This window comes from Schistocerca nitens, chromosome 9, assembly GCF_023898315.1.
Source record: "Schistocerca nitens isolate TAMUIC-IGC-003100 chromosome 9, iqSchNite1.1, whole genome shotgun sequence".
Taxonomy (NCBI): Eukaryota; Metazoa; Arthropoda; class Insecta; order Orthoptera; family Acrididae; genus Schistocerca; species Schistocerca nitens.
The window spans coordinates 6,341,383-6,629,740 of NC_064622.1; the positions used below are offsets into that span (position 1 = coordinate 6,341,383).

General features: G+C 41.8%; 2 protein-coding genes and 1 pseudogene across 6 annotated transcripts; 1 reads left to right on the top strand and 2 right to left on the bottom strand.

Moving 5' to 3' along the window:
* Positions 1-12,840: 12,840 nt before the first annotated feature.
* On the bottom strand, positions 12,841-40,153 carry LOC126202949 (ADP-ribosylation factor-like protein 6-interacting protein 4). Its single transcript, XM_049937056.1, has 2 exons — positions 39,334-40,153; positions 12,841-13,286 (listed from the first exon to the last, which is right to left on the bottom strand). Exons 1-2 carry the CDS (start codon positions 39,849-39,851, stop codon positions 13,154-13,156), a joined length of 651 nt encoding a protein of 216 aa, XP_049793013.1. The 5' UTR covers positions 39,852-40,153; the 3' UTR covers positions 12,841-13,153.
* Positions 40,154-40,181: 28 nt separating this feature from the next.
* Positions 40,182-179,528, top strand: LOC126202948 (fructose-bisphosphate aldolase). Of its 5 annotated transcripts, none has more exons than XM_049937050.1 (9): positions 40,182-40,325; positions 134,467-134,668; positions 155,738-155,933; positions 161,911-162,101; positions 166,629-166,857; positions 167,707-167,828; positions 171,241-171,318; positions 173,949-174,067; positions 178,820-179,528. In XM_049937050.1, exons 2-8 carry the CDS (start codon positions 134,486-134,488, stop codon positions 174,042-174,044), a joined length of 1,095 nt encoding a protein of 364 aa, XP_049793007.1. In that variant the 5' UTR covers positions 40,182-40,325; positions 134,467-134,485; the 3' UTR covers positions 174,045-174,067; positions 178,820-179,528. The 5 variants fall into 5 exon arrangements, with proteins under 5 accessions (XP_049793007.1, XP_049793012.1, XP_049793008.1 ...); XM_049937051.1 differs by lacking the exon at positions 40,182-40,325 and adding an exon at positions 95,099-95,250; XM_049937054.1 differs by lacking the exon at positions 40,182-40,325 and adding an exon at positions 123,482-123,505.
* LOC126204834 (5S ribosomal RNA) lies at positions 53,449-53,565 on the bottom strand (annotated as a pseudogene).
* Positions 179,529-288,358: the final 108,830 nt, after the last annotated feature.

The following is a 288,358-nucleotide window of genomic DNA, read 5'->3' on the forward strand; positions in this document are numbered from 1 at the left end:
AGAACCTTAGGCCTCCTACAAAACCTTTCACCTGACTCCATCAACCTCCTGACCCCACCGACACCCCGCACCCCTACCTTCTTCCTAAAATTCACAAACCCAATCATCCCGGCCGCCCCATTGTAGCTGGTTACCAAGCCCCCACAGATCGTATCTCTGCATACGTAGATCAACACCTTCAACCCATTACATGCAGTCTCCCATCCTTTATCAAAGACACCAACCACTTACTCGAACGCCTGGAATCCTTACCCAATCTGTTACCCCCGGAAAACATCCTTGTAACCATTGATGCCACTTCCTTATACACAAATATTCCGCACATCCAGGGCCTTGCTGCGATGGCATTGATGCCGCTTCCTTATACACAAATATTCCGCACATCCAGGGCCTTGCTGCGATGGAGCACTTCCTTTCACGCCGATCACCTGCCACCCTACCTAAAACCTCTTTCCTCATTACCTTAGCCAGCTTCATCCTGACCCACAACTTCTTCACTTTCGAAGGCCAGACATACCAACAATTAAAGGGAACAGCCATGGGTATCAGGATGGCCCCCTCGTACGCCAACCTATTCATGGGTCGCTTAGAGGAAGCCTTCTTGGTTACCCAGGCCTGCCAACCCAAAGTTTGGTACAGATTTATTGACGACATCTTCATGATCTGGACTTGCAGTGAAGAAGAACTGCAGAATTTCCTCTCCAACCTCAACTCCTTTGGTTCCATCAGATTCACCTGGTCCTACTCCAAATCCCATGCCACTTTCCTTGACGCTGACCTCCATCTGTCCAATGGCCAGCTTCACACGTCCGTCCACATCAAACCCACCAACAAGCAACAGTACCTCCATTATGACAGCTGCCACCCATTCCACATCAAACGGTCCCTTCCCTACAGCCTAGGTCTTCGTGGCAAACGAATCTGCTCCAGTTCGGAATCCCTGAACCATTACACCAACAAGCTGAAAACAGCTTTCGCATGCCGCAACTACCCTCCCGACCTGGTACAGAAGCAAATAACCAGAGCCACTTCCTCATCCCCTCAAATCCAGAACCTCCCACAGAAGAACCACAAAAGTGCCCCACTTGTAACAGGATACTTTCCGGGACTGGATCAGACTCTGAATGTGGCTCTCCAGCAGGGATACGACTTCCTCAAATCCTGCCCTGAAATGAGATCCATCCTTCATGAAATCCTCCCCACTCCACCAAGAGTGTCTTTCCGCCGTCCACCTATCCTTCGTAACATCTTAGTTCATCCCTATGAAATCGCCAAACCACCTTCCCTACCCTCTGGCTCCTACCCTTGTAACCGCCCCCGGTGTAAAACCTGTCCCATGCACCCTCCCACCACCACCTACTCCAGTCCTGTAACCCGGAAGGTGTACACGATCTAAGGCAGAGCCACGTGTGAAAGCACCCACGTGATTTACCAACTGACCTGCCTACACTGTAAAGTTTTCTATGTGGGAATGACCAGCAACAAACTGTCCATTCGCACGAATGGACACAGGCAGACAGTGTTTGTTGGTAATGAGGATCATCCTGTGGCTAAACATGCCTTGGTGCACGGCCAGCACATCTTGGCACAGTGTTACACCGTCCGGGTTATCTGGATACTTCCCACTAACACCAACCTGTCAGAACTCCGGAGATGGGAACTTGCCCTTCAGTATATCCTCTCTTCTCGTTATCCGCCAGGCCTCAACCCCCGCTAATTTCAAGTTGCCGCCGCTCATGCCTCACCTGTCTTTCAACAACATCTTTGCCTCTGTACTTCTGCCTCGACTGACATCTCTGCCGAATCTCTTTGACTTTACAAATGTCTGCTTGTGTCCGTATATGTGTGGATGGATATGTGTGTGTGTGCGCGAGTGTATACCCGTCCTTTTTTCCCCCTAAGGTAAGTCTTTCCGCTCCCAGGATTGGAATGACTCCTTACCCTCTCCCTTAAAAGCCACATCCTTTCGCCCTCTTTCCTTACGAAGCAACCGTGGGTTGCGAAAGCCAGAATTTTGTGTGTATGTTTGTGTGTCTATCGACCTGCCAGCGCTTTCGTTTGGTAAGTCACATCATCTTTGTTTTTATATATATGACTACCACCAAATTATCAAGAGGGTGAATAGGCATAGGCAGAGGGTGTATACTGGCAACACGCAATATCCTGTTACAGATCATGCTCCACAACATGACAATTGTGACCTCTGTGCGTGTTTCCCCACACACGCTATCTGGATGCTTCCCCAACACCAGATTCTCAGAACTCTGCAGGTGGGAACTAGTGCTACTTGTCCATGGTTCTCACCACCCACATGGCCTTAATTTACGCTAATTTCTCCTGTCTCAGCATTTTTTCACAGTAACAACTCTTTTCTTCACTCTGTTTTAGTTTTGTACATCTTTCATTGTCTTACCCGTATATTTTTCACGAGCCCCCCCCCCCCCCCTGCCCCACCACCTCTGTTGTGTACAATGCACTAGGCTTTTCACTCTTATTAACTCATGCATGATGTTTAAGCAGTAATCTCTGTCTTGCATATTACCCTGTCTTCCACCTTTAAGTTCTCAGGTTTTCAAATCTCGTCTGATGCAGTCCCCAACAATCAGTCTTTCCTTCTCATCCCGTGCAGCAAGTCTGCCCTGACCCGTGGTTCTATGTGACTTTCCCGAAATCTACTCCTTTTCCTAGATCTCTCCAGTTCTTTACCATCACCCCTTTTCCATCCCTTTCAACCCTTCTGCATGAAGAACGAGCCACTGGCTCTGAAAGCTTGCCTAATTACAACCTTCTTTTATGTGTACTTGTTGAGTAGATTTTTTATCTATCCAATTAAATTATTTTGTCAAGTATATTAGTAGGTTGACTGCAACTACTAGATCAAATTCATTAGTTTATTGCATAACAGAAGTAAACCAGTGAGAACAAACTGTGCTGTAACACTCTTGTGTTTCAGAAGAACCATTTTCCTCCTTTCATTTAGGACTGTTGAAGGTCTTCAGACTGTTCTTCTCATTACAGAAATTTGCTTTGGAAATGATCCATACTTAACACTTCAAACTGAATAACAATGGATTGTTTTTAAAAGAAAAAACAAAAATCAAAGTACATTTTGAAATAACGCATTCTACTGGATTCTCTATGAAAAAACTATTAGGTACAAGGGAACTCTTTTTTTTTCTATGGTACTTTAATTGAATTTGCATTTACTACTGTCAGTTTGAAATAAAACTGATTCTTTAACAAATTCAACTGTCAAAGTGCAACATTGTGCTTACCTTAAGCACCTGATAGGAAGCTACCTTCTGACCATGAGACCATTTGGCACAATTTGTGTGTTTCACTGGCCTGCAGAAGAGCAGCAGAATGCTTGGAAAAGACATGAGTGGTGAATCAACCATGCTAAGATTAGTAGTACAGAAAATGTGCACTGTAAAATAAAAACAATGTATAGTGTGTGAATAATAAATAAAATATTTATGTTCAAGGTAATTCATGCACATATTTATTTCTGCAAGTTTTTTCCCCGTTGTAACAGACAAAAGGTGTGTGTAACTAGTACAAAAAGCTGAGCAACTGGAACTGTTATAATTCTGGTTCTACGGATAACTTCAAGTATTCTAGAATAAAGAGGCTGCAAAAATGTTGCATCAAACTGGAAAAACAAAAAATGGAACATCCAAGACGAAATATGGCAATATTACGAAAGGGATAGTTGTTACCATATAGCAGAGGTACCGAGTCGCAATGGACATTTCCACTACATTGTGAGTAGCAACTATCTTTTTTGTAGTACCAGACAAATGAAAATAGGGACTGCAGCTGACGGTCACCATATCAACAACTTCAATAGAAATAAGTATTTCTTTTTCTTTTTCAACTGAAAGACCAAATAAAACTATATCACTCATCCAATGAACTGAATTACCATGTATCATACTAAACTAAAGAAAAGAGCATTACTGCTTCTATTTTAAATCCGCAGATGGGAATTTGTTGCTCCCATAGTGCATTTGAATATTATGCAACTATTAGATTACTTTTGTATTTAAACAACTAACATCACTCAGGGATTACACTTATGCCTGGCCTGTTTTGACTGGTTGATGGCTGCCTACAAAGCAATCACTGATTGCAGGACAAGTGATCAGCATGTCACCACTCCTTCCATTCGTTATTGTCAGTATATGAATCCTGGCAAAGCCACTTAAGCAATTCCACTTCTGAATTTTGTTATTTAAACTTTTGAATAACTTATATTATATGATTCCATTTGTAAAGTACATTTAGAATGGGAATAAATATGAGATATTTGTGCAATTATTTATTAAGACATTAAAAAGACTACAATCTAACAAATTAACAGTACACTAATGTGATAGGGTCATTCCATGTCAAGTCACCCAGGCCTTGACACCAACCATGTCAGATTTTGATGAAACTTGGTACAATTACTTCTTTTATCATCCTGAAAGCACTTGTAAAATTTTTTTGCTCTATCTCTTATAGTTTTTTTTTATAAATTTTTGAAGTTTTTAGATTTGGCGTTGTTTCAGCAGTCGGAAATTGTAACTTAACGTGTTCTCACAACTAAAAAAATTTGTATATTAAAGAATACTCAAGATATCAGTATGAAATTTTGGAATAAGTTTGTGTATTATATCTAAATGTTAAAAAAAATTACCATAAAGATATATTAAAATCTTCCAAATGAAAAAAATTTACAAGTTTTTTATTTTTTTTTAGCTAACGGATGTTTAGTTTTACAAAAACTGCAATATCTAGAGTCTCAGATCTGATAGAAAGCTCAAATTTGTTTTAAAATACTCTTAATTGTATAGGCTATTAGATAAAAGAAAAATTATGTTGGCTTTTTAACCTGTTTAATAGTTATCTAATTTTTAAAATAATATTAATTATATTTTAAAAACAATAAATACCAAGTGACTTAGACACCGAAAATAAGTTTTTGTCTTCTTGGAGTAGCAATGTACACTTGGATTTTGTTTTGTTACTCCTGTGTTTTGAAGTAAAAAATTATTACAGTGTTAAATAGTGCTTGGATAGTATTTTATTAAGTTTATTCGAACTCTCAGTAAGTACTGTTACTTAGTTTACAGAGATTCTTTTCCAATATCCTATAGAAGTAACCAGAACAGTAATCAGACCAAAAGTGAAATCAGTATGTCAGATATTCAAACCTGTAGTGTAGGGTTATTTAAAAAATCTGACTGTTTCCAAACAACCTACACACCTTCAAAAAAGTTACAACCGGTATCAGAATTGAGTGAGGAAGAAAAAGATTTGATCCACTTACGATCTGGAATTAATCTGTGTGAATTTAAGAATATATGTTCACACCACAGCTACTACTTTTTAAATGTTTTTGAAAAGTATCAAACAACATGTGTAGACCCACTAAAAAAAAACAGAAAAAGCCCATCAAAAAATCGTTGAGAAGTGTAGGCTTGGATCTTTCTAAACAATTACTGACAAAAAATATTAGCATAAAACCCGGACAAAAGCTTTGCTTAACATACCGTAACTTTTGTGAGGAAAAATTAAGAGTTGAAGTCAAGGAAAGTGAAACAGATGATGAAGTCATGGTTGAATTAGAATCATTGGAATCCAGAAATGAATCCCTCGTACAAACAAACATTGCTCTTGATTATTTAGGTTTAACACTGATAAAGCTTCATGGCTTGTCAGAACAAAGTAAAGGGTCTTATTTTAAAAAGAAGGTTAGCAGTATTGAAAAGACTGCAAAAAAGGCGGTTTCGAAAGCATTAAAATATGATGCACCAAGTTCTGATGATGACGAAGAAGATAAAAGTGTGGTTGAGAAAGCAAAGGATTTTGATGTAATGATTTCTCTTATGAAAGAGAAGATTTCATCTGTTGGGAGGTCTAGAAAAATCCAGATTCTGACCTTGGCTCCAGATTCTTGGAGTCGAAATAAAGTGATGAAAGAATTTAATGTAAGTGAGTACATGGTGCGACAAGCTAGAAAGCTAAAATCTGAAAAGGGTATTTTGGAAACTCCTGGTCCAAAAAAAGGTAAAACTCTTTCTGAAAATACAGTAAGACTTGTAACAGATTTTTATGAAAAGGATGAAAGTTCCAGAGTGCTACCTGGAACGAAAGACAAAGTAAGTGTTCAAGAAAATGTGTACATGCAAAAAAGACTCATTTTGTGTAACTTGAGAGAACTCTATTATTTTTTCAAATAGGAGAATCCCAAGGTAGAAGTAGGATTTTCAAAATTTTGTTTCTTGAGACCTAAATGGTGTATCCTTGCTGGTGCTGCAGGCACACACACTGTATGTGTATGCAGTATCCACCAGAATGTTAAATTATTACTGGATGCTGTGAAAATTTAAGAATCTTATATTAAAGACCTAATTAAGATGCTTGTGTGCAACACAGAAAACCAAAACTGCATGCTACATCATTGCAACAGCTGTCCTGCAAATACTGCACTAACAGAGTGCTTAACTGAAAAACTAAGTGAATATTATGATTTAGAAGAAGAAATTGTAATCAGTCAGTGGGTTAACACAGACAGGGCAGAAATGAACAAACAGTCTATCAGTGTTGAAGACTACATTTCTTTATTGGTTAGGTCATTGGAAAAGCTCACCCCGAACTCGTTTATAGCAAAATCCCAATCAGCAGCCTTTAAAAGATTGAAAGAAGACCCACCACACAAAACAGCAATTATTGTGATGGATTTCAGTGAAAATCATTCCTTTGTTATACAAAATGAGATCCAAAGTTACCACTGGTATAGAGGTGGTTGTACTCTACACCCAGTTGGAGTTTTTCTAAGAAATGAGGAAAACAATGTTTTTGTTTCCAACAACTGTTTTATTAGTGATGACGAAGAACATGACACTGGTTTTGTTAACTTTGTACAAAAAGAAATTACAAAGTCGCTGTCATTACATCATACTGACATTGACTCAGTTCACTACTTTACAGATGGTTGTGCTGGGCAGTACAAAAATAGAAACAGTTTTAAAAATTTGACTGAACACTTGAGAGACTAATTTGAAGGCCCAACACTCTTTTTTTGCAACAAGTCATGGGAAGTCAATTTGTGATGGCCTAGGAGGAACTATTAAAAGAATTTTAAGGAAAGCCAGTCTACAGCTTTCAGACAAAGAACAAATAATGACAGCAATCGATGTGTATAAGTTTTGTGAAAAAAATATTGAAAACATTCATTTTCACTTTATTGACAAAAAAGAAGCTGATTTGCTACGGTTAAAACTAGAAAAACGTTTTTCAGCAACCTGAACCATTCCTGGAACAAGAAGTTTTCATAACTTCAAACCACTTCCAACAAACAACCATGAAATTAGAAGGACTACAGATAGTGTAAAACCCTCCTTAGTCTTTTCTTTCCATTCTTCTTCTGATTGGGTTCGTGTTGAACCATCCATAAATAGCTATGTGGCTGCAAATTATGATGGTAACTGGTACTTTGGACTGGTAAAAACAATATTCAATGATGAAGAAGATGCAGAAATTCTATTTCTACATCCTTCAGGACTTGCTGCATCATTTTATTGGCCTGAAAGAGAAGATTCCTGCATAGTGCCTTTGGAGCACATAGTCTGTGTAGTAGAAGCACCTCAATCACGCGGCACTGGGAGAATGTATTACTTCAAAAAAGACTGTATCAAAAGAACTGAAAGCTCCTGGATGAAGTGGAAAAACAGTTTGAATCAGCATTAATGTTTATTAAAAAGACAAAATTACTCAAAAAATTCAATGTTTCAAGCAATCAGTTGGGTTATACATAAGTGTCGTAAGTATCTTTGTACATAATTCTAATGTAATCTGTTGTTGTTGTTGTGGTCTTCAGTCCTGAGACTGGTTTGATGCAGCTCTCCATGTTACTCTATCCTGTGCAAGCTTCTTCATCTCCCAGTACCTACTGCAACCTACATCCTTCTGAATCTGCTTAGTGTATTGATCTCTTGGTCTCCCTCTACGATTTTTACCCTCCACGCTGCCCTCCAATGCTAAATTTGTGATCCCTTGATGCCTCAAAACATGTCCTACCAACCGATCCCTTCTTCTAGTCAAGTTGTGCCACAAACTTCTCTTCTCCCCAATCCTATTCAATACCTCCTCATTAGTTACGTGATCTACCCACCTTATCTTCAGCATTCTTCTGTAGCACCACATTTCGAAAGCTTCTATTCTCTTCTTGTCCAAACTGGTTATCGTCCATGTTTCACTTCCATACATGGCTACACTCCATACAAATATTTTTAGAAACGACTTCCTGACACTTAAATCAATACTCGATGTTAACAAATTTCTCTTCTTCAGAAACGATTTCCTTGCCATTGCCAGTCTACATTTTATATCCTCTCTACTTCGACCATCATCAGTTATTTTACTCCCTAAATAGCAAAACTCCTTTACTACTTTAAGTGTCTCATTTCCTAATCTAATCCCCTCAGCATCACCCGATTTAATTTGACTACATTCCATTATCCTCGTTTTGCTTTTGTTGATATTCATCTTATATCCTCCTTTCAAGACACTGTCCATTCCGTTCAACTGCTCTTCCAAGTCCTTTGCTGTCTCTGACAGAATTACAATGTCATCGGCGAACCTCAAAGTTTTTACTTCTTCTCCATGAATTTTAATACCTACTCCGAATTTTTCTTTTGTTTCCTTTACTGCTTGCTCAATATACAGATTGAATAACATCGGGGAGAGGCTACAACCCTGTCTCACTCCTTTCCCAACCACTGCTTCCCTTTCATGCCCCTCGACTCTTATAACTGCCATCTGGTTTCTGTACAAATTGTAAATAGCCTTTCGCTCCCTGTATTTTACCCCTGCCACCTTCAGAATTTGAAAGAGAGTATTCCAGTTAACGTTGTCAAAAGCTTTCTCTAAGTCTACAAATGCTAGAAATGTAGGTTTGCCTTTTCTTAATCTTTCTTCTAAGATAAGTCGTAAGGTTAGTATTGCCTCCCGTGTTCCAACATTTCTACGGAATCCAAACTGATCTTCCCCGAGGTCCGCTTCTACCAGTTTTTCCATTCGTCTGTAAAGAATTCGCGTTAGTATTTTGCAGCTGTGACTTATTAAACTGATAGTTCGGTAATTTTCACATCTGTCAACACCTGCCTTCTTTGGGATTGGAATTATTATATTCTTCTTGAAGTCTGTGGGTATTTCGCCTGTCTCATACATCTTGCTCACCAGATGGTAGAGTTTTGTCAGGACTGGCTCTCCCAAGGCCATCAGTAGTTCTAATGGAATGTTGTCTACTCCCGGGGCCTTGTTTCGACACAGGTCTTTCAGTGCTCTGTCAAACTCTTCACGCAGTATCTTATCTCCCATTTCATCTTCATCTACATCCTCTTCCATTTCCATAATATTGTCCTCAAGTACATCACCCTTGTATAAACCCTCTATATACTCCTTCCACCTTTCTGCCTTCCCTTCTTTGCTTAGAACTGGGTTGCCATCTGAGCTCTTGATATTCGTACAAGTGGTTTTTCTTTTTCTCCAAAGGTCTCTTTAATTTTCCTGTAGGCAGTATCTATCTTACCCCTAGTGAGACAAGCCTCTACATCCTTACATTTGTCCTCTAGCCATCCCTGGTTAGCCATTTTGCACTTTCTGTCGATCTCATTTTTGAGACGTTTGTATTCCCTTTTGCCTGCTTCATTTACTGCATTTTTGTATTTTCTCCTTTCATCAATTAAATTCAATATTTCTTCTGTTACCCAGATGGTTCTATGGTTGTTATGACTTTAATTTTGTATTGAATGTCTCTTATTTCTATTAGCCCTCGTCTTTTTACCTACTTGATCCTCTGCTGCCTTCACTACTTCATCCCTCAGAGCTACCCATTCTTCTTCTACTGTATTTCTTTCCCCCATTCCTGTCAATTGTTCCCTTATGCTCTCCCTGAAACTCTCTACAACCTCTGGTTCTTTCAGTTTATCCAGGTCCCATCTCCTTAAATTCCCACCTTTTTGCAGTTTCTTCAGTTTCAATCTGCAGTTCATAACCAATAGATTGTGGTCAGAATCCACATCTGCCCCTGGAAATGTCTTACAATTTAAAACCTGGTTCCTAAATCTCTGTCTTACCATTATATAATCTATCTGATACCTTTTAGTATCTCCAGGATTCTTCCAGGTATACAACCTTCTTTTATGATTCTTGAACCAAGTGTTAGCTATGATTAAGTTATGCTCTGTGCAAAACTCTACCAGCCGGCGTCCTCTTTCATTTCTCTCCCCCAATCCATATTCACCTACTACGTTTCCTTCTCTCCCTTTTCCTACTGACGAATTCCAGTCACCCATGACTATTAAATTTTCGTCTCCCTTCACTACCTGAATAATTTCTTTTATCTCGTCATACATTTCATCAATTTCTTCATCATCTGCAGAGCTAGTTGGCATATAAACTTGTACTACTGCAGTAGGCATGGGCTTTGTGTCTATCTTGGCCACAATAATGCGTTCACTATGCTGTTTGTAGTAGCTAACCCACACTCCTATTTTTTTATTCAATATTAAACCTACTCCTGCATTACCTCTATTTGATTTTGTATTTATAACCCTGTAATCACCTGACCAAAAGTCTTGTTCCTCCTGCCACCGAACTTCACTAATTCCCACTATATCTAACTTTAACCTATCCATTTCCCTTTTTAAATTTTCTAACCTACCTGCCCGATTAAGGGATCTGACATTCCACGCTCCGATCCGTAGATTGCCAGTTTTCTTTCTCCTGATAACGACGTCCTCTTGAGTAGTCCCCGCCCGGAGATCCGAATGGGGGACTATTTTACCTCCGGAATATTTTACCCAAGAGGACGCCATCATCATTTAATCATACAGTAAAGCTGCATGTCCTAGGGAAAAATTACGGCTGTAGTTTCCCCTTGCTTTCAGCCGTTCGCAGTACCAGCACAGCAAGGCCGTTTTGGTTAGTGTTACAAGGCCAGATCAGTCAATCATCCAGACTGTTGCCCCTGCAACTACTGAAAAGGCTGCTGCCCCTCTTCAGGAACCACATGTTTGTCTGGCCTCTCAACAGATACCCCTCCGTTGTGGTTGCACCTACGGTACGGCCATCTGTATCGCTGAGGCACGCAAGCCTCCCCACCAACGGCAAGGTCCATGGTTCATGGACAGATGAGAAAATGACAAAGAAAGATAAGAAATATTATAACGCAACTACAAAAACAAAATACCCACCCACCATCCCCACACCAAAACCACCCTATACACATTCTTTAAGTACTTATTTATCTACTGTGCACACAGGGCACCCAGAGTGCATCCCAGAGTGCCCCAGAGAGCTACAACACTAAGAAGAATCGCTTCTCGGCTTTTGGCAAGATCAATGTGTAGTATTATTTATTTATGTAATCTACTATAATTAATAAACATGTTAAAAAGCCATCATTATTTTTGTTTTATCAAATAGCCTATATTTTTAAGAGTAAATTAAAACAAATTTGAGCATTCTATCAGGTCTGAGACTCTAGATATTGCAATTCTTATAAAACAAAACATCCGTTTAAAAAAAAATACATATATTTTTTTTTCATAGAAAATATTAATATATTTTAATAGCATCATTTTTATCTTCAAATATGTATAATAAATAAACTTGCTGCAAGAATTCATGATGTTATCTAAAAGAGTTTTTAAGATAAGCAAATTTAAAGTTTTGAATACAAATTAAATTGACCATTTCCAAAGGTTCAGAAAACGCAAAACATAAAAACTTTAAAAATTTATAAAAAAAACTGTAAGAGATACAGCAAAAAAAAATTGCAGGTGTTGTCAGGATGGTATTAGAACCATTTGAGCCAAATTTCATGAAAATCTCAGTAGGTGGGTGTAAAATTTATTTTTTATTGGGCGATTTGATATGGAATGACCTGACATGGTTTTATCAGTCGCTACAAGGCTTTAAGTAAGATAGTAAGTAGTCTTAAAAACCCCATATGTCTTTCCTCCAACAAGGCTCTTAGTTCTGCTTCATCCACTACTTGTATGTAACTATTTTATCCTTTCCTTTCATTTCTTCTGCCTTTACCTTTCATTTCCAAAATTGAAACTTCTGGTCCTGAAATCTGGCAGCTTAGTACTTTTTCCCATATGTATTCCTATCGGCACTTTCCCAGACTTCCAGTTTTAATAACTAATCAGATGGTACTTTTATTTTTTATACCACTAATTATCACCCTTGTTCTCCTCCTTTCCTGCAAGAACACAAATCTGCAAGTGAAGGACATTAAATCAAAATGAAGTGACACCCACACTACACAAAAGCAATGTTGACTGATGGTCAGTTGTATAATCTCAATACATAGACAATCTGATTTGCTTTCTATAATCATGACAGGTTTTAACAATATCATGAGAAGGAAAGTTGCCACTCACCATATAGCAGAGGTATTGAGGCAACGCAAAAATATTTTCACACTTAAAAGCTTTCAGCCAATGGCCTTGTCAACAATATAAACACGCTAGTGCGCGCGCGCGCGCGCGCACACAAACACACACACACACACACACACACACACACACACACGCAACTCACACACAAACGCAACTCACACACACGACTGCAGTCTCAAGCAACTAAAACCACACAACTTTTGTTCTCATACTTTTGTTACATTCCGTCCTGGATGTTCCATTGCTTGATTTTTGCATGACAGGTTTTATTTTAGATGCAAAGGAAAAGAAAGAACAGGATGTAGCTTCTAAACAATTGTAACTTTCCAAAACAATGAAGACTAATTTATTCAACTCTAAAACATATACATACGTTCTCACACTCATTTACTTGTTAAGTATTGTGAATAAAACTCAGTCTTTACACATTATCATATTTTTGTACTTGAACAGAATCCCACAAAGTTACTTTATGGAATAGTAGGTATGAGCTTTTTTTTTTTAAAAAAAAATGAATAATCTGTAACCAAATTATTCTCAAATGTAATATGTGTGTAAATGCTACTGATTTTCAAAATGGAGATGAAATTACAATAAGTGTGAATGAAAAGAAGTACTACACAAGTTACTTCTTAATGATTATAACATGTGATATGTACAATGAAATAGCTATCCAACAGTACAATATATTACTATTTAGGCTGCAGTGTAGCAAGTTTAGCTTGGAAGAAAGCTCCATCACCCACTGTTGCCTGTCGATTAATTTCACGATGGCGTTCCTTGCTCACAATCTCCTCCAAGACCTCACCATCTCCTTTTATCAGCCTGTAACATATGAGATAAATAAAATAATGCACCTGCCTTTACTCAAATTACTACAGCAGAAACAATAAAAAGTAAACAATAACATATTGTAATGAAAGGATGATCTCTCCTTACAAATTAATTCACGTTACTATGGACGGGCTATCTTCTATTTCTACATCTATATCTACATCTACATCCTTAACTCCGCAAGCCACCTGACGGTGTGTGGTGGAGGGTACCCCTGAGTACCTCTATTGGTTCTCCCTTCTATTCCAGTCTCGTATTGTTCGTGGAAAGAAGGATTGTCGGTATGCTTCTGTGTGGGCTCTAATCTCTCTGATTTTATCCTCATGGTCTCTTGTCGAAACTTTAACAAAAGCCCGTACCGAGCTACTGAGCATCTCTCTTGCAGTGTCTTCCACTGGCGTTTATCTATCATCTCCGTAACGCTTTCGCGATTATTAAATGATCCTGTAATGAAGCGCGCTTCTCTCTGTTGGATCTTCTCTATCTCTTCTATCAACCCTATCTGGTACGGATCCTACACTGCTGAGCAGTATTCAAGCAGTGGGCGAACAAGCGTACTGTAACCTACTTCCTTTGTTTTCGGATTGCATTTCCTTAGGATTCTTCCAATGAATCTCAGTCTGGCATCAGCTTTACCGACCATCAACTTTATATGGTCATTCCATTTTAAATCACTCCTAATGCGTACTCCCACATAATTTATGGAATTAACTGCTTCCAGTTGCTGACCTGCTATTTTGTAGCTAAATGATAAGGGATCTATCTTTCTATGTATTCGCAGCACATTACACTTGTCTACATTGAGATTCAATTGCCATTCCCTACACCATGCGTCAATTTGCTGCAGATCCTCCTGCATTTCAGTACAATTTTCCATTGTTACAACATCAATTTCATGATTATGATGCACTGTTTTCCTCTGCCTCTGAAATTAGCACTGCCTCCAAGAATTATATAATCAGATGGACATCTACATCTGTTCTATGGCCAAATATAATTATAAAGAAGACATTTGAGCTGTACAAGAAGAAGAAGAAGAAGAAGAAGAATGGGGAGGAGGAGAAGATCAATAAGTATAATTAAAGGCAATAAAAATGCTTGTAATTTTGATGCTGTTTATAACAAGTTCACAATTTAAACAAAAGCCATTATTTGCTTAACCTATCTGTGCTCATTAGGGCAGTCGGATAAGGCAGGTGGGTGGTGATGTTTAGGAGACAAAGAAGTGGAAGTACAACAGCCTGCAGTCTGGAACACTGTCCACTGCTGGCTGAAGTGGTCACTATCTGAAGTGTATGTAGCTTACACACAGGCATTGGGAAACTATCTACAGGTATCATTTTGTGTCTTATGAAGTAGCTGGACCTGTCCAACAAGAAATATACTTGAACAACCCTCTCAACTGACTCAGTCAGTCGGTAGTTGATGGTCGCAGACACATCACCACTCTTACAGTATTCTATGGAAGCCACTTCATAGATATTTACCAGTGGTGGAATTGTGTACACGGTGGTTCATTTTATTTCATAAGTGAACGGCCAAAGTCTCGCAGAATATCAGTTGCAAGGATGGACATACAAAAACATTTGGAATGAATTGTAACATTGACTTCACTGAAGACTCCAGGATCCAATAGCATTACCTTATTCGGTTTGAGCTCTCGAGGAAGAACGAGCTGCCATCCCTCCACAGACATTCGTACACCTAATTGAAAGTGTCTCCTGCAAAGTTCCAGACATCGTAAAGACGCACTCCATATTAATGTCAACTAATAGGTACGTGGGTACTTTTGACCAGATAGCATGCTCTCCGTTTTCGAGTTAATTATATTAGTTATTATCAAAAGTAGATTTCTTGTAAAGTTCACCGTAATTCTTTTCAATAAACTCACTCTGATTGCATCTCTGTTCTTCATTTATTAGTGATAGCTACATGCATTCCTATCAGAAGCCGTGCTTAACGGTTTACTGCACAACAGTGCTGCTGCCTGCAGAGGGCATCATGAGAAGAGCTGCACCACAGACAGGCAGGAGGTCTAAACACTTACTCGGGAGAATAATTCAGGACACCTTGCCTCCACCAGTGACATGCTTTAGCCTGATGTATCCGTGCAGTCCCAAGGTTCCTGCTCACATATGGATAATCAACTGAGGTGGTGCCAACACAGGACAAGTTAGCCAAAAAGCTCAATTCTGGTTGTTTCATACATAGAAATCTCTCCACTGTGTTCACCTTGACGGGACTGTCAGCATTCTTTCACTCAATACCGTGCTATCACATAATCTTCTGGGACACTCCATCTACGGTGAAAAACAAATTCTACAGAAGTATAAAGTAAGAATATTGTCCGAGGTGATAGCCGAACATCTTGGACGAGCCTCTTCAGGAACCTTGGGATGAGCAAACTTACTAATTTGAGAGAAGAACTGAAAGATAGTTGTTCTTAGAACATAACCCCTGCAAACACATACTTCAGTGGGAAAAAAATATTTGCCTTTTTCTCCAATGCAAACAAAACACTAAGTCAAATGACAGTTTAAAGACTGGGGACTCAGTTCCAAATGAGCCACGGTGTTGCAAATTCTTGGGTGATGGTGCTGATAGCAACACAACATGAAATCTGCTTAAAAATAAGTAGAATCATATTCTTAATGGAAAAAAAAAATGTAAATTCCAAAGCACTACAGACTATGTAGTGTGGATTGTTCAGGTCAAACAGATCTACTGATGCCAGAAGTCGACTCCTTCCCATAAGATAATGACAATGTGGCGTGCAACATCGTATTTGAACAAACAGAACAAGAACACAACAATGACAATATTTCTTTTGCATATTTGTTAGTTTTAGGTTTGCAGGTTGTGCTGACAGACTGATCTGTAGTGAAGCCTGAGGTCAAGGTTAGATTGGAAGGCATCAGTTTGGTTGTGAGTTGGCGAAGCAGTATCAAACACTGTAGTTATTCCACTCGATTTACTCGGATCTATCATATTGTATTCCAACATCGGGATTTGGTGTAAAGGAACATATTCAAAGATTGGTGAAACTGCCGAAGGAAGCGGTTAGGTGTACAACAAATCTGTTAACAAGACAATCCTGTACAAATTCATTAAAAGAACTAAATATGTTAATTGTTCCTACACTATTTATATACTTAAACAATCAAGCATGGAAAAACAAATGGCATTGCTTTGTCGTACAGTGACACACATAATTATACTACAAGGTGTAGGAATGACTATCACTTACAAAGAACACAGCTTCATCTAACTGGCAAGATTCCACAACAAATTCCCAGTCGGCATTAAAAAACTAAGAGAGGACATCACTATTCAGAACTAAATTGTTATTTAGAATTAGTGTGTCCATACCACATTAAAGACAATACAGAAGCTACACATTAAACCTTTACAATAAAACTGTAAACTAAACTCTAAGTAAACAGCTACTCATTGCAAGTTTTCGTTTCTGTGTTAGAACAGTTTTCTCATTCTGCTTCAAGCAACTATTGAGACCAATATATCCTGAAGAGGATAGAAAGGAAGATCAAGATAAGTGCTCAGAATGTAGAAGAAAAAAATAGTAATGAATGCAAAGCTGCGTTTGCTGGTGCAGTGTAGGATACCCAAGAGTGTTCTATACCAATGATGTTATATTAAGCCCCAAGATGATACATAAACATGGTTTAAAAATGGCAACCAATAATATAACATGTTATCATAGTGCAAAAATATAAACATAAAATACAGAATCATACAAAATTCTAATACTATTGAAGGACAACCACAGCAAATTGAGGGTTTTGAGTGGGAACCATCTAAAATTTAAAATAACAACCACAAAATCTCTATAATAGTAAAATATACAAAGATGAAACAACCACAGAAACACAATACAATATTAGTTTCCAAAATGCACGAAAACACAAAATAAATGCAAACTAACTGTAACTGTTATCGAAAACATCACCTGATATATATAGTTCAAATTAAAAGACGGATACCAATACAGAAACCCAAAACCGGATACCAACAGAAAAAGCTGAAAAGAAATACCAATACATACAATGAAAAATTGCAAGAACGAAATCCAGTATTGGAAACATCAGTTGAGTTATCTAGGTCAACTTAAAACATTGATATCCATACAGAAAGCCAAAAACCGAAAGCATCAGAAAGAGTCAAAAGGTGACACCAATACACACAGAAACAAATCATGAAAAGTAACAAAAGATGCTATTGAAAACACCAGTTAAGTTGTATTGTTCAACTTAAAATGCCAATACCAATACAGAGAGCTAAAAATCACTGTGACTAATGAAACAGCATCAAAAACATCAGTTGACTTACATATCTCAACTGAAAAGTCTGGAAGGAAGGAATATTAGAGTTCAGCATCCTGTCAACAGTGAAGCCATTAGAGATGGCACACAAGCTCAGATTATGAAGGGATGGGGAAGGAAACTGGCCATGTTCTTTTCAAAGGAGCCATTTTGGCATCCACCTGGAGCAATTTAGGGAAATCATAGAAAACCTAATACTGGATGGCCGGATGCGAATTTGAACCACTGCCCTCCAAAACGCGAGTCCAGTGTGGTAATCACTGCGCCGCCTCACTCAGTTGGAAAGGCTGCTAACAATGCTGAGAACCAAAATTTATGAAAGTAATTATACTTGATATCACTTTGATAATAATTTACAGTGCTGGTTTCAGAACATTTTTCCCCTAACAAGTGATGTATCATTTGCCCCCACCTCCCCCTCCAGTTGCGTCTCACAGGCAGCATAAATTGCCTTTCCTTGAACTCTTGGCAAAACTTTAAAAATAAATAATTCTAATGATCATGACAGAGGGCTGTTTCTTATTTTAAAGTAAGTACTCTATACACATTCCTCTGTAACAGAGATCAATTTCTAAATCTTATTCCAATACTAAATATTAAGAGAGGATACAGTTCACATTTACACTTAAAGTAATTTTTGACATTTTTACAGCTTTTGTGAAAAAAAGTTGTTATTACAGGATGAACACAGCTAACAGCAAAAACTGACACTGCTAAAGTATATGGCAGCAGAAGCAAAAATGTTCCAGCAAACATGAGTCCATAGACTATCTGTCAGTAAAATTATTGTGAATGTACGGTAACAAGCAACCATTGACCTCAGTATGAAATATTGTCCTAGTTAGTACAAATGTATTTTAAATGTAAACTTTTTGGCCCGCATCTCGTGGTCGTGCGGTAGCGTTCTCGCTTCCCACACCCGGGTTCCCGGGTTCGATTCCCGGCGGGGTCAGGGATTTTCTCTGCCTCGTGATGGCTGGGTGTTGTGTGCTGTCCTTAGGTTAGTTAGGTTTAAGTAGTTCTAAGTTCTAGGGGACTTATGACCACAGCAGTTGAGTCCCATAGTGCTCAGAGCCATTTGAACCATTTTTTTGTAAACTTTTTGATTAAGTCATAACATAACTGGGCTCAAATTTCATCCATGGCCTACATTACCTAGCGCATCATTGGAGAATGTGGTACATGCATGTTGGAGGACAGGCACAATTTGCTGCTGATGCAAGACGACAACTAAGGCATCAATATGTTCCAAGATGGATAGATCTCTGAGGTCACCTGACATCACTCCTCCAGATTTTTCTGTCTGGGAGTCATCCTAGAAGTGGCATGTACATAACCTCTCATTGATACAGATGAAGAACTGGAACAGTGAATTCTGTAGTCTTGTCAAAATTTATGAGGTGATCACTCACAGCAGACTTGAATGCAGGGTTGTGTCCAAATGCCAGAATATCACATGGAACACCTTTGTTAACAGATGAAAGTGTATAGCAAATTGTAATGTGCTTAAATTTCATTGTTTTTATTGTTAAGGTATACTCCAGTTGAAATTCGAGGTCAGTTACGTAATGGCTTAATTGAAATGTTTACATATCAAACACTTTTGCACCAACTTGGACAATATTTGATACTGAAGTCACTGGAGGCTCGTAACCACAAATTGGCAATTATCTAGCAAATGTCTCATTTGCGGAACTATTTTTAATGGGACATTTTTGTTTCTACAAGTGTTATACTTTCAGCCATGAGAGTTTTTGCTACTAATTACATTCCATACTGTATAAAAATTTTTTACTTGAGCACCAGAGTCCCAGTTTGGAACCCCACGCACCAGTTTGTGTCACTTGGCCCTTAAACCAGTGCTGATAATGTAATATACTATATAAACAAAACAAAGAAATGAACCAACGGACTGAAAAAATTACCAATATCGTAACTTTCAATTACAAAATTTATAAATCATAACTGTATTTATAAATCATTACTGTATGATTAAATGATGATGGCGTCCTCTTGGGTAAAATATTCCGGAGGTAAAATAGTCCCCCATACGGATCTCCGGGCGGGGACTACTCAAGAGGACGTCGTTATCAGGAGAAAGAAAACTGGCGTTCTACGGATCGGAGCGTGGAATGTCAGATCCCTTAATCGGGCAGGTAGGTTAGAAAATTTAAAAAGGGAAATGGATAGGTTAGAGTTAGATATAGTGGGAATTAGTGAAGTTCGGTGGCAGGAGGAACAAGACTTTTGGTCAGGTGATTACAGGCTTATAAATACAAAATCAAATAGGGGTAATGCAGGAGTAGGTTTAATAATGAATAAAAAAAATAGGAGTGCGGGTTAGCTACTACAAACAGCATAGTGAATGCATAATTGTGGCCAAGATAGACACAAAGCCCATGCCTACTACAGTAGTACAAGTTTATATGCCAACTAGTCTGCAGATGTGTTAGAAATTGATGAAATGTATGACGAGATAAAAGAAATTATTCAGGTAGTGAAGGGAGACGAAAATTTAATAGTCATGGGTGACTGGAATTCGACAGTAGGAAAAGGGAGAGAAGGAAACACAGTAGGTGAATATGGATTGGGGGGAAGAAATGAAAGAGGAAGCCGCCTTGTAGAATTTTGCACAGAGCATAACTTAATCATAGCTAATACTTGGTTCAAGAATCATAAAAGAAGGTAGTATACCTGGAAGAATCCTGGAGATACTAAAAGGTATCAGATAGATTATATAATGGTAAGACAGAGATTTAGGAACCAGGTTTTAAATTGTAAGACATTTCCAGGGGCAGATGTGGATTCTGACCACAATCTATTGCTTATGAACTGCAGATTGAAACTGAAGAAACTGCAAAAAGGTGGGAATTTAAGGAGATGGGACCTGGATAAACTGAAAGAACCAGAGGTTGTAGAGAGTTTCAGGGAGAGCATAAGGGAACAATTGACAGGAATGGGGGAAAGAAATACAGTAGAAGAAGAATGGGTAGCTCTGAGGGATGAAGTAGTGAAGGCAGCAGAGGATCAAGTAGATAAAAAGACTAGGGCTAATAGAAATCCTTGGGTAACAGAAGAAATATTGAATTTAATTGATGTAAGGAGAAAATATAAAAATGCAGTAAATGAAGCAGGCAAAAAGGAATACAAACGTCTCAAAAATGAGATCGACAGGAAGTGCGAAATGGCTAAGCAGGGATGGCTAGAGGACAAATGTAAGGATGTAGAGGCTTGTCTCACTACGGGTAAGATAGATACTGCCTACAGGAAAATTAAAGAGACCTTTGGAGAAAAAGAAAAACCACTTGTATGAATATCAAGAGCTCAGATGGCAACCCAGTTCTAAGCAAAGAAGGGAAGCAGAAAGGTGGAAGGAGTATATAGAGGATTTAGACGAGGGCGAAGTACTTGAGGACAATATTATGGAAATGGAAGAGGATGTAGCTGAAGACGAAATGGGAGATAAGATACTGCGTGAAGAGTTTGACAGAGCACTGAAAGACCTGAGTCGAAATAAGGCCTCAGGAGTAGACAATATTCCATTAGAACTAATGATGGCCTTGGGAGAGCCAGTCATGACAAAACTCTACCATCTGGTGAGCAAGATGTATGAGACAGGCGAAATACCCTCAGACTTCAAGAAGAATATAATAATTCCAATCCCAAAGAAAGCAGGTGTTGACAGATGTGAGAATTACCAAACTATCAGTTTAATAAGTCACAGCTGCAAAATACTAACGCGAATTCTTTACAGACGAATGGAAAAACTGGTAGAAGCGGACCTCGGGGAAGATCAGTTTGGATTCCGTAGAAATGTTGGAACACGTGAGGCAATACTGACACTACGACTTATCTTGGAAGAAAGATTAAGAAAAGGCAAACCTATGTTTCTAGCATTTGTAGACTTAGAGAAAGCTTTTGACAATGTTGACTGGAATACTCTCTTTCAAATTCTGAAGGTGGCAGGGGTAAAATACAGGGAGCGAAAGGCTATTTACAATTTGTACAAAAACCAGATGGCAGTTATAAGAGTCGAGGGGCATGAAAGGGAAGCAGTGGTTGGGAAAGGAGTGAGACAGGGTTGTAGCCTCTCCCCGATGTTATTCAATCTGTATATTGAGCAAGCAGTAAAGGAAACAAAAGAAAAATTCGGAGTAGGTATTAAAATTCATGGAGAAGAAGTAAAAACTTTGAGGTTCACCGATGACATTGTAATTCTGTCAGAGACAGCAAAGGACTTGGAAGAGCAGTTGAACGGAATGGACAGTGTCTTGAAAGGAGGATATAAGATGAACATCAACAAAAGCCGAACGAGGATAATGGAATGTAGTCAAATTAAATCGGGTGATGCTGAGGGAATTGGATTAGGAAATGAGACACTTAAAGTAGTAAAGGAGTTTTGCTATTTAGGGAGTAAAATAACTGATGATGGTCGAAGTAGAGAGGATATAAAATGTAGACTGGCAATGGCAAGGAAATCGTTTCTGAAGAAGAGAAATTTGTTAACATCGAGTATAGATTTAAATGTCACGAAGTCGTTTCTGAAAGTATTTGTATGGAGTGTAGCCATGTATGGAAGTGAAACATGGACGATAACTAGTGTGGACAAGAAGAGAATAGAAGCTTTCGAAATGTGGTGCTACAGAAGAATGCTGAAGATAAGGTGGGTAGATCACGTAACTAATGAGGAGGTATTGAATAGGATTGGGGAGAAGAGAAGTTTGTGGCACAACTTGACTAGAAGAAGGGATCGGTTGGTAGGACATGTTTTGAGGCATCAAGGGATCACAAATTTAGCATTGGAGGGCAGCGTGGAGGGTAAAAATCGTAGAGGGAGACCAAGAGATGGATACACTAAGCAGATTCAGAAGGATGTAGGTTGCAGTAGGTACTGGGAGATGAAGAAGCTTGCACAGGATAGAGTAGCATGGAGAGCTGCATCAAACCAGTCTCAGGACTGAAGACCACAACAACAACAACAACAACAACAATAAATCATAACTTACACATTAATAACTACTTTAACTAAACAAAATATCTAACTTTCAGACACAGATTTTTCCATGAAAGAGAGACTGAAACTCATGACCAAACCAAATGGTAATGACAAACACTCAAACATATTAAAATTACACAATTTAACAATAAATTTAAAAAACTGAAATATTAAAAAACGAACCAAAATAAAAACATCAATGGCATCCATGAAACAAATCCAACAGAAAACTCCCCCTCCCCACCCCAAAAAAATAAAAAAATACACACACTCTTCCATTGAACTTACAACCCACATCCTACACATTTTCCCTCTTATTTTCATAATCCTCTGGAAAATACAGACACCCTGAGAAACACACTTCTGCCAGCAATATTCATCAAGGAGCCCACAGTATGAATAGCTGCTTTTGTCCCTCCCTGGAACAGATTTTACGGCTCTTCAACATCACTCAGTTGTATTTGTACAGGCCCCAATCTCATAGTCTTAAAATTCCAAGTTGTAGTTCACGACAAGGTGGTTGTAACCCTTCCTGTTAACCCTGTATAAGAACCAATTCCACCTGAAACATATTCTTCCATAAGAGAAACCAAAACACTATTAATACAATTTTCAACAACCAGAAAGAGAAGCCACATCCGAAATAAAAGCACCCAAGCCCAAAGACCCACAATGTCATCATGCCCCCTCCTTCACCTCTACTTATCATAACTTGGCTCATCAATTTCCACTACCATACCATGCTGCCCTACAACAAGTTCTCTATACTTAATAAATCCACCACATACCTCCCTAAAAAAGAAAACCAATCTATTACATGTCATTTACAAACACCACTTTCATGCAGGGCATGTCTTACAGAAGACTCACAACAAAAATAATAAGTTAACATCACTAGAAGAAAGAGAGTGATCCTCGCTCTCTTAAACCAATGACCACAGCTAATTGACTGACACAAATAATCTCGACAACACTTCCACATGTAGCTGCCTGATGACTGCTGGGACAAAACCTTTGTCAAGCTGATATTAACACCACATGTATGATATCCACAACACTCTGATTAAGTCTAAATTTTGTAATATTTTAATAGTTGACTCCTGATCTTCCTTTTCCCACCACAACATACAACTACTAAATATTAATTTTGGATTCGCTTTGCAAAAATTGTACTGCAGGATCAGATACCAATAAAACAAAATAATTAAACAAGGGACATAAATAGAACTCTATCTCTGAAACGGATTAGCACAGAGTGTAAACATTTTATTTTTGAAAGGAACATTTTTTTGCACATAATTCAATGTTCGTGTAAATTATAATCTCAGTTTTTGCTCGTTACTAGGACAACCAAAGAATCTATTAATGCTTTCTTTGACCTCCTGTGTGGATACATTATTTAGTCATCAACAATTATACTATTCAGCCATGAACAGTTACAAAAATGAAGCATTTTTTTAAAACAAATAAATGTACAAATCACTTAAAAATAAGAATATTTCTTACTAATAACAAAAAAAGGAAAAATCTTATTGATTTCTGAATATGGAAGTAATAATTAAATTTTGCTTTACAAATGCTTACTAACAGATCTGTACAGTCACAACTCTTTCAGATTCAAACAATAATGTCCATTCCAAACAATTAATAGCAATCTGATACCATTCAAGAAAATTTTATTAATGGCTAACATGATTATTGCACCATCTCCATATATTTAAAATTACTAACTAAAACAAATCATATCAGGTATCTAAGAACTGTCTTATCATTTTCTAGTAAAAGATCAGTAATGATTTAGAAGCTTCAGGTTGTTTACGAACGTCATCATCTAGCACAATGGCTCAAAGACGCCATGTGGCATCAAATGCTCAAGTTTGCCGGCAGTGTATTGGTGTTAATTCATTTCAAAATATATATTTAAATAAAAATATATAATTATATGAAACTGCTGTTTAATTTTTCTGCAGTATAGCTTACAAATATAGCTTTTTGTGTGTTTTGCTTTTTCCTGTGTGAATGTCTTTTCGATGCTAGTAATTAGTATTTCTCTGTGTAAAAAACAGGTTTTTGTTGTGTTTTAACGTAAGGAAATTTCTGGTTGAGAATAATGAATACAGGAGATGATTCGCCGAAAGGCAGAAGCGTTATGTCATCGACAGGTACACAAACGGAAGGTACAGAGCTCTGCTTTGCTAGCTATCGAAATGAAATTCCTTTCTCAAGCTTGAAGAACACACACACACACACACACACACACACACACACACACACACACACACACACACACATGCACACGCCTGTCCCCCTACATTGTGCTCAGTTGGCTGCCAGCTCCTTCCTGGCCCAGTGTGAGTTTGTCGGAGTGAGGTGGGAGTGCAGGGTGGGGTGGGGTGGAGTGAGGGACAGAGAGAGGCGGGAGGCAGTGAGGGGGGTGGGGAGCATCTCGTGGGAGAGTGAGGAGCCATTTGTGGGCTCGGTAGAGGGAGCAGGTGGTAGATGGCTGGGCACGCGATTTCACAGACTGGGGCATGAGATGGCAGCACACAACTAGCTGACAGGTATTGGCGGGGGAGGTACTGGGACAGGGGAAACTGTGTGTGTGTGTGTGTGTGTGTGTGTGTGTGTGTGTGTGTACACTCCTCCTCCCACCACCACCACCACCACCACCACCAGCAGCTCTTCTGAGCTGTACAGATGGCAGCTATTCTTACAGCACATCCTTCACTCCCGTAATCTTCCTGGCCTAAACCTACGGTAACTTGCTGTCACCCCTACCCAATATCGCATGCCCAGCCATCTGCCACCTGCCCCCTCTACCTGCACCCTTTGCTAGCCCACAGGTGGCTCCTCACTCTCACACGAGCTGCTAGGTGCTTCCCTCCAAACCCCACTCTGCCTCCTGCAACTCTCCATCCCGCATCCCACCCCACCCTGCACCACCACCTCACCTCAGTACACTGACTGTGGGCCAGGAAAGAGCTGGCAGTCAACTGACCACAATGTAGTGACACAGGTGAGTGTGTGTGAATATGTGTGTTTGTGTGTGTGTGTGTGTGTGTGTGTGTGTGTGTTTTCTCCTACATGCTTGAGAAAGGAATTTCATTCCAAAAGTTAGCAAAGCTCTGTACCTTTCATTTGTGCCCCTGTCGACACAGTACTTCTGCCTTTCAGTGAGTCATCTCCTTTATTCCCACATATTTTGCTCTGGTGTTGTCTTTACAGTTAATGTACAAAATGGTTCAAATGGCTCCGAGCACTATGGGACTTAACATCTGAGGCCATCAGTCCCCTAGAACTTAGAACTACTTAAACCTAACTAACCTAAGGACATCACACACACCCATGCCCGAGGTAGGATTCAAACCTGCGACCGTAGCGGTCGTGCGTTTCCAGACTGAAGCGCCTAGAACCGCTCGGCCACAGTTAATGTACACACAAATTTCACATATGTTTAAAGCTGTATGAATATGATGTGTCTAATGTCATTGTAAAATGTGATCCACGCACAAATCACCTACTACTAGTACTACTACTACTACTACAACAACTACAACCACCACCACCACCACTACCGCCATTACTACTCACATGCCAATAATTTGTCTCTCTAACAGTATTTGTGATTGATAAATGAAGTAATTAAGAATGAATGGTGCAATTCACGATCACAACACTTGAACTAGAAAAAATTTCCTTATGAATTAAGCATTCCTCTTTGGGTTCACACGAGTTTCTCTATATTATGGTGCAACATCGATGCCCCTGGGAGTCAGGCAGGAAACTGACAATCTACATACATACACAAACAAATTAAAATAATTCCTTATTAGCTACTCCTACAATTTTTCTGAATATTTGGATTCAGAAAAGTGAATTCGAGGAGAGCCTACATTTTTATTAGATAGATCTTGACTTTACCAGTAGGTCTATAAGACAGCTGATAGTGGTTGTGAAAGTTACATAAATGCTTTGTTTAGTATGTTGTCTATCAGACAAAAAGAAGTGGTTATTAAGGTGTGCTGATTTTAATGTATATTTCTTGAAGGAATCTGACAGAAACAGTGATCTAGTGCTACTGTTAGCCACTTACAATTTAGTATCAGTCATAAATTCCCCTACCTGAGTTGCTCAAGATAACAGTAATCTTACAGATGATGTAGACATACAACAACAGGAAGATGAAACACATGCCTATCCTGTGGTAAATAGATTGTAAGCACTTGATACACAGTTAGCCACATTACGTAACTTACAAGCTCAAAGTATAGTTTAGAAAAACTCAACGAAAACAATGAGGCTGGTTACTGACAAATTTAGTAAATATTTTAAGGAAAGCTTAAAAATGACCATTTTTGAAAGTAGTTTGCCTAAGAAGATAATTAAATATAATAATGAGAAGTCATTAAAGGAACTTTCGATCACTACATGTACCAGAAGCTCTTCACAATGAAAATGGGACATGTATAGCATTGCCAGAACAAGTAATGTTCCAGAAAGGCTTTGTTGTTATTAAAAGTACTGTGACACATTAAGAAAAGTTTTTAAAAATATCATGAGTGTGCACATCTTATCTGAAACTGACAGCTAAGACAATACAATAAAATCAATATCGACTATAGTTAATAGAAAGGCAAGAAAGAAGCCATAGAAGATGACATTATTTATATTAAACAGAACAGGAGCGTTGTAAATGACAGTTCAAGTGTAGCAGATTATGTTTAAAAGTGAGGAAACTGGTGCAAATACTTCAGAAAAGAAAGCAAAACATTACACTGAAGAAGCAACAGAGAGGTTAATTATTTAGTGAAATAAAAATTAATCTAAGATTCTCATCTGAAATATAAGGAAGGTCACCATGGTTCTAAACAGTGAAAGTGCTCATGAAGTGGATTGCATCTTCCATTAAGACACTAAAAATTGTGACACTATAATTTGTGTAACACTCTTATTCACTCACATAATGCATCAGTAATTCATGGTGTTTCCTCCACCAGACTGAACTATGGCACCATATGACCTATTTGTAAAGAGGGTGACTCCACAGGTGTCAATTACTACCACTGAGTGCCACTCCTTACATCATTTTCTAAATTTTTTGAGATGATAATGTACTCCAGGGTTGTAACAAACATGTGTAATAATGGGTTGATTATTTTGCCAATCAAGTTTGGGTTTTTACAGGGCCAGTGGCATTACAGAAACATCCAATTCCACCCGTTTACACTGACCCATGACGTTGTGGAGTCTCTGGCACAGAGTGTCCTATCTTTGAGTCTTATTTCTTTGGACTGCTTTGCTCTAGCTTCTTCTCGGCACGTAACTTGTTCTTCTGCCATGTTTGTTCATTTTGTCTCGGTGATTAGTAAATGTATATTTGATACTTAGTGTGTGTTATTAGCAACTAACCATACGTGATAACCACAGTGGTGATCCCGACACTGGCGTTGTTTCATCGCAAGTTATTTTGTGCTCGTTTTCATCATTTGCGAACTTCATGTGCCAGCCCACATTGTTTCCGCCACAATGGATCTACCAGTGTCTTTCAGTGCGAGTGTCACGCACCCTATTAACTGTGCTTGCGCTAATGCAAGTTTGGTTAAAAGTGAACAATTATTTATGCCTGGCCAAGCCGGCGGCCACCTAACCATAACTGGCTCAACATGGCCACCATCTAGCATGGCAGCACAACAACAGCCACAACACGGGCACTGCACGCCGCATGACAACATTGTGGACGATCTTCCAGTTGAAGACATTGCGGTTTATCCTTCATCGACGCCATTTCCTTCGGGATAGTTTGAAGTGCCGACGAAATTCCAGAACTGTGAATCGAACATTTCTATGCACGAGGTTGCACATTCTTATATGTCTGGTGTCGCAGCACGCCACGTCCCGCACCCCCCACCCTCGCACATCATCGCGGAGACACCGGTCGCCCCCCCCCCCCCCCACACCGGTTTCCGTGACTGTTGCACCGTGACCACCTTCCACCCATTTTCGTAATGGCGCCAGCCGTTCTGCCTGCACTGGTTTCTGGGTCAGCCCCCCCCCCCCCCCCATGGCTGCGCCGTAGCCCCTTCCACCTGTTGTTGCAACGGCACCAGCCATTCCACCCACGCTGTGTTCTTCGTCGGGCCTGCAGTTTGGACACACCGTGCCGACTTTTACACCCCCCCCCCCCACCACCACCATGTGCTGCATGCAGCCAACCCCCCAAGCAGACCTCGGGCGACGAACTGTTCACCACTACTGTACTTCCGGTGTTGGAGGCATCCTGCTCTGCTCGTATGGATCTCCATCTGCTGGTACTGCCTCAACATGTGTTGCAGCAGGTTTCCCAAACTGCCGGTTTTGCAAAAATATAACCCTAAGACTTGGTTCGCCTTAGTGGATCACATTCTGGACATCCACGGTATTTCGGATGACAATACCCGTTTTGTCTGCCAGGTGAGTCACCTCCAAGCTCATCCGGACCTCATCAGTGACTTGCTTCTCTCACCGCCCGCCTCGCACAAGTATTCGACGGCAATAGCACTGCTCATCGAGTGTCTTTCTCGCCCTCCAGCAGAGGGTATCCACCACATTATTCACGACGAGCATCTTGACGACTGCACTCCTTCACAGCTTTGGCTGCGCCTAAGTGCATTAATCAACGATCAAGCATAACCTAACACTGCGCTTTGGACATTGTGGATGGTCAAAATGCCTTTGTATCTGCAACTTCATCTACTGCCTCATGTCGCTGACCCACCTGAGGTTCATTTAAGCATGGCAGATCGGGCTTACACTATCATTTTGTCACTGACACCCCTGTCATGGACGACATCTCGATCACCCTCAGTTGGCACACCTGCAACTTCGGTTACGCACCCTGCTGGCAGAGGCCAGTGTGCTCGCCTCGGCTGCCAGTCAGGTGATGCCATCTAGCGGCCTATGGGAGGTACTGCCTGTGCCCTCCTGAAAGCCGATGACCTCGCAAGAGCAGCTGCCAGATTGGCTACCAGCCCTGACACACTCAGCTGCGGCCCCCTTCCGCTCCACACCGCCCCACCATTGGCCTACCTGCTGTGCTGGTTCCGTGCTACTTACGGGGATGCTGCCCGCAACTGCCACGCGCCTTGGGCCTACCCAAATGATTTCAGCAGGCACGTTTAGGCGCCACGCCCCGCAACATTCCTTCACGGTGCCTACCCTCTCACTTCAGCAATGCGACGCCTCTGTGCCACAGACTTGTCATTGGGCAATCGCTTTCTCCTTGATACTGGCACCGACGTTAGGATTATCCTGGCCAAGCACGTTGGCGACACACTTTCACCAACTACCTTCACCTTGATTGCCACCAATCATTCTCCTATTGCAGTCCATGGCTCAATCAAGATGTCACTTCGCCTATCACTGGTCCACACCTTCCTTTGGACCTTCCACATTGCCGATGGATGAACCTGTGATCGGGCTGGATTTTCTACATCATTACGACTTTTCACCAGACCTGAAAGCCGCTGTGCTCTGTCTCTGGCTCTACTGTGTCTGGTTCTACTGTTTTGTGATCACACGAGTTCAGCATGACTTCGCTCTCCGCCTCCTTGGCTAGACTTTCCACATGTGCATCCCTACTCGAGCGCATTACTGTACGGCTCTCTGACCTGTCGGACATGCGCTTACAAATCGACGAAGACCACATCCAGAACACCGCCTTAGCCACCCACATTGCCCCTACCTCCACTGAGTTGTCACATGTACGGTGTACAATACGTCGTCTATATGCAGAACCACAATGAGGCGACCCAACACATGCCTCTACTATGTCTTCTCGCCAACCTGCTCCTGTGTCGAACATTCCACCGTCCACTGTTGTTCTCCCATCACCGCAGATGAGTCTCCAAGACGCACCCACATGCCCCTCCTGATTCTTCGCACCACGTGGCTCCTGTACCACACTTTCCATTGTCGACTACAGCTGACGCCCCACCTACACCACCTCGGCTCATCAAGGCCACTGAACTGACGTTGCCTGTGGATCCCTTCTTGACCCCTCTTGCTGACCCCGCTTCGCGAGTATCGGCCATCAGTAATGGCACTTGTCATAGGATTCGCACCACCAACGGCCCACCTGTACATTATACGGCCAGGCACCTTAACGCTTCCAAACTTTTCTGTGCCAAGGAGATCATTCAGGTTCCGTTGGCTTCAGGTGTCCTCCGCCCCTCCGATAGCAACTGGTCTTCACTCATTCACCCTGTTCCTAAAAAGGACAGCACCTTACGCATCTGCGGGACTACAGGTCCCCTAACGCTCGCACCATTATCGATAACTACCCCATTCCTCATGTACAGGATTTCACGCAATTACTATACGACTGAAATATTTTTAGATTGTTCCAAGGCATACCATCAGATCCCTATGCATCCACCAGATATTCATAAGATTGCCATCATCACACCCTTCGGACTATCTGAATAATGTTACATGCCTTATGGATTGAAAAATGCTGTGCAGACATAGCAGCAGTTATTGATTCCATTTTGCTCCCTCTGCCACTTGCTTATGCTTGCTTAAACTGCCACTTGCTTATGCTTGCTTAAATGATACGCTAATCTTTTCCTCCTCCACTGAGGAACATCAAGTTCACCTCGATGCGGTTCATTCGACCCTTGCTGCCAATGGAATAGTGATCAACCATGATAAATCTCAACTGTGTTCCACATCAGTGACCTTCCTAGGCCATACTGTCTCTGCCGGCGGCCTCTGACTGGCGAGCTCCCGTGTCGAAAGCGTACTTGATCTCCCTCTCCCTGAGGATTATGCTCAGCTCCATTGTTTTCTGGGTAAGGATAATTTTTATCGCCGCCATATTCCTCAGGCTGCCTCCGTCCAAATGGCCCTCACCGACACCCTCTCCGGCAACAACACCGCTGGGAAATGGAAGTTGGAGTGGACCAAACCCACACTCGATGCATTTGGTAACATTAAAACTGCCCTCGCCGAGGCTGCCACACTCGCCCACCCTGATCCTGAGGCCCGTGTCTCGATCACTACCGATGCCAGTGACTCAGCTGTGGGTGCTGTTTCACAACAGCACACCTCCGACTCCAACCAACCTTTTCCAAGAAACTGACTAACAGCCAGTGTAAATGGTCGGCTTTAGTCTGTGAGCTCTTCACAATGTACGAGGCGACTACACATTTCCGTAGCAACCTCGAGGAACCTTTAACGATCTACACAGATCATAAGCCACTTGTGGACGCTATTCATAGTCCTGCTAAGGACCTTCTGCTGAGGAGTTTCTGCCATATGACCTACATCTATCAGCACTCTTCCGATGCGTGCTATATCTATGGAATGGTGGTCTACCTTTCCCACATCTGCGCGCTAACCACACCACTGAATCTGAAAGAGCTCGTCCGACTTCAGGCCGAAGACGATGATATACAGCGAATACTATCAGACAAAAAGGAATACAAACGTCTCAAAAATGAGATCGACAGGAAGTGCAAAATGGTTAAACAGGGATGGCTAGAGGACAAATGTAAGGATGTAGTGGCTTGTCTCACTAGGGGTAAGATAAGATACTGCCTACAGGAAAATTAAAGAGACCTTTGGAGAGAAGAGAACCACTTGTATGAATATCAAGAGCTCAGATGGCAACCCAGTTCTAAGCAAAGAAGGGAAGGCAGAAAGGTGGAAGGAGTATATAGAGGGTTTATACAAGGGCGATGTACTTGAGGACAATATTATGGAAATGGAAGAGGATGTAGATGAAGACGAAATGGGAGATAAGATACTGCGTGAAGAGTTTGACAGAGCACTGAAAGACCTGAGTCGAAACAAGGCCCCAGGAGTAGACAACATTCCATTGGAACTACTGACGGCCTTGGGAGAGCCAGTCCTGACAAAACTCTACCATCTGGTGAGCAAGATGTATGAGACAGGTGAAATACGCTCAGACTTCAAGAAGAATATAATAATTCCAATCCCAAAGAAAGCAGGTGTTGACAGATGTGAGAATTACCGAACAATCAGTTTAATAAGCCACAGCTGCAAAATACTAACACGAATTCTTTACAGACGAATGGAAAAACTGGTAGAAGCGGACCTCGGGGAAGATCAGTTTGGATTCCGTAGAAATGTTGAACACGTGAGGCAATACTGACACTATGACTTATCTTGGAAGAAAGATTAAGAAAAGGCAAACCTACGTTTCTAGCATTTGTAGACTTAGAGAAAGCTTTTGACAATGTTGACTGGAATACTCTCTTTCAAATTCTGAAGGTGGCAGGGGTAAAATACAGGGAGCGAAAGGCTATTTACAATTTGTACAGAAACCAGATGGCAGTTATAAGAGTCGAGGGGCATGAAAGGGAAGCAGTGGTTGGGAAAGGAGTGAGACAGGGTTGTAGCCTCTCCCCGATGTTATTCAATCTGTATATTGAGCAAGCAGTAAAGGTAACAAAAGAAAAATTCGGAGTAGGTATTAAAATTCATGGAGAAGAAGTAAAAACTTTGAGGTTCACCGATGACATTGTAATTCTGTCAGAGACAGCAAAGGACTTGGAAGAGCAGTTGAACAGAATGGACAGTGTCTTGAAAGGAGGATATAAGATGAACATCAACAAAAGCAAAACGAGGATAATGGAATGTAGTCGAATTAAGTCTGGTGATGCTGAGGGAATTGGATTAGGAAGTGAGACACTTAAAGTAGTAAAGGAGTTTTGCTATTGAGGGAGTAAAATAACTGATGATGGTCGAAGTAGAGAGAGGATATAAAATGTAGACTGGCAATGGCAAGGAAATCGTTTCTGAAGAAGAGGAAGTTGTTAAAATCGAGTATAGATTTAAGTGTCAGGAAGTCGTTTCTGAAAGTATTTGTATGGAGTGTAGCCATGTATGGAAGTGAAACATGGACGATAACTAGTTTGGACAAGAAGAGAATAGAAGGTTTCGAAATGTGGTGCTACAGAAGAATGCTGAAGATAAGGTGGGTAGATCACGTAACTAATGAGGAGGTATTGAATAGGATTGGGGAAAAGAGAAGTTTGTGGCACAACTTGACTAGAAGAAGGGATCAGTTGGTAGGACATGTTTTGAGGCATCAAGGGATCACAAATTTAGCATTGGAGGGCATCGTGGAGGGTAAAAATCGTAGAGGGAGACCAAGAGATGAATACACTAAGCAGATTCAGAAGGATGTAGGTTGCAGTAAGTACTGGGAGATGAAGAAGCTTGCACAGGATAGAGTAGCATGGAGAGCTGCATCAAACCATTCTCAGAAGTGAAGACCACAACCAACCAGTATCAGACAATGAGTCATCGCTCTCTGTCCAGCCCCATAGGCTACACGGGTTGATGATCCCTGTCCTTCGTGACACCTCTACGGGTACATCCCGCCCCCTGGTCCCTACCGCCCTTCGTCACGGGGTCTTTACTGCCTTGCACAGCTTGGCCCACCCTGGAACACAAGCCATGACACGGCTGGTTATGGAGTGCTTTGTCTGACCTGGCGTGAAGCACAACTGCTGCATTGGGCCCATGTGTGCGTTCCGTGCCAGTGCAGCAAGGTTGGCAGGCATGTTCAACCTATACTGGGCAAGTTTAACATTCTAAAGGGGTGTCTTCGGCACGTCCATATCAATGTCGTTGGTCCCCTGTCCCCTTCCGAGGGTTACAGATACATCTTACCGATCATCGACCGTGTGACCTGCTGGGTCGAGGCAGTCCCTCTTACTGACATCACGGCCGAGACCATCACACGTTCTTTCGCCTCGGCACGGGTTGCTTGTTTTGGCTGCCCCCTGTCTCTCACGACTGACCAGGGATGCCAGTTTGAGTCTGTCCTCCCTGCACGGCTCTGCAGCGTAGCCAAATTTCACACCACTGCTTACCACTAGCAGGCAAACGGCCTGGTCGAATGGTGGCACCGCACACTCAAGGCCAAGCTTATGTGTCACAGTGGTCTATGGTCTGAGGCCCTCCCATGGGTCCTGCTTGGTATTCGCTCAGCCCATAGAGAAGACTTGAAGGCCATGCTCGCTGAGATTCTATATGGCGAATTCCTCTTCCTTCTGGCTGAGTTCGTTGAGGATATATCGTCAGCCGCTACCGTGGATCATCCCGCTCTGGTTGAAAGGGTTCGTACACACGTCGCACGCCTCCACATTCCTCTTCCACGCCCTCACTCCACCCCGCCTGTGTTCATTCACAAGGACCTTGCTTCGTGCGACTTTGTGATGCTGCGGGATGACACTGTGTGAGCAGCCTTGCAGCCGCCTTATTCAGCCCTCACCACGTGCTACGTTACGGTATGATCACGTTCGTCATCCACCCACACGGATGACCACAGACTGTGCCTGTTAATCAACTGAAACCGGTGCGGTCACTCACCGACCTGCCTCCCGATGCTGCCGACCTGCCTTCGGCCGAGGTCTCTCTGCCTGCGCAGCCGTTGGAGCCACGGGACCCTTGCACCGCTGATTCCGATGCGCCTACTTCTCATGCCAGCTGGCACAAACATTATGAATTCGTGCGATGAAGCTTCCCTCCGCCGTCCCCCGCACTACCGGGGGGAGCACTGTGGCATCCCTTCTGCGGAGCACTCTTATTTCTTTGGACTGCTTTGTCTTAGCTTCTTCTCGGCGTGTAATTTGTTCTTCTGCCATGTTTGTTCATTTTGTCTCAGTGATTAATAAATGCATATTCGATACTTAGTGTGTGTTATTACCGACCAACCATACGTAATAACCACATCATTAATATGGCGGAAACAGCTACTTCGGGTGTATACAAAATGACGACAATAATGTCACTACACACACACACACACACACACACACACACACACACACACACACACACACGCCAACGAACACAAACAAAAATAAAAATTACACAATAACGTTTCACTCCAAAGATAAAATGAAACTAATGGGACAACTGTGGAAAATTGGGGATTTAGGGTACGGATAAACTAAATATACAACAATAAAAGAGCACTGCACCATCCCAAAACAAGTAATATTTTTAAAAAAATTCACTTACAGCATTCCGCTGAAAAACACACACACACACACACACACACACAGCACATGCCAAAAATGCCACATATATGTGTCCCTGGCCCGAGCTGCTGGAACTCTCGTCAACCATATGCTGTCGCCACAAATGGGACACCTAACACATTCAGTAATAAGACCGAACATCTGCAGAAACTGTATGACAGACATCATATTATCACCCATCTCACTTGTAATGATACACCTCACGAACATTACTGTCATGTCCATACTTAACATAAAAGCAATTAAGAAAATTGGAATGACATCTTTCAACACAACAAACACCAAACTAATCAGATGTAACAAAAATTCCAAATAGGCCCACATAATAAAAAAAATCTTAATAGCACACTGAAAACACTTCCACAACACACATTACAACACCAAGTACCTAAACTCAAAACCACATTAGGACAATGACAACTAAAACTCATATTAACCCAATACCACATGTTAAACTCAGCATGCCCACATACACCACCAGAGGGCACCATCAAATACAACAACATGACATCTACAACCACAATCAATTCAAAAACTCCATGCCGTAATGACGTCACACACTATAACACCATATTTCACGGGTCAAAGCAGACAGGTGTAATTCGACGCTTTCGTTGATGTGGGCCACCTACTGAGTGAGCTATTTATACATTTGCTGGATACTTAATGAAATCTTTAAATGATAAAATATAATCAGTTGGAATTTTCTGTGACTTATTGAAAGCATTTGATTGTGTCTGTCACAATATTAGAGAAGTTAAGTTTTTATGGAACACACAGTTCAGCAGATGCCTGGTTTAGTTCTCACTTAAGAATCAGAATACAGAAGTCTCCTTAGACCGCTCACGTAATACAAAATGGAATTCCACATAAACTGCATGTGGAGAAATTACAAAGAGAATATCACAGTGCTCAATCTTTGGCCCCCTACTCTTCTTGCTGTATGTTAATGCTATGTCATTTTACTTGAATCAGGAGGGGGAATTAGTCTTGTCTCCAGATACTAAAAGCATTGTGAAGTCTTGCAAGGAAACATCAACAGAGAATATAGTAAATGATGTTTCTTTATTATCCTACTTTCTATTAGGCCTATCCACAAGAAATAATTAGCAGCATAGAAAGTTCTAAGTTATTATGTCTTAGGTATGCATACTGATGACAACTTAAAAGTGGAAAAACCAATTAGCACACTTTTTAAAATGTTTAGGCTCGGTTCTCTTGTCATAAGAATTATTGCCAACTTTGGGGATACAGAAGTCTGTAAGTTGCACAGTCTCAGTCATTGTTGTCTTATGGGATAATTTTCTAGGGCAATCTCAGATTTTTACAGATGATTCATTTGCCTATAATGAAGTACTGTCTGAAAGAAGCTGCATAAATACTTGGTCAGATCTGGATAAGATTTCAATGTGATGCAAAGATTAGCAACTTGCTTTCAATATACAGAAACATAAAACTGTGCACTTCACAAAACGAAAAAATGTAGTACGCTATGACTATAATAGCAATGAGTCACCACTGCAAGAAACATAAAACTGTGCACTTCACAAAACGAAAAAATGTAGTACGCTATTACTATAATAGCAATGAGTCACCATTGGAATCAACCAACTCATGCTAATACTTGTGTGTAACACTTCATAGGGATATGAAATGGAATGGTCACATACGCTTATTCATGGGTAATGCAGGTTGTGGACTTCAGTTTATACAGGTTTATACAGGTGAAATGTAACCTGTCTACAAAGGAAATTACTTACAAAACACTTGTGTGACCCATTCTAGAATATTGCTCAAGTGTGTGGGCATTTACTAAATAGGACTAACGTGGAGCATTGAATGTGGGCCTATACAGAGAAGGGCAGCAGAAATGGTCACAGATTTGTTTGACCTTTGGGAGAAAGTCACATAGATGCTGAAAATCTGAACTGGCACACTCTCATAAGCAGACATAAACTATAACGAGAAAGCTCACTTACAAAGTTTCAAGAACTGGTTTTAAATGATGAATCTACAAAAATAAAACAACCCCTTATGTATCGATCACACAGAGTTTGTGAGGACAACATTAGATTGGTTACAGCATACATGGCTCAGGCATGTAAACAATCATTCTTCCTGCATTCCATACATCAATGGAACACGTAGATACCCTAATAACTGGTACATTGGAATGTACCCTCTGCCATGCACTTCCTGATGGTTTGCAGAGTACGGATGTGATGTGCTTTCAAATGTAAACGGAAGATGTTTCTTCTTAACAACTTCTTCTACACCATAGATGAATCCTTGAACATGAAATAATTTGAAGTAGTCAGCATATTTTTTTTCCCCCAATCGTTTTATATACACATCTGTGTATGTGTGTGTGTGTGTGTGTGTGTGTGACAGAGAGAGAGAGAGAGAGAGAGAGAGAGAGAGAGAGAGAGAGAGAGAGAGAGAGAGAAATAACACAGTCCAGGAGACCAACAGTACTAGCTTTTTCCAAAGCTTAGCTGCTTTTCTCCTTATATACATATATATGAAGTAATTGCTCTACCTTGCAGAAGTAGCCAGGAGTGGTTACTTCTGCCTGTTAACATATAACTTGACAAGTCCCATGTCCGAGAAGGCTATCTATCATGATGCAGTTTACTAAATATGATATGTGAATGACCAATGTCAAAGTTAGGTTGGAGTTGAAAATTTTGTTCTAAATTGGTGAAGCCAATAAACTTTAACATGGAATAAAGGTTGTGCAAACAGATTTCATCTGCAATATAATCTGAGGCTGTTGTTCATTTCATATTAAATGCTCTTTTTTTGTAAATAATTAAAAATGAAAGATAAATTCAGAAAAGCTGTACTACACAACTGGCAAATCTCTTGATGTGTAATTCTGTTCATATTATGTTACATATAAGGTAAATAAGAATATGTAAAATGCAATGGGGCCATGAAATCTTACCCGGTTTGGTTAAAACAAAGGTAAGTAGTAAATATAATGTGCTCTGCATAGTTTGCGCACATATCAACAATTTTTTCTGCCAATTTTATGCCATCACTGAAAAAAAAGAATAGTCTAAAGTATGTCTACCCACATCAGACACCAATCTGGATATGCCAAGGACCACAAAAGGTTTGTTGAACACACAAGTACTTCAGTGCACTAGTATAATGACACAATAATTATGTATCGCTACAAGGGAAAGGGCAACCAAAATGGTCAGCCACCAAACTGAGAGACAACTCATTTCTGATTCCTGAAAACGAGATAATTTTGAAGGAGACTAATGGATGCATACGAACATTTAATTTCCAGGCCAATGCTATTTAAATGGAACAAAAGATACATGTAGAAATCTTGAAAACGAGATAATTTTGAAGGAGACTAATGGATGCATACGAACATTTAATTTCCAGGCCAATGCTATTTAAACGGAACAAAAGATACATGTAGAAATCTTTAGTGAAAGAAGCACACCTCTGGAAGGTTTACTTTCAACAGTGTGTACCGACTGAACTTTTTTGGGGCGGCTAAAATCAGATGTATAATCCAGGTATAACTGATTGCATAGAGCCTCAAGAAATGCTAGGGTTTCTGCTACAAGCCTCGATTGTATCACTGGTATGTTACAATGTTGATTTCTAATTAATAAACAACTTGCCTGTATCTGCCAGTTTCTTCATCAAATACTCGTCGCACAATACTCTGCTTCTTTTCCCACTCTTCTTTCGTCATTGGTGCCATAGATCTGCAAGTGGTCTGTGAAATCGTGTCAACAGACGGCGAGGTTTTGACTGCATCCTCTGGCAGAACTGGTCCAATGATTTCTTCGTCCTTGCTTTGCCTCTTCTTCCTTTTCTTTTCCTTCTTTCTTTTCCTCTTCTCCTTCTCTCTCTTCACTTTCTTCTTCTTTTCTCTTTTGTTTTTCTTCTTTTTCCGTTTTTTTCTCTTCTCCTTCGTAGAAGATGAACTTGTGCTTAGTGATGAATCACTATCTGGTGATACAGATTCCGATGATGATTCACGTTTCTTCTTTTTATGTTTTTCGGTCTTATGTTTCTTTCGTTTCGGTGAACCATTCTCTGAGCTAGACGACCTTTTCTTTTTCTGAAATAATTCAGTAACTTCATTTGGCGCCTGTGCTTCAGATTTAGTGTTGGAATTTTCTTCAGCATTCATAATATTGTCGGGAAACTGTAAAATCAGGTTTCACTCGTTTTACTTACGAAAGTGATTAATTGTTTATTTACAAACATTCTGAACAGCACTGCCTCACGATAACTCATAAAATAGTACTATATCGTATGGTCCGTGCACTAAACGTAAAACTAATTTGGCTCTGCAGCGAAACAGGTCCAGGAAACATCGTAGGAGAAACAGGAAGTACAATGTGACGCCTTTAACATCAATTATAATATGACTTTAGTTTAGTGCATGTAAAATTACTAGCGTGTTATTCGTATTCCACTTGACAACAAACATATCTAGAAATCCACCGGCAACACATGTGCTGCCATCTACCAGAGACTTGGCATATTACAGAAAGTAAATAGTTCCTGCCTCTGCCAAAAGGGCGTCCGATTCGTCCTCTTTGCCCTTGCCGTGCTCACAGCAGCTTCAACCAGGGTACCTCGCTGAGAAACTTTACGTTCGGTAAGTAATACGAGTTTGTAACTGTATGCCATTTCTATTATGTTGTATCTTGTGAATCACTAGAGGCATATTTACATGTTTTTGTTTCATGTATGGAAAATCGTTACGATTACATGTTTCCTAAGTATTTCAGTGAGCATCAACACTTGGCACAAATGAGGCAACATAATGGTATATTAGCATACTGTTATGCTTTTCCTGCGATGTCAATTTGAAATTTAACAGACAACTGAAATACAATTACAATAAGGTATTCAGTTTACACGAGATAAGTAAATGTGGCCTACAGTGACGAAGAGTAGAATTTTCGCTAAAGTTTTAGTTTGATTTAAACCTGCAGGAAAACTTTTTAATTGAAGGCTGTTGCAAAATTTTCACCTAAAGCTGTCGTTGTCTAGAATATGTTGTATCTTTGGCCTTTCTGTCAATACCTTGTAGGGGGGCGTGGCTGAAATTTTGTCTTCTTTTTTTTCTTTTTAGCAATGTGTTTAGGCCATTGTTGATTTCCTTTATTCAAAATCGTTGAGTGATCAAATGTGAAAGCAGTACTCTAAATCTTTCGTCACATATTATATAAAATTTGAAGTAAGGATTAATTTTCACTTTCTAGGCTCACATTCCCAGGTATGTTTCCATTGATTTCGATTTTTCGAGTAAAGCATCTGTGAATATGAATGTATCAGTGCAAGTCGCCAGTCGGAAAGTGGAATCGGGTATTAAACACTTGTATCAGCTTTATCGTAATTTAGTGCTACAGAAGTTGGCGTCTTTAGTTCTAGGCAGTAGCGGTTTGTACATTGTAATAACTTTCCAGTTATTTTGCAACTAAAATTACTCCAGGCCTTTTGGATGGCGAATGCCTTCAAAGTATTATGCTTTGGAGTGTGCGCTGGTATGAAACTTCCTGGCCGATTAAAACTATGTGGCGGCCCGAGACTCGAACTCGCTCACGAGTCTCGGTCCGGCACAGTTTTAATCTGCCAGAACTGAAAATATTGTGCTTCTTCAGCAGCCTTGAATAACATTGTGAAGAGTGCTATGGTTACAATGTTTCAGTATTTCCTTTCCTCCACAAACTTCATGCCCATATTTCAGGATTTTTTGTTCGTTTATGTAGCGATTTCGACATTACCGATATTTCAGACATTCTCCATTGTTGACCATCACTGAAGGAGAGAGACATACACGATAAACGTACATTGATAATGTTTTACCAGGAAAACTTGTGAACATTTAATTGCGAAGGAAATGCCATTCTGAGTGTACTGGTTTATATATCTTACTAGTTATATCGTGCATTACGGGGGGGAGGGGGGGGGTCCGGAATTTTAGTGTGGTCTTTGAGCATCGCTGTTACCCGAATATTTATATTTAAAGATTTAGGTGTTGAATAACAAAATACTACTCGTACTTTTTGCTCAATAATCGGCAGTACTAATTTCTCTACCATTAAAAGAGATAGGCCCAATTCTTATTTTTTAATGTTTTGGCCTGTAACTGAAGTGACAAAAGACGCTTAGCAACGAATTTTCGCGTAAATAAGGAATAACTTCGCAATAGCTTTTACTTACCTACATTGTCGCAACGACGGCTTTCGCTTCTTGTAACGGCGGTGTGATAACACGTTGGCAGGACTGTTGGGACAGAACTACTTTAGATGATTGGATTCTTGAGCGACGAATTATTTTGCACCAGACTACCATACCATAATACTTTTAGGGTTCAACTAAGGTGCGAAAAATTAATTGGAGCTATGTCGTCACTTTTCATCAACAGGAAACAATTTTACTGCGTCGAGTATGAAATTGTGATTTTACAAATAAGTTTTATTTGGAATAAGATCCTTCCACATTTAAACGCCGCCCTCTCGTCCTTACGGCGATGAATGTATGTGGGTAATTCATAAGTTGTAAATTTGTCTCCTTGTATTGACATTTGGCACATATTGCCGGCAACATGGTTAGAATACGAAGCGAAGTGGCTCAGTGGGTAAGAACTGGGCTTGTACTCGGAGAAGCAGCATGGTTCTTCTCTAGCAACCTTAATTGAACTACCACGCCGTTGCCTCAGATCACTTTAGCCAAAAGCAGGAAACATTTCGTAATGAACCCGAGACTCCAAACCAGAAAATTCACTGTCAAGGGCCGTGAACTGTTTTGGTTTGTGATTTGGGCAGTCACGCTTTTTGACACAGCCAACGCTTGTTCGCAATGGAAACCACTGTCATTTCGGAGGGGTCTTCCGGCGTGTTTGCGGAGAAGTCATTGATTTCCAGCGACGTTGATAACAAATTTTTACACAAAAGTGGTATCATCCCGGTTAAACACTTGCGAACATATACTTCAAATACCTATAATTCGTTTCATCGAATATCCTTGTAATCTCAACTATACGTGGTCACTATACTTTCTTTTTCTTTCAGAAATATGTTTTCTTAAGAGGACGATAACTTTCTATGATGCCAAAGGACGCGGCCAGTTGGGTGTCTCAAGAGCTTGTGCTCATGTCAGAAATAAAATTACCGAGCGAGAATCCAACCCAACCTGGTCATCTTGGTTAGATTTTCCGCGGTTTCTGTTAATTGTTAAGGTGAATGTTAGGATGGTTCCTTGAAATGGAGACGGCTGATTTTGTGTCCCATCATTGCCCTAGGCATGATATGCTCTATCTCTAATTACCTCGTTGTCGACGGGACATCAAACCCATATTTCCTTTTCCGTCCTTGTAATGACCTTGACTTTGATGGAGCGCGGTACTGTCGTGCCTCCTTTAATAGTTAAAGTATGTCCAGCGTTTCTCCACGTAACAGAGAAAGAGGGGGGAAGGTGGTGTCTTAATCAAGTCGTGTGGTATCGGTGTTTTGTAGGCAGTGAAAAGTACATACACTGCGGTAAAAAGTTGGTATTTGAGATTGATTCCGTGTGCGCCTTGTAGTCATATGTTCGATAGCAACGTAACTGGCCATTTTCATTGATTTTCGTAGATTGTTCTGAAGCGTTGACGTAGCGTTCATCTACAATCATCTTCACATTGTCACGTGTGTACTTTGATGTGTGGATGCCATGACTTATGTTTTTGTTGCCGTGGGTGCGTACCGCGTTTGAAATTGCGACTGAATCAAAAATTTCGTGACAGGCAGGACGCTGAAGCTGTATCGGGTAATGTGCCCCAGGGGATTCTAATAGTACTGCTACTCTCCATGTTTTACAGTAATGATTTAGCGATTTGTATTAATTGCAATATTAAGCATTTTCTCAGGTGATGCAGCTATCTCTAAGGAAATCATATCTGGTAAAAATTACGGTAATTTCCTAAAGTGAGTGCCTATCGAAGTCGCGGGGTCCAAACGATTTATATCGAACGTGTGATCGTAAATGGATCATGCATCTCCGGTGGCGGGCGTTATGAGTATGTTTACTGTTGTCGCTACAGCAACGACATAAGAAGAGCGTTACAAAAATACTTGTATTTGCAAAGGAGACGACTTAACTTACACTTAAACTGCGTGTTCGGTTTCATCCAGTTAACGAAGTGTATTTGCCACATACAGGTCAAACAATCTAATGTTACACGGTTTATTTGTAGAATACTGGGGAAGTGCAATCAGTCTACCAAGGTGACTGCAAAAAAATCACTTTTGCGACCCATCCTAGAATATGGCTCATGTGTGTAGGACACGTACCAAATAGAACTAACAGGGGATATTGAACGAGAATGGTCATAGGTTTGTGTACTTGGTGGGAGGGTGTCACAGAAATACTGATGGAACAGAACTGAAAAACTCGTGAAGATAGACGTAAAATATCCCGAGGAAGTCTATTAACAAAGTTTCAGGAATTGGCTGTAAGTGATTTCTCTAGGAATACACTACAACCCCATACACAGGGATCATGAGAATAAGGTTAGAATAATTACTGCGCGTACAGATGTATTCTATCATTCTTCCCGCGCTCCATATGTGAATGGAATAGGAAGAAACCCTAATAACTGGCATAATGGGACGCACCCTCTGCCATTCGCCTCACGGTGGTTTGCAGAGTATAGATTTAGGCGTAGATGTAGAGCCGTTTTAGCTGTAACTGTCGAGATCTTTCACAGCTAATGCCGCGTTTAATACAACAGAGAAGTGAAGATAACAGAGGACAAACTAAGTTATCTTTTTCAATTCTAGTGACATACAGTTTAAAAAAAAAAAGTGGTGAAGCTGGAGAAATTTTTTCGCACACACATGAAGCGAAAGCATTTTATGCCTGGATACGATTTTTATCTGCTACCACACTGATATACAGGGTGATCAGAAACAGTCTGAAAAGCTTGTAAGGGTGTTGCAGGTTAGAGTGTACGGGGAAATAATTGTGAAGAAAAAATTCCATACGTTGCGCCTTTACCGATTTGTCATTGAAAACTGTTGTAGGGAAGGGAAATGGTCGCACCTGTAAAGGAGACCTCGTATAGGACGCCGGTGCGACCTATTGTTGGGTACTGCTCGAGTCTTTGGAATCCGCACCAGGTCGGATTGATGGAAGACATCGAAGCTCAATTCAGAGGAGGGGCGCTAGATTTGTTAGCGGTAGGTTCGAACAACATACAAGTGTTGCGGAGATGCTTCGGGAACTGAAATGGGAATTTCCTTTTCGGGAAATACTATCAAGATGATTTAGAGAACCGGCTTTTGAAGCTGACTGCCAATGATTCTGCCCCCGCCAGCATACATCGCGCGTAAGGACCACGAAGGTAAGACAGGAGAAATTAGGGCTCATGCGGAGGTGCACAGAAATCCTTTTTCCCTCGCACTATTTGCGAGTGAACAGGAGGGGAAATGAGAATTAGTGCTTCAAGTACCCTTCGCCACACACACCTTACGGTGGCTTGCGGAGTATCTGTGTAGATGTAGAAGTTAGCCAATTAGGGCAGCATTCGTGTACAAGGGAAACTAACGGATCTAAAACTGTATCTGGGGGACTTCTCAAAGAATAACATTTTAGTTCCACGGACAACTCATTACCTTCGGTTTATGTACTACTTCACCTGTACACAATATGCGTTAGTTTTCAGAAGTAACATTACAATAACGGTACCAGAAATGCTATTGAAAGAATGGCGTGGCCGGTGATAATCCAGATGTACAGTCGTAGTTTCTTTACAGCCTTAATCGTGAAAAAGCTTGGTTAAATAACGTTATTTACATATTCCGTGGACCATATTTGCGATCCCTCGCAATGATGAAAAACTTGTCAGCTAGTTTAACACTGATTTTAGTTTGTGTTTGAAGTTTCGATTACCTATTAAATTCTTCGCTCGCTGTGTAAGCCGTCAAAGGTTTTTATGCCTGGACATTTAACTCTTTTCTCTCACACTAAGACTGCGTGGCGAATTGGTAAGTTATTTCTCTTCATATTATAATTGTAAATGGAACGGTTGTTTCCTAACTGCAGTAGCTATCCGAAGTGAAGTGGCTGGCACATGATGAGTAGTTTGGAGAGGTGCCTCAAACCAGTGTTCGGACTGAAGACGACACAGCATGTAAGTGCGAAATCCTGACCTTGATTTTAACAGAGAAAAGACATGCATATACAAGGGATTTACTTTTATAGTAGTTCTTTAATAATTGGGTGCATAGTTTCTACGTGCTTTTGTTCTCCTCCCCGTCCTTTGTTAAAGAGTTTTAGAAAAGTCGTTCTTAGTGCTGGAAAGAGAACCTACCATAAATACCATTATCACATAGTGTTTTATTTATGAAAATTGCAGTTACCGAGCTATTGGCACAATGTAAGTAGACAGATATCCATTGCCAGAGTTGAGCTAATGTATCGTTATCTTGAGTAACAGAGAATTAGAGCAATCTGGAGTCAACGAATTGCTGCAAGCCACAACCACCCAGTCGGGTGAAAGGCACGTCTGACACGTATTGATCGGAGCGGGGGCGACATGACTGGTGCTGGTGAATTACTAGCCTGTGTGTTCAAGGGCATACACTCGCAGACCACACACCCCATAGTGCCCAAGATTTTGTTGGCAGGACCTGCCGCCCAGCTGTCTCACCACCTACTCGTGAAGTTTCCACCCGTAGGCAGCTCTACCACTGTCGCAGAATAGGCGGATACGTGAAAGCGGTGCTCGGAGTGGGGGCAATGCTGCAACGACCGACGCATGCGCAGAAAGATACAGAGTACACGTGAGCTCTGTGGAATAGTACACAAGTTGTATATTCTAATTCCCTGCTACCCCAGCGCCATGTCAGTCCTTACAAAGCGCTCATAGTTCCAATTGGATGTCACCACAAATAGTTTACAATAGAAATTAAAGTACACATCTAGTCGGTAAAAGTATCTGAAAGGACACCATTTCGTACTTTCGCGTAATATTTGCGATCCTGCTCTTTCCTGACGCAGTCTTTCGCTGTATGTTGTTTCTCTAACTTTACTTACCAGTGTCGTTGTCTGAGCTTCGAAGCACGCTTTTCCTCCCCACATGCGCTTGACTCTTTCGACAGCGCAACGAAAGCATGTGTTTTATGTTGGAAATTGAAACGCGTCAGAGTGTATAGCTTCCTGTCTTTGCTCAGTCTATCTTACATTAATCAACATTCATACGTGACGAGTATGTTTATAGTAAACGTATACTCCACAATGTCGTGTTTTATATTTCCGTCTGTAAAGTCTGCCGACAATAACGAAACACACTTTAGTCAAAGATGATCAGAAGCTTATTCCGGTAGACAAGGTCAGAAAATTATCCCGATAAACTATCAGAGGTGATGATTTAATAGCCCACAAATTAAACAAATTAAAATCAGCACGTATTACGTTCGCGTACATATTCGTATAATCTATTTTGTAGCTAAAATAGTGAATGGCGTGAACAGTTCAACCATTTCCCTGTGCTGTTCTCTTAGCTCTTTTTTGGTTAGTTTTCCCCTCTTTTACTTTCTTGATTGGCTGTCTTGCCTCCTCATTGATTTTAATGCATGTGAGAGTGCCTGTGCGATAGTCCTTGTGTGGTCGTTTCGTGTGCAAGTGTGTCGACAGTTTTCGTTCTTGTCCACATTCGTTTGTTTTCATCGATGTCAGGGCGCTGATAACCTCGCCGTTGGGCACCCATAAGTTCCCAAACCACACACACTTACACACTTAAGGCGCAAATGCCGATGAAGCCTCGGTTTTCAAGTGGATAAGAGTTACTGAAGTACTTAACCTCTGCAGAAATAGTGAGCATTCTGAATTGTCCAAGCTGTAAACAAATGTCGCAGAGAAATCCTATGTGGATTTCAAGAAAACTGAGGCAACGTGAAGCCGCTATGCCGCGCATGCCTTCACTGTATGACATTGCGTTGGCATAGCTTTATGTCTGCTCTTGCACGCTAGGAAAGAAGCACCACATTTATGTACCTTCAGGTAATTTTAACGTACTGCAAAAGTCCGTTAACTCGCATTTATGCAATGAAACTCAGAATGCCGGGATCGGAACCTGGTGGGGGAAGAAATTTTATTTACCAGTCTTATCTGGCAAGGAGAGATGCTGGCATAGAGTTCTTGAACACCAGACTATTCATCAGTACCGTCGGTTAAATGCCTAGATTCGGTGCAACGTGTGGTGCAACGACATGTGACACAGTCGGTGGTGATTTCGTCAGATGGAATGGGACCTTAAACTTGGAAGACCCATTAACTGGACTTTCAATGTCACTGGCATCAGCAACACTAACATGACACTAAATTCTATACACATTCACCACAGGTACCTGCATCAAACAGTTACACACGCACTTATGTGCGAGACATTATAATCACTGCCTACCGCGAGATTGGCTGCTGTTCAAATGTGTGTGAATTCCTATGGGATCAAACTGCTAATGTCATCGGACCCTAGACTTACGCCCTACCTAGTTGAACGGTGGAACCACGAGTAGGCTACAAGGTGATTGACGTCCCTGCCTCGTCGCAGAGTGTTGAGGTCGGAGGAGCGCCGTCGTGTAAAGCGGGATAGGCGGCGATCCGTGGCAGATCTGACGAGAGTACAATTCTGGTGCAGGTGCGAGTGTTTCGGAACACACCATTCAGCGCGCGTTGGTGGACGTGCGGCTCCGCGGCAGGTGTATTCCTACGTTGACTCAACGGCAACATCAAGTACCATTGCAGTGGCCACGGGATCATCAACAGCTGTTCGTCTATAGAACCACGAGCGCTGGCCATGGCGGGGACAGTATTGTGCGAGGGGGCATTCGCCTGCACTTTGATGGGACCTGTAGTAGTAATCGAAGGGCTGTGACGACTGCGTGAATATTGTTGTGAACCAAATGCAACCCTTCACAGTTTATATCTTCCCCCGAAGACGATGGCACATTTCAGCATGATAACTGCCCTTGTCAGGGCCAGAATCGTACTGCAATGGTCTGAGGAGCGTGCTGGTGAACTCAACGTTGATGCCTTGGCCACCAAGTTCGCCTGATGTGAACCTGATGGAACACATGTAGCACATAATACGAAAATGCAGTGAAGAATGCCACATGGCATTTAAATATTTTATGACTTGCTTCTAGATATCGATTTGCATATCCAAGTCCCTTAGTTCTGACGGAGCCAACCTACACTGAAGAGCCAAAGAAACTGGCCTAATATCGTGTAGGCCCCCCACGAGCACGCAGAAGTTCCGCAATAGGACGTGACACGGACTCTATTAATGTCTGAAGTAGTGCTGGAGGGAACTGACACCATGAATCTTTCCACAAATCCGTAAGAGCACGAGGGGTTGGGGATCTCTTCTGAACGTTGCAAGGCATCCCAGATATGCTCAATAATGTTCATGTTTGGGGAGTTTGGTGACCAGCGGAAGTATTTAACTCAGACTGTTCCTGGAGCCACTGTATAGCAATTCTGGACGTGTGGCGTGTCGCATTGTCCTGCTGGAATTGCCCAAGTCTGTCGGAATGCACAATTGACATGAATGGATGTGAGTCGTATCTAGGCGTACCAGGGGTCCCATATTACTCTAACTGCACACGCCACCTTGAACAGTCCCCTGCTAACATGCAGGGTCCATGCATTCATGAGGTTGTCTCCATATCTGTACATTTCTATCTGCTCGATACAATTTGAAACGAGACTCGTCCAACAGGGAAACATGTTTCCTCAACAGTCCAGTGTCGGTGTTGGGCCCAGGCGAGGCGTAAAGCTTTGTGTCGTGTAGTCATCAAGAGTACATGAGTGGGCCTTCAGCGCTGAAAGTCTGTAACGATGATGTTTCGTTGAATCGTTCCAACGCTGACACTTTTTGATGGCTCACCATTTAAAGCTGCAGCAATTTGCGGAAGGGTTTCATTTCTGTCACGTTGAATGATTCTCTTCAGTCGTCGTTGGACCCGTTCTTGTACGATCTTTTTCGGGCCGCAGCGATGTCGGAGATTTGATGTTTTACCGGATTCCTGATATTCACGATATACTCGTGAAATAGTCGTTCGTGAAAATCCCCACTTAATCGCTTCATCGGGGATGCTGTGTCCCATCGCTCGTGCACCGACTATAGCATCACATTCAAACTCACTTAAATCTTGATAACCTGTAATTGTAGCAGCAGTAACCGATCTAACAACTGCGCCATACACTTGTCTTATAAAGGCGTTGCCGATTGCAGCGCCGTTCTCTGCCTGTTTACATATCTCTGCATCTGAATACGCGTCCGTATACCAGTTTCTTTGGCGCTTCGATGTATTTCATTTAGTTTACTTCATGCGAACAACAGCACACCAGGAGTTTTGGAGTCAGGTGTTCAAAAGTCTTCAAAGAATATCTTTTGGTGCATATGCTTTATACGTTATTTCTACACACATCAAAAAAAGTTTTGCATCACCTCGGTTCCGAGAGTTCGGAAACCTGTACAGAAAATTGGATTAGAGATCATTACAAACATCATTTACGCTCTTTTTATTGCTCATGAATACCACACATTGCATGTTGTACCACCATACATCGAGACCTTCAGAGGTGGTGGTCCAGATTGCTGTACACACCGGTACCGCTAATACCCAGTAGCACGTCCTCTTGCATTGATGCATGCCTGTATTCGTCGTGGCATGCTATCCACAAGTTCATCAAGGCACTGTTGGTCCAGATTGTCCCACTCCTCAGCGGCGATTCGGCGTAGATCCCTCAGAGTGGTTGGTGGGTCACGTCGTCCATAAACAGCCCTTTTCAACCTATCCCATGGTTTATGTCTGCAGAACATGCTGGCCACTATTGTCAAGAAACGTCGTTATCCTGAAGGAAGTCATTCACAAGATGTGCAGGATGGCGGCGCAAATTGTCGTCCATGAAGACGAATGCCTCGGCAATATGCTGCCGGTATGGTTGCACTATCGGTCTGAAGATGGCATTCACGTATCGTACAGCCGTTACAGCGCCTTCCATGACCACCAGTGGCGTACGTCGGCCCCACATAATGCCACCCCAGAACAACAGGGAGCTTCCACCTTGCTGCACTCGCTGGACAGTGTGTCTAAGGCCTTCAGCCTGACCTGGTTGCCTCCAAACACGTCTCCGACGAATGTCTGGTTGAAGGCATGCGTGACACTCATCGGTGGAGGGAACGTGATGCCAATTCTGGACTGTCCATTCGGCATGTTGTTGGGCCCATCTGTACCGAGCTGCTTGGTGTCGTGCTTGCAAAGATGGATCGCCATGGACGTTGGGAATGAAGTAGCGCCTCATGCAGCCTATTGCGCACAGTTTGACTCATAACACGACGTCCTGAGGCTGCACGAAAAGCATTATTCAACATGGTGGCGTTGCTGTCAGGGTTCCCACGAGCCGTAATCCGTAGGTGGCGGTCATCCACAGCAGTAGTAGCGCTTCGGCGGCCTGAGCGAGACATGCCATCGGCAGTTCCTGTCTCTCTGTATCTCCTCCACGTCCGAACAACATCGCCTTGGTTCACTCAGAGACATCTGGACACTTCCCTCGTTGAGAGCCCTTCCTGGCACGAAGTAACAATGCGGACGCGGTAGAACCGCGGTATTGGCCGTCTAGGCATGGTTGAACTACAGACAACACGGGGCATATACCTCCTTCCTGGTGGAATGACTGGAACCGATCGGCTGTCAGACCCCCTCCGTCTAATAGGCGCTGCTCGTGCATGGTTGTTTACATCTTTGGGCGGGTTTAGTGACATCTCTGAACAGTCAAAGGGACTGTGTCTGTGATACAATATCCACAGTCAACGTCTATCTTCAGGAGTTCTGCGAACCAGGATGATGCAAAACTGTTTTTGGTGTGTGTGGTTTCCAAAATAGCTTACAAGCAATGTTCGTGTTTTTTGGAAATAATTATCTTCATGCTCGTTAAAAATACAAAATAAAGCGTTTTATCTGACATCGTCTTTATATTCATGCAATAATATCAGTATTATTTCCTTTGACATGGTATTCTACGTCTCTGTAATTAGCCGGACTTCGACCATTCTAAATATACTCCTACATCTGCAGGCCGGCCGAAGTGGCCGTGCGGTTAAAGGCGCTGCAGTCTGGAACCGCAAGACCGCTACGGTCGCAGGTTCGAATCCTGCCTCGGGCATGGATGTTTGTGATGTCCTTAGGTTAGTTAGGTTTAACTAGTTCTAAGTTCTAGGGGACTAATAACCTCAGCAGTTGAGTCCCATAGTGCTCAGAGCCATTTGAACCATTTTTTTTTTTGAACCTACATCTGCAGATCACCCTCTTTTAACCTATGGCGTTACTCGTTCTGCTAGGGTTGCCCAGAAAGTAATACACCGCAATTTTTTTCTTAGACGAAAACAATGCTGCGTATGCGAAACGTTACGTATGGATTATCTGAAGTCTCCTGAGTGAGCGCGCCAAGTTTCCATCACGTCCGACAGATAGCGTAGCTGCAGGACAGTTTCAAAATGGCATCTGTCGGTGGTATACTTTACAAGCAACGTACCGTCATTGAATTTCTCACTGCAGAGAAAACAAAAACGCTCGTGAAAAGTCTGTGGAGCATCTGCTGTCGACAGAAGTACAGTTAGTCGCTGGGCACGTAGGGTGAGGTCATCAGTAGGCGGTTCGGCTGACTTCCACGATTTGCAGCAGTCGGGGAGACCATACTCAGCTGTCACACCTGACATGTTGCAGCGAGCTGATATCATTCGCGAGGGCAGACGCATTACGACTCGGCAGTTGGCAATGCATCTGTCAGTCAGCAAAGAAGTCTGGATACAATTATCAGCACTCTTGGCTATTCAAAAGTGTGTCTAACGGTGGATCACAAATCGTACAGAAAAACAGTGTCTTGATTTGTTGCAAAAGTTTTAAAGCTGAGGGGAGGCCGCCTTGTCCCGGATTACGACAGGTGATGAAACCTGGCTCCACCATTTTGAGCCCGAAACAAAACGACAGTCGATGGAATGGCGCCATTCCCACTCCCCACAGAAGAAAAAATTCAAAGCGACTGCTTCCGCCGGTAAGTTCATGATCACCGTGTTCTGGGACTGTGAAGGTGTGTCATTGATGTGATGCCAAGAGGCGGCATCATTAATTCAGAAGCTCCGCCACCAGAATAAGGATTGGTACCGACAGGGCATACACGCCCCTGTCTCACGCTGGAGGAAAGCCATAGAACGGGATGGATATTATGTGGAAAAACAGGGGGTGTAGATGAAACACCATTCTTTCGTGTGTGTAATTCTCATTATGTTCAACAAAGAATTGTTGAACAACAAAACTGCGGTGCACTACTTTTGAGCAACCCTCGTATTCTTGTCCAGTTTCTCATTAGATTATAATCGCATCTTTGCATCAACCTAAAATAAATAAATAAATAAATAAAGCTGTAAAAACGGGTTCTCGTTTTGTCAGCTGGAAGACTAGCCCCTTTGTCCTAGCATTCAAAGTCTCTGTTGCGAACACTTTTGCAGTTTTAATAGCACTCAAGCACTCCGTCTTCAGGCCACAAGTGGCCCATCGGGACCATCCGACCGCCGTGTCATCCTCATTGAGGATGCGGATAGGAGGGGCGTGTGGTCAGCACACCGCTCTCCCGGTCGGTATGATGGTTTTTTTTGACCGGAGCCGCTACTAATCGGTCGAGTAGCTCCTCAATTGGCATCACGAGGCTGAGTGCACCCCGAAAAATGGCAACAGCGCATGGCGGCTGGATGGTCACCCATCCAAGTGCCGGCCACGCCCGACAGCGCTTAACTTCGGTGATCTCACGGGAACCGGTGTATTCACAGCGGCAAGGCCGTTGCCCGCAGTTTTAATAGCAAACATTAAATACAGTCCCGTAACTCAGCTACGGCGCTTTCATCCTATTACAGATGAATGTGACCGGGGATTTTGAGATACTAAACTACTTCGTTTTCGCTTCGTATTCTAACCCTTTCTGTTCGATCACCTCACCTAATCGTTTGAATTCGTTGACAAGTGCAATCTTGACGCAGTAATGATCTACTGTTCCCATGATTGAAGTAAGTTGTGTATTTTGTTTCTTTGGAGTAATGCGTCGATGTTATTGCTCAAGAGAAACTAGACAGTTAACGTATACTCTTCTGCGATTTGGATGAAGCCTTCGTTTTCAGATGAGTTTTTCCACAACACAATACTGGAAAGAGGCCGAGAAAGCTCTGTCCTGACACTAGTTTTGATCAGGAATAATTTCTACATCTTGTTTATGAATTTCATCTTCTGCATTGTGACTGTGTGTGTATGTTACATCGTACTATCGGTCTTTTTATCCATTCCGTGTTCCTTCGGAATATTAAATAAGAATTTTCTGAGAGTCGAGTCGTACTCCTTTCTTAAAACAAATGGGTAGTCGTTACACACATACGATTCGACTTACTTGTCCTGGACAAGAAAGAACCCCGAATCTACATTACGTTACTCGTATACAATGTTTCTCCTGGAGAGGGGCCTCTGGAACGTGGAAAGAAGGCAGAGATATGTATTTCATGTAACTATAATGCAGTGAAATGACGTTACGGAATATTGTATTGCAGTGCTAATAGTAATTATACCAGGTGATTATAATTAAACTTTCCCTATTTATCAATTTATAACACGGAAACTAATTACTGTACAAGTACCAAACTTGGTAGCATTACTGTCCAGAGTATGGGGTGCATGATTTCCAATGTCCAGTTCAAACTATGGCCAGCAGGTGCCATGATCAGTCATCATGATTCATAGTCTCACACACCTGACCAGTTGCAGTGCACTTTTGACGTGTCAACATGAGCTTGGACAAAAGGAGAAGGGCATTATTGGTGAAGCTCTATTATCAAAACAACAGTAACGCTGCAGCTGCACTTCGAGAATATAGCCGGCTGAAAGAATTAAGGAATCCATCTGCTGTGCGGAGCATGAAGAAGTTCGAATCAACTGGGGAACTGGGCGTCGTTCCCTGAAGAGGCCGACGACGGGTTGCACTCAGGTGGTTGATGAAATCGCTGTTGCTATGGCAGACAACGCTGCGTACAATTCTCGATCGTCAGGTAGTGCATGTGCTGTGTCACGGCAGTTGAACATCCCATGTAAAACTAAACTTCGCCCGAACTGGCTACGAAGACCCAACGGTACCAACCGGCCGCCGTGTCATTCTCAGCCCACAGGCGTCATCGGATGCGGATATGGAGGGGCATGTGGTCAGCACACCGCTTTCCCAGCCGTATGTCAGTTTACGAGACCAGAGTCACTACTACTCAGTGAAGTAGCTCCTCAGTTTGCCTCACAAGGGCTGAGTGCAGCCTGCTTGCCAACAGCGCTCGGCAGACCCGATGGTTACCCATCCAAGTCCGAGCACAGCCCGACAGTGCTTATCTTCGATGATCTGACGGGAACTGGTGTTATCGCTGCAGCAAGACCGTTGGATAAATGGTATCTGCACAAGATCCAAATTGTGCAGCAGCTTGCACCGAGGACACTCGACGACATGTTGAATTCACTCTCCACTTCCCGCAAGGATTAAAGTTGACGAGTGCTGGCCCTGGACCATCCTATGGACAGATGAAGCTCATTTTTCTCTGATGGTTGAGATGAACACACAGAATCGCCCCTGTGTGGGGATCTTCACCTCCAGTCACTGTATGGTGAACGTATCACAGTATTGTGTGACTTCACGTTTACATTCATCATTGTCTTTTTTAGCAAGCTGGCGCCCAGGGACAAAAGACGTGCATTGTGACTGGCCAGCTTTACTGCGAAATGCTTCGCCAGCATATCATACCTGCCCTACAGGAGACACACACATTGAACTCGAACAGTTTTCATGGAAGACGGGGCCTCAGTGTACATTGCTCGTGAAGTTCAGCTGGGGATACCTGAAGGACAGGGTTTACCAGGGGAACATTCGCACATGTGCTGATCTGAAGCGTAGGATATCAAAAGTGGTAGCCATCGTAACTACGGACATACTGAAGACCACAACTGCAACCTGCACTTTCAGACTTGACACCGATGGGCGCCATATTTGAGACGCTTTTGTAGGAGTTATACTCAGGGTTGCCACAAGTTCTGGAAATCAGGGAATATAAAACATGTCGGGGAAATATCAGGGAACTTTAAAAAAAGGAAAAATCTCGTTTCTGTCTCAGTAGATGAAATGATTTGTTTACTGAGATGTCATCCATCGTCGCTGGCTGGGCACGGCTGAGTATGAGAGCTGCTTCCCTACTCCCTCATTCTCACTGCTTCTTCCCTTTCTACCATTCCCTTCAGCTTGCGGTCCGTGCTGCCACCATGTCTTGCAGCTGCCAACCAGAGGCAGGGAGGCATGAGGTGTGGTTTGTTTGGATCTGATTCTCAGAGAGAGTTGACACCTTCGGAGACAGCTGCCATGTGTGCACGAGTTGTGTCTGAATGATTGTGTGACTGTGTGTGTGCGCTCTCGTTTTCTGACAAAGGCTATGGCCAAAAATTTATTTTCCAGAGCGTGATTGTCTTTTCTATGTGCCTGGCTGCAGCTCAGTTGCTACCTATCCTCATTAGTATAGATTTTCAGAGTATTCACGCAAGTTGCATGGATTGATCACCGTGGTCTCATTTCGTCAACACGGTGTCTGTGACACGTAAACAGCTAACTACACCAGCGGGCTTCCATGATGGGCCAAAACTGCAGGCCATTTCTGTGCGTATATCTAACGGATCGGGCCTGCCAATTTGAAACCCATCATTTCCCGCTAATGTGCGGATCTAGTCTCGCCGATCTGCCTGCACACCAGGTCTGTTTGTGTGTGGCGTAATGCGGCGGATGTTCGTGGTTTATCCGTGGACTCGGGACTGCGGCGCTCCTTGGCAGGCCAGAAACCACTGGCAATGGATTTCAGGAATATTAAAAATTATGGATGATAAGAGGAAGGACATTGTGGCAGTCACTGGCAGTTTGTACACTATGTGCTCACGTATTTCGTGGAAAAAAACCACACAATACATGTAAAATAATAGACATAACCGACAATAAAAAACATACTAGAATCAACACTTTATTGGCAGTCACGTATAGTGTTGTTTTACACAACTCTTCCCTGCCTTATACACTTCTTTCAAGAGGCCTACTTTTTTCTGATGTTATTTCTGAAATCAGTAAAGATATTTCAAATCTGTCTTGCGACTCCAATAAAATATTTATTTTCGTCAGCAAATAGATTTCGTTTTATTGAAATAAAATGACATAAGTGGTCTTAATAATCATTATATATATATATATATATATATATATATATATATATATATATATATATATATATATACCGTTTGGCTTGCTTTCTCCATCTAAAATCAGTTCATTGCAAAAGATGTTGATGTTACTACTCAAGAGTTTTGCACACGTGTAGAAATACAGAAGTCCTTACTTTTTTTGTCAACTTATGTCTTTACTTACCCTTGAGATCTCAAAATTTGTCCCTCCAGGAGGCCAACAGCTCTTTTGTGGGTACGTGTGTGGTGTGCACGGGTCTCTGAGCTATTGCAGCATTTGTTCTTTTCCCTGTTGCTTTCCTTTCCCCTTCCTCTTCCTTTCCCATTGCTCCTCCCTTTCCTTCTCTTGCCGTTCTTCTTTAGACCGGCCTGGCTATCCTCATGAGACAGGCAGTCGGGCCAACCATTCACGATCCGACAACCCAACTGACCGACAGACAACGGACCCACCGACAAGATAACTTCCACTTCACCCGACCAGGGAACAACGTAGAAGATATTGACGCCCACGACAAGTCATACGTGGAGCTGTAAAACTACACATCGTGCTGGACAGCAACAACACGATGAGGAAACTACACTGCCTGAAATTTACGTCAACGGCTAGTGCAGGTAACCGGAACGTTAACAGCCACAAGGCAGAAGATTTCGCTGGTGCACTCCAATTCAAATAACCAAATACAGTGAAACTCCACCGGAGGGTGGTTAGAATTTTCCAACTTGAGAAAACCACGTTGTCGCTCGCGGGGATATCCCAACAGCCGACAACGAACTCCAAACGACACAATGTGGTCTTGACTTGCTGGTAGATTAAATCAAAACTCAACTTTCTTATCCAGGGTCGGTGAGCCACGGACCTCGTAGCAATGGGAACAGTCCCACACACTTCGACCGCGTAGAGACCGCCAGCGGCCCCGGCCAAACTAGTCCCGCCGAGAATTCCTCGCTGCTCCACACCAACCGACCGACTGGTCGCACACAGCCCAGCCGGAAACTATAAGCGTCAGGTCAAAGATAGTCCGAGGTGCGAATATCGATACACACTGCTGCTGCCACCCGTGGAAGGAGAGGATAACAGCATAATCGCAATAGTGCAGGAGACTGAACACAGAATCGCATAGCATGAGCCAGCCACTGCTCACCTTTCCACGGTTTCTGGTCTGTACCAGGACCGACAGGGAGACTGTTGCTACCAACAAACCCCTTTTCTTTGCGGAACATGCTGAGGACAAGTTTGGTGAAGCTGAGTCATTAAGCAAGGTGAGATACGGCTCTCTCCTTATAAAGACAACTTCTTGCAGTCTGCCAGCCTCCCCCTGGGCCTGCGGCCATTTAGGAGACACCCCATGGCTATCGCTCCTCACAAGTGACTCACTATGACACAGGATGTAATTTTCCATAGGAAGCTTCTCTTCGAGTTCGGTGGTGAACTTATGGCTAATCTGGAATGACATGGTGTTCATTTCGTCCGACGTGTCTAAAATGGCTCTAAGGACCATCGCGGAGACTCTGGCGCTTTCATCGTGGCTTTTAAGGGGGATAGCCTGCCTGAGAAGGTCAAGGTAATGGTGTACAGATGTGACATACATTCCACCTCCCATGCGTTACTACCATTGCCTCAAGTTTGGCCATATGTTCTCAAGATGCAATGCCTTTCCCATCTGTGATGACTGGTGGCTACAATTCTCCCTATTAATTCACGACAGGAAACTTGCAACCTTGGGTCGGAGGAGAGACCCACGCTCCAGAGGCCCCAAATCCGCTCGTTGGGGTTAGGACATCTTGCAAGCAAAAAAGAATTTTGTACATTAAGCAAAGTATTAGCCCATATATTTAATGCCTCTATGTACCAGGGTGTTTTCCCAGAGGGCATGAAACTTGCCATAGTGAAGCCTCTCCACAAAAAGGGAGAGACAACGCAAGTCTCAAACTATCGTCCAATCTCCCTCCTGTCCACTTTCGCTAAAGTCCTTGAGAAACTACTGCACTCCAGAATTGTAAGGCACCTAGAAAACTTTGGCATCATAAGTGATAGACAGTTCGGTTTCCGGAAAAGTATGTCCACAACTGAGGCCATATTTTCTTTCACAAATGATATACTGGAATCCCTAAATAATAAAATGAAGGCAGTTGGAATATTTTGTGATCTGTCCAAAGCCTTCGACTGTGTGGACCACAAAATACTCCTCAACGAAGCACACCACTATTGGATCACTGGGGCACTGGGAAGCTGGCTAAAATCCTACCTCCAAAACAGGAAGCAGAAGGTAATTCTCAATGGGAGCAATAAAGAGGGAGAGGTAGTAGAGTCAGACTGGAGCACTGTACCCCAGGGATCCGTCCTTGGTCCGTTGCTGTTTCTGATATATGTAAATGACCTACCTTGTTCATGCAATACATGCAAGTTCACCATGTTTGCTGACGACACCAGCATTTTGATTAGTAACAAACAGCTCACTGATATAGAGGTTGATGCCAACAAATTACTTACAGTACTATTAACCTGGTTCCAAGTGAACTCGCTTACAGTAAACCTGAGCAAAACTAATTATATCCATTTCAACCTTGACCACAAACTCCCCCAGGAGATTACTGTTTTAAATAATAATCAGATAGAAAGGGTACACTGCACCAAATTCTTAGGCCTCCACATAGACAGTAGGCTGGGACCACCATGTCCTCGAGACTGTAAAAAGGCTGTCCTCAGCAATTTTTGCCATTAGGACAATCTCACAATTTGGAGACATAAAATGTCACGAAGTCCACATACTTTGCATACTTCCACTCCATTATGTGTTATGGCATCATCTTCTGGGGCAATTCACCCTCATCTAAAAAAATCTTCCTCGTGCAGAAAAAAGTAGTCCGTATAATGTGCAGAGTACCCCCGATAACCTCCTGCCGAACGCTCTTTAAAAAACTTGGAATACTTTCCACAACCTGCCAGTATATTTTTTCCCTAATGAGTTTCTTGGTTGACAATCCTGCCCACTATGAAACCAATGAAAGCTTCCATTATCACAATACAAGAAAGAAGGCTGACCTCCACTTTGAACTAAAAAGTTTAACTCGGGTACAGAAAGGAGTGCATTACTCCAGTGTCAAAATATTTAACTTATTACCGAGCTATATAAAAAGTCTACATAGTAACATTGCATCATTCAAAAACAATCTAAAGACATATTTAATCGAGGAAACATTTTACTCACTTGATGAATACTTCAACAGAGAAAAGTAGTCTTTGTATGTATTTACATTTACTGTTGTTTGTTTATGTTCCTTTTGTTCCTATTTGTAACCATATACGTACTGTGACAAATAGGCTTTTGCAATGTGGTAAACTTTGCATAATGTATTATTCCTACGACTTTATTTTAGTTCATTATTATTTTTGCAAGTCTTATGTAATTTACGTCTAGTTCTGCTCTTGTAAACTAATTGATACCATGGTCTGGGAACATATATGACTCAAGTCGTTCTACATCCTAGCGTCATACGCATAACAGGATCTGTGGAATTTGTAGATAAATAAATAAAAATTTTGTCCGCTCGTGACATCACTGCGTTCTGTTGCCATACTGATAACGCCTCCTTCCTCCCTCTGAGGGAGAAGAAGAAGCAGTGCAAGTCAAAGGACGAGGCTTTCCTGACTTCGCCGCCTACGCCTCATCCTGAATCAGACCCAATTTTTATGGATGCTACCATATCCGCATTAGTGACAAACACCGACCAAGTGACTGACCTCCCCTTGGCTTCTTTACGTCTCACCTGGACTCTCACCACACGGTAATCCAGTGGAATTGCAAGGGTTATTATCGCCACCCCCTCGAAATACGCCATATTTCCTCCTACTCTTTGTTCTGTCTTGCTTTTCAAGAAACTCACTTACGTGATGACCACCCCCTAACGTTTTGCGATATTGGGCATTCTGTTGGAACCGTGCCGGCCCCAGGATATCGTCTGGAGGGGTCTGCAGTTTGGTTCACATCGGTTTCATTAATGACTGGATCCCCCTACATACCAACCTGGAAGCGATAGTGGTTAGAGTGCAGACAACTCTGACAGCCACCGTTTGCAATGTCTACCTTCCTCCAGGTAGGTAATTTCCTTATGTTGAACTTCTACCTTAATACTGCAACTCCCGCCCCCATATCTCCTCCTTGGGGACGTCAATGCACACCACCCCATGAGGGCCACTTCGTCGGGTATGGGTCTTCTACTTGACCAACTTACTGCAGACTTTGATTTGTGCCTCCTCAATGACGGTTCCCCTACCCACTTTAGTGCCACTCATTACACCTTTACTGCTATCGACCTCACAATATCCTCCCCTGCTCTCGTGGCTTGCCTACATAATTGCATTGATGTGGTCGTGCAGGGCATCTCTGCCACTATCCTTCATGCTGCTGGCACTACTGTCCCCCTATTCACAGGTACCGTAGTGGACCGAGGACATAGCAGTCGCTGTCCAGGGCCGGCGACGGGCGCTGCAGCGACTTAAACACCATCCCTCACAGATCAACTTCCTCACTCCGTGCTAAGGCTCGTTACCTTATTAAGAATAGTAAAAAGGGAATGCTGGGAGCGCTTTGTTGCCTTCCTGGGGATGTATGGCTCTTCATTGCAGGTTTGGTCTAAGCTGTGTACTCTTCTGGGCCACCAGCGACGGTCAACTGTCCAGGGACTTATCTTCCAAGGCGCTCTGTTTACTGATCCATTGGTCCTTGCAGAACACCTCGTGACACACTTTGCGATAGCATCGGCGTCCTCTTCCTATCCTGCCATCTTTCCCCAGCAGAAACACAGAGCGGAACAGACCCCTCCCCCCTCCCCTTTTGTTTCAACCCTCACCAAGCTGAACCCTATAATGAACCCTTCACTGAATGGAAATTCTTGCAGCTCTTGCCTCTTCACGTGACAAGGCCCCAGGACCAGATTCCATCCACACCCAGATCATCCAACACTTGGACACTACACAGGGTCTTCAACCACATTTGGCTCACAGGTGCCTTCCCTTCACAATGGCGAGACAGTATAGTTATCCCCGTCCTTAACCGTGGGAAGAACACAATGTCTCTCGACAGCTACTGCCTAATTAGCCTGACGAATGTACTTTGTAAACTGCTTCCGATTTTGTTGGGTACTCGAATCTCAGGGCCTTTTGTCCCCATATCAGCGTGGCTTTCGGGAAGGACGATCTGCAACTCACCATTTACTCGGATTGGAAACTACAACCTGACAGGCTTTTATTAATTGTCGGCATCTTGTCACGATTAAGTGTCACAGTCTTCCTCATAGCCATCAATGGGCTTGTTAGCTCTGTTGGCCCTCGGGTGACCCCGGCGTTGTATGACGATTATTTTTGCAACTGGTGCAGCTCCCATTCATCAGCGTCTGCTAAGTGCGGGTCCAAGGCGCGATGCGACGGACCTCTGTGTGGGCTGTATCCCATGGCTTCCAGTTTTCTCCCTCCAAAATGCGGATTTTGCATTTTTGTCGTCAATTCATGGTACACTCTGATCCAGAATTTTATTTAGGCGACCAGCTCCTAGATGTTGTAGCACAGTCCCATTTCTTGGGACTCTTTTTTTTTTTTACGAAAATCTGATATGACTGGTCCATATTCGCCACCTGAAAAGGACATGCATGCAGAAGCTTAGTGCTCACCGCCTCCTGGACCAAGCATCTTGGGGTGCAGACCATCCTTCTCTTCTTCATCTTCACCATTCTGTGGTCCTGTCCAGACTAGATTATTTAAGTCAGGTTTATGGCTCAGCAGCTCCTTCCACTCTGAAAATACTTGATCCTGTTCACAATTGGGGGTGTGTGTGTCTGGCTATTGGTGCCCTTCGCACTAGTCTCATTGACAGTCCCCTCACAGAAGCGGGGATGTCCCCTCCACAAATACAATGAAGCCAAATCCTGGTTTCTTACACAATCGCCATTTGCAGATTCCCTGACCATCCTTTGTACTCTGTCCTCTTTGCAAGCGAGGGACGTCTCCCTCCTGATCACCGCCCATGGGTGGGATTGCAGGTTGGAATGTGGCTCATTTCCTCCTGTCAGGATCTCCATCTCCGTTCATTGAAATGCGCCCCATGTATTTCCTCTCCCCCCCCCCCACCCCTTCCCCTTGGATGGTGCCTAGACCACGGATTAGGATCGACCTATTCAAGGGTCCCAAGGTCTCTGTCGCCCCTACAGTCTGCCAGCAGCTTGTACATTACATCCTTGCAGAGTTCCAGGGCGCTGTCATCTTCTTCACTGATGATTGTGGGACGATAGCTAAAGCGGTATACTCTTTCACGTCTGCTACTGGCTTAGAACACCAATCATTGCCGGAATCTTGTAGTGTGTTCACAGCAGAGCCACTAGCCGTTATCAGGGCCCTCCGTTTTGTTGTTGAGGCGTCGGTCTACAGTGTTTTAATGTGTATCGTCTCATTAAGCAGCCTGCTACTCTCGTCTTCCTTTGGTCTCTGCTATCCATGGCCGGCCGCGGTGGCCGAGCGGCTCTAGGCGCTACAGTCTGGAATCGCGCGACCGCTACGGTCGCAGGTTCGAATCCTGCCTCGGGCATGGATGTGTGTGATGTCCTTAGGTTAGTTAGGTTTAAGTAGTTCTAAGTTTCTAGGGGACTGATGACCTAAGATGTTAAGTCCCATAGTGCTCAGAGCCATTTTTTTGCTATCCATGACCTTCTCTCCTCGTTTGGCTGTGCCGCCTGCTCCGTTCTCTCTCTCTGGGTCCCACGTCATCTGGTTGTCAGGGAATGAATTGGCTGACTGTTTGGCTAGATAAGCTGATTCTCACCCTCCATTCCCTTTCATGACGCCATCTGTGGATATGTAGATCTATGTCAAATCTCTCTTTGCCCAAAAGTGGAAGGACACCGGGTGCGCAACTGCTCTTAGTAATGAACTCCACACTATCAAGGAGACTTCTACACTTTGGTGTTCTTCCTTCCGCTTTGGTCATACCAGGCTCACCCATTGTTTCCTCCTTTGTAACGAACCAACCCCGTGGAGCCAGACTGCGGTATCCCACATATTGGTCGAATGTTCCCTTCTTTTGGCCCTTCGTCTTAAGTATAGTCTTTCTTAATTTTGATATTAGTAGACAATTCACGAATGGTATAACTGGTCCTCAGTTTCCTCCATAAAAGTGGTTATTTCCAGATATAAGGTTTTGCTTCACTCCTGGAGCCCAGGCAATGTGGTTGTGGTTGGGGCCTCTCCAAGTTTTCTCAGTCTGGGACCCCGTCACCACACCCCCGTGGAAAGACCACTCTTTTTTCCAGTTTTTAGATTTTTGTCTAACCTTTTATGCCTTTTACTGTGTGTGTTTTAGCTTCCTTGTTTTATAGTTTGACTCCCCTGACTGGATCCCTCTTTTCTCTGTAACTTTGGAATCATAGGACTGATGATCTCGCCGTTTGGTCCCATAAACCCTCTCAATTAATCAATCAATCAGTCTCAAAATTTGTCAGGGAAGAATGCTAAAACTTGTCTGGAAATCAGGGAAGTATCAGGTAATTTCAGTTGGGAAAACTTGTAGCACCCTGATGGTATCGGTGTCGCCATCGGGCCTACAGCATTATCGCAACTCCGCGGGCTACCTCGGCGCGCCTCACCGCCGATTCACATTCCCATCGCGCACCACCTGTTCGCAGTGCCGTCAATTTAGCCACTGTTCGCTACTCTGAGGTTCCCGTAGGAGGTCGGACTTGCACCGAAGAAGGCGCATCCGTTGCCCAGCTAGGCTTGTCAATTATATGTCCGAAGAACAGACAACATGTATTCGTATAATTTAGTATCAGTTTGAAGAAAGCCAGAACACAATAAAGCATAATGACTAGTAGCTGGTGCACCCATAGCTATCTGTCATGAAATCTCTCCACTGCGAAACTAACCAAAGCCCCGCTCCCCCAGCCTGGTAGATCGCTGATGCTGAACACGTGTGTGTCAATATATGTATGATTCCTTTCTGTAGTGAAACTAATATTAAACTCTCGTAAATTCTTTGCAGAGATTATTTTTAGTCCAATTATTCATGGCTTTCCTTTTTTTTTTTTTTTAAGAAAAAGGATACTGGTAACGACAAAGGAGTTAAGTAATATGTGTATTATGAAATTGTTGTCAAAATATCAAATTTTTATTGAAGACGCCTTTGCAAGTTGTTCTAAAACACGATTTATAAGCCTTGTACGCTTCTGTATTCCGAAAATACTGTTTCTATAAGTCGAGGTTCCCCAAAACAATTCCATACTTCATCAGTGATCGGAAAGATCCAGAATTAACCAGTTTTTTTCATTTTTAAATCACTTACAGCAGAAACCACGTGTATTGCGAATATAGTTGAAATCACGGGTTGAAGTAAAGCACAGCAATAATTCCAAGGTGTGAATTTTACAATTAAGATCGTGATCCGTCTGTATTACCGAAACATTAACAATTACCTACTTCTTGTGTTTGTTCGCTGGAATAGACTGTTTTTATAGCTTTAGGAATCCTATGACAAGTGCTAAATTGTATATACTGAACCTTCTCAAAATTTGTAACGATAATCAGCTTGCTTTTTTACCATTTGTTAATGTTTGTAAATTTTTCATTAACTGCCTTTTAAGTAAGAGAACTGGTACTATATCGTATATAAATATTTGTAAACTACCTGAAAAAGGAGCAAAATTTACAACTTCTTACATTGTAAGTGCAAGATCATTTTCACACAACCATCCATACTCAGAAGCCACAGTGAAGTACAAGGCTAAGGCTATTTTTATTGTAGTAGCACATGTAGGGTATAAGTGTCAGAAACAACATGCGTCTATCTATCAGAGTGAATTTTATTTTGGTGTGTTCGTTGGAGTTGAAATACAGGTTCAACGTCATTATACCTTGTAGCGGCAAGCGTATTGTACCTGAAGACTAGAAACAAAGGCGCTTGGGTAAATTTATCGAATGAATGCTAAAATAAATGACGGAGGTAAAAATTGCAGCAGAATAATACACTCGGTTGTTCAGCCGTCTTCCCTTATAGAGTGTTAAGTTCGTCTCCCGGAACAACTGCTGATGTATAGGGAATTGTGAAGGCACTGGAGCAGGTGACACGCCGTGGCAGTAGAAAGCTTCTCTTCTGCTCTGACTCTGTGCCCTGTAATCTACACACCAAACGTACGCAGTAGGAAAAAAAAATTAGTATTTAACGACCCGTCGACAGCGTGGTCATTAGAGACGGAGCACAAGCTCGGATTAAAGAAAAACGGGAAAGGAAATCGACCGCCCCCTTTCAAAGCAACTGTCCTAACGTTTCCCTTAAGCAGTTGAGGGAAATCACGGTGTTCTAACGAACGCAACCTCGCTCGGTCCAAAAATGTTTTATCCTACTGGGTATCGGGACATATTGGGATATGGGGAAACGATGCAGACGATAAAGAAGCCGAAGAATCTTGTAGAGGATGCGCTGTGACTCGGTGTGCGCTCCCCTTGTACTTGATCAAATCATTGTCGGATAGAAAGATCGTGCATCTTTGGAAATATGAGTAATTGGTGGTGGTGAGCAATAAATCGCCCAACCAGGCGCAGCGTATCTCATGTCAGCCACACTGGTGGACGTTAGCCTTATCAGGTTAAGAATAGGACACTGTCCAATGATATTCAGTTTCCTTCGCCGTTAGGTAATCCACAAACATATGAAGCTTGTGGGATACCGTTTTAGGTGCAGTCTATTTTGAGAAACGTGTTTCGTATGCTGACATAGGAGCAACACTTTACTCGACTGAACATCTGTCCACCATCCCAGCTGACAACGGCAGAAGGGTTCTTGCCGAAAATTTTGCGGAGAGGAAGTTAATGAGCACAAAGTGAAGGGCTTGCTCTTTGTTTTTGTTCAAATAGCCAACCACTGATATAACACACAGTGTGTCAGGAAGGCGTTTTTCCAAACGATTGGTGGATTTTTTATACATACGATCCACTATTTGCGTCGACATATGAATCGAACTGAAGAAATCGGTTACTACGTGTTCCTAGGGAAACGTCGCAGCACTTTCTCTTGTGAGGGCAAACGTCATTCACACAACGAGATTGTGCATATTGATATACAGTAAGGGCGCTCATGATCGTGCTGATGAGCGTCTTCAACCCAACATCGTCACCATCAGAAACAAGGGATTCACATGTTTCTCCGACAAAGAATCAATAGTGAGAGTCGTTTTCAGACGGCGCAAATAATTATACCCGCAGAAGACGCCGGGAAGACCTCGTGCCCGCGCCTCGTCCATCACCCTTCAAGTGGGAGGGAACGGGGTAGGGGCAGAACACTTCGGCAGGCAACCATAGGAACGCGAAGAATTTTTTGAACTCTCCCTCTGTTTTACGCTCCTCCCTAGCCCTATCGGAGTTGTACAATCTGAAGCTAACTATAGCGCCCTTCCGAGACTGCAGAGCCGCTCCTTGACCCGCGTCGCTCCCCCACCACCACACACGAAAGAGCACTGTCCGTGACGCGATTACATAAATCATCGCGTCGGAATGAGGTCCAGTAATGCCTGGCGGCTACGATCGCGTGTCGCTGTTGCTGGTGGGCCGACGACCTTCCTGTGACCTTGCCAATGCTTTCACGGCGTCGTACGCTTTCTGGCATTTCACCGCCAGCAGCTTTTTGTGACGTCATTAACAACAGAATCTCTGGACAGATTGTATCTGTGGAAAAATGAAAAATTCCATGGCGTGAGGACTAGGATTTCTATTACTGTTCCTGCACGGTTTTGGTATGTGATAATGTACTATGTAATGGTTCCGCAAAAATTTCTGCCATAAGCCACTGTACCGAATTGCTTTATCAGTAAAATAATTTCAAATTCCCACGCATATTTCACGCGCGTCTTCTCGTTTCCTATATGTACGGGAGTATTGAAAACTCAGCGATGACAGCTTTTATGCTCGTCAAGACGTCGCGTAAAACTACTCCATTCCTTGTAAAACAGAGCTTTATTCGTGACGAACACCAATCGCTGGATTCGATGACGAGCGAGTCTATGTTAAACGATTTCCTGAGCGCAATCGGGGTCTCCCGGTCACTACTGCCATACGATCATTTTATTTCAGTCGTTTCCTGAAGCGTACATGTCCATTTTACTGGCGCGTATTCACGACTGTTCGTGTTTGGGAGTATCTTCGTATGTCCGCTGTAGACGCGTATCTTTAATGGATTAAGGCAAAGCCATCGTTGCATAGTTTCAAACGCTGTTCCGCAACACATCACGAATTTACGAATTTACCAGCAGACTACCAGCCGTTTGCCGTGTTACTAATTTATCCTGATATTGTATTATGTTGTGAAACTCAATTCGCACTTTTTTCACATGAGGTATGAAAACCTTAGTCAGGCTGTCAGGTAGGTGAAGTATTTCTCAATTTCCGAAAAGCATTTGAATCAGTACCACTTCTGCTATTATTATCAAAAGTACGATCGTATGGGCTATCATGTGAAATTTGTGACTCGATTGAGGATTTTTTGGTAGGAGGACGCAGCAAGTTATCTTGGATACAGAGACATCGACAGTTGTAGAAGTAACGTCGGATGTGCCCCAGGAAGTGTGTTGGGATCCTTGCTGTTCGTGTTCTATATATTAATGACCTTGCGTACAATATTGATAGTAAGTAGAGAATTTACGCAGATGATGCGGTTGTCTGTGATGAAGTACTGTGAAAGAAGCTGCACGCATTCAGTTGGATCTTCATAAGATTTCAAAGTGGTGCAAAGATTGATAGCTTGCTTTAAATTGGTGGTTCCCAACCAGGTGGTAAATACCCCTTCATGGGGTAAATTGAAATTTTCTAAGGAATAAAAAACAAACGATTCAATTACGTTTCAGTCACGAAACTAAATTATTTTCGAAGACCATTACTACGATCACAATTTTGTAAGATTCTGATACTGATTATGTAAGTTATCAATAGCTACATTTTCTTAATTAGTAGCATTAACGCGGTGGAGGTTACAGGTTCCTCAGATAGTCCATCCATTACACACACACACATGTTGTGCTTTGCCCCGTACATCGTTGATGATAAAAGTGAGACATATACTTAACAGATGCTAAATATCTCAAGAAAATGTATTTTCCAAATTGTAGATAGTACCTGCAGTAGTCCAGAAATTGCTTCATTTCTCTGTTCGAAACAGATAGATGAATTGACGACACAGCATAACGACATAAGGGCTACTATAGTGCAATACAAAGTGTTGTGGCCGGCCGCGGTGGTCTCGCGGTTCTAGGCGCGCAGTCCGGAAGCGTGCGACTGCTACGGTCGCAGGTTCGAATCCTGCCTCGGGCATGGATGTGTGTGATGTCCTTAGGTTAGTTAGGTTTCAGTAGTTCTAAGTTCTAGGGGACTGATGACCACAGCAGTTGAGTCCCATAGTGCTCAGAGCCATTTGAAACAAAGTGTTGTGCACATGGGGCTTTCTAGGTCAGAGAACCCCTCCCTTGGGAGCACAGATGATTTGCCTGTTAAATCAGCCACAGCGACCTCAGAGATCTTGGTACTCGCAGTCTCAAGGTTATAACGCACAGATATTATTAGGAACAGAAAGTTGGCTGAAGCCAGACGTCAGTGACAACGAAATCCTAAGTTCAGAATGGAATGTTTATCGTAAGGATAGGTTAGCCGCCAATAGTGGCGGCGTGTTTATTGCAGTAAAAAACTCAATAAAATCTAGCGAAATTATCACAAATTCCGGCTGTGAATTAATCTGGGCGAAATTGATTATCAAAGAACGGTCAAAAATGGTGATGGGATGCTTCTATAGACCATCTGGGTCAGGATCTGTAGTTGTAGAGCGCCTCACACAGAACTTGCAGAATATCCTTAGTAATTTTCCTGATCATGCCGTTGATAATAGCGGATGATTTCAACTTGCCGGGTATTGATTGGGAGTGTTATGCTCTCAAAACCGGTGCCAGAGACAGGGAATCGTGTGGTATGTTCTGGATGTCTTGTCCGAAAATTACCTTCAATAGATAGTTAGAGAACCAACTCGTGAGGCTAACGGCTTAGACCTCCTGGCAACAAAGAGACCTGAACTTATCGAATCAGTTAGCGATGAGGAAGGTCTCAGTGATCATAAAGCTGTGTCAGCATCTATGATGACGGGTCCTATATTTGCTCAGCAAGGGTGACAGGATACAAATTTCAGAATATCTCAGCAGTCAGCATCAAATATTCGGAGATTAGGACGAAGATGTGGAGAACAAATTGAAAAAATTCAAAGACATCATTCAATATATCCTAGATAATTATGTTCCGAGCAAGGTTTTAAGGGATGGGAAAGAGCCACAGTGGTTTAATAGCCGTGTTAGAAAAGCGCTACGTAAAGAGCGCTTCATCTCAAATTCAAGAGAAGTAAAAACCTAACTGACAAACTAAAGTTCAACGAAGCGAAAATAAGCGTAAGGAGAGCAATGAGAGAAGCGTTCAATGATTTTGAATGTAAGATGTTGTCAAACGACCTGAGTAAAAACCCTAAGAGATTTTGGTCATACGTATAATCAGTGAGTGAGTCAAAATCATCTACTCATTCTTTCAGCGACCACACCGGCACCGAAACGGAAGATAACAGAGAGAAGGCCGAAATACTGAATTTGGGCTTCCGAAGTTGTTTCACCGCGGAAGATCGTAACATTGTCCCTCCTTTGAATCGTCTTTCGAAATCGAAATGGCAGATATTGAGATAACCGATCGCGGAATCGAAAAGCAGCTACAATCGCTTAGTAGTGGAAAGGCTTCAGGACCGGATGAGCTACCTATCAGATTCTATAAAGATTATGCGAAAGAACTTGCTCCCTTTCTAGGTCGCTTGAGCAACGAAATGTACCTAACGACTGGAAAAAAGCGCAGGTCATTCCCGTTTTTAAGAAAGGCCGTAATGCAGATCCACACAATAATAGACCTATATCGTTGACGTCAATATGTTGTAGAATTATAGAATATGTTTTATGCTCAAGAATTATGATTTAGGATTTCGTTGTCATTGACGTCTGGTTTCAGCCAGCTTTCTGGTCGGTTGGAAGCCTTTCTTTTTTAATCATGGGGTATGCGACAGTGTTCAGTAATATATCTTGTGCAGGATGTTCATTCTTAAAGCTAGCGAGGTATTTCTTGTTGAACAACTTAACAGACGTTAAGTGATTTAGTAAAAGAATATCTATCCATTATATCAACACATTTCCTCAACATCTACCATGAGTTTCTTTGAAGGATTCTCACAGTACAGTACTTTGAATTTCTTAATTATAAAATAACAGTTCTGAACGTTAAACAGGCTTATTTCTCGAGACTGCACTTCGTTGCAGTTTATTTCAAAATAAGACATAATCTTATGAAAAAGCTGTAACGAAAACTTGAAATTATCAACATTCATGTATTTTAATATTCCTGTTGCTTCTTCAGTGGTTTGATATGCATTTGATATTCATTGAATTTCGGTTATTTAAAGGTTGCAAATTTTCATTAACTCTGTATGTAAAGTTCCACCTTGTAAAAATATGGACGCGGAATGCTGGCTTCCATATGATTTTTAAGAATGGACTCATTTCAATAGCCAGAATGGTTGGTGAAAAATATTTTTGCATTTCGTATAATACTTACTAATTTGAGGTACATAATAGTGAACGAAATGTGCATTGCGTAAACTGCTTTGCTTTTTGCTTAAACTCTTGATTTCTTTGCCATTCACGATATTTGCGTCAGTTTTTGTCCATTTCTATGAATGATCATGTATTATTATTCTAAAATACGTTTTGATATGCCGTCTGCCGTTTGATTTTCTCGGATAATGAATCCTCAAAAACGCTCAAATATTTCCCCGCTCGATATGGCACGTACTGTAAGGCAAGAACCGTGTAATTTTGTTCTGAATCATCTGTTGTCATCAGCCGTGAGAGCTAAGAAGGAAACCTTTCTAATTTCCGTCCACATCTCCTTCGTACCAGGCAGTCAAATATCTCATTCTTAACCGTCTTAGGAACACTTTCGAATACTGCGCTGGTTTCTAAGAGATTCTTCAAATCTGAGTATAATTTAGAGACAAAAATCACAAATTCTCTTAACACCCCTGGATTTACTGAATCTTCATTTTCATCATGTCAACGTAAGGGAGTTTCAAATTTTCTACGGAACAGACAAAGCCAGGACCTGTTTTGGATAAAATTTCACTTTTCTTTTTAACCTTTATGTTATACTTATTGATTGAAAGTCTCTATGCCCCAGTAATTTTGCCCTTGATACCAACGGTTCCTTAAAAAATGGACAATGAAACTGCAAGGTGCTTCTTTGACTTCTCACACTTTTCAGTTTTTTTCTTTCATATTCTTTGTATTTCTAAAACTACCTTTTGTCTGCTTTGCATCACCTCCAAACAGCAAACACGGAAAGCAAAACAACGCATTTTTTACTTCACCTGCCGCAAAGCCAACTTTTCCGTTCGTACGCTTCAGAATTAATGCTACGAAAATATTTGTTGTTGTTGTTGTGTATGCCTTGTTGAGATATTAGAATATCAGGTGTTGAACATTCTCTCTTCTTAACTGTAACTTTTTCGTGCAGAGACAGCTGTTAAAAGTTTTCTGTAAAATAAAAGAGCCGAAGGTAACGAATCAAATGACTAGCAGGATAATAGTCTAATTCTACTCTTTAGATCATTCAAGAAAATGGTACACGTTTGAGAACGACACACTCGAAGTATTAAGAAATCCTTCCACCAGCACACTAGGGTCGACACTGCGAAAGCAACGGTGCTCCCTCTCCCTTGCAGCCTCTGGTCCAGCTTCCGCTGTGCGCATTCGTACAACAGTCGAACATCATGGCACTGAAACTGTGGAAATAGGGGATTCTGCAGTTCCACAGTCTCAGCACCGTGACCCGCCACTGGTCAACGTAGTTTTGCGAGATGTTAACTGGTATTTATATCAAGCGTGGGTGAAATTGCTCCAGGTGTTCCAGAGTTAGACTTACATGCCACCAATCCTCACCCTCCCCTCCCTCCCCCACCCCATAAATAAGGGCACCAGGGATCTCTTGCACTCACGGTATTTCTGTACTGGTACTAAAACTTACATGGTCAAATTTTGGCTAGTAGGAATAATCTCGCCTTGTTCCGTGTGTTCACTGAATGTATGTTGTATTTCTCGAGCGTTTGAGGAAACCGCAGCCTGGCTGGCTTTAACGATTGTCTCAGTAGCCAGCGGATTCGACAACAGAATGATTCACAGTCTCTGATGACCTCGATATCGACGGGACGTTAAATAAAATCTTTCTTCCTTCAACCAGAATGATTCACTTCTCAAAGGCTAACACTGAACGTGCCGGCTGTGTTTGCTCTGTACTTCAGATCTGCAGTAGCCCTACTCTTGAGTGAATTATAGCGTGCGAAATCTGGTATGACCTTTCACTAAAATGTTATCTGAAGAACGTGAGATCCCAAGGAGTGCGAAAGCAGTAACAGACGCCACGTCACAGGTCTCTCCCCATAATCAGCATTGTACGTCTGTGCTCGGAAAATCTTTGTAATTTGCTTAGAAGAGGCACTATTGGAGAACAGATCTTTTTGAGTGTTACGTTCTCTTCAGTACAGTCAAAAGGTAAAGGTAGAAGAAAAATGCTTTTACGCGTTCGAACCTACTATGACTACCGTTATTCTTACCACGAAACAATTCGTTAATAGATTTTAGGGGCCGCTGATCATTCTAAAACTAGTTCTTTAGATTATTGCACAATAATTGTCTTCCTTTGCTCTCGTAAGTACTCATTAAATATGTTGCGAATCAAAAGTAACACATCCTCCACCTTTCAATAAATTATCCACTAACATTGCTTTCCGTCTAAGAAACTTTTGAGATCCTCGTTAATGCAGCTTCATTGGGATAATAATCTGTGGGTCTTAAGCGAAAGTAACGTCGTCGACCATGTTTGTAAACAATTTATTTTATAAGCCACCTGCACTGTTTACTACAATGGCGTGATGTTTCCCTGCTGCTTCCTTTACTCTTTATCTCAGTTCAAGTGATTGTATTACTTCATACCTTCGTGCAAAATGATAGGGAATGATCTTCGTTTATGTACGAAATCCAGAAATTGACTCCCCTATTGCCCTCTCTGTACGCCCTTTCCTTCACTGTTCGTCAAGGTGCGATTCTAAAATGTGTGTGGGGCGGCGGATACTCGGTAGACAAACTACATGGGTGTAAAATTTCAGCACACACCTTCACACTCTCCTGTACCCAGAAATCTGTCTCACAAACAAGCGCGTACGCTTGAGAGAGAGAGAGAGAGAGAGAGAGAGAGAGAGAGAGAGAAGAAGAAGAAGAAGAGCACCCTCCCACTTTGGCGCAAACACACGCCACTTCATACGCCTCTGCCCCCCCCCCCCCTTTTTTTCCCCACCTCCCCAACGCTCGCACACCATCGTCATTTTCCTCATTTTTACGGTTCCGTACCTCAGTCGGCTAAAACTGAACCCTTGCAGGATCACTTTGTTGTCTGTCTGTGAAGACCCCTTTTTCTCAGGAACGGCTAGACTTATCAAACTGAAATTTTTGTCACATGCTAAGGTGTGCAGTCGCTTGGCGCTGTAAGAAAATGTAAGCTTCTATGTGGTGTGTGAGAAAAGTAATGACAGTGACAACACTGCCAGCGATTTGGCAACGCTGTTTTGTTCTACTTCTGTAGCCCCGTGTGTTCATCCCTTTCATACGCTCAGTCCGAGTTTCAGCTCCGTGCAGCCATCACGCGATTTTTGAGAGCGACATCAGCGAAGTTGTGTTTGTGTTGTGTGTTATGAAAATGGAACGGCGGTATTTAGAGCAACGTTATACCATGAATTTTTTTGCTAAACTTGGGGAATTCGCTAGTGTGATTTTCGAAACATGCATTTCGTTATCAAGAGCATGAATCATTTTTGGAAGACCGAGAACACGTTGAAGAACCTCGTTCAGGGAGACGTTTCAACTTCAAAAACCGATGAAAACGTCGAAAGGGTGCGTGCTCTTGTGAGATTAGACTGACGTTTAACAATACAAACCATGCCTTTTACAAAGATGTCCTTGAAAGGCTCAGGAAAAGGTGAGTCGACTGAGACCAGATGTTGCAGTCAAGTGGATTCTGCATCATGACAACACTCCATATCAGACGGTCATCACGAAATTTTTGACCTGAAAAGGCAATCATATTCTTCTCCACCTGCCCATTCACCTGATCTGGCTCCCTGTGACTTTTTTCTTTTCCCGAAACTGAAAAATGTCTTAAAAGGACGGTATTTTGGAACTCTGGAGAACATTAAAATTCATGTGACCGACATGTTAAAGGCGCTACCAGTTAAAGCTTTCCAGCGCTGCTAACAAGACGAAACAGCTACTCCGCTGGTGTATAGCTGCCGAAGGGAACTGCTTTGAAGAGGACAGTATTGTTGTTCGAAATATATATATAATTTCTAAAGATAAAAATTCCGTCTCTACTTTCCTCGCACACCTCGTAAGTCAACGCAATCAAAAGATACGGTCATTTATCTCTCATTTTGTTACTCGAAAACTCATCAGAACCTATAGGGTACGTCCCTTTTACATAGAATCATTTGCAAGAAGCAAGTTTCCAAAGTACAAGTAAAGGGAAAAATCCAAAAATTGTTAATTTGCAATTATATCACACGAAAAAAAAAATATTTTTTGTCACGTGTCGTCCGACAGTCTGTCTGTCTGTTAAGACCACTTTTTCTCAGGAACGGGTAGACATATCAAGTCGGGGAAAAAAGTTCCTACGTCAGTGCACGTGTTTTGATATTCGCAGACTCACTCATCAGAATCAGTCGATATCGACGACAGGCAAAAATCACGGAGATTCTCGATTACCGTTATAAATGAACACTCTATATACATAATTGAGTCTGTACGGAATCCAGAGAGCACGAGTCCCGCTCGAACTTGGCCAATTTTTAAGGTATAGTCCACAAATATTGTCAGTGATCGTGGTAAAATGTATCGTTCCATTAATGGCGAATTCTAGTTGCCGCTAGCTGTTAGACCCTTATGACCTGATCTGTGTATCACTCACGAACCCGAGGTCTTCCCGAAGGCTTCTGCGTTCTCTCTGTAGTCGGTTACGCAACTCACCATCTAGCAGAAGGATTTCGCCAGTCGGTGCTGTTTTTGTAGTCAGTGTAACACGACTTATCACTGCTGACTTCTCTGAAGTTTACGTCATCAGATCAGTGACGCTGTCGCTGAGCTATCGTCTGCAAGGCGATAAGATGTACTCGAGCGTTAGACTTGTGTCGAGACTTAACGTGTCTACAGTATTCTTTGCTCTTGTAATCTCACAAGTTGGTGTGAGAGGAACAAGTTTTGAACGAACTCAAACTAAGACGTATTTTAGCCTTTCCATACTTCCTACATACGTTAGAATGCACATTCGGCCTACCAATACTCACAACATTCGTTTTCTAACTGACGATAAATTGTTAAACGCACCGCGTGTACCGGACATTTTCTCGCCTAAGGCATTTTACTTAACCTTTATATAGAGTAAGTTAGAAGTGAGGCAACAAGTAACTTCTTTAAGCAACTTTCTCTAAGCATAATTCAGTTTTTTATCATTAGTTTCTACTTAATAATCGATCAGATCGTTATTATTACTGCTGTTGTAAATAAAGTCAGAAGGTTCATTGCTGCCGTTATTACGATACAAAGTAGTTACAAGCCATCAGTTTTAACTATATCTTTTAAAATGTTCTTCCTAATTACCATTTTGCAAAAATATTGACCTTTTACACATCGTCTAAAACCGCAGTCTCAGCCATCCTGGTGCCTTTATTCTGTCTGGGAATTCTTCCACCACAATCTTGCTGAATCTTTCTTATTCCGATATCATTACATCACCTTTTCACTTATTCCTTTTAACTTTTATTTTTGCAACGTCAGGTTCTCTAAATACGTCACGTAGTTTCTTCTCGAAGTCACCATTCTCCACTGACTCTCCACAAAAGCTTACGTAATGTGTTCCTTCCAGATGTTCAGAGGGCTGTCTCGTTGCAGTCTTGGTTTAACATGCATATGGTAGAACTGGTTGTACAAGTGACTTGTCGATGTATATTTTTGCTTTACCAAAGGTATTTTTGCTCTTCAAGAAATTTGACAGGGAAAACCTAAGAATCAAGTCGTCCTACAGTCTTCTCAATAGCGTTTTTATTTCACCAATACACATTTCGAAACAGCTTCGTCATCAGGGCTTTGGTAGGCTATCGAAAGGCATTCATTGTAATACCTTTTGAGTTTCCAATTCTAATTTTAACATTTTCCTTTATTTGCTTTACTGAATAAGTTTTCCAGATTTTAGATTCATTTTCTAGTTCAAATCTTTTCGTCTGAATTTCCAAGTTGTTGTTATATTTAAGGGTACAGGTGAGCACATAATATTTTATTTTATTACTATTTAATTGTAAATCAGTTCATCTGAAGACTTCAGTTAACTGCTGTGTGTGAATTGTAATTTTCCTTTAATTGTATCCTAAAGGAACTACATCGTCAGGATAAGCCTATATAGGATTGTTCGTCTTTAAATTTATTCCCTCGGATGTTTAATGTGTCACATCACTCGTTCTGGTACCAGGATGGAGAGAACTGGTGAAAACTTCTTTAACCCCTGGGTGCATAGTAACCGCATATGTAATGAGCTTTTTAATACACACCGCGAAACCGGTAAATTCTGTACATATTTCGGTTACATTTATAACTTTTTGCGTGATTCAGAAAATAATTTCTATTAACGATCGTAAAGGTTTTTTGAAGTCACCATCAGAAAGTATAGTTCTTGATATTTTTTCTTACACATTATTAGAATGTCTCTCTCGTCGGTAGCTTGCCTGTGCATTATAGAATATATTCTTCGGTATACGCCTTGATTTTTGATAATAGCGTATTATGTAAAACTTTATATACTGTAATCCTCAATGAGATACTCGTATTTAGTAGATATGGTGGACTCGCCTTTTTGTTTATAATTTAGAGTTTTTTTGCTTGTTGTTGAATACTTCCTCCTGATTACATATTCTTGAATATTAAAATCTGAAATATAAACCGTACATTTTGAATTAATGTAATAATACTGCGCTAACAAACAGTGAAAGGCACTTTTAACCCAGAAATGAGCCACATCCACTCTAAACAGTTGCATGCGTTTGAGGACATCCTAAACATTGAAGGCTGGAGTACATGTCCTAGCTGTCTATGCTTTGTCGATGGTCGTTCTCTATTTTATTCTTCTCTCTACTCTAAAGGGGACTGACGCTCCATATTAGTGACATGAATTCTGGTAGGCGTCAATGAAACATATGCAAATGTACCTTCCAAAAATTGTGATGGAGAAACTTATGACTGTTAAATGAAACAAGAGTCATAATGACTTTGATTTATCACAATAAACTGAATATTAAACAATTGTAACCTGAGGCAGCAATAACTAGATAAAACCATAGACAAACAATTTAACGGAAGCCTGTGGCAAGTTCAGTATCCTTGGTATATCTGACATAGTGGTCTGGGGGGGGGGGGGGGTTCAAATGGCTCTGAGCACTATGGTATTCAACATCTGAGGTCATAAGTCCCCTAGAACTTAGAACTACTTAAACCTAACTAACCTAAGGACATCACATACATCCATGCCCGAGGCAGGTTTAGAACCTGCGACCGTAGCAGTCACGCGGTTCCGGACTGAAAGGCCTAGAACCGCACGGCCACCGAGGCCGGCAGGGGGGGGGGGGGATGCTTTCACAAGAAAATTACTTACAGTAATAGAATGCCTAGTGATTGTCGTAAGATTAATGGAAGTTACTCATACTACAGAAAGGAAAAGTCACACCTGTGGGCAAAGTTGAAAGCAAACCGTTCATTACTAACAAAAAGCAAGACTTTAGAGTGAAGCTTGAAATCTGGCTACGTAGAATAACTAATTTCCCTGCACCTCGTTGCAACTGTGGCACGATCTCACCACAGTATTGTAGTTGGTGGTTCATGTGGTTGTAGAACCAATCACTGGTGGAACCAGCGACCATTGTCAGTGTCTATGTCCAGATCAGCCCGAACTGCTTCTACATCACCAATGTTTGGCTCAGCAGGCTCTCCGGCAGCTTCCTACGTTGAAGTCTGATAACAGAGGCTCCGGACCTTGATCTTAATCTCAGAGCTCTTAATTTCCCATCACAATATCCAGTTGAATGTGAAGTAAGAGGAAGCCTTGCATTGCCGCATTTTCCGTCTCTCACAGTATTCGGTTGACGTGGGTTCAAATCTTTAGATCGCCGACCGATTACTCATCACAAAAACTCGTCTCCTTGCCATCTTCAACTGCATCTGGGGTGATGGAGAATTCCCGCCACATTGACGAGAAAGTAGTCTCCGGTACATGGCGGTTTTCCTCTAGATTGCTCCACTACTGACAACTCGGTATACCTGGAGTCTGCCATCCGAACGGCCTTTTCCCGCCCCCAGCACCTTAGGGTTCAAATGGCTCTGAGCGCTATGGGACTTAACTTCCGAGGTCATCAGTCCCCTAGAACTTAGAACTACTTAAACCTAACTAACCTAAGGACATCACACACATCCATGCCCGAGGCAGGATTCTAACCTGCGACCGTAGCGGTTCCAGACTGAAGCGCCTAGAACCGCTCGGCCACCAGCGGCCGGCTTCTACTTAATAAGTTTTCATAGTCCTTAGTGTATGCATTTTGGGGCCCACGTTTGCTAGACTTTCCTGCTTCGAATGACCGTTACTTTCATATCCGTCTGCCTGTTCACAAATACATCGTGTCCTGATTGTTTTTTGAGTAAACAACGCAACTACTTTCGACGCAGTCCCATTTTAGGTCAGTCCACTTTCTCCAACTATCTTCCAATAAGATGTTCAGTCCGTAAGTGCTGTTCTGGAAGGTTTGTAAAATAAACATTGCTGTAACATGGCAGTGAATAAGAAAATTATTCGTAGATTAATAGGCATTTTCAGGATTATAGTAGGATCACAGTGAAGGATTTGACAGACCACCGGGATGAAGTGACGGAATTGTTGTTCCGGAATTGACATTTGATAATGACGACACTTTTACGCCAATTTTCAGACACTTCGCGAACAGCTTAACGTGCAGTGATTGTCATCACAGATGTAACATTTATACTGCTTGGGAATACCTAAAATTGGTTCCACGTTGTGAAAACTGTGTCATTGATGGAGCATTTATGTAGGAAAGCAGTGGAAGGTCGTATTTCCATGAGTTGTAAATCCATAAACGTCATATACAGGGTGGTCAAAAAGAGTCTGAAAAGTTTGCCAATGTGTTACATGGTAGGTTGTGCTGAAAAATGTTAAGAAAAAAATTAGGTACATTGCACCGTTTCCGAGTTAATTAGCATCGAAGTTAGCGTGTCAGGCCGTTGCGTGCGCAAATTCAAGCGGCCCGCCAGGTACATTGTCAACTGTTCTCACACCGCAGGTGTTAGCGCACGAGAGTGCTTAGCCTCTGGCTCGGGTTGGATCCTTACTACCGCCCCATGCCCAATTTTTGTATCGCGCTCTTGTTTGGGTTTAGCAAACCAAACGAAGTACACGGTTGGCACATCTTCTCCGTCGGGTCCGCAGCTCGTAATCGTGCGGTAGCGTTCTCGCTTCCCGCGCCCGGGTTCCGGTGTTCGACTGCCGGCGGGGTCAGGGATTTTCTCTGCCTCGTGATGACTGGGTGTTGTGTAATGTCCTTAGGTTAGTTAGGTTTAAGTAGTTCTAAGTTCTAGGGAACTGATGACCATAGATGTTAAGTCCCATAGTGCTCAGAGCCATTTGAACCATTTTTCTCCGTCGGGCCACTTGGATTTGCACGCACAACGGCCCGATTGGCTAACTTAAATGCTTACTAACTCGGAAAAGGCGCAACATATCGACTCTTTCTGTTGCCAATTATTGTGCAGTACTACCTATCCTTCAACACCATTATAAGCTTTTCAGACTATTTCTGACTACAGTGTACAAAATGCAACGTTGGGGAGTGTACTTTTGCGTCAACGAACTGACTCAAAGAAATCTCGGAAAACGCAAATAATTACTGCGCTTTCGTTTAAGAATCCGCACCTCCCTACTGTTAATCCAGAATACAGCAAACAGCAATCGCTATTTAGGTGCATAGGTGGCGCAAGGAGATTTGTTAGTAGTCCTGCCAGAAACCCCGAATAAAATAACACTTCGTTGTCTCGCCTTGCAGTTCAGTTCTGGGACGGTTTATTTTTGATACCTTGTATTCAGATTTCATCTCTTGAATCACTTGACCACGTAGTTGTTTCATTCACTGGGTGGTACGTTTGTTCTTACGCAAATGAAATATTTATCAGGAGAGCGTGTGAAGATAGCACTTACTAGATAACTTTTCCGCGATTAGAGTTTATCAGGGCGTGTTTATTTACGGGTTTATTTGCTGTTTTTTTTGTTTTTTTTGTGAAGTACAGCTACCTGCCATGTTAAGGGCTACTTTGATTGTAAATGAAAGCGATACATTTGCATGTTGTCTCGACCTTGGCGGATGGAAAGCTTTACCCTCGCGTGACCCCTCTATTGCTGGCACGGCTCGCCATGTATTTAGAGGTCCCAGCTATTTTGGTGTTTAGCGGGTTATGCTGCGCCCCCAGCCGCCGATTAAGGCAGCGCGACCGTGAAATACGAGATATTCCTCCGTCGCTAAACATCCGTATGTCTTTTCCCGGAATCAATTATCCATTTCGGCGATATCCAAAGTTTACCGTGCATTTTCCACACTTTGTGTCCTGTTTGACATGTAAGTCGTATTATCTTGCTTAGTACATGCGGAAGGAAGGACATCACGTCGATGTCTTGATCATTATGGACGTAGCAAAGCTCCGAGTTGGGCTGAATAAGGAAAGAAATCGACCGTGTCTTTTCAAAGGGCCGGCGAGTGTGGCCGAGCGGTTCTAGGTGCTACAGTCTGGAACCGCGCGACCGCTACGGTCGCAGGTTCGAATCCTGCCTCGGGCATGGTTGTGTGTGATGTCCTTAGGTTAGTTAGGTTTAAGTAGTTCTAAGTTCTAGGGGACTGATGACCACAGATGTTAAGTCCCATAGTGCTCAGAGCCATTTGAACCAATCTTTTCAAAGGAACCATCGCGGCAAAACAATTTTGGGGAACCACAGACGATTTTGAACTGCCTTCCTACCGAATTGGAGTGCAGTACTTAACCTTGGTGCCACCTTGCTATGTTTCGTACAGATGTAGCATAGTGTTAGGATCGCCGACACGCGGTGAACAGTGTTCATCTCTGACGACCCTGGTTAGCAGACGAGACCAAAGAGATCCAGAGAAAAAACTGCGCACTCTGTAAAGGCAGTGTTACAAATCACTTGAGTTTTATTGTAAAACGAAGACGAAGTAACATGCTACTTTTCAACCTAGCCGAAAAAATCTGAGGATAGCTTCCCAACAGCGGAAACCAGTAATCACCAGTATTACATCGTAAATGTGATTGTAATATAAAGTAAACTCTTATGACTTTCGTACTAGATAACGTGGAGAGAAAAGCTCTGAATATTTATTTTTTTTTAGTTATCTAGGAATTACTACAGTCCCCATTTCAAGAAAATTGTCGATATTTGGACACTCACAAAGACATGCAACTGTTTGTTTGATCCCATTTACTCAGTAAAGAGAGAGCTGATAAATATCTGTTAATCTGACAATCCAGTCTAGTATCGGTAATTCAGCTGAGGTGCTTTTTTTTCCCGACGACTGTCAGTCATGGTAGACACACTTATACCAAAATTTATAGCCAAGCAGAAAAAATATGTCACGCAAATGGTGCAAGTACTAGTTCAAGAATTGGCTAACAAATGCCGGTATGGTTCCTTTGAAAACAACACGGCCCGTTTCTTACCCCATCCAGGGTTGTACTCCGCCTGTAATTAACTCATCGTCGACGGGATAGTTACCATCGCTATCTTCACTTCGCTTGCAGCTAAAGAAACATCACGTGCTCTTCAAGAGCTAGAACTTCTACGTATCTCTGTACCACTGTTGCTTTGCGATATACTTATGAATATATTTTTATCTGAATTGTAATTCGCATATCTGACTGCGTGCTGACATAATCTTTCCATTTTAGGACCAAAACGTTTTTATGTAATGCGTTGACGGTCTTGTAGGGAAGCAGCCTACTCACGCCGTAATAAATGCACATCAGTCTTTCTATTGTGTGCCAGCCAGTCCGCTGTAACTAGCTCTGACGTCATAAATGTTGCGCAGTACCTTTAAAATTAAATAAATAACCTGAAACGATTCTAGCATGTCAGGAGTAATACTAAATTAATATGTGTTGAATATCAGTTCGATAACTGTAGCCATTTTCGAAATTTGGACTTTTTCTGTAAAAATCATTGGCGCAACAGAAAAGAGCTAGAGACTTAAAAATTTATATTTAGATTCCTTTTTCATAAATATTTAATATAAACAGTCTTCTGGATCTCACAATTTAAGATTTTAGTTGAAATTCAATATTTTCTGGTTTTTGTCTTAAAAATTAAGGAAGCAAGATAGATTAAGTAGGCTAATAAATAAGGCTAGGATGTTTATATTTAAGTAGATTGGAGATCCGCTATAATCATAAAGATGTGAGAAGTTTCATTTGAATAACTATAAAACTATAGCGATAGCGTATCTCCAAAGGGCAAGTTCAGAGCTCGTCTACTGCGTGCAGTGTAATTAAAATATTTCTCTCGCCCAAAATATTTAACTTAGCCACGTCAAATTTTTATTATGATTACTTACCTGTGTGCTGAATGCACATTTAAATTGAGAGCTTCATCGGCCATCAGCAAAAGAAGCTATGATTTATTTGGTAACCTAAAGTGGTGCATTACTAGCCCAGCGGCTAGTCGGTAGAGCCGATTTGATCAGGCGTTCCCTTAGCCGTCCGCACCGCGGCTTTATATATAAGAACGCTGCGAGGCGAAGAAAGGCCCCAGTTCTCTCCAGACGCTGAATAGCATGCCATCTGTGTCGGGAATCGCGTCGCGTCGGTATCATTGCTACAAACAGCCTCGGATGCCGTATTAATTTACTCGGGATACGCGTAACCATGAAATCATTTTCGAGAGAAGTGTTAATTCTGGGATGACTTTAATGATATATCTTCAGTTTGCGTATGTCGTATTTTCACGTGCCGCCGCGGGACAGACATTCTACCATTATTTAGCGTGGCGTTTGATGAACATTATCATCAAATTATGGCGAGCATTCATTTAAATATTTAATTTGAACAGTTATAGTGGCATCAGCGCATTAGACTCTGAACTGCTCTGTTAGTCAGATTGTGTGGATACTTTTTTTTTTTTTTTAATCTGTGAATTTCAGAATATATCGAACTTTTTTTTTTTTTTTCACGATCGTTTTTGGTTATGAATCCCAGACAATCTCCTAATTCCTCAGAGCTATAAGCTGCAGCTATAAGTGTGTTTCTCAGATGAAGTGGGCACTAGGAATTCTGATTACAGGCTTCACGTTTTGCTAATCACTTTCTGGTTGCCAATATTGTAGTTAGAAAGCCAGTGATGAGAACGGTGAAAGACAGCATAAATAATAGGAACATTTTAAACAACATTATTCCACCTGCCGCCCCACATATGGATAATCGGCCGGGAAGTGTTTCAACATTCAAACATTTATGCAACAGTAAATAATAATTCCACCCGCCGCCCCACAGTCTGTCTGTGTCAATGAGATGACTTTCCTCAAAGTTTCCAACACACAGATCACTACGTACTCTTTTCTGGGTAAATAAAGAAGTCATTAAAACAATGCAATCCAATTCTGCATGTAGTTGTTTTTTGGGTCGATGAAAAAAACACTAGTGGCACATACTGGTTTGTGCAGTAATGTTCAGTATCTCGATAACGGGGAATTCTATTGATTGTGTATTTAGTATGTTGATTGTTTATTCAGTACACAAAGTATTACTTGGCTAACAGTAACGTTATTGCCAGAAAAAAGAAACTGACTTACCACGGAATGGAATTTCGAACGTTTTATTTAAAAATTCTATACCCAGCGGACTAAATTGCAGAGAGATGCGTCTTACAGTACGTATTATATTAAAGCTGCTACTTTTCGACGAAATGTATTTTTAAATTTTTTGTTTGCGTTTAATTGTATCATTCTCAGTTAAATTTTTTTGCAAATTACTTCCTTCCACAACATACGTGATCCCATTGATGAATGTCATTAGAACACTGTTGGAATAGAATAATAATACGTAAATTGGTCTGTTAAGTTCTAAAAAGCATACACCTATTATGATAGGAAAATACATACACAGTACCTGGCATGGTTTCTGTGTACAGAGCTTGGAGCATTGCCGTACGCTTTTATTAATAGACCTGAGAGTGTATTTGTCGTTGCGAAACAATAGCCGTCAGTTTTCTCTTAAGTAAGAAACATTGCCGGCGCCGACAGTAATTGCGAGTTTATTTTATATATCTTCTCTTATGGTTAACTGTAGAAGTTGAAGAGACAATGTTGTTCTTATTGGTATGGAACCAGTAAGAGTGAGGCGACAAACTTGACATTTTAAGGGTTGAAATAATGGTGCAAATAATATTCAAAGATTGAATGGAGGGAAAGAATGGCACAGGAAGGTCCAGGCAGAAACACACTGGAGAAGGATAAAGTATGCAACAGCTACTACCACTTGAAAAGATCGGCAACAGTTGAATATCGCTACTGCAAATGAAACCACGAGTTGAAAGCGGGAAGATGAAGACGAAATACGAGGGCGATTCTTTTATACTGCTGCCACATTTGTAAGAATCTGTTCTTGAACTAATCGCACTCCTTCTTTTAAAGAACTTTCAAGTAATACATTTGCAGATTTTTTGTTTTTCTGGAAGGAGATCTTTCTCACCCTAGAGATTTTTACAATTTTTCTCTACAGGGTGTGGTGTTACATTGGGAAGGGGGGTTTCGATACCGCAGAAGCTTCTCTTGTATTTCATTTTAGTGTCCGTAGAACTTTTCGCTGTCTCTGTTATTTCCGTGAAATTGACAGGTGGAGCAAAGGAAAAATGATTGCTTGTATGGCTCTTTGGGAGATGGTTATCAAAAAGCTAACGACTGGGATGAAATCGCGAATGGAGTCCCGCAGGATTCCGTTTTGGTACCATTCGTATTTTTTAATTATTACTCTGCTTTTTAACATGCGTCAGGAAGAGTTGGCATGTTTCGCAGATGACAGGTGTCATAATTAATCTGCTTGGAAGTTGTTAATGTCTTTTTACTAAGAATTACTAAGTTATTCTCCAGATGGACTCGCCATTAATTTCGGAAAAATGCAGTAGATTAAGTACTATGCAACAAATGGAATTGATCAGAATATGAATTGTAAGAAATTAGTTACTGAGCTTCTTAAGCAGCTAATTTCAACGTTTCGCGTGGATTGAAATTCGTTCCCGAACCTCCTGATTAGGGAAGCCACCGAAAATAATAAATGTCTTCGGACGAATGCAGAAATAGCATTTTCAACAAGGCTATTACTATTCCTCCCTCCGTCTCTCTAAAAGGAGCACTGCCCACGAAGCTCAAGATTCCAGATTTATGTCCCGGTCTGGTACACAGCTTCAAACTGCCACGAAGGTTCAAAACAGCGCACACTCCGCAGCGAGATGAAAAATGTGTTGTGGAAACAAGTCCTAGGTTGCGACAGTGCCTTTTTTTCGGTATCTATCCTTCTAGTAGTGATAGTCCCGTAAGTCATTCCAGAGAGCTGCTGTGAGGTTTGGAGAGTGGGAGAATAATGCTGGCGGACTTGAAGGTTTGAGGGCGGCTCGTGACACGTGCGTAGATAGCTCATTCAGTAAGAACGTTGCCCGCGAAAAATAATGTTTCAAGTTTGAATCCCGGTACAGCACACATTTTTAATCAGCCAGGATGGTTCGTGATAATGTCATTGTATCGTTGGGTATATTCACCACGGTTCGTCTAACAGAATATAACCACGGATGCTGGAAAAATAGGAATTATTTGGGATGGCGGGAGAGTTGCTGTTGCAGTATTTTTCTGAATGGTGTCCACGCTCAGGGGGTTCTCCATCAATAAGGAGTGATACAAGACACCAAACTAGAATTCGGTCCAAGACGGGTGTTCCAATCACAAATGATATAAAAGTGTCGTAATTACGAAATAAGATAAAAAGTGACTATGTGTCAAAACAATGGTGGTTCTGCGTTGATAAAAATGGAAGTCTGTGCTCTCCATACAGTTAGCAACAGCTTAGTGCCTTCACATAGTTATCAGAGAGGCGTGAGCGTTTGACATTGACACAGCCGCTGGAGGTCAGAGCACCGTCTCGACTTTGCTGGGCTTCTGCCAGGGAAGCTAACATCCCAGCCAAACAGCTGTGTGCCTTTACAGCACACACCGTCGCTCAGACAACGTTCTTGTTCTCACGATGCGAAACATTTGCTAACACTCTTCCTCTCTACAGAGCGTGTCAGGCTCACGCAGAGGATGCGAAACTGAATACTTTTGACGTGATGTAGCAATGGCCGGAAATGAATATGTAGTATCTTTTTAATGTCGTACGCAAATTTTCCTTGTAGCGAAAATTGAAAGTCATAGCAACAGTTCAAAGTGACGACAGCTGGACTAAACGAACTCATAAAGTTATGTAGCACTCTCTCAAATATCCCTTGTGTCTGTTGTACAATGAGGCAGTCGGCTAGGATAGCTCAGTTACTGGGATTTCGTACACCCATGGTCTCAGGTTAACTCCGTAGGGACAAAAAGTATAACAGTAAGACGATACCAGGAGCTAACGAGAACCTTACCAAGAGCTTATTAGAATCTTACCAGAAATTCACCATAATCTTATGTAACGAACTCCGTGTGAAGATGTTCATTTTCAGCAATTTCTTACTTTATTAAGACAAATGTCGTGGTCCAAAAGGACCGCTCGAGCTATATTCAAATGCAAAGTATTAGTCTGAGGATGGGAGTTATATTTCATTTCGCGGGCTGCGTTCGAAAGGCTTGCTGGACAAACATCCTTTAGAGAACAGCAGGAGGTAAAGTCTCCTGTAACTATGGCAACATATCCAGAATTTACACGATGTAAAGAGTTCCGTGCAAACTGAGTGGCCCAAAATAGAGCTCCATTTGAACCCCGTTGATGTTATAGAATTCCAGCCCACGTGTTGATAGAGAATCATTGCTTCTTTTCCGAGACGAGCGTCGTATATGGATTTTCATCGGTCCAGAAATCATGGGATTTGAAATCACCATCACGCTGAAATGAAGCCTCATGGACAATACAACCACGTGCTTCGCAACTGTTCAAGACATCTTTCCGCTTGAAGTATTCATCTGCTGCCGTTAGTTTCTTCTGCACCTGTATAACTTTGAACTTAGGGTTTGGAATGCCTTGCATGTGAATGTAATACACGCTGATGAATCACGTCTGGCATCTTGTCCAATTCGAAATATGCTTCTTAAAATTATTGGTTGTTTCAAAAAGAACATGAGGATTCCAGTTGATTGCTATACTTCTTATAGTGGAGAATAGGGAATGTACGTTTGACGTAGCGACCTTTGTTAGGTGCACTTCGGGAAGCTATTAATACGGTAACAGATTTGCTAAATGTAAGCATTGCACGTAAGTGTGGTTCAAAATGGTTCAAATGGCTCTGAGCACTATGGGACTTAACATCTATGGTCATCAGTCCCCTAGAACTTAGAACTACTTAAACCTAACTAACCTAAGGACATCACACAACACCCAGCCATCACTAGACAGAGAAAATCCCTGACCCCGCCGGGAATCGAACCCGGAAACCCGGGCGTGGGAAGCGAGAACGCTACCGCACGACCACGAGATGCGGGCTCACGTAAGTGTGCATTTGCAGTCAATACACATTGGGTATGGCAGCTGCAGAAATGTAATTAAAGTAAATCATAAATCCTTTTATTTCCTATTTTGGGCCATGGAGAAACTGATGGTGGTTATCCTTTACAAAGGTGCTACCGTACTCTGGAATGCTTAAACCAAAATAATATATCTTTGCGTTACAGACAAAAATTTGCAGTGCTTTTAACGTAAGGGACTAAACGGGTCACAAGTGATTTCAGAATGCACGTGTTTGTGCTTCTCATCTGACTGAAGAACAGCGAATCGCCGTTAAGTACCGGCGATTCCTCGCGTTGTTCAAGATGTACAACTTTGTCTGTTGCACATTCGCCCGTATTCCAAAACATGACAGCGCCTTATCTCTTCATTGAAATAAATATTTCCACGTTCTTCAACGTGTACACTGTACAGTTTGTATGTTCCACTTTCGCCTGATTCCAGGCCATGGTCCACACCCAATTTCCAGAGTGCAATAAATATTCATCAAGCATCGGCTACCTTTGTAGGCCATCTGGCGGCTAGTGTATGTACAAATTAGACAGGGTAATGGAAGTGTGTAACGCTGAGGTCTAGACTTCGCCGTTTTAAGAGACGTAGGTGGTTTACGGCGATAAACAGGTATTGTCCGAACGCGTTTCTAAACACGTGTGTGTGGTGCTATGTTTTCAATCAAGAACTGTAGCTCTCTGAAGTTTAGAACTGATTGACACAAACCTAGTAAATCCATTCTTTTCTCGAATGTTCCATTTCCTCTGGGTGTTTAAGTCTATTGTACCGAATAAATATACTGTAATCAATAGAAAAGTGTTTTCTTGTGAGCATTCCATGAGATGTGTTGTGATAGTAAGTTTAAATTTAGCTATCGATTTGTTTTATAACTCGTTCAGCTTAAGTATCCAGGAAACAGGACTGTTCAGGACTATCTCCACCTTTATTTCCCATCGCAGAGACCGCGGAAATTAGTGTCATTCTGTTACGTAGCACGTACTGCGCGTTCATAGGAATTTAGGAATGTGATACATTAGATTTTGTAGCTAAGGAGGCTTGTGTTGTATACTTTCTGATTAAAACCAATGCGGTCAGCCCTCTTAAAATACGCAAGCAATTGTTTCTGTTCACATGCTGCTAGAGCTGTATGACCATAAATAGCTCCCTCCAATCGACGCCGAGAATTCGATTTGAAGACTCACTGCAGCCTTTATATTCTGGGTAAAGAAATCTACGGTTGGTCCTAAAGTATGAGGAAATGCGTCGTGACACATCATGATAATGAAAACATACTCTCAAAGGACAGTTGTGTTGGCATCGCCAATGATAAACGCTGTCGACAACTGGATCTTAAGGGACCGATGACCATCGCAGTCTGGTCCCTTTAATCCCACAAACCAACCAACCAACTGGATCTTATCAGCGTGAAAAAACATGTTTAGAAGATTGTTGGAGTGGTTGTCTGATGGTATCAGAATTCTGGTAGCATTGGATTACGATAGATACAGCACCAGCACAAGTTAAGAAACACACAAATTTTACCTAATCCACAGAGCAAGCAATGTTTCGTGGATAAAGAGCTATTTCCAGCGCAAGTGGAAAAAGAACTACACCGAGGGCGACATTTTGGAAACAAGTGAAGGGGGCGGAGGAAGGTGAGGGAGATGGAGGCCCCGTGTTCTATGCTCCCTCCTCCCCCTTCCATTTTGTACCAATCTAAACCTCATCTGCCAGCGTGGCCATTTCCGAGAAAAACAAAAGCTAATTACTACCCTAATGCTCAACTGCAACGGCACTGCCTTCACATCTTTTCATCACTCCTGAAGCCCCACACGCAGAATGCAGTACCTTTTCCCTTGTCGCAAACGTGCGATGCATTGAAGTTATTTCTGTTGTTGTGTAAGAACTGCCCTTGATCCAGAGATATTAGGTTTTGCCAGGTCGTTGAAGAGAAACTTCGAGCATTATGTCCGAATTTGGTAGGGGAGACACTTTTACTAAAGCACCAATTTGCGATAATGATTCCGCTGATTCTATATTTGGTAGGATCCGCATATCGTTTGTTTAGTGTTTACTTACTCAACCAGCTACTCTCTCTCTCTCTCTCTCTCTCTCTCTCACTCACTCACTCACTCACTCACACACACACACACACACACACACACACACACACACACACACTCACTAACACACTTCCTTTAGCAACTCTAACGAATGTACGATTAACAGGCCTTAATAGTGACTCATGTAATATTGTGGTGATGCGTAATTCTTTCCCTGCCTTGTAGTTCTTCATCGGATGGTTTGTCTGCTGACTTACGCCAATTCTACAGGAAGGATACTTTACTCGTTCAAACATCCGTTCCAGTTCTGAATAAAAAAATAAAAAAAACATTGAAATGCATACTAATTATACGTAATGGTTACTTCCGTAGCTTAATATTAAGCTGTCTAAAGATAATATAACTCTAGCCCGATCGAGGTCTCGTCAAGTTATTGGCAAGACACGGCATGTTCGCGTCCTTCCGGCCGAGGAAGGCGACAAATTTCCGGAGGACGTGATTCTGGAATAACTTGTTCGGAATGCGCTGTGTACTAAACATTGGTAGTTCAAGTAGTCGTACTAAACACTGGTAGCTCAAGCAGTCGCTCTTGAAGGACGAAAGTGTTGTGTACACAGTGAAAAATACGGGCGTTTCATGTATGGTGCAAGCGCTGCGTCTGGTGTCGCACGGGAACACGCTCTGGCCCGCTCTTCGGACTTCAGCTGGCGTGTCGTTTTGTGCCGCACTATTTGAGGTAGAAGCGGCCTTAGAACGAAATAAAAAAAAAGTTGTCTTCTGTAGCTCTACACAACAGCTTCTCTTTTCGTGTTGTTTGTACTTTTTGTGGTCCACGTTTCACTTCCGTACAAGGTAACATTGCAGATGAATGTCTCCATAAAAGATTTCGTAACGCTTAAATTTATATGAGACGTTAACATGCTTCTCTTTTTCAGGCTCTTCTTGCCATTGCCAAATTTTTATACCCTCTCTACATCGGCCGTCGAAAGCTGCAGTGAATCACTTTAATATTCGGACACTATGACATGTTAACCAAGTAGCATCATAACTTTATTCGTAGCAAAACAAACAAGTATAACCAAATATTATATTCCGTGATGTTTCTTGTAAATAATAGCATAGACATTATTAAGATAACGTACTTAAGTTCTTTTATAATACTATTTAAATACAAATCGGTCCTATATACACGTTGCATTAATATTAGAACACTTTGCAGAACTAATCATTTCAAGACAAGATTTTGTGGAACATTAAGTGTGCCAGTATCTTGTGGGGTAGCCGTTCTGTTTTATCACTTCTTTCAAACGCTGCGGCATACTACAAATGATCTGTTTTAAATAGTCCGCATGTAGACTGTCCCATTCTTCTTTTAATCGACGATTCGGAGTTTCCGTGGACGATGCTGGTGTTTTTCTAATACGTCGCTCCAGTTCTCCCCACACATTCTCAATGGGGTTGATATCTGGTGATTTTAGGTGGTGGTTGTAAGACTTTGGGGCAATTGTGCAGCAAATATTCCTGCACAGTGCGAGCCTTATGTTTCGGGTCATTGTCCTGGTAGAACTTGAACGGGTTTGTTATCCCAATGGTTTCAACACTTTTCCATAAATTGTTCTTTAATATGTTCAAATAGACATATTTGTCCATAATACTGTCGATGAACGCCAATTCCCGCGGTCCAGAGATATCGATATACAGCCCCAGATAAGAACGCTGCCACGTCCATGCCTTAGCCGCGCGGAGTGGCCGCGCGGCTTGAGGCGCCGTGTCACGGATTGCACGGCCCCTCCCGCCGGAGGTTCGAGTCCTCCCTCGGCCATGGGTGTGTATGTTGTTCTTAGCGTAAGTTAGACTAAGTTAGTTTAAATAGTGTGCAAGGCTAGGGACCGATGACCTCAGCAGTTTGGTACCTTAGGATTTCAGACACACACACACACACACACACACACACACACACACACACACACACACACACACACACCTCCATGCCTTACCGTCGGTTTAATATTTGTGACTGTAAATTCTTATTTCTTCTTCCACCACACCAGTCTTCGTCCATCGGACCCAAAAACGTTAAATTTACTTTCTTCGGCAAAAATGACGTCGTTCCACCATATTTCATCCTTCGTAATAAACTCCCTGGCAAAGTACAATCTCTTCTTTCGATTATGTTCATTCACATAGGGTTTCTTCCTGGCCACTCTTCCATTGTAGCCACTTTCACTCAATGCTCTGCGAATCGTCAGCTCACTTGCTAATCTGGGTACACTGAGAGTAGGATCCTTCTTTATTTTCCGTATTAGCTGCCTCTTGTCACATGTATCCAGCTTCGGTGGCTGGCCCTTTTGCGGTATGGAGTCGATATGGTCCTCATTTTGGAATCGTCTGAGGATATCTGCCGCAGTACTCTTTCTTGTGTTGAGCGTGGCAGCAATTTGTCTGTATCATTTAAATTTCGCGTTGTGAAAAATCACAAGCTGTCGTATCTCAAAACTAGTATTAGCTTTCCGTGGCATCGTACCGTCTGGGCAGTGGACCGCACTTGTAAACACACACTTGCCTTCTGGTTCAAATGGCTCTGAGCACTATGCAACTTAACTGCTGAGGTCATCAGTCGCCTAGAACTTAGAACTAATTAAACCTAACTAACCTAAGGACATCACACACATCCATGCCCGAGACAGGATTCGAACCTGCAACCGTAGCTGTCGCGTGGTTCCAGACTGAAGCGCCTAGAACCGCATGGCCACTCCTGCCGGCGACTTGCCTTCTGACTTTACCCCGGAGTGAACGGTGAATACAAGTGTGGCACTGCCGTCTGTCTGCATATTGAAGTAACGTGACCGTCGGAGAGTGGTTTATTTCTATACGTTGTGTAAACAACATTCATACTATTGTTTACTAGACATCTACCTTCATGTAATACGTGGATATATTATATTTTTCTTTTATTCCGAATACAGTTATAATGCAGCAAAGTAGAAATCACGTAGTGTCCGAATATTAAGGTTATTCACTGGATTTTGCTGCCCAAATTGCAAAATTCCCGCCGATCTTGGTGGCCGAGCGGATCTAGGCGCTTCAGTCCGGAACCGCGCCACGGCTACGGTCGCAGGTTCGAATCCTGCCTCGGGCATGGATGAGTGTTATGTCCTTAGGTTAGTTAAGTTTAAGTAGTTCTAAGTTATAGGGGACTGATGACTCACATGTTAAGTCCCATAGTGCCATTTGAACCATTTTTTGCAAAATTCCTCCCTTGCTACTTTTAGTATCTCATTCTAAGTCTAATTGTCGTGGTGTCACCGTTGTTATTTTGACTAAACTCCATTGCCCTTGCTTTGCTTTTGTTGATTTCCATTTTATAACTTCATAGCAAACCGAGCAACGCTTCGCAATTGCTTAATATGTTTGGAAATTGGGTATAAGTCCTATATCCTTTTCCCCTTCCCTCTGTCCACCCCTCTCTTTGTCCATCTTCTCCTTCTCCCGCTCTGGACCTTTCCTTTATGTATTACATACATATTCAAGTGTTATATTAAAAATATATAGCCTATATCCGTCTGAATATTCATTTATGTATTGTGTAAAAATCTAAAGAAAATAGGTCAAGAATTTCTAAATATTTATGGTAACAACGTTTCCCATTTCCATATTAATTATATATTTACAAATTTTTTCGTTAAAAAGTATAAAATAGCCAATGTCTGTCCACATGTTCATTAGTGTGGTGCAAAAATGTGAAGTAAATTGGCTCAAGAACTTTTAGAGATTTTTTGGTACCGACGTTACATAACAACTTGTCTTATACTGAAGTATAAATTTTTCGAGACTTTCAGCATTGCGTTCAATTGATCTTCCAAGTCTTTTGCCACCTTTGACAGGATATAAAGTTTTCTTATTTATTCTTCCTGAACTTTAAAATATCAATACAAGAGTAATAGTATTAACCGTCTAACGATATTACGTGCCACTCAGCCTTCTGTCGTTTACAGAAAACCTCGTTTCGATATGTTGAACAATTCAGGGAATAAAAAGGGATGTGGCGAGTCACCTTGTAGAGTGGTGGGGACGGAGGCGATAGCCTGCGTGACGCAACATCCTGGGCGAGCTAAAGAGTGGTGGGCCCGTGTCCAGGGACCCAGTTAGTGCGACGCGGCTGGCCAGCTACACCGGATTACAAGCAGTACGCGGATAGCAGGTGCGTGGGCGGGCGGGCGAGCTGCTCTGATGCACAGTGACACATTGCACTTTCACCATTTCTCTGCCTCTCTCAGACAAGGCAAAACTCTTTTTGCCGCAAGCGACTCGTGTTGTATGATAATGTATTAGTTGTATGCGCCTGTGACCTAGGTTGAATTCGTGAAAAATAACACGAGACTTGTGATGTTCAGTTGTAATATCAGGATTCGCCAATAGCGCTGTATTGGTAAATGGTAGGTATCTCTATGTGCAACTGAGTAAGCGCTTTCAGTGTTCTGCCGATTGCATTTCGCCTCAATTTATTGTGAAATGTTTTCGGTGATACAACGTGTCGTTCCCGGACTGTTGCAGTTGAGACTGGTCATCTGTCTTCCGATACAGTATACACTTGTCAGTACAGCATACAGAATGCATCCGTGCTTTATCACCAAGTTGCTGTCAGCTATAGGGACTACGTACTTTGCCACTGAAGATTGTTCTCAATACAGTGAGCCGAAAAGCGGATGGCTGAATAGAAACTGCACTCTTTCATTGCACATAGAGGTACGCTCATATTGCCAGTGCAGTATTACTAGCAACGATCGGTAGGTCGCATGTCAAGAAATGATTGCCGTGGCATTTTCTGCTGCAAAATGTCGCCTTCATGTGTCTGCGGTGGTTAGTGTGACGATAATCGTATGTCGTAGGTTTAGCGCAATAACTTATACAATGAGCGTTACTCACCGCGAGCAAATTACTCAGACTATATTCATCCAGAATGAGAGGACTTTGCAACTTCCAATAAACTTCACGCAATATTTTAAATCTTAACGAAACTTTTTCTCGCTGGCACGCCCCACAAAAGGAATAAAGAAAAATTCTTATCACTTACTACATATTCTTTCTTCATCCAGTACACTTTACAATTAACTCTATTCACAATTTCCACGCATTGTCTACATATACCCTTAAATGAACCTGCAAAATTATATTATTGTACGACACGTAGTTTGGGAGATGTGACGTTTCATACATGGGAGTTCGATTCTGTCAAGAATCGAGGATAAGGATTTATTATTAGAGCAAAAATTCGGATGGATCTTGTGTTATTGCACGAATTACTTCGTTTTTAGAATAGATTTAACTCAGCATAGTGACTCCCTATGTTACAGAAGATCACGATCGAAAATATATTTTCATTCTGTGGAATTTTCCAGACAAAAAGATCGTAGGATACCTGTCAGTATACATTAAATAAACCGTGGCAGTTTTCTTCGGAATCATTTGTCTAAGGTTTCCGAGGGGAGGACGGCAGATAAACGTTTAACGTCCCGTTGACAATGAGATCGACGAAGCACTTACTCGAGTTGGGGAAGAAAATTGGCATGTCCTTTTCGAAGGAATCGCTTCGGCATTTTCCTGAAGCTAATTAAGGAAACCACGAAAACCAAAATCTGGATGGCTAGGACGGAAGTTGAAGTGCCTTCCTCCCGAAGGCAAGTGCAATTTCTTAAGCACAGCGCCACCTCGCTCCGTCCCTAAGGTTGCTCCTTAGACCTGCAGGAGGTCTGCTTCTTTGCGTGCCATCTATGAAGAAGAGGGTGTTTGTAAAGACCTCTTTCTGCAAAATCAACAAAACAGATCTGGAGACATTAAGGGCTACATAATGTAGCATCGTTAGTGCAATACGTCGTTATATTTGTATCTGACTTTGGAAAAATAGGAAACCGTTTCAGTTTCGACGCCTAAAGTGTCTAGTTATGCGACATAGGACACGCTAAAATATCACGACAGTCACGTGTGTTACATTCTATGATAGATCAAGCCCTAGTCGACGAAGCTTGGCAAGTCTGTTTAAATCAGCTGTTTCGCAAAAAGTATCAATCGGCTTTATCCCTTGGAGATTCTCGCGGTTGTTTCGAGCAACAGCATGGTACTCGACTCGTGGCTTGCCCAATACAAACCCATTAAAGTACAAAATCACTTGTTTCCAATTGCAGGTCAAAAGGGATCCAGCATTAGCGACGGCATCACTTTGGTTCTTCTGCGGTAGCCACGTCCGGAGAAAGGGGACGATGGACATTACCAGCTCATTTTACTTTTGATTTATGTATTACAGTTTGTTTTGTGTGCATATACTGCTTTGCTGCCTCTGCCGAGGATGTCTTTTTTATAAGTGTAGTAAAACCGGTTCAACGAGGGAAGGTCCCCAGGGATGAGATCGACATTTGGGAACCACCTAACCGAGATCTAGGTTCGGGTCCCAGGTGTCACACCTTACAACAATTCACCCTTGTGGGCCCTCGTATACGAGTAATCCGCACAAAAGAATTTCAGAATTTCTTATGAGCCTTGAAAATAGCGATGATTTCTAAACCGGCGTCGTAGTCTAGCGGCGAAGGTAACTTGCCTGTGAACGCCTGAAAAAATATTAAAAATTTCCATAAAGTTCGGCTCTAATTAAAAAACACGAATTCTTAGTAGGATAAAAAATTATAGGACAATAGAAGTATATTTTGATATGCAATTAATCATATTAGTTCTCATATTGACTTTTAACTGTCTTATTTAGATCCTTGAAACTTTAAATACACATTAACAACATCTCTATATAAAAAATAGACTGCAGTCATGTAATTTCAGTCATAATTTTTTATTCTAGAAATGTTTACATTTGATAACTAAAATTAAGTTACTTTTTTATAATTAATCGGTATGGGTTTTGCTTCCTGTTGGTAGTACGGCAGTCTCTGTAGTCATCGTTCCTCCAAATAGTATCCTGAAAAATTAAAAAAAAAATTCAGACATCTAGCAAACATGTCAGGAAACTAATTCAACCTCGTGATGACTGGGTGTTGTGTGATGTCTTAGGTTAGTTAGGTTTAAGTAGTTCTAAGTTCTAGGGGACTAATGACCATAGATGTTAAGTCTCATAGTGCTCCGAGCCAACTAATTCAAATTTATATTTGATCTGACTGATCTTTGTTGTTGCCAATACATTCCATTTGCATAATTTTTTTGGTTCACATGTTCGTCTTCCCTTTTCCTTTTCGTGTTTCTCCTTGTTATTCTGGGCTCTTTAATTGCTCCAGGGCTCACTTTTCAGCAGAACTAACTGTGTGTCTTTCTCAAATCTTAGAGGTGGTGGCATATCCATGATAGCACAAAATGTTTTTGAGTTGCTCTTCTACCCTTCACAATACACCTCATTCCATACGCTAGTCAGATTTTTGAATTATAAACTCTTTCTTTCACAATCAAGAAGGTTACTCAAGTTTAGTTACTCCACAGAAATCACAAAACATTTGACGCTTACTGGCCTGACATTCCTGCCTTTAAAAAAAATTGCTCTGAGCGCTAGGGGGCTTAACATCTGAGGTCATTAGTCCCCTAGAACTTAGAACTACTTAAACCTAACTAACCTAAGGACATCACACACACCCATGCCCGAGGTAGGATTCTAACCTGCGACCGTAGCGGTCGCGCGGTTCGAGACTGAAGCGCCTAGAACCGCTCGGTCACAGGGCCGGCCCTGCCTTCAAGATCTTCTACAGTTGGACCGCCGTCTCGTCTACAGAACGCAAACAAGGCAATATACTATACAAGACTACACAAAGCACTCATTCCAGCAGTCATGGAACCACATTCAGTCATACAGTATTGTCAATCAGTTCTCTTAGAAGTGTCGCTCGGGAACTCCAAATATGTTAGCTTTTCTCTTGAGTCATCAGATGGAGTCGACATAACATCCAGTCTGTTTGTAGACGTACTCACACAGTCTCCTCTTGTAATTCCTGGCGAAATAAACCGACTGCCGTAAGACTAACGTTTCCCAGTACCAAAACATTTTCCGCCGGCATAACTCGCGAGAACGACAGCAACTGCTACAGAAAATTTTGTAACGGAACTCCTTGCCACGTGATCATTACAATCTGCCAATTGTTTTTGCAACTTGAGCACGCATCAAAATAACGAATTAAGCACGTTTCTGAACATTTGCTTTGCACACGTCCTTCAGTTGCCGGGAAGGGCGACAAGGTGCGTTTTCTTGTGGGCCTGGCATAACGCCAGGCAACCGCTTACGACACGGTTCTAGACCAGCGCTACTGTTATTTGCGACAACTTGTTTACCGGCGACCAGCTGATAACAGCTGTTAAGCTAGCGGTTCACCACCTTGTAATGGCCGGCTGTTTATTCGATGACAGATTATCGTGTTTAATGTGACTCTTATCTCCTGCATGAAAATCCACTCTCCAGTCAACGTTCAGCAGGGAAAGAAAAATGCCTTAATATTCAGTAATAACTGCTATCGTTTAAGTGGCGTTTAAGCAACCCAAATTAATGTGGATTGTGAGAATTTGGTGTGATCCACTTAACAACGTGTCCCAACTCAGCCAACTTTTGAATATATCGTATGATATTGACCTAAAGCTACTTCACATTCCGAAATCTACACAGTATTCTCTTCGTATAACTCTTAAAATACAAATGCGATTCATCCTGTACTGTTTTCAAATTATCACCTTTAAATAACTTGACTTACACATTATCGAAATGAAACCCTTCCCGCAGAAGGTATTTGATCCATAACAATGCTTTGTAACGGCCTACGGGTAATTACTGTTATAATTTTTATTGGCTTTACAGCACTTGCTTAGTTGCGTTGTGTTTTAGGTTAAGCTTAATAAGAATTTCTAATTTGACCAAATGCAAACACAAATGGTTTGTGCCTGAAATTAACTACATAGTTAATATAAAGTATAAAGTTAACGTTAAAGCAGAAGTACACAACTAAATATAGATACATCTCATCTAACACTACACACTAAATTTCAATGTACTTACTTGCAAAACGCAATTTTAAATATCGTTATCTTTAAATTAAAGTATTTAATTGCAAATTAACTACTGTGGACAAAAAAAACTAAATTTGTTGCATTCAAAGCTATCATAATGTCTAAGAACCTAATACAAAATTTCTTGTGCTTTTCTAAAAATGTACAGTGAGATTTTCAGTGCATTACTGTTTAATGCCTCAATTGAATACTTCCCTTCTCAGAAATAGTGTCAGTACTTACGATTGAGGCATGAATAACCTTGAGAGTGAATCTGTTACGTTTTTTTGCAATCGGTGCACTCCCATGGTGATAATTATTTGTTTTCTGCTTTAAACTGTAGGTTGTCAGTATTCCGTTCGTACCGTTGTCATACCATGACAAGACCAAAACGGTGAGCCATTTTGTATAACTCCATCTTTACAGCAGTACCAAATATCTTCCCTAATCACAAATCATAGCTAAACTTCTTTGTGCTCTTAGAATGAGTTGTCAGTGCAAATTTTCTACGCAGACCGTCGTGAAGTAGGAACAGATGGGTGCATTCCTTTAACAGTGTAGAGCATTAATATATAATTAATTCAAATAATAAGACGCGTAATATTATACAACCTCATAAAAATGTTTGCATATATTATCCTTAACAAGAATAGACAATGTCACCCATATACTTGTGTGTAGTATTATCATGTAAAAACTTGATGTGGCCTCAAAGAGATAAGTGGAATACGCTGACATCGAGAGAACGTCGTCACCAGTCGATTGGTCCTTGAAGCCATATTCATTTCTCTGAGAGATGTTTTCTCAGAAGTGTTCACGGATCGCTGCTCCGTTCCGACGTGCTCCAACATGCATAAAATTGTTTCCTGTAATTCCTCGATCTGGTGAAGCATGTAATATACAACTACGTCACGTTAAACGCCAACTGTATTGGCATCTTGAGCTGCACAGGAGTTACAAATGTGAATGGTGTGGCTGTGACCATTTCTGAATATATGTATATATAAAACGTACTATTTCGTGTACATCCACTACACCATACATAAACAGCTTCATCCTCGTCGAGCTAACGAAGACCACGCAGAACTCAGTGGATGTTTGATTTAGTTTCAGTGGTGGTCGACGAATTGATTTAACGGTGGCTGTGTTAAAATGCATCTTACATATCGTCAATTATTTATGGGAGCTTCGTGGTTATCCCCTCCTAGGCAGTCGCCACAAAATCGGCAGTCACTTTGAAGTTCGAGATCTACTTTTTTTTTTGGGAGGTGGGGGGGGGGGGGGGGGAGCTTCTTTTATACGGGACATGGTATTGCAGTTGAAAAGCAACTGGTAGGTACAAGTAGGACAGTCTGATGTAGTGTTGCTTTCTGGTCGACGAAGCATTCACCAAAACGTAAAAAACCACTAGTTTGAGCTATGGTGGATTCAGATGATAATGAACCTTCTCGGACACCTAATACTCAATATAATCTCGTTTTATTTTAATTTCTGTACCTTCGTGTAATTGTTCCAACATTATTTTATCGCTGGAAGTTCGGTAAGCGTTTTATGTCACGACGACGACTAGTTGATTAGAGACGGGTCACAAACAAAGCCCACGTTTAGAAATGACAGAATTCTTTACTTAGCGAGCAAAAGAATTTCTGAGCAAAGCAATGGACTACTACTTTTTGCCTGCGACAAAATATTCAGTTAAAATTTACCTTTTTTTATTGCATGCTACTGTTCCCAACGCAACTCAGAGAGGTATGTGCCTGCAAGATACGCGAAGATTCTACGATTAAACAATTGAAAGAGTTGTTCTTTGCAGTTAAGTGGTTCAATTGCTTGTTCGTACAACGTACAGTACACAGCCCCCTGCACGTAATGGCACTTCTGAAAGGCCATAAGTTAATACTGAAAATGTAGGATTTATTCCGGGAAATTGAAAGCATGTCATACGGTATTTCGATCGTAACTGGGAAGATATTTTTTCGACTGGTGGAGAAAAGCAGACGATAAAGCACGATAAGAAAGATGGCGATTACGTGCGATTATATATAATCCTTTAAAAATCCAGCTTGCAAAAATAGGCTTTCCCCAAGAGTCTGGTTGTTTTGTATTATACGAAACAGTGAGACGATCGTGCCATTGACACATGTTCGTTAGTGAAAGTTGGTCAGTCGTTTTCGAGGCTGTTGAAAGAGCCAGTGAAAAACACCAGTCAGATGATCTTAACGAGTTTGTCGGTGTAGTAAATATGGGTGCCCATGAAAACAAGTGCCGGTGGCAAATATTTGGTACGCCGTAGCTGATCAAATCAACAAAAAAGTCTTCATGGAATGCTTTTGTTCATTATTACTATTATTGTTTGTTCGTTGGGACAACTCGGCCCATGTTAATAGTGTTGATTCAGCATTTGCTTCTATTTCTTCCGCGCCTAAATTCTTTTTTTTGAGAGGATTTGGTTGCGAGTTAGTCCACAGGGTACATAGACTTTTTTATGGTTGTTCCTTTGGATTTATCCCGTTCGTCACTTCTTTTTTCCGAAAGAGACCTCTGTCGAAAACATCGTCGGAATTGGTTTCAGATGTTTGACGTCTCGGTGCTTGTGAACCGTAGCATTTCTATTTTGTGTTGAAAACTTCTAATATATTTTTTTAATCAGCCAGTTTCCGTCAGTTCATTTCATATGACCATCTCTTACGGATTGTTTCTGTGAGTATTGCTACTTTACAGTAAACTTTTTTGTTGGAACACCGTTCTTAATTGGATACCAGAATTCTGCGCCCTTTATTCTCCAGATCTCCGAGTAGTCCTTTACCGCTAATCAGGAACAGGATTCTGGCTGCGTACAAAGGTACTGGTTTTTATAATCCTATAGTGGCCACCATGTTGGTATCTTTAGTTGCTGGTCGCTCTGTTATAGTTGTGATTGAAGTCGTAAGGACTTTACGTAGTACCACTGAGTGAGACATCGATTCCGTTGATTTCAGTTTCGTTTAAGCGTGTTATAGAATCTTTCAGAAATATTATTTTTGTACGTGGCAGGTTTTGTACGTGACGGGGCAGGTTTAATGGTCTTTCTTTTTTTATATGCAATTCGTACGCTGTAAAGGCGACAGTACCAAGCTTGGTTAAACCTGACTGAATGTGCAGGGTGTTTCATTGTGTTTGTGACAAACGTGTACGTGTGCTGGATCACGCCATAAGCAACAATTTTTATTCGAGAGAAAATGTTCGCTAGGCATTCTTTAATATTTGCCGACCTTGGGAGGATGAGATTTCACTGAGCTATCAGGGTCAAATAACCATGTGTACCTACCCATGTAAACTGATAGTGATTTTCAACAAAAAAAAAGTAAGAATGAGTGTCTCTAAGCGGAGAAAGATATTATGCAGGCAAATCAATAACTTCAATTTTGCTCAGTCCAGCTCCTTTTTATGCAGTTCAGTGACTGGATGATAGGCAACACACATTGCATACGAACGCCGAAAACTACCGTACCTGCGCCCTTCTGTCTCACAGGGGCATAACCAGTCTTAAAACTATACGATATTCCAGTGCCCGTATTATTCCGAATTACGCTGCAATGTTCCTTCGGACATGAATACGTTGCGTCGTAATTCGGAATGACACATGGATGCATATCCGAAGGAACACAGCATCGTAATAACACAGGCACTTCAATATCGTGTACTTATCCGCCGACACAGCGAAGGCGACTTGCAAGTAAAATGTCTCCTCTGTGCAGGAATATACATAATGGATGTACGAGTACAGGTCGTCGGCACGTGGTTGACGACATATGAAGTGACTGCTAGCTCTAATCGAGAAACCCGGGTTTGAGACCCGGTTAGGCACAAATTTTCATTTCCTGCATTCCATTACAGAGTTCATTTCATGTTATTCCGTAACGGCTGTAGTCGATGCAGTGCCTGTACCTCATAGTTAGTCCTCGAGTATCGATGTCTTTACCTGACACACAGCGGCCTAGCACAGCAGCACTTCTGCCAGGGAAAGCCCCCAGAAGCTGTTTGGCGCCAGCCGCTACTTGGACTATCGTGAGAAGTTCGATAAATCCTTTAAATAATGCAGTGTTTGTGCACAGAATTGAGAACTCATCAATATTAGAAGCGAGTCGTTGGCAAAGATCGGTAGAAAAATAATAAGCCGAAATAAGCACAGTAGGTGTGCGCAGAAACGTTAGAAAGGTGTTCCGTGCCTTGTGCTCGAGACAATAAATCTATTAGTTCTATGGAGTCAGTGTCTTCTTTCGAATCCTCTTCATTGTTGGAACGCAATGTGAAGATTTTTAATGGCAAGCTGAGTGATTTTGATAGGGCATGTACCGGTAGGCACACGGTCCCGTTTTTAGACTTGAGGTGCACGGTCCTTGAAAGTAAGGTGCCTGCTCTAAGCTGTGCAGCATTAACATTGGTCTGGTCGCTGTGGTTATACCAACACAGCTGGTTTGAGAGAGAAACTTGGCCGTGATAGATACGGAGAAGGTAGTAGGCATCTTAGAACCTTGCGTAACGGCTATACGAGTACAGGCTCTAGACACACGATTGACGACATGTGGAAGTTTGGGTCTGGCAGTGAGTCGTGCACGGATAACCAAATGGTAAAGCGACCGCTCGCGATAAGTGGGAAATCAGAGTTCGAATCCCTTTCCGGCACAAATTTTCATTGTCGTCATTCCATTACATAGCTGATGGTTGCGCCTATTCGTTATTGCGAATACGCTTCGTGGATAGTTTTAAACAACGTATAGAGTCGCCGGGAAGCGTCGGCAAACATTTTGTCTATAACAGAAGTTGTTCCCCATGACGTGGTCTATCACCACTAGGCAATTGTAGCAAACACTTTGAAACATCTTGTACGGGGGTCACTACAAAAGAAATGCCCACTATTTTTGTGAAAATACAGTTGTCATTCTGCATGTGTGGAAGTTTTACAGTGTGTAGATACATCCTTCCCGCTTGTTTTCAAACTTAGTTCGACCTGTTCCCGTGAGTGGCGCCGTCACAGCATGTCTTCAAGATGGCTGCTACACTTGACATTCGTCAGAAGCAACGTGCTGTCATAGAATTCCTGTGCTATGAAAACTAGACAGTGGGAAACATCCACAAGAGGTTGAAAAATGTGTGTGGAGATGCTGCTGTCGATCGCAGTACAGTTAGTCGGTGGGCAAGCAGGTTACGTGATGAAAGCGGGCACGGCAATATTGAGGATTGTCCTCGCAGCGGCAGGCCACGTACTGCACACACTCCACACAATGTGCAGAGAGTAACGAATTGGTGACTGCTGACAGACGCATCACATTGAACGAATTGCACGCTACGTTGGGATAGGGGAAGGAAGTGTTTGCAGAATACTGAAAGTGTTGGCGTTAAAAAAGGTTTGTGCCAGGTTGGTTCCCAGGATGTTGAGAGTGGCTCACAAAGAAACAAGAAAAACGGTATGCAGCGAACTTTTGGAACAGTACGAGAATGGTGGAGACGAATTTCTTGGAAGAACTGTGACAGGTGATGAAACATAGCTCCATCATTTTTCACCAGAGACGAAGAGGCAATCAGTGGAGTGGCATCATGCAAATTCACCCAAGAAAAACAAAAAATCAGAACCACACATTCTGCTGGAGAAGTTATGGCTACGATATTTTTCGATTCCGAAGGACTCTTGCTTGTGGACATCGTGCCAAGTGGAACCACCATAAATTATTATGCATATTTGACGACACTGAAGAAACATTGAGCTCGACTGAGTCGTGTTCGACCACACCGGCAAAAGCAAGATGTTTTGCTGTTGCACGACAATGCACGACCACATGTCAGTCAAAAAACCGTGGAAGCGATCGCAAAACTCGGATGGACAACAGTGAAACACCCGCCTTACACTCCTGACTTGGCTCCATGTGACTATCATCTCTTTGGGAAACTGAAAGACTCTTCGTGGAACGAGGTTTGATGGTGATGACTCCCTTGTGCACGCTGCCAAACAGTGGCTCCAGCAGGTTGGTCCAGAATTTTACCGTGCGGGTATAGAGGCGCCGGTTCCAAGATGGCGTAAGGCAGTTGAGAGGGATGGAAATTATGTGGAGAAATGAAAGTATTGTTCCTAAAGGATGTATCTACACACTGTAAAACTTTCAAACATGTAGAATAAAAGATGGATTTTAAAAAAATAGTGTGCATTTCTTCTGGAGTGATCCTCGTATATTTGTCCGCAATAAAAATTTATTTTTGGATAGTCTGATGGTCGCTTGTTTTGTGATTAAAGGCTTTCTGTTTCAAATATTGTTGCTTTTATAATGACCCGATATTGTATACGTTCGTTTTTGCGTTTAGTTTGTGTTTAAAGGCTTTCTACTTCAATATTGTTGCCATAATAACGACTCAGTATTGTATACGTTCGTTTCTCTTCGAAAATTTAGTCGCACATCCACTGAAGCATTATTTTCGCTGTTAACGGGTTTCATAATTTCATTAATTTCTTTTTGGACGAGGTAACCGACGTTAACATCCATCCGTCAATAAACATATGAGTGAAATTGTATCCTCGAAAATCGTCACTAGTTTTTTAATTAATTTTAGTCATTACCGTTAATTTGAATTTACATCAGTTTTTTAGAAGAGCGAAAGTGACTTAGGTAATGAAATTTTCTAGGCATAGGTTGCGTCTGAGCTATGCATTCAATAACACAGGAAGCACATCAGCGTAGTGTAAGCGCATAGCCGTATTGTACGTTCTTTGGCTGTATTGGATTACCGACAGAGTTTTGTCGTATATTTATGAAAACAATCTTCGGAAAGATTGCGATGATTTGCATCAGTAATAGAATCGCACAACCTATTTACGGTCAAATCTAGGGCATTTCTACAACTCTTAATTGGTAATTTTTATTTTAAGCCACATTTAATAATAATGGGCTTAGGGGTGTTATAGCATTTTACTTTGCAATGCATGTAACTGCTCGTAACCCTTTGGTGAAATGTCGATTTGTAAAGCAATATTGAGGCTGGAACCTCATCTGTAGTTGCGACACTTTTCAGGCATAAAAATCTTCGTGTATAAACTGAGTACTCGAAGGTAAAGAGGAGAGCGGCATAGTATGATATTTAACGGAAAGCGGTTTGTAAAAGTTACTTTCACCCACTCTTGTTGTGGGCTTACAAATAATGGTAGGAACGTACGTCAACAAGCGAAATTGCTCTGCTGTTACACAATTTCAGTCACGACATAAATTTAATCAATTACTAAGTACTGAATTTCAACTAATCGATAATGATTTGACGTGGTACGCAGAGACAGTGAGTGATATATATGAGCTATCTTTAAAAAATAAAAATTTGTCGACCGCTGTGTTTTGGTTCGTAGATTTTTATGTCCGATACGTATTTCGGAGTTAAAGCTACCATCTTCGGGTTTAGAACAGTCACTACCACATTGGCCTCAAAACTAATCTGCAAGGGCCATTTCTGCAAGCAATGCGCTTAGAGCATATAATAAGGAGAGGATGAGTTGAGCAGGGCAAACAAATCGTTTTGATGGGTACCAGAGAATCAGGGGAAACGAACAAGCAGTGTTAGCAGCGGAAAAGATCTGCAAGCAAATCTGTGACACTGTGTGCGACTTGGTTGCAGTCTACCATCTTTCTGTTCAGCTAGAGCTATATTGTGGCTGACATTGGGATATGTGGAGTGCGGATACTGAATCCGTGTGTGGCGTGCCTCAATACCCTGTCACTCCGACGGTATCCATTCCCCGCGACTTCGCCTGCGAAAACGATTTACTGACATGTTCCATATGTCATATGAACGATTCTTTTATCGAAATTATGTGGAATTGGCTAATAGTTTTTAAGTAGAAATTCGTGAATGTAAAAGAAAGAAATGTCGAGGAGAAATGACTTTAAATTAGATTTAAAACTTGCTTCGCCACCTGTTAGGTATTTTACGTTATTGGGCAAATGATCAAAAAATTTTCTTGCTACATATTGAACTCTTCTGAGCCACTGATGGCTCCAACGACGAGTAATGAGGTCATTTTTCCGTCCATTGTTGTAGGTATGTACATTACTGCCCTTCTCAAGTTGTGATGGATTATTCATGACGAATTTCTGAATGCTTAGCTCTTAGAAGAAATAAGTGTGCACATAAAGCGTGGATGCATGCTATGACGGTAGGATGCGCCAGTGTGGGTTGTTTGTGGCCTACTGATCGCTACACACCACGTTGTAACTCAGTACAGTCTTCCTTTGACGAGAAGGAAGACGCATATTGAAGTGGAGGCCTGGCTTCTATTTTAGGCGTCGAGTATTTTAAATCTTTTAAAATTTTGTCTAGTGTCTGGATTCCAGCCTAAGATTTTAGGTTGGAGGTTTTAGTTCGTTGCTTTATGGCTGGTGTACCCTTTTTAGTCCCTTATGACAAACTACATTTAGTACTATTAACCACGTTGTCCACGCAAGAGATTTTAGTATAGTTGCTTAAGGTCTGGTTGTAGCGCGCCCATACCGATGTTCTCACCACCATCATCTTGAGCTGAGTAATACTGCGAGTATATTCATTACATGAAGTGTTTCAGGCAAAAGATATTTCTGTGCCTTCTTAGAAAGAAGACAGGCTGGCACGATGTGGTATCGTTCATTGCATCAGAGCTTTGTTCTCGAGTGCCCTTCGCTATCCTTTGAAAGTCAAACTGAGTATGAAAATAGCCCAGCGCAAGCGGCTTAAATGTCGCCCCGGCACCTGGCCGGTCTGTTGGGCGCAGACTGCAATCAAAAACGCTCAGTGTGGGGGCGTCGGCGAAACAACAAGTGGTGCCAGGCGGCCGGCGGCTGCAACGCGAAGTGCCCCAACGTGTCTCCCGAGCCCGTGCACCGAGTGCCTCCTTCTCTCTTTTAGCTAGCGGAAGCTGTTTCTGAAGGAAAAGAGAAAACCAGTTATTTACGTGGCACCCCTGCCGCTTGATTGTCGTTGTAGCCTGTGTAGTCGGTCGGCATCTGTATTACTAAACGGCTTAGCCGCTTTGTGGTTCGTGGTACACCATTCAAGTTACAGGCTGCTTATCTAACGGCTTCGGGGTCAACAAAAATTTGATTGATCGGTATTTCTTAAAATTATTGGCCGAATTTAAAAAATTAAAACGCTGTCATACTCTACTCAGTAAGACAAGTATTAACGTAGAAACTTGTCTGTATGTCTTCAGGCAGCGTAACTAACTTATTCCTCTAGCACTTGAGACTTTCAACAAATCTTACACACGAATTCAAACCATTACGAAACTTTTTCTCGCTGACAACCTCCCCCACTCGCAGCCCCCCCCCCTCCTCCCATCCGAAAAAAGGTGAAAAAAGCTTATCGCTTATTGCATTTTCGTTGTTCATGTAGTAAGACTGGAAATCAAGAATGACGTTTTTTTATTTGTTATTTCTTTACCACTAGCTCTGCAACAGATTTTCCACGTATACCACGGAATGTACCTGCAAAATGACGTCATGGCACAACACACAGTTCAGGAGATATGACGTCATTAACATTAAGATGCGTGAAAAACAATCTTTGCTTGAAACGGAGCGCAGGTTACGCAGTCTGTTCTTATTCAGTGTTTGATAATGAGAGTACTTTGCAACTTCCAACAAAATTTAAACATAATTTCAAATCTTGTTCACGTTTGCACGTTTAACGTCTGATATTTGACACATTAACTCACTTGTGATTACTGTTGTTCGTAAAGAGTTACAGACTGTTCGCGCAACAACGCTGTGCGTGCCTGTTGGCTTGGTCGCGTGTCCCTCAGCGCGATAAAATTTCGCCAGCACTGCGCGCCTGTTGCCGTCTCGTGTTACGCAGACTCGCCGTCGTGGCTGTCAGTTGCGCTTGTTGCAGGCGTTACGACCAGGCGCCACGCGCAAGTTTGCGTGTGACGAAAAGTAAAATAAATAGGACGCGTAGGCATCTCACAAGGGAACGTCCTCATCGCATCCCCCCTCCCCCCCAAACCGCCTCAGATTTAGATTTAGTGGTAAGGCGGCCCAGAGGATAGCCCGCCAAAAACTGAATACCAGCATGTAAACAGGAAGGAGGTGTACTGAACTATGAGAAAAAAAAAGCTAAATAGAAACAGTGAACGGGGTCCAACCTTAACGAGTGCAACATCGAGTACAACACCCATGGCGTCCTGGTTAAGCGGTCTCTTTTTGTAGTCTTGGCAATTGTCGTACTATACATTGGTTACAGAATATAATTCATGTGATAAGAATACATTACCGTCGCAAGTAAATGTGATGAATAGTGAGAGCAAGGGGGTACCATATAGGGGTCTCACAGAAATGAAAACAACAAATCAACGGGTGTTACAGCAAACGAATTAAAGATTCAAAAGTTCCAAAACGGAACGCTACTTCAAAAACTTTAGAAGGTATGTTTTGACGGAGCACACAGAAACTGTGTGATTGTGAAACTGTTGCGTTCATTTTTTGCAGCTTATGTGACAAACTATTACGCTTTCATCATTTCCTCGGGAGTGATCACGTTGACATTCATACGAACACCTATATCGGGCACTCATTTTGACAATTCCAGTTTATTCAGACCTTGACTTATCTCTTCCTTTCTAATATTGCCATAAACCTTTTTTCTACCTATGAATGCAACTACGATGTCTTTCCCAAATTCCCTTTTCTTTTCTACAACCTGTCTGGAAGTAAATATGGCATCTATAGTTGATCTTCCATGTGGAAATACTTGTTGTTCTTCTCTTAATTGCGGTTCTATCTTATTTCTAATATTCTGTAAAATTATCTTTTCATAGATCTCCACGCAGTGGAACAGTAGTGTGCTATTCCTCTTTAATTTTCCCAGAGCGCCCTTTTACCCTTCTTAAAGACAGGTACAACGATTGATTTTGTCCACTCATGTGCAATTCACGCATCTCTAGATTAAAATTAGTTGTTGTCGGTACTGATGTAATGTTGAATAGACAGAAGCGCATTGTCTGCTGTGGACTCTGACATCCCGGACAGAGGCGGATACGTTATACCAATAATCTGGAACTGCTCGATAAAACAAGAACGCGACCCAGAGTTCCGGGTGCACACGCCATTGACCCGGTGACTTTGTGACCCTGACCAAACGGTTTGTACTGTTGACTGAAAGGGCGGTGCCAAGCTTCTCCACAGTTGTGTGTTGAGAAGTAATCGTATTTATGTCTTGTTTGTGTCAGAAAACGGTTCCTGTAAGATTCTGTTTCGTGCACTATTGGGGCGGTTGACCCCAAATCATTATCATTTTTCCTCTTTGTTATTTTAACTGACTTTCAGCTCCTTGCCACGTATGAGGAGAGGGGATAAGAAGCGGACAGTCGTATATTCATAGATGTCTAGATATTGAAACAAAAGTTAATTGCGAAGGTAACAGTGTTTGTGCAAATTTTCGTAGAGGACTGCCGAAGAACATGAATAGGAACATACGAGGCTTTCTAGTGACGTGTTAGGTAGTTTTTTTTTTTTGAAGGTATTTGTCCGGAGCGTTACCTTGTATGGAAGTGAAACGTGGCCGATAAGCAAACCAGACGAGGCCGATAAGCAAACCATACGAGAAGAGAATAGAACCTTTCGAAAGTTGGTGTTAAAGAAGAATGATGAAAATTAATTGGGTACATTGCATAAGTAATGAGGAAATACTGAATGTAATCTGGGAAAAAAGAAGTTGTGCTGCAACCTGACTAAAAGAAGGGATCTGTTGATAGGACACATCCTGAGGTATCAATGAATCGTCAATTTGATAATGGAGGAGGGGGGGGGTAAAAATTGTGGGGGGAAATCAGGGCCTGAATACAGTAAGCAGCTTCAAACGGATGTAATTGCGGTGGCTGTACAGAGATGAAGAGGCTTGCATAACATTGACCTGCGTGGAGAGCTGCATCAGATCAGTCTTCGGACTGAAGAACAGATCAGCAACAAGTAGTCACGTGAACAGGTTTTATTTCACCCTTACCTTTCCATTTCAAACGAATATGAAGATAATGATTGGAGGCAGAAAGTTACACGCAGTATGACATTCGCATGTTTCACATAAATCGTTGGCGATGAGAACGGTGATTCTGTAGTACTGTCATAAGTAATAACAACGAAACCTCGCAGAGAGACGAAGTTTGTGTGCTAGTTTGAAACTCGTAATTTCAGGAATGGTAAAGTGCTTCAAGTTGCTATTTTTATAAACTCCACAGACATTTCGCTTATAATGTTCTGAAGAAACCTCACTCACTGACCTAAGATAGCAAAATCGCATTCTTCTATCTTTCTTTTTAACTGTAAATTATTTTTTTCCTCCATCTCGCGCGTGTATCTTTGTTATTTTTGTTGTGTATTGTTCCTACGATCCTAATTTCGTACTGAAATCATTGCTTTTCAGCACTGTTAACTCAGTTATACTAGGATCTCTGCGGCATTTCCGGCCCATCAGCAATACTTAGAATTGTGAAGTACTACATTGAGGTGCTGTACATATTAGACGGAATTTTTTCCGTACTACAGTGGGGCTGACGGTTCCAGTCTGCGCTCAAAATTTTGACGACTTCTCTTGTTGACTTCAGGTACTTCTAATGATGATTCTGCACTTGCTGCGTGATTCCAACCAGACTCCGTGCAAAAGTAGCACCTGAAAAAATAGTCTATCATTAACACGAGGAACCTACAGGAATCGCGCTGTGAGAGCTAGAAGGCCATAGGAAACGGTACACGGTACTCAAAAGAGTCCTGCATTGGGCCGTTTCTGTTCACGATACATATGAATGTGGGCGGTATGTCGGAAACTCGGTGACACAATTTAGGGATGATAGCGTTGTACAGAAGATAGTTACAACGCCAGAAAATTCTAGTGAAATACAGGAACAACTGAACAGGATCGATGCTCCGTGCAGACACTTGCAGTTGAGCCCCAACGTAAATAAATGTAGCACATTGCGCATAAATTAACGAGAGACCCATTACTGTTCAATTACACCATTGGCGATAAATCACCGGAAACACTAACGACCGTAATCCGGAAGTATCCGTCAAGAGCGACTTCTGGAATGATTATATAAAATACGGCAAAAATGCCGGGGCGAGATTCGTTGGAAGAATACTAACGAAATGTAAGTTTAGTAAACGTGAGAATTTCACAAAGTTGCTTGTCAAACTACAGAGACAGACGGTATGAGAGGGGCGTTGTGCATCACGGAGGGACCATATTGCCAAAGCTTACGTTTTCACAAAAGTCAATCGACAAATTACTACCTCCCACATAGATCTGACGAAATGACAGTGGCGCCAAAACAAGAGAAATTAGAGGTCATACGGAGACAGGCCGCCCTTTCCAAGCACCATTCGTGAATGGAAAGAGTTGGAAATGATAGTAATGTCAGACATAACCTCCGCCACCTACCTTACCTCTTTCGCTGCCAGTTGGACGTAGCTGTCCAACGACAGGTTATTAAAGAACAGTGAGGATTTACCACATATTACTGCCTACGTCAAAAATACCAGTGGGACACGTATTTGCCAACCTTCTCTGCGTTGGAAAACGAAACGGCATGAAATATTATCCCTTTTTGTTACTTCTGACTACGACATTAATTAAAATAGCTATACATTAATATCTTTCACAAAAAAGAAAAAAAAAGGTATAGTGAAAGGGTTAAGGTGGTTTGCGGAGTACAGATGTAGATGCTCCAGATCATAGTGCGAGGTTGTCTGATTGTGCTTTTTATTTGTCGAGAAGAGTGGCGGTAATATTAGGAGCACAGTAACTTCTGCAAGTAATACTAGATGTCTCCAGACCAATTTCTGTTCTGTATAAATCGTTTCCACTGTCTTGCCGTATTGTTTGCGGCAGTAGTAATTGTGCTGTGAGATTGTTTCTTTATTGCAGTAACATAATTTTATTTATGCATTTAGAATGTTCGCCCATTATAATTTATCACAGGTCAAGATATCGTTTTCACAGTGACTATTGGTGTTTCTTATTTTAAACAACAGATATATTCCCTGTAGTTTTGCAATCATTTCACGGGCGACTTAAACAGCTACCACCTAAAGCCACAGTAAACTCCAATCACTTGCGTCTCTACGTTCCGACGCCAGCGCTTTTGTACAGGTTGCGGAACAGAAAGCCTGACATTGGTAACAGATGAGCCGCCTTCAGTACTTGCTGATCAATCGTGCGTGTAATCCTATTTGCCGCCGACGGCGCGGTTCAGGGAGTCGACGAGGCGGTACGCGGGTTAGCCACCGCTGCTCTGTTCCGCCTGTTTTGTCGCTTTTCGTTAGACCAGTGTCACCTCCCAAAGACAAGCAGCAGTGACATTACTAGTGTTCGGTAGGTTTGTTTTCCCACAGACTAAATTATATCCCACTTTTCACTGGGTTCTGAAACATCCGAGTCCTTTTCTTTTTCAGAACGTCTCTCAGTTTAAGAGAACTGCCGTGTTTTATGACACGCATGTCTAACCATCTGTGCACGGTTCTTCGTCATTTTATCCCCCCGACTTACAACAAATGTGGACAGTCTGTTGCAGGAACGTGTGTATTTTGCCACTGTCTTCGGTTACGGTGCTTCAGACACTCACTTGGAATGTGAGTCGTGTGTGGCGAAGGCTGCACCCCCTACCGTTCGGCCGCGCCGTGCGTTGAATTATTTAAGGCGACCACCTGATGGACGTGCAGTGAAGACGTCCGCTCACATCTGCGCTGCAGGCTGTGTGGTGGCCGCCTGTTAACTGCTTTCAGTAGCCTTAATGGCGTCCTCTCGACTCTACGATTAAAACGCAATGAAACGATCGGGGAATAAACAAGGGTCGTTTCTATTCGGGCCTAAGCCGAGTGTTCCAGTCGTGCACTGTTCTGGAAAGTGACTTACCTAATACAGTGAGAAGTCGCAAAAAATAACTAAAGTCAAGAACACTCAGGTTGTCGATTCAAATAAATACGATTACACACAGCTTAAACTGGAAGTATCACGTAGAAAATGTGTTCGGGATAACAAACTGAAGACTACGTTGTATTGGCAGAATGCGTAGAAGATGCAGAAATCTGCTAAAGAACTGCTTGCAGTACCTTTGTTCGTCCTCTTCAGGAGTATTTTTTCATGCTGCATTTGGACTGCCAGGGCTCGCCTGCTAATAAGGAGTACTGCTGCACAGTACTGGATCCTCATTAGATAGGACTGACGTAGGATATCCAAAAAGTTCAAAGAAGGGCAGCTCGTTTTATCGCGAACGTGGGATGTGATAGCGAGCTGGCATGGCAATCATTAAAATAAAGGCGTTTATCGACGCAGTGAAATGTTTTCGCGAATCTCAATCACTAACTTTCTCTTCCGGATGCTAAATATTTTCTTGACTTCCACGTCCACAAGGAGAAATGATGATCGTAATGAAAATAACTGAAGTCAGAGGTCGCACGGAAGCGTTTTAGTTTTCCCCACATTCTTTCGAAAGCTGAATATTGGAGAAGTAATTAGAAAGTGGTCCTATAAATCTTCTGCCGAACACTTATCTTTTGAATTTCATAGTAATCGTGTCGCTGTAGATACTACTTACGTTCCTGTGCAACATGTACCACCGTGACAAAACTAAATTACATGGACATCAATGCCTTCTCTGCGCCTTCCGAGAACTTTTCGTCTTTGCCTCTTTCACCGTCATTCCGTAAAAAGTCAGTGATGTTAGTCTGGTAAAGCTGGTCTCGTAGTGGCAGGGGGCTGGGAGAAGGACTGCGAACAGCAACATGCCTCCAGAAAGCGCGCCAAATGGACTTGATGGGATTCATGTCTGCTGTCAGGACTATTTCATGAGACTGTTTGCTATTGAAGACTTCGTCGAGACATGTGTAAGACCAAAAGTTGCCCGCGTGGCAGGTGTCAAGCTATTGCCACTGGCAACGCGTGAAGGTCGTACGGAAACATCAGCGTCTCTTACAATCAAGAAAACAGGAGGACCAAGCTTTATTGTCTCGTCGTCGACTGCGAGCTCAGTAGGGGGGAAAAAAAACCTCGGATACGGCAGTAAATTGCACGCGTCCTTTCTGGGAACTCGACGGAAAACTGAATCTCGGTGACCGAAAGGGGAACCGACTCGAATCGTCCTGGATGCAAATCTTGGCCACTGCTCCATCTCACGGTGCACTTTTGCTCCTTGTGTCCCAGCGCCCGGATGTGCTGCTTTCGCGCGCTTCCCGCGTAGGTGAAGAAGACACGTGGTATCTCCCGGAAGATTTCACTGAGACAAGAAACACCCACCATCTGGTGAACTGATTCTGTAGTATAGACAAGTGGAAGACGTAGAACAAACCTCTATGTGACCGTTTCTCTGTAAAGCATCGTAGACGTACTTACCGTTATTCTACGGTTTTGACTGATTACAGTAATTGAGCATCATTGTTGCAATCAAATAAAACTACGCGTATCTCCTGGAACGCCTGCAGCAATTTCAACCAAACTTGGTAATTATATGACTCACAACCTGTAGAAATAAACTCTGCCGCGCGGTGTGACTTAGCGGTCTAGCCGCCATGTCACGGATTGCGCGGCTGCTCCCGCCGGAGGTTCGAGTCCTCCCTCGGGTATGGGTGAGTTTGTTGGTCTTAGTTCAAGTAGTGTGTAAGTCTAGGGACCGATGACCTCAGCAGTTTGGTCCCTTAGGAATTCACACAGATTTGAACACAAATAAACTCTCCAAGTAATCCCGTAGCACCCTTAGCAATGAGGTGGAAATCTGACAGAAGCAACCTTTAAAAATATTCGAGAACAACGTTAGGTCGACCCCATTACTTTAGGGGTTGTTCGGCTCAGTGGTGACAGTTCCGATACCATTTAACTGTTAGAGTGGGGTTGCGATAGGAAGGAGTTACATGTAAAACATAACTCTGGAACGCTTGGAGAAATTTCAACCAAATTTAGGAAAAATATTACTTACAGTTAAAAAAAAAATTAAAAAAAAGATGTGGGACTAGGACATTCGTGGCATTTCTAGAGGTGGGAGTGAAGTTAGGGATGGGAAGGAGGTAATTTGAAAGTATATTTCTGAACTGAATAAATTTCAGTTAAACATAGTATATAAAAAGATGACTATCTCTCGCAGCCTCTCTCCACCCTGTGCAAATTCCTAATGCTGCGATGTCCTTCTCTGTGTCATCTTTCCACCTTGTACGGGGTCGGCCCAATGGTCTTGTTGCCTGGAGAGTTCCTTCAAATGGTTTCTTGGTGATTCTGTAGTTTTCCATTCTAGCCACTTGTCCAGCCCATTGCAGTCTCCTACTGTTTAATTTGTGAATGACAGTGGGTTGCTTCATTAACTGATAAATTTCATTGTTCTTTCGAATTCTCTATACACCTTTCTCCAACACAGGTCCCCGGATTTTTCTCATTGCTTTTCTTTCGAAAACATTCAGTTTTTCTCTTTCATTCTTTGTAACTGCCCAGATTTCTGAACCGTACAGTACTACGGGGCAGACGATAGTGTTGTATATCTTCATCTTTGTGCTGATTGACAAAGCTTTACTTTTTAGTGGATTGCTTAGTGAGTACAGACATCTTGACCCTGAGGCTATTCTTTCATTTATATCCATTGTTATGATATTTTTACTATTGAAACGTGATCCAAGGTATTTAAACTGGAGAACTTTTGTGAATTTAGAATGCTGGTCAACTTCAAAGTAAGGATTTGGGTTTATGACTCGACCTATTTCCATATATTCGGTTTTCTCTTGGTTAATCAAAAGCCCCATTTTGCTGGCACTGTGCCTGAGAGATCTGTACATGTCTTTCAGTTCTTCTTCATTTTCACACAGCAACACTATATCATCTGCATAAGCCAGGTGTTTTGCTTCACTGTGTGATCGAATCGGAGATAATCGTATAGATAGAAATTGCTCTCCCGAACAACTTTGTCTAATGCAAGGTTGAAGAGGACACATGAAAGAGCTTCTCCCTGTCGTAAACCCGTTTTAATTGGAAAGGTGGGGGATATGGATCCTCTGAACTTGACTGCTGCCTGGGAGCCATCCATGCACAGTTGTATCATCCTAATGATTTTACACTTTCTACCTAGGAAAAATTACACTTGAGGTATGACATCCCTAGCACCACAATATGAACTACAATACTATAAAATAATTTTTTTAAAAAAAATTGGGGTAACATAACTCTAGTACTCTTTAAGGAGTGCTGCAGGGGAGAAGTGGTGAGATCAGAAGTTAAGTTCGCTTTTACTGTAAAGACAGATGACATTCCTTTACCAATCCATGGGATAAGTAAATAACCGGGAACTGCCCGGTATCATCTAGTGTCTGAATATTTTCGGTGGTGAAGTTGTTAGGATTAGCAGACCTTTTGCATCGTTTAGTGCAGTCTCCGTAGAATGTTGAACATCGGCGTTTTCGAACACGGCAGTTACCTGCAGTCCTTCCTTGTCTGTCATGCTTAGCTACATTTATACTGTGTAAACCATGTTGCGGTGTCTGGCGGATGGTACCACATATTCCCCCCCCACCCACCCACCCACCCACTCACTCCCATGGGTGTCCGCAGAAATTTTTCCAGAGGGAGGGTAAGAATAGGAGGATGTGGTAAAAAGCCAAGCAAATTACTTGTTTCGTAAATAACTCACCTTACTTCTCCCTGAAGGATGTACACTTGGTCCAGTGATCCTTTAGCTTTTTTATCCCATAGGAAAAATAAGTTCTGTCAAACTCAGCGAAATACTCATTGACTGCAACCATCACTTCCTCATTTGATGAAAGTTTCTTCCCAACAAGCCAGAGTTGCAAGTCAGTGACCAGAAAGAAGCCACTTGGGGATACGTCTGGTGAATAGGGTGGTTTAGGAATCAATTCAAAGACCAAATCATGAACTTTCATCATCCTTATCGCTGATGTGTGATATTGTGCACCATACTGGTGAAAGAGCATTTTTTGCATGCCAACCTTGGTACTTCTTTTAGCCAACGTAAGTTTCGGACGATCCAACAATGAAGCATAATAGGGTCCAGTTATGGTTTTGCCTCTTTCCAAGTAATCTATGAGGATTATTCCTTGGGAATCCCAAATAACAATGACCATCATATTACTAGCTGAAAAAATGTTCTTTGCCTTCGTCGGTGCTCTGTCACCAGCCTTTGTCCACTGTCTCGACTAGCGTTTTGAATCTGGTGTGTAATGATGGATCCAGGTTACATCAACAGCCATAAACCGGCAAAAAGTCTTGCGGATTGCGATTAACCATCGCCAGCCATGTGTTGATACGTTGTGCCTGATGCACTTTTGGTCAACTGTGAGCAATCGCGGCACCCACCCCGCAACTAGTTTCGTCGTAGTCTATTGTCCGTGCAGAACATTATGCATTCGCTCAGATGAGATGACTACAGTCTCAGCCATTTCACAAAATTTTATTTGGGTGCCTTGCACTACCATATCGTGGACTCTGTCAGTGGTTTCCTTTGTGGTGATTGCAATTCGATGGACAGACGGAGTGGGCTTCGTCTTCGGTGCTTGCCCGACCACGTTTAAATTCATAAATCCAAACGTAAATTATCTTCAATGACGTTGCACAGTCCGCGTGAACTTCATCCATTTCTGTTTTGATTTGTGCGGCAGTCCAAACCCTTCAAATGAAAATATTTAATCAGTACGCAACTCAGTTTTCTCTATTTTCAATCGCAGGCGACGTACTGACCAATTCAGGCGGCTGTCAACAATGATGTATACGCTGTCATTGTTGAAATTCTTTATACGATTCTTGGAACAATCGAGCTTACCAACCATAGAGGAGCAACAAAAAATTTTTCATTCTTTCATAGAAATTTACCAGGCTTATTAAGCCAACCTCAAATCAGTCTCACTTTTGAGAAATGTCATGCCACGAGAACTAAAGTTTGTCGGTGACACAAAAAACTTACCATATTCCAGATAATTGATGGTTATCCAATTATATGAATAAAAATTGTGTACTCCAGATTCCAGGGGTGGGGGAGTGTCCCCTATTAACCGTTGTCCAGAAGACCTTCCAGAAGACTGCAGATTTGCACGAAGATCTGCAGAGGAGTCATAAACGGTGTGGGGTCTGGCAGTTGAACTTGAACGTAAATAAAAGTAACTCAGTGTGCATACACAGGAGAAGAAATACACAACTATACAATCACATTAGTGATAACAAATTAGTTGAAACAATAACTACCATAAAAGTCTAGAAGTCAATTAAGTTGAATTTTCTTTTCTTTTGCTTCTGTCGCGCATCACCGCAAAGTCGGCACGGTTGTGAACGGATTTGGCATAGTTAATTTAAGGGGTGGCCGGATTTCCTTCCTGTCACCACCTCGGTATCCCCTGGGACATATGCACGGTTAATTTAAGGGGTGGCCGGATTTCCTTCCTGTCACCACCTCGGTATCCCCTGGGACGTTTTGCACGTGTACATCAGTGTAGTGTTATTCTTGTGGAAGTAAGCGGAATTTTTGTAAATTTTTGGGAATAGTTTGCTGAGGCTGAGACTTGGTTTTCAGCACGGTATTCACGTAGTGGGATGTGGTAAATTGTGTGAAAACCACATCCAGGCTGGCCGGCACACCGACCCACGCCGTTAATCCGCCGGGTAGGTTCGATCCGGAAGTAGCACAAATAATACGCACAGCTGTAGGGGCGGGTAGCGACCTAAGTTGAATGACCACGTACAGCCAATACATGGCCCAGTAACGTTAATGTGATCACCAGTTAAAGCCTGAAGAACTACCTTTTGCAAGGCAAACGTGCTGTAAGCGAGTCAGTGAGATTCTGGAAGATACCGATAGGAATGTTGAGATATGCCGACTCCAATGCCGTGGCCAGCTGCGCTGGCTTTCACGGCTTAGGATCTGTGGCGCGAGCAGCCCGATCGAGGTGGTCCCACAGATTCTCGATTGGGTTTGAATCCGGGGAGTTTGGTGGCCAGGGGATTAGGGCACACGCATCCTGATACTCGATGATGAACGGCAGTCGGCACGAGTGCGTCAACTAGGCGCCTGCTGCACACGCCCACACGCAGCAACGTCCGCCGAATGGTCGTCGAGGAGACGCACGCTGTTGGTAGCCAGCCACCTTGGCTCATCTGGGCGAACAGTTGCACGCCTGTTGGCCCGTACACGTCTCTGCAGCCGTCTTTCGCCCCTGCCATCTGTGGGCCGTGGTGCACCACAGTTGCGTCGGCGCGGATTTTGGATAGCACCATTTTGCCACGCAGGGCGGCACACGAAGATTTGTGCAAACTCAGCCGTTTCGGAAATGCTTTCACCTTTGGACCGAAAGCCAATGATCATTCCCGTTTCCGTGTTACAACAAAGACTGCACTGTTTTCCGCGTCCTACGCCTCCCCCCCCCCCCCCCCTCGCCTTCGACACGCTTTATACGCTGTCCACTGCCAGTGCTGCCACGTGTTGTCTGTGAGTGGTTAGTGCACGTTGGCGTAGAACACAGGCGGTGGTCACATTAATGTGACTGGACCGCGTCGTAGGAAAAACAGCTGCCAGACTGAGGTTCAAACGAAGAATCTTAAGGAACGAACTCGTCCACGAATAAAGTGGTTACGGAACACTTGTTCCCTCTATATTTGGACATTACTCGTCAGTCTGGGACCCTTATCAGGTTGGACCATAACACACTGACAAAAAACAAACGACGCATCACCAAGGAATTATCAGATTGGCGCGGAAATCGGTAGATGTGATGAACATGCAGAGACAAACAGATGATTACAGTTTCAGTAAAATATGGTGATTTATTCAAGAGAAAGAGCTTCAAAAATTAAGCAAGTCAGTAATGCGTTGGTCCACATCTGGCCGTTATGCAAGCAGTTGTTCGCGTTGGCATTAAGTGATAGAGTTGTTGTTGTTGTTATATGGCGGGCGGCAGTCAGTTTGAAATCCTCATGTTGTCGGGCGTGTCCACTCACGTCTTTGTTGCTTATCGAGGCTCAGTTTGAATCGGGACTCAGCACTGAAGGCAATTCTACTCCAGTCAATGAGGTTCCGAGCCGAGGACGTGGCCGGAGACGCCAAGGACAGCGTTCTGGTACCAGTCTGACTCTTGCCCGCCATACGGCCCGACAACCGGGACTGGTGGTCTGAGGGTGCATTGCTTGTTATGGAAGGACTGCTTTGTTTGGTTGTCATCCGCGGCACACTTACAGCGGCGATATCCTGCGCTTCGTCTTGTTGCCCTTCGCGGTGGGCTATCTTGGGCTTACATTCCAGCATGACAATACCCGCCAAACACTACCTTGGCCAGCAAGGTCGCCCAGTACCTCCCCAACTGAGAACGTCTGGAGCACTGTGGGCAGGGTCCTTCGACGAGCTCGGGATTTTTACCACCTGACGCGCCAATTCGACATATTTTGGCACTATATCTGTCAGAAGGACCTCCAACAAATCTGTCAATCAATGCCAAACCGAATAACTTCACGCATAAGGGCCAGAGGTGGATCAACGCATTATTGACTTGCTCAATTTGTGAATTTCTTCCTCTCGAAAAAACCACCCAGTTTTTCTGAAATTGTAATCATTTATCTCTCTGTACATGAACATCTTACCCACAGATTTCCATCCCAATAGGATAATTCCTTCGGGGTGCGTCGACTTTTTTTCTTTTTTTTTTTGTCTTTTAGTGTATTAAGAGATTGACAAGATCCAACGAAGAGCGGCGCATTTGGTCATGGGATCGTTGGCGCGAGAGCGTTATGGAGACGCTCAACAAACTTGAGTAACAGAAACCTGCTGAGATTCGGAGAGAGTCGGGAAACATTAATTCCTCCCACATACATCTAGCGAAATGATCACAACGAGAAAATTCGAAAAATTAGCGAGGTTTACCGACACTCATTTTTCCCACGCGCCTTTCGCGATCGGAATAGTGAAGAGGGGTCAATTAGTGGTACGAGAAATACCCTCCGCCACACCCCGTCAGATGGCTTGTGTAGACTAGATGTAGAAAACTACTGCTGGAAGGAGAGCAAATTCTTTCGCATAAGCTGTGTAGACCCTCGGTCCGGTTGAGCAATTTTAGACGACTTTCTCTTCGGCGATCGCTTATCTCCGTACCTACCATTTCGGCGTCCATGCCGAACTGTTGCAGGCAGCTCTTACGAAGCTTGCGGTAGGTAAAAAGAAAGGTGTAGGGACTTGAGGGTGGGCGGCAGCCACGCGGCGCAGCTAGCCACCTGCTGTGGCGCCTTGTTTACGGCCGCGGGCGACGCTAGCGCCGGCGTGTGCCGCAGCGGCGGCGGCTGCAGGCTGCGGGCGTCGCATTGCGGCGGTCCGGCGCCCAGCCTCGCCTAGCGCGCCGAGACGCCGCGCACAGGCAGTCGGCGGCGGCCCGGGCTGGGCGCCGGCCGCCCCCAGCGCCGTCGCGGGCCACGCGACGCCGACCGCCGACGCCGCGTCAGTAAGTCGCACCAAGCGCAGTACGCTTTGCTTCAGTCACGAATGATGCAAAAACTTCCTATTCTTATTCACTTTCGCCTCCTGAACAACTGCGAGGCTCAGCAGCGCGGACTGACGTTTCTCTTCTGTTTATTTTCACCGATATCACGTTTCACGTGAATGGAACGTATATTTTTTTCAGCGTAAATCTTATTTCGTACATCTATTACTGCAATCTACCCGTAAATGCTTATGTTAATTTCTATTATGTTCCCGTTCACTAGTGTCATGTGCGAAGCGTCTACTGTAGGTGTCAGTGCTAAGAATTTACATTAATTTACCTCTGCAGCATGAGCTAGGGAATTGACTCTTTATTTCTAAACACTGCGAGAAAACCGAGCTGCCATTTGTATTAATAACTCATGACATGACCGGAATTTGCTTCTCTGCTACCAAACCTGTAGATGCCTTTTAGTACGCTGCACTTAGCTACACAGGCTGTCCCAAAAAAAAGAAAAGAAAGACAGGTTCCATACACCAAAACAAGGAAAAAATGCAGTAAACATGGGCTTTAAAATGCATTCCATAAGCGCTATAAGCACTAGTTCATTTTCGATACTATGAAATATATCTCTTCTATTATAAGCTCTTTGTCTTCCATTTTTGGAAGAAGATAGTATGGACCAAAAAAAGAAAAGAAAAGAAAAAGACTCTAGTAAACATGAGCTGTAAAATGCACACCTGAAGAAGTATGAGCGCTTCGTCAGGAGGAAGATATGTGTTTCATACTAGCGAAGACGGACAAGTACTCGTAGCTCTGAAAGTATGCATTTTAGATCCCATGTTTACTACACAATTTTTTCATGGTTTGGTCGGTACTACCTCCTCCCAAAATTGGAAAGCAAAGAGCTTGTAGTAGAAGAGATGTATTTCATAGTATCGAAGACGAACAAGAGCTCATAGTTGTAAGGGTATGCATTTTAGATCCCATGTTTACTAGACTTTTTGTTGTTGTTTTGGTGTAAGAAACGTGTCCCTGAAGATTGATGGTGCTTTTTCTTTTTTGGGGACATCCTGTTTGTCAGACTTAAGAGCAACACAGTTATCACTCTCCACGCACTGTTACATGTTACATTCTTGCCTGCAGTAAAATTAAAAACTTTTTCTCGAAATTTGCCTTTCAGTATTCCTGTAATGGTTGTAAAACAGTAATATTATTAATTTGAACGTTCTAGAATGTGTCAAGTCAGTACACGCGAAGCTGACTTCATGGGCATTTCCATTGTAGCAGTGGACTGTGCTCGATACAGTTTGTGAAAGATCGCGAACACCCAAGGGCTTCCTGTTTGCTTTACTGTGGAACTGCGGCGTATGTTACTGTGGATATGAGTATTAAAACGTTCACTACTGACGAATTTAAAAATAACGCGTTGACAGTGTGGTGCTTTGATGGTGTGGATCTGATACCATATGCGGTACTGTTTCTGCTTTTATGTTTTAAGCTTTAACGAAACTCCAAATGTATCATAACGCACCGTAGCGCTGTTTGCAATTACTACTTTACGTTTTTCTCATGTTACATGTTGTTTTCTTCTTCCTTACTGTTCTAAATTCGAGTTTGGAAATATTCTATTTGTTAAGCAATGCAAACTGTTATTCTATAACATTTTTTTCCTTTTTTTCATTATACTGAATTTTATATTCGACGCATGGTTTAATTATGGTAACGCCAGAAATTCAGAATTTCTCGTATGACTGTCTACTAGGACAGTAAACATCACTGACTGATATGTATAGTGCGCAGCATAGATTATAATACTGTTAAGACTTTGCTATAGTTTTCTTTCGTCGTCATTTGTACACATACTGTCAATGTTTCTTTGGTTTTCCCTGTCACAGGATACTAAATTCTGCCCTATGGTATGGACACTTATTTACCATAATAGCAGCAATTCCGGTGTAAATTACTTTGAACCGTCACCATCATCATCAGTGTTCTGCCGAAAGGCAGGTCTTCACGTGTTAACTATCCACGCTCTCCTCTCTTCTGCCATCCTCTTCAGGACCCCGTAATTTTCGTTTCCCTTTATGTCTCTATCATCCTGTATCTTCTCCGTCTCAATCTCCTGGAATTTCCCGAGCAGTACATGGTACGGCTCTCCATGTGAAAGAGGAACCGATACCAAATCGCCTGCTATCGATTACGTGGTAGATTGATAGTTGCGGGGTGTGACTTCTAACGTCTTGCAGGGACGATTGGCTGAAATTATTTCTAGATATCGCACCGGAATTAGATACAGTCTTTGTTGTGTACAAAAGTTGGTCGTAGGTATACTGCACAGACAAACGTAACAGTAGATCCTATCTGAGAGGATATGTACCTCTACGTCTTTGCTGGGAAATAATTTCGATTTTTTTGTGTGGTCTGCAAAAACTTATCATACTGATTCTCCTTTAACTTATAAATTATTTACGTAGATAGCCCTGAACTCCGTGACAGCACTGACATCAGAGTAGAGCAGCTCCCAGGGCACATACTGTAGAAGCAAGCTGGTTCATCGGGATAATTATACGTAGTACAAAGAGGCTTTGCTGAACAATCGTTTAATATATATTCACTCCCACCCTCTTAAACACACACACACACACACACACACACACACACACACACACACAGAATGACTGGTTTCTTTCGTGAATGATTCAGTACTCGACGATACGCATGAAAGAAAAAGGGCCAAGCCGCGTGAAGTGGAGCATCAACAGGTGGGTAATACTGCCTCCGTTGTAGGATTGGCGACGCGGCGCTTGGCGCCGTCGTCGACGCCGGTTTTTCTACGTAGAATCGAAGTGCACTGGGCACATATTCTACTGTAGATGCCGTCGAACGGTTACTGGGAGCACTTGACGATTACTGCTTTCTATGACTACTTTAGTAGCTGTCGACGACGTTTAGTTCCTACTGCGATTGTTGCTTTGTCTGCAAATAATGTAGCCGAAATCGTGAGCTGAAGACTGGGTGTAGCAGTTACTAGCACTTCGCCAACAATATGACGCCTATTTATATTATCGGTTGTCTCCACATAAGCACCACTTTGGAAGGAAAGGGGGGGGGAGGGAGACTTAGGTATCCGATAACGGTCTGCTATATCAATAGCCAGAATGTACTACCGATTGGTAAGAGAGAGAAGAAGAAGAAGAAGAAGAAGAAGAAGGGGAAAAAAAATCTGCAGAGTTGCAGCATCATCTTGAAGTTTCAAGACGATGTGTTACGGCTGACAACCTGTGAATATTTCATCAATTTCTATTTGTTTCCCCTGTACCGTGCGTGTGTCTCTTTTACGAGAAACGAGGCAAGTCCTGCCGCTGATTGTGACAGCTGATGCCGCAGAAGGAGAGACGGCGGTAGAGAGAGAGCGACTGACTGCCAGTACTATTTGTGCTTTCTGACGTATTGCCTGTCACCGGTAGTCGGAAGCCACGCTTCTGCTGCCGCAGGTAACACGGAAAGCGTCCGCTGCCCAGGGCACTGCGACGTGGCGTGGAAAATTCCGTTGCGGGGGTTCCACAGTGCAGTGCTAGGGGATGCGGCACGCGCGCGCGCATCCTACACACACACATACATACATACACACACACACACACACACACACGCACACAAACTCTGTATAGCTATATTTCGGTCGCAAAAGCTGTACTGGCCTAGAAACTTCCTATGAACGTGAAAGTCTCGTTCCCAACGGTACGAAAGCGTTCAAAATGCTTTTCTTATGATGTACACAGGCAGCCGAAGATTACCTTGGAGAAAGTATGTACAATAGATCCATTTACTATGGTGCAACTACAAGAGGCCTTGAAAGCTATGAAAAACAAGAAAGCTACCGAAATGGATGGAATAAATGACGAACTAATTAAATATGGAAGCTTATCGTTAGATAAAAGACTTTTACAAGTTACAAATGAATGTTGGAGGAATTGCAAGATCCCAGACCCCTGTTGTACATCAGAAGTAATTACCCTCTTCAAGAAAGGAAAACGCAGTTACTGTGAAAACTATTGTTACATCAGTCTCTGGCTACAGACTATTCCCAAAGACAGTCAACAACCGTGTGGAAAAAGTCATAGAAGCTGTTATTTCAGAGGAATAAAACGGATTTAGATCGGGTCGTCCGTGCACGGACGATGTTTTTGTATTTAAGAACATTATTGAAAAAGACAGAGAATTTAATCTAGATACCTATATGGCCTTAATCGACATTGATAGCCGATGGGAGGTCAGATTCAAATGTCGATATCCTTATCACCTAATAGAGGTAGCGAAAATCTTTATAAGCATACACGCATTAGTTATTAATGGGAGGTTAAGACACAGTGAGGACTATCGCCCATTCTTTTTAATATTTACGTTTTCATCCTTCGTAAATAAAAATCTAAAGTAAACAAAAGAATTAAGATCTCCAAAGATCAGTACACAAGCTGAGCGACATATCAGCAATACAATTTAAAAGTTTCTGTAATAAAACGAGGAAAATAACCAGTCAGATCAAAAATTGTTTTAGATACTTCAGTTGAAGAACAAATTTCTCGGATCTTGTACTTCAGCTGTGATGTACGTTATGATTTTGATTTCGATATTGAAAATAGAAGACAAATTCCCAACTGTCTGTGGTACCATTAGCGGAACATTTGTCCATAAAGTACAAAAAGAGACCACCATGAAATGGGTTACCACAAAAAATAAGAAAATAAAATTCAAATAGCAGAGATTACGCTCCTTAGGAAGATGAAGGGCTGTACGGGGAAGGGCTGTACAGGAAGAGACATGATTCGAAACGAAAATGCTAGATTAGATTATATATTTGCATCATGAGCGAAGAAATTCAAAAATGTCGTGAAAATTGGAGACAACACCCCATGCGAATACCGGATCAGAGAATTCCCCATCAGATCGACAGACACAAGCCGATTTGGAAAAAGATATTGGAAGATCTCAGAAAAGATTGAAATGATTGTGTTTTTGAGTTCAAACAGGCGATAGCCTGTTCCGAAAGAAAAATGATGATCATGAAGAAGTAGCTTGTAACAATCAATAATCTGAAAGAAATAATTTACGAGCATATGAAGCTTCAGATAATTGGTGATGAAGAAATACTGCGTTAATTCAGTGATGTGTTGCCATAAAGATACGACGTAGGAGAAAATCCTGGAGACTTTCAGGTTAACCACCAAGTTGAAACTGTGATGTGTCCAATGACACGCGTATGGGCATTCCATTCGGACTTCGTAGCAGGTGTCTATTTGCTTACTTATTGAGGTCCTCGAATGCGGAACGTGTATTAGTGAATCTCTGGGATTGGGAGCCCAATTCTACGATCGGCTGTGTTCAACTGGCTTAATGAGTCGACTGTAGGGATTTAGGCAAAAATAAAGTCGTTAATTAGCCCCATTCTGGAAAGCTCTGCTTATTCAAGGCACCATTTCTGTTTGTGGTTGTTTCATCCTTTATTAACATTGCACCTGCACGCAGATTGTTGAAGGACATTTCATTTTATGCGAGACTTAACAATAGCTAAGTTGTCTTGGCGTTGAATGAGACCAAACACGCATACTGACTGATTAACCTGAGTTGGGATATTACTTTCTTTCTCAGAAAATAAAGAAATTGTAATCATTGTCCAGCGCAGAAATATAAGATGTAAGTTGTTTATGTAAGTAAAAAACTAAATGTTCATTTTCGACTTTTATTTACTTGCCTTAAAATAAACAGCCGAAGATTCTCTGCCACCTGTAAAATTTTGACTTTAAGGTTTGGGACATCCTGCGTAAGCAAACAGAAACAATTAAGCTTCGGTGGTGTTTCTGTCCTAGAGAAGTGAAGCTGACCAAAAGTGTGTTCAGTGAGGAGGAGTTAGTTTGGCTAGACTTGACAGATGCGTAGAGATGGTTCCGTCCACGGTAATTCAAAAGTTGATCCGCAAGTCATTCTCTTTGTCCACTGTGGAAAGCGCTGTAGTTAGTGGTAAGGCTTCCAACGACAGGAAAAGTCTTTTGACTTCTAGAAGTGGTCGATAATGAGACTGTTCATTGTTCCTTTATCCGATGTTTTGCAAACAATGTCGCTGGTCTGTGTGAGTTACTGTTTCGTGTACATAACCCATACATATTAATGGCCGCTGATAGCGCAGCAACGTTCTATATTTATTCAGAAAGAAATGATGTGATGGGAAGTAAGAGCGAGTAGCCCTACCTTGCCGCTGTCTGCTACTAATAATTTCTCACTCTTTCTTCTTTTTCCTAGTCTCTATCGTGTACTTTCACGGGATAATTTGTGTACCCCCACCTGTCTGCGTCTCCTGTTAACCAATGTGAAAGTGCGCAAACTCTTTCTAAATGTTCGCGAATCGTGTAACTGAAGCGGCACATTGATACCAGCCCGGTATTTACCTAGTCGGATGTTGAAAAACTGCCTGAAAACCACATCCGAGGTGGCCAGTCCTTGTCATTAATCCGCCTGGCGAATTCGATTCTCCCCAAATCTTGGTAGCGGCATCTAACGTGCACGGCTTGTGATTTCTCACTATTTCTCGCAGAAAAGATAATCTTGAGGACGTAAGACATCAAAAATTTTGTTTATCGTTCGTAGGCTGAATTCTTCTATATCTTCCAATTTTGTGAAAATCGCCTTAGTTAAATTGAAATAACAGCATTTGTACAATCACAGTAATATCGTGATTTCGCAAGGCGCCCATGTCGCCTTACGTTGTCTCTCAAATTACTTCTCGTCTTCCAACGTGTTTATCCTAGATTCTAGGTTTTCAGCAAATGGTTAAAGCAGTCTGTTTGGTTTGTTGTATCAAATTGTTTACCTGCCGTAATTGTTGATAATGTAACGTGCAGCATTTCCTTACAACCGAAACGACCTTGATGACAACGTCTTCTCTTAGATAACTTCTCGGGTTGTTTTTTTAAAAAAAATGGTTCTGAGCACTATGGGACTTAACTTCTGAGGTCATCAGTCCCCTAGAACTTAGAACTACCTAAACCTAACCAACCTAAGGCCATCACACACATCCATGCCCGAGGCAGGATTCGAACCTACGACCGTAGCGGTACTGTCAAAGAAAATAGTTTTCTCTGAGTTCTTGCACATCCATGTACAGTCTTGCATCTTGGCTCCGAATGAATGTTTTCCTCAGAATCTGTCGTCCCATTTTGCCGATGCCGATGACATTGATGGTTAATGATGTCTCAACAACGTCGAGTACTTCTGAGAAAGCGGCTGTCTGGTATGGCGAAGTTGGGATTTCTTGTTCCATTTGAAATGTTTCCCCTGTGTGACGCATCTCGTCAGGGATCCCAATCGGCGTATTTGCTATCGTTGTATTGAATTTTCTCGAAGAGATTTGGAGGCCAGTTTTCATAGCCATCTCATGAATGTGCTATATGGTGCGTCTGACTTCAGCGGTAGTCCTGGTAATTACGCTACGTCATGAGCTATGGCGACACATTTTGTATCGATTCGTTTAATTCTTCGCTCCCTCATTTCCTTATTTATCCATTCATCTTCCACTTTTTCTATCGCTTAAAATTACATCTAATAAATGTGGATGATTTTCCAGCCGCACTGCTGATGGTCGTTGATTCACAGTGGTAATCAGAGTGTGGAAGCGTTGTGGATGATGTTTTTAGCTTGGCATTTGGCAGTCAAAATACTTTTCGCGTGGCCGGCCTGTGTGGGCGAGCGGTTCTAGGCGCTTCAGTCTGGAACCTCGACCGCTACGGTCGCAGGTTCGAATCCTGCCACGGGCGTGGATGTGTGTGATGTCCTTAAGTTCGGTTTAAGTAGTTCCAAGTTCTAGGGGACTGATGACCTCAGATGTTTAGTCCCATAGTGCTCAGAACTATTTGAACCATTTGAACTTTTCGCGTCATGCAGGATTCCAACGGCGCTGTTTCCGCGTGGACATAGTCCTTTTTGAAAGGGATTTTCTTTCGGTTTTCACTGTTTATTGCACTTACCAAACTGCATCATGTAACTTACGTTTCTTAAGATTAATTTCCGAACTGAAAGCAGTGGAGCAAACAGGAGTGAAGCAATGGTGAAGTGGGCTGCCACAGGTGCCATGAAGGCAGATGAGGTCGTCCCGTACCAAAAGCTGAGTGCACATACCGCACTAAGCAATCACCGATCACGGCATCGCTATGGGTCCAGAAAGTCGTGCACTGAATGCATTATTGTGCATCGCAAGGGAGCAGTAACCGACCGCTACGAGCACATAGACTTCCCAAATCACTCTACAAGATCATCGATTATTTCCATTATCAACAGCGCTCCAGTTTTGTCTGGGAAGTCTGAGTTTCTTACTGGTCACGTGGAAACATATTTGTGATGATCAGGCACCCAATACCCTGGTTTCTTGCTACCGTATATGTCTTGTCAATAAAGTCTTCGCTTTCTGTCGTAAGGTGTCTCGGCACACTGCTCGTTGGAATGTTCTGCAAAATTTCTCGCCTCAAGACACTCATTGAAAGCTCTCTCTGTTTTCTTCCAGTTCAAATTCTCTGCGATCTGAAGTTTATTGTACAGATCTGTGCTTGTGAAGGTGGTTCAATGCCTTACTGCCTTTACGTTTTATAAGAATACCTTGAAGGTTACTGTGTTCATCAAACACTTTTTTTTTTTTTTAATTTAGGAAGCAGATAGCCCTCAAAAGCGCCGAACATCCGGGTTCATGGAAACGTTACTGTACCTCTTAAAGTTGCAATGCGGCGTATTTCTTGCGCCATGTGTACCATCAGATTAACGTGGCCAAGAAGAGGTGTGGATACTGCATAGCAAAATATGAACAGGCAAACACCTACCGAAGTCCAACTACTGATGTGTGGACGTTGGTTATCAAGAGATTTTGAGATGTTTTCGTGAGTCTACAAGGAAAATTCTACCCCATCAACGCCTTTTACCAGCACTAAAAAAACACTAAATTCAACGCACGCTGTACACTGCGTAGAACATTTCTCATCAGTCTGTTTCGGTTTCAGGTGTCTTTTCTCCGCACGATGAAATTGACGAACTCGACAAGTCTTAAAAGTGTGCTGTTTAACCATTCCGGATGTGTGATGTGTTTAAAATTTAGTTAATTTAAGCACGATTTATGGCTCCTGTTTGACACTGCCTTCGGTTAACAGGTTTACATGTTGCAGATGTGACGTAGACGTTGCGTCAGATACAGACAGTGTACAGCCATCGTCCCCTCTCTTCTCCTCCCCCTCCCACGACCTCCGTTATTTCAGCTGGATGTGGCGTGGCGCGCGTCCTGTTGCGTGATTGGCTTTGGCGCTTGAGTGAAGTGTGTGACCTGTGTGTCCCACCTTGCAGCAGCCAGCTGGTTCACGTGACTATCAGCACGAAACACCGAGTGTGAACTTGCGAAATCGCTTCTCAGTAAACGGGAGGCGGGGGCTTCGGGGCTCTGCAGACGAAGTAGTTGTCGATCTCTGTAGTAGTATCCGCCGCATTGCACTCGTGGAATCATCGTCGTTTTCATTTTGCGTAAAGGTACGCCTCTCAACAACAAAATAAGTACTATGTGAGAAGATTGTATTTAATTTTGCTTTTATTTTGCTATCAAATTATAGCGAACAGTTGCCGCTCGTTGTTTAGCACTCGGTAATCTTGCTCGGCGAATTGTACTTTACTACTTACGCCCCCTAGTGAATAAATTTTAATAACATGTGGGCACTGTGGATGGCCCAGGTGTGATGGTAACCCAGTAATTAAAATTATTTCTGGTGTGTTAAGGCATTTAGAACCGAGAAAAAATAAGAATTCAGACTTTTATTAGAAAGTCGTTTTTTTGTGACAGTTACCATGTTGGGATAAGTAAGATTGCATATGTTTAAGGTTTCTTTAACAAAGATATTCGCGGATCAGCTGACATAGCACCTCAGATTGTTAATGTCATTGAACTGAAGGGGAATGCTGGATTACAATAATCGTAATTTGATAGCTACTAATGAATAGAGGTAATTACAAATTTTTAACTGTCATTCAGAAGCCTATACTGAAAATGAAAGGATGGTGATGTGCTTTTTATTTGCATACTGTGTATTGTAGGTAAATTGGAGAAAAAAATTTTCTCTCAGCTGTCCATGTCAGATAGACCATAAGCTGTGTTGACTGGTAAAATGAAAGATTCCTAATAATGTATCTACAATATAACCTTGTGAGGAGATGAAGACAGTAGCATTTCATAAACAGATCAGAAATGGAGCACTATCTCACTGGGCAACAGTAGAGGAAGGAATTGGAGATAACTTAATGGAAGGAACAGTTTTGTTGTGCCACCCCACTCGGTGTTACCACGATTTAATTACGTCTCATAGTTGGCTCGGGTCACATTGTTTGGTACTTTCTGGAAAGCATTGTAGTAGTTCACAGAATAGCATTGAGAAGCACTTACAGTGAAATTCTGAGCATTTTATGTACAAAATTTTAGAGTGAGCTATGTCGTTATCTGTATTGCAGTTACCCATTGTTTGTCACACAATTAAAATGAATAAAGTGACATCATTATTCACTAATGTCATGCTGATGGATTTTAAACATGAACTGCAGGATGAGGATGATGTCAATTCGATTATCACTATAACTATAAAATCATTAATCATGTTAAATCTATCCAAGAAACTAAAATATGTTCAGATGCATTTGGGGAGGGGGAGGGGCAAGTGTGACACATTCCCCAGTAAAGCATACTATCCTACATTAAGTTATTGTGGTCTGGAATATAACACGTTGATGCTGTATGTGATATGCAGCACCATTACTATACATCCAGATGTGCACTGTAAAGGCAGAAGCCTTTACTTCCTTTGTCGTTATTTGATTATAACTTAGTGTACTAAACTTCAGTGTGATCATATAAGCTGAGATTGTGTGTCCTTTAATGGGAGAGTAAACTAGGACTGAAATTTTTGTTTCAGTGTGTGATCCCCATTCAACATGACAACCTACTTCAACTACCCACCACCTGAACTGCAGCAGGAACTGCGTCAGATTGCACAGGCCATAGTGGCACCTGGGAAAGGTATCTTAGCTGCTGATGAGTCCACTTCTACCATAGGCAAGAGATTTTCAGAAATTGGTGTTGAGAACACTGAAGAAAACAGACGTCTTTATAGGCAGGTAAGTCCTTGCAAAGAGAAGAATGTGATTACAGTCTTGTTACTTTTAGGATTTACATTAAGTCGCTTTACATTTGGTTCCTGTAATATAATTCTTATTGCACACTTTGGATTACCTGGAACAACAGATATACTTTTTTAAGATCAGTTTTAACTGCAATCATTTTCAAGACATCTAAGTAAAATTTCATGACAGATTGTCCAAACCAGCAATGCATAAAATGTTAGTCACATTGAACATCACACACCGAGAACAGTGTATTTTTCTTCTGCAGGAAACTTCAATCAGGTGTATTACTGCAACTGTTAATGTGAGAGATAGATTTCTTCCATTCAGCAGCCAGATGTTCCCTTCATTATGTGAAAAGTGTAACTGTTATTTACACATTTTGTGCAGTCGTCACCAAACCTCTGAAATACCTTCAACATTTATGAGGCCAGACAAATGTTTCAATAAGTGGTTTACTTCTGTTTTGTTAGGCACACATTTTACAGTAATGTTACATTGGTTATGGTGTTAATCATAGCTCATTTGTCATCTTTTTGGTACATACAGGACAAAAGTTTCCAAAAATAGTTTGTAGCGGTCCATACAGGTAAGAGAAGAGCTGTCTGCATTCACAAGTCCTTACCTGGCTACATCTGCAAGTATTTGATCCACATCATCCCATAAAGTATGCCATGGCACTGGTGATAGATGTGCGCCTGGCTTGGATTTTTATCTGTCGAATCTGCACTCGGCTTAAGTATCTGCTGTAAATTATTGGATAGACATATTTCATTGTCAGTCATGCCAAATTTAATTTAATAAGAAAACTACAAAAAAGTTTTGGTCCTTGTTTATGTTTGAGGCCATTTACGAAAAAAGTTCTGTGCCCGTTTTTAAACAATTTCTTAAGATATCTTGTAATTTACATTTAACAGAATAAGAACATAGAGACTGATCATGATTACTTTTTAATAAAACAAAGCCTGCCATATACTTTCTATAGTTAGCTTCTTTATTAGCAGAAACTGTAAGGGGGTCCACAGTCACACAAGGGGTGATCCCTGTGGTTAATGGGTCCAGGCAGGCAGGTTAAAAGGTTGAAGCCAAAGTCCAGACAGATGAAAATCAAGATAAATAGTATAAAAGAAACTTCACGTACAGTTAATAGGGGTAAAGCTAAGGGGGGTATCAAAGGGGTATCAACATACTTCATCAAAATATCAGGGGAATACAAAATAAAGTAGATGAGCTATTAGTGTGTTTGGATGACCTCAAAAATAACAATTAGATTGATATACTCCGTCTGTCTGAACACCGTGTAACTGTGGGCATAGATAGTGTCAGTATAAGTGGGTATAATTTAGCATCTTACACTTGTAGATCTAGGATGGATGATGGAGGAGTTGCCATTTTCATAAAACAATGGTATAAATGCAAAACTGTAGAAGTAAGCAAATTTTGTGTTGATCAGCACTTTGAGGTTTGTGCATGTGAACTTCAGCTATATAATGTAGTATTGATATTAGCAACAGTGTACAGGTCCCCATTAGGAGACTGGGAGCTGTTCATAAAAAAAAGTTTGACTCCCTATTATGCTGTCTGTCAGACAAAAAGAAGTTATTAATCTGTGGTGATTTCAATGTAAACTTTCTAAGTAATTCTGATAGGAAAAGTGAACTAGAAGTATTATTAACAACATATAACTTAGAATCAGTGATCAATTTCCCTACACGTATAGCTCAGGACAGTAGCACACTAATATATAATGTATTTGCACAGAAAGAGGATGTGAAACAAACACGGGCTTTCCCTGTGGTCAGACCACGATGCACAACTGATTAACTTACAAAACCTAACAGGGTGTACAGTTCAGAAACCATTAAGTAAAAGTGTGAGGTCACTCAACCCGGTATCTATACAACACTTCAGAGAAAGATAAGTGCAGCATATTTCTTGATAAATTTATCTCCCTCTTTGAACATTGTTTCCCATAGAAAATTACTAAGTGTAACACCACACACTTCTCAAAGAAACCTTAGATTACTACAGGTATTAAAGTGTCTTCAGAAAGAGAAAGAAAACTGTATGAGACAGCAAGAACTAGTAAAGATCCAGAAGTAGTTTTACACTATAAAAATTATTGTAACGTACTGAGAAAAGTTGTAAGGAACTCAAGAAATATGTAAGTTAGAGAAGAAATTAAAAACTCTGGCAATAAAATCAAATCAATATGGAATGTTGTTAGAAGGGAGACAGGAAAAGTAACCACTGGGATAGGTAGTGTTACACCATCCTAACCAACAGTACACAAGTACCTAATGTATTTAACAACCATTTCTTAAGTGTAGGAGAAAAAATTGATTGGAACAGTTCAAAAGAAAAAGCTAGGCAGTACATGGATGAGTCTGTTTTGAAACAGATTAAGTTTCATATAACAACCTCTTGTGAAATAAGTGAAATTATTAAATCTCTGAAAAATAAATATCTAATAAGATATTGAAACAATGTGGAGCAGTTACAGCTGATGTTCTGAGTCACATATGGAATGCATCACTAGCTCAAGGTATTTTCCCTGGCAGGTTAAAATATGCCATTGTCAGGCCTCTCTACAAAAAGGGGGACACCACAGATGTCAATAATTATCGACCAGAATCCTTGCTTACAGCATTCTCAAATCTTCGAGAAAGTAATGTACTCGAGAGTGGTTAGCTATCTCAACAGTAATGGGATACTTAGTAAATCACAGTTCGGATTTCAAAAATGCTGCTCCACTGAGACAGCAATATACAGTTTCACTGCCCACATAATAGAGTCTTTAAATAGTAAAATGTCACCAATAGGAATTTTCTGTGACTTGTCCAAAGCATTTGATTGTGTGAGCCATGAATTTATGTTAGAGAAATTACGATTCTATGACATAAGTGGAATAGCATATGAGTGGCTTAAAGTCATACCTACAGAACGGGAAGCAAAAAGTTTTCTTATATGGGTCAAGTGATTTAAATAAGTTTGCCACTTCATCTAACTGGGGTGAAATTACATTAGGTGTTCCACAAGGTTCGATCATGGGTCCCCTTCTGTTCTTGATATATGTGAATGACCTCCCTTCTTATGTGAAACAAGATGCTGAACTGACACTGTTTGCTGATGATACAAGCACAATTATTAATCCAGTAAAAGAAAGTCCAATTGAAAATGATACAAATAAGGTTTTTGGAAAAGTCATTAATTGATTTTTTGCCTATGGGCTTGCTCTAAACTTTGAAAAAACACAGTACATCCAATTTTCTGCTGGAAAAAGTACAGTTCCTTCAATAAATAAAACACGACAGAAGTCAGTAGACAGGGTAGAGCATACTAAGTTCTTGGGTGTACATATAGATGAGAATCTTAATTGGAAAATTCATATTTTGGATCTCCTAAAGTGACTAGGTTCAGCAACTTTTGTGATCAGAATAATTGCCAATTTTGAGGATATAGAAATTAGTAAGCTAACATACTTTGCAGACGTTCACTCTCTGATGTCATACGGAATAATATTCTGGGGTAACTCAACACTTAGGCAAAAGGTATTCACTGCTCAAAAGAAAGCAGTTAGAATAATGTGTGGGGGTTCATAGTCGCACATCTTGCAGGCATCTTTTTAAAAGATTGGGGATTCTTACAACAGCCTGACAATACATCTATTCACTAATGAAATTTGTTCTTAACAACATGGACCAGTTTAAAAACAACAGTGATATTCATGATTATAATACCGGAAAAAAGAAAGACTTACACTATCCTTTGCTCAACCTATCTTTGGCACAGAAAGGGGTAAAATTTGCTGCTATTAAAAGTTTTGACAAATTACCAGATGAAATAAGGTGTCTGACAGACAGCAGTAATAGCTTCAAAAATAAATTGAAATTATATCTCCTTGACAACTCCTTCTATGCCATAGATGAATTCTTGAATAGGAATAAATAAATCTATAAATATAGTATATGCATTTTGTGCCATTTAAGGGAATGGGGTAAGTAATAGAAATATTAATCTTTAGGGAAAAATTCCACGTGGAAAAAATATATATAAAAAACAAAGTTGCTGTAACTTACCAAACGGGAAAGCGCTGGTAGATAGACACAATAAAAAACACACAAACACACACACAAATTTCAAGCTTTCGCAACCCAAGGTTGCTTCATCAGGAAGGAGGGAAGGAGAGGGAAAGATGAAAGGATGTGGGTTTTAAGGGAGAGGGTAAGGAGTCATTCCAATCCTGGGAGTGGAAAGACTTACCTTAGGGAGAAAAACTTACCTTAGGGGTAAGTCCTTTTTCCCCCCTAAAGTAAGTCTTTCCACTCCTGGGATGGGAATGACTTCTTACCATCTCCCTTAAAACCCACATCCTTTCATCTTTCCATCTCCTTCCCTCTTTCCTGATGAGGCAACCTTGGGTTGCGAAAGCTTGAAATTTGTGTGTGTGTTTGTGTGTTTTTTATTGTGTCTATCTACCAGCGCTTTCCCGTTTGGTAAGTTACAGCATCTTTGTTTTTATTTTCATATGTGCATTTCTTCCGCGCTTGACACATTCCACATCATAACGGCTACCGTACCATGGGATTGATCAATGGAACACGCAACCAACTAACTAACTAACTATGTCCACACAAATTAAAACATTATGCTATAATTACTGAAACAATTTGTGAAATTTTCTGCGGAACATATCCTTAACGTTATGAAGTCAAATCATCTTGTAAAATCATCTGTTGTAACAGGTTGATTATTCTTAAATGTCAATCAGATCTGTTTATCATGTGTACTTTAAGCCATGGCAATGGCTGCACTTCCGTGCCAGGGATTTGCACTGTGTACTTTTCAATATGCGTAATAGAAACTTTGATAGAATCACAGACACTCCTCCCCCCCCCCCCCCTCCTTCCTTCAAGTAACCCTTTATCTGTTCATTGTGTTTTTCTTCTTCCTTCTGATCACTTCATACCAGTTTTCACTCTTCTAGCTTGGAATTCTTCCATATTGAATGATTTTTCCCTAAACCTTTACAAGTTATTTCGTCAGCTGATATAATTTTTTCCCCTAAATTCTTTTTAGGTCTCCGTACCTCAGTTGGTAAAAATGGAACCCTTAAAGGATCAAATTGTCTGTCTGTTCAACCGTTAAGACCTTTTTTTGTCAGGAACAGGCAGAGGTGTGAAACTGAAATTTGTCACATACTGTGGTCTACAGTTCCCTGCTAGAGTAAAGCTTGTAAGTCAGTACAATCAAAAGACACAACCATATGTCACATGTGCTGGTTTTCGCAAACTATCATTGAAACAAACCTATAGGTGAAAAATTTATACACGTCAGGCCTGATGGTGTAGCAGTCAAGTGTGTGCCAGGAAGCAGAGAGGGTGCAGGACCAAGTCTTGGTTGAACTATGTACTTTTCAGTCTTTGTTTTTACCTAGCCTTCAGCTGCCAACAGTGTGAGATGAGATGTCACCAGAAATGACACGGGATTTGGATTCCACGTTAAACAGTAGGTCCCCTATATCTGGTTGGATAACAGGGGTAGGTAGGACACACGAAAGTTGTCAAAGTGGTGTCCAGTAGAAAGACTTGCTCCAGGCCATTGAGCCACATGAAATTAGTATTATTATCTTTATATGTAATTGAATTTTTACAGAACCCTCAGAACATGACTCCCACTTGCACTTGTCCAGTTTATTGATTCGTGGATCCATCTTGACGTCTTATGCCACAAACATTTGAAGGCCTTTTTGGTTAATCTACTCTCTTTCATTTGTATAAATATCCAAAAAATTCCAGTATTCTTTTTCTCATTACTTCTGATATGTTTTCTACTGTATTGACATGTATTGGGTTACAAGCGCCCCCCAGACAAAACTTCTGCAAGGCATGTCCGAAACTTCCTCCTAATGTCATTTTCATTTTTTATAGCTGTCATAAAAATGTTCCGAAATTTTGGGTTACATTCTTTGACTCCTGCAGTTAAAATAAACGTCTCTTACATGCCACACTGCTTCTCAGAGATTTTAATTATCGGTACATGATCAGGACGTGGTTTTTACTGAGAAACTGCTCCTAATACTTCTAAGATTTGGTCCTTCTTTCCCATAAGTTCAGATGCTAAACAGAATGTCACAATATTTATAGTGGTCACTTCTTGTTCCCTTGAATCGTCAGATATTTGAATGAAATTTTTTTCCTCCCAGCAAAGTAATAATTAGAAAGTGCGCATAGTGTGTTCTGAAGCTTTACTGAAACTTGGGCTGGAGAAGATATGTAGCTATTGGCTACAACTTTGATTTGGTACGTGGCACCTTATCAGTTAAATACTAACTACAGAAGTCCAAAATTTTAGTTTGAGTTAAAGTCCTGTTGTCAGTGAAATGGTATAAAGATTCATGTGAGATGATTTTGATGTTTTCAGAAACCATGTTTTTAACAGATCAAATCCTAAGCCTTACTGGTTTGTTAGCATTGTCACGATACTGTTGTAAAACTCTTGTTCTTTCTTCTTCCATTCTTTTTAACTGTGTTTAAGGCTATTCTGCCTTCTGTCCTTCCATTGTTTTGTGCGTGATTATTTTCTTTCTATAAACCTTTGACAGACAAACATGAAAACCTTAGTTTTCCTGTAAATTGTATTTTAATAGATTCTCCCCCCTTCAGTAGTGTGTTTCCCACATCCACCTTAGTCACAAATCTTCGGATGTGTTATTGGAACTCTTCAACTCTTTTTACTGTGGTTGTTTGCACCATTTGATGTCGCTCGGAAATTTAAGGTGGTTGTTGTATTGTTTTAATTGACTTCCATAACTTGTAGCACTGCAGTTGAGCCTTTAATGCTAATGAAAACCATCTAGGCCATCAGGTGTGTTGTTGGGCAATAGTCACATCCAGCTGACTAAAGTTTGTCATGCCTTACTCTTGATGGACCTATAGCAAGCAATGTTAGAACACAGGTGACATCTCATGTCTCATTGAAAAATGGAAGGAGGGTACATTTCAGAAAGTATCCCTGATCCGTACACAAAATACTGAATCCCACAAGGAGCTTAAGGTTCTTTCGTGAGTTCGCACAAGGTGTCCACGGGCCCCCAAGCTATTGCAGCCTGTTCTTCCTTCCTGGGCTGTATTTCCTTCACAGTGCCCCTCCCTTCCCATCCTCACCCCTTCCCTGTTGCCCCCTCCTCCTCCGCTGCCCCCTCCTTCCCCTCTCTCTCTCGGTGTTCTTACTTATGTTTACCTGGCTATTCATCTGATTTCCTGTCTTGCAGTTTTGATCCCCTTGCCTTTTCTCTTTCATCCTTGCTTTTTGGTACTTTTGGTCCCATTTGGGATTTGACCTCCACTTCTAAATTTTCTGTTTTTATTGTGAGTCGTTTGGGGAAGAGCTTGTAACCCTACGCTATTGCGTACGATACTTATTAAAGCCTGTACTATGGTAAGTTGACGGGCTTCACCTTATAAGAAAGGATTTTGGTATATATGTTGACCGCATGTACCAGAATGGAGGCAAAATCAGACTTTCACCCACTCAGTAACAACAATGATACGTCAAGGAAGTCTGAAGTGCAACTACACGTTAGGACAGACAAGAAACGACACCGCAGATGCTACCAAATTATTAATAATACGGTCGCCAGCCTAATTAGGCATAACTGAGTTTCTTCCCAGTACAAGTTGATGAACGTTCATACAAAGCAACATGTAATGACACTGCATAATATGGTAAATTTTAGAACCCGAAAATCTACTGAACTAATGATTTCACTTTCTGTACTAATGTGAACAAGCCATAAATACACAACAATACACTATAATGTTTACTACAAACTTCGTACTGTCCATTGATCTAATTAAAATCGGGCATAGGTTACCCTAGAAATAGCACTTTCGAAACACACATACAATGTCAATTTTGAAAAAGGTAAAACACTAATAAATTTTGGTTTTATATTGACTTTAACTTTGCTGGTCAAATCAGTTCAGTACACTTCAGAATTTAGATGAATAGAAAAGAAAAAAAGGGGGGGGGACCCTGAAACTGTTATGATCACTGTACTGAAATTTTAATTATTGAGATCATGAAGCACTCAAGATTTCCAATATATGATTTACTACTCTTTTTGGTACTGGGAGATGAAGAAGCTTGCACAGGATAGAGTAGCATGGAGAGCTGCATCAAACCAGTCTCAGGACTGAAGACCACAAAAACAACAACAACAACTCTTTCTGTCTTATTTCCTGCTCATTTAATTACCATTTTATCTGCCTCAAATAATTAAACTTCATTACTAAACCAGTTTCAACATTATCTTCCAACCTTGCCAGACCTATATATTCATTAACAGCAAAGTTCTTTAAACATCATTCTAACATAGATAGGTCTGCAGGTAAGTATTATTAACATAAACTTTAAATCTTCATTTCGGGACACTCGGATTGCACAACATGTGGAAAGGACCCTGTCTAGGTTAGTCATGAGGATAATTAAATGATAGGACAGTTCTGGTAAAAGTTAAGTTGTTATTGAACAGTCAGGAACAAAAGTAACACTGGTCCACATGAATACAATACTAAAAGTTTCAACCTGTTCGTGTCGATGCGGCGGTTGGCGGGCGGCGAGATGGCGAGGCGCAAAGCACACATACAATCACAGCTATGGCTCTTGATGTATCGGCACTTTGCTTCTTCTTAGTGTCACAGTACTTTTCCATTTAGTGCCTATGGAATATAGCCATGCTGTATAGTCGTCGGAAACGGCACATCCGAGGCTCAATGAAATCACGTTTTCCAGGAGAGCCTCCTCGATCCAGAGCGTGTTTCTCAGACCGATGCCCAACTCCAACTACTACTGCTGAGCCCGTTATGCCGTGCCGCGCCCGTGTGCATTTTCCCGCGCTCGCCTGCCATCCACCTTTTACCGCTCCCCTACAGACAGGGTATTCACCAAAGGTTTTGCATTCCACATATCCTAATACATTGCCTACGTATGGACCAGGCGCATAAATACAACTTTAACCTCTTACAACAGTTTCAACATTTTTTACATTTCCATTTTGTTATAATATTGCTTGCAATTTAACATAAACATTAATATTCACATCGAAAATTGGTTACAGTTCCTTTAACATCATGGCATGAAAAGAAAAAGAAATGAAATCAGAACATCGATTACACTAATTTAACGAAAATCAGAAGAAAAAAATTATTATATGTACAGTTGTTGTTGTTACACATGCCCCTGTTTCCAGTAAATTTCACTAAGTGCAAATTTGATGGGAACACTAATTTTTATATTTATACAGTGGTTCTGAATCTTTGTGTGAATTTCCCATCCAAAAAAATTTATACCACAAGCTTCCTTTCACTCACATTATATAGGTCTACACTTTTTAACATATCAAGAACATTTACTTATCATTTACTTAAGTGCCTTTGGCACAGTCCACTCTCCTATCACAACATTATTTAAATAGCAAATTACTCATTTTTACTAAATTTCTCAAAGAAATAATTTCAAAATCTGGAACACAAACATTTAACTACAAAAGCAAATGCAAATATCTATATACCTATATACACAATAAGACAATTTATTGCTGCTTGCATTGAATGGCAGTCCATTTCCTTACTTACAAAAAAAAAAGAAAAAACAATAATATTTAGAAAAATCACTACATATATTTGCTGCCTATTATTCAGATTTTGGGCAATCCATTTCGCATCATTTTACCACATCACCTGTACCACACTCACAATTCTCCATTGACCATTTATCTGCCCTCATTGGTGTTTGGCAGTCCTTTATATTATGGCTCATACACTGCCCACTTTAATTTTTTTACAGTCCCATCTTTTATTTGGCTTGCAGCATTTACCCTTTCTTTTCAGTAAATTTCTCCATACATCTTTACATTTACAGTACATTCGGTAATCTGAAACTCACATAAGTACATTAGCACACTGTCATTGGTATACATACATTTACAAAGATTAATTACATTTGGAATAAATTAGTTTCAGCATAAGATACAGCATATTTAATGCAAATTGCTCTCTGAGAGTACTTAGGTCACTCACTCCTAGGGACATACCGTTTCAGGTCCACAACATTTCTTACACCTAAAGGTCTCTTGGATTTTGGGTAGATCAGGTAGTAAGCATTATCGTGTGGAATGTTCTGTATTATATACGGTCCATTATAAATGTATTTAAATTTGGAAATTTCATGCTTCAGTTCACTAGACTTTTCGTGGGTTTTTAAAAGTACATAATCCCCAATTTTAAATTTTGAAACTTTCAGATTTTTTATCATGTCTTTTAGATCTAGATTCAGCTTTTTGCTTTGCCCTTTTTCTGACTAATTCTTTCTTTTGACTCAACCCCAAACTTGTACAAGGTGGAAACTCTAGTTTTTCCTCAATTAAACTTTTACTTCTGCTGCCTAACAAAATTTCTTCCTGTGGGAATCCAGTAGATTCATGATGTAAGGTGTTCATGACATTCTCAAAATCCGATATAAATCTACCCCAGACTCTAATTCATGCCCCTTCCTGTTTTTGCTGCAACGCACCTGGGTCGACCGTGACATCGTCCCAAGATACATTCCTGACCTGTGAATCATTTCCATCTGGTGGCTTTCTAGGTTTCTGGAGTTCAAAGTCTTTGCTTACTTGAACTCTTTGCAAAATAAACACTGAGTCGTCCGGTGGTTCCTTTTTTCTTTGTTCAGTCTCAACATCTGGATTTTGTTTTGAAACTACGTCATCATTAGGTACAATATCGCAATTAGATGTATCCCCATTATTTTCACTAGTACCGAAATATTCGTCATCTGAACTATCGTCAGAATCCGACCATTCTGGATCGCTTTCAGGTTCTAACATAATAGCTTTTCTGAGACAGGCATTAAGTTCTCCCTCTGCATTTTCGTCAGGCTTTGATTTTAATTTAATATCCTCTTTTGGCAAAACGGCCTCATTATCAGCTTTACTCACATCCACTGTTACTTCATATTTAATGTAATCCTCGTGGACTTCAATTATTTTCATGTAATCACCTGCCTCTTCCCCACGGTGCCTTTTGGTAGCAGCTTGTACTGTTGGCAGATCATTAACGGAAGTTACTTCCTCATCTATGCTGAGGATTTCATTCTCCAATTCCTTTCTATCTTTAACCTTCGACCTATCGGCAGCACGCGTACTTTGCGCGGCGCTATTTACTCTCTCCTCTTTAAACTCGGGCCACGTCACCCTATCGACGTCCCTACTGTCTCCTTTTTCACTAATTAACTTCCTTGCTTCATACTCCTTCTTAAAATCCTCCCACTCACATTGCTTGAGGCCCTTGTACAGATCGTCGATCTGCACACGCCAATTACTTACTTCCGCTAATTCATTCTCGCCTTTTACTTTATTGCTAACACCGCTAACCGCACCTCTCTGTGTATCCACAGTTTCATCTATTATTTCCTTCGCCATGGAATTACCACTCGTAATGTATTCACCAGCTCTTACGGCAATGTTCGTATCTAATGCTGCCTCATCGCTAGCGGCTTCTCTCTGAACAGCTGTTCTGCTAGGCTGGGCCGTTGCCCTCTGATGCTCTACTCGCCTGTTAACAAGTATCGCTCTGCGCGGCAAAAATGACTCATTCGCACTCGCACCTGACGCTTGTTTCGCAACAACACGTTGCGTCGTTCAACGCCTGTCTCTAACCTGTCTCATAACTTTACTGTCGGTCCGGTAACATTTCTTAAATCGGGGCCGGTATATACTGTCCGCTTCCGTTTGGCCCGCAACGTTCGCGGAAATCAGTTTCCCGTGTCGTTATTATTTTGCGCGGTGTACCCTCTACCGCGATCTGGATAACTTCCTCTTCCTCTACCTCTTCCTCTTCCTCTACCTCTCTGTATCATATTGACGCGAAACCCATCGCCGTCATTTCTCTCGTCATTATTACGGTTATTCCTGTTACTAAAATTTTGATGATTGGCACGACTTTCGCGCCAATGGTCTTCATCTTTGACCCTTTCGAGAAATGCTTGGAAGCTGCGATGATTGCTTCCCACGTATCTCTTCGAATCTTCTGGAAGCTTTTTATATAGCTCCGATATGATTTCCGAATCGGATCTTCTCCCTCTTAAATGCGTTAACTTCCGGTACCAATATTCGCAGAAATCTTTCAAAGAATTTCTGCCCCTGTTATCATGAAGCTTGGCCATGATAAACTCGCGCCACAAATGATCCTGTTTTTGTTCGGACCAATATTCTTCCGTAAACTTTTGCTTAAATTCTTCGAACGTCATTCGTTCGGTATTCAAATTAATTCCCCAGCGCTTAGCATCACCTGCTAAGGCGCTAATTACTATGTTTATCTTTTCCTGATCAGACAAGTGTTCAGGAAATATCCTCTCGCAATTTTTGATGAAATCTAACGGATGCCATCCGTTATGTTTCTTGGCGGGATCGAAGCGTTCCTCACCTTCTAACAGCTTCGTAAGTGGTGTGCCACTACAGACAACACCAGGTCTATCTTTAATTTTACTCTCAAGATCGAAAATTTTGCCTTGAATTTTCGAAGTATTTTGTTCACATTTTTGTACACATCCGGTAACTTTCTCACCTAAATCTCTTTCAGTGTCTGAAACTGCCTTTTTCAATTGTGAGATTCCGTGTTGACATTCGTTTACGATCTCAGTTTTAAGACCAAAAACTTTTTCGTCTACTTTTGTTTCAACCAGAGGCTCTACTTTCTCTTGGATGTTGAGGATTTCAACATCAAATCTACTGTTAATGTTGTCAATTTCCCCCTGCATAGTATCCATATTCTTGTTAATTGTGTCAATTTCAAATTTCATCGTATTTACTACAGAGCTTAAATTACCCACTTTTTGTTCTACCTGTTCTATTTGTTTACTAATTTTAATTCCTTGTTCTTCGACCTGTGCTTTAAGCTGCCCAACGTGTGTTTTAAGCTGCTCGTTCTGTGTTTTGAGCTGATTACTTTGTGTTTTAAGCTGCTCGTCAACGTGTGTTTTAAGCTGACTAACCTGATTACTGACTTGTTTCTGAAGCTGATCATTCTGCGTTTTGAGCTGCTCTGCAACGTGTGTTTTAAGCTGATTATTCTGTCCCGCAATTTGTTTGGTTAATTGTTCAAATAAATCGTTCATGCTTAAAATTTTCACACTGTTTTGTTCTACGGAATCTGTGTTCCGATCCTACTTCAAAAGTTTCTTTCGGTTCTTTCTTTATCTGTGGAGAATCAAATATGTCAGTGGATTCATTCACATACCCACTATCATCTACAAAGTCACCCTCTACTTCTTGGTTTATCCCTTGCTGTGTTCGAGGCACTCTCGACATTTCAATCTGTTCGTTAACATGTTCGTGATATTGTATGTACGCCAATTGTCTACCGCTAACACCATCTGTTATCTGGCTGCGTACACTCCTGTCATTGCCAGCCGCATTTTCCATTACGCTCGGCACACCTACTGTGTCTACGCTCCTGTCCATACTAAATGCAAATTACACCCCACTCCACTGTACTTGACGTTCACTGCTATTTACTTAACTAAATATTATTGCAATTCGTGCCACTGAACATCCACTGTTCGGTATTCACATTAATTTGTGACTGACAACAACTGGATGTCCTGTCACCGGGAAGCCACTTGTAACCCTACGCTACTGCGTACGATACTTATTAAAGCCTGTACTATGGTAAGTTGACGGGCTTCACCTTATAAGAAAGGATTTTGGTATATATGTTGACCGCGTGTACCAGAATGGAGGCAAAATCAGACTTTCACCCACTCAGTAACAACAATGATACGTCAAGCAAGTCTGAAGTGCAACTACACGTTAGGACGGACAAGAAACGACACCGCAGATGCTACCAAATTATTAATAATACGGTCACCAGCCTAATTAGGCATTAACTGAGTTTCTTCCCAGTACAAGTTGATGAACGTTCATACAAAACAACACGTAATGACACTGCATAATATGGTAAATTTTAGAACCCGAAAATCTACTGAACTAATGATTTCACTTTCTGTACTAATGTGAACAAGCCATAAATACACAACAATACACTATAATGTTTACTACAAACTTCATACTGTCCATTGATCTAATTAAAATCGGGCATAGGTTACCCTAGAAATAGCACTTTCGAAACACACATACAATGTCAATTTTGAAAAAGGTAAAACACTAATAAATTTTGGTTTTATATTGACTTTAACTTTGCTGGTCAAATCAGTTCAGTACACTTCAGAATTTAGATGAATAGAAAAGAAAAAAGGGGGGGGGGGACCCTGAAACTGTTATGATCACTGTACTGAAATTTCAATTATTGAGATCATGAAGCACTCAAGATTTCCAATATATGATTTACTACTCTTTTTGTCTTATTTCCTGCTCATTTAATTACCATTTTATCTACCTCAAATAATTAAACTTCATTACTAAACCAGTTTCAACATTATCTTCCAACCTTGCCAGACCTATATATTCATTAACAGCAAAGTTCTTTAAACATCATTCTAACATAGATAGGTCTGCAGGTAAGTATTATTAACATAAACTTTAAATCTTCATTTCGGGACACTCGGATTGCACAACATGTGGAAAGGACCCTGTCTAGGTTAGTGATGAGGATAATTAAATGATAAGACAGTTCTGGTAAAAGTTAAGTTGTTATTGAACAGTCAGGAACAAAAGTAACACTGGTCCACACGAATACAGTACTAAAAGTTTCAACCTGTTCGTGTCGATGCGGCGGTTGGCGGGCGGCGAGATGGCGAGGCACAAAGCACACATACAATCACAGCTATGGCTCTTGATGTATCGACACTTTGCTTCTTCTTAGTGTCACAGTACTTTTCCATTTAGTGCCTATGGAATATAGCCATGCTGTATAGTCGTCGGAAACGGCACATCCGAGGCTCAATGAAATCACGTTTTCCAGGAGAGCCTCCTCGATCCAGAGCATGTTTCTCAGACCGATGCCCAACTCCGACTACTACTGCTGAGCCCGTTATGCCGTGCCGCGCCCGTGTGCATTTTCCCGCGCTCGCCTGCCATCCACCTTTTACCGCTCCCCTACAGACAGGGTATTCACCAAAGGTTTTGCATTCCACATATCCTAATACATTGCCTACGTATGGACCAGGCGCATAAATACAACTTTAACCTCTTACAACAGTTTCAACATTTTTTACATTTCCATTTTGTTATAATATTGCTTGCAATTTAACATAAACATTAATATTCACATCGAAAATTGGTTACATTTCCTTTAACATCATGGCATGAAAAGAAAAAGAAATGAAATCAGAACATCGATTACACTAATTTAACGAAAATCAGAAGAAAAAAAATATTATATGTACAGTTGTTGTTGTTACAAGCTCCCTTCCTAGTGTCCGTGGTGTGGATTCCTCTCCCAGTCCCTTCCCCGCCTTAGCCTCCTCTGCCCCGCTAGGTCGCCAGCATGTGTACCCAGTCTGTGTGGTGGGGCTGTTATGTACCCATCTGGCTGAGCCCTGTGACAAAACACGAATCACATTTCTGATACTAGAGCTGTTGCCTCACCACGTATGCCAAGGAGTGGTTGCTTGTCATTCTGGAGCACTGGAACTCTCGGCAATGGTCGCCATGTCAGGCTTGGGTTGAAATTATTTCCTAGCTACCTGGTCTGTACTAGAACAGATGGGGCACATTCACCACCACAAAGCTGTTAGTTTTTGTGGAAAATATTGTAGACAAGTTTGGCAAAATAGAATCTCTCAGTAGGATGTGGTCGGGTTCCCTGTTGATCAAAAGGTGTTCTATTACCCAATCTGCAGCTCTTTGTGCTTGTGATCATATTGGTGACATCCTGGTGTCCATTACATCTCACCAGTCTTTGAGTCATTTTTCATAGGGACCTCATCCTTCAAACTGATAAGAACTCGGGGCCAATGTGGAATGACAGGGCGTTCATTTAGTTCAGTGTGTGCTGAAAGGTCTTAAGGACAACTGCACTGATACTGGAGCCTGTATTTTAGCTTTCAAGGGAGATACCCTCCGAAGGTCAAGGTTGGTTATGTGTTATTGGTGTGATGTGAAGCCATATGTCCCATCACCCACGAGATGCTTTCAGTGCTTGCATTTCAGGCTCATCTTCCCATTGTACAGTGGACTCTCTGTGTTGTGATTGTGGACACCTGCTCCATGAGGGGAGCTCTTCTGTACTGCCATCCGTGTGTGTAAATTGTCACAATAGTCACTCTCAATGCTTACCAGATTGCTTGGCTTGTAAGAAAGAAACGAAGTTACAAAAGTATAAGTTTCTTTATCGTTTATCTTACACGGAGGCTTGTCAGAAATTTGACTCACTTCATTCTGTGTCAGTGACTTCTATTTTTGGCACTGTTATATCCATTCCCCCTCCTCCCAGTTCGATTACCCCAGTCCTGTCCCCTTCTCCTCTCCCTCTCCCCTGTGGTTCCCATGCCTTCCCCTCCAGGTGCTGCTACCCCTCCCTGGCCGAAGAAGCGCACCCGTTCAGCGCCCGCTGGTGGTGAGACTACCTCTCGGGACCTCTCCCCCCAGTGTCTCTCAGCCCAGAGGCCTGCTACCACAACTTTGCCAGGGGACCACAGTCTGTGCACCCCAAGGTCACCTGCTCTCTTCCCGTTCCAGATCTTGCAGAAGCCTGTCCACCCTCTGTGCCCTGTCCACCCTCTGTGCCCTGTCCACCCTCTGTGCCCTGTCCACCCTCTGTGCCCTGTCCACCCCCTGTGCCCTGCCCTCCTTAACCTATGAATGAGAAGAAAAAGAAACATAAGTCCCAGGACAAGGCCCAACAGGTGTCCCTGGAGGTGCCATCTGTCCTGTACAACCTGAGCCTACCATCGTATGTAAAGGTGTCACCCCGATGCAGTTGGTGACGGATTGTGACCCGGTGGCATTATCGGCTCCGGCGCATTTGCCTCCCATTTTGATACCTCTTCTGTGATTATTCAGTGAAACTACAATGAATATTAGTCACCTCCCAGACTTACCTATTACTTGGCAGCTTTTTTCATTCTCCAAGAATCTCATTTTATTGATGCTCACTTACTGACCCTTCGTGGGTTCTGTGCTGCACTTTGTTGGAACTGGGTCAGAGCTTTGAGGGCTTCCGGTGATGTCTCCCTTCCTCTTCCTTGGAGATTTTAATGCCCTTCACACTTTGTGGTGCAGTGCTTCTTCATATAGTTGACAGGCTCCTCATTAACCAATTTAATCCAGATCACGACTGTGCCTTCTTAATAATGGTTCCCGTACTCATTTTACTGCCACATTTGGTACTTTTTCTGCCATTGATCTTTCGATCCCTTCCCCTTCCCTTCCTCCTTCCATACACTGGTTGCCACACGATGATCTCTATGATAGTGACCACTTCCCATTGATTCTCTCATTCCCTTTCTGCCTTTCACTGACCATGTTACCCTTCTGGGCTTTCTGTCATGCTTGTTGGCCTCTATATACCTCCCAGGTCATGTTTCCACCTTCTTTGTCAGGTTTTATTGATGAAGTTGTCAGTGATCTGTCTGATGAGATAATCCATGCTGCAGGCATTGCCGTTCCCCACTTGACGGGCCTGTTTGCTGTTCGCCAATTCCGTGGTGGAGCGTGGCCGTTGCCATTGCTATCCGTGTTAGTCGTCATGCCTTGCAACATCTTAAGTGACACCCTTCCTCCTCTTATTACCTTTAAATGTCTTCACAACAAAGCGGCAGTCTCCCATTCCGAGCCTTGCCCTTCCAAATTGCCTTTGTACAGATCCGTCAGTTCTTGTGTAACACTTTGCCACTCATTTTGTGATTGCATTGGCATCAGGCTCTTATCCAGCTGCCTTCCTCCTCTGGAAACAGCAGGCTGAAGCTTCTCGCTTATGTTTTACCCCATGCCAGGCAGAATCTTACAGTGAACTTTGTACTGAATGGGAGTTTCTTCTGCTCCTCTCTTTTTCCCACAATTCAGCTCTTGGCCCTGATCCCAGCCATTACCAATTGCTTCAATACCTCAGTCCTCCAAATGCCAGCATCTCTTCCAGGTGTTCAATCATATTTGGCTCCAAGGCATTTTCCACTCTCAGTGGAGAGGTGGGTTGGCATTGTTCTCATCTCTCCAAGGGCGTTGGAGAATGTCATTCCACAGGGCTCCATATTAAGTGTCCTTTTTTTCTAATCACTATTATGGACTTGTGGCCCCTGTTGGTCACCCCTAGTCTGTATGTGAACAATTTCTCTATTTTGGCTCGGTCCCACTTGGTGGCATCTGTGGAATGACTGCACTTGGGTGCTATGTGGTGGGCTTGCACATGTAAACTCTCAAACAGTTTTCAGTTCTCTCCCTTTAAGTCTGAGATGGTGCATTACTGTCACCATACTAGGGTCCATTCTGATCCGGACTCCTACCTTGATGCCCACTGCCTGACCGTGGTTCCCTAGTTCTGTTTCTTAGGTCTTCTTTTGGACAATGAGCTTACTTGGTTGCTCCTTATCTGTCATCTAATGTTGGCTGTTTGCGTAAACTGAGTGTTCTTTGCTTCACTGCCCACACCTCTTGGGGTGCGGGTCGTTCGACCCTTCTCCGCCTTTACTAAGCATTAGTTCTGTCTCAGCTGGACTATGGTTGTCAAGTTTATGGATCAGCTGCCCCTTCCATGCAGCTCCTCATGGACACCATCATGGTGTCTGTTTAGCCATCGATGCCTTTCGCACTAGCCATGTCGAAAGTCTACTAGTTGATGCTGGGATTCCTCCCCTTTTGATTAGGTTGTCCCAGCTCCTGGTTTCCTATGTCATCACTGTCTCTCTTCTCCTGCTCACCCCTCTGACACTATTCTTATTGTGGCTTCGGACCATCGCCCACCTGCCGCCCATCCTTGGGCGGGTTTACCAGTTGGGCTCTGCCATGAATTCTATCTCCCCTCCTTGTCCTCTTCCCATGTTCTCCATGTGCCTGAAAGCCTCCTTTGCTCCAATGGTGTTCAGTTGTTTTATCCGAATGCTCCTATGGGAGTTTCAGGATGCCATTGTTTTTTTACACTGATGGCTGTAAATCTGCTGATCATGCGGAGTACGCCTTCACATCTTCTGTTGGCACAGATCATCATCTCTTTGCCTGTCACGTGTGGGGTGTTTACTGCAGAATTGATCCCCATTGTCGAGCTCTTTGTGTTGTTATTGGTCCTTCCTCACCCAAGTTTTGTTCTGTACGGACCAATGAGTGACTGTGAGGTTGTTGCTCGGTGTTTTTCCTGCCTTTCCTTTGTATTCTGCCATCCATGATCTTGATCTGTTGCTTGTTCAGTCAACTTCCTTTGGGTTGCTAGCCATGTAGATATTACGGGAAAGGAACTGGCTGACCTTCTGGCTGGGAGGAGGAGGAGGAGGAGGAGGCTGCAGCAGGGGAGGGGGGGGGGCACAGCTACCTACTGACTCTTGGCAGGCTACACCCCCCCCCCCCCTTTCCCTCCATCTAATGAACTTTCATGCCATCAAGGAGATTCCCACCATGTGGTGTTCTTCCCCCTGCCTGTCCCAGTGGGAATCTACCATCCTCTGCCATCTTTTTATTGGCCGTACCAGGTTCACCAATGGGTTTTTACTCTGCAATGAGCCCTCCACCCCGCTTTTGTTGTTGCAGGGCTCCATTCGCAGTTATCTATATTTTGCTGGACTGCCCCTGCCTTTTGCCCCTTTACACCAAATATGCCCTCCCACATTCTTTATCTCACTTGTTAGTGAGTACACTATATATTGCGGGACGGAGGACGTTTTCGCCAGTCTGCGACGACTCACCTGAAGGTGACTGGTAGGTGCCCAGTTGAAATATCGTGCGAAGTATTGGACGCCGACCAGCTGCAAGCCCGAAATTTGTTTGAACACACTTAGCTGTAGTAGGATAGTGGTCAAGTGGTTATTGTACCAGTGAAAAGGTAAAAAAAGTGGAAAGGAAGAAGGAGTGTGCTGCATGCAGAAGACCACGGAAGGAACAGTGGCAGGCACAACAAACTTTTATGGAAGTATTATGCAATTCTGGCTATATTGAGTGCATTATGTCCAAATCACCAATACCCACATATCTGTAGATGTTTCAGATTATCCATTACAAGGAGATTTGGCTTGTCAGTAATACGTGTAGGGGCAAGCATAGTATATACCATTTGAGCTAAAGCTAATGTGTGGCACTTGCCATCCAGTCTGTCGGACACAGAAGTCTGCTCAACAGTCCACTGATAATTACATAGGGTTGTATGCACCTAAAAAAAACTTATTTGTTAAACTGTCTATCTACCATGGACCCACTTAGGACACAAAGATATGGTGACACATGGCCAGGCCATGTTATCCTGAGGCATTGGGGAAAAAAGTGGCTTAAAGTACGGAGTGACAAGATGTTGAAATTGAAATAGACTATCTGTTCATGATCTAGCTCTTTTCTAAAACTACCTCCTGTTATAGTGAAGTGTTGTCAACACCACCAGATAGGACACTCCCTGATGACCTTCAGTTTCCTTCTATGGTGTTCAGTACTTGTAGTGTGGACTCATGTGTATCCCACACTCTTATTTTTTGTACAGTGTGGGTATCGTTACGTTGTAATTTGTGTAGCTCTTGACATTTGGCAGGTGGGAAACAAGAAGTAAATTTAGTATTAGACTTATATACCATTATGAGGCAGCTGTGGGTGTAACTTTCTGTGTAGTGAGTAGCTACTAATATTTTAGTGACATTTGTTTACACACTGATGGGCACTGGCCATTACTTATGTACCAGAAAAGAAGCTTAGAGAAACTGATCATCCTTGACAAGAATTTGTCAAAATGGCTCTCAAATCAGACACTTGCATTTTATGGGCTGAGCTGCCTTGAATACACCTTATAAACTGACTCAAAGCTTTAACTTGCTACTGTCTACCATCCATTCCTTCTAACCTTATTTACTGATAGTTTAATTTAAAGCAAACTCAGCTTTTCTTCATCTCCTAATCACATTCTTGTCTGTCCACAGCTGCTTTTCACAGCGGATCCTTCTGTGGGTGAAAATATCTCTGGTGTCATCCTTTTCCACGAAACCCTCTATCAGAAGGCAGATGATGGAACTCCTTTTGTGGAGCTACTAAAGCAGCGCAACATCATTCCTGGCATAAAGGTTGACAAGGGCGTTGTTCCATTGTTCGGCTCTGAGGATGAGTGCACCACTCAGGGTAAGTTTTATATCTTTGAGCCTTTCCATTCAGTATTAAATTCCTTTTGAGAGAGTATATTGTGGCTATAACAAATGACTGTACATCATTGTCAGAGTCATAAGAAACTATTCATTAAAGGAAAGGTAATTAAGTTTTCCAAACTGTAATGTTGCCTAATTAAGTACTTTAGAGCTAAATTAATTTGCCTTGTACACTTTGATATTGAACCGGGTAGTAAATGATTTGTTGTCCTTGTATGCCACACAGGTGAAAGAAATTAATGTAATTGTTAGTTGCAAATGATACTTATTTTAATTGGAGATTCTGTGAATGAAGAGTTAAGGGGGGAAACCACGTTAGGAGGCTGTTTGACACTGATTTTTTGGGATTTTTTTTTTTGGGTTTGAAGAATTAATTAGAATTTAATTAAATTTTGACATATTTTCATTCACATTACAAACAGTTGTTCTGATTTTTTTAGAATAATTTCAGCCAAAAATAACAAAGTTACACCGTGATTTCCACTGAAGGTTGTGAGTATAGCTCTACAGTTGCATGCAGTGTACCCATTCTGATTTTCATCTGCATTCAAAAAGGTTTTGATTTTACATTAATAACTTATTTTCTAAGAATATGGATCTCAATGCAGGTGAAAATAATGTTAATTAAAAAGTTTGCAGGCATTGGAGCAATTTACTTAGATTTTCACAATTTTTTACTCTAATTATGCAAAGAAAAATACCTTAAAATCATGATACCATCTCACAAATTGGTTCATATAATTTGTAATTTTATAAAGAATAATACTATCAATTCTCCTAGTGATTGGTTCTGTACCTTTTGAGTTAGACTGCACGCAAATGTGAAAAAGGTCATTTCGAGATAAATGCGTTTGAAAAATAAATTCTCAGAAACTAGAAATTCAAGGAAGTGTAATGTAAAATGCTTATTGATTAATCTGCGATTCCAGCACCATATAGTAATCCTCCTCCTTCCTCATAGGCTTCGTTTTGTGCTTGCAGCAGTGCTTTCCGACCCTCCTTCGATTTCAATGAACTACTTCGATTCTGCTGGCTCACACGATTGAAGCTTTGCGTGCCTTGTTCATGACCATTAGAAGGGATGAATTTCCTTCATTGGATAAGCCTGCTGCTAAATACGATGCCAATTCAGTGACTTTTAATCCGGAGTGCAAGTGTTCAGGAGCTAATCGCCAAGTAGTGGAATTAAAACTTTCATTCGCATTTTGTGTGTGACCACCTAAACATCTCTCCAGTAACTCTTCCCCTGATAAATTTTCATATATTGGAAGAATTTCCTTCTGCACATCAGGGTGCAATGGAGTAGGGTGTGGTTCATTTTCCATTCCAAGAGCTGTTTGTTTCTGCCACTCGCACCAGCTGTCTTCTCCCTCTGGGCAGTACTCGTGTTGAGGATTTTCGTCTGTGGAAATCATATGATAGTATATAGTATGTCGCCATAATTGCTTTTTTCATGTCTTGCAAACTCTCTCTCTGTCTTCGAATCGCTAGTCCATAATAAGTGATGAGCTTTTTCACTAATGACTTTGAGTTTGCCTTTTCCACCAAGCTTTTCAGTTTTTCAAATGTTTCGGAGCTGAGTCCCCATTCTCTTCTGGACGTGACCTGTGCATATGCCATGTGCGCTCGGTTCTATGCTCGTAAAATCTAAACAAATGCGAATTTCGCTTTGAAATTTTGACAACGTATTCTTGGATAGTTAAGCTAACAATTTATGCAATAAAAAAAATCTTCCACAGCCTTCATCACCAAAAGAGAGAGAGAGAGAGAGAGAGAGAGAGAGAGAGAGAGAGAGAGAGAAACAGTTACCATACATACATACATACAAACAAGCACACCTCATGCACACATGACCACCAATTTCGACAGCTCAGGCCAGAATGCAATTATCCCATGGGATGGCAGCAGCAATCTGGAGGGGATAGGGAAGGAGAAAGGGCAGTAGTGTAAGAGTGGGGCAGAAAGGCAGAGGAAAAATGTAGCGTAAAGGAGAGGAGTGGGGAAAGATGTGTGGGTGCATTGGCAGAGGGCAGCAATCAAAGAGGTGTTGTAAGGATAACTCCTATCCGCACAGTTCAGAAAAGCCGGTGGTGGTAGGGAGGATCCAGATTACTCGGATAGTGAAGCAGCCATTGAAATCAAGTATGCTGTACTACAAGGTGGTCTACTTTGCTGTTGGCCACAGTTTAATGGTCGCCATTCATTCTGGTGGATAGCTGGTTGATTGTTGTAGGAATATAAAAAGCTGTGCACTGGCTGCAGCAGAGCTGGTAAATGACACGGCTGCTTTTGCAGGTGGTCCAGCTTCTGATAGGGTAGGATATACCTGTGGCAGGGTGGAATAGGAAATCCTGGGTGTGTGGATTGGGCATGACTTGCACCTAGGTCTTTCACAAGGATATGATCTATGTGGCAAGGGGTTGGGATTGGGAGTGGCATAGGGATGAACTAGGATGTTATGGAGGTTGTGTGGGTGACAGAATGCCACTTGAGGAGGTCTGGGAAGGATCTCGGATAGGATTTCCCTTATTGCAGGGCATGGTGATAGATAATCAAAGCCCTGGCGAAGGATGTGGTGCAGTTTTTTCAGTCCAGGGTGGTACTTGGTGACAAAGGGGGCACTCCTTTGTGGTAGGTTCTTGGGGTTGGTCGGGGGATTGGGGTACGAGGAGAAATGGCATGGGAATTCTGTTTGTGGATTAGGTCTGGGGGATGGTGCCTGTCTTTGATGGCCGTGGTGAGACCCTCAGCATACTCAGCAAGGCAGTTCTTGTCACAGCAGATACACCATCCCCGGGTGGCCAGGCTGATTTTTTAAATGTGAAATGTATGACAGATGTTGAAACACAGGTACTGTTTGTCATTGGTGGGTTTAATGTGGACAGAGGTGCAGATAGAGCCATCAGAGAGTAGTTGGTCAACTTCTAGGAAGGTAGCACGCTGGGTTGGGAGGATCACGTGAAGCAGCTGGGAGAGAAGGTGTCGAGGTTGTTAAGGAATGAAGACAAGGTATCATGGCCCTGAATTCAAATCTTGAAGGTGTCATCAGTGAACCTGGACCAGACTAAGGGTTTGGCATTTTGGAAGGCTGGGAGGGTCTCTTCTAGATCGCCCATAAACAGGTTGCCATTAGAGGATGCCATGCATGTGAAACCGGGCCTGGGGGATACTTGTTTGTATATCTTCCCTTCTAAGGAGTAGTAGTTGCACATTAGGATCAAGTTAGTAAGGTATATAAGGAATGAGGTAGTGGGTTTGGAATCTGAAGGACATTTGGAAAGTTGATGTTCTGTAGTTGTAAGACCACGGGCATTGAGGGATGTTGGTATATATGGAGGTGGCATCAGCAGTGACGAGTAGGTATCCAGACCTTAAGGGGTGGGGGCGGTGGAGAGTCATTGAAGGAAGTGATTGGTATATTTGATGTTGGAGGGTAGATTATGGGCAATTGGTTGGAGGTGTTGGTCAGTGAGGGCTGAAACTCTTTCAGTGGGAGCACAATAATCACCCACAGTGGCATGTCCAAGATCGTTGGCTTTCTAGATTTCTTTTTTTTCTTTTTTTTTTTGGGGGGGGGGGGGGATATAGAAGATGTATGTGTGTGGGGCGTGTGAGCAGGGAAATGGATGCAGGGGAAAGGTTCTGGGGAGGGCCTATGGCTTTAAGTGGGCATTAGAGTTTGTGTTGGACTTCTGGGATGGGATCATTCTGACAAGAGTTTGTAGGCGGGGGAATTGGATAAATGGTAAAGGCCTTTTACCAGGTAGTCACTGCGGTTCATAACAACATTGGTAGAATCTTTGTCTGTAGGTAGAATGATTAGGTCTGGATTTGTTTAGAGATTGGGTATGGCTATTCTTTCTTTTGCTGAAAGTTTGGTATTCTGAGGAAGGGACCTGGGGAAGGTTGGTGTGGCTAAATTGGGACTTAAGGAATTCCTGGAAGGTGACCAACGAGAGGTTGGAGGAAGGGGGAGAGATGGGGAGGATCGTGGTTGGATGGTGGTATGAACTGGGAGAAGCCGGGTTCAGTGTTGAAATTAGGTTTGTTTTGGTTAGATGGATGCAAAGAATTGCTTCCATTGCAGGGATTGAGAGGAGGAGAATATATTAGGTCTTTGACAAATCCACCATGGTTAAAGTTGGGTGTAGACTAAAGATGAGATTTTTGGATAGGACTGAAACTACCGTGGAGCTCAGGGATTTGGTGGAAAGGTTAACAACAGTCTTTCGGGAATGTTTTGCATCTAGATTTGGTGGAGTGTTGGTAGGGAGTTTAGGCAGATGTGGCAAGTTGAAGAGGTCAGCAAGGCAAAGTTTAGGTGCTATGAGGGATGGACAAGGAGGAACACAGTGGGTAGGATAGGGGTTGTATAGTGGTGCCCTGAGGCAGCTATAGGATGTTAGCAGGTTGGATGACTTATCGAAGTGGTATCAGAAATACTCCTCTAGGACTGGAGAGCAAGGGACTCAATTTCAGAGATGTGATGTGCAGAGTGTGGATTGCACAGTGATTGTATCTTTTTTTGGGGGGGGGGGGGGGTTCTGGGATGCCCTTGCCATGGAGATGTTTCTGCAGTACCTGGTTTGTGAGGGTCGGGACTGGCGGAACCTGAAATGGCGAAAGACATTGTGAAAGGAGGGGTGGGATCCACAGAAAGAAATTTTTTATGATTTAGGCAGCATTTGAGAAATAGAATGTGGAACTGGGTTTTAGCCAGGGAAAGTGATACTTTTCTGAACTGGTACAGAGAGATGGAGAGGGATCCATTGTGGCAGGAAAGGTGTAAAGGAAATGGAAATGACACTGAAATGGGCAAAACAGGTGTTGATGGTTGAGAGGAGCTGGATAAGAGAAAAGAAAGCAGCCATGTCATTTACTAGCTCTGCTGAAGTCAGTGCGTAGCTTTTTATGTAGCCTCTTTGTTTGCTGCACTCTGCCAATGCACCAACCCATCTTTCTATGCTCTTCTCCTTTTTTCCCCACTGTCCTGATCCGCAACCTTCTGACGCGCCCATTCTAGTCCCTTCACACTGCACCCAACAGCATTCTTCTGTCCCCCCACCCATACACCATAATACTTTCCTCTTCCCTGCCCCCTTTAAATTACTCCTGCCATCCCAAGTGATAGTTGCGTTCTGGCCTGAGCTGCTGGAGTTGGTGGTCATGTGCAAGTGAGGTGTGCTTGTTTGTTTGTATTAATGGTGTGTGTTTCTCTTTTGCTGATGAAGGCTGTGGCTGAAAGGTTTGTGTTTTAAGTGTCTTTTAATTGTGCCTGTCTGCAGTGTAATGTGTCCTCTTTATAGGAAGTAGAAATCATCTTTTCCTACAATGTTGATGTGAAACAAGTGGTTTTACATTTTTATGTTCTCACTGCAAATTAATTTGTAAATATTATGACCCCCCCCCCCCCCCCCCACACACACACACACATACACAGATGTGAGTTAGTAATTCCTACCCACCACACTTTACACTTACAACTGTGTGAAATCAAATGCTTCCTTGGGAGATGTTCAACTTTTGTCAGTTTATGTTAAACTGGAAAATCCTGAGTAAAATTCAAGCAATTTGCTCTACGCAGATGGTGTTAATGAAGTAGGCATATAACAAGAAGTTGACCGTTGCGCCTAGTGTATATTGAGTTGTTGGTTTCATTCCATTAGTCGTTATCTTGACAATATTGCCATGTAAACATTAAAAGGAATGTCGTCTTAGTTGAACTAACACACATTTCTTTAATCAGCCATTTAACTACTGTCTGTTTAGTATTTTAAAATAGTTACGGACTGGATGTATGAAATAATGTATTTATATCCATGTTTTATTTCTCCACATGAAAGTATGAAAGCCGCAGAGCACTTATAAATCTAAATTTCTACCTCTTTCAGTATTTGTATGTGATATTTAATTGTTAAGAATGAAATAAATGAGACTAAATGTGTATTGTTCAGGACTCGACGACTTGGCACAGCGATGTGCACAGTACAAGAAGGATGGTTGCCATTTTGCCAAATGGCGCTGTGTGCTGAAGATCAAGCGCAACACACCTTCATACCAGTCTATTCTGGAAAATGCTAATGTACTGGCTCGCTATGCCTCCATATGCCAGTGCAACCGCATTGTGCCAATTGTGGAGCCAGAGGTATGTTAACTATGTTTGACAAAGTTTGTGGATCAGTTTAATCAAATTCTGACCTTTTGTTACAAAAGTCACTTGTGTAAAAAAAAAAAATAATAATAATACTTAATTTGAGATTTTGGTGCTTGATCACCATATTGTCAAGAGCTCCTCTAGTTCAGGCTTTTCTAACTCTGCACCATGGGACATGGATACCGCAGCTTGTCCGTTGGACAGATGAAGATTGTAGGCTGCCTGAAAGGTGGCCCTATTTCACAACATGCACTCCTCATTCTGTTGAAAGCACGCAATTTTAACTTTTCATGACACCTGATCCATTTCAACACTTGACCTTGAAACATTCTACTGTCATCACAGACACTCTTTGTAGTGCAGGTAATAGTAATGACAACTTCCAGAAGAAACCTGTTGCCACTCTCACTTTGATAGGAAGCACAGTTCTTATTTATTGAGAAGAGTTAAGGCCTGTGTTGCACTTGCCAGGAGGTGTAATTATAATAATAATATGAGGTTCATTCAAATGAAACTTGGTCAGTGCGTCTACCTTTGCCTTACGCGTGAGGTGGCACCACATAATTGCGGGTATGGTGGCACCATCTGTTGGTAGAGAGACTGATGCGTGCGGACCGTTTGGTGTTGCATAGTGCCAGTGTGGTTTCACTCCAAAGGGAAGATGGTCACAAAAGTTATCATCCACTACCGATCAAGTGTTCAAGTGTTGTGGAATGGCTCCAAGGATTCCTTGAGGGTTACTGGAAGACGATGCTCGTCCTGGACGGGATCATCGTGTCATCACACCAAAAATGGTTGCAGAAGTGAATGCTTTAGTCTTGCTAAAGCTAAAGCTTGCTTTCGCTAAGACAAGCTATTTGCGGACATCAATTTGCAATGGACGACAAAATGTGTGACTGGGTCCAGGCGTGTATCCGACAGCAGCCTACTAGCTTCTTCAAGGATGGAATTGACTGACTAATGTCACAATGGGATAAATGTGCCAAAAGTTCTAGTGACTATTTTTGAGTATGTGTACTATGTATAACTACATTTTTGAGTTAATAAAATCATTACCATTACTTTATACTGGTGACCGGGTTTCATTTGAATGCCCCTTATAATATGCAGTCAAAACAAGTCCATTCACATGTCTCAGTACGATTAGCTGTATGAATGTTGCAAGGCATCGTGGTGTCAGTCATCACCAGTTCAAAGACCTTTTGCAAGGCGTGTAATAAGCAAATTGTGGCAAACCTAACCATTGCTCAGTTTGGTGGTTAGATAGAAGCAAAGTTCTCTGCATGTTATGTAAACTTTCCATCTTTGACGGAACTGCGGAAAAGTCTATATGATAAATTGGAAGTAAGAATGATTTAGCCTCAGACTTCAGTTAATTGCAGGAGACTACCCTTTTTTCCTGAATGTATTTCATCAATAAAATTACCTACATACACAGGTTCCATAGTTTACCAATAAAACATTGTGAAGTGGCAACAGATACTGTACCTTTGGAAATAATTAGAATTCATTGAATTCCAAAATAGTGCTCTGATGAAAGATAGGTTTTATAGCAGCATGAACTTGTTAAGGTAATAGCACGATATACACATATGTGAGTGACTCGATCAATAGAGGTGCAAGTAATATCATGTCCCATGTTTGAGTCAACATTTTGTTGTGAACAATGTTTTTTTTGCCATGAAAAAGATAAAAAGTGCAGAAAAGTCTCACCTTCACAATACAACACTGAAGAGTGTTCTACATCTGAAGGCATATTAAGAACCAAGTTGAAAGAAATATCACATACTACAGAGTATTGAAATTTGAATATTTTTTAGTTAGATTGAGTTTTTCTATTAAACACATTTTGTTACAGTCACATTTGCTTGCTCAAAGTACCTTCACCAGTGGGCATTACATACAGTGTGTTTTGTTTGCCCCCAGCTCTCCCGAGGCACCTGTGTGTGTGGACACGTAACCTAGAACAACCTGTTCTAGTTAGACATAATGTTCCAAATTATTGTGCTGACAAGAGTTTTCTGTGACCATCCCACATCCAAGTTTTGTATCAGTGTCTTGGGTGGTTTTAGGAAATGACCATATGTTTTTACAGGAATTTAAGGGAACTGGATTCGGACAGATCAAAGAGTTTGTGTTTCATTACTGGTATCACCAATGATTCATCTGAAATTTTGATTGTTATTTGAACCTTCTGCTGCCGTTTATTCATGTTATTTTCCCTCTTCAATTATCCTGAGCTAATCTTCCTAAGAATTCTGTCCTTCATTTGAAACGTTTCCTCCTTCATACAACACCCAATATCTCTCATCCACTGAAGAGTCAATTTAGGTTGCTGTTCCCATTGCACTCTTTTGTCCATTATGAATATGGGCCCAGTCCACACAGTCTTGTAGGATATTATCAAAACAACTTGGTTTGAGGTGTGTTCACATTTTTGCTGTAAACTTCAGTTTTCCTTGTGGATTTTGTATAAAATATGCTGTATAGCATTAAGGGCTTTATAATGTTGTGTTTGGGACTTCGAGAGATGTGGCAGCCATTCAGTTCTCAATTCTGAGAGTGAAGTTCAGTTGTCAGTCAGTCTCAACTATTGTGGATTTAGATATTGACATTTAAAGGAAATCGGTACCTAAATAACATTGTTTCACAAAGCCAGTCGATAGATAGAGCCATTTCTCTATAGTGGTCAGAGTATCGGCAACAGGAATAGCCACTGTACATAGCCACGTGCAGATAGTAGCAGTCTGAAACAATCTGAAAAAGTGTAAGAGTTTTGAGCTGAGAAATAATTAATAAAGAATTGATACTTTTGCCATTTCAGAGTTGATTAACATTGAAGTTAGTCAATCAAGCCATCATGCGTGCCAAGTCAAATGGCCCACCAGATAAAATTAGTGTTAGTTATTCTCATAGCATGTGCGATAGTGCACAAGATTGCTCAGCCTTTGGCTCGGGTTTAATCCTTATTACCATCCCACTTCCAAGTTTTGTATCGGTGTCTTGTTTGGTTTTAGGAAACGAAATTAAGTACATGTTGGCAACACTGCCTATGGCAGATCCTGGAATTTTAGTTCTTTTGATAAAAAAGGCACATATTTCTGAAATCCAAATAGCAGTTGTGAAATTCTGAAACTCATATGCCTTGAATATTTCATCAGTAAATGTAATTGCTGAAAACTTCTGTTTAATCGGGATGGTGACTTCTACTCCTTCCATGTTAACTGTTTGTACTACAGAATAATTGAAGGATTTGCTTCCTAGTGTCATTCTGTTATGCTTTTCTATTTTTTTAATTTTTTACCAACTACATTACCTGAAGCTAAAGTCAAACACTTCTCTTCCCATGTCAGTTTTCGCCAAAGAATGTTTTTCTATTCTAAAGTTGAGAGATTCAACACAAAATGTGTTTTTTTAATCAGTATGCTTGTTCTGGTTTCCTTTTATGCATCTCTCTGTAGAGTTTTCTCCAATGACAGTTTCAAAGTTTGAGGTCAAATAAGATTAAAATTTTGGATTGTAGGAACACACTATCATGTCTTGCTCTGTTCAAAATTTAGAATTTTAGTAGTCACTAATGATCTATAACACCAATGTTCATTGCTCTTCCAGGCCCATGTGACCTGGCTGTTTATCTTCTAACATGAATGTTCTTGCAATTTAATACTAAATGCGATGTATTCAGTTAATTGTTGCCACTGTTGTATACCTGTCTTTCACTGCTAACGTTTAAAGTGCACCACTATATAATATGGATTGTTGCATTGAGCCATGATCTGTTAAATAAGTTACATTTTTAATTTGTTTTTAGGCAAGAAAAAGTTGTATAAAGTTTTGTATAATGACTGGTCTTTCACAGTGACATCATATAATACAAAAGCTGGTGCCCTGTCCATGGCTAAAACTCTGGTGTTGCTGTCTATTGTTCTTCAGACATTAATCCAGCACTCGTATGTCACACACATACATACAGCAAAAGTTTATAATGAGGAGAACTCTGTAGGAATTGTGATATTGGGTGCTATTTAAGTAATGTTACCAAAAGTACAAACCAAAGAATTTTGCAGAGGAAGTATGTGGCAATGTGATATTCTTCACTGCACACACATGCAGCAGCTTGCACTCTCTCTCTCTCTCTCTCTCTCTCTCTCTCTCTCTCTCTCTCTCTCTCTCTCTCTCCCCCCCTCTCCCCCCCCCCCGCCTCCCTCCCACCTCTCTCCCTGCCCCTCCCCCACCTCTCCCCTGTAAGTGGCAACCTAGAGTACCGTGGAAAAGTTTCAGTACATGAAATTCACAATTTAATTTTTTGGCCAACACTCTCGTGTTCTGTGCTTTGGTGTATATAAAGCATTTTAACTCCTTGTACTGTAGCTACTTTGATTCCACAGTTTATTATTTTATCCAATTGTCAAATGCAGTGTAACTGTGAAGGAAATAATAGGTCAGTGCTGTTTTCATAAAAATTGGAGCTCTCAAGGTTTCTAAAATGATTATTTTGAAGTGAATTTTATTTTTCAGGTGTTGCCTGATGGTGAACATGACCTGGAGCGAGCCCAGAAGGTAACTGAAACAGTCTTGGCTGCTGTATACAAGGCACTTAACGACCATCATGTGTACCTGGAAGGTACTTTGCTAAAACCTAACATGGTGACACCTGGCCAGTCATGCCCTAAGAAGGCTGCACCAATGGAAATAGCGCAGGCAACGGTGACCGCCCTGAACCGTACCGTGCCCGCCGCCGTGGCAGGTTAGTTTTTTGACGAATTCTATTTAGATGTAATTTCATTAACTTGAGCAGCTCATAACTGTGATTATCAGAGTTGTGCAACCATATTTAGATTTTTAAAATTCCCAGCTACGTGAAAGCTGCTACTGAAAGGACGAGGATGAAAGGAAAGATCAATGGATAGAATGAATTTTACTTCCATGGTGGAATTACATTTTCCTTGAGTCATAAGGAAAATGTAATTCCTTATGAAGCTGAGGAAATGAATTAAAATTTGTGCCACAGCTGTGACTTAAACCATATCTTGCTTACTAAACAGATGTGCTACACATTACACTATTGCAGCTGTATAGCTAACTTAGCTGCATGGACGACCCTAATTCAGAGTCCTTCCTAGCACAAAGGCATTGCTGAAGGCATGAATTGAAGTTTGTGTTAAGGATGGCATTGCACTAGGATAGTCCGTGCTGCTGTTAGCTATACTGCTAATGTGGTGCAATGGTTAACACATCTTTTTAGCAAGCAGGAGACCAGGGTTTAAGTCCTCTGGCACAAATTTCAGTTCATTTCTTCAGTGTCTTATCTTTCACTGCCATGCTTTAAATATGGCCTTAGTAGTAATCTGAGGTGGTTAAAAGATTTTGTTTTCAGGCTGCCACTGTGGCCTTTTACGTTTTCACACAAGTTTATCTGATGAACTGACACTTTCTTTATTTGTAAGACTAACAGCTATTACTCTGACTTCAAACAGACTAAATATAGAGTGTGCAATGTCTGTTTCACTGAAAAGAATGGATGAACTAACTACCTTATTATAGTAAGACATCAGTAAGTAAACATCAAGAATAAAGTGATTAAATTGTTTTGCAGGCATCGTGTTTCTGTCTGGTGGACAGTCTGAGGAGGAGGCGTCAGTGAACCTTGATGCCATCAACAAATTCCCAGGCAAGAAACCCTGGCCACTGACCTTCAGCTATGGCAGAGCCCTGCAGGTAAAAGGCTACTTAAAAAATTGTTTTTGAATAAAATTCTGTGCAGTAGGATCTGTGAAAACTGTGGGAGTTGTTTGTTTGGATCTCTCATGTTATGAGCAGGTGGGTAAAAGTGGTTTGTTTGATAATGGCATTAAAATTCCGATTTATGCAGTGAAGGCACTTGAAGTTCTAGACATTGAAAAAGTTCAGAACTTAGCAGTGCATAAAAAAAAGAAAACATAATATACTTGTGGAGTCAGCATGGAATTTTCCAAATGGATACTTTATTCCCTGTTAGTTGATATGAGTGGTGCCGAGATAATGTCAAGGTGTTTCGTATGTTTTGTGTGGAGTTCTTGAATCCGGAGAATGTTTGGATGCACCTTTCCGTGCTAGTTTATCTTGCGCTAGTTTATCTTTCATCTCTGCACACGCATTGCCTCCTAAATCTCTTTGAAATGGTTAACTGTAGTCTCCCTTCTTAATATTTAACTACTTCAGTTTTACGTTATTTCCAAATTAATCAGTACTCTAACCCACAGAATGTATACTGTGAACCTCTGTCGTATTTAGTCAGGCTGTGTTGTAAAGCTCTTTCCTCTCCAATTTAGTACCTCTTCAACAGTTGCTCAGCATACTCGTCAAGTGTTAAAACGATTAAAAAACTCCTGTTTTCCTCGTGCTTGTACTGCTTATCATAGTCTTTTCATTTCCATATATGGATGTACTCCAGATAAACCAAATAAATACTTCCAGAAAAATTTCCTAGCACTTGAATTTATATTCCATGTTAGAAAATTTCTGTTAAGATGATCTTCCAACACATTTGCCATCTCTGGCAAAATTACATTGTCATCAGCAAATTGTAATGTTTCTATATATCCTCCCAGAATTTTAATTCCTTTTCCAAATGTCTCCTTGTTTATCTCATGCTTGTTCGGTGTGTGAATTCTACAAACCTCTTTTGATTCCCTGCCTTTTTTTTCCTGTAAGATCCAGCACCTTAGAAAAATGTTGGGCCCAGAAAATTGGCCATTTATGCCATTACATAGTGTTATTGACCACATTTCTTTTTTAATATATTGTAAAGGGTTATACAAAATAAAGAAGACCTAGCTTCAAGGTTTATATTTCATATTTACTTGAGTTCTTTAGATTACATATTTTACAATAATGACAACAGAAAATATAATTATGGCAGAGTCTGAAGTATTCTGGCATCCAGCGAGGTATGTTGCAGTCAGGGCAATACCAACAATACCAGTTGGGTTTCTTTCCTTCCTGCTTGTTTTGCCAGTGAATTGTCTTGTACCCTTCAAACAGATCTTGGAAAACAGTGTTGGATTCTATTCCATCATGAGTTTAAGACAAACAGCAGCAGGATCTGTAGCAACAATATTAGCAACGAATAACTGTACCAGACTGGAGCTTATCTGAATATGAATTTTTCTCACGCTGGTACCACTCAGATATTTCCCTTTCAGGTCCAGACTCGTTGAGTTATTCCTCTTGAGCTTCCATAATTTCTTGCTCACTCAATAGAAGTGACGTATTTGTAGCAAAATTAGCAAATGGCAAAATTTAACAGGTAGACACAAGAAATTTGTGATAAAGCGAGTACACAATGAATCTGTCAGTTGTGGCAGCAGACATGTTCGCTACTGTTTCTTTCAAAGTAATTCTACAAATTGACAATAGAAGGTAGCATCTGTCAAAGGCCAGGTAATGAGATATCCTTACATTGTTCTCATAAAAAATGAGTCCAGTTTTTGAGCGAAAGGTGGTTCGTGTGTCGATAAAATCGTGGCTCGAGATATTCTCGGGTGCGGTATTTTGAACACAGTGACACAAGTTATGCTTGGGCTATCAAAGTGATAAGACTGCAGTCTGGTTTTGTTGAAACTGTAGGTAACCTTTTGCTCTCTGTATTTTATCCCTGGTACCTTCAGAATTTCAAAGAGTGTATTCTGGTCAACATTTTGAAATGCATATCTACAAATGACATAATGTTTGTTTAATCAAACTATGGAATATCAACAACATAAGTAAAGGATAGATTGGTACTCATTGTAAAGATGACACATTGAGTTGCAGACAGGCACAACAAAAAGATACTGAGCACATTAGCTCTCGGCCAATGCCTTTGTCAGAAAAGGAAACACACACACATTCATTGACACAAGCAATCACACCTCTTGCAGACATGACTGCCATATTTGGCAGCTTGGACTGGAATGCAGCTGTCACATGGAATGGAAGTAGCAATCTGGAGTGGGTGCAGAAAGGGAAGGGATAGCAGTGTACGGGTGGAGGCAGAGAAGAGTGCTGTCTGATGGAGCTTGCAGGGACTAGACTGGCAACAGGCACAGCATCTGGAGGCTGTGAGGCAGGGAGATGGGGAGGGAAGGGGGGACAGGCAGCTAAAAAGGAGAGGAGTGAGGAAAAGGAAAGATGGGCAGATGCACTGGCAGAGGGTGACACATAAGAGTGGGTGATGAGAATAGAGAGGAGGTGACAGGAGAGAGGGAGAGGAAACTGTGGTGGATGTGGGGACATTACGTTACCATAAGTTGAGGCTGGGATAATTTTGGGAGAGAACATTTTGGAAGGATAACTCCCATCAATGCAGTTCAGAAAAGCTGGTGGCGGCAGGGAGGATCCAGATAGCTCGGTTAGTGAAGCAGTCATTGGAATCAAGCTTGTTATGTTCAGCTGTATGTTGTGGCACAGGGTGGTCAACTTTTCTCTTGACCACAGTTCGGCAGTGATTGTTCATCCTGGTGGGTAGCTGGTTGGTAGTCATAAAAAAAGAAAAGAAAAAACGGGCCTTGGGGGCCCAGTGGTACTGACTGACCACCGTGTCATCCTCAGTCTTTAGGTGTCACTGGATGCGGATACCGGAGGGCCATGTGGTCAGCACACCACTTTTCTGTCTGTTGTCAGTTTTTGTGGATGGGTTAGTAAAGCTGTGCGATGATAGCTGTAGAGCGGATGTATGGCTGGCTGCTTTCACATGTGGCCCAGCCTTGATGATGTAGGATAAACCTGTGACAGGACTGGAATAGGAAGTGCTGGGTGGATGGATTGGACTGGTCTTGCACCTGGGTCATCCACAGGTGAATGATACCTGTGGCAAGGGGTTGGGATTAGGAGTGGCATAGGGATCGAGTAGGATGTTGGGTGGGCGACGGAACACCACTTTGGGAGGGGTGGGAAGGAGCTTGGACAGGATGCCCCTCAGGGCATGGTAGTGTTCCGCTTATGAAGTGCTTTTTTGTCTGAAAGCTAGAAGTTTAGCAGTGTTGTCATTTTTGTCAGCCGCTCAATGCTTCCTCTTTGTTGAGTACCAATCAGACCTTTTCATATTGTTGTTACTCTGTCCTGGACATACCGTTGTTCAACTTGCACGATACTGGACCTCGTGTTACAGGCTTCTGTTCTGCGTGCATGGAGTGGGAAGCCTGAAAATGTTGCTGCTGCTCAGGAAGAACTGAAGAAGAGGGCTAAGGTGACTATAATTCAGACTTTTTGATTGAACCTAGTGTTGTACATAAATGCATTATTTGCTAGACTTCTTGCACCATGTCATTTTACACCTTTTGCTTGTTGCTAATAATGAAAAAAAAAAAAATAGCAGCTACTCAGATCTCAATTTCAGACATCTAAAAAATGTTCTTTGCTTGTTTTATTAGCTGATAACCTATGAGTGCGTTTTACTTCACCAGTCTTAAGTAGTATAAAGTGTGAACTGTGAACAGCATAATTTTCAGGGCCTTGAGTAATTAATATATCAAAGAAGGCTTTGTTAGAGAAGACACTTAAACTAGTTAGAGCAGTTAATAGTATTGAACAAGTGTCGGGCAGTGATTTTTAAATACTTCAGCATTATGTTGTAAATTTAATGTGTGTGTATTTGACCTCTTATTCACAAGGACTGTGAAACAGTTTAATAGTTTGTAATTAAAAAACAGCATATTAAATGTTTGTGCCAGTGCTGTGTCGTAGTGTTGCTGCATATTATTTCCATGACAAAGTATTAAGTTGTACAGATGCAGTTGGAAATCTGTAGAAAAATTATATTTGTTTTAAAATGATTAACTAACAAGAGTTTTATAATTTGCTTGGGTCATATTGAGAGATTCTTGGCACGGACGTAGTGGTAAGTGGAAGAAGGCTCCAATGATGTAAACATATTGCAAACCACCTGCTACTCAAAATATTTCGTAGGTTTTCATCAGGTGAGCAGTGACCAGTTTTTATTTTGCACATTCATACTTCAGTATATGCATTTATATGGCACTGTAGTAATGTATGAACGTTTTGTTAGCTGTATGTTTCAGTGCTTGTGTCTTACCTCTGTATTGAACATGTAGTTTGTTTTCTGAAAAGTGCACGTAATTTGCCTATTTTGTGAGAGTAGTTTTATTTCTTGTAGTGTTATTGAAAGGACACAGCTGGTTGACAGTAGTAGTACATTTTTTTTGTAGGTTCACCATGTTACATTTCTGATGATAGATGGGGACAGAAAAGATCTCCTGTGTGTACTGTTCAAGATAAGCACTAAAATTTTCACAAATTGCATAGAAAAACATTGAGCTTCCTTATGAGACTGCCCAAATAGTCAGACAAGGAAATTCTTAATCACAAGAAATATTCTCAGAAATCCTACAGGAATTTTGCTGAACCTTAAATTGGGAAGTTGAAGAAGTACATGTTAATGTAACCTGTTTGAACCACCTTTATTTTGCTGATAACATTGCACTCTTTGCTTTAAGAGCAGATTAACATTGACACTGACTGGTAGAACTTATGGAGTAAGTTTCAAAGTATACCTAAAAAACAACTATGTGAAAAGTGTAACAGCGTATAATCAACACAGAGAAGAGGAAATTGTTTGAATCAACAATGAAGGACTGGGTGATGACTTTTCATATTTAGGGGGATTTAGACAATGACAGGTTAGAAGTAAAAATGGGTTGGTATTTTTAAGAATCTAAATAGTATTTTTGAACTAAGCTTCTGATGTTTCTGCAATGTTTCATTGTGTGGCAGTAAAGATGTGGGCCTTTAGTTTGAAAATTGCTCAAAATCTGAGGATTGCTCTGTAAGCAGTGGAAATTATTAGGAGACAAAGGAAAATAAACAAATGGGTCAGGGAACAGACTGGAATGGGAAATCTAATCCTAATCATAATGAAAGTTAAATGAATGTGGTTAGGCAGTGCCACCAAGAAGATTGATAGTAGGTGGATGAAGAGGGTTTTTGGGAGGATTCCAAGAGATAAAAAAAAAAAAAAAAAAAGACATGATGGTTTAATGAAGATGGCGAGATGATGATGGAAAAAGTGCAGGAGCAGCCTTAAAGCATTTAGCAGAAGACCATAAGGTAGGCAGAATTCTAGAGGAAGGCTTTACCTAGCAGTGGGTGTCAGAAGGTTGATATCTTTTAATAAGTATGTACTTTGCCAAGAAAATTAATGTGAAGTTCTGGCCACCATACAGAAAATAAGTGTGTTATTGAGTGGCACATCATATAAGATGATTTCAGGGACATCAGTGGAATACCTTAGTGTGACATAAAACTGACATTTGAAACCCTTAACAGAGAATACATCTTGTGGAAGAATTAGGCCTGCGTATTTTGCTACTAAAAGAATTACTGGAAGATGATACAGCCAATCCTTTGCTCATCTGGAGTTATTGAATCAGAATAATCAAAGTGATTGAAGATATTGAAAAGTTACGGATAATCTCAGCATTTCATTATGTGTCTGAGATGTTAAATTGTGTAGGTACCAACACTCTTGAGTTGTAGAGCACAGACTATTTAGAAGGTAAGCAGGATTGTTACACAAAAAATTAAGTGCCAGCTTTTGGTACACAGTATTACAGATTTTTTAAAAATTTATAATGGTGTCATCAATGTCTAAATTATGTGGCTTATCATGAGATGATAATTCAATGCTTAAGATCTATTCTTGCTAAAGTGGGAATGTTGTTTTTCCAACTTTGCTTTTCTCTATTGCAGTAGATTAGTGTAATGTAATGCACTGTAGTGTAGTGTAAATAGTGCTGTAATAACAGTATATTGGAATCAACCTGTAGAAGTTGAATATTAGAATTTTTATTGCTTCCACAGGCCAACGGCCTAGCTACCCAGGGAAAATATGTTGCTGGTTCCATCAAGACAGTGGCCTCTTCTAAGATCAACTTTGTTGCTACGCATGCCTACTAAGTACCTCTGCTTGTTGCGTAATGGTTTGTTGAGTTTCATTGCTAACCTATCTCTCTTGATTATGTATATATCACTCTAAAGTAAGTTGGTGCTGAAATGGTAAGTACTTAATTTCACCTTCTTTTCTTAAATCCTTCATTAAATAATTCACTCCCCACCTATAGCTATCTGTGTTAGTATATCAAGGGTTAATGAGAATGATTTTAAACAAGGTATATTTTCGTGGGTACAATGTTTCATAGAAATAAAGTGGAATAATTGTGTGTAGCAGTAAGATACTTTAAGGCAAACATGACAAGGACTTAAAGGAAATAGATGTTGCTATGCTGGATATGCATAATGTTTTATACAATCTGTAAATTAGTACAGTAAATTTGTTTTTCCAGAGTGATGGGGATTCTGTTTTTAATTGGGATTTATGGGTTAATTAATTATTAACATATGGTTGCATTCCTATACCAGGAGAAACTATAACATTTTTTAAGAACAGGCTCACACAAATAACTTCCAGGTCAAATTCATATAAATGATACATTAATGTAAAACAAATTTGAACAAACTTCTGAAAATCTTTTGATTGCTTCTGACCGCTGTTGGGTCTTAGTTAATTACTTTTTGATGATTGTTCAGTTTTGTGTTCCATAGTTCACTTGAATGATATAGTATGACTGCACACTGACTACTTACAGATGATCACAGAAAAGACTATCTAGTTTAAGAAGAGAAGAAAATATTTATTATGAAAAGGATAATTGCTACACACCACAAAGCGGAAATGCTGAATCACAGATAGATACAATTCTCTCTCCACCCCCCCTCTCCCCTCCCCCTCTCCCCCCACCTCTCTCTCTCTCTCTCTCTCTCTCTCTCACACACACACACACACACACACACACACACACACACACACCAGTTTCTGGCTGCTGAGGCCAGACTCGTGTGTGTGTGTGTGTGTGTGTGTGTGTGTGTGTGTGTGTGTGTGTGTGTGTTTCTTTTCCAACGAAGGACTTGTTGGCTGAATGCTCACTTTTGGACTGTCTTTTTGTTATGCCTATATGCAACTCAGTATCTCTGCTATATGGTGAGTAGCAATTATTCTTTTCATAATATTGTTACAGTCCCTCCTGGATTTTTTATTTTCTGTGGAGTATGATGTGCCTGGAAGGAACTTCAAAAGCTTACTTTCAGATTTAGCTTTGCTCTCTGTCCAGCATTTAATGTCATAGAGTAAGTGCTCAAAGAGTTAGATAATTCAGAGAGTTAGCCAACAGCATTGCTCATCCTTCCTGGGTTAGTTTGAATGAAGAATAATGATCTTTTTTTTTGTGAACTCTGATGATACTTTACAATGAATTTCATGAGAGAAAATATGGTCATTAATGAGTACCACATTTTACTCTTTTGCTACATATTTGTGTAACGAGGGCTTTCTTAAAGCTGTTATCATGGTGTAATTCCATATGACATTTGTGAATACTTATCGCTTGACAAACACATAATTTGAAAAGGGGAGGCAGCTTGCATATGTAGTGACTTGTTTTTGTATATACAAACAGGCACACACTGAAGTGACAAAAGTCGTGGGATAGTGATTTGTACATGTAGGGATGGCAGTAGTATCACATACATGAGGTATAAAAGGACAGTGCATTGGCAGAGCTGTCATTTGTACTCAGGTGATTCACGTGAAAAGGTTTCCAATGTGATTATGGGTGCACGATGGGAATCAAGACTTCGAATGTGGATTAGTAGTTGGAGCAAGGTGCATGGGACATTCCATTTCAGAAATAATTAGGGAATTAAATATTCTGAGAACCACAGTGTCAAGAATGTGCTGAGAATACCAAATTTCACCTCTCACCATAGACAACGTAGTGGCTGATTGCATTCACTTAATGACTGGGAGCAGTGGCATTTGCGTAGAGTTGTCAGTGCTAACAGAAAACCAATACTGAGTTAAATAACTGCAGAAATCAATGTGGGCCATATGCTGAATGTATCCATTAGGACAGTGTGGTGAAATTTGCTGCTCATGGGCCAGGATGCCTGAAGACAAACATGAATGCATTTGCTAACAGTATGATATTGCATGCAGTGCTTCTCCTGGGTTGGACCCTAGACAACTGGAAAACCGTGGCCTGGTCAGTTGAGTCCCGATTTCAGTAGGTAAGAGCTGATGGTAGGGTTAATGTGTGGCATAGACTGCATGAAGCCACTGACCCAAGTTGTCAACAAGGCATTTTGCAAGCTGGTAATGGCTCCATAATGGTGTGGGCTGTGTTTACATGGAAAGGACTAAGTCCTTTGGTCCAACTGAACTGATCATTGACTGGAAATGGTTGTGTTTGGCTTCTTGGAGACCATTTGCAGCCATTCATGGATATCATATTTCCAAGCAGCAATGGAATTTTTATGAATGACAATGTGCCATGTCACTGGGCCACAGTTATTCACTGTTGGTTTGAAGTACATTCTGGACCATTCGAGTTAGTGATTTGGCCATCCAGCCCACCCAACATGACTTCCATTGAACATTTATGAGATATAATTGAGAGGTCAGTTTGTGCACCAAATCCTGCACTGGCAACACTTAACCGCAGTTATAGACAGCTATAGAAGCTGCATGTCTCAATATTGTGGCGGCAGACTTCCAATGACTTGAGTCCACACCAGATTGAGGTGCTACACTACGCTGGGCAAAAGGAGCTGAACTCGATATTAGGAAGTATCCAATGACTCAGTGTACGTAGAAGGTGGTGGTTCCCATGTTGTCTACATTTTAATTTGTATTTGAATATGGGTACTAAATTACTATAGATGCTACTAGAAAGTACTCACAAGTTTTTGAGGTAAGTTGGAATCTCCCCCCCCCCCCCTTCTGTTAAGAAAGTTACTGAAAGCTGGAGTTTTGAATCAGCAGGTCAACTTATAACAGTAAAACCTTTTTCAGTTCTGTAATTAGTTCACTGCTTGTAATTAAACAAAGAACTTAGTCTTAACCAGTTTGGAAACTGACACTTTTAGACAATAAAAGCTAATTATTTTTCATATGCATTTTGTAAGAGACCAAGCTCTAATGTGCAGCAGGTGACAGTGTAATATTCAGTTCCATGAAGTCTCTTAGTTATCACATGTCAATGCGCCACACGTTAATCATCTACGTGTGAGTAGTTCCCTTACCTCATTTTTGTTTGATGCTTCCATCCTGAAATTTCTGTTAACATCATACCCTCTTTTGATGTACTATTAACATGATTTAATAACCAACTTCATATAATAAAAATCAAATCACTTGCATGTCTGAAGTCTTAAATTTGTTGCCTTCAGAGACTTTCCAAGTTGTGTAATGCAATGCAACTGTAGAAAGCCCTTAATGAACTGAGAATATTTTAAATGAGCTTAAAGAAAATTTACTAAACCAAGGGGGCAACTGATGGAAATGCATATGATGATCTGAAATCCCTAGCTTATGGAACCAGCATTGCCTTCTGGTAGAAGAGAGGCAAGGAGTGGAGAAAGACTATGGCAAAAGTCAGCGAAGACCTCAGGTCATGGTACACCTGTTTCCAAGATATTGGAAGAAAGTGCCAGAGATTTGAGTGGCGACAGGAGAAAATTGTTTTATCTTGGCAAATTCAGTGTTTTTTGCAATTTTGGTGCTATTTTCGTCATCGCATCAAAGTGCATTACATGGGAAATGAAATGTCTTAAGATTATATCTGAACCTCAGTGTTCAGGAGACCATAAGTCAAAATTCAGTTTTAACATTCCATAACTATCAGGTAAAAATAATAGTAAACTGCTGTCCTCAGATTTATAACATTTTGTATATGGCAAAATTAGAAATTTCATAATTTCTAAAAAAAAAAAAAAAAAAAAGGTAGCCTTAAGTCTCTCTTACTTCAACCTGTTCCTCTCTTGTGCGAGAAGGAGCCTCTGGTTTTGAATGCTAGTGGTTTTGCCACTGTGTGTTTTCCTCACTACCCAATTAGTAAATTTTCACTATTTAACTTAAAATTGCTGATGATGATGCATGATGATTCCATGTTTAATATTACAATTATTGCCAGTGTATGTACTGGGAAAAAATGAAGCTAAATGGATTGGCAACAAATTTTGTCAATCATTTTTCATACTGTAGCAAATGAAAATGTATGAAGGAAATTCACAAATACTCCATTTATTTTGTAATGAAAAGTTCACAGTATGTATGTTTGCTTTTCCATTCACAGAAAATTTTTACTTGCTTCAGAACAGGATTCACAGGGGCAATAGTCCGTGAATTTTGTTGATTTATTCAAACTACTTGTTAGTTGATATTTCATGTGCCACTCTAGTGTTGGCACATTGGCTACATGTTGGCTGTGGATTAATCAGACAGGTTAGTGTGTGTGTGTGGGGAGGGGGTAATACTGTTTACCACGTGGCTCAATGATAAAAAGACACTTTATGGACTGGGCTGCTGAGAGTGTGTCAACAGCTGTATTGCATGAGCAGTGCAAGTGAACTAATGCTTTGTTGTTACATTTTCAGTAAACAATTTGTACATGATATTGAAAGCTCTGATTGGACCAGTTTGGTTTCAAGTTCTGAAGTATCAACTAACAAGTAATTTTAAACAGGCATTAATCATTAAGTGCTCAAATTCACTAATATTACTGCTTCCATTAAAGAGCATTGAAGAAGTAATGGGTTTCCATGGGACACACTGTTTTTTGTTGTGTTGCTTACCCCACTGACTGGACATTAAATCATTTTTGTAATTTTCCCCCTAGGCCAATGGTGATGCTGCACAAGGAGTTTATGCTGGAGGTGTACAGGGAGCAGCTGCTGATGTTGGTCTTTTCATCAAGGATCATGCTTACTAATTTCCCAAAAGCAAAAAATAAAATAAGAACTATGGGTAGACTATATGTGGGTCACAAAGGCCGTGCCGTGAACACCATCTGGAAAAAAAAATACATAAAGTTTGTAATAACATTTGACGCATTTTTTCCTATTTTAGATGGTTAACTCAAGTAATCAGTGTTAATGGAGTCCAGTTTTAGCTTACACTTGTACATGTGACCGTCATGTCTTATACTGACGGTTTTACCAGTTGTGATTTGCTGTTGTGATCAATTTACAGAGGATAGGTATGAATATATATACAACAATCATATAAATGAATAATATATATGTATACATAAAAGAAACTATATAGATTTCAGATACGTGTTTAACATTTTCTTCTAGTTGTTTACCTGTTGCAAAAGTGAAAAATGGAAAGCAGAAATGCAGCTGTAAAATTATGTAACCTATAAGAAACTGTGTGTATATATTTCCTTAGTATTTTCTGTATGTATCCACAGTGCTTCTTGGTTACCTATGCTATTGTCGATGTCAAGAAAAGAACAAGTCACTATTGTATCAATTCTCCTGTGTAAGACAACCAACCCTTGTAAATGCTGTGGAGGAAGGTCAATAAAAGTCTTTGAACATCAAGAGTTTATACACAAGCCCTGAAAACATAACTGACTTTCCCCACATCCAAGTAAAATGTGTTCCTATATTTAACAAAAAAATTAAATTGGAAGACAGGAATACATTCGTGAAAAATAAAACAAACTTCAGATTACCATCGTATGCCTGACAGATATTGATTCTTTGTTGTTCATAAAACAGTGAAGAAAATTGTATATTCAATTATAAGCCCATGTAGACCTTCATAGTTTCATATTCCCCACTCCCATACCCTTCCTGAATCCCAACACTAACCACCATTTCAAATTTTACTTGCATTCTGCTGCTTCCACGTCATAACAAATATAGTAACCTTTTAAATTACCCATTCTGTGTTACTGATAGAGGCAACATGTCACACTTAAGGTGGCCATTAATCCCCAAAGAATATCATGAATACCATCACAGATAAGTGCAGCAGTGCTAGGCAATATTGGTTCATATCAGAAGTCTCTATTTGATGTTTTCTCAGATCACATCATGTAAAACATTTTGTATTCATTTTGATGCCCATGGTTAAAATACCTTCAGCTACTCAACAGGTCTAATTTTTGAAAATACAAGAATTATGGAACTCATTTTATTGTACAGAAAATGAAAATTTCCTCTGTGGGAATCAACAAGGAGGAATCTTATGAATCTTGGTTCATTCTGTTTGCCATCAGATCTGGGCAGTGGTGCTCAAGTTGATGTATTTCTTGGCTGCTGGAAGTGATTAAGCACGGTTCCACACTACTGCTTAGTGAACAAAATATGAGCTTACCAAGCCTCATAACAGCTTTGGGACTGGATTCAGAATTCCACAGCAGATGGAACTCAAAATAAAATAAAAGGGCTAAATCATCAGATGTAAAAATAACTTTGGGAGTGCCCCAAGAGGTGTGAAAGGTCCATTACTGTTCACATGTATGGATAACCTAGAGGATACTGCTAGAAGCTCTGTTAGGCTATTTACAGACAATGTTCTGGATTATGGGAATGAAGGATATTTTGTAGGGAGAGTTCCCAAATGTGCAGTTCATAAAACCCGCTGTTGGTGGGAAGACTACAGATGGCACAAGCTGTGTAGCAGTTGTTGAAGTCTAGCACATCATGTTGTACAGTGTGCTTGGCAGCTGGGTGGTCCAGTTGTCTCTTGGCCACAGTTTGGTGGTGGCCATCACGTCTTTGGCAGATCTTGCATCTAGATCTGTTATAGTTAGTCAAAACCCTTTCAGAGACCATGATTGAGCTGCTCCTGTTCTAAGTGGTAACTTGGCTGGCCAGTGGGTATGTGGAGGATGGTAGGTGACTGGGGCGACAAGGGGTCTGAAATCTGCCTCTGGACAAGATGGCGAGGGTACTTTCAGTCCGTGAAGGCCTCAGTGAGACCCTCGGCTTATTTGGAGAGGGACTGCTCATTAGTGCAGATGAAACAACTGCCAGTGGCTCATCTGTGTAGAAGGGACTTCTTGATGTTTAATGGGTGGCAGCTGTTGAAATGGAAGTATTATTGGTGGTTGGTAGGTCTGATGTGGACTGCCTTGGTTCACATCCATGGAGCCATCCATGAGGTAGACATCAAGGAAGGTGGCTCGTTGGCCTGAGCAGGACCAAGTGAAGTGAAAGGAGGAGAAAGTGGCGAGATTCTGGAGAATTGTGGCTAGGGTGTCCTAACCCTTGGTCCAGATAACAGAGATGTCTTCAGCGAACTAACAAGTGGAGGAGTCTGGGACTCTGGATGGTTAGGAAGGATTACTCTAGATGTTTCTTGAATTGGTGGGCATAGGATGGTGTCGTGTAAGTGCCCATTGCTGTACCAGGTATTTGTTCGTAGATGATGCCTTCAAAGGAGAAGTAATTGTGAGTGAGGGTATAGTTGGTCATGTTGCCAGTAAGGAGGTTGTGGGTTTAGCGCAAGTCAGGCACTGGGGAAGGTAATGTTAATGGTGGGCATTGTAGATGTTATTGTGGAGGGACGTGGCATCAAACAGTGATGAGCACGGCTGTGGGTGACAAAGGGAGTGGAAATGTGGAGAGTTGGGTGAGGAACTGGTTAATGTCTTTTATGTTGTTGTTGTTGTGGTCTTCAGTCCTGAGACTGGTTTGATGCAGCTGCCCGCATCTCGTGGTCGTGCGGTAGCGTTCTCGCTTCCCATGCCCGGGTTCCCGGGTTCGATTCCCGGCGGGGTCAGGGATTTTCTCTGCCTCGTGATGGCTGGGTGTTGTGTGCTGTCCTTAGGTTAGTTAGGTTTAAGTAGTTCTAAGTTCTAGGGGACTGATGACCATAGATGTTAAGTCCCATAGTGCTCAGAGCCATTTGATGCAGCTCTCCATGCTACTCTATCCTGTGCAAGCTTCTTCATCTCCCATTACCTACTGCAACCTACATCCTTCTGAATCTGCTTAGTGTATTCATCTCTTGGTCTCCCTCTACGGTTTTTACCCTCCACGCTGCCCTCCAATGCTAAATTAGTGATCCCTTGATGCCTCAAAACATGTCCTACCAACCGATCCCTTCTTCTAGTCAAGTTGTGCCACAAACTCCTCTTCTCCCCAATCCTATTCAGTACCTCCTCATTAGTTATGTGATCTACCCATCTAATTTTCAGCATTCTTCTGTAGCACCACATTTCGAAAGCTTCTATTCTCTTCTTGTCCAAACTATTTATCGTCCATGTTTCATTTCCATACATGGCTACACTCCATACAAATACTTTCAGAAACAACTTCCTGACACTTAAATCTATACTCAATGTTAACAAATTTCTCTTCTTCAGAAACGATTTCCTTGCCATTGCCAGTCTACATTTTATATCCTCTCTACTTCGACCATCATCAGTTATTTTACTCCCTAAATAGCAAAACTCCTTTACTACTTTAAGTGTCTCATTTCCTAATCTAATTCCCTCAGCATCACCCGATTTAATTTGACTACATTCCATTATCCTCGTTTTGGTTTTGTTGCTGTTCATCTTATATTCTCCTTTAAAGACACTGTCCATTCCGTTCAACAGCTCTTCCAAGTCCTTTGCTGTCTCTGACAGAATTACAATGTCATCGGCGAACCTCAAAGTTTTTACTTCTTCTCCATGAATTTTAATACCTACTCCGAATTTTTCTTTTGTTTCCTTTACTGCTTGCTCAATATACAGATTGAATAACATCAGGGAGAGGCTACAACCCTGTCTCACTCCTTTCCCAACCACTGCTTCCCTTTCATGCCCCTCGACTCTTATAACTGCCATCTGGTTTCTGTACAAATTGTAAATAGCTTTTCGCTCCCTGTATTTTACCCCTGCCACCTTCAGAATTTGAAAGAGAGTATTCCAGTTAACATTGTCAAAAGCTTTCTCTAAGTCTACAAATGCTAGAAACGTAGGTTTGCCTTTTCTTAATCTTTCTTCTAAGATAAGTTGTAAGGTTAGTATTGCCTCACGTGTTCCAACATTTCTACGGAATCCAAACTGATCTTCCCCGAGGTCCGCTTCTACCAGTTTTTCCATTCGTCTGTAAAGAATTCGCGTTAGTATTTTGCAGCTGTGACTTATTAAACTGATAGTTCGGTAATTTTCACATCTGTCAACACCTGCTTTCTTTGGGATTGGAATTATTATATTCTTCTTGAAGTCTGAGGGTATTTCGCCTGTCTCATACATCTTGCTCACCAGATGGTAGAGTTTTGTCATGACTGGCTCTCCCAAGGCCATCAGTAGTTCTCATGGAATGTTGTCTACTCCCGGGGCCTTGTTTCGACTCAGGTCTTTCAGTGCTCTATCAAACTCTTCACGCAGTATCTTATCTCCCATTTCGTCTTCATCTACATCCTCTTCCATTTCCATAATATTGTCCTCAAGTACATTTCTCTTGTATAAACCCTCTATATACTCCTTCCACCTGTCTGCCTTCCCTTCTTTGCTGAGAACTGGGTTTCCATCTGAGCTCTTGATATTCATACAAGTGGTTCTCTTCTCTCCAAAGGTCTCTTTAATTTTCCTGTAGGCAGTATCTATCTTACCCCTAGTGAGACAAGCCTCTACTTCCTTACATTTGTCCTCTAGCCATCCCTGCTTAGCCATTTTGCACTTCCTGTCGATCTCATTTTTGAGACGTTTGTATTCCTTTTTGCCTGCTTCATTTACTGCATTTTTATATTTTCTCCTTTCATCAATTAAATTCAATATTTCTTCTGTTACCCAAGGATTTCTATTAGCCCTCGTCTTTTTACCTACTTGATCGTCTGCTGCCTTCACTACTTCATCCCTCAGAGCTACCCATTCTTCTTCTACTGTATTTCTTTCCCCCATTCCTGTCAATTGTTCCCTTATGCTCTCCCTGAAACTCTCTACAACCTCTGGTTCTTTCAGTTTATCCAGGTCCCATCTCCTTAAATTCCCACCTTTTTGCAGTTTCTTCAGTTTCAATCTGCAGTTCATAACCAATAGATTGTGGTCAGAATCCACATCTGCCCCTTGAAATGTCTTACAATTTAAAATCTGGTTCCCAAATCTGTCTTACCATTATATAATCTATCTGATACCTTTTAGTATCTTCAGGTATACAACCTTCTTTCATGATTCTTGAACCAAGTGTTAGTTATGATTAAGTTATGCTCTGTGCAAAATTCTACAAGGCGGCTTCTTCTTTCATTTCTTCCCCCCCTTCTTATATAGGTCATAAAAATTACGTATACAATATTTTAGACGTAAGGAGAGAAAAAACCTTTTTTATGAAGCAAAAATGTCACAGGTTCACTGTTTTCCTGCTAAGGGTCCATGAAGGTTTTGACACATGATTTGATATGCTGTTAAAACTGCATCGTGGTGAATATTGAAGATGCTGGTGACCTATGGTTTTCTTTTTGTGTGGCAAGGTGAAGTGTTGATGTATGAGACAGACATTCTAAAAGAGCTGGTTGCAAATTTGGCTGAAGCTGCAGCTATTATCTGCGAAACACCTGGTTGTTTTGAGCATGTTAGGCAATCATTAACATGCAAATACCAGCTATGCATTGATGTAAACAGACAAAATGTTCAGCTCATCTCTAAAACAATATTCACCAGGCGGCAGTTTGAACACCATCTCTGTTGTTAGCATCTAGTCCTCATAGACCACTAGCGGGGAAATAGTGCATCTGTGACATTAGTCTCACATAAGAAAGTGTTTCTTTTTGTCTCATCTAAAACCACCAAACTTTGGTTTACTTCTTGTGCACCCTGTATAGGAGGGTAAGTTGCAGATAATTGGCCGAAGGCACTGATTTGTGCACCCTGTATAGGAGGGTAAGTTGCAGATAATTGGCCGAAGGCACTGATTCATAAGGGCAGAGATTGTCTCTGTGAGGATCACATCAAGGGTTTCAGTCTGGAAGGTGCGCTGCAGGAATTTGGGATTGTAGACCAGGATTATTTTACAGATGGAGCAAAGATAGTGTGAGGAGGCTTGAGCCTGAATTCCATGGTTTGGCAAGACTAGGTTGGTGAACACTATGGACTGACAGAACTTGAAACAGGTAGAGTTCACTGTGGAAGGATGGGTTGCAGCCAGAGATATGCAATTCACTGGTCAGGCCATTTGGGGGGTGGGGGTTCCATGAGTTAGGCAACAAAGTAGGAACAGTATGTGGGACTGGGTTCTGGCTAGGGGTAGGGATGAGATTTTCGCACATATGTAGGTATTGATTAGGAGACAAGACAAAGCCTGCCTTCCCATCACAGTGGCTATGTGAAACACTTGTAATTAGCGAAGCCTTACAATGTCAGGAAGGAGATAGCCGTCTTAATGTAATTTATTAAATAAAAATTTTTAATGTGAAAACTTTTCATGCCTAAACCACAATTTTCATTATACAATTAAAACATGATGACTGGTTTCAGTTGTTTTCTGCAACCATCCTCAGATTATTCAAATCATTAAAAAAAATTGAATATGTATTGAAAAACATCATCATCAACTACAATCATGCAATGACATGCATTCACATTATAGGCCAACAAGACTAGCCTGTAAATTACTGTCATCTCTGAGTTACAGGTTAATCGGTTTGTTTAAATAAAAACCCTCAATTTCACGATATCTGGCTTCAATACATTTCATTTTGCATTGTAGTTTTTGAATTCGTGTTACTTACAGACTGTTCTCTGTTGTCTAGCAATGTACTATGAACTGAATGCAATGAGATTCACTCAAAAACTTCCTTCAACAGTCAAAGAGTAATTAACTATTTTCTTTATAGAGTTATAGACTTTGCTTACAATGGAAAATTATATATTTAAATTTATGGGTAAGGCTTATACACTGCATAAAATCAAATATACAGAATTGAAGAGCACAGAATTACTTCTTATTTTGAGCCAAACACACACACTCTCTCTCTCTCTCTCTCTCTCTCTCTCTCTCTCATAAATGGAAACAGATAACTCAACAAGTGAGAGTATTTCAAAGATAATCTTTGCACCAAAGGTAACGCATACTACAGTCGATTGCTGGATCCGTTATTCTCAAGCAGCTTACCCCCTCCCCCAATGTTGTGGAGCAACAAGAAAATAAGGGAATTTATACTTAATTTGCCAGCTGGCTGTTGCACAGATAGCTGGCTGAGGTTCCAGTGCAGCTGCCAGATGCGGCTACACGGTGGATGCTGGCTGTTGAAGGAGGGTGTTAACAGCAGGTGAAGTCTGCGGGTGTCTCCACACTTGGTGAGGCTTCCAGCATCAACTTGGTGACCAATAGAATCCACACTGTCTTGACTTGAGTCTGAAGTTTTGCACCATCTACACAATCTGGTCTCCTTTCACAACACCCAAAGGGGGCCAGTGTATGGTGGTTCAGGCAGTGACTGGATGGCATCTATGCAGAGCATGTTGTGGGTACAATCGTTTGTTGATTGGGCAGTTGTTTGGTTGGTTAGGGATTAAGGGACTAGACAGTGAGGTCATCAGTTCCTTGGTAAAGAATCAATTCATCTGGAGTTAATGACATCCATCAGAAATTTGATCTGATTATGAAAGTATGTAGGTGTGGTTAAATTGGGGCTTTGAAAGCAATATTGATGTCCGAGCTGAGAAATAATTTAAGGAGAAGTAAAAGTATATGGGTAAGGCTAGTACATAGGTCAGAGCAGATGCGACTATCAGACTTATGTGTGGTGAGAGAAACCTCACCGACATGTGACTCCCCAAACAACCTGATTAAGGGTGAAGAAAGGCAGAGAGGAAAGAATGCTGGCTAGCAATGAGATTCTTAATAGCACAAGTGAGAATGTTGGGCATCATTCATACTGACAATAATAAAACAGGGTGAGAGAAATAATGTCAGCGTGGGTGGACCAGGCGAGTGTCTTTCCTACAGTTGTCCCACCCCTGATCCATTATAGTCAAAATGTTAAAAAAATTGCCACAACAGCAAGTTCTCCAAGTTACACAAAAAGCTTAGCTGCTGCAGAAATTATTGATAGCATTATGTTTATTGTTTATGTACATTAATAAGGAAATGCAGTACAAAATTTTGTAAGAGTGTTACTAGAGTAGTACTAGAGAAGTGTGAACAAGTATGTTGACTAGGTTCCTGCAGTTCCAATTCACAGTGTAAAACCGTTATCCAAAATACATAATTACAACTATACATAATTTACAACTATACATAATTTAATAGTCATGGGTGACTGGAATTCGTCAGTAGGAAAAGGGAGAGAAGGAAACATAGTAGGTGAATATGGATTGGGGGGAAGAAATGAAAGAGGAAGCCGCCTTGTAGAATTTTGCACAGAGCATAACTTAATCATAACTAACACTTGGTTCAAGAATCATAAAAGAAGGTTGTATACCTGGAAGAATCCTGGAGATACTAAAAGGTATCAGATAGATTATATAATGGTAAGACAGAGATTTAGGAACCAGGTTTTAAATTGTAAGACACTTCCAGGGGCAGATGTGGATTCTGACTACAATCTATTGGTTATGAACTGCAGACTGAAACTGAAGAAACTGCAAAAAGGTGGGAATTTAAGGAGATGGGACCTGGATAAACTGAAAGAACCAGAGGTTGTAGAGAGTTTCGGGGAGAGCATAAGGGAACAATTGACAGGAATGGGGGAAAGAAATACAGTAGAAGAAGAATGGGTAGCTCTGAGGGATGAAGTAGTGAAGGCAGCAGACGATCAAGTAGGTAAAAAGACGAGGGCTAAAGAAATCCTTGGGTAACAGAAGAAATATTGAATTTAATTGATGACAGGAGAAAATATAAAAATGCAGTAAATGAAGCAGGCAAAAAGGAATACAAACGTCTCAAAAATGAGATCGACAGGAAGTGCAAAATGGCTAAGCAGGGATGGCTAGAGGACAAATGTAAGGATGTAGAGGCTTGTCTCACTAGGGGTAAGATAGATACTGCCTACAGGAAAATTAAAGAGACCTTTGGAGAGAAGAGAACCACTTGTATGAATATCAAGAGCTCAGATGGCAACCCAGTTCTAAGCAAAGAAGGGAAGGCAGAAAGGTGGAGGGAGTATATAGAGGGTTTATACAAGGGCGATGTACTTGAGGACAATATTATGGAAATGGAAGAGGATGTACATGAAGATGAAATGGGAGATAAGATACTGCGTGAAGAGTTTGACAGAGCACTGAAAGACCTGAGTCGAAACAAGGCCCCGGGAGTAGACAACATTCCATTAGAACTACTGATGGCCTTGGGAGAGCCATTCATGACAAAACTCTACCATCTGGTGAGCAAGATGTATGAGACAGGCGAAATACCCACAGACTTCAAGTAGAATATAATAATTCCAATCCCAAAGAAAGCAGATGTTGACAGATGTGAAAATTACCGAACTATCAGTTTAATAAGTCACAGCTGCAAAATACTAACGCGAATTCTTTACAGACGAATGGAAAAACTGGTAGAAGCGGACCTCGGGGAAGATCAGTTTGGATTCCGTAGAAATGTTGGAACACGTGAGGCAATACTAGCCTTACGACTTATCTTAGAAGAAAGATTAAGAAAAGGCAAACCTACGTTTCTAGCATTTGTAGACTTAGAGAAAGCTTTTGACAACGTTAACTGGAATACTCTCTTTCAAATTCTGAAGGTGGCAGGGGTAAAATACAGGGAGCGAAAGGCTATTTACAATTTGTACAGGAACCAGATGGCAGTTATAAGAGTCGAGGGGCATGAAAGGGAAGCAGTGGTTGGGAAAGGAGTGAGACAGGGTTGTAGCCTCTCCCTGATGTTATTCAATCTGTATATTGAGCAAGCAGTAAAGGAAACAAAAGAAAAATTCGGAGTAGGTATTAAAATTCATGGAGAAGAAGTAAAAACTTTGAGGTTCGCCGATGACATTGTAATTCTGTCAGAGACAGCAAAGGACTTGGAAGAGCTGTTGAACGGAATGGACAGTGTCTTTAAAGGAGAATATAAGATGAACAGCAACAAAACCAAAACGAGGATAATGGAATGTAGTCAAATTAAATCGGGTGATGCTGAGGGAATTAGATTAGGAAATGAGACACTTAAAGTAGTAAAGGAGTTTTGCTATTTAGGGAGTAAAATAACTGATGATGGTCGAAGTAGAGAGGATATAAAATGTAGACTGGCAATGGCAAGGAAATCGTTTCTGAAGAAGAAAAATTTGTTAACATCGAGTATAGATTTAAGTGTCAGGAAGTTGTTTCTGAAAGTATTTGTATGGAGTGTAGCCATGTATGGAAGTGAAACATGGAAGATAAACAGTTCGGACAGGAGGAGAATAGAAGCTTTCGAAATGTGGTGCTACAGAAGAATGCTGAAGATTAGATGAGTAGATCACATAACTAATGAGGAGGTATTGAATAGAATTGGGGAGAAGAGGATTTTGTGGCACAACTTGACGAGAAGAAGGGACCGGTTAGTAGGACATGTTCTGATGCATCAAGGGATCACCGGTTTAGTACTGGAGGGCAGCGTTGAGGGTAAAAATCGTAGAGGGAGACCAAGAGATGAATACACTAAGCAGATTCAGAAGGATGTGGGCTGCAGTAAGTACTGGGAGATGAAGAAGCTTGCACAGGATAGGGTAGCATGGAGAGTTGCATCAAACCAGTCTCAGGACTGAAGACCACAACAACAACAACAACAACAACATAACTTTAGTCTGTGTATTAACTGAATGCAAACAAATTATAAAAATAAATCATGTTTGTTTAAAATACATGTTCAAATATTTGTAAATAATTTCAAATGGTAGTCTTGAAGTTGGCAATGGCCTTGCTGTAGTTTAATGGCAGTCCCCCCCCTCATATTACCAAAGTTAAACACTGTGGAGCTTGGCTAGCACTTGGGTGGCTGACCATCCTGGTCTGCTGAGTACTGTTAGCAAGCAGGGTCGACTCGGTGGTTATGGGCCCAATTGAGGAGCTACTTAATTTAGAAATAATGACTCCAGTCTCAAAAGCTGACAATGAGCGGGAGAGCGGTGTGCCGATGACAGGCCCCTTCGTATCCGCATCCAATTACACCTATCAACTAAGGATGACATGGCAGTCGGTCAGTAGCATTGGGCCTTGTGAGGCCTGTTGAGACAGAGTTTAGATTTAGTTTTCATGTTGAAGTTAGGAAGTGGCATGACTATTGTGGTGATCATGTGACAGTTGAGGATGGAGTGAGCAGAGTATATTTAGGGGTGTTTTGCTGCTGTCCTCACTGTGGGTAAGAGCTTTCGCAGCTTACGAGCCTCTTATGATAATGTGGTGTGGAGATAAATGATCTTAGTCATTTCAGTGCAATACTTTGTAATTCTGGAGAGCATTTTCATAGTATGTTAGTGTGAAGAGTTATACTGAACTTTATTTGAGAATCATTTATTTAATAGACTTCAGTGAACTGGCTAGAAGTAGGGAGATTTTCTTAGATTAAAAAAAGCAATGCACTGCACAGTGCCTCTGGCACAAAAGTAAACATCGCCTGTGTACTCTCTACAGCCTTGCCGCAGTGGTAACACCGGTCCCCGTCAGATCACCGAAGTTAAGTACTGTCGGGATGGGCTAGCACTTGGATGGGTAACCGTCTGGTCTGCCCAGTACTGGCAGTGGGGTGCACTCAGCCCTTGTGAGGCAAACTGAGGAGCTACTCGATTGAGAAGTAGCGGCTCCGGTCTCATAAACTGACACGGCTGGCAGAGCAGTGTGCTGACTACGTGCCTCTCCGTATCCGCATCCAGTGACGCCTGTGGGCTGAGGATGACACGGTGTCCGGCTGGTACCGTTGGGCCTTCGTGGCCTGTTCGTACGGAGTTTAGTTTAGTAGTGTAGTTGTGTACCCTCTGCTAGCTTTTATGGCACTAGTATTCCAAAATCAACAAGAAAACTTCAGAGTATTATCATCATTGGAAGACCATAATTTCAAATAACTTGTTTCTTCACTTAAATTAACATTGGTCATAATTATGGTGTCAGAGTACATCCTCGTCTTAAGTGACTGTTACCAAATTGTCGTATTCCTTATTTATTTGTGTTTTTATACATTGACTGTACCTTATGCTAACTTCCTATCATTTAAATAATTTATTAAGGGCACAGTGCAACAGCGCACAACCAGACCCGTATGTTAGTAGAAGAAGCCACTAAATTTATGGAATGGTTGTGTGATTGCCCATCTGTTGTTAGGCAGCGGCAAGCTGGTTCATTTCACTCCTTTTTTTGTTCTTGCTATAAACCAACTGTTACATTGTGATTGATAAGAAGCTGCAAAGTCATTCTTAGCATGGACAGTTAGGAGGAGGAGTGCGAGGGCGAGCAAGCAGAGGCATTCCACCAGGATATGAGCTTCACAACCACAACACTGGTCTGACTTGTTACATCAAAGCTATGAATTAATTTGATAGACAGTTGCATAGGTCACGTAGGATAGTGAATTCCTTCCAGCAGCTGGAATGACATGCAGCAGTAGTCTCCTTCATAGTGCAGTGTTTATTAGAGGGGATAATAACCCACCAGATGTTCCACCTCCAAGTGAGGAGATGTCGTATTTGCACTCACAAATCCACATCTGGGATGATCAAAGCAAATGCTGGGCGAGTAGTCGTTTCTGTAGCCAAATGGTTGGCCCATTCATCCCTGGAATACCCACATGTTTTGGGACCCAGAGAGAGACAACTGAGGAGATAGTAAGACTGAGGTCAGAGAAACAGTCATGACTAGCAGAGATCACTGGGTAACGAGCAATACCAATCAGAGTCATTGCTCACTGTGTCACTAGTAATTAGGATGTGTTTGAGAGATGTTTGCTCAAATTAACTGTAAAAACACATTACTGGAAACAAGTGTTGTTCCTGACTGGCAGGAGAAGTAAAATCATACCCTGTCCTAGCCACAATTTGGAACCAGCAATATCACACACCAAATTTTAAAGTTACAGTCATGTATGCCACAACACCCCCTTTATTTCTGTTAGAGAAACCAGTATTATTTCAAAAAGAACTGTGAACTTTTCTGTTTCCAGCAATTACACGTATGATACATTGTATGTGTTGGTAACAGTGCAGGTTTCTAGTGTCTGTAAATGATTATCTTTGCTACTATTTACTTTTGTTTGCAGCAGTTTGTTCACTTGTTACTGAATGTTCGCTGTCCAAGTACTACATATACTTGCGGAAATACATATCCTTCAGTATGCAATAAATACGAATTATGCCATGCATCACGAAATTGAATGAAAGGAAATTCTGTGGTAACCTGTTCACAAACAAAGCAAGCCACGCTGTTGAAAGCAACCTATGTATGAGGTGCATTCAAGTTCTAAGGCCTCCGATTTTTTTCTAATTAACTAATCACCCGAAATCGATGAAACTGGCGTTACTTCTCGACGTAATCGCCCTGTAGACGTACACATTTTTCACAACGCTGATGCTATGATTCCATGGCAGCGGCGAAGGCTTCTTTAGGAGTCTGTTTTGACCACTGGAAAATCGCTGAGGCAATAGCAGCACGGCTGGTGAATGTGCGGCCACGGAGAGTGTCTTTCATTGTTGGAAAAAGCCAAAAGTCACTAGGAGCCAGGTCAGATGAGTAGGGAGAATGAGGAATCACTTCAAAGTTGTTATCACAAAGAAACTGTTGTGTAACGTTAGCTCGATGTGCAGGTGCGTTGTCTTGGTGAAACAGCACACGCGCAGCCCTTCCCGGACGTTTTTGTTGCAGTGCAGGAAGGAATTTGTTCTTCAAAACATTTTCGTAGGATGCACCTGTTACCGTAGTGCCCTTTGGAATGCAATGGGTAAGGATTATGCCCTCGTTGTCCCAGAACATGGACACCATCATTTTTTCAGCACTCGCAGTTACCCGAATTTTTTTTGGTGGCGGTGAATCTGTGTGCTTCCATTGAGCTGACTGGCACTTTGTTTCTGTATTGAAAAATGGCATCCACGTCTGATCCATTGTCACAACCGACGAAAAGAAAGTCCCATTCGTGCTGTCGTTGCGCGTCAACATTGCTTGGCAACATGCCACACGGGCAGCAGTATGGTCATCCGTCAGCATTTGTGGCACCCGCGTGGATGACACTTTTCGCATTTTCAGGTCGTCATGCACGATTGTGTGCACAGAACCCACAGAAATGCCAACTCTGGAGGCGATCTGTTCAACAGTCATTCGGCGATCCCCGAAAACAATTCTCTCCACTTTCTCGACCATGTCGTCAGACTGGCTTGTGCGAGCCCGAGGTTGTTTCGGTTTGTTGTCACACGATGTTCTGCCTTCATTAAACTGTCACACCCACGAACGCACTTTCGACACATCCATAACTCCATCACCACATGTCTCCTCCAACTGTCGATGAATTTCAATTGGTTTCACACCACGAAAATTCAGAAAACGAATGATTACACACTGTTCAAGTAAGGAAAACGTCGCCATTTTAAGTTTTTAAAACATTTCTCATTCTCGCCGCTGGCGGTAAAATTCCATCTGCCGTACGGTGCTGCCATCTCTGGGACGTATTGACAATGAACGCGGCCTCATTTTAAAACAATGCGCATGTTTCTATCTCTTTCCAGTCCGGAGAAAAAAAAAATCTGAGGCCTTAGAACTTGAATGCACCTCGTATCAGTTCTTCAGGCAAGAAACTCCCACATGGCACACCTCCTGGTTATTCAGATTTTTGTGTTAACAATGATGCTGTTTGTAGTGGATTTGTTGTTGTTGATGTGGGCATCTTATCTTCTTTGATAAAGGAACTGGTGAAATGTAAACAATGTGATGGTGTAAGCTGTCTGGAAATAACTGAACAACAAAGTAGCAGGAAGGGTTTAGCATCAAAATCAGTTGTCTTTTGTAGATCCTGCAATAAATCTACCTCAGAAATGACTTTGAATATTGTGCATAATTCATATTATGTGAATTTGAGGTTAGTGTATGCAATGCGTGTAATAGGAAAAGGAAGAAAGGCTGCTCAAACCCTCCTCCTGCTCACAGTAGGTTCTGTAAGTACATAAAAGTACTTTTAGGTGCCTTGACGGTTGTGTCTAAAGCATCTATGAAACATGCAGTAGAAGAAACTGTAAATATTGGTGGAACCAGGGACATTGCTGATGCACTTGATGGGACAAGGCAACCTCGAGGACATCGTTCCTCGGGTAGTGTTGTAAGTGCTACTTCTCTGGAGAATGGAAAAGTTGTTGGTGTTGAGTGCTTATCTAAGTACTGCCACATCTGCCATGGCAACACTGAAGGACTTACTGAACATCACTGTTGTAAGAATTATGATGGTTACAGTGGAGGTTGGAGTGTGATGGAGCTCTAAAAATATTTCAGAGGTTGGTGCCCATTTATAATGGTAGATATACGAAGTACCTAGGTGATGGGGACTCTAAAGCTTTCAATAAAATTAATGAGTTCAATGTTTATGGTGATACCTTGGCAACAAAACTGGAGTGTTGTGGACGTGCAAAAAGAGGATGAGTGATAGAGTGAGGAAGCTAAGAGGAGAAATGAAAGGAAAGTTGCTATCTGGTGGAAAATCTCTGTCTGGCCGAGGCAGACTGACAGAAACTGAAATAGACCTTCTTCAGAGTTATTATGGACTGGCCATTGGATGAACCCCACCTCTGGATGACGTTACAGCAATGAGAAAAGCCGTATGAGCCACTTACTTTCATAAGTTGTCCACAGATGATCACCCTGTTCATGGACTTTGCCCTAAAGGAGCAGATTCTTGGTGCGGTTACCAAAAAGCTAAAGAAAGTGGTCAAATATACCATCATAAGCATTCTCTTCCTGAGCCTGTTGTGAATGAAATAAAACCAATTTTTAGAGACCTGAGTTACCCTGCTTTGCTTAGTAAATGTCTTCATGGGGGCACTCAGAAGACAAATGAAAGTTTCAACCATTCCATATGGGAAAGATTACCCAAGAATGTTTTTGTAGGACTAAATACATTAAAAGTTGGTATACTAGATGCAGTGATATGTTTCAATGATGGAATGATAGGAAGGTTGGAAGTCCTGAGAAATTTAGGCATAAAATGTGGCTCTAATATGGAAGATCAGTTGTTTGTGTGTGACTGACAACGGGTGCATGAAGCTGAAACATTCACTCTTCAACGTACCGAAGAAGCAAGAAGTGCTACAAGCAATGCCAAGAGGAAGCTTGAAGATGAATAAATGCTGCAGGATGAAGACTATGCATCAGGAACGTTCTGAGGCACAGTTTAATTGGACTCATATCTTCATTCACAATTTCCCTCAAGTTGTGTTTTTCAGAATTCAGGGACAGATATTTCCTAAAGTTTAAAAGCATTGCTTAATTTTTTTCTGTAGCTTGCAATAGTCCATACTTATGTAGTAGACCTAAGCTTTATTGCAGAATCAACTATTATACGGAAAAAAACATTTTTATTAGCAAAAAAAATTATAAAAATTAAAATGTAAGATGTGATATTTTTTATTTTTGTAATATACATAATAGGTGAAATTAAATAGGTCTAGTACCTCAGCCATCATGTCATGCATATCTGATAAAAATTTGATCTCCTACAAATTTATAAAATTGGATTAAATGGTACCTCAATTTGAGGAAGCCTTTTGGAAAAACAATTGCATCAGTTTCTTCGTAATTCTTGTTAATAACACTAAGCAGGTTCAAAAATATTCAAAATACTTCTAATTTGTTTAGAAAGTGTGCTACATTACCTCTTAGTAACAAATAATCCTGAGTTAATAACGAGCATCAAAACCGATTCAGGGATTAGTGATCACAGAGTTGTAGCGAGATTGAACATTGAAATCCCCAAATCCTTCAAAAATAAACGAAAAATATACCTATTCAAAACAGATAAAAATTCACTTGATGCCTTCCTAAGAGACAATCTCCACTCATTCCAAATTAATAATATAAGTGTAGACCAGATGTGGCTTAAATTCAAAGAAATAGTATCGGCAGCAATTGAGAGATTTATACCAAATAAACTAACAAACGACGGAGCTGATCCTCCTTGGTACACAAAACTGGTTAGAACACTGTTGCAGAAACAACGAAACAAAGATGCCAAATTTAAACAGACGCAAAATCCCCAAGATTGGCGATCCTTTACACAAGCTCGAAATTTAGCGTGGAGTCCAATGCGAGACGCCTGTAACAGTTCCCACAACGAAACTTTGTCTCGAAATCAGGCAGAAAATCCAAAGAGATTCTGGTCGTATGTGAAGTACGTTAGCGGCAAGAAACTATCAATGCCTTCTCTGGGCACACGTCACACCAATAGTCAAGAAAGGTACTAGGAGTAATCCACTAAATTACAGGCCCATATCGTTAACGTCGATGTGCAGCAGGATTTTGGAACATATACGAACATTATGAATTACCTCGAAGGAAACGGTCTATTGACACACAGTGAACATGGGTTTAGAAAACTTTGTTCCTGTGAAAAACAGCTCTTTATTCACATGAAGTGCTGAGTGCTATTGACAAAAAAAATGTCGTGTGGCTAGGGCCTCCCTTCGGGTAGACCGTTCGCCTGGTGCAGGTCTTTCGATTTGACGCCACTTCGGCGACCTGCGCGTCGATGGGGATGAAATGATGATGATTAGGACAACACAACACCCAGTCCCTGAGCGGAGAAAATTTCAGACCCAGCCGGAAATCGAACCCGGGCCCTTAGGATTGACAGTCTGTCACGCTGACCACTCAGCTACCGGGGGCGGACGCTATTGACAAAATGACAAGGGATTTCAGATCGATACCGTATTCCGAATTTAACTGATGAAAGGAGAAAATATAAAAATGCAGTAAATGAAGCAGGCAAAAAGGAATACAAACGTCTCAAAAATGAGATCGACAGGAAGCGCAAAATGGCTAAGCAGGGACGGCTAGAGGACAAATGTAAGGATGTAGAGGCTTACCTCACTAGGGGTAAGATAGATACTGCCTACAGGAAAATTAAAGAGACCTTTGGAGAAAAGAGAACCACTTGTATGAATATCAAGAGCTCAGATGGCAACCCAGTTCTAAGCAAAGAAGGGGAAGCAGAAAGGTGGAAGGAGTATATAGAGGGCCTATACAAGGGCGATGTACTTGAGGACAATATTATGGAAATGGAAAAGGATGCAGATGAAGATGAAATGAAAGATATGATACTGCGTGAAGAGTTTGACAGAGCACTGAAAGACCTGAGTCGAAACAAGGCCCCCGGAGTAGACAACATTCCATTGGAACTACTGACGGCCTTGGGAGAGCCAGTCCTGACATAACTCTACCATCTGGTGAGCAAGATGTATGAAACAGGCGAAATACCCTCATACTTCAAGAAGAATATAATAATTCCAATCCCAAAGAAAGCAGGTGTTGACAGATGTGAGAATTACCGAACAATCAGTTTAATAAGCCACAGCTGCAAAATACTAACACGAATTCTTTACAGACGAATGGAAAAACTAGTAGAAGCCGACCTCGGGGAAGATCAGTTTGGATTCCGTAGAAATACTGGAACACGTGAGGCAATACTGACCTTACGATTTATCTTAGAAGAAAGATTAAGGAAAGGCAAACCCACGTTTCTTGCATTTGTAGACTTGGAGAAAGCTTTTGAGAATGTTGACTGGAATAATCTCTTAATTCTGAAGGTGGCAGGGGTAAAATACAGGGAGCAAAAGGCTATTTACAATTTGTACAGAGACCAGATGGCAGTTATAAGGGTCGGGGGACATGAAAGGGAAGCAGTGGTTGGGAAAGGAGTGAGACAGGGTTGTAGCCTCTCCCTGATGTTATTCAATCTGTATATTGAGCAAGCAGTAAAGGAAACAAAAGAAAAATTCGGAGTAGGTATTAAAATCCATGGAGAAGAAGTAAAAACTTTGAGGTTCGCCGATGACATTGTAATTCTGTCAGAGACAGCAAAGAACTTGGAAGAGCTGTTGAACGGAATGGACAGTGTCTTGAAGGGAGGATATAAGATGAACATCAACAAAAGCAAAACGAGGATAATGGAATGTAGTCGAATTAAGTCTGGTGATGCTGAGGGAATTAGATTAGGAAGTGAGACACTTAAAGTAGTAAAGGAGTTTTGCTATTTGGGGAGCAAAATAACTGATGATGGTCGAAGTAGAGAGGATATAAAATGTAGACTGGCAATGGCAAGGAAAGCGTTTCTGAAGAAGAGAAATTTGTTAACATCGAGTATAGATTGAAATGTCAGGAAGTCGATTCTGAAAGTATTTGTATGGAGTGTAGCTATGTATGGAAGTGAAACATGGACGATAAATAGTTTGGACAAGAAGAGAATAGAAGCTTTTGAAATGTGGTGCTACAGAAGAATGCTGAAGATAAGGTGGGTAGATCACGTAACTAATGAGGAGGTATTGAATAGGATTGGGGAGAAGAGGAGTTTGTGGCACAACTTGACAAGAAGAACGGATCGGTTGGTAGGACATGTTCTGAGGCATCAAGGGATCACCAATTTAGTATTGGTGGGTTGCATGGGGGGTAAAAATCGTAGAGGGAGATCAACAGATGAATACACTAAACAGATTCAGAAGGATGTAGGTTGCAGTAGGTATTGGGAGATGAAGAAGCTTGCACAGGATAGATTAGCATGGAGAGCTGCATCAAACCAGTCTCAGGACTGAAGACCACAACAACAACAAACCGTATTCCTGGATTTCCGGAAGACTTTTGATACTGTACCCCACAAGCGGCTTGTAGTGAAATTGCGTGCTTATGGACTATCGTCTCAGTTATGTGATATTGTGATTGGATTTGCTATTTCCTGTCAGAGAGGTCACAGTTCGTAGTAATTGATGGAAAGTCAACGAGTAAAACAGAAGTGATTTCAGACGTTCCCCAACGTAGTGTTATACGCCCTTTGCTGTTCCTTATCTATATAAACGGTTTGGGAGACTATTTGAGCAGCCGTCTTCGGTTGTTTGCAGATGACGCTGTCGTTTATCGATTACTTAAGTCATCAGAAGATCAAAACAAACTGCAAAACGATTTAGAAAAGATATCTGAATGGTGCGAAAAGTGGCTGTTGACCCTAAATAACGAAAAGTGTGATGTCTTCCACATGAGTGCTAAAAGTGTTCGTTAAACTTCGGTTACACGATAAATAAGTCAAATCTAAAAGCCGTAATTTCAACTAAATACCTAGATATTACAATTATGAACAACTTAAATTGGAAAGAACACATAGAAAATGTTGTGGGGAAGGCTATCCAAAGGCTGCGTTTTATTGGTAGCACACTTAGAAAATGTAACAGACCTACTAAGGAGACTGCATACACTACACTTGTCCTCCTCTTTTAGAATACTGTTGCGCGGTGTGGGATCCTTACCGGATAGGACTGACAGAGTACATCGAAAAAGTTCAAAGAAAGGCAGCACGTTTTGTATTATCGCGAAATATGGGAGAGAGTGTCACAGAAATGATACAGGATTTGGGCTGGAAATCATTAAAAGAAAGGCATTTCTCGTTGCGACGGAACCTTCTCACGAAATTCCAATCACCAACTTTCTCCTCCGAATGCGAAAATATTTTATTGACACTGACCTACATAGGGCGGAACAATCACCATGATAAAATAAGGGAAATCAGAGCTCGTGCGGAAAGATACATGTGTTCATTCTTTCCGCGCCCTATACGAGATTGGAATAATAGAGAATTGTGAGGGTGGTTCGATGAACCCTCTGCCAGGCACTTAAATGTGATTTGCAACGTATCCATGTAGATGTAGATGTAAATATCAACAAAAAATCTGTAAAACATATACATTATAAACAGTGCCTGAAAGAAATAGGTGTCGATTTTTGCATAATATTTAGCTGGAAAAGTACCCTGTGTCCTTAACCCACTCATTCTTTTTACAGCATCTACTTGTCAAGTCAGCATATATACAAAAACTGTAGAATGACCACTGCAGGTAAGTAACTGTGTTACTTAGTCAAGTGAACATGATTGTTTTCAGAAAGCATTGCTCTAATTCTCTGCCATACCAGGCGTACAAAGTAGTATATATGGAATCTAACTACCAGAGAACTGTAGCTGAACTGGACCAATTTATGCTACAAAGAAGCTTTAAAATTCATAATTATTTCGTTTCTTGTTCCTCAAGCTGCTCCGCATACACATATTTTACACTTGATATGAGAATAGTAAAAGTTACTTTGCAGCGTAAAAATTATACTTCATCTGAAGGATGATTGTCCCTTTTGTTCAGTACCAACAAAAAATGTGATACACCTCAGCAATCCATCTAAGAAGATCTTTTGATATAGGACATTGTAAATGGCGATGTAACTGATGAAGAAAAAGTATGCGATACATACAGGGTGATTGGCTGCTGTGTTTACAAATGTAAGAGACAAGTAGAGGACAATGAAACAAGCAAACAATCATAGTAAATATAGGTCCAGAAAGAAATGGGTTCCCTGACACAACATATTATGACTGAGTACATGAAGACCTCACAACATAGCCCCTGAGAATCCAAACTACAGATAGGCACTTGAGGGCAAGAACATTACAGAAAGTTATCTACAGTCATGGAATGACATGCATTCATATTGTAGGTCAACAAGACTAGGACAGTGTGTAGTTAAAAGCTTCATCAAGAGCGAGCCAGGTTGTAAACCATAATCTCACAAGATGCAGATAATAAAAAAGGAAAATGGACAGTAGTATTAGTAAAAACTGCATAAAATGCAAATAATGGGCATTTAATAGAATTTTTGCTAATGCATCTGTCTATTTTCCTTTTCTATTACCTGCATCTTGTGGGATTTTGGTTTATAATGTAGATTGCTCTTGAAGCTTTTAACTACGAAACTACGCTAGTCTTACAAAATATTCATGGAAAGAAAGTCAATGTTTTTTTGCAAGGTCAACTATCTTCAACATCATATCAGTAATACAAACGTGCAATATATATATCTAAAAACAAAGATGATGTCACTTACCAAATGAAAGTCCTGGCAGGTCGACAGACACACAAACAAACACAAACATACACACAAAATTCAAGCTTTCGCAACAAACTGTTGCCTCATCAGGAAAGAGGGAAGGAGAGGGAAAGACGAAAGGATGTGGGTTTTAAGGGAGAGGGTAAGGAGTCATTCCAATCCCGGGAGCAGAAAGACTTACCTTAGGGGGAAAAAAGGACGGGTATACACTCGCACACACACACATATCCATCCACACATATACAGACACAAGCAGACATCTCTGTATATGTGTGGATGGATATGTGTGTGTGTGCGAGTGTATACACGTCCTTTTTTCCCCCTAAGGTAAGTCTTTCCGCTCCCGGGATTGGAATGACTCCTTACCCTCTCCCCTAAAACCCATATCCTTTCGTCTTTCCCTCTCCTTCCCTCTTTCCTGATGAGGCAACAGTTTGTTGCGAAAGCTTGAATTTTGTGTGTGTGTTGGCGTTTGTTTGTGTGTCTATCGACCTGCCAGCGCTTTCGGTAAGTCACAAGTCACATCATCTTTGTTTTTAGATATATCATCCTTGTTTTTAGATATATTTTTCCTACGTGGAATGTTTCCCTCTATTATATACACTCCTGGAAATGGAAAAAAGAACACATTGACACCGGTGTGTCAGACCCACCATACTTGCTCCGGACACTGCGAGAGGGCTGTACAAGCAATGATCACACGCACGGCACAGCGGACACACCAGGAACCGCGGTGTTGGCCGTCGAATGGCGCTAGCTGCGCAGAATTTGTGCACCGCCGCCGTCAGTGTCAGCCAGTTTGCCGTGGCATAAGGAGCTCCATTGCAGGCTTTAACACTGGTAGCATGCCGCGACAGCGTGGACGTGAACCGTATGTGCAGTTGACGGACTTTGAGCGAGGGCGTATAGTGGGCATGCGGGAGGCCGGGTGGACGTACCGCCGAATTGCTCAACACGTGGGGCGTGAGGTCTCCACAGTACATCGATGTTGTCGCCAGTGGTCGGCGGAAGGTGCACGTGCCCGTCGACCTGGGACCGGACCGCAGCGACGCACGGATGCACGCCAAGACCGTAGGATCCTACGCAGTGCCGTAGGGGACCGCACCGCCACTTCCCAGCAAATTAGGGACACTGTTGCTCCTGGGGTATCGGCGAGGACCATTCGCAACCGTCTCCATGAAGCTGGGCTACGGTCCCGCACACCGTTAGGCCGTCTTCCGCTCACGCCCCAACATCGTGCAGCCCGCCTCCAGTGGTGTCGCGACAGGCGTGAATGGAGGGACGATTGGAGACGTGTCGTCTTCAGCGATGAGAGTCGCTTCTGCCTTGGTGCCAATGATGGTCGTATGCGTGTTTGGCGCCGTGCAGGTGAGCGCCACAATCAGGACTGCATACGACCGAGGCACATAGGGCCAACACCCGGCATCATGGTGTGGGGAGCGATCTCCTACACTGGCCGTACACCACTGGTGATCGTCGAGGGGACACTGAATAGTGTACGGTACATCCAAACCGTCATCGAACCCATCGTTCTACCATTCCTAGACCGGCAAGGGAACTTGCTGTTCCAGCAGGACAATGCACGTCCGCATGTATCCCGTGCCACCCAACGTGCTCTAGAAGGTGTAAGTCAACTACCCTGGCCAGCAAGATCTCCGGATCTGTCCCCCATTGAGCATGTTTGGGACTGGATGAAGCGTCGTCTCACGCGGTCTGCACGCCAGCACGAACGCTGATCCAACTGAGGCGCCAGGTGGAAATGGCATGGCAAGCCGTTCCACAGGACTACATCCAGCATCTCTACGATCGTCTCCATGGGAGAATAGCAGCCTGCATTGCTGCGAAAGGTGGATATACACTGAACTAGTGCCGACATTGTGCATGCTCTGTTGCCTGTGTCTATGTGCCTGTGGTTCTGTCAGTGTGATCATGTGATGTATCTGACCCCAGGAATGTGTCAATAAAGTTTCCCCTTCCTGGGACAATGAATTCACGGTGTTCTTATTTCAATTTCCAGGAGTATATATATATATATATAGAGAGAGAGAGAGAGAGAAGGATTTCATTTTTATCTGTCAGAATGATTGACTACAGAAGAAATATTCTATGTTAGCTTGTTTTCTTTGTTCCAACGTATGAAATTCATTGAATTTACAGTCACTGAATCTCCAGGTACTGATTTATGTGAACTAACATGAACAAACAGTTTTAAACATGAGAGGTAAATTCCGCCCTTTTGTCACAGAGTCACCTACCACCTAGCACATTCCTCTTTTGGATGTCTGCATCAACAGTTCCATCTCTTTGTTTGACTGCAGATGGGACGATGCAGACGTCCTGAAGGATCTGGGTATGAAAATTGTTGACAGTAGTCCACAACAGCGTGTGTCAGCAGCATTTCTACTGTCATTATTTTAACCAGCGCCCTAACTGTGATTATCATGGTTGTGGAGTTGTAACCGGGGGCCTAGAAATGGTGGAGAGGCTCCGTCCCTGTCGCAGCTGCAGTGGTCCACAACTGCACGACGACTACCACAGTCCACTTCACCCCTCCGCCGCCCCCACACCGAACCAATCTTGCAGGGTTATTGTGCTGTTTGGCCTCTGGTGGACCCCCCCCCCCCCCCCCTCCCAGGGAATGTCTCACACCAGACGAGTGTACCCCTATGTTTGCATGGTATGGAGAACTTTTTTGTGCAGCAGTCGCTGACATAGGGTAGCTGAGGCGGAATAAGGGGAACCAGCCCACATTCGCTTAGGCAGATGGAAAACCGCCTAAAAACCATCCACAGACTGGCCGGCTCACCGGACCTCAACACAAGTCCGCCCGGCGGATTTTTGCCGGGGACCAGGCGCTCCTTCCCAGTCCGGAAAGCTGTGCGTTAAACTGCACGGCTAACCGGGCAGGCATTATGGTTGTGGAGTTACATTTATTACTGTACTGCCCAAATATAAGCCAGAATCTTTCCTTAAACATCGGTCGCGGAAAGTTACATGCAGATGTCTGAGCAATCCAGCAAATACTGGTATTTTTAGATGTTTTGGAAACTTAACTGTGGTGCTCGTTCCTTAGTTTGAAATGGAGTTAAAATATTGGCAGTGATTGTAAATCAGTCATTGAATATGAGGTGGCAAAGCAATCCTCTTCGATTGTTGATGATGTTTCATTTAGGTAATGTGTGCTCAGAGTCCTGCTGCTTTACACAACAGGACGGGCATAGTTTTGCCCTAGCTAAAGAGTAAAATTTAATCTTCATCAGTGGGTGGTAACTTTGAGGTTCACAATTTGGCCCAGTTATTATGCAATTTAATCCCGCAGTTGTACATTATGCAAATGGAGAAGCTTTCAAAAGTATGTTGCAAGAAGTGCTGTGTGTCCAATGCCCTGGATGGTAACAACGACAGTATTCTTACCGAGGAGGGTGACGAAAATACGGACAGTCATGAAACACATACCGAAAGTGAAGTTAACAGTGACATCAGTGAAGGCTGTTATTATGAAGTTGGTATTTCTGTGTAGTTTGTCTACATTACAATTTAAAAATGCGATTAAAAGTGACCATACTGTGAGCAGCTTTTCCACAAAAGTGTAATGAGTAATGAAGAGAGTGGCTTATTTTCAGGTGCAACTTATATTCGAACCAATTCAGTATGCACGGATTGTTTGAGAGTGTCCACAACGGCAAACCTCATCTTGTTGAGGAATGTCCCCATGAGATGAAAACTAATTCTTTCACACAGGGTTTTTGGTGAATGCCCTGGTGTTCGCCTCACTGCTTGTCTAGTTGAATCATGCATGACTTTTGTGAGATAGTGTCTCCCAATGAGAAGAGTTGGTCACATTAATTGTGAACTCATTTCTAGTTCTCCGTGTTAATCAGAGAACCTAAGCCTTAAGTCGATCAAAACTCAGAAGTACTGTGTGGGGAACCGGAATCCATTATTTGCATTGGCATGCTGACTTCATGACTGAGAATGGATCTCCAAATTGTGTGAATGAAAAATACCAAGCTGCATTGTGGTTTAGAGTTCACTGTAATATCCATTACTGTTTCAAAGTAAATTTGTCTAATTTTAGATTGACTGATTTATCTCTGGTGGAAGTATTATAACGCTTTTAAAACACGGTGTTAAATCGCTGGCGTGATCTGTCTCCCAGTGCTTGTTGTATATGATTCGATTTTATCTCTCTCCCTGAGGTAATGAGCAGTATGCAAGTTTTAGCTGCTTCCAAAATCATACACATTAATACAGGGTGCTTCAGAACTGACTAAGCAGTTTCTATCGATTACCGCTGAGGCTATGGTGGGAGTAGGCAGTTGCACATGGTCTGCCTTTGTTCAGTCGTTGACCCCATTTCAGAAGCCAATATGGTTTCGACCGGTGCACATCGTGGTTTAGCTGTTTTCAATTATTATGAAAACAACAGATCTGTGATCGCTACACCGTGAGCTTTTCAGCGACAGTTCAACATTCCACCCAACAGTGCCGTTCCTAATGCAATCACAATTCGGTCCTGGGTTCAGCAGTTGGTGGAAACTGGTAGCACACTAAGAACAGATACACGTGGCCGACGCAGATCCATCAGAACGCCAGAAAATGTGCAGCGTGTGAGAACAGCAGTTCAATAAATTCCGCAATGTTCTGCTCGATGATATGCTGTTGCATTGGGGATTGCAGACCGCAGTTTGAGAAGGATTCTGCAACGCTGAAGTTCCATCATTAGAAAATAATGATTGCTCAAGAATTACGCCCAGTAGACTACACCAACTGTCACAATATGTGTGAGTAAGTGCTCGCTCAGATGCCTCCGAATGCAGCTTTCTTCAGTAGTGACGAGGCACGCTTTCATCTTAGTGGGTGCGTGAATAAGAAAAACTTTCGCTGCTGGGCTGAAAATATCCCCCAAGTTGATCATGAAAGACCGCAACATTCTCCTAAAGTGACAGTGTGATGTGCTATATCACAATTTTACGTGGTAGGCCCTTAATTTTTTTTGAGGAGGAAGGAGTGACCGTGACAGTGAATTCCACACCTTATGTTTCAATGTTGCAAAATTTTATGCAACCCAGAATCGACGAGATTGTTGACGAACATGGACTGGGGGGACTTGTGTTTCCAACAGGATGGAGCTACTGCTCACATAGCTCGAATTTCAGTTGATGTTTTGAGAGAAATGTTTCTGGGACGCCTCGTCTCTTTGAGGGGTGATATTGGGTGGCCTGCGCGGTCACCAGATTTCAGCATTTGTGACTAGTTTCTTTTAGGATATCTGAAGGAAAAGGTTTTCAAAAGCCGCTCTCAGTTAAAAGAGTGGATTACTGATGAAGTGAATGCCATACCCCGCGATATGTGTGCAAGATCTGTTCGAAACTTTAGTGATCGTCTACAACAATGTTTTGTGCTAATGGTCGCCACCTTGAGGACATTATTTTCAAAACTAAATGAATTTAAAATGCTATATTGCACTAATTTAGAAAATAAAAACATTTTTTCTCTATACATCCAGATTTACTTTTTATTGCTCCTTAAAACTGCTTAGTCAGTTCTGCCGCACCCTGTATATTCAATTACACATATGACTTGAGGATCTAGTCTCAAACATGTTGAATGTCCATGAAAGATATTGAATAAACCTAAGGTAATTCATCATTACTTGTTTGCAGTGCATCACAGGTCATCCATTATTGTTAATCATCAGTAAATCTTTTCTGTCCAACTTTCTGTTATGGGTTGTCTCACATTATTGATGTCCTATGGTGCTGGAGGAGGTCCAACGTTATCGATGTTGGACAGTCTTTTCTGGCAGTTTGCAATAAGACCCAAATATCATGGTAAGTGCTTTGATGATGCATGGACAGGTGAGAACTTAATGTATGCAGATTGGTGTGAAAGTGGCGCTTTATACTGGGAGGCAGCTGGCGCACAGAAAGAGGGAGATGGAGAGAAAGAGAGAGAGAGAGAGATGTGTGGAGGGGAAGGACGCTGTTTACGGGTGATGGAAAGAGACATGGGAGCACCTATAATACTAGCAATCCTTACAAAACGTTGTTGTGGACAGCAGTGAATGAAACCATTACTGCTCAAGTATGGCAACTGCACAGCATGGAGGATGGCGGTTAACTACATACAGTGTTCTTCACAGTAAGGCTTGACGAACGGGATCATATCTCATTGTCTGGTAACAGTTGGTGGACTTGGGGGTGAAGGCAATGGGATGTTCCATGCCATTCCACATCTTATTAGATGATGAGAGATGCCATCTTGGATTGTCTGTGAGATAACAGCTGCTACTACACTCTGACACAAAGAAAAAAAAGAAAGAAAAGACGATGCACCCCAAAGGAATTAACTGAATGGGATGGAAATCAGTAGGTGTGATGTACAAACAAATGATCACCATTTCAGAAAAATTGGATGATTTGTTCAAGAGAAAGAGCTTCACTTATTGAGCAAGTCAATGACATTTTGGTCCACCTTTGGCCTTTATGCAAGCAGCTATTCAGTTTGGCATTGATTGACAGATGTTGGATGTCCTCCTGATATATATTATTGATATGAATATAACAGAGGGAAACATTCCACATGGGAAAAATATATCTAAAAACAAAGATGATATATCTAAAAACAAAGATGATGTGACTTACCAAACGAAAGCGCTGGCAGGTCGATAGACACACAAACACAAACATACACACAAAATTCTAGCTTTCGCAACCAACAGTTGCTTCGTCAGGGAAGAGGGAAGGAGAGGGAAAGACGAAAGGATGTGGGTTTTAATGGAGAGGGTAAGGAGTCATTCCAATCCCGGGAGTGGAAAGACTTACCTTAGGGGGAAAAAAGGACGGGTATACACTCGCACACACGCACATATCCATCCACACATATACAGACACAAGCAGACATATTCAAAGACAAAGAGTTTGGGCAGAGATGTCAGTCGAGGCGGAAGTGCAGAGGCAAAGATGTTGTTGAAAGACAGGTGAGGTATGAGCGGCGGCAACTTGAAATTAGCGGAGGTTGAGGCCTGGTGGGTAACGGGAAGAGAGGATATACTGAAGGGCAAGTTCCCATCTCCGGAGTTCGGATAGGTTGGTGTTAGTGGGAAGTATCCAGATAACCCGGACGGTGTAACACTGTGCCAAGATGTGCTGGCCGTGCATCAAGGCATGTTTAGCCACAGGGTGATCCTCATTACCAACAAACACTGTCTGCCTGTGTCCATTCATGCGAATGGACAGTTTGTTGCTGGTCATTGCCACATAGAATGCGTCACAGTGTAGGCAGGTCAGTTGGTAGATCACGTGGGTGCTTTCACACATGGCTCTGCCTTTGCTCGTGTACACCTTCCGGGTTACAGGACTGGAGTAGGTGGTGGTGGGAGGGTGAAATGAGATCCATCCTTCATGAAATCCTCCCCACTCCACCAAGAGTGTCTTTCCGCCATCCACCTAACCTTCGTAACCTCTTAGTTCATCCCTATGAAATCCCCAAACCACCTTCCATACCCTCTGGCTCCTACCCTTGTAACCGCCCCCAGTGTAAAACCTGTCCCATGCACCGTCCCACCAACACCTACTCCAGTCCTGTAACCCGGAAGGTGTACACGATCAAAGGCAGAGCCATGTGTGAAAGCACCCACGTGATTTACCAACTGACCTGCCTACACTGTGAAGCTTTCTATATGGGAACGACCAGCAACAAACTGTCCATTCGCATGAATGGACACAGGCAGACAGTGTTTGTTGGTAATGAGGATCACCCTGTGGCTAAACGTGCCTTGGTGCATGGCCAGCACATCTTGGCACAGTGTTACACCGTCCGGGTTATCTGGATACTTCCCACCAACACCAACCTATCCGAACTCCGGAGATGGGAACTTGCTCTTCAATATATCCTCTCTTCCCGTTACCCACCAGGCCTCAATCTCCGCTAACTTCAAGTTGCCGCCACTCATACCTCACCTGTCATTCAACAACATCTTTGCCTCTGCACTTCTGCCTCGACTGACATCTCTGCCCAAAATCTTTGTCTTTGAATATGTCTGCTTGTGTCTGTATATGTGTGGATGGATATGTGCGTGTGTGCGAGTGTATACCCGTCCTTTTTTCCCCCTAAGGTAAGTCTTTCTGCTCCCGGGATTGGAATGACTCCTTACCCTCTCCATTAAAACCCACATCCTTTCGTATTTCCCTCTCCTTCCCTCTTTCCTGATGAGGCAACAGTTTGTTTCGAAAGCTTGAATTTATTTATTTTGTGTGAAATTGTGTCCAGTTGGTGTGTCAGATCGTCAAAATTCTAAGATGGTTGGAGGTGATGATGCTAAAAATGTTCACAATTAGGAAGACATACAGTGACCTTGGTGGCCATGGTTGGGTTTGGAAAGCAGAGAGACAAGCAATAGAAACTCTCACTGTGTGTGGGCAGACACTATCTTGCTGAAATGTAAGCCAAGGATGGCCTGCCATGAAGGGCAACAAAACAGCATAAAATATCATTGGTGAACTGATGTGCTGTTAGGGTGGCACGGGTGACAACCGACAGTGTCCTGGTATGACAAGAAATGATACCCCAGACCATCACTCCTGGTTGTCAGGCCATTTGGTGAGCGACCGTCAGGAGCATCTCAGCCCTGATGACCAGTGATGACATGTCTGAAGACATCCCAGAAAGTGGTGGGATACCAACCTGAGTGTCGCCCATCATACAGCCTAACAACCAGGAGTGATGGTCGGGGGTGTGATTTCCTTTCATAGTAGGACCTCTTTGGTTGTCATCTGTGGTACCCTTACAGCACTTTGATACGTCGACGTTTTTCTACACTCTGTTTTACTGCCATTCATGGCAAGACGTCCTGGGATTACATTTTAGTAAGATAATGACCGCCTGCACACAGCCAGAGTTTCTAGTGCCTGTCCTCTTGCTTGTCAAACCGTGCTTGGCCAGCACGTTTGCTGGATCTGTCCCAAATTGAGAATGTTTAGAGCATTATGGGCAGGGTCCTCTAACCAGCTTGGAGGTTTGACAATGTAACGCTCCAGTTGCACAGAATTTGGCGTGGTATACCTCAGGAGGACATCCAGTAAGTCTATCAATCATTGCCAAGCTGAAAAACTGCTCATATAAGGAATAGAGGTGAATCAACGTGTTATTCAGTTGCTCAATCTGTGAAGCTGTTTCTCTTGAAAAACTCATCCAGTTTTTCTGAAATTGTTTTTTGTCTGTACACATAAGTCACATGTGTCGATTTCCGTCTCATTTGGACAATTCTTTCATGGTACATCTTTTTTTTTTTTCCTTAGAGTGTATTAATGGTTTCCCCGGTGAACAGTTTGCTGAACAGAGCACCAATCAGCATGGATTCTTTAATTCAGCATACACGTGATTGTGTTCTGTTGACCAGCAGAAACTAATCCATTTTCTTACACAACGTGTTAAGCAGGTGCATGATTACCATTATTTTCAGTATAAATTTTATGTAGTTATTTACTCTTCATGAGGCAAATTCGTATACTGCTACGGATGAGATTGAAATATTTGATGAATTTCTGTGTCTAGCGATAATTGTAGGTATGCATCTCCTAAATTGAGTTTCGGAACAAAATACTGCCTCTTGCATAAAATAGTTTTTTGGCATGGTGTGAACTCCTCCTCTACCACTGCCTGGGCATTTATTGTCGTTTTAAAATCACATCATTGGCAGATTAGAGATAGAGAGAGATTTAGATTAAATTAGATTAATACTAGTTCCATGGATCATGAATACGATATTTCGTAATGATGTGGAACGAGTCGAATTTTCCAATACATGACATAATTAGGTTAATTTAACAACATACTTAAGTTAATATAACAACTTTATTTTATTGTGTTTTTTGTTTTTCTTTATTTTTTATTTTTATTTTTTTATTTCTTTAATATTTTTTTTCTTAATTTATATCTAAAAATTCCTCTATGGAGTAGAAGGAGTTGTCATTCAGAAATTCTTTTAATTTCTTCTTAAATACTTGTTGGTTATCTGTCAGACTTTTGATACTATTTGGTAAGTGACCAAAGACTTTAGTGCCAGTATAATTCACCCCTTTCTGTGCCAAAGTTAGATTTAATCTTGAATAGTGAAGATCATCCTTTCTCCTTGTATTGTAGTTATGCACACTGCTATTACTTTTGAATTGGGTTTGGTTGTTAATAACAAATTTCATAAGAGAGTATATATACTGAGAAGCTACTGTGAATATCCCTAGATCCTTAAATAAATGTCTGCAGGATGATCTTGGGTGGACTCCAGCTATTATTCTGATTACACGCTTTTGTGCAATAAATACTTTATTCCTCAGTGATGAATTACCCAAAAATATGATGCCATATGAAAGCAATGAGTGAAAATAGGCGTAGTAAGCTAATTTACTAAGATGTTTATCACCAAAATTTGCAATGACCCTTATTGCATAAGTAGCTGAACTCAAACGTTTCAGCAGATCATCAATGTGTTTCTTCCAATTTAATCTCTCATCAATGGACACACCTAAAAATTTGCAATATTCTACCTTAGCTATATGCTTCTGATTAAGGTCTATATTTATTAATGGTGTCATACCATTCACTGTACGGAACTGTATGTACTGTGTCTTATCAAAATTCAGTGAGAGTCCGTTTACAAGGAACCACTTAGTAATTTTCTGAAAGACAGTATTGACAATTTCATCAGTTAATTCTTGTTTGACAGGTGTGATTACTATACTTGTATCATCAGCAAAGAGAACTAACTTTGCCTCTTCATGAATATAGAATGGCAAGTCATTAATATATAATAAGAACAACAAAGGACCCAAGACTGACCCTTGTGGAACCCCATTCTTGATAGTTCCCCAGTTTGAGGAATGTTCTGATCTTTGCATGTTACGAGAACTACTTATTTCAACTTTCTGCACTCTTCCAGTTAGGTACGAATTAAACCATTTGTGCACTGTCCCACTCATGCCACAATACTTGAGCTTGTCTAGCAGAATTTCATGATTTACACAATCAAAAGCCTTTGAGAGATCACAAAAAATCCCAATGGGTGGTGTTCGGTTATTCAGATCATTCAAAATTTGACTGGTGAAAGCATATATGGCATTTTCTGTTGAAAAACCTTTCTGGAAACCAAACTGACATTTTGTTAGTACTTCATTTTTACAGATATGTGAAGCTACTCTTGAATACATTACTTTCTCAAAAATTTTGGATAAAGCTGTTAGAAGGGAGATTGGACGGTAATTGTTGACATCAGATCTATCCCCCTTTTTATGCAAAGGTATAACAATAGCATATTTCAGTCTATCAGGGAAAATGCCCTGTTCCAGAGAGCTATTACACAGGTGGCTGAGAATCCTACATATCTGTTGAGAACAAGCTTTTAGTATTTTGCTGGAAATGCCATCAATTCCATGTGAGTTTTTGCTTTTAAGCAAGTTTATTATTTTCCTAATTTCAGAGGGAGAAGTGGGTGAGATTTCAATTGTATCAAATTGCATAGGTATGGCCTCTTCCATTAACAGCCTAGCATCTTCTAATGAACACCTGGATCCTACTATATCCACAACATTTAGAAAATGATTATTAAAAATATTTTCAACTTCTGACTTTTTGTTCGTAAAGTTGTCATTCAATTTGATGGTAATACTGTCTTCCTTTGCTCTTGGTTGACCTGTTTCTCTTTTAATAATATTCCAAATTGTTTTAATTTTATTATCAGAGTTGCTGATTTCAGACGTGATACACATACTCCTGGATTTTTTAATAACTTTTCTTAATATAACACAGTAGTTTTTTATAATTTTTGATAGTTTCTGGGTCACTACTCTTTCTTGCTGTCAGATACATTTCCCTTTTCCGGTTACAAAATATTTTTATATCCTTAGTAAGCCATGGTTTGTTACAAGGTTTCTTACGAGTATATTTAACTATTTTCTTGGGGAAGCAGTTTTCAAATGCATTTACAAAAATGTCATGAAATAAATTATATTTTAAATTGGCATCAGGTTCACGGTACACCTCATCCCAGTCTAACTGCTGTAGGCTTTCCCTGAAATTTGCAATTGTTAAATCGTTGACTGAACGTACTACTTTGGAGGACTGTTTAGTATTTCTGAATGGAGCTATGTCATATATTGTAACTAGCTGTGCACCATGATCAGAAAGACCATTCTCAACAGGCTGAGCATTTATCTGGTTAAACTTATCTTGGTCTATAAAGAAGTTATCTATCAGTGAGCTGCTATCCTTTACCACCCGAGTAGGAAAATCAATAACGGGTATCAAATTGAAAGAACCGAGTAATACTTCAAGGTCATTTTTCCTATTACCCTCTTTCAGAGAATCTACATTGAAGTCCCCACAAATAATAATTTGCTTCCCCCCTGTCTGACAGATAGCACAACAAGGAGTCCAAATTTTTCAGAAATAGATGAAAATTTCCTGATGGGGACCTATATACAGTTACAATTATAAATGTGCCTTTATTTAATTTAAGCTCACAGGCACATGCTTCTATATGTTTCTCTACACAAAACTTTTTTGTTTCTATACTTTTTGCACAATGATAACTTTTGACATATATGGCAACTCCTCCTTTCTCCATATTTTCTCTCATTACATGTGCAGAGAGCTTATATCCACTTACATTTATCTTATCCATATCAGTAACAATGTGATGCTCAGACAGGCATAGTATATCTATTTCATTCTCAGCTTCTAAATCTTCTAAACAAACCAGAAGCTCATCTACTTTATTCTTTAAACTCCCAATATTTTGATGAAATATACTTACATTATTTTTAATTATACTTTTATGAGAACCTTTCCTTATTCTAACATTTGCAGTACTCTCCTGTCTGAGTTTCTCATTGTGCTTAGGCCTAGTTCCTATACCAGTGGTCACACGGTGTTCAGAGAGGCAGATTATGTCAACTGGGTTGGGTGACTTTAATTCATAAATGCAATTACCTAGGACTGAGATACAACTTGGTGGAGATAAAATTTCTGGTGATTGGTGAAAATTTATAATTGATAGCTGTGATTGGTGATCCAATGTGCTAGAATTGTGCTGTTTAATTTCTTTCCTAAACTGAAGATTTGTTTCAATCCTGACCTCTCGTAGAACTTGACATCTTTCTGTCTTACCTATCCTAAAAAAGGTGCTGCTCCAACACCTGTAACCACTGGTATTTTACCATTCATGGCAGTGCCTCCCCCCCTTAAATTTCCTGCTATTACCCTAGCCAGTTACCCCTTCCCTTTCCTGTTGAGATGTAGGCCGTGCCTGGTATAGTCCCACCTACTGAGATAATCAACAGGAACCACACCAATATGAGCCCCCACACCCGACCCAAGCAGCCGTTCCAACTCCAAATTAACTCTCCCAACAGAAGAGCTCAAATGAGGCTGGTCATGGCGTCTCAGGACAGATACAAATTCAACATTGGTGTGTCTCGATGCCAACGCAATCTTTACCAGGTCACACTCTATACTGTACCCAGGATCTCTGTCGATGCTGTTCCCTGGCCCTCCCACAATAACCACAGTGTCTTCCCTGGTAAATCCTTTACAGAGTGAACCTAAATCCTCTGTCACCTGATCCAGACTAGCACTTGGTTTGAAAAAATTTGTGACCTGGTATTCTGGTCCTAATTCCTCCTGCAGAAGTTGGCCTACACCTCTGGCATGAGAACTGCCTAACAACAAAACTTTCTTCCTTTTCGATGACTTTCCTACATTCTTTTTCAATTTCCTATTGAAAGTTTGTTGTGTCCTGTCTACACCTACCTCTGCTTGAGGCTCATCAGTTTCTAACTGAAGCAACAGGTCAAACTTATTTTTGACATTCACCACAAAACTGTCAGACTTAGTTCTAGGCCTGTTCCTTCTGCTACCTGTTGCCACTTCCCACCTCTCTTTGCCCTTCTCCCTCCTTAACCTGTCCAGATCTTCCCTAGCCTGATCTAGCTCAGCCTGAAGGGCAGCAATTCTCCCCTCCTGTTCCACTATCTTCCTATCTCTGCTGCAAATCCTACATAACCACTGATGAGCCTGATCCACTTTCCCAACACCCACGCCACTGCAATCCCCCCAGTGAAAAAAACTACTACATCCATCACACCAAACCCCGGAACTAACAATTCTACGGCAAGTCAGGCACTTCTCACTCATGGCAAAAATAATACTTTAGCTAGAATAAATCAATTAAATTACCGAAAATCAAAAAAGACGTTACAAGAATTAAGCCTATTCACAAATGTATATAAGCAAGTTTCTGATTTAAAATTCCGCTGTTTTTCTGAGACCTGTATTAAAACAATGAAGGTATACGCTATTTATTATATATTTCACTCGATTGAATGAAAAAAAGGACAATTAAACGCGGTACTTTAACTTTGATTCTCCAAAAACGTTACGAGAATTAGGACTATAAACATGTATATAGGCAAGTTTCTGATATAAAGTTACGCTGTTTTTCTGAAATCTGTATTAAAACAATGAAGTTATACGCTATTTACGGTAGTTTACTTATTTGTTACCGAGTGTTCAGATAGGCTTTTTATAATCATCACTGTTAGTGTTGCCCTCTGAGTCAACAGAATTTCTTATGTCATCCCTTCTAAATCTACATCTACATGATTACTCAGCAATTCACATTTAAGTGCTTGGCAGAGGGTTCATCGAACCACAATCATACTATCTCTCTACCATTCCACTCCCGAATAGCGCGTGAGAAAAACGAACACCTAAACCTTTCTGTTCGAGCTCTGATTTCTCTTATTTTATTTTGATGATAATTCCTACCTGTGTAGGTTGGGCTCAACAAAATATTTTCGCATTCGGAAGAGAAAGTTGGTGACTGAAATTTCGTAAATAGATCTCGCCGCGACGAAAAACGTCTTTGCTTTAAGGGGATACGGAATCGGATTTTGGGTTAAAAAATCGAATTTTTTTTATTGGCGTATTATATTCTGCCATGTTTCCTCTTTAAAATGACGTATCATACATAGCTCTACTACAATTATAACTATTTTATTTTTATATATTTGTGAGATCGGGTATTGCGCTTTAGTTATACACGTCTCTCGTGGCTGACCATGAACTTTTTGGCAGTACCTTTAAAGTGACATGAATTCAAATATCCCGGTTTCCAGCGACTATTTATACACTAGTTGCCCGAAAATGTTTCTCTCTGGTTTCCTCAAGTTACTCTTTGACTTTGTGGCGGGACTGTTTTGTAAACAGTGTGATATAAGAAAGTAGTTATGAAACTTCCTGGCAGATTAAAACTGTGTGCCCGACCGAGACTCGAACTCGGGACCTTTGCCTTTCGCGGGCAAGTGCTCTACCAACTGAGCTACCGAAGCACGACTCACGCCCGGTACTCACAGCTTTACTTCTGCCAGTACCTCGTCTCCTACCTTCCAAACTTTACAGAAGCTCTCCTGCGAACCATGCAGAACTAGCACTCCTGAAAGAACGGATATTGCGGAGACATGGCTTAGCCACAGCCTGGGGGATGTTTCCAGAATGAGATTTTCACTCTGCAGCGGAGTGTGCGCTGATATGAAACTTCCTGGCAGATTAAAACTGTGTGCCCGACCGAGACTCGAACTCGGGACCTTTGCCTTTCGCGGGCAAGTGCTCTACCAACTGAGCTACCGAAGCACGACTCACGCCCGGTACTCACAGCTTTACTTCTGCCAGTACCTCGTCTCCTACCTTCCAAACTTTACAGAAGCTCTCCTGCGAACCTTGCAGAACTAGCACTCCTGAAAGAAAGGATATTGCGGAGACATGGCTTAGCCACAGCCTGGGGGATGTTTCCAGAATGAGATTTTCACTCTGCAGCGGAGTGTGCGCTAGAGCACTTGCCCGCGAAAGGCAAAGGTCCCGAGTTCGAGTCTCGGTCGGGCACACAGTTTTAATCTGCCAGGAAGTTTCATATCAGCGCACACTCCGCTGCAGAGTGAAAATCTCATTCTGGAAACATCCCCCAGGCTGTGGCTAAGCCATGTCTCCGCAATATCCTTTCTTTCAGGAGTGCTAGTTCTGCAAGGTTCGCAGGAGAGCTTCTGTAAAGTTTGGAAGGTAGGAGACGAGGTACTGGCAGAAGTAAAGCTGTGAGTACCGGGCGTGAGTCGTGCTTCGGTAGCTCAGTTGGTAGAGCACTTGCCCGCGAAAGGCAAAGGTCCCGAGTTCGAGTCTCGGTCGGGCACACAGTTTTAATCTGCCAGGAAGTTTCATATCAGCGCACACTCCGCTGCAGAGTGAAAATCTCATTCTGGAAGAAAGTAGTTGTTGTTGAGTTATTTCGTATTTAGTGCTTCATTTTTCGCAGTGAAAATGCCTAGAGCTAAAGCAAAAGTATTTAAAAAGCGTGTGAACTGGCAAAAGAAAAGAAATAATGATTCATTAGCAAAGCAAAGCAGTTCATCATCATCACTGTTGGAAAATGTGAATCCACTTATTACTGATTTGCCGAACGAACTTACACCAAATGAAAACAGTGCTTCTCATAAAAAACTAAGAGATTTGGAAGAGAAATATAATTTACTTGATAGAGGGAATGAAGTTTTTGAACTCATTGATACGAATATATTGTGTGAAGCTCTTGAAAACAGTTTGTGCTGCAAAAAATGTCATGGAAACGTTTCTCTGAAAGTAGAATCCCATGTTGGCCTGGCTGCCCAGTTTAATTTAATATGCAGTGTTTGTAAATACAGCTGTAAGTTTCCAAGTTCGGTTTCAGTAACTGTAAATAATGGATACAAGAAAACTGAACTTTATAGTGTAAATATTAGGTTAGTTTATGGATTGCGAGCAATTGGTAAGGGCAAAGCAGCTGGTGATATGCTATGTGGTGTTCTAAATCTTCCAAGTGCACCTTCAAAGTTTGAAGCTTACAATTATGTACTAGGATCTGCAGTTGAAGATGTAGCACAGAAGTCAATGCAGGTTGCTGTGGAAGAAGCAGTGGAAGAAAATGACGGCAGTCATGACCTCACAGTGGCGTTTGATGGCACGTGGCAGAAAAGGGGCCACACCTCCATCAATGGTGTTGTAACAGCAACTAGTGTTGATACTGGCAAGGTTATTGATGTTGCAATAATGTCTAAATACTGTAGGTGCACAGGCAGGCTGAAAAATGAACACAGTGATGACTGTATTGCTAATTATTATGGTAGTAGTGGTGGCATGGAGGTTGCTGGGGTGAAGAAAATTTTTCATCGCTCTTCACAGTGGTATAATGTTCGCTATGTCAAATATCTGGGAGATGGTGACTCTAAAGCATTCAAAGAAGTTTTGGAAAGCAAACCATATGGGAACAGTGTAAATATAAGCAAACTTGAATGTATAGGACATGTGCAGAAGAGAATGGGTGCCAGGCTGAGAAGGTTAAAATCAGTTATGAAAGGGAAAAAACTAGATGATGGGAAAACCTTGGATGGCAGAGGAAGATTGACTGATTCCATAATAGACCACATTCAGAACTGCTATGGCCTTGCAATCAGGCAAAATACAGGCAATCTTGAAGAAATGAGGAGAGCTATATGGGCTTTATATTTCCACACCGCATCCACGGATGAGCATCCACAACATGGTTTGTGCCCCAAAGGTGAAAACAGCTGGTGTAAATACAATAGGGGACTAACAACAGGAGAGAAATACATTCACCACCACAGTCTACCATCAGCCATCATGGCAGAAATAAAGCCCATTTTCAGAGATCTGGCTGACAGAAGTCTTCTGATGAAATGTCTTTACGGAAAAACGCAGAACCCCAACGAGTGCTTGAATAGTGTGATATGGCATCGTCTCCCAAAAACAGTGTTTGTCGGAATTAATACACTACATTTTGGTGTGTATGATGCTGTGGCAACCTTCAATCTTGGAAATATAACTAAATGCCAGGTCCTTCAAAAGTTGGGTATGTGTGTTGGTTCCCGTACGGTACGTGCTATGTTCTTTTTAGATCAGCACAGACTAAGGCATGCTGATAATATAATCAAGACATTAGTGAAAAAAGCAAGACAGGTGCAGAGGGGTACCAAAAGAAGACTTGAAGATGATTATGAAGACTGTGAAGGGGGTATTAGCTACGGATCAGGAATGTTTTAATCTTCTTTCTCCGTTTCCCGTAAGTTTACTTTTTACTTCATCTAGGAACATTATCTCAGGTACTGGTCAACCTAGAAGTCTGAAATTTTTATGACGTAGTGACATAGGTCCCTATTACATATTAGAATATTATAGTGTAACAGGAAATGCTGCAAAATGGTTCAAATCTTATATCTCTGGCAGGAAAAAAAGGGTGTTATTAGGAAAGAGAGATGTATTAAGCTATCAGGCATCATCCAACTGGGAACTAATTCTATGTGGGGTCCCACAAGGTTCCATTTTAGGGCACTTACTTTTTCTTGTGTATATCAATGACCTTTCATCAGTAGCATTACCAGAACCCAAGTTCGATTTGTTTGCCAATGATACAAACATTGCAATAAATAGCAAATCAAGTGTAGTCCGCTAATAAAATATTTGTGGACATTAATCACTGGTTCCTGGCCAATTCTTTGTCACTAAACTTTGAAAAAACACACTACATGCAGTTCAAAACTTGTAAGGGTTGTCCCAGGAGTGTATGCCTAACATACGATGACAAGCAGATAGAAGAAGTGGGCAGCATTAAATTCTTGGGATTACAGCTTCATAATAAATTCAACTGGGAGGAGCACACCAGAGAACCGCTGAAGCGTCTTAACAAATCTCTATTTGCAATGCGAACTGTGTCAGACATAGGGGATATAAAAATGAAAATGGTGGCATACTATGCTTATTTTCAGTCCATAATGTTATATGGGATTATTTTTTGGGGCAATTCATCAAGCCAAGCTAAACTTTTCTGATCACAAAAACGTGCAGTAAGAATTATATGTGGTGTGAACTCAAGAACATCTTGCAGAGGCCTGTTTAGGGAACTAGGGATACTAACTACTGCTTCCCAATATATTTATTCCTTAATGAAATTTGTCATTAAAAATATATCACTTTTTCAAACCAACAACTCAATTCATGGAATCAATAACAGAAATAAGAATAATCTTCAAAAAGATTTAAAGTTACTTAGTCTTGTACAAAAAGGTGTGCGTTATTCAGGAACACACATTTTCAATAACTTGCCAGCAGCCATAAAAAGCTTAACAACCAATGAAATTCAGTTTAAGAGAAGCCTAAAATATTTATTGGTGGCCAACTCCTTCTACTCCATTGATGAATTTCTCAGTAGAACCAACTAATTTGTGTATATATATATATATATATATATATATATATATATATATATATATATATAAGTACAATATAACTTCTGCACAATTTCAGTGCAGTAATGTGTTCATTGTAAATAAGTATTTAGGAGTTGTATTACACGTTTATTACCTTATAAGTAAATAAAAAACTTTTTTATTTTAAATTCAATGCATTAGTATTTGTAAAATGATTCTTTCATATAGCGTTCATTAAAAAATGACGACCATGCCACTTGGCACCTGTGGAATGGTACATTAGCTTATTTGTTTGAGTTGTAAATATTTGTCATGTATTGTTGTTTTTCTGACATGTTCTACATCCTGGAGGACCTCCTCACTACGGATCAATTGGAATGAAAGTAAATCTAATCTAATCCAATCTATTCAAACGTTCTTTGTTTTTTATGTTACACAGTAGTTTCTGACATGTTCAACACCACAGAGAATCATCTCATTCTTGAGTCTATGAAACGAAAACTGATCAAAGAAAGTATATCTTTCATTGTTAGTCCACTGTCTATTTCATTTCCTTACAAAACATAAATGGCATTTTATAAGTAGTGAAAATTATTTGATCATGTAACATCTACTTTTTTATGTCAAATTGAAATGTGTGTGAAATCTTATGGGACTTAACTGCTAAGGTCATCAGTCCCTAAGCTTATACACTACTTAACCTAAATTATCCTCAGGACAAACACACACACCCACGCCCGAGGGAGGACTCGGACCTCCACCGGGACCAGCTGCACAGTCCACGACTGCAGCACCTGAGACCGCTCGGCTAATCCCGTGCGGCTTTTTTATGTCAGGAAAGCAATTACTTTTGATGCAAGTACAGTTACATGCACAAACATAAAAAGCTATACAATTATTGTTGTTATTTTGTACTCATTAGAACATTCTTAATCATGATCAAAGGCAAGAGATCCCTGTTATTTTTGGTAAGTGTGAAACGTGTTTATGAATAACACAGACATGTTTTATACAAGCTCTATGAAGTATTGAAGCATTGACTGATATATTTTTGTTTTGCATTTTTTATTTTACCTTGTTTTTGAGGAAATTGCGTTTTCTAGTGTTATATGGTAAACCTGTATTTTTTTTATTTTTACTACAACATCCCTCTGCTTCAAGTTACAAATCAACAATATTCGTATTTATGATGGTCACCTAGACAATAGGCGGGACATGGTTCTTAATATGGTGTGTGGTCATCATGGACGGCAATACATCCTCTGCAACGTCCTCCCATGCCAACAACAAGGTTGGTCAGAATTTGTGGTGGCAGGGCGTTCCATTCCTCCACCAGCGTGGTTGACAACTGCTGGATGATAATGGAGCGTGCTACAATATGTCTCCCCAATGCAGCCCACTCGTGCTAGATGCGATTTAAGTCTCAGAAATGGGCAAGCTAGTCCATTTGCAGAATATCCTCCCATTCCTAGAGTTCCTCCATCTGCACTGTTTGATGCAGTTGCGCACTGTTAACCATAAAAATGAAGACTGGGCAGAATGCACTCCTGAAAAGATCTGCACTGGAAAGGAGTACAGGGTCACAAAAAGTTGACAAGGGAGTGCACCGTTTGGAGGGCAGTCCGAAAATGCAACATTATGCCTCGCCATACTGTAACACCTGGACCACCAAAACAATAATATTCGACAAAGTCCTTGTTCGCATTACGTATTCCCTCTGCTCGCCATATGAGGATGTGCCCAACATTGTCGAACTTGATAGTTTTGGTGTTCCAGGTATTATGTTGTGGGGAGGCGTGATGTTGGATGTGCGTACCAACTTCAAAATCTTAGAAGACGGTGCCCTCACCGGTCAACGCTATTGTGACTCTGCACTCCTTCCCTGTGTGTGTCTTTCCATTCTGTTGGCCCTGACTTCATTTTAACGGTTGACAATGGAACACCGCAGGTTGAGGAGCTCTGTCAGCCGCGCTGCTGGAAGAATGGGGTGTCCTGCCACAACACATCCTTACCAACCTTGTGGCCAGCTTGGGAGCACGCACTGCCGTGTCTGGTCGTTACACACCCTATTAAGAACCGTGCCTACCTTTTGTAATGGCCAGGGAACCATCGTAAATAGCCTTGACTTCAATATAATTATTGTCTTTCAACAAAAGTGTTATTTCTGTTCGCCTCATTCCATATTTCTTTCAGTTACCGTCTGTACTATACTGTAGCAGTGCTATGTATGACCCAAGTTTCATCGAGCTACGTTACTTGACAGCAGTGGCGGATACAGAAGAACCTCAAGGAGGAGGCGCTAAGATACCTTGAGCTACCTTTACTTTTACCGTAATAAAAAATAATCAAGTCACACGCAAAGTTTAAGAAAGTTTTAATTAAATTGATTGTACACATATACAAATGCAGCACTAGTCCACTTACCTCTAAAACACACGTCACACTCCGCATATTTCTAATATCACTAAGCACAACACTGACTGAAGTCTGTGGCAATGCCAACAATCACAGTTGTTCACTTTTTATCACTTCCAAGTTACCGCGACGATTGTAGCTTTCAAACTGACTACCTGGCAGCAACTCTGCTTCCCCAGCAAAAGAGAATCCCAAATGGAACGAGAAAACTATTAAAGAGAAGGCGAGATTTTTAAACAAGCAATTACACGCTCTTAACCTGACGGAATGTACTGAATTAAGCAAACTTAATTGAAGATGTGAAACTTTGTGGCAGACTAAAACTGTGTGCCAAAGCGAGACGCGAACTCGGGACCCTGGCCTTTTGTGCGGAAGCGCTCAGGCGAATGAACCATCAAAGCACGACTCATAGTTTTACTTCTGCCAGTACCTCGTGAAGTAATGTAAAGTTGTGGGGGCGCATCGTGAATCATGATGGATGACAGTCGGTGGAGCATTTTACAAACAGTTTTAGTCTGACAGGAAGTTTCACATCGGCGCACGGACCGCTGGTCATACTGGAGGTAATTGAGGATGTGATCAAAGCCCTTAAGAAGAGGCAACTACAATCACCTTAGAGAAATTAATAACTTCAATAGTAGCACAAAGAAAGCAAACTTGGAACATATTCAGTAGCTAATAAATTTAATTGGTTAAGCTGGCTAATGACACAGTAAACAACAACGGGAAGAAAATATACAATGAAAGACAAGAACCACGAACATGAACAGTGAATATTGCCACTGATGACTAGAGACCGGATTATATGCATCATAAAACCCTTAAAATATGCATCCAAATGTGCAAGAAAACTGCTTAAAAATGCGTGGAAAGTGTCAAAATATGCAAGATAAAATAATAAAAAACATTGTTGTTACTCCGTTGTAATGCGTCCTCTTATATTATTATGTTTTGCTATTGTTATTGTTAGAAAAATCTTTATTCAGTCGGTCGTCGAAATTTTGAAATAGAAGTTATTGTGGATGTCGCGTGATAAATATTTTGCGTGAACCATTGTTGCGACACAGGCAAAGATCAATCGTGGAAACTAAGCCACTGAATATTACAAATAATGTTATTAAAGAATAAGGCCGACTGACTACATCAAATAAGAGGGCAAAAATGGTTCAAATGGCTCTGAGCACTATGGGACTCAACTGCTGTGGTCATAAGTCCCCTAGAACTTAGAACTACTTAAACCTAACTAACCTGAGGACAGCACACAACACCCAGCCATCACGAGGCAGAGAAAATCCCTGACCCCGGCGGGAATCGAACCCGGGAACCCGGGCGTGGGAAGCGAGAACGCTACCGCACGACCACGAGATGCGGGCAATAAGAGGGCACGTACATTCGCGAATGAGTGGTCAAATAATAATAATAATAATAATAACCGTTAATACTGTGTAGGAAATGAGTCTTAAATATAGTTACGCTTGTACACACTTAAATGTATAACATACGAACGGGATAGACGCACGTACATTTTGAGTGCAATCATCCCCCATGGCCTGGATACAAAGAATTACAGTTGAAATCGCTCTGCTTCAAAATCACTTTCATTATTTAACCCAATTTTATCAGTAAGAAATGGCACAACACGTCTTAACACTAGGACATGATAACAGCGAAAGGAACTTATTCTAAAACTAATAAACGAGGAGCGTAAAGCTTCTTTTGTTCAGCAAATGCTTTTCGCATTAATCTCTGGTAGTTGAACTAGTGTCTACATATTAACAAAAAAAAATTTATATAATTCCTTTACCTTGCCCCCTTGGGCGAATCGTCCAAAGAAATGTCAAATTCCGGGCAAAGAGCCCAATCACTTTACACACTGGTAGTTCTTGACTCCTCTACAGACTTACTTAAATGGCATTGTTCATTTCTTTAATAGAGTTCTCTTCATCACTTAGTTTATATACACTCCTGGAAATTGAAATAAGAACACCGTGAATTCATTGTCCCAGGAAGGGGAAACTTTATTGACACATTCCGGGGGTCAGATACATCACATGATCACACTGACAGAACCACAGGCACATAGACACAGGCAACAGAGCATGCACAATGTCGGCACTAGTACAGTGTATATCCACCTTTCGCAGCAATGCAGGCTGCTATTCTCCCATGGAGACGATCGTAGAGATGCTGGATGTAGTCCTGTGGAATGGCTTGCCATGCCATTTCCACCTGGCGCCTCAGTTGGACCAGCGTTCGTGCTGGACGTGCAGACCGCGCGAGACGACGCTTCATCCAGTCCCAAACATGCTCAATGGGGGACAGATCCGGAGATCTTGCTGGCCAGGGTAGTTGACTTACACCTTCTAGAGCACCCAGGGTGGCACGGGATACATGCAGACGTGCATTGTCCTGTTGGAACAGCAAGTTCCCTTGCCGGTCTATAAATGGTAGAATGATGGGTTCGATGACGGTTTGGATGTACCGTGCACTATTCAGTGTCCCCTCGACGATCACCAGTGGTGTACGGCCAGTGTAGGAGATCGCTCCCCACACCATGATGCCGGGTGTTGGCCCTGTGTGCCTCGGTCGTATGCAGTCCTGATTGTGGCGCTCACCTGCACGGCGCCAAACACGCATACGACCATCATTGGCACCAAGGCAGAAGCGACTCTCATCGCTGAAGACGACACGTCTCCATCCGTCCCTCCATTCACACCTGTCGCGACACCACTGGAGGCGGGCTGCACGATGTTGGGACGTGAGCGGAAGACGGCCTAACGGTGTGCGGGACCGTAGCCCAGCTTCATGGAGACGGTTGCGAATGGTCCTCGCCGATACCCCAGGAGCAACAGTGTCCCTAATTTGCTGGGAAGTGGCGGTGCGGTCCCCTACGGCACTGCGTAGGATCCTACGGTCTTGGCGTGCATCCGTGCGTCGCTGCGGTCCGGTCCCAGGTCGACGGGCACGTGCACCTTCCGCCGACCACTGGCGACAACATCGATGTACTGTGGAGACCTCACGCCCCACGTGTTGAGCAATTCGGCGGTACGTCCACCCGGCCTCCCGCATGCCCACTATACGCCCTCGCTCAAAGTCCGTCAACTGCACATACGGTTCACGTCCACGCTGTCGCGGCATGCTACCAGTGTTAAAGCCTGCAATGGAGCTCCGTATGCCACGGCAAACTGGCTGACACTGACGGCGGCGGTGCACAAATGCTGCGCAGCTAGCGCCATTCGACGGCCAACACCGCGGTTCCTGGTGTGTCCGCTGTGCCGTGCGTGTGATCATTGCTTGTACAGCCCTCTCGCAGTGTCCGGAGCAAGTATTGTGGGTCTGACACACCGGTGTCAATGTGTTCTTTTTTCCATTTCCAGGAGTGTAGTTCTGGTGCTGGCACTGGTACTTAGCAAGGAAAACAAAACGTACACACCAGGGCACACAAAATACTTACATACTAGATACAAAAATTACTACATCGTCCTTTACGTTAAATACATGAATATTACGTTACATCATCTTTTACATCAAATACATGGATATTACATTACATCGTCTTTTATATCAAATACATGAACATTACATTACATCGTCTTTTAGATCAAATTTGTAGTTCAGTTCTTTACGACGATTCACAGTGTCATTGTTCCTACGTACAAAAAACATCTTCAATCGCACGTTGACAATAACATTACATTTCACAAGTCTTTTCTATGATTCTGCAGTCACATTTTTGCTGAAAACAAGAAAGTTTTACAAGAACGTCGTGTATTTTAATGTATCGATCCAGACTGTAAGGCTGCAAGGGTATCTGGAGTAGTAAGTGGGAGAAATTCTTCCTTATAGTTGCTTATGCTCTCCACTTCCTCTTTTATACCAGGATCTATTTGATAATGTCCTTCCTGGGTCTCATAGTTGTCTCATCATGGGCAAGATAAACATGTAACAAATGAAATTCACAGAGATTAGTTCTTATTCTAGCTTAACACTAGCATATACACAAACATGGGTACTGTTCAATGAACATGGGTGCCGTTTTTTATATTTTTTGTTTTGTAACGTGGGACGTACATCGTGAGCTGTAGTGGTAAGATTTTGTTTAGTAGGTCAGGAAATCGAGTCTCTACGCCTCTTTGCACTATGGTGAGCGCCCATTTGAACGCAGATTTTTGCTTCCTATTCAAATTGCCCTCCTGCTTCACGCTGTCAGTCAATAATGTGTCAGTAACAAGCAACCGCACGCGCAACAATAAGTCTGCCGGCACGCTATGCGCCGTTGGAGTCCAGTAGTCGTGCAAACACCGCCGGATAGCGAAGTCGCGCGCGCCGATCAATACATTTCAGTGGAGTGTTTTGTGCAGCGTTCGTAGCGTTTACGAAACTACTGCATCTGCTTTCACTCGTCGTACACCTTGGCTTTGAGAAGGGACCACAGGGCACCTCCTACGGTCATTGCACGAAGATAAGTACTGCACTTTATTATTTCGCTTGCCAACGGCACGCTGTCCTATACTTTGCACAAACACTCGTGACGTAACAGGCTTTCTCGATTTACCAAGTCTTCTTTATTTCGAAGGAGAAAGCTTTTGGTGTAATAGTATTCTCACTGGTTCCTATGCGAATACCTCACATGTTACTGACACTGAGTAACGCACTGTCGTTGGGTAACTATACACCGTCCCGTTGATTTTCTTTCTGTTCCAAAAAAAAAAAAAAAAAAAAAAAAAATTATAGCTCATGAGACCACTGGCTGGTTTTTAGTAGTTTATGCACGCGTTCGTTGTTTGCTCCTGTATTCTCATTCAAAACTTTATCGGGATACCTATTGCTGAAAATATTTCATTATAGAAGTTGGTAGGTGAATGTGTTCACAGAACATACGTGCCTCTACTACTACAGTTCGCAATCGCGATACTACCTGACATCTCACAGGGCATAAGAGAACACGTTTCACGTTTTCGTGAACAGCACTTCCCTAACTTTCGGATCGTGCTAAAGACACTGACTGATAATGAAGCTTGGCCGCTATACGCTGTACTGCTTTCTGAGTCTGTGCCTGCGTTTGTTCATGTTTATACTTGTGTACATCATTGTATCACCGGCACGTGTACATCATATACACTGGGCATTAAAATTGCTACACCACGAAGATGACGTGCTACAGACGCGAAATTTAACCGACAGGAAGAAGATGCTGTGATATGCAAATCATTAGCTTTTCAGAGTATTCACACAAGGTTGGCGCCGGTGGCGACACCTACAACGTGCTGACACGAGGAAAGTTTCCAACCGATTTCTCATACACAAACAGCAGTTGACCGGCGTTGCCTGGTGAAAGGTTGTTGTGATGCCTCGTGTAAGGAGGAGAAATGCGTACCATCACGTTTCCGACTTTGATAAAGGTCGGATTGTAGCCTATCGCGATTGCGGTTTATCGTATCGCGACATTGCTGCTCGCGTTGGTCGAGATCCAATGTCTGTTAGCAGAATATGGGATCGCTGGGTTCAGGAGGGTAATACGGAACGCCGTGCTGGATCCCAACGGCTTCGTATCACTAGCTGTCGAGATGACAGGCATCTTATCCGCATAGCTGTAACGGATCGTGTAGCCACATCTCGATTCCTGAGTTAACAGATGGGGAGGTTTGCAAACCGACAACAATCTGCACGAACAGCTCGACGACGTTTTCAGCAGCATCGACTATCAGCTCGAAGACCACAGCTGCGGTTACCCTTGACACTGCATCACAGACAGGAGCGCCTGCGATGGTGTACTCGACGACGAACCTGGGTGCACGAATGTCAAAACGTCATTTTTTCGGGTGAATCCAGGTTCTGTTTACAGCATTATGATGGTCGCATCCGTGCTTGGCGACATCGCGGTGAACGCATATTGGAAGCGTGTATTAGTCATCACCATACTGGCGTATCACCCAGCTTGGTAGTATGGGGTGCCATGGGTTACACGTCTCGGTCACCTCTTGTTCGCATTGACGGCACTTTGAACAGTGGACGTTACATTCCAGGTGTGTTACGACCCGTTGCGCTACCCTTCATTCGATCCCTGCGAAACCCTACATTTGAGCAGGATAATGCACGACCGCATGTTGCAGGTCCTGTATGGGCCTTTCTGGATACAGAAAATGTTCGACTGCTGCCCTGGCCAGCACATTCTCCAGATCTCTCACTAATTGAAAACGTCTGGTCAATGGTGGCCGAGCAACTGGCTCGTCACAATACAACAGTCACTACTGTTGATGAACTGTGGTATCGTGTTGAAGCTGCATGGGCAGCTGTACCTGTATACGTCATCCAAGCTCTGTTTGACTCAATGCCCAGGCGTATCAAGGCCGTTATTACGGCCAGAGGTGGTGGTTCTGGGTACTGATTTCTCAGGATCTATGCACCCAATTTGCGTGAAAATGTAATCACATGCCAGTTCTAGTATATTTGTCCAATGAATACCCATTTATCATCTGCATATATATATATATATATATATATATATATATATATATATATATATATATATATATATATATCGTACGTGACCTAAGTCCTTTCTTACTCTAATTCTTCGCAAAACGTTTTCAACTCGGATTGGACAAAATATTGGAAACATAAGAGAAAATCAGTGCATATATTGCTCTAAAGTCAAAATAGATTCTTGGTACTCTCAAGCCGAAGACCAATTATTAAAACATTCTGGTGTTACTGAGTGTCAAGTAGTGTTCCTCTAAGTGATCTTAGTAATATTCTGTAACGTAGATCGTAAGTCGTAGTGACGTAAGAGTAACATAGTTGCTAGTCTTCGCCGATTGAAGTCTCGCAGCATCTCGATGAACGCCGCGTGTGAAGAATTAAGGTTGTTCCGGCATTGTCCAATTTCTCTGCCCGTCAGTTTCCTGTAACTTACCTCGTACATATTTCTTTTACTTTATTCTAGAAGAGACGGTATTAAGTATGCCTCATATCATGTTTACAAATCGTACCTCAGCAGTGTACTTGCACTCAAACGTGTGTATAAAGTTGAAAAATTATTTTTATTTGAGTAAGATCACACTAGTTTTTTTTATTCCTAAACTCTATCTTTGGATGCACTTTACTTAGATCAGGTTGTCGTGCGTATGGTGTATAACACGCAAAACTTTCATTAGCAGCCAGAAATCATATCATCATCGGAGAATATAAAAAATTTATTATCGTTTTGCTCGATATATTCATAAATAAAGCTTAGTTGTGTGGACACGTGAAAAAAAAATTCTCTCGGCAACATGGCATGTTCTTGCGTGACCGTATATTTATGTACCTTAGGGAGTCCAATATTTTCTGTAACTTAGTCTGTACCTTATAATCTTGAAACACAAGTGGCAAAAAAAAAAAAAAAAAAAACTTACATCTGCTTTGTTTGGATGTCTGTGCTAAATGTTCGCTCCAGAATCCTTTGTACATGAACTTAAAACTAAAATACCACTGTGATCAGAAACTATTCAGTCAACCTTCCAAGTACATCCTATGTTAACATTGCTAGTCATCAATTGACGTGTATGTCCTAACTTGCTTGTGTATTGAGTCCACAATCACTGACAAATGTGAACAGAAGTAGTGAAATGCTCTTGATTTACGTAGCTGCATAGGAAGACATGCCTACTTTAACCTAATCGTATTTCTTCTTTTTACCATAGTTTACTTATTTCACTTGTGTGCATAGATAGATATAAAGTGTGATACTTAAACATGGTGGAATTTCCTCAAGTCTCTGTGTGCATAGAGTCCTTTGATTTTACCGTTGTGAGGATACGCAAGTAAATAACACCCGTCACGCGGAATATGTACAATAATATACGGACCAGTTTATCTTATTTGCCACTTAGCGTTTTTCTTGGCTGACAGAGAAGATTTTTGTCTAACCACAAATCTGGTAACACCATGTAGCTGTTTGTCAAAATGTTTCTTATGGCGTTGAGCTTGTTCTGTAATAGAGATCAATACCTGTCTTACCTTTTCATTTAAATCTCCAGGTTGTCTTGGAACAGATGGGATGGGGTTAACCCATTCATTGTTTTCTTTCCCATTGTATATTAATTCCGACGGTGTAACTGTTGTTTCGTAAATCGGAAGATTATTTACTACCTGTTCAAATCGTTTAAGTATTCAATCCATTTAGACTGTTTGTTGGCTACATACGTCCTTATAAGCCTGTTCAATTCACGAAAAATTCTTTCTATCGGGTTGGATTGCGGGCTACATTTGGATATCAAAATTTGTTTCACCTGCTGGTCTTTTAGAAATTGTTTCCAAGCATGGCATGTAAAATTGGTAGCATTATGTAATAAGATCGCCTGAGGTTTCCCAACAGACGGAAAATAGTCATTTAGCATACGTCTAATAATAGGCTTAGCAGCGGTTGTTTTTGTGGCGTACAGTTTCACATATTTCGACAATACATCATATACACCAATTATATATTTCATCTTTCCTCTTGCAGAGGGTAAAGGACCCATAGCATCTATGCATACCAGCTCTAGAGGGTTTTTTCTTTGATAAAAAAGAATGTAACTCTGTTTCGCCGTTCAGATTGACAGGCGTAGCCTTTTGACAAACAATACAAGTTTTCAGAATTTGTTGTGTGAGACTGACAGGCGTAGCCTTTTGACAAACAATACAAGTTTTCAGAATTTGTTGTGTGCGTCGAAGCATATTAGGAAAATAGCAGTACACATTCAATTTTTTACAGCACCGCAGTGTCCCCAAGTGAAATGAGTATGCCAAATTAAACTTTTCTCACACGCTTCGGGTACACAAACGCTCCACACGTCGCTGCTTAGGTTTCTCCTATAGAATAACACATCTTTATACAACTTGTAACGCTGTCGTACAGGACCAGGTGCAGGTGGGTTATTGCTTAATTGAAATCTGACTTTCTTCCACCGCTCATCTTCTTCCTGCAATTTCGCCATGTTGTTACACATATCCAAAAAATACTTTCTAATTTAGTGTCTTTTATGAGCATAACCTTAAAGTGTGTGTTTTGTTCTATCAACTCTTCAAACTCGGGTAATCCTTGGGGTAACCGTGACAGTACATCGGTGATTACGTTGTCTTTTGCACTTCACATATATAATTTCAAAACCATAAGACTGCAAAATCAAAGTTCACCGCGCAAGGCGATTATGTAATAACTTACATGTGAGTAAAAAGCTTAACGCTTGGTGGTCACTGTAGATTCGCATATGTTTGCCAAATGGATAATAATTAAATTTCTTGAATGCCCACACAATAGAGAGGGCTTCTAACTCTGTGGTGGAATATCTGCATTCACATTCTGATAGTGTGCGGCTACCAAAACCAATAACTTTAACATTGTCTGTGCCCCCACCTTCGTCCAGCTGAAACAGACAGACTCCTAATCCAGAAAATGAAGCATCTGATGCTATACAAAAATCTTTGCTCATGTCAGGATGCCCTAAAATATTGGAGTTTACCAAAGCATGTTTTATACTATCGAAATCAGCTGGGCACTGTTGCGTCCAGTTCCACTGTTTGTCCTTCTTTAATAGGTCTAATACTGTAGGGCTATTGAGCAATTGGTTAGGAACGAGCCGGTGGAAAAATGAACACAAGCCTACGAATGCCTTTAGCTGTCGCTTTGTCCAAGGGACTGGAAATTTTTTTATCGCTAATAGTTTCTCAGAGTCAGGCTTTATCCCAGTGGGCGAAATTATGTGACCGAGAAATCTGATGTCTTTTCTTACAAATTTAGATTTCTTAAGGTTCGCTATAATACCAGCTGCTGAAAACCTCTGTAACATCCTGTCTAAAAGTTCTATATGTTCATCCCAAGTAGGTGTTGCTATTAAGCTGTCGTCTATATATACTGCGAGTTTGTCTAAGAGGTCAGGCCATAACACGGTGTCGAGTGCAGTGGTGAAAACACCAGCACTCACGTTTAACCCGAAGGGCTAAACACAATATTGGTAGGACCTGCCTGCAAATATTAATGCTGTGTATTTCCTACTTTCAGGTGATAGGGGAATTTGCCAGTACGAACCACAGAGGTCGCCACTAGTTAAAAATTGTACTCCGTGGAACCGCTGCAATTGTTCTTCTAGGTTTTCAAGTTGGGTGGTTACTGGAACAATAATCTTATTGATTCCCCTGGCATCGAGAACAAGTCTCACCGATTTATCCGCTTCCTTTACTACAAGCAAAGGACTGCAGTATGGCGATTAGGAGGTCTCTACAATATTCCATGCAAGCATCCTTCTTATATCCTGGGCCACTGCCTCTCTTTGTGGCCACTGTATGGAATAAGTGTTTTTGCAGAACGTGTCGTGGGGCCGGACATCCATGCGATATTGATACTTTCCAATAACTCCAGGTTTCTTGTCGAACACGCGTACATAACGTAGCAATACACTTCTGAGGTTGTCCTTTTGTTAGCCGGCCGCAGTGGTCTAGCGGTTCTAGGCGCTCAGTCCGGAACCGCGCGACTGCTACGGTCGCAGGTTCGAATCCTGCCTCGGGCATGGATGTGTGTGATGTCCTTAGGTTAGTTAGGTTTAAGTAGTTCTAAGTTCTAGGGGACTTATGACCACAGATGTTGAGTCCCATAGTGCTCAGAGCCATTTGAACCATTTTTTTGTCCTTTTGTTGCTGAGAGATACCTGTGCATGCTGATATTTTATCCTCAAATTCGTGCTGCTCTACTTGATGACACCACATTTCGTTCGAGTCATGGCGTCGAAAGGTGTTGACTTCGAAAATTTGGATGTGTATAGCTTGACAAGGCTTGGCGTTGCTACTTTTGACTTTTATCAAATCTACAGTACAGTTCTTCCCATTTGTAAACAGATAACACTTCCCAGTTTTTAGGTAAATTTTTGCACATTTTTCCCTTAGGAAATCCATGCCAAAAATACACCGTTCCGTCAGTCCTTTCACTACAGAAAAATTGCCTGAAATTTTCCCTTAAGAAATCCATGCCAAAAATACACCGTTCCGTCAGTCCTTCCACTACAGAAAAATGGCCTGAAAAACAATATCTTCAATTTGTATTTCTTCCATGGTTTGTACCTTAATTAATTTAGATTTTCCACCTATGGCTCCTAATATCCTACAGTTCTGCACTGGATAGGTCGGTAAAGCTTTGTGGCTGTCAATCTCTTTAATCAATGCCTCCGACGTAACACAAATTTTTGCGCCAGTATCCACAAGGATATGAGTGGGTATTTTTCCTACTATAGCCTGTATGCTAGCTTGCACTATACCATCCTCTTCATACAACTTGTGGTTCTCCCTCATTGGTTAACAAATCATGCATGTCCGTTTCATCTTGATATCTTAGCAAGTGATTACCATGGTAGCATGGATCGCCCCCACGACTATTCACGGCCAACATTGGGGAGCATAATGGTGCCACGTTTGGTTTAACGTCCCATTATTACTGTTTATAGGTGTTTCGTTCGTCACTTCTATAATATTCACCCCCGACGTGTTGCTACTCCATTGCACATTGCGATCATGATTTTGCCCTGAGTTTACAGGCTTAATGTTATTTTGAGGTTGGGACTGATAGTGTTGATTGCTAATCGGGCACTGTCACTGCACGTTTCGTGGGTTAGCCATGTTGTTGCTAAATTGAAGCTGAATATTACTGTGAGCCTTACCCCAATGATTTCCGTTATCGTTTCTATTCCAGTTTCGTTTCCGGTTACCGGAATAGCCAGAGTAGTTTCTGCCCCCATTTTTCCTTTTTCTACCGGCCGTGGTGGCCGAGCGGTTCCAGGCGCTACAGTCTGGAACCGCGAGACCGCTACGGTCGCAGGTTCGAATCCTGCCTCGGGCATGGATGTGTGTGATGTTCTTAGGTTATTTAGGTTTAAGTAGTTATAAGTTCTAGGGGCTGATGACCTCAGAAGTTAAGTCCCATAGTGCTCAGAGCCATTTGAACCATTTTTCCTTTTTCTTTTAAATCCTGGGCTACAATTTTTATTATAGTTCCTATTGAAATTGCCTCCCGAATTCGGGCCTGGCATATACGCTGCTGCGGCGGAATCGACAAAAGCCGGTGGTGACAGCCGCGCACGCTTCATTGTTGACGCCGTACTGCGGCTGGCGCTGCGGAGGCTTGTTGCCACCGCTGCTACGGAAATTATTTTGATTGGTGTGGCTTTGTCTTGCGTCTTCATTAATCAAGTCAATAGAGTCCACGACAGATAGAAAACACTCCAAATTGCTTTCGGGTACCTGTACTAGCTTTTCCCGAATATTTAGCGGTAGTCTAGTTTCAGAATGCGTAGGACGTCCGTGTGTGTCACTGGTTCATCCCAGAATCTTGTTTTATTTAAATATTTCTCAAAGTACTTTCGGAGCGATCCAAATTTTGGATTATATTGTTCAGGGTTGAATATGGCTTTTCTTAATCTCTCTTGCACGCCGTGTGACCAATACTTTGAAAGAAACGCGTTTTCAAACTGTTGTAATGTCTGACAAGTTTCTGACATTTCCATTGCCCATAACGCTCCATCGCCTTGGATATAACCCGTAACATATTGTATCTTTTGCTGTTCCGACCACGTTTTAGGCAACACATTTTTGAATGACTTTATAAAAATTACCGGATGCACGGATTTTTTTTTTCTGGGATAAACACTTGAAATTGACGGTGTTTTATAAGACTCTCTTTTAACAAAACTGATGACAAAGTGGACTGAGCTATCTGCTCTTCCCTTCGTCGTCGGTTACCCTACACCTCATATTTTGGTGGACATTCGGGGTAGGATACTCACTGACCACACTATCGCTCTTACCTGTGGGCATGTTGTCAAGTTCTTCTGCTGCAGCCGGCCGAAGTGGCCGAGCGGTTCTAGGCACTACAGTCTGGAACCGCGCGACCGCTACGGTCGCAGGTTCCAATCCTGCCTCGGCCATGGATGTGTGTGATGTCTTTAGGTTAGTCAGGTTTAAGTAGTTCTAAGTTCTAGGGGACTGATGACCTCAGATGTTAAGTCCCATAGTGCTCAGAGCCATTTGAACCATTTTTTTCATCTGCTGCATGTTGGTTTCGTTCTTTCATTGTACCAAGTTTCCTGTTTAGTGGCTCGCCTATTTCATTCTGCCAACCTGGTAAGTCCTGTGTCAAAGTTTTCTGCATCAGGCCTATGTCAGTTTGCAGTTTAACTACAGATGTGTTTTGTGTATAGTTGCTCCATTGTGTTACTTATTGCTTTTTGTAGCTGTTTTTCTACAGTACGGTTTATGTGTGTGTCTTTTTCTTGCAAAAAGTCCTCGAATTGCTGTTTCTGCTGTTTTACAACTTCCTGCATTTTTGTGGTGAGCTCCGTTTGCTGTACACTCGTGGCATTGAAATTTTCAGCTAACTTACTTATCTGATTTGACACATCCTTAACTGTGGTTTTCAAATTATCAATATTCCCATTCATACAGTTTAGATCTTCACGCAACACTTCTATTACCTGATCCGCTACGTCTCTTTTTAGTTGTGTCGTGAGGTTATTGTGCATTTCAGTAAGGGTTTTTACATCTCTGTCTAGCTTGTTCATTTGGTCTGTTACATTCCCTATCTGTGCTGTGACATTTTCTATCTGTGCATTCATTTGGACTGCTACATTCCCTATCAGTGCTGTGACATTTTCTATCTGCGTTGTGACATTTTCGGCCTGTGCATTCATTTGGGCTATTATATTCTCTATCAGTGCCGTGACATTTTCTATCTGTGTATTCATTTGGACTATTACATTCCCTATCTGTGTTGTTATTATTCTTAACATCTGCATAACGCCTGGCTCTGCTGGACCTGGTACATCTGCGGAATCCGGAGCAGTTTCTAGAGTTGACATATTTTCGTCTGTCGCTTGCAACTGAGGACCACTAGTCGCTGCGACTGCGGTATCTGTATCTGCAATGTTTTCTGTCTCTGTGTCACGTATAGGCTGAGTAACTGATTCTTCATCTGACAAATTATCCATCGTTTTGGTTTGTGATCTTAATTTCACCATAGCTGTATGTAATCGTAAACCAGCGTGCAGCCGAACTTCACTACTATTGTGATACGTGCTACACGTAAACAAATCACAGATGACGTCGCGCTCTTTCGCGTTAATTCAATTTAGTCAAATATGTCTCTGGTAAAACAGTAGACAGACAAACGACTTTTACACGTGCAAACAATGAAAATGATCCGCAATCTTGTGACGCATTCACATATATTTTACTAACAGCAATCTACAAATCATCTAAAAAAAGTAGAAATTTTGAAAAAAAAAATGCGTGCTACGCTGTGGGTGTCGGAAAAATGCTATTCAGTCCCACATTGACGGTCAACTAAAAGCGTAGTAGTGCTGTTGCTCTTACCTTACGTATTTTATTTTGCCGGTCATTTTCTTAGTAGTCGGTTAAAAATTTGAGTTTCTAGAAGTTCCTCCTTTTTTAAAATTTTTATTTTATGGATATATGTGAATTTTATGCGCTGATTTCATTAGTAAATTTGGTGATCTTATACGCAGCTAGCGTAACATGTAAGACAAACAATTAGTTATAGTCGCAATAATGGATGGGAAAAATTACTTAAATATTTCCACTTAAAATTTGTACTAAATTTTTCTGAAAACTAACAAACGTCATGGGACTCGGTCGCCATTTCCAACGCATCCTCTTATATTATTATGTTTTGCTATTGTTATTGTTAGAAAAATCTTTATTCTGTCGGTAGTCGAAATTTTGAAATGAAAGTTATTCTGGATGTCGCGTAATAAATATTTCGCAAAAATGGTTCAAATGGCTCTGAGCACTATGGGACTCAACTACTGTGGTCATAAGTCCCCTAGAACTTAGAACTACTTAAACCTAACTAACCTAAGGACAGCACACAACACCCAGCCATCACGAGGCAGAGAAAATCCCTGACCCCGCCGGGAATCGAACCCGGGCGTGGGAAGCGAGAACGCTACCGCATGACCACGAGATGCGGGCAAATATTTCGCATGAAGCACTGTTGCGACACAGGCAAAGATCGATTGTGGAAACTAAGCCACTGAATATTATAAATAAAGACTACAGCCGACTGACTACATCAAATAAGAGGGCATGTACATTCGCGAATGAGGGGTAAAAAAAAGAAAAAAAAGAAAAACAAACGTTAATACTGTGTAGGGATGGGAAGGAAAAACGTTTCTGAAGAAGAGAAATTTGTTAACATCCAGTACAGATTTAAGTGTCAGGAAGTCGTTTCTGAAAGTATTTGTATGGAATGTAGCCATGTATGGAAGTGAAACATGGACGATAAATAGTTTGGACAAGAAGAGAATACAGGCTTTCGAAATGTGGTGCTACAGAAGAATGAAGAAGATTAGATGGGTAGATCACATAACTAATGAGGAGGTATTGAACAGAATTGGGGATAAGAGGAGTTTGTGGCACAACTTGACCAGAAGAAGGGATCGGTTGGTGGGACATGTTCTGAGGCATCAAGGGATCACCAATTTAGTATTGGAGGGCAGCGTGGAGGGTAAAAATCGTAGAGGGACACCAAGAGATGAATACACTAAGCAGATTCAGAAGGATATAGGTTGCAGTAGGTACTGGGAGATGAAGAAGCTTGCACAGGATAGAATAGCATGGAGAGCTGCATCAAACCAGTCTCAGGACTGAAGACCACAACAACAACAACAACTGTGTAGGAAATGAGTCTTAAATATAGTTACGCTTGTACACACTCAAATGTATGAGAACATATGAACGGGATAGAGGCACGTACATTTTGAGTGCAATCATCCTCCGTGGCCTGGATAAAAAAAAATTACAGTTAAATGCATTTATTCATCATAGAACGTAAATTCATGGACTTGGAAATTAAATAAAAAGAAAGACTGCAGGTTCTGAATGTCGCTGCAAATACAGGTTGATTCTAAAAGAATACCACAACTTTAGGAATTTAAAACTCTGCAACGACAAAAGGCAGAGCTAAGCACTATCTGTCGGCGAATTAAGGGAGCTATAAAGTTTCATTTAGTTGTACATTTGTTCGCTTGAGGCGCTGTTGACTAGGCGTCTGCGTCAGTTGATCCTAAGATGGCGACCGCTCAACAGAAAGCTTTTTGTGTTATTGAGTACGGCAGAAGTGAATCGACGACAGTTGTTCAGCGTGCATTTCGAACGAAGTATGGTGTTAAACCTCCTGATAGGTGGTGTATTAAACGTTGGTATAAACAGTTTACAGAGAATGGGTGTTTGTGCAAAGGGAAAAGTTCTGGACGGCCGAGAACGAGTGATGAAAATGTAGCACGCATCCAGCAAGCATTTGTTCGCAGCCCAGGAAAATCGACTCGCAGAGCTAGCAGAGAGCTGCAAATTCCACAATCAACTGTTTGGAGAGTCCTACGAAAAAGGTTAGTTATGAAACCTGAACGTCAACTACCCGAGGCGATGGATCGGCCGCCAGGCAGCCCGTGACAGAGCACTTCATCACTGGCCTCCAAGAAGCCCTGATCTTACCCCCTGCGATTTTTTCTTATGGGGGTATGTTAAGGATATGGTGTTTCGGCCACCTCTCCCAGCCACCATTGATGATTTGAAACGAGAAATAACAGCAGCTATCCAAACTGTTACGCCTGATATGCTACAGAGAGTGTGGAACGAGTTGGAGTATCGGGTTGATATTGCTCGTGTGTGTCTGGAGGGGGCCATATTGAACATCTCTGAACTTGTTTTTGAGTGAAAAAAAACCTTTTTAAATACTCTTTGTAATGATGTATAACAGAAGGTTATATTATGTTTCTTTCATTAAATACACATTTTTAAAGTTGTGGTATTCTTTTTGAATCACCCTGTATATTGTAATTGACGGTAGCGGCCACGAAAGGAAAAAGATGAACACATTCACGTACCTCTCTCTATCTTTGAGCAGCGTCGCCGTGAAGATCGTCGCCTCCATCTAAATTCTCTGCACAAAATTAAAATATAGTAATAATTTTCCAGAATTTCAAGAGCTGGGACCCATCGTATCACAAAAGACGAAATCGCTCTGCTTCAAAATCGCATTCATTATTTAACCCAATTTTATCAGTAAGAAATGGCACAACATGTCTTAACACTAGGACAGGATAACAGCGAAAGGAACTTATTCTAAAACTAATAAACGAAGAGCGTAAAGCTTCTTTTGTTCAGCAAATGCTTTACGCACTAATCTCTGGTAGCTGATCTAGTGTTGTCGGCACACTACCGGTTTGAATTACCGCGGTCGACGGTTTAACATCTGCGTGTGCTTGTAGGCTGAATAACAGAAGTAGGCTTGTCTCAGCTTGATGGAATAATTTATTTACGCAATCCTGCGGTCGAAACAGACAATATTACACTGCAACCGATAACTCGTGCGAATGCGTTAGAAAAGTTCAGTACGGAAAATTATTCCGTATCTAACACGCTTGCATTCACGCTTTCGCCACGGAGTAGAACGTGGAACAGAAATCAACAATCAAAGTATAAAACACAGAACAAATGTTGCTTGTGTATAGCGTCTCTGGCGTCCAAAAAATTGGTTCAAATGGCTCTGAGCACTATGGGACTTAACATCTGAGGTCATCAGTCCCCTAGAACTTAGAACTACTTAAACCTAACTAACCTAAGGACATCACACACATCCATGCCCGAGGCAGGATTCGAACCTGCGACCGTAGCGGTCACGCGGTTCCAGACTGAAGCGCCTAGAACCGCTCGGCCACACAGCGGCCGGCTCTGGCGTCCAGCGGGAAAGTTTTGCAGCACTGTACTTTCACACACCCGAGTATATCACGGCGCTAGACGATGACAGAAGACGCCACATCAGCACCCATGGTGGAAGCGGAGCGTAATTCCAAATAGCGTACTGGAAAATTGACATGTCGTCCGTATCTCGGTGTGCGTGGTGGTCGATCTACTGCGACCACCGGCTGCGTCTGTGTCGGCGACGACGTTGACGGAGTGATTGCCGAGTGAGGTGGAAGTCGTGGTAGGTCAGGCGTCGTTGCTTCCGGAAAGACGTACGTCGGTTTCACGCGGTCAATGGAGACTGTAGTCGGTTTCCCATTGATCAAGATGTCCAAGGTCTCGCTTCCTCTGGTTACGACACGGTGTGGGCCGGAATATGGTGGTTGGAGCGAGGGTTTAATACCTTCCGTTTGTAACATGACGTGTGTGCAGGGGGACAGGTCTCGATGGACAAACGTGGCAGGAGTCCCGTGTCGGTGATGTTGCTGCGGACGGATGCGAGCCATATGTTGTCGCAGTTGGCGGAGAAATTCCGGCTGGTCACCCGTAGGGTTCGGCAGAGCGTCGGTAGCCACGAATTCTCCCGGCAGGCGTAATGCATCGCCATAAACCAATTCGGCTGAAGAAGCATCCAGGTCTGGCTTGAATGTGCTTCGGAGTCCAAGTAATACCGCAGGAAGTGCTTTGGTCCATCCGGTGTCATGACACATTAGGGCAGCTTTTAGGGTACAGTGCCATCGCTCTATTAAACCATTGCTGGCAGGGTGATAGCTCGTCGTCCGTTGGTGAAGTGTGCCACAAAATGTTGTTAACTCCCGAAACAAATCGGACTCGAATTGACGTCCCCTGTCCTTCGTAATGTGCAGCGGGCAACCAAAACGTGACATCTAGTGTGTGATGAAGGCGAATGCCACAGTTTCTGATGTAACATTGTCCACTGGTGCAGCTTCTGACCATCGAGTGTACCGATCAATCATCGTAAGTACGTAACGGTGACCATCGGATGATGACAGTGGGCCAACAATGTCAAGGTGGACATGCGTGAATCGTGCTTTCGTGATTGGAAAGCTACCTACCGGTGAGTGGACGAGGCGATTTATCTTGCTACGCTGGCATTTCAAGCAGCATCTCGTCCATTCGCGGCAGTCCGTTTGCATTCCAGGCCACACGTAACGCGTTGTAACTAAGCGTGTCGTAGCTCGTATTCCTGGCTGACATAAGTTGTGCAGCTAATGGAAAGCGTTCTTCCGAAATTCCAGACGTAGGAAGGGTCTCGACTTCGATGTGGACATGTCGCAATACAGCTTTACGTCGCTTCCAGAAATGTCTAGCAGCAGCAGGTCCAGCGCTGCTTCACCATTTGACAGAATCGCTTGTAATTCCGCATCAGCTTGCTGTGCTGCAGCGAGGTCGGCGTAATCGATCGTATTGGCGATGCTCTGGACAAACAATCGGCCACTACATTGTCGATCCCAGACACGTGACGTATATCAGTGGTAAACTGAGAAATAAACATGAGTTGGTTGTGTTGTCTGGGGGAACAGTTCATGTTGTTGTGACGGAATGCATACGTTAGTGGCTTGTGATCCGTAAACATAACAAAGTCACGTGCTTCTAGTTGTGGTCTGAAGTACTTGACAGATTCGTAAATGGCCAAAAGTTCTCTGTCGTATGCGCTCCAAAGTCTATGTGAGGTTGTCAACTTGCGTGAAAAAAATGCGAGTGTCACTACATTGTCGTTGCAACGCAGCGCCGACTGCGGTCTGGATGGCGTCGACTACAAGGGCTAACCTGGCGGCCAGCGGGGCTGCGTTGGCGATGCTTTTCTTGGCCGCTTCAAATGCGACAGTCATTTCGTGAGTCCGTTACGGGCGCGTTACCCTTGGCTTCCGGGCCGGTCAGCGCTGCGACTAAAGGTTCCTGTAGTTGAGCAGAGTGTGGCAAATGGCGGCGGTAAAAATTTAACATCCCGAGGAAACGCCGTAGTTCCTTGGCTGTAGTGGGTCTCGGAATGCGCCAAATGGCTTCCACCTTCTCAGGTAGTGGTAGCGATCCTGCCGCAGAAATTCTATGTCCGAGAAAGTCTACTTCAGGTTGACCAAAGACACATTTTGAGGTATTGAGCACGATTCCGTAGTGTTCCAATCGCTTGAATACTTCGGTTAGATGGTGGCTATGTTTCTCAGGCGACGACGAAAAACCAAAATGTCGTCCAGGTATGCAAACGCAAAAGGTAAACCCTGTAGCACAGAATCTATGAAGCGCTGCCATGTCTGTGCGTCATTCCTCAGTCCAAAAGTCACGAAAATGCTCTCGAATAAACCAAAAGGAGTGATTATGGCTGTCTTTGGAATGTCACTTTCGGCTGCAGATATCTGTGTGTAGACCTTTGCACAGTCTAACACAGTTAAAACTACTGAGCCACTCAATGCGTAATTGTAATCGCACAACAAGGGTACGGGATAACGATCGGGTATTGTCCGGGCGTTCAGGGCTCTATAATCGCCGCACGGTCTCCATACACCCTCCTTCTTTGGCACTAGATGTAATGTTGAGGACCAAGGGCTGTTGGAAGGCCGGATTACACCTTCGCGCAACATAGAAATTCTGCCTTTGCTATTGTGGGGCGATCTGGGGCTAAACGTCGCGGTCTACAAGAGGAAGGAGGTCCATCAGTAGTCTCAGTATAATGGACGGTATCGTGTCTTACCTCCTTAGGTGGCCCGGGTGGTCGCATCAGGGCTGGGAAACCTCGCAGCAGCTCTGCGTACAGTATGGACAGCGGCATCTCGATGGAATCCGGAAGTTGTTAGGCCGGTGGTGTTGTCGACCAGACGGGAGTTCCTTATGTCAGGCAGCAGGTTGTAGTGGGCGAGGAAGTCGGCTCCGATGATTGGTTCGGCGACGTCCGAGACGGTAAAGTCCCACGCGAAAGCGCGCCGCAACCCGAGGTCGAGTTCCAAGCCCATCGTGCCATACGTCGTAATTCGGGAGTTATTAGCAGCTGTGAGGCATATGGTCGTAGACGGTCACTTCTGACGTAGCACGGTTCGAGGAAAGATTGACAAATCGGAACCAGTGCCTACTAAGTACTTCCAGGTGGAACGTCGGTCACTCACAAACAGTCGCCCGGATGTCGGACAGCAACCGGAGGAGGCGCTCACTTCCGATCGCCGCTCCGTTTGGGTGGGCGCAGGGTGTGCTTGCTCGCCAAACTTGCGATGGTACCAACAGACTGTTCTGTTCCTGTCGTAGTCGAGGCTGTCGATGATCGTATGCGTGAGCGACTACAGAATCGATGTCGGCTCCTGTTGTCCGTGTCGCGGCAGTGTAACAGCTCGCTGATTTGCCGTGATAATAAGTCCACTTTGTCGACGAGAACATCATAATCCGCGCACGAGACTTTGTAACGCCGGAAATGCATATCCTCCTATTTCCATCTATTGTACTGTAAGTTTTTTCCTTATTTTGTTACCTGAATATATGACATTTCTGTGCCTTTATATATTGTAATTGTTTTACTATTTGTAGATATATATATATATTTATTTAGTTTCAAAGTGCAGTTAAAGCAATCATAGCTGGCTACAATAGTTAGATTACACAAGCACAAATTAAGAGTGCGAGTTTTGTTAGCATATTTTAGCTTACCTGTGACTGCAGCTCAGCTTGGTACGTACTAAATTTTACTATTGTTAATTATTCAGAATCATTTAATTCAAGTTCAAAGTTAAATCTCTTGTTTCTAAATTGCGTAGAGTCAAGTTGCTTTTGAAATGATTGTTGAGGTAGTCCAAGACTAACCGTATTCTGCTGGATTTCGATGTGCTTCAGAAAGAAAGCTCACTATTAACTTCAGTCACTAAATTAACTTTCGATTTTCCGGTTTTATTAATTTTTTTGCTAAATTAAGTCAGAGTGTAGCGAAATTTATTACTTCTGACAAACTTTCAGTTTTCACACTACACGTGTCAACCTTCAGTTGCCACGCTTCTAGTGCTAATTATATGTGTAATAACCTTTCTTTTTCAGTTACTATAGTAATTGTCCTTAGGACTGGCGACCGTGATTTCCCCCAAATCTCAAATATCTAATTACCGCTAGTTAATTGTTGACGTAACGGCCGCACATTTACTTTCTTTATTAACTTTACCCCTTTTCAAAATTAATTTCCACCAGTTTCATTTGCATTTTTCCTTTCATTTAGATGTAACCCTTTCCTCCCTCTTTACCGACAGATTAACTTCGGTGACGATTGCTTTCCCAAATTTCCCATTAGGTACACGCGGTTTCATTTTTCACTGTCATTAAGGTCGATAAGTGAGGGGGAGGTTACACGTGGCGACCTGGTGACAGGACAATCTTCAAATTTGAGGTTGTTCTGGACACGAATTTTGCATTGTGCATATCTCGTAACAAAGTACTGGTTACGAAATGGTCGATACGTCAGCGAGAATATTAGTCTGAGGAATCCTAATTAGATTTGAAATTTGTTATTTATATTGAAAATTATTAAAATGAGTGAAGGCAACAATTACCAAAATTTGGTAGACTTGGGTACGGAACAATCGGTCGAACAGTGGGAAACGCGCACCGCGGTACCCATTGTTCAGGGGCAGGCGGCTAGCATGAAAGACGCGACCGCCGAGACGCAACAAAGAGCAGAAATGGAATTCCAAACATTAGAAAATGTTTCGGAATCGGAAGTGAAAATCAAATCGGAATCCCTTGATGACGAATACGGGGGGACAATTAAAGAGGAAGCCGCTACGGAAGTAAAATGGTAGTTTCCGGGAATTTAACTGATTTATTGAATGTTTTGATTAACGAAATCAAGGCTCAGTCTAGCAAGATAGAAACTCAATCGGCAGAAATTAAAGCTCAGGCTGCCAAGCAAGAAGCTCAGTCTGAAAAAATTGACAGGAAGCTAGACAATCAGAACAAAGCTATTAATGTTGTTAACAACAATGTTGGAGTTGTTAACACAAAAGTTGATAAAATCAAAGAAGATATTGTTGTGATTAATACCGAAATCGGAAATCTTAAACAGGAAATGATAGGCGTTCAGGCGGAAATTGCGAGCATAAATACGCGTTTTAATTCCGAAATTAGCAGAATCGAGAAAAGTGTAGGAGACGCAGTTGCTCCGATCATCGAGAATAAGGTGACGGAACAAATTCAATTAGTGAGAAAAGACGATCAACAGAAGGTGGAAACTTTAAAGGTTTTAGTATCCGAAGTAGATACCAAAGTGAGGAAGCAGGCTAATACCTGCGAAGAGAAAAAGAGGGAAGTGGAAACGCTTGCGACAACCACTTGCCAAGTGATTACGAGAGTGTCGGAATTAGAAAAGAAACTTGACGAAAAACAGAGCTATGTGCCAATCTGTGCACATAGTTCGGAATTGTTGACGAAAGAGGAGCGGTTCGACCCCTTGAAAAAAGGCGGTATACACGCGACGGATTTCATTAAAAATTGTGAAAGAGTTTTACCCAGATCATGGACTAATGAGAGAAAAATTAATGCGGTTATTGATGTGTTGGCTGGTGATGCCAAGCGTTGGGGCTTAAACCTTAACATTAGGAACCTGACTTTTGATGAGTTTAAAAATTTGTTTCTGGCTGAATATTGGTCAGAGCAAAAACAGCAAAGTGTCTGGCGCGAATTTGTCGTATCGAGGCCTTTCGATGCGAATTCGCGCGGCTCGATGAAGGAGTATTGTGAGGGCTGGATCCGCAAGATGGAATATTTGCGTGATCGCCGCTCGGAATCCGAAATAGTCTGGGAACTCTACAAGAAGCTTCCAGATGATACAAAACGCTACGTAGGAAGCAATTACAGGACAATCAATGATTTCCTGGAAAGAGTTGAGGACGAGGACAATTGGCGCAATAATCGCGATACTGGTAGAGGTCGTGGTAACAACAACGGGTACCACAGCAACCACAACAATCATATCTATGGGAATAATGCATACCGCAATCTTGGCAGCAGTAACAATAGTGGTTCAGGCCGTAATGACAATCGATACAATGCAAATAATAACAGGAATGACGGAAACCAGTATCATACTAGCGTGATACGGGCTTCGCAGAATAGTAATAACGCCAGAGGGTGTGATCAGCCGCCTCAGCAGCATCCGGGGAGCGTATCTGCTGGGACGAGACAGGGAAACCATTAGCCACGCCGGTGAGGGGCCGACCGGGCGTGGAGAAATTTTGGCGGCCCAATAACAGTAGAAAACCCAGGTGTAGTCGTTATGAGAATTCCGTATGGAATAATCAACGGCGGGAGAGTGTGCCAGTGTTAATAGAAAGGAGTGCGCCCACTAGTAGTAGATCAGCTGTAGACACGGCAGTAGAAAATACACTCCTGGAAATTAAAATAAGAACACCGTGAATTCATTGTCCCAGGAAGGGGAAACTTTAGTGACACATTCCTGGGGTCAGATACATCACATGATCACACTGACAGAACCACAGGCACATAGACACAGGCAACAGAGCATGCACAATGTCGGCACTAGTACAGTGTATATCCACCTTTCGCAGCAATGCAGGCTGCTATTCTCCCATGGAGACGATCGTAGAGATGCTGGATGTAATCCTGTGGAACGGCCTGCCATGCCATTTCCACTTGGCGCCTCAGTTGGACCAGCGTTCGTGCTGGACGTGCAGACCGCGTGAGACGACGCTTCATCCAGTCCCAAACATGCTCAATGGGGGACAGATCCGGAGATCTTGCTGGCCAGGGTAGTTGACGTACACCTTCTAGAGCACGTTGGGTGGCACGGGATACATGCGGACGTGCATTGTCCTGTTGGAACAGCAAGTTCCCTTGCCGGTCTAGGAATGGTAGAACGATGGGTTCGATGACGGTTTGGATGTACCGTGCACTATTCAGTGTCCCCTCGACGATCACCAGTGGTGTACGGCCAGTGTAGGAGATCGCTCCCCACACCATGATGCCGGGTGTTGGCCCTGTGTGCCTCGGTCGTATGCAGTCCTGATTGTGGCGCTAACCTGCACGGCGCCAAACACGCATACGACCATCATTGGCACCAAGGCAGAAGCGCCTCTCATCGCCGAAGACGACACGTCTCCATTCGTCCCTCCATTCACGCCTGTCGCGACACCACTGGAGGCGGGCTGCACGATGTTGGGGGTGAGCGGAAGACGGCCTAACGGTGTGCGGGACCGTAGCCCAGCTTCATGGAGACGGTTGCGAATGGTCCTCGCCGATACCCCAGGAGCAACAGTGTCCCTAATTTGCTGGGAAGTGGCGGTGCGGTCCCCTACGGCACTGTGTAGGATCCTACGGTCTTGGCGTGCATCCGTGCGTCGCTGCGGTCCGGTCCCAGGTCGACGGGCACGTGCACCTTCCGACGACCACTGGCGACAACATCGATGTACTGTGGAGACCTCACGCCCCACGTGTTGAGCAATTCGGCGGTACGTCCACCCGGCCTCCCGCATGCCCACTATACGCCCTCGCTCAAAGTCCGTCAACTGCACATACGGTTCACGTCCACGCTGTCGCGGCATGCTACCAGTGTTAAAGACTGCGATGGAGCTCCGTATGCCACGGCAAACTGGCTGACACTGACGGCGGCGGTGCACAAATGCTGCGCAGCTAGCGCCATTCGACGGCCAACACCGCGGTTCCTGGTGTGTCCGCTGTGCCGTGCGTGTGATCATTGCTTGTGCAGCCCTCTCGCAGTGTCCGGAGAAAGTATGGTGGGTCCGACACACCGGTGTCAATGTGTTCTTTTTTCCATTTCCAGGAGTGTACATTCACTGTCAGTGAGAACAATTTAAGTAGTGTTCCGGAAATCGATTATAAAGTGGCAGCTGTAATACCCACAGCGGAACTGGAGATTGAGTTTAAGAATGATTCGCAAGTGTTGAGACAAGATCAGATGTCGGATAAAACGTCCGTCATCGAGCGAGGGGATGCAGAGAGGAATGAGGTCTGGTTAAGGCAGTTCGGTCGCTTATACGACGAACTAAGAGATTATAGGGGCCTGTATGGGAGAAGTGTTTATGGGGAGCGCGGGCAGGATTTGCCGCGTTTCGTCCCACAGGAAGATAGTATTTGTGAAGTGATAGAAAGTTCTGGCCCTAACCGGCAGACTTACCGAAAGTCGTAGTGGTAGAAGTAGCCGACCCATCCGACGCAAGCCTCCAGTTTAAACATTGCAGGAGTATTAAGGAGAAAGATTACGAAAATTTTAGTGATAGCCGGACACGATTGGTAGAAAAGCACGTAGATTACAGCGTGTATGAGGTTAGAGCTGACATTATACGGTCAGAAGATAACAGTGTGGGTTGCGCAGATCTAGAGGAAGTAATTGCAGATACTACTGGGCACATTTCTCCAGGTAGATTGGCAGATGAGATCAATCTGATTAAAGAGGAATCAACGAAGGTGACAATTAGTGAATTGATAGCAAAGCAACACTCACTAGTTGACGAGTTACAGGATAAGGTTTCGGTATTGGAGGCGAAGCTACAGACTAAGCCTCAGGACAAACGTGTTGAAATTAAAACTGTATGTGAACAGAGACTGAAAAAGCCGCCAGATAAACCGGATTTAGGATCAAAGCCGGATGGTTTTTTCTGGAATGACCTGGATATAGACGAGGATTTACTGTGGGAAAATAAAGAAACAGTCGAGGACAAGTGTAGACAGATAGTAGTGTCTGTTAATATGCACGACCTACAACTAAACGTGTTGATTGACACCGGTGCAGAATTGAGTGCTGTATCTGGGAAAATATTTGAGTTACTGAAAGACAGACCTGGTATCGTAGTTATGCCAGTAACAGGAGTGAAAATTATCGGTGCTACTGGGAAGGCCAGTAAACCGGTCACAAAACAGATTTTTGTCAACTTCGAGATATGTGGGGCACGATTTGAGCAAGAGTTTGTCGTCGTGCCAGACTTAACTACGGAAGTAATTATCGGGTTAGATTGGCTATTAAAGTACCGTGCAGTGATTAATTGCGAAAGCAAAACTTTGACATGTACGTCACAAGATAAAACAATAGTAGTTAGCTTTGACGAGGCAGGAGACGGTGTGCATAGGCAATACCAGCCTATACACATTGTTAACTGGCCGAATGGTATTGATGTAGGTATGAATTTGAACTACTGTAATGTGAGGAATCTCGGCATTGACAATAGTGTAGAAACTGCATTGGAAAGTATTGTAGACGGTGTGTCAAACGTAACACACGAACAAAGACGAGGCCTGTATGAAGTGATAATGAGGAATAAGAGTGTGTTTTCAAACAAACCGGGACTTGTGGAAGGATATAAATGCAAGTTGCATGTAATTCCGCACGAACCATTCTTCGTGAGACCGTATGCTATACCGCTGTCCAAAAAGGAAGCAGTGCAACGGGAGATAGATAAGATGATCGAATGGGGAGTGATTGAAAGAAGTACGAGTCCATACAATAACGGTTTGGTCATTGTAGCAAAACGGGATGGTAGTGTGCGTATTGTGATTGACGCACGCACGTTGAATAGGGTCGTTCAACGTGAAACAGACAGACCAGAGAGTATGGAGGAGATTTTGCAACGTTTTCATGACGTTAAGTTCATGACTAGCCTCGATCTGACGGCTAGTTACTGGCAAATAGAACTCGAAGAAGAATCTAGGCCATACACTGCCTTCTTGTTTGCGGGCAGGTGTTATCAGTATAGCTTACTGCCGTTTGGACTTAATATATCTGTGTCCGTATTCATCAGGGCCCTAGATAAAGTGCTAGGATCGGCTTTGAGTTCAAGGTTAACTGTATATGTTGACGACCTATTGTTGGCCAATGCCACTTGGCATGACCATTGTGACCTGTTAGATGAAGTTTTTAGAGCATTGCGCCGTGGCGGAATGACTCTAAAGCTAAAGAAATGCGAATTTGTAAAGCAGGAACTGAAATTTTTAGGGCATGTAATTACCACTGCTGGTATTACGAAGGACCCAGAGAAACTAGAGGCAATAAGGAATTGTCCTCCACCCAAGTCTAGGAAACAGTTAAAAAGTTTTCTAGGGCTCACAGGATTTTACCGTAAATTTGTAAAAGGACAAGTGTTTAATGATGAAAATTTGAATAACCTCTTACGCAAAAATGTTCCGTTTGTGTGGACTGACGGGTGTCAGGCCGCTTTCGAGAGATTAAAAGACGAGTTGTTAAGATCTAACATACTGTTTCATCCTGATTTATCGCTACCCTTCCATCTGGGAACGGATTCGTCGAATTACGGGGTGGGGGTAGAACTGTTCCAAGAAGTTGGTAAAGGAGAGGATAAGGAACACCGGACGATAGCGTTCGCGAGTCGAACTTTATCAAAAAGTGAGCGAAACTACACGATTTCTGAGAAAGAGTGCCTCGCTATCGTGTGGGGATTCAAGAAGTTCAAGGGTTACCTATGGGACCGTAAGGTGATTATTCATACGGACCATAAGGCGCTCACTTATCTGAAGGTTTGTAAACTACTTCACGAAAGACTGACTAGGTGGTCGCTGTATTTACAGCAATTTAACTATGACATCTGTTACGTAAAAGGGACCGACAATTGCGTTGCGGATGCGCTGTCGCGGTTGCCCGAGTCTAATCAAGATGTTTTGAAAGAGGAGTCAGATGGAGTGGTCAAATTATACTATTTTAAAGAAGTTGAGGGACGCAAATTAATAGTGAACATCTGTAAGAATCTACGTCGTCATCAGAACGAGGATGGTTGTTTAAATATGGTGAAAACCCGATATGACGAAAGGAGTCCAGAAGGAGAGAAATTAAGGAAGTATTACAAGATATACGATCATATCTTGTACATACGTAAGGGTGAAGATAGTAATATTTGGCGGGTATGCTGGCCCACCAAATTCGTCACGGAAATAATAGACTACTACCATTTGGCGTATGGTCACTGTGGACCGAAGAAATGTACGGAAAAGCTGTATGAAGTAGTGCATTTTAACAACATGTTAAAACGCGTTACTGACAGAGTGAAAACTTGCGATTTATGTCAGAAGGTGAAGGTTACCAACTGTACGAGTCGTGGTCCTATGCAAAGTATAAGGCCTAACGACACCTTTGAATTACTGTGCGTGGACTTGTACGGACCTTTGCCCAAGTCATCAGGAAACTTTGCCTACATTTTAGTAGTGCTAGAAGCTTTTTCCAAGTTCATCAAGCTATACCCGATTAGGAAAGCTACAGCGAAAGCGGTCTATAGCAAGCTTGTGAACGATTATTTTGTTCATATTGGTAAGCCCAAGGCGATTCTATCAGACAATGGGGCACAATTTACTTCTAAGTTGTGGAATGAAGGCATGGAAAGTAATGGGGTCGAGGTGATCCATATTTCAGCTTATTGTCCGGCTGGGAATCCCGCTGAGAGGTATATGCGCGAGCTAGGCCGACTTTGCCGTACCTATTGCCATCACAACCATAGGGCATGGGGCAAATATGTAGCAGTATTTGAGAGAATTATGAACACCTTGAGACATGAATCTACGGGATTTTCTCCAGAGGAAATCCTGTTGGATGACAGAAGTAAAAGTTTAGTGGAAGAGATAATCAAATTCCCTCCACGGATTGACATTAGTATTGGTGTGAAAAAAGATCGTTTGCGGGAAGTAATGAAGCTAAAAGCTGATGCTCGCATACGTCGTCATGACGCTAAAGCGCGTTTTGCTAAGTTTGCAATCGGAGACTTAGTACTTGTAAAAGCTCATGAGAAATCGAGCGAGATAGACAATGAAATCTCTAAATTTAAGTTTGTTTATAATGGACCATATAAAGTCATTGGTATACCTCACACAAATGCTTATTGCTTAGAGTATCCAAGCTCTGGAAAACTATTAGGTATACGGAACATTGTAGATTTGAAATTGTACCAACCTAGGATTGATTAATACCACAGAATGGGTAATTTGCACAGTATGTAAATATAGAGTGTAAGATTTAAGGATTTGCTAGGTTGCCATGCTTATGCCTGACCAAGAGGTCATTAAAGAAGTTGTAATTAATAAGTAATTAATTTTGATTAATCAATTTAATTTTAATCAATTTAATCATGATCTAATCAACTGAAAAATCCAAGCTGCTAGTTTAAGTTTTCAGCTGAGTCACAGTAGATTAAGGAATGTAAATATGATTTTGTAACTAGCTGTAAGACTTCATAAATGTGTGTTTTACTAGTCATTGCCGATGTACTTAGACGCTGTTTTAAGTTTCAGGCTAGTACATGCGTGTGATGATGGACAGTGTTGAGTTATCCACTGTGATAGTATTAAGGGACTCCTTGAGATTGCTCGGGAGTGAGTTTTCCTAAAGAATTCAGTGAAACGGACGTTCTGGAAATGCCGCTAGACAGGCGAGTGAGATCAAGCGTGCCGCACAGGCGGGCGCAACAATACTGGCAAGGTGGAGCCGCTGTCGGCTCTTGGGTCGCTGTCGGCTCTTCTGCCGCTGCCGGCATTCTTTGTACTTGCGAGTACGGAAGGCGGAGTTGTTTTTCTTCCCGGACAGCTGATGTGAAAGAATTCTGCTGTCAATATTTATGTTTTTGTAGATCTACTGTATATTATTTTCTTGTTTAGCGTTAAGTGGACTCTCATGACGAGATAATAATTATGAAAAGGTTATATAAAATGTGTATTCTATGTAATTAATAATTAATTTGCGTATTTTGATCTACCTGTTTTTATGACCATGTACTCTAATTAATTTTGCAAATAGTATTCCATTTCTTATAGTATTACGAATTTTAATGATTTTGGAATAGCTAAACCATTTTCTATGCTTTCTATGAATTTTAATATGTTGTCAACCTGTTTTATTTTGTGCAAGATGACAGAGTGGAATAAGATTAGGACTGTCTCCACTCAATTTTTATGGTCTAAAGAATTGATTTATGCTTAATTAGACGAATGCTAAATTTTGATGATGTTTTGAGCATATGCATTTCCGCTGTATATTTTTTGGGACATTTTCTGAGTCTGTTTAGGTTACACGAACATCCTCAGACAATGTGGGGCACGTGTAACGCCGGAAATGCATATTCTCCTATTTCCATCTATTGTACTGTAAGTTTTTTCCTTATTTTGTTACCTGAATATATGACATTTCTGTGCCTTTATATATTGTAATTGTTTTACTATTTGTATATATATATATATATATATATATATATATATATATATATATATATATATATATGCATTTATGTCGATGTATAATTGGTTTGTTTCGTAAATATTATTTGTATTTTTACGCTGGGTCTTGCCTAGGGAAAACTGCTATCGAACGATTACATCGATAGGTCGTGTGAAGAATCAAAGTGTGTAGGATCTTTGGTAGTGTTAACTCTGCCGCGTGGAGCGCGGGCAGGGCAGTTGGAGTCTGGCTGGAGTAGCGAGTGGAGCAGGTGTGTGGTGTGACGCTCCCGCAAGTTGCCGCGCTTTCGGGGTTTAGCAGCATGTAATTGCGCTCGACTTGCGATGATAGTTTCTGACATGGTGTCGCGGACGGGAAGCATTAGCTGGCGCACATCAAGAGCCCGTTTCGCCTGGTGACCGTGTCGAGAAGAAGGCGCGCCAACATCCAGCTTCTGCAACAGCGACGGCCGACAATGAGTGACTGTCGCCACCTCCTCGATCGACGGCTTCAAACCTTCAATCAACTAACAAGGAAGACTAAAAGCACGTAAAGTTTCAGAACTGTATGGCAGACCTCAGCTTTTCAAATTGTTCCATTTGCCTCGCAAAATTACAGCAACTTAGCATGAACCTTTGTTGCTCATTGTCCCAATTGCATTACCAAGCAGGGTCCCTTCCTTTTCCGAAATGAAACCGAGTGTCGTTGAAATTCAGACGCCAGCATTAAAGTACTATCATTGCATTTCATTACTTTAGTTTCAAAGTGCAGTTAAAGCAATCATAGCTGGCTACAATAGTTAGATTACACAAGCACAAATTAAGAGTGCGAGTTTTGTTAGCATATTTTAGCTTACCTGTGACTGCAGCTCAGCTTGGTACGTACTAAATTTTACTATTGTTAGTTATTCAGAATCATTTAATTCAAGTTCAAAGTTAAATCTCTTGTTTCTAAATTGCGTAGAGTCAAGTTGCTTTTGAAATGATTGTTGAGGTAGTCCAAGACTAACCGTATTCTGCTGGATTTCGATGTGCTTCAGAAAGAAAGCTCACTATTAACTTCAGTCACTAAATTAACTTTCGATTTTCCGGTTTTATTAATTCTTTTGCTAAATTAAGTCAGAGTGTAGCGAAATTTATTACTTCTGACAAACTTTCAGTTTTCACACTACACGTGTCAACCTTCAGTTGCCACGCTTCTAGTGCTAATTATATGTGTAATAACCTTTCTTTTTCAGTTACTATAGTAATTGTCCTTAGGACTGGCGACTGTGATTTCCCCCAAATCTCAAATATCTAATTACCGCTAGTTAATTGTTGACGTAACGGCCGCACATTTACTTTCTTTATTAACTTTACCCCTTTTCAAAATTAATTTCCACCAGTTTCATTTGCATTTTTCCTTTCATTTAGATGTAACCCTTTCCTCCCTCTTTACCGACAGATTAACTTCGGTGACGATTGCTTTCCCAAATTTCCCATTAGGTACACGCGGTTTCATTTTTCACTGTCATTAAGGTCGATAAGTGAGGGGGAGGTTACAACTTGCCGCGCAGGATCACGCCGCGGTGGCGGAGTTAACTATTGACGGCGTCATGGCTCTCGGATCTTATCGGCTAAATCGGCCAGTGCATCTAAAGACGCGTCAGTCTGCGACACCACGATTGCCTTCACTGGTAGTGGTAACCGGCTGCTCCACATCGTACACAGTAAGCTGTCCGGGACTGTACCTGCGTCTACTTTACTCCGCAGATGACGTAGATACTGGGAAGCTTTTTTATCGCCGATGTCCTCCTGGGAAAGCACCTGCCGGATTCGTTCTTCTTGCGAAGCGGACACGCGCCAAATTACTTCTGCTTTCAATCGATCGTAGCTGTTCGTTCCCGGCGGGCTAATTATGATGTCTTGAACCTCAGCGGCGTACTGGTGATCCAGTTGGCGGACCACCAGCGCGAGTTTCGTGGCGTCGACCGTGATACCCAATTAGGAAAAATTTGCTTCGACTTGCGCAAACCACAGGGATGGATTGTACGGCTAGAAGGGAGGTAGTCGCACGGCTATGCGCGCCACAGAAGTATTTTGGTTCGCCATCTCCGTTTCTTGCAAGGACTTCTCGTAAATTCAGCGTGCAGGCAGGAGGTCACGTCGGGGTCACCACCTTGTCGGCACCAGTTTGAATTACCGCGGTCGACGGTTTAACATCTGTGCGTGCTTGTAGGCTGAATAAGAGAAGTAGGATTGTCTCAGCTTGATGGAATAATTTATTTACGCAATCCTGCGGTCGGAACAGACAGTATTACACTGCAACCAATAACTCGTGCGAATGCGTGAGAAAAGTTCAGTACGGCAAATTATTCCGTATCTAACACACTTGCATTCACGCTTTCGCCACGGAGTAGAACGTGGAACAGAAATCAACAGTCAAAGAATAAAACACAGAACAAATGTTGCTTGTGTATAGCATCTTTGGCGTCCAGCGGGAAAGTTTTACAGCACTGTACCTTCACACACCCGAGCATGTCACGGCGCTAGACGATGACAGAAGACGCCACAAGTGTCTATATATTCATAAAAAAAAAGATTTTGTATAATTCCTTTACACCGCGTATTATATCTCAAAGTCGAACCTGTGCATATCAATTAACAGGAAGAGCGCCGGCCACGCGAAAAATAGGTACATTCAGAACGCTGATATCATTTCCTTAATACCTTCTGGTAGAGATTAGGAAGGGGGACCTTTCTGGGATTATTTTCTAAAAATTTACTAAATGGGGACGCATACCGTGATTCAAGAATTGTTCTTTCTTTGCTATTGTTGTCGGTAACAAGCGGATGCGATGCGAATGAGTCGCAGCGAAACAATCGATATGTACAGTACCAACTTCGAGATATATCGCACGCAGAGGGCCAAGCTCAAAAACTCCGTAATATTTTATTTAAAAAACAACATACAGTCATGAATTCTTTTCACCATAATTAACTTTTAATTAATACACTTTGACCAAGGCATAATTTAAATTTATTTTACAATTCCCTTCTATTGTAAACATAAACGGCGAAGTACTGTTCCAAATGTTCGGTAGGCAGATTATGTCTTCGATCACTCGAGACATTTTTATAAGTAGAAAAGTACCGTGCTACATCGACTGAGGTAACTGGGCAGTATTTGAATTTGGGTACTATGTTAGAACTTATTGTTTCTGGTAAAAGTTCACCTATCCTGTTAATGAAACTATCAATTTGGCACAAGTTTTCAAAAGCTGGGTTATTGTTTAAGATGTTTTCAAACTTTTCTTTAAGTTTTCTTGGGAGTACCTCCGGCAATGAGGAGTTCACTAGGATAATTTTATTCATTAATTGATTAGATGCATTCATCGCCAAACCTTGAGTTTCAAGCTTTCTAATACCTGCACGTTGTAAATGGTCCGCCTAAGTCGTTGATATCTTGCTAATTGCTGTAAACGCACTATTTCACTCCCATTTACGGAGCTTGTTAGCACTTGATGTTAGGTTGGCGCCATTACAATGTATTGTATTGTAGTAATCGCTGCTGCTTGCTGGATCGCTGCTGTGTCTCGTTGCTGATGCTGGCTCTAAATCTGGTTGTCTAGGGTAAACACATGAGGTCCTGTGTTTTTCATGTGCTTTTGATGATAAAGAACGAGCGAAACCAACACATATGTAAATATCAAATATTTATTACTTTAGTGGCCATATTAATTCCACTGTCCACCAAAGACCATAACACAACACAACGTAGTACTTCCTTTACATGTTCTTTGCATTGTTTTGCCAAACAATAACACAGAAACGCACTTCACCAAAGTGACATTCCGACTGCCCCCGACTGCCTCCGACTGGTTTTTCGACCCTTCTCGCTGCTTGTATTTATAACATTGTCAAAGAACTACTAAAAAGAGATATAGTTTATAAGTCACATGTACATCTGTTATCATAATTTGTGCAGAAAAGTTATTAATTTGCATCGAGTGACATAATTTAACATGTTATTAAAATGACAGACAGATTTGTTGACTTGACAGAATAATTCTTTGTTACAAAAAGGCTGTTTTTTAGAAGTTTGTCAATTGACTTCTCTAATTTGCATAAATAAGTAAGTAACATGAATTATTAAGAATTACATTGGTTTTCGTCTAAAATAGGATTGATTACGTGAATACTGAGTGAAAATGCTCCTAGTGAACAAATAGGTTTCACTGGGTGATTTTTATTTAAGGAGATCCAAAATACCTATGTTGGCAACTATTTTTCGTACTTCATATTAATTATTTAAGATGAACTTAGTGTTTTTACATGATGACATTTGCTGTATCAGTGATCAAGTGATATTAACTTTTGTGTGGGTCAGTTATTCAGTATAATTTAATGGGTTGACTGTTTATGGAAACATGTTGTGCAATCATTGTTAACATACACAATAACTTTTCTATAATCATAAATACTCATTAAACTGGTTGAATTTGGAAGGGATCGCATACTTCATTAAAGTAAAGCCTTTAATATGTTCCGTTACAATACCCCCCTCGGGTAATATCATTTACAGAATGTTAATGATATTAGCCGACTAGGACAAATGTGTCAATTACTATGCATAATGTGTATGTATACAACAACTGTTACACCGTTTCAAAATGACTTTTTCCTGCAAATATTTTAGTTGTGTTGTTTCAAATGCACTTTGTGTTATGGCTCTCAGTATGACAGCATCATAAAAATATTTAGTAATATATGAAAGTAAAAAAAAATGTTAATCTTTGCTCCCAGTGAGCCACATGGAAGATGATCAAAAACAGACACAAATATATCACATGTGATTTTAAGATATATAAAAAATATATGTAAATTATTTCAAAGTCAGTTCTCATTGAGTCACAGATTAATCAAGATAATAGAAGGAACATAAATATATTACATAGATGGACAGGTCAGATGTCCATAGCAAAATTTTGCAACTGTCTGCTCGTTTTGAGCCACATAAAGGAAATGAAAACAAAGAACATAATTATAAGTATGGACATGATATATAAACACAAACACTAGATAAGTCACATGTATGAATATAATATGCATTTAAAAAAAAGAAAATATTTAAAAAACTTGTCTCCCATTGAGACACATAGTCAAGATAGTACAAGAACATATTAATACCAAAATTGCACACTTAATTTGGTCACAACATAACACAAACATCAAACTTGGTGAACATCTGATTAGCTGTAGAAAATTGTACACAAATCTTATGCCTAAAAAAGAATAGTAACAAAATGATGGGTCTTGCACAACAATTTTTTTCATTGTCTTTTATATTTGGTGCAAGTATGTCCCATATTCAACAATACAAAAAGAAAGTAATAAATGTTGGTCACCTTCTTGCCCATTGCAAGTAAAGAAGATATCACAATATTTAATATTCAATAGTGACAATAAAAATATAAAAACATTGTCTCAGATATCTGGAACTTTTCCAGGGTCTGTAGTGGTAGTTGCTATTTGACACACCCAGTAAAAATCTTTGCTGATAACATGCTTTATGGAAACTGGGGAAGTAATTGTATTCAAACAGGGAAATGTGCTTAATCATGTTTATATGATTTCAATTCAGTGATGTTTCTTAATCCAAATAACCTTCTTGATCTGGGAAAGATAAGTCTATACGCATTAGGATGTGGGCTTTTTTTTTTTTTTCAAATGGACAACCTAGCTCAACATCTTTGTCTATTTCAGTATTCTCAAACAATAGATCATTTTCAATTTCTTTAGTTCCTAAGTCTAATGTCTTTTTCCTACGCTTAGCCACATCCCTCTCTGTTTGCAAAGCATTGACATTTAAATATAAACCTTTGTTTTTATCTGTTCCTCTTAACACTGTGTTGCCACTCAACAAATTATTGTTTTCACCCCATTTTTTATAAAGTCCACTACGGATTCTTATCCACCATATAGGATACAAGGTTGCACTTACCTTTGCTAATTCTTTCCAAAAGGCATCTTTGTTTATACAGTTTCCATAGTTGTTCCACAAAACTTCTAAAAACTTTTCCCCTTTTTCTTGAAAACACACATTTACATTCCATCCCTTTATATTTTCTTTAATATTATTCTTATTACTATTCTCATAGCTTAGCATTTCATAGTTCCCAATAGGCAATAGCTTGTCCTCAGATACACATTCCCTAGTCTGCATTTCACTTAAATTAACCTCATTATTACCCATGTTCGTCACATCACTTACCTTTACCACATAATCACTTTTCAATTCTGCAAATACTTTTATTTCTCCCTTCACACTCTCATCAATAACATCACTTGATTTAGGATCATTATTTAAATGTCCCTCTATTACTTCTTCCTCCTTCTCCACAACAACCCCATCTTCAGTTTCCCCCCTATGTATCTGAATATCAGCAATTGAGTCTTTGGCTCCATTAAACACATCGTCATCCCCCTTCTTATCAAATAAACCCCCCAAAATAGATTCTACTTGTGGTGTGTCTGACTTGTTATTGACACCAGTATCTTTTTCAGCCCAACTATGGAACTCTGCAATACCTTCAACTTCTACACTTTCACTAACTACCTGTGCTTGAACACAGTTTTTATTAACTGTATCACTTTTACTCATAGTATCCCAAAACCTTTTATTAAATTCTAATTTATTCATTCTAACAACTTCAGTATTTTCATGGTATTTACTCTTTACATTGTATCCTCTCCTTTTCCAGTTTCGGTTATGTGTTGTCCTGTCACAATATTGTCTAGCCCCAAAACTACGGACATCTAGTGGGACTGTCCACCGTTTCCCGGCTGGTTTCCTCGGACTGTCCGTTTGTAGTTGTCGTTTTGTTCACTAGTTTCAACAAACCCCCTTCTCTCTTGTTCTCTTCCCCAATACCTATTTCTATCATTCCTGTTATCTCTCCTCCATCCTCCCTCCTGTGTATTGTTTCTGAAATCATTTTCATATCTCCTATCTCCCCTATTTGGAGCATTATTTCCAGAATTTTCAAAGTCTCTCCTCCCATAATAATCTCTATTTACATTCCTGTTCCACCCCCCATACTGGTTGTTGCCAGAGCCAAAACTTTGGTTATTTTCTCTTTCCAAGGCCCTATCTAATCTATCTACAAATTTCAGGAACTCTTCCATTGAATCGTCTGGTCCATGGACCAATTCCCACTGCAGTCTCTCTGGTAATCTTCTTTTTAAAACATCAATTTGTGTCATAATATCAAAAGAATTATTCAAGTGAGCAAGTTTTTTCAATTGATCTCTGCAAAATTTTTGCATTCCCCCTACTTTCCCTCTATACACTGGTCCATTTAGAAATTCTGACTTCAATCTGGCTTGTATGGACTGTGACCAAAATTTACAAATAAATTTGGCTTCAAACTCTTCAAACGTATTCCAAGAATCATTATTCTCATTTGCCCAGGATAGGGCCTCCCCTTCTAGAAACCGTTTTACTAACTTAATTTTTATGTTGTCTGACATTCCTACAACAAACATATCCTTACATTGGTGAATAAAGTCAATAGGGTGCAGATTTTCACCAGGAAAGCATTTCACTTGGATGTGCCCATACATTGTATTTCGATTGTAAAACATTTGTTTTGACATTAATGCATCTTCCAAATGTGTATATTTAGTGTGTATATTTTCTACTTTTGTATCTACATTAGTGGTGTACAGGTTGTATTCTTGTTTAAGGTTTTCTGATGTTTTGTCTATTCTCTGATCTAATCTTTCAACTTCAGTATCTACTCTGTTGTAGATGACAGCAATGCTGTCTGTGTTAGCTTGTATGTTTTCATTTAAACTTTCAACTTTAACTTGAAATTCTTTTCTGAAGTGTATCAACTGTTCTCTAGTGTCCTTACTGAGGGTAGTTTTAATTTCCTCACACTTCTCATTGAGATGAGTACTTAATAGTTTAAAATCCGAACTTAACTTATCCAGTCTATCTGTGTTTTCTTCACTTGATTGTTTAAGTTGCAAGCTTATTTGAGTTGCAAACCCTGCTAGCCACTCTGTTAAGTTTAATTGTTCACCATCCCCTGGTTCAATTTTTACATTTCCTACGATCTCATCACTCTCAGGTAGAGACATGTTCACTATTAATTATTTTAAATGACAACAACAAAATACCTTGCTTTATGCTATGATGTCGTGATCGGTGTTCTTGTTGGCTTTCTTCACTTCTATTCAGTTTTATCGAAGCAGAAGTCTTGATTGATGAATTCCATTGACGTAATCCAGACGTTAATCTTGATGATAGTTTTTCGTAGTCGCACAAACACAATTTATTTATTTATTTTTGACATATTTTCACTGTTGACACACTGCACAAATAAACTTTTTTTGGAATGCTAAGCACTTACGAAATTTATCGCTGCACTATTATCATCGATGCACTTAAAGATCCCGGACGAGCCCCCACTTTTGTAAATTGGTCCGCCTAAGTCGTTGATATCTTGCTAATTGCTGTAAACGCACTATTTCACTCCCATTTACGGAGCTTGTTAGCACTTGATGTTAGGTTGGCGCCATTACAATGTATTGTATTGTAGTAATCGCTGCTGCTTGCTGGATCGCTGCTGTGTCTCGTTGCTGATGCTGGCTCTAAATCTGGTTGTCTAGGGTAAACACATGAGGTCCTGTGTTTTTCATGTGCTTTTGATGATAAAGAACGAGCGAAACCAACACATATGTAAATATCAAATATTTGTTACTTTAGTGGCCATATTAATTCCACTGTCCACCAAAGACCATAACACAACACAAAGTAGTACTTCCTTTACATGTTCTTTGCATTGTTTTGCCAAACAATAACACAGAAACGCACTTCACCAAAGTGACATTCCGACTGCCCCCGACTGCCTCCGACTGGTTTTTCGACCCTTCTCGCTGCTTGTATTTATAACATTGTCAAAGAACTACTAAAAAGAGATATAGTTTATAAGTCACATGTACATCTGTTATCATAATTTGTGCAGAAAAGTTATTAATTTGCATCGAGTGACATAATTTAACATGTTATTAAAATGACAGACAGATTTGTTGACTTGACAGAATAATTCTTTGTTACAAAAAGGCTGTTTTTTAGAAGTTTGTCAATTGACTTCTCTAATTTGCATAAATAAGTAAGTAACATGAATTATTAAGAATTACATTGGTTTTCGTCTAAAATAGGATTGATTACGTGAATACTGAGTGAAAATGCTCCTAGTGAACAAATAGGTTTCACTGGGTGATTTTTATTTAAGGAGATCCAAAATACCTATGTTGGCCACTATTTTTCGTACTTCATATTAATTATTTAAGATAAACTTAGTGTTTTTACATGATGACATTTGCTGTATCAGTGATCAAGTGATATTAACTTTTGTGTGGGTCAGTTATTCAGTATAATTTAATGGGTTGACTGTTTATGGAGACATGTTGTGCAATCATTGTTAACATACACAATAACTTTTCTATAATCATAAATACTCATTAAACTGGTTGAATTTGGAAGGGATCGCATACTTCATTAAAGTAAAGCCTTTAATATGTTCCGTTACAACGTATATGGGAAAAATGAGTGCTAATCACAGCAATGTTTTTTTTTAATACCGGTATCATTAAAAGCTTTCTTGCACTGGCAAACTGCCAAAGCTTTTGCACTATCAACCCTCTTATGGCCTCGAAATGTTTATTGTAAAACCACACAGCTTGGACCCACGTACGCCAACGAATTGCCACTGGTTTCGTGAGGTAAAGGCATATTTGGTAGTTTTTCTTTGTAGGCCTTGATGCGAGCAGGAGCCTTTAGAAACACTTTCTTTGTGGATGAAATCAGTTTATTTACATTCACAAACGTAGAACGTACTTTTTCAGCAAGGCGATGTACTCCATGAGCAAAGCACGTCAGTTGAATCAAATTGGTATAAAATACTCGTAGGTCTTCTTCTTTGATCATATAGGGAGCACCATCGGAAATAAACACAAGCACCCTTTCATCTGCAGAAGTCTGGCAATATTATTCTGATACCCCCAGTCACAAATCTGGCCATCGTAGAAAGATTTACTTTTTCAAGTTCTTTGTAGGCCGCTGTGTAGGAAGAAGGCTCTTCTTTTAAAGCACTAGCAATTAAATTTGCAATGTAACGGCCACCAGCATCTGTACTTTTGGCATCTGAAATCCAGATAATGCTGTCCTTGAGTTCACTGCGTATTTGTTTCAGAACATTTACGCAATTTTGATTCATCTGGTATAGTTTGATTTAAGCAATATTTGCGCAGGAAGCCTTTGAGGATAGGGTTTGTAAGTTTGTGACGAGGAATATTGCTTGCAATGAATGCTTATGAATAGATCCATGTTAAACCGACGTTTTTGGTTACCTTTGGACAAGTCCCTGCCACTGCAACCTGCCGTTGTCAGAAATTGTTGTCGTGATCCTTTCTTCTGCATTACTGCGATATGAAGACTTGTCTTGACATTCTGGTCTACTTGAAACTTTTTTTGCACGAAAACGTTTTCTCGCAAACTCGACAATATTTACCAATTCCGCCATATGGAAATATTGCAGGATGATCAGTTGTCCACGAAACGACGTTTCTTTTTTCGGGCGGAATGGCGCACAACACGTTACACACTACACATACTAAAACACATTCAACTGTGAACAAGTAAATAGACAGCTGAACGTAGGTAAAGTACGTGCAACTAAAAGCTTGTGTAGTTTAACTTAATTGTTGCCGATGCGTACGAAATGACAGCGGAGGGATCAACGGGGGGCGCGGAGGCAGCGGCATTGGCTCTGCCTGTTCCGTTCGTCTTCTGTAATGATTTCGCTAGGCAGTGACCTCTCGGTTAGCGTTTGCAAGCAGTTCTGGGTCGCGATCAATCTGTGAGACATCCAAGCTAGATCGAGCTAGAGAAAACGAGACAGCCTATAGATTTGTCAGTCACCTCTCCGCAATATACAACATATTCACTAAAATTAGTACCAGTTGCATAGGAAAAGAACACAGCATTTTAATCGGACAAAGGAACGAGGTGTCTTAAGAAACGGATACTCAACATCTACATCTACATCCATACTCCGCAAGCCACCTGACGGTGTGTGGCGGAGGGTACGTTGAGGGTACCTCTATCGGTTCTCCCTTCCATTCCAGTCTCGTATTGTTCCTGGAAAGAAAGATTGTCGGTATGTCTCTGTGTGGGCTCTAATCTCTCTGCCGGCCTAAGTGGCCGAGCGGTTCTAGGCGCTACAGTCTGGAACCGCGCGACCGATAGGGTCGCAGGTTCGAATCCTGCCTCGGGCATGGATGTGTGTGATGTCCTTAGGTTAGTTAGGTTTGAGTAGTTCTAAGTTCTAGGGGACTGATGACCTCAGAAGTTAAGTCCCATAGTGCTCAGAGCCATTTGAACCATTTTTTTCTAATCTCTCAGATTTTATCCTCATGGTCTCTTCGCGATATATACGTAGGAGGGAGCAATATACTGCTTGACTCCTCGGTGAAAGTATGTTCTCGAAACTTCAACAAAAGCCCGTACCGAGATACTGAGCGACTCTCTTGCAGAGTCTTCCACTGGAGTTTATCTATCATCCCCGTAACGCTTTCACGATTACTAAATGATCCTGTAACGAAGCGCTCTGCTCTTCGTTGGATCTTCTCTATCTCTTCTATCAATCCTATCTGGTACGGATCCCACACTGATGACCAATATGCAAGCAGTGGGCGAACAAGTGTACTGTACCCTACTTCCTTTGTTTTCGGATTTCATTTCCTTAGAATTCTTCCAATGAATCTGGCATATGCTTCACCGACGATCAACTTTATATGATCGTTCCATTTTAAATCACTCCTAATGCCTACTCCCAGATAATTTATGGAATTAACTGCTTCCAGTTGCTGACCTGCTATACTGTAGCTAAATGATAAAGGATCTTTCTTTCTATGTATTCGCAGCACATTGCACTTGTCTACATTGAGATTCAATTGCCATTCCCTGCACCATACGTCAATTCTTTGCAGATCCTCCTGCATTTCAGAACAATTTTCCATTGTTACAACCTCTCGATATACGACAGCATCATCCGCAAAAAGCCTCAGTGAACTTCCGATGTTATTCACAAGGTCATTTATGTATATTGTGAATAGCAACGGTCCTACGACACTCCCCTGCGGCACACCTGAAATCACTCTTACTTCGGAAGACTTCTCTCCATTGAGAATGAATTGCTACTTTCTGTTATCTAGGAACTCTTCAATCCAATCACACAATTGGTTTGGTAGTCCATACGCTCTTACTTTGTTCATTAAACGACTGTAGGTAACTGTATCGGACGCCTTGCGGAAGTCAAGAAACACGGCATCTACCTGTGAACCCGTGTCTATGGCCCTCTGAGTCTCGTGGACGAATAGCGCGAGCTGGGTTTCACACGATCGCCTTTTTCGAAACCCATGATGATTCCTACAGAGTAGATTTCTAGTCTCCAGAAAAGTCATTACACTTGAACATAATACATGCTCCTAAATTGTACATCTGATCGACGTTAGAGATATAGGTCTATAGTTCTGCACATCTGTTCGACGTCGCTTCTTGAAAACGGGGATGACCTGTGCCCTTTTCCAATCCTTTGGAACGCTACGCTCTTCTAGAGACCTACGGTACACCGCTGCAAGAAGGGGGGCAAGTTCCTTTGCGTACTCTGTGTAAAATCAAACTGGTATCCCATCAGGTCCAGAGGCCTTTCCTCTTTTGAGCGATTTTAATTGTTTTTCTGTCCGTCTGTCATCTATTTCGATATCTACCATTTTGTCATCTGTGCGACAATCTAGAGAAGGAACTACAGTGCAGTCTTTCTCTGTGAAACAGCTTTGGAAAAAGACATCTAGTATTTCGGCCTTTAGTCTGTCGTCCTCTGTTTCAGTACCATTTTCGTCACAGAGTGTCTGGACATTTTGTTTTGATCCACCTACCGCTTTGAAATGAGACCAAAATTTTTTAGGATTTTCTGCCAAGTCAGTACATAATGCACCAATAACTAGTATTCAATAAAATTACAGACGCGAACAATGAAAATGAATTTCCACTTTGCCTGGAATAGATTTCGTTCAAACACACTATTCGGTTTCATTCAAATCTACACTAGCAGCCCTTGAGAAACAAAGTATAGATTCGATATATGTTAATACACCGAAGGAAACATACGTTAAGCAGTTTACGTTAGATTTCATCTTTTATTATGGGGAATGAGGACTGTTTATTCTTTGCTGCACCGCCTGAAAAAAAGTTGAAGTACCCTGAAGGGAAAGAAGAAACGAAACAAACCTTCAGGCTTTGAGAGGGTATGTGATGTTATTTCAATGATTACAAAATCGGGTCAGATTTACTAAGAACTTGGTAGTATGAGAGCACTTATCAGTATGACGCTTAACCCTGTGTGGCTTAGACGCAAGCACTGATTTGGTTGTGAAGGGTGTCAAAGTCGTACTCTCTCCTGCAGCATGCTAGCCCACAACTGTTGTAACCGATCCTCGATATCTTGGACGCTTAAACTGGAACAGAGTCAATGTCACAGGTGGTCTCTTAGACGTTCTACAGGGGGCAGATCTGGCAATCTCGCTGGCCTCGGTGGTATCTCATCGTCAGACGAACAGTTGACAGGGGCTCGTGCCATGTGTGGACGGGCAGAATCCTGTTGAAAAATAACACCACGAGAGGCAAGGCAGGAGGAGGCAGGATGTCGGCGACGTATCGTCGTGCCCCCAGAGTTCCCTCGATCACTACCAGCTGTGACCTGAAGTCACGTCTCGTGGCTGCCCACACCGTGACACCAGGAGAAAAACCAAGGGACCGCAGAGCTCAACATGTGAAACGACTGTCAACTTGATACGTCGACCTGTTAATGAGAAAAACGGGTCTGAACAGTGGAACAGAGAGGCAGGCAGACAGAAGACAAGGTGTTACCGACTGAGGTAAGGAACCCTACATAAGAGCCTCGGAACAGACCTGAGCAGAATACGCAATTATGAGCGTAATGCGACTCAAATGGAGGTGGGTGGTACATGTAGCTAAGTACATGGATGATATACGAATCAAGGAATTACGTGGTCAATTCCAAAAGATACGACGAAAATACCTAGTGGGAGGTGCGTTGAAGACATTATAAAACATGCCGGAACAACATGGAAGAGTGTAACGGAAGACAGCAATGTGTAAAAAAAGAGGTCAAGATGAGGTCTTTACCCAACAGAGGGCGTCAAATGGCTGATGATCATGGCATTACAAAATACCCTCTGCCATACGCTTAATACCGATTCGCAGAATGTAAGTATGCGGATGTGCGCTGTTCTGTCGGCCCACTGCCTGCCTGCTGCCACACATCCCTCGTCCGTGGTGGTCAGGTCCCGCCGATCCAGAGGACGCTGCAAAGCCACCACGCCTTGACCCTCTCGATGACCTCTCCGTCCAACCACACATTACGCAGTCACAGACAAGCAGCGTTTGATAGTCCTAATTAGTAAACACTATAAGAGATTGGCTGTTCTGCTACTTAAATTTAGCCTACAGCAGTGTTACGCAACCGGTGTGCCGCCACTAAGCCAAGGACGCGATGCGAACATTTACGTATCAGCGTAATAAATAACGTGATTTCGATTTTCGACACACCGCGACTTTTTATATTTTGAAAGAAATTAAGTATAATTTATTTCCGTTGATTTTAAGTAAGAATGTGCTTGTTTCTTCTTTAATTATTTAATACATGTTGATAATTATAAAATTTTCATAGAAATTGAATGTAATTTATTTACTCAATATTGTTGTTATACTCTACTTATCTTTTTTGTGCGACTGGCTGTACGCGCTTTCCCCTAAAATTCCAGGGATTAGCAAAAATATCCCTCTCTTGGTATTTTAATTGCCTTCTTTTGTTGTTTGTTTGAGTTTGCAGCGGTTTGTTAAACTTTATTGCTCTTTTCATTCTCCGCCAACGGATCCACACACTGTCAGACAAAAATTGAGTCCATATCTTTAGATTTCCAGAATGCTTTTGACACTGTCCTTCACAAGCAACTTATAATCAGATTGCGTTCCCACGGAGTATCCTGTCAGCTGTGCTACTGGATTCGTGATTTCCTGCCAGTAAGGTCACAGTTCGTAGTAATTGATGGAAAGCCTCTGAGTAAAACAAAGTAATATCTCTCGTGTTATAGGCCCTGATCTATATAAACAATTTAGGAGACAATTTGAACTGTCCTCTTAGATGTAATCACATGATCGAAACCATTTGCGAAATGATTTAGACAAAATACCCGTAACGTTCGAAAAGTGGCAATTGATTATAAATAACGCGAAGAGTGGAGTCATCTTCATGTATACTAACAGGAATCCGCTAAATTTCAGTTGCACGATGAATCACACAAATCTAAAAGTTACGAATTCAGCTAATTACTTGGGGATTACAAAACTTAAACTGGAACTATCACATAGATAATGTGTGGGGAAAGCGACCCAAATGAGGCAATTTAAGAACACTTACTTGTCGGAAAATGCGGCAAGCCTACTAAAGAGACTGTCTGTGCTATGTTTGTCAGTCCTCTTCTGGAGTATTGCTGCGTGGTGTGGGTTCCGCGTCAGGTAGGGTTGACGCAGAACATCGAAAGAGTTCAAAGAAGGGTAGCTCGTTTTGTATTATAGCGAAATAATGGAGAGAGGAAGGGCACCGCCAAGATTTTTTTCAGGAGGATGCATTTCGATCTAAACATTACACTAATACGATGTAATTTATACCAGCGCAATCTCACAGTTATATGTGGATGGACCCAATTGTGTAAAATTAGGTCTATACGCTAAGTTTAAATCGTGCGGTATTCGAATATGAATATGCGTCTCGCGCCTGTGTTGGAACCTGCATCTTTAGAAAACGTCTCTGCTGCTGCGCTGTGTGTGTGTGTGTGTAGGGGTGTTGGGGGGGGGGGGGGTGCTCTAGAAGAGATTTCACACAACGCATCAAACTCAAAACGAAAATCAAAGCATATCAGCTCAACATGACTGCAACAAGTCCAACGTATACTATGACGCCCTTCGTGATTGCTGCCTATTCTGCCAAACTCGAACCCCTGTGAAACCAACTACAAGTAAATATAAAGACAGTTCACAGCCGCATAAATAAATTAACGGATGTTCTTCAGACACATCGCGCTAATGACTTGACGAAGATCAGAGTCATCTTTGAAAATGGTAAAAAAATTAAGAAGAACTGGAATGTAAAGGTCCTCGAGTGGTGACAGGGCAGACCTACAGATCAAATCAACTAACTTAAAATGTAGAAGAATTTTTCAGGATACCTGTCTTCGTCCCATACTTAAACTCCGTAATTTCCTTTCTGAGATATCGGTTTTCTCCTACAGACAAAAAAGCATTTTTACTTTTGGGGTTCCACCGTGGAAATGTAAGAAAATATGTCAGATCTTAATTTTTATCAATTGTAGAAGACATAAGAACTTTTATGGAAATTTTTAATATAATTTTATTTCTGAGGCAACTACCTGGTACGATATGTTTAGGGCAAATGATGTGTGTGATGTGGCCTCAGACAAATCCATGAAGTAAGTAGATTTGTTTGATCAGGCCATCACGTTTTACCCAGCTGTGTGCGAGGCAATCAAGTTTGGCCTGACTATTCCCTCGACAATATATGGTACTGAACGTTGATTTAGTACGTTATGAAATGTGAAGAGGAGGAATCGGTCTCCGATGTGAGGCACGCGTCTCAGCGCCAGTGCATCAGGTGTGTTGACTAGGGAAGTGTGAAGGAGGACATGACATTCAACGATAAGGTGCTAAACAGTTTTTATTTTCATCGTTATTGCCCCAAATCTTACACTAAAATAATTATTTATTTAAATAAAACACTACGGAAAAAATCAGAGCACGAAGAAGGACTTGTGCGACATAAACGAAAGTTGGTAGGCGTGTTACTACATCTGAAAGATGATGTCTATTCAAATTTTGCGCCAGTCGCATAAGAATGGTGCCAGTATAAGAATGCAAATCAGGATTCATTTAAATACACGCTGCAACGGCCCTGAGCGTTAGTTACCTTTGACATTGGACATGGTGAGTTGATGTTGGTCAACAAATGCTTTAAGGCGACAAACACGCCATTGTCAATAGCTCACTGTTTTTGCACGAGGTCGTGTAAATGGGGCTGCGTGAATCTGGGAGCTCATTCTGTGATAGTGCAGTAAGACTCGGCTGGACTGTAACCACTGTACGTGACTGCTGGCAGTGGTGTTCGTGAGAACGTACTGTGGCAAGAAGACGGCTCTGGACGGCTACGTGGCACCACCGAGGTGGACGACCATTGTGTTCGGCTTGGGGCTCTGGCACATCGTACTGCGCCTGCAGCACCAGTTGGCGCCACAGTGAAACAACGAACTGTTGCAAAATCGGTTACTTCAAATACAGCCCCGAGCCAGACGCCCAAATAGCTAAGGCAGACATCCGTCCCGATGTATCGGGTCCACCACTGTTATGGACCTTCTTGTGCGGACACTCCGACGAGACCCAATTTTTCTCCGATTTAAAAAAAATACTGTTACGAGCTTGGCTCAAGTACTGAAGAAGGGAAGGATGGAAGTCTAAAAAGATGATTTGCTTTCTTAAGGAAACCGAAAATCCTGAACACAAATGCTAACTGCTAAAATTAGGTATTTGTTTTCTGTTCCTGAACACAACGCCACTGTGGAAAGAGTATTTTCGCTGATGTCGGCCCAGCGGACTGATGAAACAAATCGACTACTGCCAGGGTCTGTGGAATCGATTTTACAGTGGCAGTTTAACTACGAGCTGACCTGCCTGGAGATTTATTAATACATAAAAGGTAAAAGAGGCTTTCTGAAAAATGTGAAACTTTCCGAAAAATATAGTGTATCAACTACTTCTGCCGCAACAATTGTGTTACGAATAAAAATAAATTATTTCAAATAAATTTTTTACTTAATTTCTACACCCATCTCAGAGTGTCCGACGATGTCCCAGCTAGATATGGCAACGCTGCCTCTACCGTGTACTCCACTGACCCCAAAGTACCCTACTGTAGACTTCAGTGGCGTCAGGTGAGAGCCCACGACAGACGTCTGTTGCAGCTGAGGGCGTGCAACCAACCTGTCTGCGTGCCACACCTGGAGTTATGGTCCGGGATGCGATTTTGTATGGCAGTAGGAGAGAGCATTCTGGTTGTTATCCTAGTCACCCTGGCTGCAAATTTGTACGTCAGTCTGGTGATTCGATCTGCTGTGCTGCCATTCATGAACATCATTCAGGGAGTGGTTTTCGACACGATAATTCTCGCCCACATACCGCTGTTGCAACCTAACATGCTCTACAGGGCGTCGACGTGTTGTCTCGGCCTGGTCGATCACCAGATGTTTCCAGTCGAGTGTGTGTGGGACATCATCGGACGAGAGCTCCAGCGTCGTCCACAAACAGCAGGAACCATCCCTGTATTCACTAACCAGATGCAACAGGCATGGAACTCCATCCTACAAACTGACGTCCGGCACTTGTAAAAAACAATGCATGCACGTTTGCATGCTTGCATTCAACATTCCGGCAGTTACACCGGTTATTAATGTACCAGCATTTCACATTTGCAATGGCTTATCTTGGACTTACATTAATCTGTGATACTGCAATGTTAATCAGTTGAATATGTTACCTAGACAAATGTACTCCAGACTTTTCGTTATTCTGCATTAATTATTTTTTGGTGCTGCAGTTTTTTTCCGTTTGTGTATAATAATAAATTTATTTTTCGTCATCTGTTTCTGTGTGTATTTTCTTTCATGACGGTAGGGGGGGGGCGGGGGGGGGGGCGTCCTTGCAACGTAAACGTTAGCGACAGCCTCCGACGGTGCATAAGTCCCGCCCAATCACCCCCCTCCACACCAATCCGTATCCTAAGCTCCGCCCATGGTGGGCCGCATGTTCCAACATCAAAGTTGTTCGTATCACAGATATGCCAGTCATAACAAGGGAGAAAATCAGTAGTTAGTACGAAATACAGTTTTTCCGGTGCCATTGTGAAAAGAATTAGAAATATGTTCATTGAATATGCGAGTTGAAAAATCATCAATAAGAATGAAAAATAAAAATGGTATCCACACTGTCTTTTTTATTTCATGAGCTTTCATCTGCTCTATATCAAAACATCTGATATTTGTTAACTGCAGTGAGCGCAAATTTCCGTCACCTCGCGTAGTGTAAGAAATTCTGTTGGGAAATATTAATTGGTAGTATCGCCAAGGGTGCTGCCCATTATCTCGATTGTCTAAAGTCAATGTTGTGCATAAACAAGGCAAAGTTGATGTCTTGGTTTGTTTCTGATTACCTCATTAAGACTAAAGAATATAAGAGTGGGATAATGTAGAAATGCGTAATGCAAGCAGTCAGATATTTATACAGTGTTATTCTTCATTAATATTTGCCTGTGTCAATGGGTGAATTTTTACTTGTGAACTCTTTATGACTGCTTGCTTATAGCAGACACGAGATTACTTTGAGTTCTTCTTCAGTGTTTGAGAGCTTTAGAGCAACCTATTGTTAAACATATGTACGAGGGCGGTTCAGAAAGTAACCTCCGATTGGTCACAGTGCGGGTTGTGGGGGGAGTAGCGACGCCATCTGTGCGTTCACGCACTCAACAGGTCAGTCGGCATCAAGCCGTGGTCGAGTGAACGTCGTACCTGCGCTAGTTTAGTTTTTGTGGCAGTTTGAAATGTGTGCTGCAATAGAAAACCCCGCCAAATGTGAAGTGCGTGCTGTCATAAGGTTTTTTACAGCCAAAGGATATTCTGAAGCAGCTATTCATCGTGAGCTTTGTGCCGTGTACGGACCAAGAGTTATGAGTGAAGGAGTTGTCCGTGAATGGGTACGTTTATTTAAAAGTGGACGAGAAAACGTTCATGATGAAGAGAGGAGTGGTAGACCATCATTGGTGACTGACGAACTCGTTCAGGCAGTTGATGCAAAAGTTCGTGAAAATCGACGTTTCTCAATGTCGGAGTTGTCTACTGGTTTTCCACAGATTTCTAAGACTCTCTTGTACGAGATAGTGACGGTCACAGGCTGGCTCCAGGCACAAGCGGGTGATTTTTATGCAGAAGGAATTTCAAAGCTTGTGAAGAGATACGATAAGTGCCTCAATCGCTATGGAGACTATGTAGAAAAATAGTGCAAAGATGTAGTTTTGAGATGTATATATTAAAATATTTTTATTTAACTTGGTGTATTTTTTTAAATCAACTGGAGGTTACTTTCTGAACGGCCCTCGTACATAATTTCGTCAGTGTCATTCCAACACATCTTATCGTACTTAAATGTCTGTTAGATATCAGTTTTGACAGCAGTTGGCCACAACAGTGAAGATTAGGTACCTTGTGTATGATAACTTTATTGAGAGTGCATATCTATGTTTGATTTTGACAGTATTACACAAACTGCTAAGAAGTACTAACAGCACAACACTGCTAGTATGAACAACCGCGGTAAAACAAAAAACGACGAACAAAAACACGACAGTGATGAGGACTACCAAAGATCAGATTGATGCGCTCGGTGTGTGGCGGGGGTAGGTGTGGAGGGGGGTAAATGGGCGGGGCTTAACAAAAACAGGACAGCAACGAGGACTACCAAAGATCATATTGATGTACTCTTGGTTGGTGTGGCGGGGGTAGGTGTGGAGGGGGGTAAAATGGCGGGGCTTGTGCAAATGTCCGGGGCTGTCGCTAACGTTTCCTGTCCTTGCATCCTCCCTCCTGGCGCCCATGAGAGAGGGTGCCAACGTTATGGTACGCCATTTGGGGTGGTAATCATTAAAACAAAACCATCTTTCTCCTCAGATTGCGAAAATATTTTGTTGGCGCTCACCTACATACGCAGAAAAAAATGGTTCAAATGGCTCTGAGCACTATGGGACTTAACATCTGTGGTCATCAGTCCCCTAGAACTTAGAACTACTTAAACCTAACTAACCTAAGGACATCACACACATCCATGCCCGAGGCAGGATTCGAACCTGCGACCGTAGCCGTCACTCGGCTCCAGACTGCAGGGCCTAGAACCGCACGGCCACTACGGCCGGTGCTCCGTCCTCGAGTTCTAGTAGTGAAACCATCGAGCCCGAAGAAAAGAAACAAAGTACAGTGGAAACTCGATTAACCGTCATCTTCGGGACTGTGGTCGTGACGGTTGAACGAATAGACGGATAACAGAAACACTGTATTCCTCCAAAACATAACCTCAATCAATTATTTTATGCATAGACACATATCACTCTCACAGTAATATTTCGGAGCGAAAACAAATTAAACACGATTGTAATAGCAAATAAAACTATTTATTACATGATGAAAACATCTGTACAGTAGCTACAAAAGTTCCAAAATACGTAATGTACAGTACTGTACTGTACTATAAACTTACAGGTGAAATAGTTTATCTAGCTTGGAAATAGTCAATTTCTTCTGCCTTTTTGATGTTCGAGCTTTCACCGCGGCAATACTTCGTATTTTTCGGAGCAGTAGTGCCTGCGTTGCATTAGCCTCTTCTTGACTTTCAAACCATTCTATACACTTGGACAGCATTGTTTCGGCCTCTGAAGGGCTAATAGTTCGTTTTTCTTCATGGTTTGAACACTCGTCTTCATCAGCCCCTTCTTCTCCTTCTTTGGTGGCACTTACGCTGCCAACAATTTCGCCATCATCAAAATTTGAAAACCCCGGTCCACTTTGTCACAGTCTAACCTCTCTCATACTTCTTCTGACGTCAAATTTGTGCTGATTTGTAAATTATTGCACAAATCGACTATCTCGTCAACTGTCACAGACTCAGGTTCCTCCGATTCTTCACCTCTAGGTTGTGGCCAAGGTTTATTCCAGCCGTTCTTGAGATTTGACACTGACAAATGACTCCATGCACTGGCAACATTGAAAATGGCATCTTTAATACTGTAAGACCTCCAAAACTGTTTTACAGATGATTCATCAGATGAGAGCAAACTTTCGATAAATATTTTTCTATAACGACGTTTCATGTTTTCGATGATTCCCTGATCCGTGGGCTGTATAAGTGAAGTTGTGTTTGCTGGAAGGAAGAGACATGTTATGTTGCCGTCATCACTTTTCATTTCACAAATAGGGTGCGCTGGGGCATTGTCTAATAGCAATAGCGCTTTCTGTGGCAACTTTTTTTCAGCCAAATGTGCTCTAACTTGAGGTACAAATTGTTTATGAAACCAGTCAGAAAAAATTTATTGATCCATCGAGGCACTCTTCTGGGCGTAGTATTGTGCAGGGAGAGCATTCAAATTCAAATTCTTGAATGCACGAGGTTTTCTTGATTTCCCAATCACAAGTAGGGGTAGGCTATCATTGCCGGTTGCATTTGCGCAAACCATAGCAGTGATGCGATCTTTTTGTACTTTGAAACCTAGGGCAGTTTTTTCAGAGAGTGATGCTAATGTCTTTTGTGGTAAAGCCTTCCAATGAAGCCCAGTTTCATCACAATTTCTTTAAATTGTTCCCGGAACTCAGCAATTACAGATCTATCCGCGCTCAGTTTTTCTCCATTGATATCAAGTTGGCGAATGCCATGACGAAATTTAAACTTGTCGAGCCATCCGATACTGCTTTAAAAGACGAGTCACCATCAAGTTTGTTGTTCATTTCAACAGCCTTGGCCATTATTATAGGCCCTGAAAGTGGAATCACCTGACTTCTTGCTTGTATAAACCATCGGTACATTGCAGTGTCCAGTTCACCATAGTTTGCAGGTTTCATTGTCTTTCTCCATCCATGCTCTGCATTGTTGACACATGTTGTTCTATTTTATCAGCATCACGTTTTATATCGTTAACTGTTATTCTTCCAATACCATAAATCAGCGCTACACTTGTCGCAGTTTCGCCCTTCTTAAGCGTTTTATAATTTCAAGTTTTTGATTAAGTCCTAAACCAACAAGTTTACGTTTTTCAGACATTTTATAAAGTCACTGTATCACACACACCTGCACTAAATACGGTAGTGTAAAATATTAGTCAGTAAAGCTTATTCAAGTGGAAAACACGTAACACGGTAACAGCCCGCTAGATACACTGCGACAATCACAGTCTTCTCGCCACAACTGGAAACCGATCCAGTGGTGACAAAGTGAGACAAAGACAAGGAAAGGGGGAGATGTGTTAGCACGTCAACTGAAGGTCACACTTTATGTACCATTCTACGGCGGGCGGGTACATTCACTTCCCACTAAAATAGAGTAAATAAACAAAGCGAACGCGTCACTGCACCTTAGAGCATTCTGTTATTACAGTATTATTATGCCGTTACAGCAGTGACGGTTAACAGAAACTGACAGCTCAAAGAGTGACGGTTAATCGAGTTTTTACTGCAGTTCAAAGGCAGTACAGTGGTAATTATTTATGTTACGGGTATTTTTTTTGGTGTAGTGACTAAACATGTCCAATCATCCACAGTGTTGTGTGTGGTGGAAAAATTAGTTATGGTGCCACGGTTACCAGTAAATTGAAACGACATTTGCCAATAAAACATTACGCTCTTTTAAGTAGAGATATGGATTATGTTCGTCGTTGTTTGAACAAAATAAGAAATAAGCAAAGCTCATGACTGCGTCGGTAGGTGTCTCGCAAGAAGTACAGGAAGTACTAACTAATAGTAAATGCCAAAGAAAAAAACGACACACAATAGCAGAAACGTTGTTAATGCTCTTATGTAAAGAAATGGTAAAAAATATCCTGAAATCACCGACTCCACCGATACTGGCGGTCACGCATAATTTTCAACTTCTTTCTACATAATGAATATTTGCTCGGTAATGAATTATTTCTACATAATGAATATTTGCTCGGTAGTGAATTAACTTGGAAGGACTGCTTTGGTGTTTGTACAGACAGGCCAAGTGAATGGATTCGTGGGTAAAGTACGGGAAGAAAGTCCTAACATACGAACCGACCATTGTCTCGTTGACCACAAAGCCATTGTTGCTAAGTATTTGCCATATACCTTTGAAAACTGTGATGGACGGAGTAGTAAAAGAAGTGAACTTCGTCAAATCGCTGCCCTTAAATGTGCGGCTTCTTAACGTTCTGTGTCAAGAAATGCCGTCACATAACACCCCGGCCACTTCTGCTACCTGCAGAAGTACGACACCTTTCTCAAGGTGAGGTATTAATGCGAATGTTTATACTTACAGGTGGGCTAATTGCAGTTTTGACTATTGTGGGGTATGAATGTGCGGATTTACTTGCAGATGATCAATGGGTATCGAAGTTAGCTTAGCTTTCCGATATATTCGTACACTTAAATGAAACAGAAGATAAAAGTAAAATATTCTGACTAGTATGGATAATATTCCACGACTTATTAATAAGTTTGATGATACAGACAATTGAAAATGGGTCGTCTGAGACGTTCCAAACAATATGGCTCATTACTGACGGTAATAAGGCGTTGACGGGCATAATTAAATATCATTTAGTACTCTTTCATTCTTGAAGTTTATGACAGGTTTCGTGATCCATTCGTGGATTCGAAACATCTGCTGAGTAATTAAGATTTAGGCTTGCAACTGGAACTGGCAGATTTGAAAGCAGACTGAACACTGAAATGAAAATTTTTCGGAGTGCCTCGGATATATTTTTGTTATCAATATGCAGTGAATTCCCAGCTAACTCCGAGATGGTAGTTAATATGTTATTACCATTTTCAACGATATATTTGTGTGAAATGGGTATCTCGACAGTGTGTGACATCAGAATGTCGAAGAGAGAGAGGTACTCAAATCCATCGATGAAGAAATTAGGCTTGCTTTGTCAATGATTCCTCCGCGAATCAGCCTTCTGTTTGCAGCTAAGCAGGCTCAAGTATAACATTTAAGGTATCAGTAGAATTATATACTTTCAGGTTCTTACTAGAAATTCTATTTTCTACAGTGATTTAAAGTTAATAAGTTGTTAATACATGCATGAGTCTATTCCTGTTTCATAATAATAATAATAATAATAATAGTTGACTGCATAACGACGCTGTAATTCACGTCTATATTAAGATACATACCACTTTGAGGAGACGGATAGTTTAGTGTGCCTTGCTGAATCTAGGCCGGTCCGGATGTACAGTGAGTAAAAAAGGTTGCGGAACACTGGCCCAGTTACACGGAAAACACCCAACAACATTGCACTGAATCTTCAGCTCCATGGTGGGGCATGCTACTACACCTACGACGGTGCTCAGTGTGTTGCTGGAGTCTCAGTGGGCTCTTACACGCTCAGTAATATTGTCAAACTGTCAACATATTGACCGTCTGAGGACGCATGTTGACGTATCATACATACAAATATTGACGAGCAGTATTCATGGCCTTCAAAATATTACTCAAGTATTGTCACTCCACACTGAACGTGTGCGGTCAGTATTGGCGGTTTGACAATATTTTCCATTCGTATGTTGACAGCTTCGTGAATCAGCCACTGTTTACGTTTTCGATTCGCCGTTGTGCATATAATGCCAAAGGCCTTGCCACAGTGGTGACACCGGTTCCCGTCAGATCACTGAAGTTAAGGGCTGTCGCACCGGGCTAGCACTAGGATGGGTGACCATCCGGTCTGCGCTGTTTGGCAAGTGGGGTGCACTCAGTCCTTATGAGGCAAACTGAGGAGTTTCGTGATTGAAGGGTTGCGGCTCCGGTCTTGGAAATTGACATACGGCTGGGAGAGCGGTGTGCTGACCACATGCCCCTCCGTATCCTCCCAGTGGCGCCTCTGGGCTGAGGATGACACAGCGGCCGGTTGGTACCATTGTGTCTTCACGGCCTGTTCGGAGGCAGTTTTTTTTGTGCATATTATACAGAGTTTCAATTTTTCAAGTAGCCTTTTAACACAAAGCAATTTTAAGAGACCAGTGCGAGGGTAATCATGGTATATAGCATTTTTGGATGGTCAGTAGAGGATTCTCTATGACATTACTTACTTTATTAATTTGAAAATATAGTGTAGGTTGGAAAGTTCCATAGCAGTTTGGAAATCTGCTTCCATTTCGAAAAATACGTCATACATCTGCAATGAGTAACAAGATGTCTGCAAAATGTACGTCAGTTTCACCAAATTAATGTCATACAAGGCGTAAAAAAAATATTTTATTTCAACTGCCTGAACATATCCTTGCTAGACAGATATAGCTGCCTCACTGGTTTCCATAGAATTTTACTGTGTTTGCTGATATTACAGGACAAAACTTCGAGCATTCGAAAGACCTGGCTGTCTCCAGAAATCTCAAAGTTTCTCCTAATCTCTCGTCGCACCGAGTGCCCCTGCCATTAATGCATTTTCTTTTTCTATTTTATCTCGTATCAACATTAATAACTCGCTGTACGATGCAGGACCCATCGGGAAATAATTTATGAAATATTTCGGATCCGTGATCCTGATTTGTCAGTAAATTAACATGTGACCAGCAACTCCTTTTTTCCCAACCATCCTCGGACCCATTTTTTCTTTTTCACTATTTTTGTTGCTTGCAAGACGTAGCTAATATAACTACAATATTCGCTTTCTTTTGGGTGTCAACATCTCAACCTTGTAAAACCGTGTTGTTAACTGATAATTTTTGGTCATATCATTGACAGTATGAGGTCGCTTCAATGTACAGAAGGTTTGGCAAACTACTATTGTCAATAAATACCGAACGAGTGCAGGCCCATTTACACAGAGAGGCTGGTCCCGTCGACCCCCAGATTTCGACGTGATCTGTCATAACGGAGGATACTCGAAAACATCATTTCTGAATCGGTTTAAGTAATAACGCTTCAGTACCCCAAAAAGAAGTTGCCAATGGTCATGGCAGTAGTAGGGCAAAGTATGTTGTGGCCCATTTTGTTAGTGCAGATTGCCTACATCATGGGCATTATGCACTCAGGGGCAAGCCTATTGTTCTCCTTTGATTTACAGGTACTTAACCTATTGTTCTGCTAAAAGGATCCTTCCTTTTGATTGACAGGCACTTAACCTATTGCTTCCCCTCCTGCCCCCTCTCCCCACAACATCTCAGAAAACCACCCCCATCGCTGCTACAGGTACCCTTGCAGGGCTGCTTTATTAGAATAGCATCTTTCATTCTTACCAATTTGATTGACTAATTAATTAAATTCATCAATTAGTGAACCTCTCCCCCCTCTGATAAATCTCGTCCCAGTCCACATCCCTCTCGGAAATTGGCGGGAAAAAGACTCAGTTTATCGGTCATTTGGAGGAAATTCGATTGTAGTGTATGGAATATTGTTTGCACACTTTAGACAATGTATAGAATATTAGTTAATTATTTATGGCAGTATATGGAATATAGTTTATTTAGATAAACAATTTGTCTGGAAAGTGATTGCTGTGCATGGGATATTGTTTAAAGAATTTAGACAATGTGTGGAATGTTATTATTTTAAACAATTTAGGGGATTCAAGGCAATGTATGAAATACAGTATATGGAAACTGGTGGAGAGGAAGGATCTCATAACAGGAAATTCAAGGGTATATTGTTTATTTATAAAAAAATTCAGTTTGTGGGGGTGGATTTCTCTTACTCATCATTCTCTGCTGTTTGGAAACATGGAGGTCTTGTAAGACGTAGTCACATGGGGCAAACATGTTGGATAACCTAATGTTCAGCACTGTGCTCTGGGTGTGTTAACCTCATGTTTGGCCATTTGTTGGCACTTAACCTAATGTTCTGTTAAGTGCTTTTCCATGTCACCCCCATTTCCTTAAACTATTGTACCGCCTTTGATACCAAATTAAGTAATTAGTTATGTCCTCCCACCATTTTCTGGTACACTTTTCGAATTTCACCTGCTTTTGATCGCCATTTCTGGCACATTCTCCTTTGTCACCCACCCCCTTAGACTATTGTACTGTGTTTTACACAAAAATTATGCAAATTAACCTAGTGTTCTACACTTAACCTGCTGTTCTGCTCCATGTCACCCACTCACACACACCCTCCCCTTAACTATTGTTGCGCTAACACCAAGTTGACATAAAAAATATATGAAAATTAATGAAATCGATATTCTTCACATGTATGGGGTAGCATTTTTAGTTCGCAGCATTCTATTGCTCGGTGAAAGTGACGGAATATAGTTTAAGCAAAAGATCGCTAGTAAGAAACAAATCCCCCTGTCCCCTGTCCGCTGGACCGCACAGGTCGCTACCACACACTCTCCCAGGAGTCGGAATGCACCAGCAGCGCCCGGGAAGTGACGACGCGACCGTCTGCTGCCGGACCACGCGCAGGTGTCAGTTCAGGCGCCGCAAGGATGGGGCAGCGGCATCCCTGTCGTACTTGACACCTGAGAAATTCCTGTCAAAATACGTGTTCACCTGGCACTGTTTCTGGGGCGATGACGCAGAGCTGCGGTTCCAGAGCTATAGAAATCTGTTCCAGTGCTTCCCAGAATAGCTCGGGGTGCACTCACTGTTCCCAGCGATCCTAACGGGACACGCGAGGCACGTCGGCCACGTGTACGTGTTTACCTGCCCAGCGAGGCTGACGCATTGCCACGAGATGTGTGCGTAGCGTGGCTGGAACTTCAGGTGGCCTACAGCAACTGGTCTGGAGATGTCCTAATACCACAATGTCGGATGAGGGTCAGCAGACGGGCGGTCTGCTTTAGGGTTGCTGCTGCAGGGGTCTGACACTGAGCTCATTATGTACTGGGTATGTCTTCTCTTTACGGCTGTGCTTCTGGAACCAATCTCAGTATCTATAGTGCACATAATTTTCCACATAAAAAAGCCTTTCATTCTCCTTACAACTATTAATGTGCTGAATCTATACCTCCCTTACGATAGGACGCACACTCATTTTCTCTGGTCGTGCCATACAATAAGCCACAGTAACATTACACTGCAGTATACACACATTTTACACAAACAGTGCAGTTGTCTTTCAGATCTGTGCAGTGCCCAAAAAAATTATGGTATGCCTAGACGCACACCGGCTATATGTCTCGATTCTCCTCAGTCCTAGGAAATGGATAAAGTCTTCGAATCAGCGCTTCTGGGAGGTGCTGCATCCTGCCAAGATTCTCTCAAACAAGTGTTATGAAGCACAGGCGTTCGTCACTATGTGATAGTGAATGCTGCACCCGCGGACGTAATGCTTGGAAAGTCATCACCGATGCGGATTGGTGTACCGAAATCAACATCACTATCGACAGAACAACCCTTACAGGTGCTGATGAGGGGACTTCTTGTTACAGCCGTATATCCTGTCCTGTTTGTACACTATAGCAGGTCCAGTTGAACACTTGCATTGCTATATTGTGCAGCTGTTTACGAAATGAACTTATCACCACTTATGTCCGGATATACTCCGCAGTGTGTTGAAATCACAATTCACCATATCCAATCTATCCTTTCATTATGACTAGACATACGTAATTTTTTTGATTTTAGGTGAATAGTAGTTTGATTACTTCCCACAAACGTATGATGTAACATAAGCCATGGTACCTTTATGGTACGTTTATGCATAATATTTCTGACTATCAGTTAGAGGTATAAAATAAAATTATGATACGTCCACACTTGCACCAGCTGGGTGTTGTTTTCGCACAGCAAAAAAGCCTCTCGCCATTACGTATTTATCGATGAATAATGCATGTAATTACAATTTAAAAAATCCCTAGACTCTTTTCAGTTTATCGATTTCACCACTTCCGCGAAATCTATTGGTATTTTCGATACTGGTAAATCCAACCAATCACACAATTTTCCCCTGACTAAGAAATCATTGTGAGCCACTGAGCAACAAGAGACTTATTCCGTCTGCGAAGACCTTTATGTGAAAACTCGAAAAAAAATAGAGGAAACTGATATTTCCACTCACGAATACCAATGTCGGTGATATAACAGATTCCAAATTATCCCTATAATTTACAAAGTCAACTAAGTTGTTTCTCATATCTAGAGAACCAGCAAACGTGTCCTACACCCGTCTTGCACCTGCTAGATGCACTCAACACACATCACAATCTATATTCTCTTAACCAAATAAAGACGGGAAATGTGAAGAAGCACTCAGTCGGACAATTTACATGGGAGGGAATAATGGTCCAGCGCAAACACATGTCCATATTGAATCTTCTCAAATTTCCACACGGTCACGAAAGCAGTCCAACATACACTCCTGGAAATGGAAAAAAGAACACATTGACACCGGTGTGTCAGACCCACCATACTTGCTCCGGACACTGCGAGAGGGCTGTACAAGCAATGATCACACGCACGGCACAGCGGACACACCAGGAAGCGCGGTGTTGGCCGTCGAATGGCGCTAGCTGCGCAGCATTTGTGCACCGCCGCCGTCAGTGTCAGCCAGTTTGCCGTGGCATACGGAGCTCCATCGCAGTCTTTAACACTGGTAGCATGCCGCGACAGCGTGGACGTGAACCGTATGTGCAGTTGACGGACTTTGAGCGAGGGCGTATAGTGGGCATGCGGGAGGCCGGGTGGACGTACCGCCGAATTGCTCAACACGTGGGGCGTGAGGTCTCCACAGTACATCGATGTTGTCGCCAGTGGTCGGCGGAAGGTGCACGTGCCCGTCGACCTGGGACCGGACCGCAGCGACGCACGGATGCACGCCAAGACCGTAGGATCCTACGCAGTGCCGTAGGGGACCGCACCGCCACTTCCCAGCAAATTAGGGACACTGTTGCTCCTGGGGTATCGGCGAGGACCATTCGCAACCGTCTCCATGAAGCTGGGCTACGGTCCCGCACACCGTTAGGCCGTCTTCCGCTCACGCCCCAACATCGTGCAGCCCGCCTCCAGTGGTGTCGCGACAGGCGTGAATGGAGGGACGAATGGAGACGTGTCGTCTTCAGCGATGAGAGTCGCTTCTGCCTTGGTGCCAATGATGGTCGTATGCGTGTTTGGCGCCGTGCAGGTGAGCGCCACAATCAGGACTGCATACGACCGAGGCACACAGGGCCAACACCCGGCATCATGGTGTGGGGAGCGATCTCCTACACTGGCCGTACACAACTGGTGATCGTCGAGGGGACACTGAATAGTGCACGGTACATCCAAACCGTCATCGAACCCATCGTTCTACCATTCCTAGACCGGCAAGGGAACTTGCTGTTCCAACAGGACAATGCACGTCCGCATGTATCCCGTGCCACCCAACGTGCTCTAGAAGGTGTAAGTCAACTACCCTGGCCAGCAAGATCTCCGGATCTGTCCCCCATTGAGCATGTTTGGGACTGGATGAAGCGTCGTCTCACGCGGTCTGCACGTCCAGCACGAACGCTGGTCCAACTGAGGCGCCAGGTGGAAATGGCATGGCAAGCCGTTCCACAGGACTACATCCAGCATCTCTAGATCGTCTCCATGGGAGAATAGCAGCCTGCATTGCTGCGAAAGGTGGATATACACTGTACTAGTGCCGACATTGTGCATGCTCTGTTGCCTGTGTCTATGTGCCTGTGGTTCTGTCAGTGTGATCATGTGATGTATCTGACCCCAGGAATGTGTCAATAAAGTTTCCCCTTCCTGGGACAATGAATTCACGGTGTTCTTATTTCAATTTCCAGGAGTGTATAACAATTAATTGATCACTGTATTCCAAAAATGTTTACCAAAATTGTACAATCGATCTTCTCTCAACCAAATAAAGACGGGAAATGTGAAGAAGCACTCAGTCGGACAATTTACATGGGAGGGAATAATGGTCCAGCGCAAACATATGTCCATATAGAATCTTCTCAAATTTCTACGCGATCACGAAAGCTGTCCAACACATACTAAGTATTAGTCCGCTATTCGGCCGTCTAGAGGACGACATGGTTAAGTCAACTGCATTCCTGTATCCCAACCGGCCTCTCCATTCGGACGGCTCCTGCCGTCACCGGGAGAAGTGAATCATTTCCGCCAGAGGCCACCACCGCCGCCGCGCCAAGCACACAGAGACAGAATCGTCCTACGAAATCGGTCACATGTATATTTTAGCACTGTACTTACAGTTAAATGTTACGATTGTGGTCTCAGTTGAATGACATTCGACAATGAGCGAAGTATCAGAAATACACTCTGCTGACGGCTGTGGCTCTGGAAATATAAATATCAGTACCATTTTTACGACTTGACATACTCTTCCCTTTGCTATCACAGTACTCCACGTCAAATCCATACCTTCCTTATGAACGGACACAGTCATTCCCTTTCGCACATGTTGGAACACAAACACATACATTATAAGCGTGATACTCAAGGCGAACCTATCACTCACCCCCTACTACTAAGTATAATACTTCGCCAATAACTGATTGCCGGCGATACGAAATAATACTGACCGAAAATCATCGATGGGTGGACATGTCTCACAAGCTTTACTTGTGAGTGCTATCACTGTGTCTTAGAAAGGGAGGCGAAATCGTCTTACAAACAGCTATATGTTAAAAAAAAACACAACCATATTACCATCACAAGCGGTCTTGGTTCTACATGTGCACACAAGTATCGACGTTAAAAGCTATACCGACTTTATAAATCCACATATGGCATTACCCACGAATGACACGGTTTTTCGAGACAAATACCGTGACACTGAATATAGACAGTGATCGCCGGAGCGTATCTTATCAGACCAGCAGTGCGGTAACATGTCACTGACTCTGCACCCTTGTAATAAAATTACCGAATTTTGAAAGTGATTCGGCTAAGGAGCGTGGTATGAAACAGGTATATGCAACTCCCTCATGCCGCCGCCACCAGGTATTTCTCCAGTATTTGTAACGAATTCTGTCTCGATTCCGTGTCAGAGATTCTGCGACGTATCCACTGAGTTATAGGCGATGATTGATTCAGAAGGATCACAAACAGCCGGCCGGTGTAGCCGAGCGGTTCTAGGCGCTACAGTCTGGAACCGCGCGACCGCTACGGTCGCAGGTTCGAATCCTGCCTCGGGCATGGATGTGTGTGATGTCCTTAGGTTAGTTAGGTTTAAGTAGTTCTAAGTTCTAGGGGACTGATGACCTCAGAAGTTAAGTCCCATAGTGCTCAGAGCCATTTGAACCATTTTTGATCACAAACAGTAGTCGATAGTGTGCTGGTTGAGGTCGTAAGAAATGTACACTAGCTTTTCAGATCTCTAGTGCTTTGCTTTCAGTGGAAATGATGTCTATGATGTGGAATCAAGTCGTTCCATTCAACTACATACCTGTGTTGGACTCTATGGAGAAGTCCTTTAATTATTACATATTATTATAATAGTTCTGGCACCCTCATATCTCGAAACGTGTCACCCTTCTCGAACCTATCTTCTACAGTAAAACTCCAATGTGGTTTTAGGTAGTCCCTATGCCTCTTGCAACTGCCCCCCAGACTCTGCTCTACCATCCCTGCAGCTTTGCGCATGTGATCATTCCAATGTAAGTCGGAACTGAGTAGAAATCAGAGAATGCTATATCTACCACCTTCTGCAACCCGTGTAGAAACAGGCTGAGTTACTGTGACAGAAGTGCGTTTTGACCATTTGACCATTCGATGGTCACTAAGTCTGCTCCTGCAACACGAGGTTGTGTAAGAGACAGTACGGGAACTGGGGGAAGGATGTGGGTTTTGCTGCAGCATTGTGGTGCTTCTCCAAGTTACAAACAGCTACTATAAGTCACTGTACCTCCGGGCCCATTCACTTCTATCAACCCAACATTCTATCATTATTCGGTACCATCCGCCAGAGAAAAATTATGAACTGTAAAAGCTCCACTAACTTCATCCAACAAAGAACTCGATAAGATTTTTACCACGTCTCTCTCCTCCCATATATCGAAAACAAATACCGCATGCATGCTGGCATCAAGCACATATGCTGATCGTATTAAATATACAGCTACTGATCCACTGCACAGACCAGTTTAAAGTCTGATTACCTGTACTGTAAGAGGATGACCGCATCCCACAGACTGTGTACTGTAAACCGCAAGAGACGCTCCCCGTGACCCTGTGTCATTGTTTGAAACATTGTTTTTTCTCTGGTGTAACATTGTTTGTATTGTGCCGTACATTTTGTTTTTCTGCCACAACTTCGAGGTCTGTGTCAGGTTCTAAACTGACATGAACACATTCTGATCCATTGCCTCTCACAGAAAACTAGGCATCGCATGGTGTTAATCATGTTGTTACTCCGGATACCATAACACGCCACACACACTGGATGATTCTAAGTAAAAGACAGTTACAACATAAGGAAATTGGAAGAGTTTGGCGGCGTTGTGGAGAGTTTCCAATCTGCTGTCCGTAGGTGATTGATGACCTCTACATTTAAACTCATCTGTCACAGTGACGAAATAGCTGATGGCTCTGCGTCCATTTCGACTGTTTCCTCATATTGCAGTCGTGTACGCGATCACTGTTTTGGTGCTAGCCATCCCCAGAAGGTGTTGCCCCTCCACCAAAACTCTTTCTCCAACTCAAACAAGTGATGTCAGCCAATCATTTTGTGGCAACCAACAGTGTACCAGTGGACGGATGGAATGGAAAAGACACCATTGATGTACTCTAATAGTAAGCATCACAGTTGATAGTGCGAATAATTTTAGTAATTTTACAGCAAGTTCAACAGCAACCAATGACAGCATGTTTCCCAATTTCAGTATCATAGCTGAACCGCCCC

Coding starts and splice junctions, on each gene's coding strand:
- LOC126202949 (XM_049937056.1), bottom strand. CDS start 39,851: ATGAATGCTGAAGAAAATTCCAACACTAAATCTGAAGCACAGGCGCCA. Junction 13,287..39,333: donor GAAGAAACTGGCAGATACAG/GCAAGTTGTTTA, acceptor CATATGTTACAG/GCTGATAAAAGGAGATGGTG.
- LOC126202948 (XM_049937050.1), top strand. CDS start 134,486: ATGACAACCTACTTCAACTACCCACCACCTGAACTGCAGCAGGAACTG. Junction 162,102..166,628: donor TGCCAATTGTGGAGCCAGAG/GTATGTTAACTA, acceptor TTTATTTTTCAG/GTGTTGCCTGATGGTGAACA. Junction 166,858..167,706: donor CGTGCCCGCCGCCGTGGCAG/GTTAGTTTTTTG, acceptor ATTGTTTTGCAG/GCATCGTGTTTCTGTCTGGT.